Raw genomic sequence first — 285800 nt, forward strand, 5'->3', positions numbered from 1 at the left:
CCGGTCCTGTCCTTCGTAAGCGAGATGAGTACTCTATTTGAAAGAACTCGTCCTGTTTCAAGAACTGTTCTTTCTGTGAAACAACAGACAGCATTTGCTCGAAGAAAAGCCGTTCACCCGTGTTGTCCTCCTCAACCTTCACCCGGGGGCCCAGCGATTAGGACCCCAGGGGACACCCTAGGTGCCTCTCAGCAACACAGGGCTGTGCCCTTGGCCCTGGGCGTTCACCGCAAACGCAATTGTAGTTACGTTTCAGAGAGGTGAGGACACAGAGAGGTGAGGACACAGAGAGGTGAGGACACAGACAAAGCCATCGGCGCTCTTCTGAGATTCCTCGCTGGTCGTTCATTTTAAAAGATGGGGCTTCATTGGCCCGAGGGTAGAGACAGAGACAGAGCACTCGCTCCCCAGGGCTGGCTTAGCAGCCCCCGCAGGTGGGAACCACGAGGGTCCCTGGTTCCCCGTGGAGGTCTCCCCCGAGGGGCTCACCGCAGACACAGGTGCGCGTGGGATTCCCCTTCCGAACAAGGGGACCCTGTTCTGTCCCGAACCCGCGTCGTCGGACACAACCAGGCTGGATGAAATGAAGCCCCGTCCTCACACCTCCGGGGGCCACAGAGGTCAACACGACGTCTGGTCTGATGTAAAAACAACATACACCGCCCGGCCGGCGTGGCCGAGTGGCTGAGCGTCAACCTATGCACCTGGAGGTCAAGGTTCAATTCCGGGTCACGGCACATGCCCGGGTTATGGGCTTCATCCCCAGTAGGGGACGTGCAGGAGGCAGCCGATTTCTCTCTCCCTCTTTCTTCCTCCGTGAACTCAATAAAAACATATTTTAAAAAATAAATAAAAATAAAACAGCCCTAACCAGTTTGGCTCAGTGGATAGAGCGTCGGCCTGCGGACTAAAGGGTCCCGGGTTCGATTCCGGTCAAGGGCATGTACCTTGGTTGCAGGCACATCCCCAGTAGGGGGTGTGCAGGAGGCAGCTGATCGATGTTTCTCTCTCATCGATGTTTCTAACTCTCTATCCCTCTCCCTTCCTCTCTGTAAAAAAACAATAAAATATATTTAAAAAATAAAAATAAAACAGACAAACGAATGAGGGACGCGTGAGCGGACCCGAACCCGCGCTGAGACAGGCCCAGCCAAGAGCCCAGTCGCCGCTCAGCCGCACGAGGAGGATAAAGCTTATCACGGTCCCACCACGGCCTGTGGTTGCTTGTTCTGGGGCAATAGCGGGCGAGCGCCCGACCACTCGGAGATAACCACTGCTCTCCGTGGGCCGTTGGGTGAAAACGAGATGATGAAAGCCCGGCCGGTGTGGCTCAGGGGTTGAGCATCGACCTATGAACCAGGAGGTCACAGTTCGATTCCAGCTCGGGGCACAGGCCGGGGTTGCAGGCTGGATCCCCAGCAGGTTCTATCTCTCCCTCTCCTGCCTCTGTGAAGTCAGTAAAAAATACACTTTAAAAAGGAGGTTGTGAAGATTCCTAACATTTTCCCATCGTAGCCAGTGTTGTAAAGTGATTGGTGCACACGCCCGTCGTTACCCACACATTTAACCCTGGAAACCACACACTTCTCGGAGCATTTTTATATGAGTTTTACTCTCCAGGCAAACACACAATGGATTTCGCTCCCCTCCCCCTCACGCACACCTGGGTCCGCCCTCACACTGCTATATTTTTATTAACCTCAAAGAGGAAGGGAGAGGGAGAGAGAGAGAGAGAAGCATCAGTGACGAGAGAGAATCATGGATCGGCTGCCTCCTGCACGCCCCACATTGGGGATCAAGCCTGCAACCTGGGCATGTGCCCTGACTGGGAATCGAACCCCTGACCTCCTGGTTCATAGGTCAACGTTCAACCACTGAGTGACGCCAGCCGGCCAGGCCCAGGCCCCATTTCTAACCTGTGAGCTTTGCTGGCCAGTCCCCTTGAAATCCCCAGACGGAAGGCACAAAGCCAGGAAAACCCACCAGGTTCATTAGACGGACACACACCAAGGCCGGCCGGGGCCCCCCGGGATCGGGAGGGCAGGTCCTGGGGTGGCAGCCCAGCCTGGCCACTGTCACCACGTGGGAGCAGGGTCCAGGCTGCGGACCCCTCCACCCGCCCACCTGGAGCTGGGCTGGGGCAGGGAGCGCCCTGGAGCCGGGCCACCACCCTCTACACCTGCCGCTCGTGCTGCTCACGACGAAGGAAGCTGCCCGTCCCGCTGGCAGCTGCGATGATGAAACAGCGAAGAAGTCAAAATGTACCCGAGATAAGGTTCAGGGACAGTGCCCGCTGCCCCGGAGGCGCCCTGCCCAGCCAGTGGGGGCCCCGCCGACTCGACTCGGGGACCCAGAGCCCGCGTGGCCTCTGCGGCCGGGCCCCGGGCTCCCTCCGACTCATTTCATGACGCGGGGGAGGGGGAAAGTGAGCAGTCCCCTCTGATGAGTCCAGGGCGAGCTTTGAAAGCAAAAGGGGAAATAAAACCCTTCACAATTAGCCGGGCAGAGCTGATAATAACGGCGTGACGAGCGGGGCGCCCGGCGGGGGCCGAGGATGCCAGCCAGAGCGGCGCGTTCTGTGGATGGCCCGTGGCAAAGAGGTGAGTCCCGTGGGAACATCCCGGAGCTTCACGGGGGAGGACCGGCCCGGCCACTCAGGGGACCGACATGAGGACAGAGTCTGCCAAGTGCTGTAAGGAAACGTGAGTTCAGAAGTCGGGGTCTGGGACCCGATTACACACGGCGGCGGGAGGTTGCCCTCGGTCAGGGAGCTCCAAACGGAGAAGGAGCCGCTCAGGCCAGGCCGCCTCGTGCGGAGCGGGAGGGGCCTGCGGGGCTCGGGCCGTTGGGTTGTATGTAAAACGTACAAACAGTTGCTGAAAGGTCTCACTTGGCGATAAGGTCGCTAATTTAATTATTTACCCACAGCACCGTGCAGCGTATGCCGGGGACGGGGATGCAGTGAGGAGGGGAAGGGGACAGGGGGACGGAGAGCAGTCAGCCTCCTAGAACCCCGTCCTGGTGAGCGGGTTTGCTGTTCCATCCCATAGGTTAGCATGTAGAAAACTCCATGACCTGCTACAATTTCCATCCCAGTTATGGAGACACATGTATGTATGCGGCTCTCTACATGTGAAAAGTCTGCCTTTCGAAACATAAGGTTTTGCAAATCCAACCACCTCATTTGTTTTCATTACTTGAAAGGAAGCCGGGGCAACTTTTTAGGGAGGGCCAAATGGGCCCCCTCTCCCCCCCCCTCCCCCCGCCCCAGGGCCAGGCTTGCTCCCGCTCCCAGCCTGCCTTGCACTGACCTAACGGGCCCACAGCTCCTCTTGTCGGGGGTGCGGTCCGCTCGCCTCTGCCCCGGACAGGTCTGCTGTGTCCACGCAGTGCTGGGCGCGGGCGGCTGCCACCACCGGACGCGGACATGCGGGGCGCCGGGCTGGCCCTCTGCTGCTGAGCTCCTCCGCGGGTCCCCGGACACAGGTGAGTCCGGGATGGGAGCGTGGCTGCGGGTGGCGATGGGTCCGAGGACATTGAACCCGGGGGGCTCGCTCCCTGCCCACACACCCAGGGCGCGGCCCTCTGTCCCGGCGAAGGAGGGTGTGTGCCTGTGGCAGCAACCGGAATCCAGGAGCTGTATTTTAGGACTGTTTCCGAAAAGCAATCAGAGGTCTAGGGACAGTAAAAAAACACATGGCATGCATCCTACTTGGTCCCTGTTATGCATTCATGTCTTTGGAGCGTGCACAGTTTTTCCGTTGGGGGTGCAGCAATATGCCCAGTGGAATGCAGACATTTTACACCTTGGTTTCTTTCTTTTTTAAAAAACAACAACTTTATTGTTGAAAGTATTACCTATGTCCCCCTATTCCCCCCATTGACCTCTTCTAGCCTGCCCCTGACCCCGTCCCCCGCCCCAGGCCTTCACCACCCTATGTCTGTGTCATGAGTTATGCATACATGCACACATGTTCTTTGGTTGATCTCTTCTTACCCACCCACCCTCCCCGTCTTCCCTCCGATATTCCTCGGTCTGTTTTATGCTTCTATGCCTCTGGATCCACTTTGTTCATCGGTTTATTTTATTCATTAGATTCCACATGTGAGCGAGATCATGTGCTACTTATCTTTCTCTGACTGGCTTACTTCCCTTAGCATAATGCTCTCCAGGTCCACCCATGCTGTTGCAAAGGGTAAAAGTTGTTTTTGTTTTTTTTTTACAGCAGCGTAGCATTCCATTGTGTAGATGTACCACAGCTTTTTATTCACTCATCTGCTGATGGGCACTTAGGCTGTTTCCAAATCTTAGCTATTATTGTGCTGCTATGAACATAGGGGTGCACATATTCTTTCTGATTTGTGCTTCTGATTTATTAGGATATAGTCCTAGAAGTGGGATCACTGGGTCAAATGGGAGCTCCATTTTTAATTTTTTGAGGAAACTCCATACTGTTTTCACAGCAGCTCCACCAGCCTGCATTCCCACCAGCAGTGCACGAGGGTTCCTTTTTCTCCGCATCCTCGCCAGCACTTGTCTGTTTGTTGATTTGTTGGTGGTGGCCATTCTGACAGGTGTGAGAAGGTGCCTCATTGTCGTTTTGATTTGCATCTCTCGGATAATTAGTGACTTTGAGCATGTTTTCATATGTCTCTTGGCCTTCTATAGGTCCACTTTGGAGAAGTGTCCATTTGTAATTGGATTATCTTCCTTTTGTTAAGTTGTATGACTTCCCTATGTATTTTGGAAATTAACTCCTTTTTGGATGTATCATTGGCAAATATGTTCTTCCATGCCTTAGGTTCTCTCTTCATTTTGTTGATGGTGTCTTTGGCTGTGCAGAAGCTTTTTATTTTGATGTGGTCCCATTTGTTTATTTTCCCCGTAGTTTCCTTTGCCTAAGGAGCTGTATCGGTAATTTTGCTATGAGACATGTCTGAGATTTTGCTGCTTATAGTTTCTTCTAAGATTTTTATGGTTTCACAAGTTATATTTAGGTCCTTTAGCCATTTTGAGTTTATTCTTGTGCGTTGTGTAAGTTGGTGGTCTAGTTTCTTTCTTTCTTTTTTTTTTTTTTTGCATGTACCTGTCCAATTTTCCAACGCCATTTATTGAAGAGACTGTCTCTACTCCATTGTATGCTCTTGCCTCCTTTGTCAAATATTAATTGAGTGTAATGGCTTGGGTCGATTTCTGGGTTCTCTGGTCTATATACCTGTTCCCTTGATCTATATGCCTGTTCTTGTGCCAGTACCAGGCTGTTCGGAGTACAGTGGCTTTGTAATGTAACTTGGTATCTGGTATTGTGATCCCTCCAACTCTGTTCGTCTTTCTCAGGATTGCTGTGCCTACTCAGGGTCTTTGTAGGTCCCACATACATTTTTGGAGTGTTTGCTCTAGTTCTGTGAAACAGGGAGTGCGTTGAGACCATAGATTGCTTTGGGGTAGTATGGACATTTTAATGATGCTGATACTACCAATCCATGAACACGGTATATCCTTCCACTTGTTTACGTCTTCCTCTGCTCTCTTTCCAACGTCCTGTGATTTTCCGAGTGCAGATCTTTTACCTCCTCGGTTAAGTTTATTCCTAGGCATCTTAATTTCGTCGTTGCAATGGTAAATGGGATTTTTTTTTTTTTTTTTTAGTTTCTCTTTCTGAGAGTTCATTATTAGTGTATAAAAATGCCATCCATTTCTGGGTACACCTTGGCTTCTTTGTTCTTCTAGTCCCCCCCCCCCCCGCCCGACCCCCCAAAGAGGTAGGCTTTATTGCTGATTCCACTGTGAGGACAAAATGAGGAAGTTACAGCCAACACTCACCCCCAAGGGCCTGGCGGAGCGTGAATCCTCTGAGCGGCTCTTCAACCCCTGCGCTCTGAGGTGGCTTCTGGGGCTCGGGGCGACCCCGCTGACTCAGAACGCCGCCGCGCACGCGGCTGCCGATGCAACTCTGGTTCCAAAACAAACACCCCGGGCCGCAGAAGGAGCTGAAAAGATGAAAAAGACGGCGCCGGATTCATGAGTCTGGGCTTCAGCAGAATCTGACCAGTTCTCAGGAACACTGGGGAACCCCATCGCCGACTGTCACATTTTCACCCAATTTTCTAGAAACAGCTACCGGGCAAGAGGCCCGCTCCTGTGTTCTCCCAAGTTTCAAAGGACACGTCGAAGGCCTGCGGAGCCAGGCGCGCCGCGGGCACTCGAGGAACTGTTGACTCACTCGGTGAAAGGTCACCACGGAGGGACCTGCACCTGCTCGCGGGGCGCCACCTGTGCCCGCTGCCCTCGGCGCGACCTGAGTCTCGCGCTCACAGCGCCATGCTTTCCTGCTGGACCTACCTCAGTGGGCGCCCGGAGAGGGAGAATGGGGTGACCCTGCTGTCGTGTTGATGTAATTTTTAAGCCAGTCAGGTAGCGCTGTCCTTGCGCATTGAAATATCGCCCGGTTGACCTCTATGCCCGATGTGTGTGGGTGACAGAGGTGGCCCCAAGAACAAACCCATTTGGGTTGTCTTCCCAGCAGGGGGGATTGCTATGTCTGGGACCAACACTTTTAGGGGGCCCTGGGCCAATGCTGGGGGCTTTCAGGGAGCAGAGCAGAGAGGGGGCAGACTTACAGAAGACAGGCGGCCAACTGTGGAATTTATCCATCTCCCCGAACGTGGTCGTTCTTGGTAATATTTAGACTCCGATTTGAGTGTGAATTTCCTTTCAAAGGCATCATCTTTCCTGATTAAAAAAGCATCACAGTGAGCCGGCCGGCGGGGCTCCGTGGTTGAGCGTCAGCCTCTGCACCAGGAGGCCACGATTCCATTCCCGGGCAGGGCACAGGCCCAGGGTGTGGGCTCGATCCCCAGTGTAGGGCGTGCAGGAGGCAGCCGATCCATGATTCTCTCTCATCCCTGATGTTTCTGTGTCTCTCTCCCTCTCCCTCGCTCTCTCTGGAATCAATAAAAATATATATTTAAAACAAACAAACCAAAAAAAAACCACACACAAAATATCACACTGATAGGTGGGAAAAAAAAAAAAAACGTATATGGCTGTTTTGTGGCAAAACAGACTCACCATCAAAAATGTGTGGATGGTGACATTTGAAAGAGAATTAACTCTATTTCCGAATGCGTGACAAACGCTAGGGCAGCGTGCTTGGTTATGTAAAACAGTCCATTGTCTCCCCACGGAGATAGTCAAGGGTTTCACTCCTCGTTTCAACAACTGAATTGCGAAGGATAAAGAGCCATTTGTTGTTTTTATGAGGATGGCTGTGACGAGCCCCTTGCCTGGCCGTCAGTGAGAGTCACGAGGGAATACCAGGTCTGCATTTGGTTGTGTTTTTTTTCCTCTGACCTGGAATGCCGCCCGTTAATGAAAATCAGTAGGAAGACAGAGCACAGGCTTCAGAAAATGCCGACACCGACTGGCAGCTCCTCAACCCGAAGAGGAAGCTGCCTTTGTTGGTGGCGAGGGGCCTCTGTCGGCGCTGTCCGGGCGCAGGACACGCGGATGCTTCCCTCTCGGAAAAGCCTCCCGGGCTGAGACGGTGCCACGTTAAAATGTCTGCTTCCATCGTCATGGTCATTGTCGCCGTAACAATGCTTGTCCCACCCGGCACGGGCCATTGGAGAGAAAGAAGAAACCAACTTATTTCTGGCCAAAAGGGGCAGCATTCTCATCAGCAGTCCTGAAGTTTCTTTCTAACAGGGAATGGGTAACTTATGTCTGTTTCTGTCTTCCACGCTGTGACCTTTCAGTAGTTTCGTTAGGAAGTTAAGTAGAGACAGTGGTGCGTTAAGTTAGTTAGGTCGTAAGTTAAGATATAACAATGAGGAAAGAGCGGGTTGTATTTTTTTTTGGTATTTCCTGGACGTATCCATGGAGCCAACGGCTAGCTTTGTGGTTCTACCAGAATTATATTTGGGAAATACCAACCCCCTTAGATACAATATTAAACTAAAAGCGGTAAGTCCCTTAAAGGAGAACAGAACAGAGGTTTTGCTGGCGGAAGGTCCGAGATTGGGTCTGAGTCCCGTTATGTGCCAGCTGTTTGGTCTTTGAGGAGTGACCGAGGTAAATAGGATGATGCCGGCACCCTGCACCGGGGCGGGGGGCGGGGGGGGGGATGGGGGGGGAGCAGGAGGGACCGCAGGGGGGCTGGTCTGTAAAAGCCGGGCAGCGCACAGCGGGTGGGAGCCACGCGTGTGGTCTGTTCTTCAAGGTGAAGTTCATAAGGAAAATGGCTTCCAAAACTTTGCACAGGAAACACTCAGGATGTGTCATCTATCACCCCAAAGACACCGCGCCCCCTCCGGGACGCGTCAAACCAGACGCAGGCAGGACGCGCCCGCTCCGCACACGCCGCGCCCGCTCTTCCACCCTCTCCGTCCAAAGGCATTTCTGCTGTGGCACTGTTGCAAGCAGGCAGAACCCCGTTGGTGTTTTCTCCAGGCCGATACCTACGTTTTCTTTCTTTTTATTTTAAAAATATATATTTGTATTGATGTCAGAGAGGAAGGGAGAGGGAGAGAGAGAGAAACATCAATGAGGAGAGAATCATGGATCGGCCGCCTCCTGCACGCCCCACACTGGGCATGGAGCCTGCAACCCGGGCCCGTGCCCTGACCGGGAATCGAACCGTGACCTCCTGGTCCCTAGGTCGACGCTGTGTTTTCAGTTCCTCTTATGGCCCACTCCCCCGCGGGTTCACTGGCCTCCCGGGAGCTCGCGGCACCATGAGTGTCTGCTGGGCCCCTGGCGGGCCGGGAACTCCTCTTCCCCACATCACTGCTGTGTTAGACTGAAGCTTCGGCCACGTCGGCTCATCTTCGATGCTCGCTCAGGAAATTGGTGTTTATTTTCCATCCGATCCCCTGTGCCTGGAGCTTCTCTGTTCAAAGGCCTGCCCTGGTCCCCTTCCCCCTCCTTCGCCCCCCCACCCCTGCTCCCACAACACCTGTCCTGCTCTGTGTGCGTTGAGCCTTTAGGAATGAACTCGGAAGTCTCTGTGCCTGCTGTGCCCTGACACACCTCTAGGGGGCAACTCTTAGACTGGACCACAATGACTCTGCATTCCATCCTGCCCCTTGGGAAGATGCGTTCCTGTCTGTGCTTCTAGCACCTGACAGCGTTCACAGTGCTTGTTAAATGGCCAGATGGCTGCATTGCTCTTTAGAAAGGGGCTGCTGGCTTTTCTTAAAAATGGCCGTGGCTGACTCTTCCTGTTTCCTGCAGGTTGGCTCGCCATGGCGCCCACATTGCTGATGCTTTTGGGGACCGCCGCCGTCCTGGGAGCAGCCCTACTTCCTGATGAGAACTGTAAGTGCCCCCCATGACAGCCAGGCCTGTCTCCTAAGAAAGGAAGCTCATCGCCACAGTGCTGGCCTTGTTTTCTGCGAAACGATCCCTCCACTCGGGAATTACACGTGGATTTTTAAAAAAGTGGTAGAGTATTTGTCCTCAGGATACAAATGCTTGAAACACGCTGGATCTTGAGAAAGCAGGGTTGGCTGAAATGCAAATTTGAGGCTGCCGTGTGGGGGGGTTCGGGCACCACCAAAGGAAGCCCAGGGAATCAACTGGGGAAGGCCTTTCCCTCAAGGGACCCGTTAGGAGGCCCCACAACTAAAGAATAAGGACCTCCCGCTGTGTGTGGCTGGGGAATGTGTGGACCGAGGGGCTGGTGTGAAGTCACGGCCCCATGGCCCCCCCCCCAACCCCGTGAGTGTGCCTGAGAGAACTAACTCCCGGTGATCACGCCAGCCGGCGACTTACATCTGTGCAGGCCACGCAGTAGCCACTGGCCACGGTGACCACCGAGCACCTGAAATATGGCTCCTGCAACTAAGGCAATGAAGGTGTCGTTATTTTTAAAAATAATTTCTTTTCTTTTATTGATTTCAGGGAGGAAGGGAGAGGGAGAGAGAGTTAGAAACATCAATGATGAGAGAGAATCATGGATCGGCTGCCTCCTGCACGTGCCCTACTTGGGATGGAGCCCGCAACCCGGGCCTGTGCCCTGACCGGGAATCGAACCATGACCTCCTGGTTTCTAGGCCGATGCTCAACCCCTGAGCCACGCCGGCTCGGCGGATTTTATTATTTTTAATTCATTTAGATTTAAGTAGCCAGATGTGGCCAGTGGTGACCATCATGCCCAGCGCAGTATAGATGGAGCCCTGGGGGTCTGTGTGTGTGTTGGGGGGTGTCATGGAAGACTGTGAAATACATGCTCAAGGTCAGTGGAAGCATCATGGCACAGTCCATGAATCAAGTACGTTTCGTAATTGTGGTGCAATATTATCCTAACCTCAGGCAAACCGGAAGGAGTTTGGTTAACTCCTTCCCAGGGACACAGGAATAGATCACATGTTCGTACCATTCTCAGTGGTGGGATTGTAGGTAACTTTTCTTTTTTTTTCTCATCTGTGCTTTCAAAAATCTCTAAAGCAAACAGCCATTGATTCTATAATTTAAATAAAAGCTTTTATTTTGAAAGCAAAGTTGGAGAGTGATTTACTAAGGAAAAAACCAAAACCTCCCCCCCTCCCAAGAAATAACTACGTAAGTAGTTCTGCTTACGAGTTTGTTTTGACTTTGAATCATAATATGAAATCCATTTCCATCACGGACCAGCACACACGCACACACGTAAGTGCATGTATAACAGAAGGAGGAGGCTCGGGAAACACTGCCTTCCTGTGATCTGTGATGCATGGAGCAAGGCTTGGATGTGTTTTCTGTTCTGTTTTCTCCCGTGTCACTAAAAAAAATTACTGGCCACAAACCAATGCATTATCCTGGCCCATTAGTGGGTAATGACCCTCAGTGTTAAGACTAGGGTTCTTTTTAAAATATATACACTGAGTGTCCAGATTATGATGATCTCTGAACGCATAATAATCTGGCCACTCAGTGTATATCCTATATAATAAAAGGCTAATATGCAAATTGTCCCCTCGACCAGGAGTTCGACCAGCAGGCAGGCCGGCCAACCACCCATGTCCCCTCCCACTGGCCAGGCTGGCCGGACCCCACCCATGCACGACTTCATGCACTGGGCCTCTAATACACACACACACACACACACACACACACACACACACACACACACTTACACTGAGTGGCCAGATAATTATGCGTTCAGCGATCATAATAATCTGGCCACTCAGTGTGTGTGTGTGTGTGTGTGTGTGTGTGTGTGTGTGTGTGTATTATTGATTTTGGAGAGGAAGGGAGAGGGAAAGATAGAAACATCAATGATGAGAGAGAATCATGGATCGGCTGCCTCCTGCACGCCCCCCCCCCCCATTGGGGATCCAGCCCCCCGGGCATGTGCCCTGACCGCAAATTGGACTGTGACCTTCTGGTTCATAGGTCAACACACAACCATTGAGCCACACGGGCTGGGCTGAAACTATGTTTCTAATAAATGATGATGTAGTAAAACATGCACAATCCATGAGAGATCTGCAGATGTTATAGGTAAACACCTGAGCAAAGTAAAACAAAGAGATAACGAGGTCAAAGCGGCTTTTAAGGAGCTTCCTCCAGAGTCACTTCCGTTTTATGCTCCCTGCGCGCCCTCGCCAGCCGCCGCCGAGCACAGGGACGGTTGTACACCTTCAGAGAGCGCTGCCGTGGCCTCTGAACCCGCCCTTCCTTTGGACCAGGCCCACTGCTCCCGCCTGTGAACTTCACCATTCACGCTGCGGGGCTGGCGCAGGTGCTCTTACGCTGGGACCCGAATCCTGATCAGGAGCCCGGGACGGTCAAGCTCGGCTACCGCGTGAAGATCCACGCCCCGGAGGACGACGAGGTGAGTGGCCAGCCGGCCGGCCCGCCCCCTTAGAGCCATCTCAACCTCCACGGCCCTTCCCTTATCCCAGGAAACGGCCGCTAGACAAAACGGCCGGGGCTCTGCGCTACGTTCCCCTAGAGCCGTGGTCGAGCCGCGGTGTGCCGCTCTGTTGGCTAACGAGTTTGCCGACCACTGCCCTAGAGCAGAGTCTCCGGGGGAAGGTCGGGGAGCCAGCCGGGCCCGCGCCGGCCATGGGGCAGCCCAGGACGTCTGAACGTTCTTTCTCTTCCAGAAGGACGTTTAGTAACGTCCAGGCACGGCGGAGTGGACGTCGGTTTTACGTTTTTCTCTAAAATAGCTCTCGAGGCGGAGGAGGCTGGCTGAGTAAAACGGAGGGGCGGGGGGGAGGGTGGTGGTTGAGGGTGGATGACCGCACCAAAGGCCAAGTTCAAATCCCGGTTCCTACTTTTGCAACTTAGACCAGACTCGTGACATCTCAGGCCCCAGCCCGGTTCCCTGCGGGTCGTGTTAGCGCACCTGGAACCAGTAGGTGCCCCCCAAAAAATTACACAGAGGGTGCAACACCGCCGAGCACGCCCACGCTCCGTCGGCATGGGTTCTAGACTTCCATGTGAAGAAGGGGCCTCCGGGAGGAGACGGAGGGAGTCGGTGGTCCGAGGGTGCGGGGCCTGTGTGTCTCCTTTCGTTGGTTTTTATAAGAAGAACGTGTTCGTGTGTCTTTGAGGAAACGATTATGATGTTTTCGTTATATGGGTTTTTAAAGCCAGGTATAAATACCAGAATTGGGTAATTTATGCATTTTGTAGAAACCACTTTATGGAGGGACGGTTGCCGTGTAAAAGCTGTCCATATTTAATGGACACAACTGGCTGAGCTCAGGGGTAAGGGTAGACTCGTGGGACTGGGATTTTTGGCGATTGCTTCGGATGTGCCATTGAAGAATGGGAAGAAAATGCCTATTTGGTTAAACTAGTTCCCGGGAGGCCATTTCCCTTTTACGCATCAGGACGCCTGGGTTTTACTTTCAGTACGAAACCAAGAACACGGAGAGCACACGGATGGCGCCCCTGCACCGGGGCTTCTCGGCCAGCGTGCGGACGGTCCCCTGGGAAAAGCCCTCCCTCCCGGCGAGCGGCTGGGTGTCCGCCGAGCTCCCAGCGCCCCCAGGTGAGGCCCCGAAGCCCAGGTACACACGTAGACTCTGTAGGTATGGGGCAGCCGGACCGAACAGCTCACGATTCCCGGGTCCCAGGAGCCCCGCCCAGCCCCCTTCCCCACCAGTCACACCCCATCCGAGGCTTCACCCCAGCAAGGTAGCCCTTTGCAAACAGTAGGTTCTATACTATGTGGGACAATCCCTTTTCTTTCCTGCCTCACCTCTGTCTTTCCCATTGGTAGTGGGAGGGAGGGAGGGAGGAGAGAGGGAGAGAAACGTGTGGGAGAGACAGATACAGGGATGGGCTGCCTCCTGCCTGTGCCCCGACGGGCGCCAGGGGTGGAACCTGCAACCCGAGTACATGCCCTTGACCGGGAATCGAACCCGCCACCCTTTGGGCTGGGGGCTCTAACCACTGAGCTAACTGGCCAGGGTGACAATCCCTTTTGGAAGACGGATGAGCTGCTCCCAACCCCGGTGGTTTCCGGGGAAGCACAGGACTCAGGAGCGGTCCCCACCACGTCTCGCACTTTTCATTTGCCACCGTCCAGGGTCTCCCGGGACCTCCGCGGTGAACCTCACCTGCTCCACACACACGGTGGCGAGTAACGGGACGCGCGCCCGGCCCTACCACGTCTCCCTGCGCTGCGCCTGGCTGGGGGGCGCGGAGGCCCCCGAGGACACGCAGTACCTCCTCCGCTACAGGTGGGCGGTGTTGTCCCTGTGCCCAGGCCGCCCCCTCCGGCCTCGCACTCACGCGTGTCGCGGTGCAGGTACGGCGCGCAGACAGAGGAGTGCCGCCGGTACAGCCAGGACGCGCGGCGGAGGAACGTGGCCTGCTGGTTCCCACGGACGGTCATCGACGGCAAAGGGCGGGACTGGCTGGCCGTGCAGGTCAGCGGCTCCAGCGCCCGCGCCGCCATCCGGCCGTACGACGGGCTGTTCGGTCTTCACGCGATCGGTGAGCGGGACACAGACGGAGGCGCCGCCTGGGAGGGGCGGTCAACACCCCTTAGTTCGACCCCTTTTCTTCTTCTTTTTTTGTTTGTTAATCTTCACCCAAGGATATTTTTCCCATTGAATTTTAGAGAGAGTGGGAGGAAGGGGTTGGTTAAGAGAGAAAGAGAGAGAGAAACATCAATGTGAGAGAGACACATTGATTGGTTGCCTCCTAACCCCATGGTCGGCAAACTGCGGCTCGGGAGCCACATGCGGCTCTTTGGCCCCTTGAGTGTGGCTCTTCCACAAAATACCACAGGCCTGGGCGAGTCTATTTTAAAGAAGTGGCGTTAGAAGAAGTTTAAGTTTAAAAAATTTGGCTCTCAAAAGAAATTTCCATCGTTGTACTGCTGATATTTGGCTCTGTTGACTAATGAGTTTGCTGACCACTGCCCTAACCCTATCCCTCCTGCACACATCCAACCAGGCCAGGGACTGGACCTGCAACCCAGGTGCATGACCTTGACCAGAAATCGAACCCAAGACCCTTCGGTCCATGGGCCGATGCTCTAACCACTGAGCAACGCCAGCTGGGGCTTGACTCCTTTTCTGATGCCCCGGGGACAAGGCTTCTCAGCCTCCGCACCCCTGACATGTTTGGCCGGATGGCGGCTGGTCCATGATTCTCTCTCATCATTGATGTTTCTGTCTCTCGTTCCCTCTCCCTTCCTCTCTGAAATCAATCAATTTTAAAAAATAACAAAACTTAAAAAAAAGGGGGGGTGGTGGTCTTGCCATGAGGGGAAGAGGGAAGAGACTACCAGTCAGTGCCGCTCGGAGGAGGAGCCCTGGATCCCTCTCGGGGTGCAGGGGTTTCCACGGAGGGCTCTCGTCCTCAGTGACTAGCCAGGGGTCACCCGGGGCCACGAGGCCTGTGGCCTGGAGGTCAGTGCTGGATGCGTCAGCCCCGCTCACGGCCCTCTCCTTCTCTGACCCAGATCACGTCAACCCTCCGGGGAACGTCACGGCCGAGGTCCAGGGGAGCCGCCTGCACGTCCACTGGGAGAAGCCCGTGTCCGCCTTCCCGGGCCACTGCTTTGATTACGAAGTGAGAATCCACAACGCAAGGAAGGGCTACTTCCAGGTAATTCCGCGACTATTCCAACATGCGTACAAGGTCACTGCCGGGTTCTTGTCCCAGCATGAAGAGGGGTTCTGCCATCTGGAGAAAGGCTGTGCGTAGATGAAGGAGGAGTCCAGTGACGAAAGAGAGTTTTGAAAGGCACTGGGGGTCAGAGGAGCTTCAGCTAAAGGAGCTACAGACTTCTCTCCTTGTCTCAGGACCCCTGCTTTTTATTAACACAATTTGTCCTAAGGCCGTGGTCGGCAAACTGCGGCTCTCGAGCCACATGCGGCTCTTCGGCCCCTTGAGTGTGGCTCTTCCACAAAATACCACGGTCTGGGCGAGTCTATTTTGAAGAAGTGGCGTTAGAAGAAGTTTAAGTTTAAAAAATGTGGCTTTCAAAAGAAATCTCAATCGTACTGTTGACATTTGGCTCTGTTGACTAATGAGTTTACCAACCACTGTCCTAAGGCAAGGTGGAGATAATACACTTCAGAGGGTAGGGTACAGAAGCACTGTCAGATTGGGGAACAGCGTACAGCGGTTCAGGTGTTTGGCCAACAGGAGGCAATAACCTGTAGATTGAGATGCCCCGAGCTGTCTGGCAGCGAGCAATCATCCTATTCAGGTTGGGGGGAAGTGCCTGAATATTAGCCGTTCCAACAGGTAATTACATATGTGACTCAGCCCTTGTTGAGCCCCCAAATTTCATCAACCTTTTGATGAAACTCTTGTTTGCACTCGGATGTCGAGTGTGACTCAACACGGTTAGCATTAGAATAAAGGAATCGAGAAAAAAGCAAGCGAGTGCAAAGGGTTAATTATGACATGCTGGAGTTGGCTCCCAGCAGGTCATTCCATCGAACCCAATGATGGAATGTGTTCCAGGAGTTAGAGGTTAGTATTCCTGTTACAGAGGAGCAAACTGAGGCTCAGGGGGTCAAAAACTGCCCTGCAGGTCACTGGAGGGAGAGCTAGGATTCAGCCTGCCCCTGAAGTCTCCGCTCTTTCTACTTCCCTGACACCCCCCTCACCCCCAGTTGTACATCAGGGATCAGCAAACTTTTTGGCAAAGGACCAGTTACTGTCGCTTTGCAAGTCCCACGGTCTGGCCGCCGCTCCTCAGCGTCTTGTGTAGGACAAACGCCGCCGTCGGTGGTACAGACGCCAACGGGCGCAGCGTGTGCCAGTGACACTTCACTAGTGGATCCGGGAATTCCAGTTTCATGCACTTGGCATGTGTCATGGACTGCTCTTCTCTCGGTAGTTTTCAACCATTTAAAGGTACAGAACGCATTCTTAGTTTGCAGGCCCTGCAGGAGCAGGCAGCGGGCCACAGGGCCAGCGACTGTCCTTGGCTGATGCTACCGAGGACGGAAAGCAAGGGAGCACGGAGCGAGGAGGGACGCGGGGAAGGACGGAGCACGGTGCTGTCAGCCACTCGGGTCCCTCAGCCTGGGGACTCCATCGGGACCCGGATGGGCCACCTTGAGCTGACACGCGCCCGTTTTAATGGTTCGGGCTACAAGAGAGCTTCCCCCTGCAGGGTGGCTGCCCGCCGTCCCGTCCACCCCGACGCAGCCTGACACGAGCTCACCAATGCGTGTCCTGTTGACGCAGGGTGGCTCACTGGGCGGCGAGTCCCGTTACGCATAGATGACCGCTCGCCCTGATCGCTGGCATTACCGCACTCCGTGTCTAGAGCGTTACTAGAACGCCAATGTTTTCTCCTGTTTAGACAGAAAAAACGACGACCAATGAGTTCACCACAACAGTTAACGACGTTTCTAAGCACTGCATCGAAGTGAGAGCCGCGGTGAGCTCCATGTGCAGAGAGCCGGGGCTCTGGGGCGAGTGGAGTCCAGCGATTTCCGTGGGTGAGTAGAGTGCATTTGACTACGTATTTGTTTTACTATTTTTGTTTAAAAAACGTTCTAATTGATTTTAGAGAGAAAGGGAGTGGGAGAGAGAGAAACATCGATGAGGGAGAAACATCTATCAGCTGCCTCCTGCTCGCTTCCAGCTGGGGATCAAGCCCAGGAGCCGGGCACGTGGGCTGACCAGGCATCAAAGGTGCCCAGGATGGCGCCCAACCCACTGAGCCACACGGGCCAGGGCCGTTGCATTTCCTTTCAAGCCAGCAAGCTTATTCCTGGTTGAAGCAGAGAATCCCGGCCACGCTCTGACTGCTGAGCCGCACAGGCCAGGGCAGGAGCACGTGTGTCTTTTGAAAAACAGAATTAGCAGTTTCACGCTATCAGTCCTCCGATCGCCTGCCCTTCCTCAACGGGCTCCTAGGTCTTATCGGACCCGCTCACTTCCCGCTTTCTACGTCTTTCTGTTTTCTGAACTTGCTCAACTTCTGCATTCTGCTGTCCCCGATGTCCTCGCGGCCTCCGGTGCACGCCCCTTTCCCGACCCCGGGAAGCCCTTCCCTCTCTGAGGCCCACCCTCTCGCCCCAGAGAAACACAGAGGCCACGCGGGAAGCCAGCGGCGGTGGAGAGGGGACCTCACGGCCCCCGCCCTTCCCGTGGGAAGGAGAGGGTCATGGGCGCCCACCTGTGTCCACTTGCGCTTATTCCCGCCCCCGCGTCCCGGGTCAGGCTCAGTCACTGGAGTCCTGCTCCTCTGGACCAGGTCACCCCCAGTCCCAGACTGTGCCCCTCAAACAGGGCTTGGCCCTGACCCTCGCTCGGAGGCCAGGATCTATGCGATGCCTCACAGGTGCCAGTGAAGATGCATTTCAGGGGATTCAGGGTCAGGGTGCGCGGCATGTGGTCCTGGGCAGCACACCCGTGGGCAGCGGTCAGCTCCGCGGGGCAGAGGATGGGAGGCCCGCATATGCGCGTCAGGACGCAGGGATGGTCCCGCCCCTCACCCGCCCTGCGGGGACTAGACCGGGCGCTGCTGCGAGAGCTCCCTTCTGCCCCTGAAGGCCTTCCTGCACAGCACCCAGGGGCCCCAGCCCCCCAGAACTTTCTTCCCCGTAAGGCAGGGGTGGGGAGCCTTTTTTCTGCCAAGGCCCATGTGAATAATTATAACATCATTCATGGGCCAAACAAATGATCCACTCAAACATTGGGCCCGGGCAGGTTGGCTCCGTGGATAGAACATCGCCCACGGACTGAAGGGTCCCGGGTTCGATCCCGGTCAAAGGCTTGTACCTTGGTTGCAAGCTCAATCACCGACCGTGCTGGAGGCAACCAGTCAGTGTGTCTCTCTCACATCGATGTTTCTCTCTCTCTCTCCCCCTTCTACTCTCTCTAAAAATCAATGGAAAAATATTCTCAGGTGAGGATGAACAAAAGTAAATTAATAAAATGTATTCTAGGTAGTAGTCTTGAAAAAAAAAATAGCCTGCTAGATTTGGTCAAACATTTCATTAATTCACCCCTAATGCCATGGCAGGGCCAGACCAAATGATTGTATAGGCGTTATTCGCCCTCGGGCCAGCCGCTCCCCACCCTGCTCGGGGCTCAGGACCTGCTGAGGCAGCTAAAGGCTGCGGTCAGCCTGGGGAAGGGAGCACCAGGGCCTAGGGGTGTAAGCCTGGCCTGCCCTTTGCTGGGAGGTGACCGTGAGCCGGGAATCCAGCGTCCACGGCCTGCTTTGCCCAGTGGGGCGAAGTGGGCATCGGGACCGAAGGAGTCAGTACGTATCAAGTACTCAGCTGTTCGGACTGTGGTTATCATTAAGCACGTTGTGTCAAACGGGCCTCTGAGAGTTATCCCTCTGAACTCTGAGACCACAGAACCCCAGAACAGGCGAGGCTGGGCCCAGAGGGAGGGCCCCCGAGGCAGAGCTGGGCCCAGGCCTGGGACTGGGTGGGGTGCAGGCCTCTGCCTTCTCCCTCTCGGCTGCCCCGTCTTCTCCCACTGCACACCCCATGCTCCCCACCCTCTTCTCTGGGTTATAAAACAATAGAATTTTCACGAGTTGACTCATTCTCAAGGTTGAATGGCCAGATGTCAGAAACGATGGAGGCGCCAGTCCCCAGAAACCGCGGCTGGGCCACGTCTGAAAAGCACTGGAATGGGGGAGCCTGGGGGCCCGGACCACGAGGAGACTTCCTCTTTGCCAGCTCACCTCTGCAGGCCGCACAGCCCCGCCCACCCGTTTCCTGAAAAGAAACCTCTTTGAGTTTCTCCTTGAGTCAGAAAATTCACCTTCTAGGGAAACACTTGTTCTTAAGAAATTCTCCGAGGCCAGAGACTCCAGAATTCAAATTCATACCGCTCAGGGGCGGCCCAGCTTTTACTGCGGCCTTCAAATGCCAGCCATCGCCCGCGGGGAGACCCCTGTCGGGGGCGTCCGCCTCGAGCTATAGTCTGAGGGAGAGGAAAGGGGCCTTTCAGTCACTTGCTTCTATAACTGGTGTCACTATTCTGCATGAATGACTAGCTGAGCAGCAGGTAACCCAGTCGTCTCCGTGTGGCTTGAGTTCGGGAAGCTCTGGCCCTCAGTTTACCCCCAGGTGTGTGTCCTGGGAGGTGAAGCTGACCTTGGCCTGTTCTCTGGGTGGGCTCAGCGCTCAGCACCGGAACCTGCAGCCGCCAGGCCGGGGAACGGCCAGCTGCCCACCACGCCCTCCGTGGTACCTCGCCGGCTCCAAGCTCTTTATTCATCGGAGAAATAAAATCAGTTGTCTCTATACTTTTGCTAATGCAGCGAGAATCTTCACTTTATCAAAGCGAGAGCTAGCCGAAACCGGTTTGGCTCAGTGGATAGAGCGTTGGCCTGCGGACTCAAGGGTCCCGGGTTCGATTCCGGTCAAGGGCATGTACCTTGGTTGTGGGCACATCCCCAGTAGGGGGTGTGCAGGAGGCGGCTGATCAATGTTTCTCTCTCATTGATGTTTCTAGCTCTCTATCCCTCTCTCTTCCTCTCTGTAAAAAAATCAATAAAATATATTAAAAAAAAAAAAAAAAGCGAGAGCTGTGTGAACAGCTAGAGGGTGGTTTAACGGAAGGGTTTGCGTCGCCCGTCGGCACGGTCAGAAGAAACCGGTGCTTTATCAGGCCCGGGCACGCCAGGCCTCGGGCGTTGCGCCACGCGGGACGGAGTGGGCTGAGTGTGGGACCCTGATAAAGGTTACATAGTGGCTCCTTCCTTCTGCAGGACCCGAGCTTGACCTGTCTGTCTGACCCAGTTGCAGACGGTAGAACATTCTAGATTGTGTGTGTGTGTGTGTGTGTGTGTGTGTGTGTGTGTGTGCACGTCTGTTCACGGAGTCAATGACCTCACATTTTTCTGGGATGCATTTCTAGTGCCTTAAAAAGTCACCCCCCCATGTCCCCCGAAGTTGTCCTCAAAGCCAGTAGAAGAATCTGTTTAGATTCTTCCAAACAAACGAGAAGCAACTTTAACGAGAGTCAGGTAGGACGTAGCGACCGTCACCCCTCCCTCCGCTTCCTGGCTGGGACGTGGGGGGCGGGAACGGGCCTCTGAGGATAAGACTGTATCGCACTCACAGCAGCAGAGCCTGGCACCCTTCTTTCTTTTTTAAAATATATTTTTATTGATTTCAGAGAGGGAGAGGGAGGGAGAGAGAGAAACATCAATGGTGCGAGAGAATCATTGATCGGCTGCCTCCTGCAGGCCCCACACTGGGGATTGAGCCCGCAACGCAGGCATGTGCCCTGACCAGGAATCGAGCCCTGACCTCCTGGTTCACAGCGCACACCATTCTTGCTCACCACGAGTGTTATTCCGTGTTACTGCCTCTAAAAGTTCCATTTCCAACTTTGTAAAGCATTTTGGTGGTGATGCGATTTGGCTCCATTGTAGCTTTTCCATCTAAAACCTTATTACTCCACCCTGGCCGGCGTGGCTCAGTGATCAGAGCATCAGCCCCACACCGAAGGGCCGCAGGTTCGATTCCCAGGCAAGGGCACGTGCCTGGTTGCGGGTTCCCTCCCTGCCCCGGTCGGGGCGCAGGCAGGAGGCATCCAGTGAATGTATCTCTCTCTCACATGGATGCTTCTCCCTGTCCTCCTCCCCACCCCGTCTTTCCCTCCCTTCCACGCTCTCTAAAGAGCAGTGGAAAATACCCCTCAGGTGGACATCGGCAACAGGTAAATAAATAAATAAACCCTCACTGCCCCCCTAAAGCAGATGCGCTGCAGGTGGCATCGTGGGCAAACGTACGCCACAGATGCCTGCTGGGTAAAGGATGCTTCGAGGTGACAGGGGCGACCCTGCGCGCAGCTCCTGTTGCCCTCCTGTCCGCTCTTAGGGTGACGTGCCCCCTGCCCCCTCCCCCCAGCGCCTGCGACTCCACGCCCCGCCTCCCGATGGCCCCGCCGCCCCCCTCTCTGCTCTGTCACCGATCCCAGCTCCGTCTCCTTCTTTCCGTTTCCACCAGGAGACGAGGCGCGGAAGCCCTGGACCGAGTGGTACCCGATCACGCTGGTGGCGGCCGTGTGCCTGGCCTTCGTCGCCTCCCTCGCCTGCAGGACGTAGGTCTCCGCGTCGGTGCACCCCCCCCCCCCCCGGGCTGAGGTGGCCTGTTCACCCTCCCGCTGAACCCGCTGGGGCTCTCGTGAGGGGGGTGGTTATGGAGGGGGGGGGAGGGTATGGCTCGGCCGTGTCATCGGGACAACCGTGCGGAGATGAGAGGCTGAGAAACAGCAGCCGGTGACGCGCTGATGGGGCCTCGGCACAGCGCGGCCTGCAGCCTGGACACCCCCCTCCCTTTTTAAATCTCTTTTTATTGACTGCAGAGAGGAAGGGGGAGGGAGGGAGATGGAAACATCGATGATGAGAGAGAGTCATGGATCGGCTGCCTCCTGCACGCCCACACTGGGGATGGAGCCCGCCGTCCATGCCCTGACCGGGAATCGAACCGTGACCTCCTGGTTCATAGGTCGATGCTCGCCCACTGGCCGGGCGCCATTCTGTGTTCATCGGGTGATGCGGAAGCCACCAGGGGCCTGCAGCCCCCCAAGCGCTCCGACCATTACGGCCACGTGGCTGTTGGGGGGTCTTGGCTGACAGGTTTGAAGACACCGAGCAGCAGGCCCTGCAGTCACGGAGGTCGGAGTGCAGGCGGCACTGCAGGCCTCATTCCCCCTCGCTCTGCTTGCAGATGTCACGCGTGCACCAAGCTGTTTCCGCCCGTCCCAGCACCCAAAAGCCACATTCAAGATTTCGCTGCCACCGTGAACTACGAGGTACGTCGAAGGTCCTTTCGCCGCGCCCCACCTGCCGGGGTCGGTCCCCAGGGGTCCCCATATGTCAGGCGGGTGTTCCCCCAGGAGCCCGGCCCTGAGGCTGCAGGCGTCCCGCTTGGCTGACGGCTTTGCTCTGAACGTTCCTTCCCGTCCTTGGCGACGACCGGAAAGGCCCTGCTCAGTCCCGCGTCCCTCCCAGCCACACGGGGGTCCGAGTTCCCCATCCGCCGCCTCTGGCGACCTTGGGCAAGACCTACGGCCCCAGGCGCCCGCCTTTGGCGGCTGTGGAGGAAGAGGCATGGGGAGAGGGCCAGTGCCCGCTGAGCTCTCCCAGTAAGGACCCGGGTTCTGCCGGGCTGTCCTCACGGGTCCGGGTTCTCGGAGGAACTTTCCCCAGTTCCCCGGCGTGTTCTAGGCCCCAGTCACCCTCAGGGCGCAGGCTCGGCCACCGAGCACGGGCTATGGCTCTCGATGGTTCCAGCATCATTGGTTGTGGCGGGGTGGGGAGCACTTTCCCCAGGAATCATCTTGACATCTTTGTTGAAAGGTCGCTGTTCAGCCCCGGCCAGTGCTGCTCAGCAGTTAGAGCACCGGCCTGTGCAGCTAAGGTTGCAGGTTCAATTCTTGGTCAAGGACATGCACCTGGGTTGCAGAGCAAGCGAGAGAGAGAGAGAAGAGAGAGAGAGAGGGAGGGAGAGGGAGGGAGAGAGAGAGGGAGAGGGAGAGAGGCAGAGAGAGAGAGGGGGAGTGACACAGAGAGAGAGGCAGAGCAGGTAGAATTGGGAAAAACCAGTCCCGCCTTCTGCTGTCCGCCCTGCCGCCCGGCTGTGCCCCTGGGAGGCCGTGGGAGCCACGGACAGCTGAGCACAGCTGGGCCACAGCTGGCAGCGCCTCAGCCTCTATCTCCAAAGGCCAGACTTGTCCAACCACTTTTGGGACCTCGGCTGCCAGGACCGCAGGGGGCCCATCAGGGCCCTTGGCAGCGAGGGTTTGGCAAAGGCCTGGGAAGCCCTGGGCTGTGTGTGTGTGTGTGTGTGGGAGGGGGGGGGGTGTCTATCCTGGGTATTTTCTCTCTCCTTTCTACTTGATTTGCCACGTTGTCGTCACTGAACATTTACTGCTTTTAGAAGCAAAACAGGCTTGTGCACCACGTGTCCCGAGGCCGGAGGAGAGCTGAGAGGGCTTTGTTTTGCAGAAATCGGGGTCTCGGGAGACGGAGAGCGAAGTCATCAGCTACGTGGAGGAGCCCGGGCTCGAGGTCCTGGAGGACTTGGTGTTCTGACGGGCGCTGGCCACCGGCTCCGCACGCGCCCGGCCGGCCGTGGGCAGGGCGAGGACTGCTTCCGGCTCAGCGGCTGCGGGTGGAGCGGCTGTCACTGCGGCGGGCGGGCGGGCGGGGACGCTCCTCTCCCTCTGTGAGTCCCGCACAGCGCTGGCCCCGAGGGCGGAGAGGTGCTGTGGGCCGCTCCGTGCACAGAGCTGGACGCGGGCGGCACGTGGCCGAGGCCGAGGCCACGGTGATGTCGGGGGAGGAGGCGGCGTTCGTAAGACTGCGACAGGACAGGAGTCGCAGGGGCCACGTGGGCCTGGCCATCTGGCCTCCGCGGCCCGGCTCGGCTCTTTCTGCTGACGTCGATGCTCAGCGTGATGCGTACATGGCTGAGAGGAGCTGGGCTTTGGGAGAAAGTTCACGATTTTTTGTGTTTTTTTAAAAAATATATTTTTATTGATTTTAGTGAGGAAGGGAGTGAGAGAAACATCCATGATGAGAGAGAAGCATGGATGGGCTGCCTCCTGCACACCCCACACTGGGGATCCAGCCCACAACCCGGGCATGTGCCCTGACCGGGAATTGAACCCTGACCTCCTGGTTCATAGGTCAATGCTCAACCACTGAGCCACATGTGCTGGGCAGAAAGCGGCACGTTTTGAGTGGCCGCTGGCCCTGTCATGGCCGGAGAGAGTGGACATTCACGTAACAGTAAATGCCCTTGTCGGCAAGTTGATTAGACATTGGCCCAGCCTCCCACCAGGACAGGCACTCTCCCCCCCCCCCCCCACCCCGCAGAGCCTGGGTCACGGACCAGAACACACGGGGCTCCTCCTTCACGCCCCCAGCTCAGGGCTGAGCCCCCCCACACCCCCCTCGCTGTTGGGATTCTCTGGTGCCTCGTGGGGGGTGGGGCTGGGAGGCTCAGTTTGCCAACAGCTCGCCCATCGCCCATCTGAGCCTCCTTGAAAAGCCTGGGGCCCTGGCTGTTTGCGCGGGGGAGGGGGACAGGGGGTGGGGGAGGGGGGTGGGGGGTGGAGCGGGGGAGGTGTGGTGGAGAAGTCCAGCTCGCAGACAACTCTGATTAAAAACCCAAACTTTTTCACGGCGAGACTCGTATGTGTCAGGACCATCTGCCGGTGGCATTAATAAACCGTAGGTGCTAATTGGCTAGGAAAACCAGCTCCCTGCCGGAGTGAGAACAGAACCCAGCGCCCTGACGGCGGGCGCCGTGAGAGCCCTAATTAGATTGGGGCCTGGGCTGCGCCCCGAGCCTTGGCGACAGCGACACAGCGACGGAGCAGCTATTCCTGGTCCCGCCGGCACGCCCAGGCCCCGGCCACGACTTCTGGAAGACCATCCTGTTTTTGAGAATATTCTATTGACCCTAAAGACCGACTTGTCCCCTCCCCCCACCCGCATGCCGTGCTAGGAATAGACGTGCGTGTACACGCAGCTCAGAATGAGAAATGCCAACATACATGAGGACGGATCGTCTGAGCCGGCAAACTGAACAGAGGTGTCTCCCGTCCCCCGAGACCCCCTGGCCCCCACGACCGCTCCGTCTCCCCAGGACCCTGCAGCGGCTCACGGAGCTCTTCCCGCCCATTTCCTTCCTTGAAGGATCTGTGCCATCCTCGGTGTCACCCGTCCACAGCCCTCACGACCCGTCACCTTCCCAGCAAAGTCCCCTGTGACCAGCTGGTCGGGGCCCCGCAGCCCACCCCCCGGGACAGCTGAGCCATCTCTCGCCGTCCGCTCTCCACCCGCGAGCCTCGGCCTACACGTTCTCGGGAAAAGCTTTTCATCTCTCTTCCTCTCGCTGACGTTTTATCTGCGGAGACTCGGCCCTGGCCCCAGGACGTCTCCCTCTGCCTCCCCCGTCCCTTCGGGTTGTGTCGATTCTGACACTTACCCTGCTGTTCCACACCCTCCTCTCTCACGTGACGCAGGGACACTGAGCGTCGAGGACCGAGTCCCGTGGCCCTTGTGGATGTCACCCCCGAGCAGGACCGGCTGAGCTGCTCCGGACAACGAACGCGAGGCGCGTTTCCTAAACGGACCAGGAACGCGGCCAGGCCTCGCTGATCTGCGCTAATGAACAGAGTATGGAAATCACCTGCTGCTCCGCCGTCTGACCTGCAGGGGTCGTGGCACTTAGAGCTCGTCACGCGCGTTTCGGTCCTTTTAGTGGCTCCACGTTCTTTGGGACGAAGGGCAGGGGGCACCCTGGGGAGAGGCCCATCAGGGCTGGATGTTCTCCCCGTGTAAACAACCCACATTTCACGGTAAGAGAAACCCGTCATTCTGCCGGGAGAGAGAAGCCCGCGGCAGTTCCCGCGTCTCGGCTGAATGAGTCCCGAGCTCACCTGGGAGAACCCCGAGCTCACCTGGGAGACCCCCGAGCTCACCTGGGAGACCCCCGAGCTCACCTGGGAGACCCCCGAGCTCACCTGGGAGACCCCCGAGCTCACCTGGGAGAACCCCGAGCTCACCTGGGAGACCCCGAGCTCACCTGGGAGACCCCCGAGCTCACCTGGGAGACCCCGAGCTCACCTGGGAGAGGAGACCCCTGAGCTCACCTGGGAGAGGAGACCCCGAGCTCACCTGGGAGACCCCCGAGCTCACCTGGGAGATCCCGGAGCTCACCTGGGAGACCCCCGAGCTCACCTGGAAACGAGAGATGTCACCACGCCGTCTGCTCCCGCAGAAGGAGCCGGGTTGTCGGAGGCTGTGCGGGCTCCGTAAGGCAGGACACGCAGAGGATCCCGTCATCTGGCAAAACAGAATTTCCTGGAACACGGTTACTTCCACGGGATCTCACACCAAACCAGAGGCTCAGCGGAAGCCCTTGAGAAGGCTAACTAGCCGGGTCGGCGTGGCTCCGGGTTTGAGCATCGACCTTTGAACCAGGAAGTCATGGTGCGATTCCGGTCGGGGCACGTGGCCGGGTTGCGGGCTCGATCCCCAGTGTGGGGTGTGCAGGAGGCAGCTGATCCATGATTCTCTCTCATCATTGATGTTTCTCTCTCTCCCTCTCTGAAATCAATAAAGATATATATTTTAAGAAAAAAAGGCTAATTAAGCAACGGAGCCCTTTCCTTGTGCCCCCTCAGTGCCACTGTCCATGATCCCAAGTGATAGAACCCCCACCCGGGCGTGTTAACGGGGCCTCGGGCCTGGGACGTGCCCCGGGACAGGCAGGCCCAGGACGTGCGCCACCGAGACCTTCCCAGCGTCCCTTCTCCCATCCTCCCGAAATGTCATCTCCGTTTCCCTGAGCAAACAACCCTCGGGGTACGTGCAGGCCTGGCGTGACCCAGGGGCTCCAGCTGGGTGACACCAAGGGACTGATCAGCCTCTCCCAGAAATGCGGACACCGAGCAGAGCAGCGTCAATATTGGGAAAAGAGCCCGGCTGGCGTGGCTCCGTGGTTGAGCACTGACCCCTGAACCAGGAGGTCAGGGTTCGATTCCCGGTCAGGGCACATCGATCCCCAGGAGGGGGCGTGCAGGAGGCTGCTGGTTGATGATTCTCTCTCCTCATTGATGTTTCTCTTCTGTCCTCTCTGAAATCAATAAAATGTTAAAAAAAAAATAAACTGGACAAAGAGCTGATTTATCCCCACAACAGGACCCCAAAGCCTTTCCAGTGTCCCTGTGGCCGGGGTCCTCGGGGGCCTGGGCCGTATTCTCACCACGGCGGCTGCTCAGCACTTCCCTGGCTCCCGTGACCTGACCGCGTCCTCCTCGGTGCTCCCGGAGTCGGCCGGGCTGTTTCTGTTGCTTGGCACCAGGGGACCCAGCCGGCGGCGGTGAGAGCCGCCCGGCAGACACGCTGGTGCGGGCGCCTCTGAGGCACCTCCTGGCGCATCCTCAGCCCGGTCAGGCTCGGCGAACCCGGGCCCGGCTCCTCAGACCCTGGGGCTGAGAGATGGAAGGACTTTCAAGGCCCAACGTTAGATGCCGGGCCTTCTAGCGCCTTCTGCCCCCTCTTGGGGAGGCGGTGACGGTCTTCCCGGGTGGGTGCCCCGAGCCGGGCAACTGAGGCAAAATGCTACTTCAAGAGCCCTTGGATCGATTCATCAAGGATTGTTTATTGCAAGGCACGGTGCCGGGCACGGGGGGGGGGGGGGTACATGGGAGAGAGGCCAGCGCCCTGTCCCCAAGGAGCTCACAATCTGGGTGGGAGACAGGCGGACAGACAAGGACAGCTGGGCAACAAACAGGAGGTCAGAGACAACCAGGCACAGTCACAGTTCCCCCGGGGGTCCCGGTGCCAGCCCACCCAGCCGACCCACCACGGCCTGCAGCTCCTCCGGAGGACGTCTCGAAGGACCGACGCGTGTGGGAGGCTGCACCGCCCGCCCGGGACCCTCGGGACCTGGGGGCGGGGGGCCTGGGGCGTCTCGGGGGAAAGGGGGAGCGGGAAGGTTATTGCAGGAAGGGGCAGCCGTGCGACCCAAAGGCACCGAGGTGAGACGGAAGCAAGGGAGGCTGGGGTCCGAGGTTAACAGGTTAGAAGAGGTTTCGACCCTCTTCACCTGCGCACGGGGCGTGGCCTGGTGTCTGCGGGGCCGTCATTTCCGAAGGGATAGCCCGGGGGCCTCTGGCGGTGGGTCCTGCCCCTCTGTGACCTCGGTTATAACGGCCGGCCGAGGGCGAGCTCAGTTCCCTCGGGCAGGCAGGAAGAAGGCGCCCGGAAGACAAGCATCGTTACAAACGACAGAGTATTTATTAACAACCGCGTTAGAAAAAGAGTACATCTGCTGCTGGGTCACTGGGAAGTACCATCCACATGGGGGTGGGAGCTACCTGGGTGGCTTTTTTTTTTTTTTTCATTCATTTTATTATTTTATTGTTTTTTTTTGGGGTGTGTGTATGTGTGTGGTTTTCAATTTTGTTTTATTTCGGACAGAGAAGTAACCATATCCAACGAAGGAAAAAACACAGCTCGAAACACGGAACAATATTTTTCCTGTGGCCACCCTCGTTTTCACACAAGTGGGGTCCTGATCATGACTATTGGGTAAGTAGAGCGAGAAGGTTGGAGAGTCAACGTACGCTATCCGTCAAGCAGAAAAGGACAAACGGCAGGCAGACCTGCGCTCTCCGAGGAGGAAGAGGTGGCCGCCTGCGGACACGCGGGCGTGTGTGTGGGAAATGTCACCGCCTTTCCGAGGCGCTGGCCCACCCGATTCCCCCACAAAACCTCCCCCGTTAGAACAAATAGTCTTCCATCGGAAGACGGTTTTGTTGCTATTGCAGTTTTCCGACGTGGGGTTGTGAGACGTGGAAGGCAGAGCGTGGAAAGCAACGAGGCTACGGGCTGCACGCCAGGAGCTTCCGGGAGCCGCCGCACCGGCGCGCCCACCGCCTTCGGCAGAGCCGTGGGGAGGGTGCTGCAGCAGCCGCTGTTGCTGAAAGACCTGGCTCTGACTTTCAAAGATAGACATATTCTGTATAAGAGATTCTGGAAAGAAACTGTGAACCTGTGACCAGAGAGTTACCTTTGTTTAAAAAAATGTACATTCAAACAGATACATTGAGAGAGTAAACGCATCTCTTAGCCTCGGAAAGACGGGGCGACTTGGTAACTGCTGGTCTGGGTTACTGCAGGAGAGGCGACTTCAAATGCAACGTCTAAGCTAAGGCAGCTACAGAGACGATGCTAACGGAGGTGAGTGGGAGAGTCTTGGGGTCCATGCTAAGTTCAGGGTGAGTATTGCACATGGGACCTCTCGGGAGGGAGCTCAGGTGTTGAAATGGCAGCCGCTCCTGAAACCATCCTGAAGGAAACGCGCCCAGGGCGGAGGGCATCCTGTACCTTCAAAGGCCCCAGGCAGCCTGCCGGCCGCGGGTGCGGGGGGCTGACAGCGCAGCCCGAGCCGCCCGCCCGCCTCCGGCCGCCGGCCACGCCATCCTTGTCAAACGACACGTCATTTGCAATCGATTGGCCAAGGTGGGTTTCACACTCTGTCTTTCAAAGGAAACATTTTCAAACAATAGTTGCGTGAGTGTGACGCCCATCGCATTTTATAGCCGAGGAAAAAAAATTAATATCTACATTTCATGTTAACTTTAAAAAATTCTATAAAACACTAAATATATAATAAAAAATATGCATATAAGGACATATGTAAACTGCTTTGGTAACATCGTATTACAGATGTCTTCAGTGCACTGCGGAGTTTCCGGAGAAACTGCGGACAAAGCGAGACTTGCTTTGTGGAAGTTCTGTGTGGAATGCCATTCCTAAAGAAGCAGAGGACATTTTTTTTCCAGTAATAAGATGCACTCGAACAACAAGGTTACTTAGTACTGGGTGTCTTCAGGACAACACGCTCACGGTGGCTGAGATCACAGACAGCGAGTCCTGCGGGGCGGTCGTCATAAGCTGGACCTGGCCGTGAGCGAGAGCATGAGGGTGCTGAGCGCCGACAGCGTGCAGGCGTTGGAGGTGGAGGGCCCCGCGCCCCCGCCCCGGGCGTAGGCATCTGCGGAGAGAGAACGTGGTCACTGAACAGCACTGTCCGGACTGCCATGGGAAGCAGGGCCACGGGAAGCGGGGGCCACGGGGAGTGGGGCTACGGGAAGTGAGGCCATGGGAAGCAGGGCCACGGGAAGCGAGGCCACGGGGAGTGGGGCTACGGGAAGCGAGGCCACAGGGAGCAGGGCCACGGGAAGCGGGGGCCATGGGAAGTGGGGGGCCACGGGAAGTGGGGGCCACGGAAAGCGGGGCCACGGGAAGCGAGGCCACGTGACTCGGGACACCGGAGAACTGCTGATTCTACTGCGAAGGACCTGGCCTGGTGACTTTAGCATCAGCTCTACTGTCCAGCTATGAACCTGGGGGCCGGTTCTGGGACATTTCTGGACCTCCATTTAAGTTTGTAAAGTGAGGCTGCCCACCTCGAAGAGGAGAGGAAACTTCGCATTCCCAGTACTATGCCTGATCGTTAGGGTATGCCAGGGATGCAGCCGAACAAACATTGCTGCTTCCTTCTTTTTACAGAGAGGAAGGGAGAGGGATAGAGAGTTAGAAACATCGATGAGAGAGAAACATCGATCAGCTGCCTCCTGCACACCCCCCACTGGGGATGTGCCCGCAACCAAGGTACATGCCCTTGACTGGAATCGAACCTGGGAACCTTGAGTCTGCAGGCCGACGCTCTATCCACTGAGCCAAACCGGTCAGGGCTGCTTCCTTCTTTTTTAAAAAAATACATTTTTATTGATTTCAGAGGGGAAAGGAGAGGGAGAGAGAGCTAGAAACATCAGTGATGAGAGAGAATCATTGACCGGCTGCCTCCTGCACACTGGTGGGGGGGGGGGGAACATCGAGCCTGCAACACAGGCGTGTGCCCTGACCGGGAATTGAACTGTGACCTCCTGGTTCATAGGTCAACGCTCAACCACTGAGCCACACTGTCCGGGTGCTGCTTTCATTTGAATGCTACCTTCCTGCTAGCACACAGCACTCTGGGAATTTTTACAAAAAAGTCCCCAGGAGCACCCGGGATTGCTATTACACGTTTCACAGGCGCAGACACTGGGGCCAGGGACGTAAGGTAACTAACTGGTCTAAGATCAAGATCAGGCCCGGCCGCGTGGCCCAGTGGTTGAACATCAACCTCTGAACCAGGAGGTCACAGTTCCATTCCTGGTCAGGCACATGCCTGGGTTTTAGGCTCGATCCCCAGTGTGGGACATGCAGTTGTTCATATGGAAAATAATATCATAGTTAATAAATAATAATTCAAGAATAAATTGTGACAATAGCTAAGATTTGGAAACAGCCCAAGTGCCCGTCAGTAGATGAATGGATAAAAAAGCCATGGGACATTTGCACTATGGAAAACTATGCAGCTGTGAAAAGGGATCTCTTACCCTATAGGACAGCATGGAGGGACCTGGAGAGCATTATGCTAAGTGAGATAAGCCAAACTGAGAAAGACAAGTATCACGTGATCTCACTTATTTGCGGATCGAATGAACAAAATGAATTGAGCAACAAAATAGGACCTGAAGCAGGAGGCATGGGACAGACTGACATACCTCAAGTCAAGAAGAGATAAACCAAAGAACTTACATGCATCGCCCATGGACACGGACAATGGGGTGGTGAAGACCTGGGGGGTAGGGGCTTGGAGGAAGGGGTAAAGGGGGAGGATGGGAGACATCTGTAATACTATCAACAATAAAAAAATATATTAAAAATGAGGAGAAAAAAGAACAAACTGTTTCAGGCTAAACCCACGTTTGCACGCTCTGCATTTTCACACTCTTCCTCACTCTTTGCCAACGAAGTTGATCTTGACTCTGTACAGACTCGTGCATTTATGTTTGTATGTTACACAAATATCAGCGTGAACAGTGCCAGGTTCCGTGTTTCAGCCAGACACGGCCCCACACTGTGCCCCTGGGACACGCAGCTCCGGGGAACCCTCTGCTGGTTCCTTCCGACTGAGTCAGGCTTCTAACTGTCTAGGTCAGGGGTGGGGAACGTCCGGCCCGCGGGCCATATAAGGCCCATGAACGCATGTGGTCTGGCCCTGCCAAGGCACGAGGGGTGAGTGAATTAAATGTCTGACCCAATAGAGCAGCTGATTTTCATGTGGATAGTTTTGTATGGCCCTCGAATGATGTCCTAAATATCCAAATGGCTCTCGGCAGGAAAAATGTCCCCACCCCTGGCCTAAGCTAAGCCTTGGGGCTACTGCTGACACAACCACACGGTGCACCTGTGTGACCGACCGGTTTAGGGCTGCTTTACTCTGATTTGCTGATTGGCTGTAGATTAAATCCGTCAAAACTTGCCGTGTCTTTTGCATGAAACTGCCTGAGGCCGGCAGACCTCAGTGGTCAGGGCTGGGGGGGGGGCGCGTTTTGCCACATGTCTTCCTTTGGGGCTGACTCCCGCTGAGGCCCCGCCTCCCTGTGCAGGTCTGGGGAGCAGGCAGGTGGGGAGCAGGCAGGCGGGGAGCAGGCCTGGGGAGCAGGCAGGTGGGGAGCAGGTGGTGGGGAGCAGGCAGGTGGGGAGCAGGCAGGTGGGGAGCAGGCAGGTGGGGAGCAGGGAGGTGGGGAGCAGGCAGGTGGGAGCAGGGAGGCGGGGAGCAGGCCTGGGGAGCAGGCAGGTGGGGAGCAGGCAGGTGGGGAGCAGGGAGGCGGGGAGCAGGCAGGCGGGGAGCAGGCCTGGGGAGCAGGCAGGTGGGGAGCAGGCAGGCGGGGAGCAGGCAGGCCTCGGGGAGCAGGCCTGGGGAACAGGCCTTGGGGAGCAGGCCTGGGGAGCAGGCCTCGGGGAGCAGGCCTGGGGAGCAGGCCTCGGGAGCAGGCCTGGGGAGCAGGCCTCGGGGAGCAGGCCTGGGGAGCAGGCCTCGGGGAGCAGGCCTGGGGAGCAGGCCTCGGGAGCAGGCCTTGGGGAGCAGGCAGGTGGGAGCAGGCAGGCGGGGAGCAGGCAGGCGGGGAGCAGGGAGGTGGGGAGCAGGCAGGCGGGGAGCAGGCAGGCGGGGAGCAGGGGAACGCGTGCTCACTTGTCATCTTTGGGATGCGGATCTGCTGGCTGGCACTGCCGTCCCCGCCATCGCTGACCGGCTTGATTTCTATGATGTAATCTTCATCCAGAGGCAAGGAGAGCTCCACCGACGTCTGGTTTGTCTCGATGACAGACGTGCGGCTCTGCCGGCTCCATCGGTACAAGACCTGCCGAGGCAGAAGGACAGGCGTCACCTGCTGCCTCACGGGGCCGACGAGCGTCTTGTTTCCCCGCTGCACCTGTGACGTGCTGGGACACACCTGGAGGCGCGTGTGCAGACGGCCCCTCTGCCGCTGCCCTGTCCTTGTGGGGAGAGTTTAAAGGAGGCCGCGGTGTGTGAGTGTGTGTGTGTGTGTGTGTGTGTGTGTCTCTGTGTGCGTGTGTCTCTGTGTGTGTGTCTGTGTGTGTGTGTCTGTGCGTGTGTGTGTGTGTGTGCGCGCGCGCGCGCGCGCGTGCGTGTGTCTCCCGGCGTGCTATGTGGCCACCCGTCACCTCCCAAGGCCCCTGGACACCCTGGAAAGGTGATTCCTCTGAGGATGCCCAGAGCTCACTCACACCCGAGGGACTTTAGCATCAAATCAGACTTGGCTGCTGTGTGACCGTGATCCGCTTACTTGACTTCTCAGAGCCTCAGTTTCCTCCTCTGTGAAATGGGACAATACTAGCCAGAGGGTTTCAGCTGGAGCCACTTGTCTCTAGTGACACAGGGTAATTCAGAGTCTTTGGCTGAAGACATTGAACCCCGACTATTAATTCTGATGTGTGTGTGTGTGTGTGTGTGTGTGTGTGTGTGTAACAGACGAACATACATGCACGTGCCTATAGAGCCAAGCCCATCTTTGTTTACGAAGAGCGAGGAAGCATGTGTGAGAACGCAGGGCGGGGCAAACGTGGGTTTACAGTGGTGAGCAAAGGACACACAGACCATTCTGTATTGTTATTTATGAACAATGCGATGTTTGTCTGTCCACACAAGGACAGGCCGCATGGAGGGCCCGGAGCCCAGGAAGGTGTGAGTGGTACTAGGGAGGCCGGAAGGGAGCAGGCGTGGGGACATGCTCGGCAGAGGGTGAGGCTGGGGGGGGGGGGAGGGGGGCGGGCCTGGTGTGATTGGCGCCGTGAGTCCCGGGGAGACAGGGCAGGTCAACACCCGGACGGGGTCTCTGCAAGGCCAGGCCACACCCCTTTCCTCCATGGGGCCCCTTGATGAGCTACAGAGAAAAGAGGGGTGTCAGGGGGCAGTCCCTGTCCCTCTGGAAGTGCCTGTAGCTTACAACCGCCCCTCGTGTGTCTGGCTCTCCTTCTTGCCCCCGCCCTCCGGGGTGAGTGTGAGTCTGGGCTGGTGGCTCACCCGACGAGCCAGCGGCAGGGACGCCCGGGGACCTGCGTGGAGGCCTGGGGACCCAGCTCTCCTGAGAACCCCGCCCCGCCTGGCGCTGCCTGCTCGGCCCAGTTGCCACAGACTGTTTACCAAACTCAGACCAAACCTCAAGGGGCAGAGATTTCTAGAGTCCGGGAGAGCATGTCAGGGATGTGGTCAGGGACGTGGCCCCCGCCCCCGCCCCCCGCCTCGGCCCCGGTGCCTCATGGGACAAGACCATCCCCACTCACCACCCACCTTGTAGCCTCTCACGTCCGACTCGTTCTCCAGCGCCTTCACCTGGTCCCAGTTCAGGACGATTTTGGAGTCGGATGAATTCCACACGACGTTCCCGGGGGCTCGGCTGGGCGCTAGGAAGAAGGGAAGGGAGACGCGGTCAGACTGTTGGTCCCAGTGGATGCTGAGGGATCGCTAGCGGAGGCGTCTAATGGGCTGTGGCACTAATATGTGTCTTCAAGTTCCCTAAAACCTGACGACACGCAGCAACGCAAATGGAAAAAGATGCAGGTGGGCCCTGGCTGGTGTGGCTCAGTGGATAGAGCACCGGCCTGGGGACTGAAGGGTCCCGGATTCCATTCCAGTCAAGGGCACATGCCTGGGTTGCGGGCTCGATCCTGAGTAGGGGGCGTGCAGGAGGCAGCTGATCCATGATTCTGTCATCATGGATGTTTCTATCTCTCTCCCTCTCTGAAATCAATAAAAAATATTTCAAAAATAATAGAGGAGGAGGCTAGGAAGGCTATAAAAAAGAAAGAAGATCCACTTAGAGCTCAAAAGCAGTGGCCTTCCCAGCGAGGAGAGAAGCACGCCCCCCCCACCCTCCGAATGCTGCCCGGTGCCCGGCAGGCTCCTCAAACGCTAAGGGAGCCTGACCCTCGCAGGGACGCAATGGGCGTGCGGACGGTCGCTGGGGGGCGGGGAGGGGGCGTGGACGTGGGGTGCCTTTGAGGTTCCCTGAGCCGCCTCTGAGCTTACGGGGCTTCCTGGTGGTCACGTTGACGGTGGCGCTGGAGGGGCCGGTCCCGGCCGTGTTGTAAGCCTTGACCGCTAAGTGGTACAGCGCGCTGCCCTGCAGGTTGCTGATTTTCGTGGACGTCTGATTTCCGGAGGTCCGGATTTTCCTGGCGTTCTCTTCCTTGTCATCATGCCTCCAGTACTTAACCTGAGCAAACAGAAGGGAGACCTTGCCCATCACCGCGTGGGGATGTTTCCATTGCTGTCGGGTTCTATGTAAAGGGACGACAGCTAATTATGTCGTATGATGAACTCCTCCAGAAGAACATGCCTATTTCATCTCACCCAAGGATATATTTATTGACTTAGCAGGGGTGGGGGACGTCCGGCCTGTGGGCCGTATTAGGCCCGCGAGATCATTGGCCTGGCTCTGCCAAGGCGTTAGCGGCGCGTTAATGAAATGTTTGACCAAGTAGCGCACGCTAAGTTTTTCAGTTGGTAATTCTGTATGGCCACGAATGATGTTATAAATGTCCAAATGGCCCTTGGCAGGAAAAGGGTTCCCCATGTCTGAAGAGAGAGGAAGTGGGGGAGGGGGGAGAGACAGGGGGACATCCATGTGGGAGAGGAACATCCTGCACATGCCCCGCCTGGGCTTGGAACCCGCAACCTTTTGGTGTACGGGACGACGCTCCCACCCACCGAGCCTCCCGGCCAGGGCACCAGGCGCTATGCTTTTAACACGGATTCTCATGGCGGAGCGGGTTTTCCAGGACCCACAGCAGTGCTCCCGGCACCGAGCGCTCTGAGCCTGGGGACTCCCCGCGGCAGGACGGGCCCCCTTTTGCTCCTAAGCTCGCGGTGAGATGGCGAATGGGAACAACCACGTGGCCCCTTCTCCCTTTCCCTCTCCCTTTGCTCTGAGCCCCAGGGACCCAGGGACATGGCAAGTCCCTGCTCATCTCTCGGAGCATCGTGTAGATGCCTGGGCCCGCGTGGGTCAGAGACACGCCTCGGAGTGCTCCCAGGAGCCGCGGTCTCTCGTGGAGCGTCCCCCGCCCCACGGATGCTCCGTGAGAAGCCAGGCCCCGGGACGAAGGCCTCTGCGTTGGGAGTGGGCCTTGGGGGCTCGCTGGAGGGCGGTCTCTTTCCCAGACCCGAGCCCCGTCCCTGCTGACCTCGTAGCCTTGTATCCGTCCCCGGTTCCTCTCCTGGGGGGAGGCCCAGACGACCTCCACGTCCGTGGCGGAGAGGCTCCTGGCAGAGATGCTGGCGGGCGGCCGGGTGGGCTCTGCGGTGAGATGGGAAGAGGATGCACCCATCAGCTGCGTGGGGACCGGCTTCCCGACACGGCAGGACCGGGTGGGTGCCAGGAAGCCGTGGCTGCAGAGCCCCTAGTGGGCGGGACCCACACCCTCATCCTGGAGCCCAGGGTGACAGAGTGACTGCGAGGAGGGGTGGGGTGGCGGGGGGGGGAGGGGGGGAGAAGATGCTGCACAGCCAGCCCCACCTTTCACATTACACTTTCCTCAGATCAGGACAGGCCTCGCTGAAGGGCAGTGCCCAGTGGGTTGCGTGTCCCCCCAGCCCGCACAGCACCGAGGCCGCCCCGTCCGGCCGCGCAGCCGCACCTTCCTCTGCCGAGTACACCACCGTGATGGGGCTGAAGGGGCCCTCCCCTTTGCTGTTGTAGACGCCCACCCGGACCTCGAAGGGGGAGAAGGGGCGCACGCTCTCGTTCCTGAACACGTATCTGCAGGCGTCGGCCGAGGCCAGCACGGTGAGCATCCAGATGACCGTGCCGTAGGGCCGGAAGGCCACCACGTAGCCGAAGCCCCGGCCGTTCTGCAGCTCCTCGGGCACCGTCTGGGGGCGGGAGAGGAGGGCGTCAGAAAGAGGCTCCGGGGTCACAGGGATCCCATCCAGACGCTGAAGTCACCGCCACACCCGCCCAGCCCTCCTGTGTGCTCCTCCCGCCTGACTGACTTTGGGCTTCGTCAGGAGTCTAAAATGGAGGCCTGCGGTCCGTCTGCCTGAGGTGTTCATGGGACGGAGCAGCGTCAAAACACTCAACAAGAAGCTGCAGTGCAGCCCGGCCGGCGTGGCTTGGTGGTTGAGCATCGACCTATGAACCAGGAGGTCACGGTTTGATTCCCGGTCAGGGCACACGCCTGGGTTGCGGGCTCCATCCCCAGTAGGGGGCCGTGCAGGAGGCAGCCGATCAGTGATTCTCTCTCATCATTGATGTTTCTCTCTCTCTCTCCCTCCCTGCCTCTCCAAAATCAAGAAAAATATATTAAAAAAAAAAATGAAACGCAGCAGCTGATGGGCAAGCGCCTGTCCCGCCAGCAGGGAGCTACGAGAGAGGGAGGTTTGCCAAACAGCGGCGCCTTCCTCCCCTGCGCGGCTCCCACCGAGGAGAGAAGAGCCGGCCCAGACCACTGCGCGCTCCCTCCGTGCGGACTCGCTCACCTCCCAGGTGATAACCAGCTCCGATTTGCTGCCTCCGCCGCCACTGACGTTGGCTGGGGTGACTTCGGGGACTGCAGGGGGCAAAACACAGGTCACGTCAGGAGGCAAAGGGCAAGTGAGGGCCGAGGAGCTGCCTGGCCAGGTGACTCCCTGCCAACCAGCACCCGAGGCCACGCCTGTCTCCTGAGGTCAGAGGCCCTGTGCCCAGGGGCCCGAGCATCACCTGGAGGAAGCGAAACGCACCCAGGAAGCGGCTGCTCGGCACCTGCTCCCCATCAGGGCAGATGTGTGACAACCCCTGAGCCACGGCCGGGCCCTCCTGGCTCAGTGGGATGGGGAAGGACTGAGGGCTGGTTCAAGGCGCGGGAGGCGTTCATTAACCTTGGGGTGGTGCACGCAGTGGTGGTGGTGGAGGGGGGGGGGCGGATAGAGGGCGCATGCGTGGGTCTGCAGAGGGCTGCTCGGAGCAGGGCCCGGCGGGCGGGCTCTGGAGGAGGGTGAGCGTGGGCTGGGGTGGAGGGAAGTGTGGGCAGAGGCACGCCCTGGCTCCCGTGCTCCACCTCTTTGAGCCCCGTTTTCTCTGTGAAAGAGGGGAGATGATGCGAGCGCCCTCCTTGGGACGCGGGGAGGGATGGCTGCGATCCCCCTGAGGGGCGGCCCGGGATTGATTTGTCATCCGCAGGCAAGTGAGAGACGCGGACAGGGTGTGAGGGTGTCTGGCTGGGGGTGCAGCTGGTGACTGGGACTGTTTATAGCCAATGACATCCATCGAATGGACTTTGTCCAAGTGTGGGGTCCGAGTGCCCCTTTGTTTAGGGTCTCTGCTATCCCTTCAACAAGCGGGGGGCGGGGCGGGGGGCTCATCTCAGCGGGGACCCCCATAGACCAGGCCCTGTGTGTGTGAGAGAAGTTAAGGTACAAGTGACCCAGATGAGTTCACGTCCCTCCCTCCCTGTAGTCACGGAAGCTGCAGATATGAGGTGGGGGGCGGGGGGCGGAGGGGAGGAGGCAGGCGAAACTGCCGACTGGGCCCTGGGAATCAGCGGGATGCCCCGATCCCAGCTCCAGGGTGGCTTACGCCCCAAGGGAATGGGACTGGGCTTCTGTGAACAACTCCCTCTTTGCCACGGGTGATTTCTGAGTTGATTCATTTGCAACGTGGGATGCGCCTTAAAAAGCCAGCCGGCGTGGCTCAGTGGTTGAGCGTGGACCTATGAGCCAGGAGGTCAGGGTTCAATTCCAAGTCAGGGCACATGCCTGGGTTGCGGGCTCCATCCCCACTGGGGGGTGTGTAGGAGGCAGCCAATCGGTGATTCTCTCTCATCATTGATGTTTCTCTCTCTCTCCCTCCCTTCCTCTCGGAAATCAATAAAAATATATTTTAAAAAAGCTCCTGGCAGGCGGGGCTTGGTGACAGACGGGCCCATGAGGAAGAGCTGGCATCGAGGGGCTCAGCACAGCGTCCTGCACGGGGACCGGGTGACCGGGGGACTCAGCTCCTGGTTGAAGCCACTGCGGGCAGCTGGGTGGCAGGGCTGCTGGCCGAGGTCCTGACGGCGGGGGAGGGTGTGCTCAGGGGCTTGGGGGGGCTGGTGCCAGGAAGCCGAGCCTGAGGGGCCACTGTGTGGGGGCTACTCACGGGCCTCTTCCGTCCTGCGCTTCTCCGAGGGGGGGCTGGGCTCCCCGATCCCGATCGCATTGGCTGCCACCGTGCGGAACTCATATTCCACCCAAGGGTTCAGACCCACCACGGTCGCCGTGAACGTCCTCCCGTCAATGACATCAGGGACTGAAAGACAGCAGGGGGCACCCATGCTGGGCAGGCGGCACCCCTCCTCCCTCCCCACCGAACGGTGCTCAGGGATGTGGGAGTCTGAGGGCGCTGTGGGGGGTCTGAGGGAGCTGTGAGGTGTCTGTGGGAGCTGTGGGGGGTCTGAGGGAGCTGGAGGAGTCTGAGGGCGCTGTGGGGGGTCTGAGGGAGCTGTGGGGGGTCTGAGGGCGCTGTGGGGGGTCTGCGGGAGCTGTGTGGGGTCTGAGGGAGCCGTGGGGGGTCTGAGGGAGCTGTGGGGGGTCTGAGAGAGCTGTGGGGGTCTGAGGGAGCTGTGGGGGTCTGAGGGAGCTGTGGGGGGTCTGAGGGAGCTGTGGGGGGTCTGAGGGCGCTGTGGGGGGTCTGAGGGAGCTGGAGGAGTCTGAGGGCGCTGTGGGGGGTCTGAGGGCGCTGTGGGGGGTCTGAGGGCGCTGTGGGGGGTCTGAGGGCGCTGTGGGGGATCTGAGGGCGCTGTGGGGTGTCTGAGGCCTTGTTTTCCTCACCATACAATAAGGCTAATAACAGCATCTATCCCAGCACATCGAGAAAACCCATGAGGAGCAATCAGCAGAGCATGTGGCACGTCGTAAGGTCTCAGCAAATCCCCATTGTGTTGTATGTACCATCCTCAGCACCCCCCCTCCCCCCACCTCTCCCGCCTCCTCTCTTCATCACATTTGCGCAGCACTTCCTATTGATAACCAAGTTTCACAACCCTCTCTTTTGCCTGGTAAACAGCTCCTGCCACGCCCACCGTGCGGAGAGGACAGAGGCGTGCAGAGGGCTGCTGGCCAGCGGCCAGGGCCACAATCCAGCGCTAACCCCGGCTCCCAGCTCCCTTCCTGAGCCGCCCGGGGCTCGGGACAGCCATGCGCGGCACACACAGAAACCCACTTGCGAAGCTGGAGGAGTGAAGTGAAAAGAAAAGGAGGTTGTGAAAATCACCATGACTCCTCCGAACTGCAGGAACCTGGCCACATCGCTCCGTCATTTCTCCTTCCAGCATCCAGGCCACACAGCCGGCCTCGGGCTAGGGGAGTGGGTGGCTTGCTGCCCATAACTACTGGTTTGTCCATCCCTCCTCCCCCCGCAATGAAACCGAAATGAAATAACAACACAGGTCAACCTGGAGGTCCTGACAGGTCAGCGATGGCATGGCCAGCTCACGTGTTTTTAATCTAACCACACCGCAGGGTCTCCGGTTTGATTCCAGGTCAAGGGTCAAGGGCATGTCCCTGGGATGCAGGTTCCATCCCTGACCCCGGTCAGGGCTCATGTGAGAGGCAACCAATGGATGTGTCTCTCTCACATCAATGTTTCTCTCTCTCTCTGTCTTTCCCTCCCTCCCTTCCACTCTCTCTAAAAAGCAATGAAAAAAATACCCTCGGGTGAGGATTCAAAAAGAAGAAAGAAACAACATTACATAAATGATAGCACAGTTGGCTGAGACCTCGGAAACACGGGCACAGCGTGCCATCGGCGGCCGTCATCGCGCCGTGTCTGCACGCCCTGGGCCTCTGCTGCCGCCGCCATGCATCCCGGTGACGCCAAGTGTCAGGCGGCCTGTGGGACCCCAGCCCGGGCCCCGGCGGTACCTGTGCTGACGGCCTGCCAGCCCACGGAGAACGGCGTCCGGGCCTGGACGACGTACAGGGTGACGGGGCTGTGGTTGTCGGGCCCGGGGCTCCAGGAGAGCTGGGCGGTGGTATCTGTGATCTCGTCGATGGTCACGGCCTCCGGGGGCCCTGGGGGACCTGCGGAGAGGGAGACCCTCAGAGGCGCCCAGCGTGTCCACACGTCCGAGAAAGGGATCGCGTGACGGAGCGGGGCCCGGGCCTCCACCCTTCATCCACCCGCCACAGCCCCCGCGTCAGGTCCTTACTGAGCCACCAGCTGCCCCATTCTTCCGGGTGAAACCAGAGATGAAGGAGACACGGCTGCTCCCTCCAGGGCTCACAGTACAACAGGGAAAGCTCGTGGGGTCGCAGCGTTGCCCGGCCCCCGCCCACCTGCCCCTAAACAAGAGCAAACACACGCCTGTGCGCGCGGGCGCAGCTGGGAAGGCCCCAGAGCTCCTCTCAGGCTGGGCTTTGCCAGAGCACTGTCAGCTGGGGCTGCAGTCCGTGGCTGGTGGTGCAGCCTGAGGCCCCGTCCCTGCAGCCTGAGGCCCTGTCCCTGCAGCCTGGGGTCCTGTCCCTGCAGCCTGGGGTCCTGTCCCTGCAGCCTGAGGCCCCGTCCCTGCAGCCTGAGGCCCTGTCCCTGCAGCCTGAGGCCCTGTCCCTGCAGCCTGAGGCCCCGTCACTGCAGCCTGAGGCCCCGTCCCTGCAGCCTGAGGCCCCGTCCCTGCAGCCTGAGGCCCTGTCCCTGCAGCCTGAGGCCCTGTCCCTGCAGCCTGAGGCCCCGTCCCTGCAGCCTGAGGCCCCGTCCCTGCAGCCTGAGGCCCCGTCCCTGCAGCCTGGGGTCCCGTCCCTGCAGCCTGAGGCCCCGTCCCTGCAGCCTGAGGCCCTGTCCCTGCAGCCTGAGGCCCTGTCCCTGCAGCCTGGGGTTCTGTCCCTGCAGCCTGAGGCCCTGTCCCTGCAGCCTGGGGTTCTGTCCCTGCAGCCTGGGGTTCTGTCCCTGCAGCCTGAGGCCCTGTCCCTGCAGCCTGAGGCCCTGTCCCTGCAGCCTGAGGCCCTGTCCCTGCAGCCTGGGGCCCTGTCCCTGCAGCCTGAGGCCCTGTCCCTGCAGCCTGAGGCCCTGTCCCTGCAGCCTGAGGCCCTGGCCCTGCAGCCTGGGGTCCTGTCCCTGCAGCCTGGGGTCCTGTCCCTGAAGCCTGAGGCCCTGCAGCCTGAGGCCCTGTCCCTGCAGCCTGAGGCCCCGTCCCTGCAGCCTGAGGCCCTGGCCCTGCAGCCTGGGGTCCTGTCCCTGCAGCCTGAGGCCCTGTCCCTGCAGCCTGGGGTCCTGTCCCTGCAGCCTGAGGAGCCGTCCCTGCAGCCTGAGGCCCTGTCCCTGCAGCCTGAGGCCCCGGCCCTGCAGCCTGAGGCCCTGTCCCTGCAGCCTGAGGCCCCGTCCCTGCAGCCTGAGGCACTGTCCCTGCAGCCTGAGGCCCCGTCCCTGCAGCCTGAGGCCCTGTCCCTGCAGCCTGAGGCCCCGTCCCTGCAGCCTGAGGCCCTGGCCCTGCAGCCTGGGGTCCCGCCTGTACGGTGCACTCCCTGCTCCCCTCCCTGACGGGCACTGGGTCTGCCCATGTGCGTAAATCACGGACACGGAGACCAGCCCTCACCGGAAGTTCCATGCATTTCTCAGAAGGCACGACCGACCACCTCGAGAGAGGAGGTGGCGAGAGAAGGTGACTGGGAGGGACATGCGATGATGACAGTGCTGCCCATCACAGGGCAGAGGCAGCGATGCCCCACTTTCTCTTTCCTCCTCCCCAGTCACTGATCACCGCGGGAGAATGAGCTTTCCCTCCTCCCCCTCCGCTGAAGGGCGGGGCTGGGAATCTGGGCGCTGGGGGTGACTGGTTTTCCACGGTGACATCTCAGCCTGTCCGTCCAATGCCACCTCCATAGAACCGGGGCCACCTTTGTCCCTGGGACCTTATGAACCAGATCAAGTCCGGAGGACGACAGGGTCTTTTCCTCACCGGCCTTCGTGTCCTGGCTTCCCCCTCCCCCCTCCCCCTCAGCGAGGCTCCTTCGGTGCCTTTACAATCAGAGCCCCGGAGGCAGACAAGAGTCCCCCAAAGCCCTCCGTGCACAGAACCACAGGCGGGGCCCGAGCCCGCAGTTGGTGGCAGAGAAGGAAACGCAGGGTGGCGTGACCTGGGCCGCTGAGATAAGACGGGACCTTCGCATGTGAGCTACGGCCTTACGTAATGCTGACCAGCTTTGCTGTGGGGAAATGGGGTCCCTCTTTCAAAACCACTCAACGAGCAAACGCCTGGTCTCTGAACAGCATGTTCCGTGGTCAGGGCTCGTGACGTTTTGCCGCAGGCCCCGCGGAGGGGACGCTGCGTGATGCCCGCTGTCCCTGGTCCCTCCCAGGAAGGACCGCCATCGGTGGTGAGAGAATAGCTCAGGCGATCACTGGGGGACCCAGAACGTCCGAGCCAGACTCACAGCTGGATGGGGTCACACGCGAACCCTCCCGCAGGGCAGGGGCGCCCTCGCCCGCCCCGGGGACTCACAGAAGGCACGGCCCAGCGGAGAAGATGGAGCGAGGGGCTGTGGCTTAAGGGGGCCCGCTCAGCTGGTGGCCCCGTGAACTGATTAGACTAGATTTTCTTTTAGGCTGCGTTGGCAAATTTCTCCTGACACTTAATGTTATTTTCTGTGAAATGAAGTATACAATATCATTTAAGAACTTCAAGTCTCACTGATTTAAATTTTTATTAGTGTAATTTATTGGCGTTTAAACTGCTGATCTGAACATTATCCTAATTAAATAGAGGATAAATTTTCAGCCACCGAATTCTTTTGTCCCCAGGGGGAGAGCAGACCAGCTTGGGTGATTTTAAAGTGGAAATAAACACATTTCCGTAAGTTATGCTGCGGGTGGCCCCGCCCCGGTCAGAAGTGTTTTCCCTTATCGCCCCTCGTCGGGGCCATTACTGAGCCGGTTTTAAAGGCCATTTAAAGGGGAACCAAAGCAGACAGTTAACTTCTCTTGACAGTTCGAGTTGGTCTCCCTCACATCCCCCCGACGTTTCGCCTGGAGAGAGAGAAGCTTACTGTGGCTCAATAACCCGGTGCTGTGTGCTGAGACTCACCGCCTGCACACCTCACCGCCTGCACACCTCACAGCCCTGATCCCATTTCCCTGCAGCCACAGTGCTGCTGGCCCAAGAGGCCTCCCCCGAGCCCCCCATGTGGGGTCCAGGTAGAGGAGACGCTGGCGAGATCTCCGTTTGATGCTCTGAATGGCTTCCCTTTCCGTGGGTTAGAAAACCACCGGGCACGCTGGCGCGTATACCAGTTCGTGAAGATTTTACATTTAATTTACACGTATTTCTTAAAAGTTCGTGCACTTGTTCCCTTACAGCATGGTTTGTGGGGCTTGGCATGGAGCCCATCGGTGTGGCTCAGCCGGGGGTTCCCGCCCAGCGGGCTGCGGTCAGGCCACGGAATCCCCACCAATGTGTTTGCACATGAACTGCCAGCTAAATGACAACCCTGGCGTCAGCAGGTGTGCACGGGACACAACTGTTCACAGAAGGAGGAGGAAACTGGGGGATCTGGGGACGAGGTCACGCCGGCCACGCTTTCAGCCCTGGCCTCAGACACTAATTGGGGTTAGCTCCGATGAAACCTAAGAAAGCACAGCGCGAGCTCCCCTTAAGCCACCAGCTTTCTTTCCTCTGAAGTCATCCTAGGTCCTCTCGGCGCCGGTGGCCTCGCCCAGGAGTGATCTTTGATACAAAGTAGCCATTGGCTCCTCTCCTGTGAGAAAAGGATGGGCAGAACCTATGGAGACTGCTCGCCCCTCGTTACCGTGTTTCGCTTCTGACTTTCATTCTAAACCGCAGGAGGTTTTAGAAGTCTGTGCAGGAGAAGATGCCACGGAACTATTTTCAGGCCGAAAGCCAGCCCTGCTCCCCCACAATACCTCTGACGATGAGGTCGGCGGCCGCAGACAGCTGGTCCACACTGGTCTGGACCGTGCAGACGTATTTCCCAGCATGCTTCAGCTGAATGTTCCGGATCATCAAATCCCCAGCTGAATCCTGCTGATAAAGGAGCGGCCACAATTAGTTCTTAATGAGTTCTAATTGTGGGTTTATTTTACCCTGGTGGACGGGAACATGAGGGATGCGAGGAGGCGGCCCGGCCGTAAGGACCCCAGCTCGTGCGGACACACCTGGGACCGGCCTGCAGGGGTCTGGCTTCTCTGGGTCTCATTTGCCACCGGGTTCGAAGCACGTGACTTAGGGAGATTGGGAGGAAGAATGCTCCGGTCCATCAGCTCCGGCTGGGGAATAGCTCATTGGAAGTGACAAATGGGCCGCAAATTTGGGGGATCTATAGTTAATCTCGGTGACATCGATCATGATGGCTTTGAAGGTAATTAAAACTATACAACTTGGCCCTGGCTGGTTTGGCTCAGTGGATAGAGCATCAGCCTGAGGACTGAAGGGTCCCAGGTACGATTCCAGTCAAGGGCACATGCCTGGGCTGCGGGCTTGATCCCCAGTGGGGGGCGTGCAGGAGACAGCCAATCAATGATTCTCTTTCATCATTGATGTTTCTATCTCTTTCCCTCTCCCTTCCTCTCTGAAATCAGTAAAGATATATTTTTTAAAAAAGTATACAATTTGGTACTTGATTTCCGTTTTAAAAAGCGCACGGAAGAGCCCAGCTCTCGTGGCTCAGTGGTTGAGCCTTGACCTATGAACCAGGAGATTAGGGTTCGATTCCCAGTCAGGGCGCATGCCCGCGTTGCGGGCTTGATCCCCAGTGTGGGGCCTGCAGGAGGCAGCCGATCCATGATTCTCTCTCATTACTGATGTTTCTGTCTCTCTCTCCCTCTCCCTTCCTCTCTGAAATCAATAAGAACATATTAAGGGAAAAAAAAAAAAAAAAAGACTAACTTTGCGTTTCTTTTCCAGGGAACCGAGCTGCCTGTGTCAGCGCCACGCGGGCGGGTCCTGTGGACAGCGTGGCCTCAACACTTACCCCTCCGACCCGTTCGAAGTGGTCCCCGTCCCGGTCGAAGTCTATCCGGTGTCCATTGAATGACCAGGTGAACACGATGTCCAGTGAGTGGTCCTGTCTCACCTGGCAAGTGAGGACGATGCTTTCCCCGACGGTGACGTCCATGCTGGCGGGGGGCACCGTCACCCTCGTGGGGTCTGCAGAGCGAAGACAAGAGAGAGGACACAGGCTGGGGGCTCGTGCAGGAACACGCCGATTCCAGAGCCTCATTTCATTTTTTCTCAGGCTGTGACCCCAACCCTCAGATTCAGGCCAGGAGGTCATTTAAAAAAAATTTTTTTTTATTAACTTCAAGGAGGAAGGGAGAGGGAGAGACACACACACACACACACACACACACACAGAGAGAGAGAGAGAGAGAGAGAGAGAGAGAGAGAGAGAGAGAGAGACATCAATGATGAGAGAGAATCATGATCAGCTGCCTTCTGCATGCCCCACACTGGGGATCGAGCCTGCAATGCAGGCATGTGCCCTGGCCAGGAATCGAACCGTGACCTCCTGGTTCATAGGTCGATGCTCACCCACGGAGCCACGCCGGCCGGGCTGGGTATTTTCCACTTTTAGTGAGGAAAGGAGTGGAGAGCAAATCACCTTAGGATGATTCTAAGCCAAAGTCTAGGAATCACTCCCTTTTGACAGAACATGTCCCGGATCATTTTTGAATTTAAAATTTTCCTCACCTATCCATGAATAATTCCTGGCTACAATTATACTAGGTGTACCAGTTAATAATGGCGGATTTTTGTCATCAAAGAAAACACGATAATTTCAAGAGAAACATCAGAAGTGCTTTATTCAAAGTAATGTCCATCGCTAGCTACACATTTCCCCCATCTTTCAGGTAATTTGTGGATACCGTCCCAATAGAACTTTTCTTGTTTTGAGGCAAACCATTGAGAGACCCAATTTTCCACTTCTTCATGCATTTTGAAGTGCTGCTCAGAAAGTGCGTGTGCCACTGATCGGAACAAATGGTAATCTGAAGGAGCAAGGTCTGGTGAATACGGAGGGTGGGTTAATACTTCCCAGGCAAGATCTTTTAACGTGTCTTTAACTGGCTTTGAAGTGTGTGATGGTGCATCATCATGAAGCAAAATTACTTTGCCGTGTCTTCTGGCACATTCTGGTCATTGCACTATCAAAGCGTGGTTCAAATTGATTATTTGTTGTCGGTAGCGATCAGTATTAACGGAGTTTCACCTGGTTTTAGAAGCTCATAATGCACCACACCCTCCTGATCCCACCAAACGCAGAGCAGTGTCTTCTTTCCGAAGCGATTTGGCCTTGCAGTCAATGTTGATGGTTGACCTGGATCAACCCATGATTTTGTGCGTTTGGGATTCTCAAAATAAATCCACTTTTCATTGCCAGTCACAATTCATTCGATGCAAAAAAGACTTTCTTTCATGCCGTTGAAGCAACATTTTACTAATGACTTTTCGGTTTTCCATTTGTCTTTCGTTCAGTTGATGTGGCACCCATTTTCCTTCCTCTAAAATCTTTCCCATTGCTTGTAAACGATCGGACATTGTTTGCTGAGCAACGTTTACTCTTTCTGCAAGTTGTTTTTGAGTTTGACACGCATCTTCATCCAGTAATGCTTGTAATTGTTGGTCTTCAAACTTTTTCAGTTGACCCGGACGTTCTTTGTCTTTCACATAGAAATCATCACTTTTAAAGCATTTAAACCAGCGTTCACAAGTATCTTGAGATGGAGCATGTTCACCATAAGCTTCCCGAAATATACGATAAGTTTTTCTTCAAAATAAAGTAATGAATTAAGACTTCCTGCAAATGCTCTTTTTTTGGCACAAAGTTTGACATTTTTAAGCGTAAAAATATCTATGATGTTGACACCTTCAGCAAATTTGACATATGAAGTTTTGAAGCTTGCTGTCAATACCACAAAATAGCATACGTGTCAGATCGCATATATATTAACATACACCGAGTGACCAGATTATTATGACCACCTGACGTTTGTAGGCAAATTAGCCGTACACTGCATCGAATGGGATATGGAAGCTGAAGGCCTGTTCGAACACTTTTGCTGTCTGCAGTTACCAAGATAAAACGTCTCCAATTCGCACAGGAACACAAGGATTGGACAGTCGGGCATTGGAAAAAAGTCATGTGGTCCGATGAATCACGTTTCCAGTTGCATCATGCAGATGGCAGAGTGAGAATTTCGCAGAAACAGCATGAAAGCATGCACCCCACATGCATGAGTACAACCCTTCAAGCTGGTGGCGGCGGTGTTATGGTTTGGGGCATGTTTTCCTGGCATGAAAACATGGGCCCTTTAATTCGTGTGGAACAACGTCTGAATAGCACAACATACCTAAGTATCGTTGCTGATCAATTTCATCCCATCATGTTGATGGCGTATAACAATGGAGATGGCTTCTTCCTACAAGACAATGCGCCATGCCACGGCGCTCGTATATTGCAGGAGTGGTTTCAAGAACGTGAGGGAGGCTTTACCTTGCTTAGGTGGCCCCCACAATCACCAGATCTCAATCCAATTGAGCATTTGTGGGACGAAGTTAAAAGAGCCATCAGGCAGCTGGTTCCACAGCCATCAAATCTCACAGAACCGGACAGAGCTCTTCATCAGGCGTGGTGTCAGATTCCTCGAATCACCTTTCAACACCTGATGGAGTCAATGCCAAGAAGAATCGCCGCAGTATTGAAGGCAAAAGGTGGCCCAACGAAGTACTGATGGGGTGGTCACAATAATCTGGCCACTCCGTGTGTGTGTAACTCCAGCTGGTGAAAACCATCCGCGTTAGTAACCGGCACACCTGGTGTGCGTGTATGGTTTCCCTCGGGCAACAGGTTGCCGAAGTCCACTTCACCCAGCCGTCCGCCGACGCTGCAGTGCAGGTGCTCACTCACTGCTGGGTGTACCCACCGAGCGTGCGTTGTGCGTTTCGGCCCAGCACAGTGTTGTGTGCTTTACAAGGATTGTTTCATGTGTTCTTAACAAGCACGCACTCTTACCGTCCCCCCTCACCGGTGAGGAAGCATGTCTAAGAGGGGTCAAGGCGCCCGGCCAGTGCGTCACTGGGCAAAAGGGTCCCACAGGCGCCCCGCCCGTGTCTGTGAAATAAAATCCCACCGCGGACAGTGCGCGGGGAAGGCGCAGGAGGGCCTTGCTGGTGAAGGGCGTCCACGGATACAGCGTGAGGGATGATCTCCCTAAAACACAAAAGCAATGGCCTGCGCCCCTCGAGGCAAGGAGGGGGTGCCACAGACTGTGCCTTCCTTGGTCACGGCCACATGCGGGGGACAGCCCAGGGCCCGGCCTGCCTGTGGCCATGCAGAACCCGGGAAGAACCGCCTCTGGTCAGCAGGTGGCGCTGCTGCCACAGCTGAAGGAGCAGCCTCCTCTGCTCCTGCTCCCATTGGCGGCTGTCTGCTGGTTTTCAGGTTCCTCAGCCCGGGGGAGTCAGCATCTCGGAAACGGGCAATAATTCTCATTCTCTTCTTTAAAAATACGTTTTTATCGATTTCAGAAAGAGAGGACGGGAGAGGGAAAGAAAGATAGAAACATCAATGATAAGAGAGAATCATGGGTCAGCTGGCTGCCTCCTGCATGCCCCTACTGGGCATGTGCCCTGACAGGGAACGGAACCGTGACCTCCTGGTTCATGGGTCGACGCCCAACCACTGAGCCACACAGGCCGGGCACTAATGCTCAGGTTCTAAAGCGGTATTTCTTCGTTTGCTTATGGAACCGAGGAAAAGTTACTGAGCAGCATGTGAAGCTTAAACAGAGGGTCTTCCTACCTGGTGGATGTTATCTGCTACCCTGCCCCTACCCGATGCATGAAGAATGCATAAAGCTTTTTGCACAACAAAATCCAGCAAACCCCCCCCCACACCCACACACACACACAGTCTGGGCCACTCCTGACTCGCTTGTTTGGGGGTGGTCAGTAATTCCAAGTGCACTTTTTTCTGGAAACCCTTCAGGATGGACACGATGAACAGCCCCTGGGCCCTGCCGGACGCCCCGTGGGCGGGCGTGGCGGGTGAGGCCTGCGCTCGCCGCTGGGAGCCATTGTTCCTGTGGTATCGCTCGGCCCAGAGCCTGACCTGCGTACAGTCAACGCGATCCAAGGAGGGAGGGTGAAAGGAGGAGAGTTCTCCATGCGGGTTCTGTGCCTGTTGCTCGTTTTGAGGAGAAAGTGAAGGAGGTAGGCAGCACCCTGTTGCCGGGAAGAACTGCCTTTGGGGCGGGCGGGCGGGTCCCCGCAGCCTCCGCGCCCACCCCAGCCACGGAGCCTGCTCCTCTATTGGGAGCTGCTGATCCAAAGAGAACAGGAGATCAGTGGAGGGCCAGGGAAGCAGGAAGAAGCTTAAATTAGTTTATGTTCAGAGAGATGTTTACGACTTTCCCTGCCTTTGAAGTTAGGCCCAGGGGACAGAAATCTGAAGTCACACCAAATTGTCTGAAACCTGCATGTCCTCGGTGCAGAGGACGGCGGAGTGAGGGAGAGTGGGAACGGGGAGCAGAGGAAAGAGACGGAAACGCAGAGAAACAGCAAGAGAGACGCGGCAGGGGGCAGAGCATCCCTGCTCCTCGGACCAGCGGTCAGGAGCCACACGGGACGGGCCCCGGCCCCGGAGGCAGGCAGGGGAGGTCAGGAGCCACACAGACCAGACGGGCCCCGGAGGCAGGCAGGGGAGGTCAGGAGCCACACAGACCAGACGGGCCCCGGAGGCAGGCAGGGGAGGTCAGGAGCCACACAGACCAGACAGGCCCCGGCCCCGGAGGCAGGCAGGGGAGGTCAGGAGCCACACAGGACGGGCCCCGGAGGCAGGCAGGGGAGGTCAGGAGCCACACAGGACGGGCCCCGGAGGCAGGCAGGGGAGGTCAGGAGCCACACAGGACGGGCCCCGGAGGCAGGCAGGGGAGGTCAGGAGCCACACAGACCAGAGGGGCCCCGGCCCCGGAGGCATGAGGCGCGGGGAAGCGGGGAGTGAGCAGACAGCCTGTTGAGAAGAACACTTCCTTCCTGGCGTTCAGGGATCAAACCGAGGGCGGCGGGCAGCTGCACCCATGTCAGCCGTGTCAGTCTGTCACTGGGGAGCCGCCTGGGTTGGAGCCTGTTTGTTCCGAGTCCCGGGTTTGTTCCTCCACTGACCGACCTCTGCGTGGTGCCCGCCCGTCTCCGCGGCGCCTGTGGGAAGCACCGCCTGGAAACGCCCTGGGGCTCGCCCAGCGCGGGATCCTGGGATCGGAGACACCGTCGAGGGGCATTGCTGGGGCAAAGAGAGGAATGGCTTTCTGCTCTGCTTGCTTAATTGGAAACAAAAATCAACTACTTCCTCACTCCAGAAGCACGTTCCTTACTTGAATTAAGGCAGACTCCTAGGGGTGTGTGTGTGTGTGTGTGCGCGCGCGTGTTTCTGTGTGTGTGCATGTTATGTGCCTCTCTCTGTGTGTGTGTGTGTTTTTCTGAGTGTGTATCCAGATGTCTGTCACTCAGCACATCTTTTTGTTGTTGTTAATTCTCACCCAAGGATATTTTCCGTTGATTTTTAGAGAGAGAGGAAGGGAGGGTGAGAGACAGAGAGAGAGAAACATCCATGGGAGGGAGACCCCTCGGCTGGTGCCTCCCGCACGGGCCCTGATGAGCCTGCGGCTCTAGTGTCTTAAAGCCCCCGGGTTCCAGGTTTGGCCACGTGGCCCGATGAGGCGCGGGCCCCCCCGAGACGTCGTGGGACCCTCCGCGCTGCCCGTCCGCGGCTGTGATTTGGAAGGGATGGTGTCTGGCAGCCCAGGACGGCTATGAAGTGCAAACCCAGTTCATGGCATTTAACGAGCTTCATAAACCGTAAGGCGCTGCCCCGGCATGCGGTGGGATTCTTGCTGCTCTCCGGATGGGGATCTGCTGGGGAGACCCAGGAGGGGGGACTCCTTCCGCGGCTCAGGAGGGGGCCGTTCGGACGGGTCGGGAAGAGCTGGTGGTTGTAAGCGAGGCCCCCAGGACGGCTGTGGCTGCTCAGTCAGAGCCCGCGACGACGAAGGAATTCCTGCTCCCAGCACGGACGCCGACGCACAGGAGCTCCTGTTCGATTGCCCAGCGCTTCAGGCCGACGGCTCAATCCCAAGGCACGCCCCGGCCCCGGAGGGTACCGTGTGCTCGTCCCTGGAGGAGAGGGTGCCGCGGAAACGACCAGAAGGAGGACGAACCGCGGAACGGATGAGAAAAGTGGCAAGTTCTAGAAGAACCAGAGAACCGGTTAGGAAAGGAGAAAAGACAGGAACTGAGAACACACAGCACCGGTAGGGCTGGGCGAGGAGGGGGAGCTGGTTGGCCCCCCGGTCACCGAAGGTGCCCCTGCCCCACGCCACCGGGGCTGGAGGAGGGGACGTCCACGGCGACGCTCAGGGGTCCGTGCGCAGGAGGCAGTGTGGGCGACGTCACGGCTCGCGTGTTTAGCTTTCTGACCGTAACCACGCGCGAGGCTGCAGGGCCTTTACCCAGGTGGCCAGCGCTGTGTTTAGGAAACATCCCCGCCCCTTTTTAAAAATCTGTTTTATTGGTTTCAGAGAGGGAGGGAGAGGGAAAGAGATGAAGCATCAACGATGAGAGAGCATCGTGCATGAGCTGCCTCCTGCACGCCCCACATGGGGGATCGAGGCCGGAACCCGGCATGAGCCCTGACTGGGAATCGAACCGTGACCTCCTGGCTCCTACGTCGACATTCAGCCACGGAGCCCCGCCGGCCGGGCAGCCCCGTTAGTGTGGTGGTCGCCTGGTGGGTTGTGTACATGACGTGGGGAAAGAGAAGAGAATGAGGCATTTTCTGGAGGTGCCTCGTTCCTGTGGCCTGGAATGCTCTCTCAGGTCCTCCGTGAAACGGCGGGGACACCCTGAGGCCTGTCACCGTCACCGAGCACTGGCACAGTCCCACCGCCGGAGGTCACTGCACTCTGTGTCGCCGGGTGCCAGGACCGGGCCCCACACCTGCCTGTGTTCTCTTCCTAAACACAGCCCTGTCTTGCTTGTCCATCGTGCCAGCGGCGGCCCCAGCACACCTGCACACCCTGCCGGCGGGTAACGCGCTGAGCTTTCACCCCCTTCCAGGGTGAACCGATCTGAACTAATGCGTGCAGCCGGACTGAGCTTTGAACAAAGAGGATTTAGCCACTAGGCGTTCTGATGGGGCTCCACGACAGACAGCTTACGGAACAGAGCCGGCAGCAGCCGGCGACGAGGGCGCACAGACACCGAACGGGATGATGCCTGACGTTCGCGATGCCGTCGCTTCCCCTGACCCGCAGAGCCTGGGCCAGCACGGCCGTCCCTTTGGAAACGGGTGTTGACAAAAAAGTATTCCTGTCTGTAGATTCTTTCAAGTTTTGAAAATGACGTCAGTGTATGTTAATAAACACTGGCCTTATAATCACTGGTGCCTGGGTCTTTCAAAGAAAAGCAGCTTCCCCCAGACACGCCGGGGTTGGGGTGGGAGACGGCAACATTCAGTGCGAGGAAAACGTGCGTGCACGTCTCCAAGGAAATGCTGGGGCCCTGGCCGGTTTGCTCAGCGGTTAGAGCATCGGCGTGTGGTGCCAGGTTCGATGCTGGTCAAGGGCACATGCCCGGCAGGGGGCGTGCAGGAGGCAGCCGATCGGTGATTCTCTCTCATCCTTGATGGTTCTATATCACTGAAATCAATAAAAATGTATATATATAAAAAGAAACACTGGGGGTCTCTAAGCAATGACAACCGCCTCGCTTCGTAAGGACACCAAGAGGAGAGGAGAGGGACAGCTCCCGAAAGGAGGCCCGATGCTCAGGTCGCTGCTGGTGAAAGGATCCCTGGGAAATTCAGTGCGCAGACTTCCCTTCGCCAGCACCGTGGACAGACCCCCCCACCCCCACCCCGTGAAACAGCGCGGCGCCCCCTCGCTCATTTGCCAGGCGGCGCACCCATCTGCGGACGACCCCGGAGTGACTTCCAGGCTCCCTGCGCCCACGTCCAGCCTCCACGCCCTCCGTGGCCATCACCGGCGCCGTGACCAATGCCGCGGACAGGACAATCTGACCTGCGCCGGGAAGATGAACAACCGGGGAATCGCGACGCGGGCTCCCGATCGTTGGCTATGCTGATGTCTACAGCCGCCTTAATGGATTATTTGAGCGGTTTATGGGGCACGGCCAAAAATATACTTTATTGAGGGACATGAACGATCTGAGCCGAGCTGAGCGCAGGGATGTCTCTGATGGTGAAATATGAAATCTTTTGACAACCTCTGTTTTCACCTCTTGCCTTCTCTTTCATATAATTCCCCGGAGGCCCGGAATCACACAAGGACGAAGAGGAACTTTCAGGAACTTCAGAGAGAATTCCCAAGGCTGCGGGGAGAGTGCTCACCGCACAGGGTCACGCCAAGGCGCGTGGGGGTGGGTGGGGGGGGTGGGTGCCAATCTTCGAAGGGCCATCCGCCCCTCAGCAGGGGTCAGCAGAATCTACCAGTAATTCCTCATCTGGATTCCAGTACAGGGTGTGGTGACAGGATGCTCGGCACAGACTTAGCACCCGCACCGCGTCACGCACCGGGGGTCACCCACACGCAGTCCCCGCTTCTTTGACAGGCACAGTGACGTGACCCTGGTGATGCGGTAACCTGAGCGCAGTGGCGAGCGGGGCCTGAATAAACCCGATAAATTACGCAGGTCTCCATGCCGCGGGGCCTCCCCTTCCTTTGCTATTGGACTATGTGGCCCCAAATAATTTACATATGGGGATGATTTTATAGGAACAGGGTCGTAAAAAAGCCACAAAAGTAATCACTGGGATTATGGATGAGGCCCCGTGCTAGCTCCCTCCCATAAATCACCTCCTTCCTCCGCATGCCCAATCTATTAGGGCTCTGGGAAGCCCCGAAACCCTCTAACAGTAGCACAGGGGTGTTCTTCGTCAGAGGAGAGAGCCCATGAGGAAGGACAGAGCGGCTGGGAGGCACCCCACTGAGACGGGGTGCTGGGAAGCAACCGGATGGTGGCGGACAAGCCCGGAAGCCTGCACTACCACAGGGACTGCAAGCAGCAGACTGGCTTCCTGTCCAGACCGCCCCCCCACCCCCCAGGGGCCGGAACTGGTGGTGCGAGGTAGCACTGGAAGTCAGGGATGGATCACGGGACCAATGTTTCTTAGCCTCATTCAATCCCCAGACACTCACTCTTTCTTTCTTTTCTTTTTTTCTTTATTTTTTAAAATATATTTTATTGATTTTTTATAGAGAGGAAGGGAGAGGGACAGAGAGTTAGAAACATCGATGAGAGAGATACATCGATCAGCTGCCTCCTGCACACTCCCTACTGGGGATGTGCCCGCAACCAAGGTACATGCCCTTGACCGGAATCGAACCTGGGACCTTTTAGTCCGCAGGCCGACGCTCTATCCACTGAGCAAAACCGGTTAGGGCTCTTTCTTTTTTTAAAAATATGATTTTTGAGGGAAAAGGAGAGGGAGAGGAAGAAGGAGAGGGAGAGGGAGAGGGGGGGAGAAGGAGAGGGAGGGAGGGAGATGGGGAGGAGGAGGGAGAGGGGGAGGGGGAGAGGGAAGGGGAGAGGGGGAGGGAGACGGGGAGGAGGAGGGAGAGGGGGAGGGGGAGAGGGAGAGATAGAAACATCCATGAGAGAGAAACATCGATCTGCTGCCTCCCGCACGCCCCCTATTGGGCCGCCTGGCGTGCCCGACAGCCCAGACTCATCTCTGAGGCCCAGTCTGTCCACAGTGCCCGCTGGTCACTCTCGTTGGGATGAGGAATGACACGGCAGCCTAGGGACGCTTCCTCCCTGCCCGCTTCCGGTGCAGGGCCCAGCCCATTTCATGGCCGCCTCTCTGTCCCCCGTCAACACCTGTGCTCCCGGCCGTCCTGTCCTGCGTGCTGGGCGGATTCTCACCCCCTCGGTACTCTCTCTGCAGGGCAGCACACAAGCACCCGTCCCCCTGCCCTCCCCCCATTGTCCTGCAAACTGGTTTCCAAATCAGGGCAGCTCCACCTCCGTGGGCTCTCGATTGATCTGACAAACGACAGCGTCCTTTGGGCCAGACGCTACAGATAACTGCGGGCCGGGGGCACCCTTCGGAGGCTATCGATTCAAAGCAGCTGACACCCATCTTCCCGGCACGGACGGATCCGCTGGCGGCACAGAAATGATGGCCATCTCGCTGCGAAGGTTAATCAGATACCTGGGAGCCCAGCGCTGCCCCTCGATGAAGCACAAGTCACTCCGAGATCAATCGCAGGCCCAGCTGCCCACGCCGCGGCCCTCGGATCACGGGACTGCTACCGGGCCAGACGCTGTGCGGGCCGGGGCTGTCTCGCCCGCGGAGAGCACTGATTTGTGGCTTTTATAATCCATGCACAGGGATAAACAACATAAATATAAGAAGCGGATATAAAGTCATGATTTACTCGTTCTGAGAACCAGCCACTAATCTCTCAGGCCCCGGCTGCTCGGAAAACACGGCCGGGCTGTAGGTAGGTCTTAGGGGCCGGAGCAAGATGCAAAGGGAGGCGCTGTGAGAGCCGCGCTTGGTCACTGGTGGGGGCGGTGGGGGGGGGGGCAGTGGGAGGTGTGGAAGCGCAGTGATACTGACTCTCATTGACAGACAACTGCTGCCCGGCCGGCGTGGCTCCGTGGTTGAGCGTCCACCCAGGACCCAGGAGGTCACGGTTTGATTCCGGGTCAGGGCACACGCCCGGGTTGTGGGCTCCATCCCCAGTGCGGGGCGTGCAGGAGGCAGCCGCTCCATGGTGCTCTCTCACCCACCAGGTCTGTGGGCTGTGGTCAGATCAGCTCCAGGAGCCCCCAGTTTGTAACCTCTGGTCACAGCGACGTCCGCATGCTGCTGGTGTCTCCTGACACCCCTCTGCCCTCTGCCCCCCTCGCTTCCTGCTCCTCAACGGGGGAGTCTGGAGGCAACTGCAGACCTGGGATTCGGCCACTTTCTCCTGGGGGCGGGAGCGTGGGCCTGGCCTGAACCCACGCGTCCTGCAGGGAGACACCCGGGAGCCCGGAGCACGTCCGCCCGAGGTGAGATCCGCCCCCGGGGCCCCTCTGCCGTGTCCCCCCATCTCTGCCACCAGCTGCATCCCGCACAAGCTGACCTGGGGACTGTCGGCCTGATGACCCTGACTTACTCTCCAGGGTTTAAAGCTCAGGCGTGAGCAGAGGTGTCGTCCATGGAACGTCCTCAGATTCCACCGTGAGACTAAAGGGAGAGGGGCCTTCACTGGACTCTGTTTAAGACTGTGCTCCTTGTAATTAGCGGGGTAACCTGCTAACCCCCATTGCGCTGCTGGTTATGGGTGACTTCACGCTGGGAGGGAAAAGAGGATGCCGGGAATGAGAAGAAAAGTGGAGGCGACAGGATCCTGCCGGGGGCACGCTCCTGCGGGGGGCAGGGAAGCACAAGGTGGAACTACGCTCCCCAAACCGCAAAACTGTAGACCGACAGCATCAGTGTTCCCAGGGTCGGCATTGTTCGCAGGCCCCGATCGGCCCTGAGAATGCGGGCAGGTGCTCAGACCACACACCGGTCTGCTGCCCCCGCACGGGTCCCCAGGCCCGCGGCCCACGGCCACTCATGTCACGCCTAACAACAGGATCACTAGCCTCACCTGGTGCGTGGCCTAATTATTTGAAATGTTTTTCTTTTTTAAAATCCTCACCTGGGGATTTAAAAAAAATGATTTTAGAGAGAGAAGAAGGGAGAGGGGAGGGAAGGAGGGAGAGGGAGAGAGAGAGAGAGAGAGAGAGAGAAAGAGAAACATCGATGTGAGAGTGAAACATCATGAGCCTCTCATACTTGCCCTGTCCAGGAATCGAACCCGCAACCTTCTGGTGTACAGGATGACACGCCAACCAACCGAGCCCTCTGGCTGGGGCGAAACTGTTTCCTCTGATTGAACAAAAATAATACCTTCTGCTCCAATACTTCTGCCATATTAGGCGTTTCCCAGGGGCTTGTTAAACATGACGATTCCTGGCCCTCAGCCCTGGAGACGCTGGTTTGGTGGTCCGGGGAGGGGCCAGGAATGCGCGTGTACAAAAGACACCCAGACAACTGTGATGCTTGTGGCCCAGGGCCCACAGCGTCGAGAAGGCGGGAAAGGGACACGTCATTTGTGTCTTTGACTATCCCCTCACATTTGGGTGGCATCAGGGAGTCCCCTGGGCCCCCATACTGGTCTCTGTAATCAATTTCCATGGTCTCACCCATGAAGAAGTGTCTGTGCAAACAGCAAGGTGACCAGATGTCCCACTGAGACTGAGGGCAAAGCCGATGGAGACAGACACCTGTGACATCAGGAGAGGCCTGGGCGTGGCTTAGGAAAGTCTACAGAACACAAGGCCCTTCTGATTGGACAATGGGTCCCACTCTTCCAGGCAGAAGGCAAGCTTTGCCTACATGGAAGCAGCTCTACGACTGCAGAGAGAGGGGTTAATACGAGGAGGGTGACATGTTTTCCTGTTGGGGAAATCTTTGAGTTGGTGGACCTAATCTTCGCCTGGTCACGGCTCCGGACTTGCCCACACGGATTGTAGGCGCGCTGGAGGCACGCCAGAGGCCACGGCAAAGGCCACAGTGCTGGCGTTTCCTCTCCCACCTCCAGTCATCCACCTTGAGCTTTTCAAATGGCTGCATAAGAGACGATCATCTGCCCTGCCGGGTTGGCTCAGTGGATAGAGCACTGGCCTGTGGACGCAAGGGTCTCAGGTTCGATTCCACTCAAGGGTATGTACCTTGGTTGCAGGCTCAATCCCTGGCCGGCCTGGTTGCGGGAGGCAACCCATCGATGCATCTCTCTCACATCGATGTTTCTCTGTCTCTCCACCTCCCTCCCACTCTCTCTAAAAAAAAAAAAAAAAAAAAATTATGGAAAAATGTCCTCGGGTTGAGGATTAACAACAACAGCAAAAAAGACAACCATCCTCACCTTTCAGAAAGGGACCTTGCTGGAGTCCATCAGAGAGCGATGATGGAGATGCCAATTAACTCGCTCTCATCTTGCTCAGATTCTGTATTTAACCTAAAGGCCCTCGGTCTTTTGGGCGGTTTGCTCAGATTTGATTGCCTTTGACAACCAGAGAAATTGAATCACGGCATAGTGGGGCTACCCCGCCTGCCTCTGGCACTGAGAACAGACATCAGGAGAGGAAGGGGAGAGTCGCTCATAAATTATTCTCACACGTGTCTTCTCTGGCTCAGGGTTTGTGAGAGAACAAACTAGTCTTTTTTTTCTTAAAAAAATGTTTTTATTGACTTTTAGATAGAGAGGAAGGGAGGGAGGGCGGGAGGGAGGGAGGAGAGAGAGAGGGAGAGAGGAAGAGAGAGAGAGAGAGAGAGAGAGAGGAGAAACATCAATGATGAGAGGGAATCATTAATCGGCTGCCTCCTGCACGGCCCCTACTGGGGATGGAGCCTGCAACCCTGGCATGTGCCCTGACCGGGAATCGAACCTGTGACCTCTTGGTTCATAGGTCGATGCTCAACCACTGAGCCCCAGTATTCTTTACAGAGTTGGGACCAAGTGTTGGCTTCCCCTTGGGATCACCTTGAAAATGCAGACAGACGGATCATACACACACACACACACACACACACACTCACCTCTGCTTCTGAGAGGGCATGTGCCCGTGAAACCCGTCTGTATGACCCAGCGGCGCTCTCAAACCACAGGAAGCACCGGTACGGAGGTACAGAGGACAGAGGGGCTTAATTTTACTTCCTTTTGTCAATTGATCACACAATTAGCCATTTAAAACCCACCTCAGCTTTGGAATTGACAAAACAAAACAAAACAAACACACCCTCGCTGGAAACAAACTGTATTGATCTCCCAGCGTTTTATGGACGGAAAAGCTCAACGCAGACCCCCTCCCCCTTCAGGAGGGGAGCGGCTCGCAGATGACAGACGGAAGCGGGAAAGATGTGCACGGGAAAGCGGCGGGCTTTTCAGGACGTGTTTGGGAAAGATATAACCTTAATAATGCCGGGGACGGGCCCACGGGGGTGACAGAGGAAGGTCAGGGATCTGTGCTCTTTAATATCCCCTTCCCCTCCAGAAAGGCTTCATCACATCGACAGCCACGTCGTCCTGACTGGGAGACCGTGGAGACGAGGCGATGAGCACGGCTCGTGACGCCGAGTGGGCAGCGCGGGCCCGCAGTGCCGGGACGCGGGTATGGCCCAGGCGCTGCTCCGTGGCCGCTGGCGGGGACCGTCCAATTCAGCAGAGTCAGCACCGCGCGAGGCTCCGGACGCCGGAGAGGACGCCATGCCGGGCCTCACGCTCCCGAAGTGGCCTTGTCTTCCGTGTGCCGCGTTTGTTTTGTTGATTTTGATGGATAAGCAACTCATTAGGAAATAAGCCACCAATTTCATTCTACAATGGAGTGTTTTCCTTAAAAGGAAGCATTTGGATTACGGAGTTCAATAGCATCAGTGGTAAGGTTTTATCTGTCCTACAACGTCTGGGAGAGAAGCCGGACAGCAGACGCCCGTGCGGATGATTTTGGCTGTAATATCTGACCATGTGGAAGGAACCACATCCCATGTCTTGCTTTTAATTTGGGGTTGTATGGATATAAAACAACAACATTTTTTTTTTAAACCAATACTTATGTTCTCATTTCTACAATGAATGTGGTCTTCAAAATTTTTTGAAAAGATTTTAAAATAGATTTTTAGAGAGAGAGGAAGGAAGAGGGAGAGAGAAATATCGATGTGAGAGGAAACATCCATCAGCTGCCTCCTGCACACCCCCCACCGGGGACTGAGCAACCCGGGCATGCGCCCAACCGGCGACCTCTCGGTGCACAGGACGATGGGCAACCAACGGAGCCACACTGGCCAGGGCTGGTCTTTGACCTTCCCCCTCTGAACACACATTGGAATCTTCCTTAATAAAGCATTACCAGTGCAACTAACGTCCCACCACAACCTGCGATAGACCCTGAACTTGAATTTGCTGGGAGCACGTGCAGAGTTCTTCGGGGCAGGACAGGGTTTCTCCATGGAAGGTCTGGCGCCACCAGCTCCAGCGTCGGTCCAGGTCATTTTGGATGCAGCGCAGCAGGTAACTATGGTAACAGCAGCCCAGCTTCACGCCCTGCCTTCCCTTCACGCCCAGGAGGGGATCCGAGGGGGTGGCTGCTGTTACCACGTTATCGGCCTGAGCCACACCCTGTTCCTCCTCCCTAGGACCCACGCTGAGAAACACCTGTCAGGTGAGACCCCCACAGCGAACACCTGTGTCACGCCGGGCGGGCCCTAACCCTGCTGCAGAGACAACGGGGCAGGAACAGCCTGAGTGCCTGCGTAGCCTCCCTCCACGCAGCTCTCAGTCATGTCGACAGCCGCCAAGCCCTCTGTTCAAGGGCCGGATATTATGCTTTGTGTTAGGATTCGGGGGGCGGGGGGGTGGGGTTCGGGAGTCTCACTTGAGAACTGTTCTTGCTTAAAATTAAAACCACTGCCCAACCGGCATGGCTCAGTGGTTGAGCGTCGACCTATGGAGCAGGAGGTCACGGTTCGATTCCCGGTCAGGGCACATGTCTGGGTTTTGGGCTCCATCCCCAGTGGGGGGCGTGCAGGGGGCCACCGATCCATGATTCTCTCTCATCATCGATGTTTCCATCTCTCTCTTCCTCTCCCTTCCTCTCGGAAATCAATAAAAATATATTTAAAAAAATTGAAACCACAGACTCAAATCCTGAACACACTATAATCAGCTTGAAAAAATATAACAACAGCTACTACTGTTTCCGAAGTCCCAGGCACACGTTAAACACGTAACACGGATAGTTATCTCAGCCACCACAACAACCCTACGTGTGTGAGGTCAGCGATGCTTGTCGCCACGAGGCTGGTTATGTGTCCAATGTCCCAGGGCCAGCGAATGAGTGAAATGAGGCTCAAAGCCGATCTCTCTGACCCCAAGGCCCACCCTTAACTGCTACTGAAGGCTGCTGCCTGCATGCCATCTCCATCCCTAACAGCACTCGGTAACAGCGTGACAGCTCAGACGCCCGGGTCCTGGCAGGTCCCTGGGCCCCCCTTCCTGGCTGAGGGCTTCCCGGGTCCTGGCTGGTCACTGGGCCCCCCTTCCTGGCTGAGGGCTGCCCGGGTCCTGGCTGGTCACTGGGCCCCCCTTCCTGCCTGAGGGCTGCCCGGGTCCTGGCAGGTCCCTGGGCCCCCCTTCCTGGCTGAGGGCTGCCCGGGTCCTGGCTGGTCACTGGGCCCCCCTTCCTGCCTGAGGGCTGCCCGGGTCCTGGCTGGTCACTGGGCCCCCCTTCCTGCCTGAGGGCTGCCCGGGTCCTGGCTGGTCACTGGGCCCCCCTTCCTGCCTGAGGGCTGCCCGGGTCCTGGCTGGTCCCTGGGCCCCCCTTCCTGGCTGAGGGCTGCCCGGGTCCTGGCTGGTCCCTGGGCCCCCCTTCCTGGCTGAGGGCTGCCCGGGTCCTGGCTGGTCCCTGGGCCCCCCTTCCTGGCTCAGTGACAGTAGCAAAGGGCTCCACTGGAGTTGGTTTTACCCTCTAAGCGCCTGCCCCTCTGCCCTGTGAAGCAGAGAGAACATGTGGTCAGATTCGCCGGTGCCATGGCCCCGATGGATAATTAATAGACGGAAATCACGCAAGTCATTCTAAACACAGACCTACTTCTGGCTCCGGGCTTCCCAGTTTTCACCGGCACAGACACGCGTGTTTCGAATAAAAAGGCTTCCCCAGATGATCAGACTTGTCCAACTTCCCACGTGACCCCGGAATATGTAATCAGCTGATTCCTAAGGTTCCTCCGGAAATCAACATGGAGGCCAATATCCTTTCTGGACATTTTTATTTGCCTGAGGCCCTCTCACTTCACAGAGGGCGCTCTGCAGGGGCAAGAAGGAAGTCATAGGAGGTGGCCCAGGCATAGCTCTTATGGAGAAACAGAAACACGAGTGAGAGAATCCTGGTGCGGCAGAAAGAACCTACGGGCACACGGACCAGGATTCCCGGGTTCACGTCCCTTCTGCTTCTCGTGACCTTGAGGGAGCCCCCTCCCCCGCCCCCCTGCCCCCCCCCCCCCGAGCTCCACGTGCCTCGGTCAGAGCATCGCCAAGATGCCTTCAACTCAGAAATTCTACGAGGAGGCGTGAGATAAAGCAGCAGAAATGCAGGTGACACATCAGTGAAAACCGCCACCCTCACAGCTCCCACTCGGGGCCCAGCCCAGCCCATCGGCCGGGTGCGGTGCTGGGAGCGTGGGGACGATCAGGAGCGTGGGAATTTCTATTCCCTCATAACCGGCCGGTGGGCGGGGTGACGGCCGCGCAGCCCAGAGGAGGTTGTTAGTAGATTAACCCACAGCCTCAGCCCCTAAGGCCCGACGGCGCCCTCACGGATCGCCAGTGTCGCTGCTGAAACTACGTGGGCTGCCAACAGCCGTGGAGTCGCGGGTTTTGAGTGTGCTGGCACGTGTTCCTAGGCACGCGTGTGGAATCTACGGAGACTTGAGATTTAACGGAAGGGCTGGCTATACCGTTAGTTACAGCACCAGCATGGACACAGGGCTGTGGGCCTCAGAGCTGTGCTGGGTGACTCTGAGACGAGAGAGCCTTTCCGTCACATCCATCCCCGACGCACCCCTCGGGACGATCCGGCGCCGCGTGTTTGCCAGGACGAGTTAATTTAGAGGCAACGGAATGGGCACAGAGGGCTCTGGGCGATGCCCCGTCTACAGACCATGAGGACCTGTGTTCGCGTCGGCGCCCTCCGGGCCTTACCCTTCACCACGAGGCTCCCCGTGCTGCTTGCCGTCCCGAAGTGGTTGGTGGCGACGCAGGTGTAACTGCCGGCATCGGCTTTCGTCACATTGACGATCCTGAGGCTCCCGTCTTCCGAGATGGTGATTCTGAAATCAAAGGGAATAAACCCCGTGGTGAGGTTACCTTGCAGGACCCACCGGCAGCTATTCCTGTCGTCTTTCACACGATAAATCACTGTTGCATCATTGCACAGTTTCCTTTTTTTTTTTTTAAAGTTTTAATTTAAGAAAAAGGTTTTAATTTTTTAAATAATGTCTTTCTTGATTGTAGAGAAAGGAAGGGAGAAGGAGAGAGAGACAGAAACATCGATGAGTGCCCTGACCAGTTTGGCTCAGTGGATAGAGCAGTCGGCCTGTGGACTGAAGGGTCCCAGGTTCGATTCCAGTCAAGGGCATGTACCTTGGTTGCAGGCACATCCCCAGTAGGAGGTGTGCAGGAGGCAGCTGATCGATGTTTCTCTCTCATTGATGTTTCTAATTCTCTATCCCTCTCATTCTCCCTTCCTCTCTGTAATAAAATCAATAAAATATATTAAAAAAAAAGAAAAGAAACATCGATGAGAGAGAAACATGGATCGGCTGCCTCCTACACTCCCCCTAATGGGGATTGAGCCCCCAACCCAGAATTGAATGGGTGACAACTTGGTTCATGGGTTGACGCTCAACCACTGAGCCACACATGCTGGGCGATGATCTCATCTTTCTTTAGGATATTTGCCCATGTTCACGTGAACATATGTGTTCACAATGCATGTAAGTAGGACATGTGACTGTGACTCACTGTAGTCACCATTCCATTTGTCTGAAAACTTACAGTGAGGAGTGGGGGGCAATCCCTGGATGGCTGACTTTCTGCATTTTTGTTGAAAGTGTTTTCTTCCGGACGAGCAGCGTCCGTTCAATGAGATAGGATTAAGCATGTTTATGTGTGAAATATGTCAGACAATGAATGCATTTATAGGAAGAAGCAGGAACTGAACTTAAACAGAACTGAAACCATCCCACCACCCGGCGTGACTCTGGCCGAGTGGCGGGTGTGGACCGTGCATCCCAGACCCCGCGAGGAGGGCAGACGCCGACCGCCTGGGGGGAAGGTGACGCTCCCGACAGACACCTGGGCCGGGGAGGCTTCTAGAGAAGCCGGTTTGCAACACGACCCCGCGGGAGAGGGAGCGGCAGAGACGCCGGCAGCCGGGCTCAGGCTGGTTGGAGGAGGAACGAGGCCCACGGAGAGAGAGCTCGTTCAGGGTCAGCGTCTGCCCCGTCTCCACCGGGGCGTTCAGACCCAGCTGCTTCCCTCCGTGTCTCTGCCGCCTCCTTCTCACGGGCCTACCGCAGCCTCCTACGCCATCTGCCCATTTCTTCTCTGGCTCCTCCAATGCCTCAGTCAGTGGCCAGATAATCTCTTATTTTATTTTTTTAAAATATATTTTTATTGATTTCAGAGAGGAAGGGAGAGGGAGAGAGAGAGAGAGAAACATCAATGATGAGAGAGAATCATGGATCGGCGGCCTCCTGCACGCCCCCTACTGGGGATCCAGCCTGTGACCTGGGCACGTGCCCTGAAGGCAAATTGGACTGTGACCTCCTGGTTCATAGGTGGACGCTCAACCACTGAGCCACGCTGGCTGGGCCGGATGATCTTTTAAAACACAAACTGGATTATTGGATTGCAGCCCCCACTCCTCAGACTCACCGGCCAGGGCCATGTTTGTTTCTACATGAGGTTTTGAAGTTTCCATTTCATTTTAGTTTCCCCGCCTTAGCCTATTGGCCGATGCAGGGGGTGGCTCTAGGGTCAAGCCTCCGGCTGACCTGTGGCAGGGCCTCAGCCTGGAGGGCAGAGCTCTCCTAGCATAATTAAGCCTGACCTTGTAGCCCCCCCAATTCCTTCCTAAGTAGCTAATGGGCTGTGGGAGGTGCAGCAAGTGTTGCCAAAACAAGAACATCTGTATACATGTTAATCTACCCTGTTTTAACCAGACTATGAAATAAAGCATCGGCTTGCAGGCTGGGTCTTCTGTGTCCTCATCCAGGCACGGGAGATCCACCCAGCCCCAGCCGTATTCTCCTGTCTGTCTTTTCCCCAATCCTTCACCGCCCCTCCTCAGGCTCACCCTTGGCCGTGCTGGCGCGGCACAGGCCGACCGGTAGCTATTAGCTTGATATTGAACTTGGTGCTCCTCTGAATACTCGTGGACAGTGATCGAAGGAGATAAAAGGAACTGGAAATGTAAATACGCTCCTGGCTCAGAGCAGGTGGGGGTCTCTTTTGAAATCATGGATGGTATCAGAGAAAAGTAAAAAGTGACAAAGCAGAGAGGAGTAAAAATAAAAGCGGGACCCGGGACTCCATTTTCCCCACACAGAGAGAGGGCATCTGACTCAGCACACGGTACATCACCTCCTGCAGGGAGAAGCGGCTGTTCACCCCTCCCCCGGCCCCCCCCTCGCCCCGTCCCCGGGGATTTCGGACCCACAGAGGGCGGGCAGATCTGGAATTCTGCCATAAATAGAATCTCTCTCGCTTCGTCTGAGGCTCTGGGCTACAGACACAGAGGAGCTGGCCTGTCAGTCCCATAAATCACAGCTGGCCGGTGGACACCGGAGCTTTAAAAATGCTGACCTTTGCTTTTGGGCCTGAGTGACAGGTGACAAAAGCTGCCACCGGCACAATAACCCACCGCCTGTGGGAGGGTCGTCCCCAAACGGGGACCAGGGTTTTCTGAGCCGTGATGCACGGAAGCCACAGAGATGGGGAAGGGGCGGCGTGTCCGCGCCTGCCTCCGGGTCACAGCGGACTCGGCCCTTGTAAGCGAGTCCCTCTGACATACAACGTAGAGGGGATGATGGGTTCCTGTCTCCCTCTCAACAGGCAAGCAAGGGATGGATCACCTGGCCCGGCCGGCGTGGCTCAGCGGTTGAGTGTCGACCTATGAACCAGGAGGTCACGGTTCGATTCCCGGTCAGGGCACGTGCCCAGGTTTCGGGCTTTATCCCCAGTGAGGGGTGCGCAGGAGACAGCCAGTCAATGATTCTCTCTCATTATTGATATTTCTCTCTCTCTCCCTTCATCTCTGAAATCAATAAAAAAATAATTAAAAATCAGTCAGTGGCCAGATAATCTCTTATTTTATTTTTAAAAAATATTTTTATTGGTTTCAGAGAGGAAGGGAGAGGGAGAGAGAGAGAGAGAGAAACATCAATGATGAGAGAGAATCATGGATCGGTGGCCTCCTGCACACCCCCTACTGGGGATCCAGCCTGGGCCCCAAAAGCAAAGGTCAGCATTTCTAAAGCTCCGGTGTCCACCGGCCAGCTGTGATTTATGGGACTGGCAGGCCAGCTCCTCTGTGTCTGTAGCTTAGAGCCTCGGACAAAGCGAGAGAGATTCTATTTATGGCAGAATTCCAGATCTGCCCGTCTTCTGTGGGTCTGAAATTCCCTGGGATGGGGCGGGGGGGGGGGAGGGGGAGGGACAGCCGCTTCTCCCTGCAGGAGGTGATGTACTGTGTGCCGAGTCAGACGCCCTCTCTCTAAAAAACACACGTGTCTGGTCCAGGGGTAGAGACAGTAACTCAGGTATGTCAGTGATCAGGGAAGTTTGACAAGGATTGGGGGTGGGGGGGGGGTGGTTAAAAAGAACAGATCGCTGTGAATCTGACCCAGTTACAGCAAAGCACAGGATAATATCAGACCGTGTGCGCGCCGCCTGTGCACGCAGGGCTTCCCCGCACACCTTTCTCCAAGAATCGGCAGACCACATTCCTCAAAAATCTGGTCCATGAGGCTCTCGCGGGAAGGTGGAACTTGGGAAGGATGATGAAAGGAATGTAGTTAGGAATCCTGAAAGCACGGGGTAACCTCGAGCATCACACCAAATGCGCAGCAATTCTTTTCAAAGAGGGCAGCGCCGTGAATTATTCACATTGGATAATGCTGATCATAACGAAGTGAGACTGGCTGGTATCAGCCCAACAAAGCCTGCCTTTGTCGCTTGATCTGTGCCCAATATCTCAGGTCAGGGGACACAGAACTGTGAGACGGGGTTGCCTGGGCCGGGGATCAGGGCGAGACAGGGAACGGAATAGAAATGTTCTTTCTCGCCCAAGAGTTAGGACCAAAGTCCAAAACCAAGAAAGAGAATGACCACGGACATTTATGAGTTACAGCGCGGGATGAAAAACGCCGACATTGACAGCGAGTTCAACTCTTAACACTGAGGAGACCCGAATGGTAAGTGACGTGGGAGACTCGCTTGGCAGCGGTCAGACAGCCCGGGGAAGCAGATGAGAAGAACGGAAACCGCGGGAGGTCTGCATCACGAGCAGCCGGCCGTGAATTAGAGCTGCGATTAGACCCCGAGCTCGAACAGGAAACCAGGAAACCGGCTTTTCCCGCAAGCAAAGCCTCAGCGGCTTCCGCACCGGCCTCCAGGATACCGCAGAGGGCGCAGCAGGACAGGACAGCCTCTAGCCGGTCTCCTCCTCGCTGCTGCTTACCACCCAGTTTGCAAGGTTTTACAGCGTCTTTTCCTGTTGTTGTTAATCACCTGAGGATATTTTCCCATTGATTTTTAGAGAGAGCGGAAGGGAGGGGGAGAGACAGAGAGAGATACATCGATTGGTTGCCTCCCACATGAGCCCTAACCAGGGCCGGGGATCGACCCTGCAACCCAGGTACGTGCCCTTGACCGGAATTGAACCCGGGACCCTTCTGTCCACAGGCCAGTGCTCTATCCACTGAGCCGCACCGGCCAGGCTTCACAGCATCTTGGTCCCACTGCAGTCGGAATGTCCTGCCGTTCCCCAAGTCCCCGTGGAGGAAGAAACGCCTAAAAGTCACTGGAAAGTGAAGTCCCCAGGGATGAGGAACAATTTGCCTTTTATGAAACGAAGCATCCAATTTACTTTTAGAGCAGAAGTTTGCCTTTGCACTTTTCCACGGCGTCTTTCTCCTGGCGACGCGCTCCAGGGTCTCCACGGCTACCAGATGACTTATTCCCAGCCCCCCAGAATCACACGCCGTCTTTACGTGACGCGGACAAGCCGGCCTGGTCTGGAAAACGTTCGGCGAATGTACATCGTGGTGCGCTGGGCTCCCGGCCAGCTCCTGTGCTATCACCGGATCACTTCCAGGTCATTCCCGAGGGTCGCCCGGCAGAGGACAGGGAAAAGCCCGCCTGGGAAGAGGCTGTTGCCACAGGCCTTTGAGTTTCTCTATCCATCGAGCCATTCCTGGGCCATCCTGGGCCCATGGGCCCCTGGGCATCTCAGAAGGAGCCCGAATCATTAGCTATGAAGAGATCGGTCCTCTTCCTCATTTTTGTAGCCTCTCCGATGATGAGACGAGGGAACCCCAAGTCCTCTGGGCGTGGTCTGCTCCGTGCAGCCTGGGCGGCACCCGGCCACAGGTGTTCCCGGGCGCCTGCCGTCTGAGAGGCTCCGCGGAGGCAAGAGGAGAGCAGCCGCGCTGCTCTGGTCACTGGGCCCTTGTGGCGTGGATGTCGCCGGCGCACCTGTTGCGCCTGCTGAATGGATGCGCCAGGGATGTGACGTGCACCCGGGTGGAAGGTGCACCATCACTGTTCGGGGGGTGGGGGACCCCAAGTTAAACTCTCAGCTGTGTCACGAATGAGTGTTGAATGAAGGAGAAATTTTAATCTTTCTGAACCTTGGTTTCCTCACCAATAAATGAAGCATGGGGCCCGGCTGGCTGTAGCTCAGTGGTTGAGTGTCGACCTATGAACCAGGAGGTCATGGTTCGATTACAGGTCAGGGCACATGCCTGGGTTGCGGGCTCGATCCCCAGTAGGGGGCATGCAGGAGGCAGCCGATCCATGATTCTCTCTCATCCTCGATGTTTCTCTCTCTCCCTCTCCCTTCCTCTCTGAAATCAATAAAAATATACTTAAAAAAAAATAAATGAAGCACTGAGTCACTTTAGGGCAGGCGTCCTCAAACTACGGCCCGTGGGCCACATGCGGGTGTTTTTGCCGTTTTGTTTTTTTACTTCAAAATAAGATATGTGCAGTGTGCATAGGAATTTGTTCATAGTTTTTTTTTTAAACCATAGTCCGGCCCTCCAACGGTCTGAGGGACAGTGAACTGGCCCCCTGTTTAAAAAGTTTGAAGACCCCTGCTTTAGGGACTTAACCAGCTTAATGGACAAGCAGGTGCTGTGAGCACTAAGCCTGCCAGGTGTGCCCCAGGCTGGGTTCCTGTGAGAAGCCCGGCATTTCTGGGTCCTTTCTCCAAGTCTGGCCCCCGGACCAGCGGTGCTGGGATGCCCGGGGGCTGCTAGGAAATGCAGGATCCCGGGCCCCAGCTCAGACGATCTGAGTCAGGGTTTTCACCTGAAGAACATTCCTCAGTATGTGCATGCTCCTCAAAGTCAGAGACGCACTGAGCCACGTAGGAGCGGACTTGGACCGCGTCTCCCGGTTCTCAGAGGGCAGTGCGTGGGAGAATCGATACAATCACTAAGCCGATTTAGTGGGAAAGAAATAGAATTCGAAGTCTGATTTATTCCCAGGGGCAGCTCATCACTAACTGATGGCCCGGGACAATTGGGCAGCCCGCTCCAACCGTCCTGTGAAGAACCAGCGGCCACCTTCCCCGTGTCCTCGCCCCGAGAGCCACCGTGCCCCTCAGCTTCCATCCTCCACGTCCCACTCTCCCATCCATTCCCGCGGGCTTCCGTTAGCGGCAGGCATTTCTGTCCATCGCCACCGAAGAATGCGGACACGTTCGCCCTGGGAAACAAAGGCCTTGGGGGGCGGGGACTATGGGGACAGGAGAGGGCAGCCTTCCAACATTTAGAAAAATGTCTGAGAAAGTAAGCTGGGATTTCTCCTGCACCACACCAGGGAGCTGGCTTCAAACGCAATGCCAAAACCCTGTTTATGGATAAACATTTTGATAAATAAAATTCCTTAAAGGGTTCAATTCTCCACGGCAGGCATGAGCTTTCTTTCTTTCTTTCTTTCCTCCTTCCTTCCTTCTTTCTTCCTTCCTTCCTTCCTTTTCTTTTCTTTCTTTCTTTTAAAATTGATTTTAGAGAGAGCAAGGGGTAGGGGGTGGAGTGAGAGCGAGCGAGAGAGCGAGCAATGTGAGAGAGAAATATGGATCAGTTGTCTCCCACGTGCACTCCAACTGGGGATCGAACCCACAACCTTTTGGTGTACGGGACGATGCTCCACCCAACTGAGCCACCGGCCAGGGCAGCATGAGTTTCTTTCACTGGAGGCATTTCAGCACGAGAGAGCTGACGGGCTCGCTTTTCTTGGAGGCATTTAAGAATCAGAGGGATGCCTAAATGACGTTTAAGGTCCAGACACCCGATAACTAACTCCCAAGGTTCCAATGACGTCTCGCACGTAGTAACTTACATTTTCAAGTGCAATTGTCTCTGGCATGTTTCTGCCAGTACATGCTCCCCGAGCTTGAACAGACTCTGATGAGGAAGAAAAAGGCCACGGGTTTTATAGGAGGTGCCGCTAAAGGCAGGGAGACAAAGATTTCCGGTATCAAATAGACGGAAAACGTTAGGGCATGTTTTCTAGGCCAATTTCTCTTCAGAAAACGTTTCTCAAAGGTTATTCTGTGCAGATGGCTTTGTTTCCACCCTCAAAGCGTGACGCGGTGGCTCAACCACCACCCGGCTGCTTCCTCCTCTCCAGGCCTCGCTGAGAGCACTGCAAAGAGTAGCAACAGCCTGCGTCTCCCCGGCCATCAAACAGAGCCGCTCTGTGTGGCCACGAGGGTGGCCGTGTTCTAATGTTGAGGGAGGTTTGGTTCAGGGGTGGGTACGTTATCTCCGGCAGGAATTCGGTAACACTTTATAAACTAGGCACTGAGGCAAATAAAAATATTTGATTTTTGTGTAAGCCATGCATGCTCTCAAGGGTGGTCACTTGCGATACTGAAGATATTTCTGGAGTTGCCGAAAAACTACTGTGGAAGACACTGTCCATTGTAGAGTTTGAAGATGTGCATCAGTTAGCTATCACTGCGTAACAAATACCCCCTCCCCAAGCTCCATTGCTTACAAGTAAGTGACAAGCATTTCTATGGTTTGTTGGCTGGGGCGCCAGGTGTGCCTGGGCCATGTGTCTCTTCCTTATCCAGCAGGCTTCCTGGACCTGCTTGCATGGCAGTGACAGGTTTCGAAAAGCAGCCAGGAAAAGCTCGGGTGTGCAAGCACTTTTGCAGTAGTCACATGCATATATTTTGCTAACATTCCACTGGCCAAAGCAAGTCCCACGACCAAGCTCAGGGTCAGAGTGGGATGGCACTGACAAAGGACATGGGTCTAGGCAAGTTAAAAACACAATCAATCTGCTACTGGATTCAAGGAATAAAGTTAATTTATGATTTAATATCGGAAGAAAATCATCTCTTTTCAAGACTAGTTTTCAGATAAAGAATTTCATTGGCTCACTGATTTCCCTTTTGGCTTGCGATAGTAGGAAGCTCAAAATATTAATATGTATTTAGTTAAATCATTATTAATACATTAGGGACCCGGTGCACAAAATTTGTGCACTCGGGGTGTGGGGGGGGGTCCCTCAGCCCGGCCTGCACCCTCTTGCAGTCTGGGAGCCCTCAGGGGGATATCTGGCTGATGGCTTAGCACTGCCGTGGAGGCGGGAGAGGCTCCCACCACCGCCGCTGCGCTCGCCAGCCGTGAGCCCGGCTCCTGGCTGAGCGGCGCTCCCCCTGTGGGAGTACACTGACCCCTGGTGGTCAGTGCGTGTCATAGCGACCAGTCGTTCCGCTGTTTGGTCAATTTGCACATTAGCCTTTTATTATGTAGGATGCTTTCCTCTTCTTCTACATGGTCTAAATGTTCTACTTTAATAGCCTGGTTGTATATATCTTGCATTTTAAGCTGCCTCAAGTATGTTTTGTTCTTGTTTTTGAGAGAGATAGATGAGCAAAAAATACTTATACGTATTTAAGGTTAAGAGAGAGAGGTTCTGTGTTTTAAAGGGCCATCGATCCTTATTATAAATGACATTCTCCAAGTTCTACCGTGAACCAAAGTGACAAGTGTATGCCTCAAACCGTTTTTCAAGGAATTATCTCAAACCAATTTCCTCTCGGGATGGAGCCTTGAACAACCTCCACAGGTTCAAAAAGAGAAACCTTTTATAATTCAGAGCCCACACCTCCGAAGGTGACAGATGCAAAGAAAATTCAGCTGAAAACGAAGCTCTTCATTTCATTTCAGAATATCTTCTTCTGAGGGTATCAGGAGACACATTTCAAAGGCCTTTGAAGGCAGAGCCACAGAGGTGCGTGACCAGGTCCGGGGCACGGTGCCCGGGCCTGGGCTGTTGCTTTTGAAATACTCGAAGCATTTTCATGGAAGTTGTACCAAAATTAAATAGAACCAGAAAGTTACTGAAGCTGGTTTAACATTTTCCCATCTATTTCCTCTCCACTGACAGCAAACTCTCAAAGCTGGTGAGAGAAAAGAATTCACAGGTGGGAGGTGTCTTTGGGGGAATTTCCCTTTGGGAGAAGCCAGAGGATTTGCATAGGTCCCAAAGTATTTCTGATGAGCCCAAGACTTCTTTTTGATAATTTAGTCACTCAGAAATAAATAGGATGGTCTAAAGATAAAGGACCAGTTCGTCCCATGACCTGTGTGATGGGCTAGGCATCCAATCTACTGGGGAGGACATGATTTATATTAAAACTAGAGGCCTGGTGCACAAAATTCGTGCATGGGTAGGGTCCCTAGACCTGGCCGGTGATCAGGGCCGATTGGGGCCTTCTGGCTGCCGGCCAGGGCCTCCCTTCCCTGGCTGCCAGCTGCTGGGTGGGGCCTTCCATCATTCCACGCCGCCCCCTGGTGGTCAGTGCACGTCATAGCGAGCGATTGGTCTCCTGGTTGAACTCCCGTGGGGGCAATTTGCATATATTCTACATAATAAAAGCCTAATATGCTAAGTGTCTGGTCATCCGGTGACCGGTCGACTGTTCAACCAATCAAAGTATAACATGCTAATGATATGCTAAGGCTGCTCAACCTGTCACTATGACCTGCACTGACCACCAAGGGGCAGTTGACTGGTTGACTAGTTGCTATGACATGCACTGACCACCAGGGGGCAGATGCTCTGACCAGTAGATTAGCTTGCTGCTGGGGTCCGGCCAATCAGAACTGAGCGAGATGGGCCGGACACGCCCTGGAGCTCTCCCACGGTCCCTCCCCAGCTGGCCAACTTACTGAGTCCCTCTCCAGCCCCGATCTTGCACCGGTGGGGTCCCTCGGCCTGGCCTGTGCTCTCTCACAATCCAGGACCCTTTGGGGGATGTCAGAGAGCTGGTTTTGGCCCGAACCCACAGGCCACTCCCCTTGGGAGGGCGCCAGACACAGGGCTCATGGCTGGCGAGCACTGCTGCAGCGGTGCGAGTCTCTCCCGATCGGGACTGATTGGGCAAGAGCCCGAGGCAGGCGCAGTGGGGCAGGGATGAGCGGGAGCAGCAGGTAGGAGCTGCAGGCGGTGTTGAACTGCGGGATTCGGCTCGATCCCCCCAGGCCACCCAAAGGGATCCCACCCATGTACGAATTTGTGCACCAGGTCTCTAGTATATAGATAACGAGAAGATTATGGATACCAATTCCGAAAACCAGGGAGCACTCCTCAATGCTGTGCACACGATCCGTGCAGAGGGATAAATGTGACCCAGCCTCTCACCGAGTCGCAACCAGCCTGAAGAATTCACAGACCCTCGTCTGGCCCTGAGGACGGGTCCCATCGCACTGAAACAGGATCGGGTATGTGGACTTTTCTTTGTTTTGTTTTGTTAATCCTCGTATTTTCCCATTGGTATTTAGAGAGAGTGGAAGGGAGGGAGGCTGACAGAACGAGAGAAACATCAACGTGGGAGAGACACATCCATTGGTTGCTTCTCACATACGCCCCAACCAGGGCCGGGGTCCGAGCCTGCAACCGAAGTTTGTGGCCTTGACTGGAATCGAACCCGGGACCCTTCAGGCCGCAGGCCGAAGGGATGAAGCCTTGAACAACCTCCACAGGTTCAAAAAGAGAAACCTTTTATAATTCAGAGCCCACACCTCCGAAGGTGACAGATGCAAAGAAAATTCAGCTGAAAACGAAGCTCTTCATTTCATCACAGAATACTCTATCTGCTGAGCCAGACCAGTCAGGGCGAGGCATTCAGACTTTTGAAGCGCTTCTCCGGGGCACTGTATGGACACCATGGGCATACTGAACCCCTGCTGCCGCTGAGCAACCGCTCGGAAAATACTGCCGGCTCTGTTTCTGATACGCGCCCCCGGAAGCTCAGTTCCGGGACCTAGAAGGACGTGGAAGGAGTCGAGTCCTTTCTCGATGTCGAGATGCTGCTCTCGTTTCGTGTAATGACATTTATTCCCGCGCCGATGAGCTGCGCGGAGTGCCTACGTGTTTTGCTCGGCGTGGCCAGGGAGGCGCAGCCATGGGGCCGATGTCAGTGCCCGCCTCCGCGGCTCTCACAGATGGCAGTGCCCACCTCCAAGGCTCTCACACAAGCCTTCGCCGGTAGGCATGCGGGTCCCCAGGGACTGCCGCCGATGCTGTTTGGGCGAAAGGACTAGTCAGTGAGGTGCCCCTGCCTCTTCGTGCCGGCGGCTCTGGAGCTGTCGGATCTCGAGGCTCCCCGAGGGGACTCTGGGTCCAGCTTTAGCTTCCCGCGTGGGCTCGTGGGATGCCCAGGAGAGCTAGCTCTCCGCACCCGCTCCACGGACGCGTGGCTTCCTCACCACGTGAGGCCCTCCCGGGCGGGGGCTGTGCTGGGATCCATCCTGGATGCTCTCAGCCTGAACTCCTGTCTGCCTCACCAGCATCTTCTTTTTGTTGTTAATCCTCACCTGAGGATATCCTTCCATTGGTTTTTAGAGGCGGGGGGGGGGGGGGGGAAGAGACAGAGGAACATCCATGTGAGAGAGACACTTCAACAGGTCACCTCCTGCACACACCCTGACCAGGGCCGGGGACCCTGCAACCAAGGTACGTGCCCTTGACCAGAATCGAACCCGGGACTCTTCAGTCGGCGGGCCGATGCTCTATCCACTGAGCCAAACCGGCTGGGGCTGGGCTTATTTATTCTTAGAAAGCTGGCTCTAAAATGGTTATCTAGGGGGTAGACACAGCCCTTGGCGAGGAGGTTGCTGTGGAACAGCATGTGAACGAGGGAGCTGATGGACCCACGACCCCGTCAATCAGCGAGTTCCTTCCATACCCTGCAGAGCTCGCCTGCGCCCCCCTCTGGCCACCGAGAGGAAGGGCGGCTTCTGTACTGAGGATGGAATGCTTCCTGCCCAGGACGGGGCTCAAAGCCCCGGCAGATGTGGAATCTTCTGTCCTAGAGTTTGGAGAAGAACCGGCTGGAAACATACACTTGGACTATGACGAGGTGCAGAGAAGACACCTCCCACGGGGGGACCGACAGACCAGAAGCCGCACACTGGCCCCTGGCTCAGCTGGGCGCTTGCAGAGATGGGGATCCAAGCGACACACCTGAGAAGGAGGGGCCGGGGTTGGAGGAAAACCAGGGTCTTGACAAGAGTCACAATGGGAGGCCGAGGCCGAGGAACGCCTCCTGGTCAACGCTGACCACGAAACTCCTGGACCCCTCCTCCGGGCTCACTTCCCTGTGCCTTTCCCCCCCTCGCCTCCTCCCACGGCCAGACGGACCAGCGCCGCCCCCCCCCCCCCGCCCCTCCCAGTATCTGACCCCGGGTCCAGCGCCCTCCTGTCTCCTCGAGAACCCCTTCCTTTCCCTCCCCTCCCCATACCTTTACCTCCTTCACCAGTGCATTTCCTGGGGCTCCCAGTGCACCCAATGCCCTCCCTCCTAATAAGGTCCTTGCCACAGCGGGTGCTCCCGCCCAGGGCACCCGTCCCGCTGTGTCCCCACAAAGTCCTTCCTGCCCCACGGCCTATCTCCCAGCACTCCCGCCCAGGACACCCGTCCCCCTGTGTCCGCACAAAGTCCTTCCTGCCCCGCGGCCTAGCTCCCAGCCCGCAGAGCTTCTGATCATCTAAAGTGCTTATTTCCAGGTCACTTCTTTCAAAAAATATATTTTTTTCCTTTACTGATTTCTAGAGAGAGAGGAAGGGAGAGGGAGAGAGAAACATCCAGACCATCCGCTGCCTCCGGCACGTCCCCTACTGGGGGTGGAGCCCGCAACCCGGGCATGTGCCATGACTGGGGAACCGAACCAGTGACCTCTTGGTTCCTGGGTCGACCCTCACCCATTGAGCCACACTGGCGGACACGGCCTGACCCTGAGCGGCCCTTCCCTGCGTGTCCCTCGTGCTGCCACATGCGACCGCGTGCGCTGGATGGCCTTCGTCCATGTGCGCAAACACTGTCGCCACAGCGGGTTTATGGAACCCCAGCAAGGAGGTCATGTGGTTTCCATCTCCTCTCTCCTCCGACGGCACGAGGCGGTTTATAATTCTTACCACCATCGAACTAACATGGACCCCTGCGTACACAGGGGTCGCTCCTGCTTTGCTGGTTTCGCAGCATCTGCGGGGAGAAGCCGCCTTTAGATGGAGGGCGTACTCAAACCTGCGTATAAACTCTCAGCGCCCTCACCTGCAGGCCCTGGCAGAGCCCCTGCCCAGCCCGCAGGAGAGGACAGGTGGGTCATCACGTTAGCCCCACCATAACCCACCAAACAGAGGCAGGGAGGGCGGAGGCTGCGGGGAGAGGCCTGGGTCTGCGCATCCTCACAGACATCTGGACACAAACCTCTGTGGGCCCTTCTGTACCTACCCTGCGGGGGCCTTAAAGCGACCCCTCTTATCCAGGGCTCGGGGACAGACGGATGGAGGTGGGGGCGGGGGGAGTAGGGGAGCTTGGGCTGTATTTGGAGAGCAGGGAGGCTGTGTCTGTGCCCCCACGCGCACGCACACAGTTAAAACAGCACAGCGCTCCCAGGACGCAGGGCCAGGTTCCATCTGAGCAGGATGCGTGGCTGCTGGCACGTTGTTGTGCCTCTGAGGCGGGATTCCATGACGATGGAGACGGACGGCTCCTAATTATTGCAATAACATCACTGCTCCCAGGGCAGCGTTCCTAATAAGAGAGATGGGGCTGTGAGGGGATCCTGAGGGCAGGTTCCGTCAGGAGCACAGACAGGACGGGGCTCCAGGCGGGAAGCCCAGCGCCCGAAGCGGTAACTCTCCTGCGGGCTGCGCTCCGCGGGCCTCGGGCAAATACCTGTGCCCCCTGGGCTCCGCCTGGCAGACGGCGCCCCCAGCCCGGGTTTCCCGCCTGGAACGCCCGCGGGCTGGGGCAGCCCTGCGCTGGGACTCCCCTCCTTGTACTACACGGATGTCAGCCCCTGCGAGGGCCCCTGGGACGCCAGGCAATTACAGCCACGGTGTAATTTCACTGCGGAAGCAGACGTCAGTGCCTCCGGATGAGACGCCGAATGCCACTCCTATCGGGGTGGGATATCCGCACACACGTTAGACGCGATCGGACGGTGCTGTGGGGATCGGGAGAGCCTGGGCGCGGGTTCCCGCCTGGGGAGAGATGCGTGGATGACCTCACGGCGCCCGGACACCGTCCCCAGCGGCCTGGAGTGCTCAGGTCAAGGTTCCCGGCCCAGCGCTTCCCTCGGCTGTTTGGCTGGGGAGCACCGGCGCTTGCTCCTCCCGGAACCCCCTGCTCCTGGCACCCCTGGGGTGACTCCCACTTGGTCGTGGTGTAGAATTCTCTCCACACTTTTTTGGATTGGATTTGCTCATATTTTGTTGAGGATTTTTGCATCAAGGTTCTTTTATTTTTATTTTTTTTAAATATATTTTTATTGATTTTAGAGAGGAAGGGAGAGGGAGAGAGAGAGAGAGAAACATCAAATGATGAAAGAGAATCATTGACTAGCTGCCTCCTGCATGCCCCGTACTGGGGATTGAGCCTGCAACCTGGGCATGTGCTCTTGGCCGGAATCGAACCTGGGACCCTTCAGTCCACAGGCTGACGCTCTATCCACTGGGCGCATCAAGGTTCTTTTAGAGCAAGGTGGGGGACCTTCCATCTGCCGAGGGCCACGTGGATACACGTATCATCATTCAGGGGCCACACAAAGTGACCCACTTAAAAATCAGCCTGCTGTAGCTGGTCAAACATTTCATTCAAAACCCGCCCCCGCCCCCACCTTCATGCCTTAGCAGGGCCAGGCCAGTGGGCCGGACGTTCCCCACCCGATTTAGATCTTTGGCTTAACAGAGATAAGGCCAGTGTGAATAGGATTTCAATTTCTAAAGGCTTGAAAAACCAAACATAAAATATATATTTTTAAAATAGTTCACATGTGAGCATTAAACCAGTATTTCTGAATGTACAGAGACCAAGATAAATATATATCTATCTACATATATAAATATATATACTTGTGATGAAATAAGATAAGACCTTATTAACTCTGGTAATGTTCTACCTTATATTTTTGTTATAAACTCATTGCTAAGCAGTTGGTTAGTAAAAATTGAAATTAAATATCACTTAGGAAGTAGCATTTGGCCAAGTCTTTCAACATATAGACTCTAGGGGTCATAAAGTTTTGTTTTCCCAAACCTCTGTTGATACCAGTATTTTGTACTTAAGAGATTAATACTGTTTAAAAATTCAAATGTTAAAGACTTGCTTTTTGAGTCTGAGAATTCTTAACACTTCAGAGAGAGGGGGCTAACAAGTCAGTGAGCTAGAAGCTATAGCTAACACCCCAGGAATGTTGCCTTTGTGTCGGTCTAGCAATTTCAATTTTTTCCTAAAACAGGGATTCTAAGCTTTCTCAAGCACCGATGCTATGTAGGACTGCTTTTGCTCACGCAACCACTTAATCGGGGGTCTCCTTCAACCGAGTGAAAGTGAGAAAAACAGCAGAATTTATTCTCTGCCGATGAGGAGATAATAGTAAAACCTTCCCAGGAACCACGAGACGTGCGACTGAGCTTGTCCTTCTCAGAAGTTAAAACCAGGGGCCCGGGGAGCGTCCTTGGTCCAAGGGTGTGTGGTCCATAGTGTACAAACAGTAACACACAAAAATTAGTTGCTGACATGAAAAAGTTAAGGTAGTTCAAATAAAAGTCCAGATTTCTAGCTTCTCTTAAAACAGTGAGAGGAAGAGAAGCTCATATGACATCTACCAGCCCCTGGTCACTCCCAGGACCAGCATCAATGTATCTGCTCCATGTGCTCTGAGTGTGTGTGTGTGTGTGTGGGGGAACAGGGGCAGCGCCCTGGGAACACGGCACCCCACAGTGGGGGAGACTGAGGCGTCAGTGCTGCTGCTCTGGGTCCTACTGGGGCACCGCAGGGACAGGTGTAAACAGCAAGACGTGAGCAGTGACGGGCGCTTTCCTTGGTTGAAATGTATCATTAGTGCCAGAAAAATGACGAGGCGATATTTGAACCCTATTAATCAAATCAGAAGTAGGAAAAAACGCCCCTCGAGGGGAGACAGCAGAGAGAGGTACATCACGAGGTCAGAACAATCAATGAAATCCACTAATCAAATAGATTTCTCCGTATCGACACACCATTTTCCCAGAGGCCATTGAATGAACCGGTAGCAATGGTTAAGTTACAGTGGAGGCAGCAGTCATGGATACTGTTCAAAATGTTAGCTTGTGTCTTTTCTTCTAGGCAGATGGTAAGATTGTATCTCCCTGCTGCGTTGAACTTGGGCAAAACCATGTGACTTGTTTGGATCAATGAAACATGGGTGAAAGTGTGGGACACCAATTATTGATCAGCTGCCTCCTGCACACCCCCTGCAGGCGATGGAGCCCGAAACCCTCGCATGTGCCCTCCTTGTTCATAGGTCAATGCTCAACCACTGAGCCATGCCCTCTGGACCATGCTTTTTCTTTCTATTACTAGAGGCCTGGTGCACGAAATTCGTGCACTGGGGAGGGGTGTCCCTCAGCCCAGCCTGCACCCTCTCCAATCTGGGACCCCTTGGGGGATGTCGGACATCCCTCTCATAATCTGGGACTGCTGGTTCCCAACTGCTCACCTGCCTGATAGCCTGATCACCCCCTAACCACTCCCCTGCCGGCCTGATCAACGCCTAACTGCTCCCCCACCGACCTGGTCCCTGCCAACTTCCCTCCTTTGCTGGCCTGGTTGCCCCAACTTCCCTCCCCTGCAGGCCTGGTCACCCCCAACTGCCCTCCCCTGCTGGCCTGATTGCCCATAACTACCTTCCCCTGCAGGCCATCTTTGACCACATGGGGGTGGCCATCTTGTGCAAGAGTGTCAGGGTCAATTTGCATATTACCTCTTTATTATATAGGACTAGAAGCCCGGTGCACGAAATTCGTGCACAGCAGGGGGTTGTCCCTCAGCCCAGCCTGTACCCTCTCCAATATGGGACCCCTCAAGGGATGTCCGACTGCCAGTTTAGGCCCGATCGTGGTGGGATCGGGCCTAAACGGGCAGTCGGACATCCCTCTCACAATCCAGGACTGCTGGCTCCCAACTGCTTGACTGCCTGCCTTCCTGATTGCCCCTAACTGCTTTTGCCTGCCAGCCTGATCACCCCCTAACCACTCCGCTGCCAGCCTGGTTGATGCTTAACTGCTCCCCTGCCAGCCTGTTTGCCCCCAACTTCCCTCCTCTGCCAGCCTGGTCACCCCTAACTGCCCTCTCCTGCAGGGTTGATCACCTCCAACTGCCCTCCCTTGCAAGCCTGGTCCCTCTCAACTGCCCTCCCTTGCAGGCCGGGTGCCTCCCAACTGCCCTCTCCTGCTGGCCATCTTGTAGTAGCCATCTTGTGTCCACATGGGGGCAGGATCTTTGACCACATGGGGGCAGCTATATTATGTGTTGCAGTGATGATCAATCTGCATATTACTCTTTTATTAGATAGGATAGAGGCCTGGTACAGGGGTGGGGGCCAGGTGGTTTGCCATGAAGGGTGTCCCGGATCAGGGTGGGGTTCACTTGGGGCATGGGGCGGCCTGAGCGAGGGGCCTATGGTGGTTTGCAGGCCGGCCACGCCCCCTGGCAACCCAAGTGGAGGCCCTGGTATCTGGAATTTATTTTCCTTCTACAATTGAAACTTTGTAGCCTGGAGCGGAGCCAAGCCTGCTGCTCCCTCCGGGGCGGCAGCCATTTCTGTGGCAGTTAATTCACCTTCTACAATTGAAACTTTGTAGCCTTAAGCGGGTGAGCCTGGCCAGGGTGTTCGGAAAGCTTTGCTTCCCCTGTTGCTGCCGGCAACCCTGGCCTGCTCTCTCAAGCTCCATTCTGCCGCCATTTGTTTGAATTTGTTTACCTTCTATAATTGAAACTTTGTAGCTTGAGTGGAGGCTTAGGCCTGCAATGGCTATGGAAAGCTTGGCTTGCTCTGTTACCTGGGAAACCTTGCTCTCTGTGGCTGTAGCCATCTTGGATGGGGTTAATTTGCATACTCGCCCTGATTGGCTGGTGGTAGTGGCTTGGCTGGTGGGTGTGGCTTATGTAGCGGAGTGATGGTTAATTTGCACATTACCTCTTTATTATATAGGATTGTTTAATTAAGACTTTAAACATATAGTATTATTCTAAGCACTATCTATTAGTTGTATTTCAATTATGTTTTACTAGGCATCAGTGTAAATACATAACTAGCAAAAGTGACCTGACATTACCTTTTAGGAAATACAGAAGTGAAATAGGAAGGGAACGAATGGTTAGGCTGCAGAATAAGAAACTGCTCTTCAGTTTCAGCGTGGGCTCTAAGTTTTATTTTTTTATTCCTCACCTGAGGCTATTTTTTTATTGATTTTTAGAGAGAGAGGAAAGGGAGAGAGAGAAACATCAATTGGTTGCCTCCCGAATGTGTCCCCGACCAGGAATCAGACGCACACCACAACCTTTTGCTGTACAGGACGATGCTCCAACCGACAGTCAAGCAACCCGGGCTGTCTGGGCTCCAAACGTGACCGCCACGCCAATCTCTAGCGATCTATTCTGTACTGTTTTCTTGATGTCACACAAGTCAGAAGGGATGTATATTATGAACTTAAAATGTGCGTGAACACACCATCTATAAACCGTATCAGGTATGTTTGCAAAATCATTAATAAGGATAACATCGCCAGGGCAACGATCTAATTTGCATATGCAAATCTAAAGGTGCCCAGGTGTAAAGGGTAGATGCACTCAACGTTTTACAGGCTTCCCCATTGCATCCTTGAGTACCTGACCTTTAGCATCAATTAAAAGCATTACGGATGCAGCTGGTAAATGTTATCTTGTGGGTCACACTTGCATAATTACCATTTTCCATCAGACCGAGCAGATTTCAGAGAGGGGAGGTACATTTTATAGGGATAACAGCTAAGGAAACGTCTTAGAGATGCCTGCCATTTGCTGATATGAGTAATTGACATCTGACCTAAAACCTCAAAACACCATATACAAATATATATATATATAGTATAAACGACATGCATTCTAAATGTAGTTCAAGTATAAGAAACACACAGGTGAAGAGTTTAGAAATCAGTTAAAACCCTGTTGTTTCAAAAAGATGTGATTAAAATAATCAAAACCATGTTATCTGTAGAATATGTTTCGGGATTAGAGATATTTACCTTCAAAAAAGGAGAGTCTAACAAGAGACATAATATTTGAGAGGGTGTCGTAGCAAAGAAGAACTGCATTAACTCGTTCATGCAAAAGGAAGAAGGATGGAGAAAGGTGGGAAATTCTACCAAAAATAAAAAGGTTAGGCTAAAATTAAGAGCGGTAATTTGGGCTGCTCATCCCTGGACATCACATGCTGTCTCTCCACGCAGGAAGGCTTTGCAGACTTTGTGTGTTGTTTTTTTTTTTAATCCTCACCGGAGGGTATTTTTTTCCATTGACTTTTAGAGAGAAAGGAAGGAAGGAAGGGAGCGGGGGGGAGAGAGAGAGAGAGAGATTAAGAGAAACATCAATGTGAGAGAGACAGATTCATTGGTTGCCTTGCCACATACCCCAACTGGGGCTGGGGATGGAACCTGCAGCCCAAGTACGTGCCCTGATTGGGAATGGAACCCGTGACCCCTCAGTGTGCAGGCCAACACTTTAATCTCTGAGCCACATCAGCCAGGGCGTGGGCTGTGGACATCAAGAAGGATGATAAAGACCACCTATCTCAAGCTTCAGTTCTCTGCCTATCACTTACTCTATGAACACCAGACAGTGAATGCCCCCTTCCAGAACCATAATAGGGACCAAAATACGACGACAGGCCAATCAAACATTAAACATATGTCAGGACAGTACCTCTCGTTTTCTCTTAGCACGTCCCGTCCTTTCTTCCAGGTGTAGACGGGTTTGGGAGAAGCTTTGGGCTTGCACTCAATGACGACGGCGCCGCCTACTTTGACAAGAGTGACCCTCTTCAGGAGGGCGCGTGAGAAATCTGGGCCTGCAGCTGGAAGAGAAGACAGCCAACAATTCTTTTTAAAAATACATTTCTATTGATTTCCGAGAGGAAGGGAGAGGGAGTGAGAGAGAGGAAAATCAATGATGAGAGAGAATCATTGATCGGCTGCCTCCTGCACATCCCACACTGGGGATCCAGCCCGCGACCTGGGCATGTGCCCTGACAGGGAATTGAACCGTGACCTCCTGGTTCATAAGTCAACACTCAACCAATGAGCCACGCTGGCCGGGCTCATTCTCATCTCAGCAAACACCTGAATTGACATAATAATGTAAAAACAAGTCTCTAGAGGTTTTTTAAAAAAGGGTATTTTGCGAAATAGAGTTACAATAAACTCCCTTCTTAAAACTCTATCTCCCTACACACGTATATTTTCATGGCTGTAGGCCGACATTGCTCATCTGTTCCGGAGGAATTCTGCCGTGGATTCTGAAATGAGTTTACATAAATCAGACTGTGCACAACACATGGGTGTGTGTGTGTGTGTGTGTGTGTGTGTGTGTGTGAAAAAACCATATTCTGCTTTTATGGGATTTGAAATAGCATCGTATCAGCCTCACAGGAGGCGGAGGGCGCACGTGCCCATTCCCAAAGCATCCGCACTGCACTGTGGGCGTGGCCACCACCCCCAGGACAGGTGCCGGGAGACAAGGCCGGCCTTGAATGTCTGGTCCTAACAAAGACGGAATTCTAAATCCACACCTTTCCCCTCTGCTTTCCTGATCTGCTTCGGTCACTTCTGGTGTGACCGCACCCCTGCCCATCTCCCGGGCGCAATGGTCGGGTTGGTTTTGGATGCTTCTAACAGGCCATGGATGGCTTCTAACACCCGCCGGCGGGTGACCCTCCGTGTGCGCCCGAGAGGTCCGTAAGCTCCTGGGATGACACTTTGGCCGCCTGGACCCTGTACTGGTTCTGATTCCCAGACACGGACCCGAGAGGCCGGGAGGAACAGCAAAAGGAGCCGGCTTGTTCCGTGGGACGGTCACAGAGGAGGAGGCATGAGCGCTACGGGAAGGTCCCAGCAGCACCCTGTCAGAACCCAGCCTGGCTGGACTTAAACATGCCCGCACCTGCCCAGCCGCAGGGGCTCAGGGGCTGAGCGTCGACCTATGAACCAGGAGGTCCCGGTTCTATCCCCCGGCAGGGCAGAGCCCGGGGTTCGGGCCGCACCCCCAGTGTGCGAGCACATCGGATTCCTCTGTGAACTGGCTCAGGGAGCCGAGGGATCCAGCGCAGACACAGATGGGCACTGGAGAAAGTCCCTGTGAAGTGACGCGGAGCTCAGCCTTCACGTTTTTCTCATTGGCGAGCCGATCATCTGGGTAAAAGCCAAATTGCTCAGATAATTGCTCAAGCCCGGGCCTCCCCTGAATTGGCCCTGAGGTACTCGAGCTTCCCGCCAGGGTAGGGTTCCTCCCGACCTCTCCGCCCGCCACGGGAGAGTCCCCAGACGCTGAACCCTGACACAGAAACCCCTCAGGGCACAGCGACCCGGGTTCCATCGCACGGTCCTGGCAAAGTCAGGTCACGGTCACAGGGCCACGGGGAAGGCACCCCCTGCAGTTAGGGACAGCTCCTCCCTTGTCGAATTCAGGTGCCTGTTATGACCGGGTCAGCTGGACCGCGCGGCCAAGCATCTTGGTCTAGCTCAGCCCCTGTCCTCTGGAGAGAGCCCTGATAGCACCCCCACACCCCCCACAATCATTTTTTAAAATATATTTTTATTGATTTCAGAGAGGAAAAGAGAGGAGAGAGAGAGAGACATCAAGAGAGAGAGAATCATTGATCAGCTGCCCTCTGCAAGCAACTTGGGCATGTGCCCTGACTGGAATCGAACCCAGGACCCTTCAGTCTACAGGCCGACGCTCTATCCACTGAGCCACACCAGCGAGGGCTCCTCTGGGAGTTTGTAGAACATGTTCCTGTTCCTCCAGCACCATCGTCTCTCTCAAGCCTCCTCGGCCCCTTTTCTTGCACGGAACATTTTGTTCGGCAGATTCCGGGTTCGCTTAGTGACTTGACCGGTTGCTATTTATTTTTCCTGCCCCGCGTGAGGACTCACCGATGACGCTCAGCTCGGCGCTGGAGAAGACGGCCCCGTGTCTGTTCTCGGCCACACACTGGTACATGCCGGCGTCCGCCAGGCTCACCCCGGTGATGTTGAGCGAGCCTTGTTCGATGTGAACTCTGTCCTGTGGAAGGAAGAGGGAGACGGACGGTGACTTACAGCCAGGACCCTGAGGCCATCTGGCTGCATGTGACATCCAAGGGCCTGATCGGGAAGAACATAGCCACCATCCCAGCGATTTTCATAACGCGATGTATTTATCTGGCAGCTAAATGTGGGGCAGGTCAGAGGGTGAACCCACAGCCCGTACATCAACCGGAAGATGGGGTTTAAATGGCAGGCCCCTCTGGAGTCCTCCCTGATTGAACAGCGAACGCATTCAGAGGAATATGTCTGCCGAAGAGATTCACTTAACGTTTGAAATGCATTTTCAAAAATACATTTTTATTGATTTCAGAGAAGAAGGGAGAGGGATAGAGAGACAGAAACATCAATGATGAGAGAGAATCACCGATCGGCTGCCTCCTGCACGCCCTCTACTGGGGATCAAGCCCACAACCCGGGCACGAGCCCTGACCAAGAATCAAAACCTGACTTCCTGGTTCATAGGTCGACAGTCAACTACTGAGCCACGCCGTCCAGGCTATCTGCTTATGTTTTCAAAATATCTTGTTTATTATGTACACGATTCCTTCATTTATCTCTTTGAGCATTATACATGGACATTCCTATTTCTTTGTTGGACTCTTAGGTCAGTTATCTTTCTAAAAAATAAATTTTGCATATGATTTGGAATACTGGTTTGCAGGCTTGTTCTTAAAAGGTGTTATTTTGGTTTGTTTGGCTTTTCCCTCAAGTAGCAATTTTGTGGCTGTTATGACTTCTCTGAGCCCTGACCTGCAGGGACACGGGGGCTATTGCAGCTCCTGTCCCAGGGCTGGGGGTGGGGTGGCCTGCAGGCCGGTGCCTGCAGCCCGTCATCACTTGCAGAGTTTGCTCCATGTGGCACGAGAGGTGCCGAGCTCGTGTTTAATTTGCCCTTCTGCATGCTGGAGGCAGAGGGGGCGTCTGCCCGGTGAGCCCACTGCACCCCGCTGTCCCGAAGTCTCCCGCAGAGGGGTGACGGGACGGCACTGTCAGGGCATCTGGATGCCTGGGCCCACTCCCCGTGCTGCACACCGATCTCTCTCTCAGCACACATTCGCACCCTGGGCCGTCTGCATGGCTTCCAGTCCCAGAGCCAGGGACGTTCACGTGGGGGGACCACGCTCTAGTCTGGACGCCGACGAGCCGGCCGCCAGGGTCTGCTTACCTGCACGTGTTTCACTGTTAATGGCAACCGGTTGCATATTATTTTGGAAACGACTCATCCTTTCCCTGTTTCCATAGCAACAGGGCCACCTTAGACAGGACGGTCGGCACCGAGCGCGGTCGCTTGCTTACCTGAGCGAACAGCGGCTCCCCGTTCTTCAGCCACCGGTACGTGGGCCTGGGCCTCCCGCTGGCCCTGCACTCCCAGGAGACGCTGTCCTCCATGGCCACGTGGATGTCGCTTATTTTTTGAATCCAATTGGGTTGAGCTGCAGCCGTTTAGAAAGCAAAGATGGGCATCAGTGTCTGCTCAACTTATTTAAAATTTTTTTTAATATGTTTTTATTGATTTTTAGAAAGAAATGAAAGGAGAGGGATAGAGAGAGAGATGGAAACATCGATCGGGTGCCTCCTACTGGGGATGGAGCCCGACACCTGGGCTGACCAGGAATCGAGCCGTGACTCCCTGGTTCATAAGTCGATGCTCAACCATGGAGCCACGCCGGGACGGGCTGTATCTTACTTGCTTGATAACAAACAAAACCGGGAGACCACGGGACAAGTCCCTTAGCCAGCAGCCGTGTCCAGGGCCCTGAGGAATGCCTTCTCCCTTTGCCACCGAGAAGCAGTCTCGTGGTTTTCAGAGAGGAGAGCACAGTTTCAGCAATCCTCTGTGACGGAGCCGTGCTGCCTGGCAGGCGAGGCCGGAGGGCCTGCTCTCAGAGACAGCATGACACCAACCCCACCGACGCACGCAGGGCCGCGCCCTCCCTCCCCGAAGGAGCCCCGGCCGCTGCCCCGTGCCCGCCGCCGGCCGTGCAGAGGGAGCCCCCCAGCAGCTGCCTTCTCAGCTCTGCTGGGAGCACGGGCGGGGGGCGGGGGCTGATGGCCACGGTGCACCTGTTTCACTTCCACCTGCTGGACGCCGACCCCCCACAGAGCCCAGGAAAGCAAAGCAACGGAGAGAGTTCTAGAAAGCTGTGTGGACTATTCCCAACAAAGCCAGGCTTTTCAAAGAGAGTGAGGAGGGAAAAAATGTAACGTATGAAGCAGTGGCAAGTCGAAGCTCAAGAAGCAAACATGGAAACCATGTGCAGAGACGGGATTTCAGGACAATTGGGCTCGTTCGTTGCTTTCCTTCAAAACCCAGAGCGCTGGGGCTCAAACCTGGCCATCGAGGAGGGGAGTGGGCCGGGGAGGGAGGGCAGTCAGGGTTTTGCAAAGACCGTACAACGTTCTCACTCCTTGAACCCTCAGAGGGCTGGGCCCGCCCGCTCCAGCGGGTCACGGAGGTCAAGGGGCGTGGCAGGAGTGCCCAGTGGTCATCCGTGCAGGCCCAGGGGCAGCCAACAACCAAGTCAGCCTTTGCCAGACATCCTCAGGCTCTCCCTCCGTCCTGGGAGTGAAATGAGCTCACAGAAGCCCGATCTGCGATGATAGAAACATTTTCCCTTAGAAGGGCACGTCTGGACACGGCCCCGGGGAGATGGGGAATGAAACAGCATCTTACATAAGCGGCAAAGAATGAGATAATCCTCCTTTTAACACGCCGAGTGGAGTGCAGAGTGCCCACGCGGGGCTCAGGCCCACGCGGCTGCTGCCGGCTCAGAGTGGATGAATCACATCTCCGCGGGGAGTTTTCGGAGCTCAAGTTCTGGGCTGACGGGAATCTTTCCTCCCTCTCTCTTATGCCTTCGGGTCACCCGGTTCCAAGTCCATTTCAGTGCCTGGCAGGAAGCATGGCCTGCTTCCCTTTTTATAACGCACGTGGGCCCACGGTGTTTATCCCTGATGGTCTAGAGCAGAGGTTCTCAACCTCCCTAATGCCACGACCCTTTAACACAGTTCCTCATGTTGTGGTGGCCCCCAACCATAAAATTATTTTCGTTGCTACTTCATAACTGTAATTTTGCTACTGTTATGAATCGTAATGTAAATATCTGTGTTTTCTATTCCGGGGTGGGGAACGTCCGGCCTGCGGGCCACATAAGCCCGACAAGGCACGAGGGGTGAGGGAATGAAATGTGTGACCGAAGACAGCAGGCCGATGTCTAAGTGGAGGATTTTGTTTGGCCCGAGAACGATGTCATCCACATCCACATGGCCCTGGGCAGGAGCCCAGCTCCCACCGGAGCCATTCCCGCGTAGTAGCCGATGTATACATTCCTTCCCCACGCCCGGGCAGACGGGCTCAGGCGCGTTCCCATTTGGTAGGACTCGATGCCCCACCGAGGGAAACGCTTTCTGGATCCCAAACAGGTACCCTAACAGGGTTCCGCGGGGGCTGCTTTGATGACCACGTGCGGGAGGGTCTACATTCATGTAACAGCCGGGTCCGTGCGGATGACCTGAGCGGACAGGCGCAGCTGCACGCAAGTCATGTCCGGGGTGAGAGCTCTGGCCCACTCCACTCAGGTCAGCCGCACTGGGGCCGCGGGCGTTCCCGAATGTTCGTGAAATCGCCACCAAAGAGGAGGAATGACCAAGGATTCACACGAGCCCCAAATCAAGATCCGAATGAAGAAAAGCATCGAGATTTAAAAAACAATAAAAATAATAAAATAAACTGGGAGGAGGTGTGACACGTTTCCGGTGTCAGGCTTGCGGCTGATGGTGGGAGGGAAAACAACCCCTTTGCGATGTGTTTGCAGCAGCCTCGCCCCAACACATCGGCCTGATTTCTTCCTCGGCTTCGTCACATCCTCGCCCCACGTCCTTCCCCACACCCAGCGCGGTGGGGGGGGGGGGGGTGACGCGTGCGGGAGGGAAGGGGTGCGGGTTCAGCAGCAAGCGAGGTCTTGCATGGCCCTACTTTGCACGGCCCTTCCCCAAAGCCCACTGCCAGCCCCAGCTTCCGCTTTCAGTGGCAAGGTCCACACAGGCTCCGCCACCCCGGGAACTCACCGTAGAAAGTCAGCTGTCCCCGCGCGACGTTTTTCCCTCGGGAGTTCTCGGCCACGCACTCGTATGGGCCCGCGTCCTCCTGCTGGAAGTTGGGGATCTCCAGGATCCCGTCCGACTGGTGTCTCCTGGCTTTCCTCGCTATGGGCTTCCCGTCCGCCCGCCTCCAGACGATGGTGGGGACTGGACTGGAGGCGAGAACAGAAAGCGGCGAATGAGCTGCGAGAAAGCAGGACTGTCCATGGGATCCTGAGCTCCCAACCACCTCTTCCTGCTTGGGTCTAAACCGAGAAGCCTGCCCTGGAGAGCGCCCCCCCCCCCCCCCCGATGTCACACAGACATCACTGTTACCACATTACCCATCGCCACGTCGCTAGTGTTACCAGGGACGTGGTGTTCCTATTAGAATAAAAAACGTTTCCCAGTCCGGCCGGCATGGCTCAGTGGTAGAGCATCGACCTATGAACCAGGAGGTCACAGCTCGATTCCCGGTCAGGGCACATCCCGGGTTGCGGGCTCAATCCCCAGTGTGGGGCGTGCAGGAGGCAGCCGAGCCACGATCCTCTCCATCCTGATGTTTCCATCCCTCTCCCTCTCCCTCCTCTCTGAAGTCCATAAAAAAGGAACAGAACGGTCACTGCACGGCACTGTAGCAAAGTCGAGACACCGCTGTAGCGCATGGCGTCATGACTGAGAAACACGGACACGGAAAGAACCTTCCATGAGACCTGGAACCGAAGCTGCAAAGGGAACTACTTCCTCCATGGCGGCTGGAGACGCCGCTGCCCGCGAACGGAGACCGCGTGCGGACACGAGGGTCGGGCCAGGGTCGCCTCAGTGACGTCTGGGCCCAGGGGAGCCGGGGGGCAGTGAGCCCTGGCTTTGCCGGGCAGGGGCGGGGGGGGGGGGAAGGAGAGGCTCACACGCATCGGTAACATGCAGAGACGGCCTGAGGCTCCGTGTCAGATGGCAGTTCTGATCGCTCACGGCAAACCTGGCCGGCAGGGCTGCTGGCAACCTGGGGGCCATCCTCCCCGGCCTGCGCCCTCGGACAGAACCGCTCGGGGCCGCTCCCCAGTCCCCGCGCTGCTGAGCCAGCGCTGCTCGGCAGGCCCTGGGGAAGGGGAGTAATTTCTAGACGGCCCTGGGCACTAGAGTCTCCTAGAGCTATGGGTCTCCTCTGTCTATCCGAGCAGCGGGCCGAGACCGGCGACTTAAAGAGAAATTCCAGGCAAGTGCGGTGCCTCCTCGGGAAACTGGGACCGGAATGGAGTCTGTAGGTTCACCCTCCAGGGAAGGCCCGTGTTGCCGTCATTCAGGTCGTCAATGTGGGCAGCACCCCTTTCGGAACTGCCCTTCCCCCGCCCTCCTGGCCACGTCAGGGTGGCGGCCTGACCCTCCCCGGCCACCCCAGGTTCCCTCTCTGCGGCAAGGGGGCCCATTTGCCGAATGACAGCCACCCCTCCCCCGGGCGAGGCGGCCTCCAGGAGCCCCGAGGACGCGGAGGGACCGGGACTCACTTGCCCAGCGCGAAGCACTCCAGCCTGGCCGTGCCTCCTTTGGCGGTCGGCACCGTGTCCGGGAATTGCACTTCGATTTTGGGCTCGTACTCGCCCATCACCCCTGTGGATAAAGACCAGGCGCTGAGTCTCGGAGGGCGTGTTTCCCGCGTAACGTCCGCAGCTCCCACGGCGGGCGCCACGGGCACAGCGGGCCCCTCGTCTGAGGCCAGGCCCATCGCCAGCCGGCAGGGGTGGCTCCGGGCTCGGGACGCAACAGAGAACGCGTCACAGCGCCCACCAGGACCGAGTTCTCCATGCTTCCCACGTCACTCGCAGAAATAGTTGTTATTATTTTTTCAGTCATAAAAAATATATATATAGAGGAAAGGGACAGAGTCTTAGTCACCGGGAACATCAAAGGCATTTTCGGAAAACACATGGCGGGAAATTTTAAATACTTAACAGAACCCCCTCTGGATTGTGTCTGTGAGCAAAACCATGTGAGCAGCCAATCTGTGGCCACCGATTCCCTCCTCTTCCACGTCCAAGCTAATCTGAATTAACCCCAAATTACTCCAGGCGAGGTAACCGAGTGCCTCCAATGCCAGATTTTTGTTCTGAAACAGTGTGAAAAGAATAGTGCCCGGCTGGCGTGGCTCAGTGGTGGAGCATTGACCTAGGAACCAGAAGGTCACGGTTGGATTCCTGGTCAGGGCACAGGCCCGGGTTGTGGGCTCGATCCCCAGTAGGGGGCGTGCAGGAGACAGCTGATCCATGATTCTCTCTCATCATTGATGTTTCTCTCTCTCTCTCTCTCCCCTCTCCCTTCCTCTCTGAAATCAATAAAAATATATTTAAAAAATATAAGAGAAGAATAGGATCGAGCCCCAACCCGGGCATGCGCCCTGGCCGGGCCTTGAACCGTGGCCGTGTTGGTGAGTATCATCAAGGCTTCTTGTGCGAGGTCCCTCACCGAAGACAACGCTTTTCTAACACGGAAGGTGCAGGCGGTTATGCGGTCACGTGGGGCGGGTTGCTCCGCCTGTCTGTGTCTGGGGGCAGAGTTGTCAGTAAGCATGCAGTGTGGTCTGCATTTCCAACCCTGGTTGCAGGATGTGGAGACCTGGGTCAGAGAGGGACAGCGCAGTCTGCACTGTCTACAGAATGCTCATTAGCATAGAGATCGTCGCTATTTATTAAAGCCATCCGCGTGGGAAAAGCCATTCTCCTCGCCCGTGTTGTGCAGTTTCGGGAACACCTGTGAGCGGGTCCGTTTAATTGGGTTACATCTGGCACAGGCTACGCTTTTATGGGACTGTTTCTTCCAGTTTAACTCTTCTGGCCTTTACTCCCCACACCGAATTGGAAAAGCTGTTGCCTTTTTAATCATTTTTAAGAAACAAAGGCCCTCACACAGGAGTGCGTTCTCCTGGCCCCTCCTCCGGCCACCTGCACACGCGGGGACGCAATTGTCTGCAGCTGCGCTGGCGATGCGCAGAGTGGGAGGCGATGGGAGCGAGGCTGTGGAGGGAAGTGTTCCAGAACGCCCTCTCCACCTCGAGCTGCTCGCAGAGAGGAGAGGGTGGGAACCGCGCCGAGGCCACGCACCAACGCGAAGCAGCAGCGCGCCCGTGACAGGGTCAGGATGGCCCGGGGGACAGACTCTCAGTGACACCCCTTCCGCCTGCAGGAGCCGGGTCATCTGCCTGTGCAGACGACTTGTGCTTTTACTTCCAAAGACACCTTGCTGGGTCCGAGCCCCTCTGCCAGGGACAGGGCCTCCCTGGACGCCGGGAACTGGAAGGAGATTTGAGCGGCTGCAGGAAGATGGGAGAGGCTATGCTGCACACACAGCAGCCACTGCATGCCCAGCTGCCACTGAACTCACAGCAGCCACTGCACACACAGCAGCCACGGCACACACAGCAGCCACTGCACACACAGCAGCCACTGCATGCCCAGCAGCCACTGCACACACTGCAGCCATTGCACACACTGCAGCCACTGCACACACTGCAGCCACTGCACACACAGCAGCCACTGCACGCCCAGCAGCCACTGCACACACAGCAGCCACTGCACGCCCAGCAGCCACTGCACTCACAGCAGCCACTGCACGCACAGCAGCCACAGCACACACAGCAGCCACTGCACACACAGCAGCCACTGCACTCACAGCAGCCACTGCACGCCCAGCAGCCACTGCATGCCCAGCAGCCACTGCACACACAGCACCCACTGCACACACAGCAGCCACTGCACACACAGCAGCCACTCGAAGCAGCCCCCAGCGCAGCCGCACCCGGCCGGGCAGTAGCGCATTTGATAGGAACTCAGACATAAGAGGCTTCCTGCCAAATAGTGGCATCGGTGTTATACAGGTTGAAGGTGCGCCTGTGCAGTGCATGCAGGGAAACTGCCCTGTCCTTGCCTTTGCACACGTGTCTGGCACGTGGGCCTTTAACATTCGGCGCGCTCTGCTCAGGTCCACACCCACCTCTACCGAATTTTAACACAAAGTACAAGAGGAAGTCTGACTGCCTCCCAATGCAGGTCAACGTCTTCTGCTTTTGGAGCAGGAGAGCCCCCATCACACCAGGGAAGGTGACGGCGCCGGAGATTCTGTGCATCCAAGTCCTCAGGAGCCAGGGCTCTGCTCTACCCGCATCCCGATGAATAACGCAAGACACAAGCATCGCACAGCAGCCGTGTGCCAGGCGCCGGCCTCACCCGGTGCCCACGTGGGCCACACACACCCAATGCCGCCTTCGGACGTGTGTGGGCTGCACGTCTTCTGTGCATCGCATGGCGACGCGGGCTATGCAGCAGTGACTGTGCATTCAGTGAGTCCAAGAGCTACTCCTGGTGAAGACGTGGCTGGAACTTCCTAGGTGTTCTGGCCACACCAGTGGGTCCCAAACTATCAACCACCCGAGGGCTTGAGTCTCCGGTTTAGTGAGTAGAGACGGAGCCCAAGAATCTGCATGTCTAACAAGTTCCCAGCTGGTGCTCCTGCTGCCGGCCCAGGGACTACACCTTAAGGACTTCTGTAGCCGCCACAGGTGTTAAGCAAAGCAGGAAGTTCCGCCAACCTCAGTGGACACTTCCTGTGGGCGGGTCACTGGGAGGGCACTCGCCATGGGGTCGTGCCAGGGACAAGGCCCATCCAGAGCCTGGACTCTGCAGACAACCTTGTGGCAACAACTATTCCCCTTTCAAGCCCTGGACAATTATTATTATTTAAATAAAATATATATATATATATATATATATATATTTATATATATATATGTTTTTATTTCAGAGAGGAAGGGAGAGGGAGAGAGAGAGAGAGAGATAGAACCATCCATGATGAGAGAGAATCATTGATCAGCTGCCTCCTGCACACCCCACACTGGGGATCGAGCCGGCAACCCGGGCCTGTGCCCTGATGGGGAACTGAACCATGACCTCCTGGTTCATAGGTCGAGGCTCAACCCCTGAGCCATGCCGGCGGGCCAGCCCTGGACAATCTTTAGGCAGACGCTGATGTCCACGAGCACACAATTCAGCAAGATAACTGGCAACATCACCGCCCACGAGGGAGAAATCAGCCGCGCACCACACTTATTTAACTGCCATTTGCAGCGCGCTGTGTTGGCGGAGTCGTGCGCCATAAGGCTTTGCCAACACCTGCCGTCGCTGGAATCTGTGGTTTTGCTACATTAAACCACCAGAAGGGACTGTTACCCACAGAGTGGGATTATCTGTTGAAAACAGAAATTGCAAAAATTGTCTCCTGAGAAGTTTCCACAAGGGCTTTCTTGGAAACGGGATGTGTGTTCCATTAATACAAACTGTTTGGAAATAGCGGATTAGTCACACCGACGCCTTGGCTGAGTCGATCGCTTTGCCCCTTTGGGAAGGACTCGTGCCCTGGGTGGAAGGGGCCGTTGTGGGGTCGAAGGACTCACTGTCCAAGGACTCTCTGCCGCCGCTGCCCGCCGTCCCTGCGGTTACGTCCCGTGGAACGTGAGGCCACAGTTGTCCAAGCAAGAACCTCCCCGGCTGGAGAGGGGAGGAGTGAGGAGCCAGAGGGCTGTGCGTCACCTGGTAAACCCGGGGTTCCACCTCAGACGCCTGGGCGATGGGCAAGTACACCCCGTGATGGGGGCCCAATCAAACCGGCATCCTGTTCCTTCCTTCCCCATAGGGCGCAGAGCTCTCCGGGGCTGTTCCAGAAGGCTCTCTCCTGTGCAGGTAGAGAGCAGGGACCCGGGCTTGCCCTGGACACTCGGGTTGGAGGGAAGCCCTGGGGTCATTCGCTGACAGTTTCCAGTTTGAACTATTCATGCAACGGGCACCTACTTTTAGGAAAAAGGCCGCAGACTTTGAGGAAGCGCTTTTCTATTCCTCCTACCCAACAGTTCTTCACTTTGTGTGAGCTCAACACTCTCTCCCTCCCTCCACCTTGCACCTGTTGGTCCCAATCCACGTTGCTGGAGCCACAAAGACCAAGTCTTGATGGATGGTCTTCAGATATTTAAAGGTATTATATTTCAGGGACTGGCAGGGGTGTTCTGTAAAGGGACAGAGATTAATGCTTTGGGTTTTGTGAGTCATGCATTCATTCTCTGTTAAGACTCTGGCCTGGCCGGTGTGCTCAGTGGTCGACGATTCGATTCCTGCTCGAGGCGCATGCCCGAGTTGCGGGCTCGATCCCCAGTAGTGGGGTGTGCAGGAGGCAGCAGATCAAAGATTCTCTCTCATCACTGATGTTTCTATTTGTCTCTGCCTTTCCCTTCCTCTCTAAAGTAAATAAAAACGTATTTTTTAAGAAAGACTCAACTCTGTCGTTGGAGCTGGAAAAAGACAACATGAAAAAAAAGGCTCTGCTCCAATACAACTTTATTTATGAAAACGACGGTGGGCTGTGTTTGGCCCAGGAGCCCGAGCTGGCCCAGCCCTGGCTTAGAGGAAATGGTGAAGACAGAAACGTTTGGGAGAGTGAGTGGAATCGCAGACCAACTCTTAGAACGAACAACACATTTCAGCAAGCTTGCCAGATGTTGAATCACAAGAATAATGGCATTTCCATACATCAGCACTAGCTAATCAGAGAATGTGATTAAAAATAAGCTACCATTTACAACAGCGGCAAAGATGATAGAGAATCTAGGAATTATCCCCAGAGACTCAACATTTCTATGCAGAAACATTTGAAATTTTCTTTACACAAAAAACCCCCCCAAAAAACAGGGCATGGGTAGGGCTGGCCTGCAGGAGGCGCTGGGCAACCTTGGTTTAAAGAAATACTGCGCCCGCTGCCTGGAATTCCTTTCTTCTCTCGGAGGTTGGACAACCCTTCATGGGAGGTTGGGCTGACTCGAGCCCAGGCCAGCTTTCCTCTCGGCCAGGCTGTGCCTGTTGCACAGTCTCACTGCAACTTAGCAGCTTTTAGCGGGAGAGACACCTGTATCTGCTTTAATCCTCCGCTCTCCCCAGTGGGGCCCTGCCCCTGCCTCCATCAGCAATCCGGCTCCTCAGCCAGACTCAACGCTGAGAACACAGAGTCTGCATCCGTACCCAGGGCACAGTTCTTGGGTAAACGCATGATCAAAAGATGCAAATGAATGTGCCCTGTCATGTCTATTCTAGGCCGACACCTCGACCTCCCTCTTTCGTTCCAAAGCCTCTGTCTGTAAATGTGTTTCCTGGAACTCAATTCCAAAATTCCAATAAAAAATGCAGCCTTAGAGCCTTCGTTCCTTGGGCTTGCTTGAAGACCGTGGGCTCCCAGGGGCTGAGGTCCATGCTTTCACTTCCACCGTCCCACACACAATGAGCATGTGACAGGTGCTTCCTAACTGACGGGCTAAGTGACCATCTACGACTCGGGGTCCCCGTGGCCCCCAGATGGAGTTGACTGTGCTGGGGGTGCAGCAGTGAAGGCTGAGTTCCTGAGCTTGCTGAGCCTCCAAACTAGCCAAAGCCACTAAGACGCTGTCAAGTCAGATTAGCGATGCCAGTTTAGCAAAGTAGCTCACGTTCTTTAATCACTGAGATGTTCTTCTTACTGAAACAGGCTTTACGCCCATAGATCCTCACCTGTGACGCTGTTAGAGAATTAAAAACAAGACAGACTTGTCTCTGTGTTTGGGGTGGGTCTGGGCTGACACCCCAGGTTCCCATGACTGTTTTCCTTCCTGACTTTTAGTCCTGCCCAGCTCTTTGGCCCCTGAGTGAGGCCACAGCCTGGCTGGCATTGGTCAGGGATGTTCCTGGCCCTTTCTCTTACCTCCAGACAGGGGCTCATTAAACAACCTATTCTGTGCTGTGGAGTCTGAACATCCTTTATGTACTCCAGCCTCTGAGGGGAAGACACAGTATGAATTTCCTCTGTGCAGTTCTCGTGGAAATGAAGAATGAATAGGCATTAATGGCCGAAGTCTGAGATCCTTAGTCAACAAGTTCTGTGATGAAATTTACACTAATAAAAGAGTAAGATGCAAATTGACCGCACCTTCATGACGCCCACCAGCCAATCAGGAGTGAGTATGCAAATTAACCCAACAAAGATGACAGGCCAATTTGCATACACAGGTGCTGAGCAGCTGGGGGCAGGAAGCTTGCATCATTGCCATGGTGACGACACAGGTGTTCTGCACCGCCCCAGCCACTCTGGGCCTCTGGGCAGCGTGGGAAGGTGGAAAGGTGGCTCTGGGCCAGAGCGAAAAGGTGGCTCCGGCCAGAGCGAAGGTGGTGCTGGCAGCCAGGGGAAGGAAGGCCCATTCTTGCACGAATCTTTGTGCATCGGGCCTCTAGTATTCCCATAAGAAGCATGTGTCATCTCTATGACAACATACTGGACGTGACGAGGCAGATCTGAGAGCCGAGGCGAAAGCAGAGCTGCTGCCTGGTGGAGGTGGAGGCTGATCCTGGGTTCCTGTGTTGCTGGGGTTCGGGTCCTGCCTGGGCAGCAGCCTGGGCTGTGTCCCCTCAGCTGGGTCTCTGTGCACCTGAGCCCACCCTCCAAGGCATCTGTTATGTGATTCACCTCGACAAGCAGCACCGCTGGGCAAGCCCTGGGCGTCTGGGCCTCGTGGGCAGAGACCGGAGTGGCTGTCTTTTCAGATAATTCTGCACAAAATGCCACCGGGGCTTGTCTTGTGGAAAAGGCCCTTCACCCCTTGGTCGGGGAGAGCAGTGACAGCTTTTGACAGAATCGGTCCCCTGCCTACCTCGCCCTGGAAACCGATGAGCTTCCATTTTTACTTAAAAGAATTCAGCTTCCTGCGACATGAATTTAGCATCGGCCACGTGGCCAGCACTGGCCCTGGGACAGGGTTGGACGGAGGCCCTGCTCTGTCCTGGGCCACGTGGGCCACCCACCGTGGCAGAGGCATGGGGCAGGGAGGGCCAGCAGGGACACCACACCCACCGGCCGAACCTCTGCTGCAGAGACGGCCCTCTTGCCAAGGGAGAAGCCACTCTGTTGGCTCCACAAATAACGGCTGAAATAATATTTTCGATTGCGCCCTTACAAGCCTGCTAAGTAAAAGCAATTCCGTGGACGGCACTCCCAGAAACCCCGTTGCTGCTCCAGAAACCTGTGTGTCATCTGATTTCCCTCCCACCTCCTCCCACGCGGTGAGTCAGCGCTCCCGGCGGCTGGGCCTGCAAACAGGCTCCTGGCTCCGAGCTTCCTGCCCCCCACTTCCCGCTGCCACCAGCTCCCACCTAGTGACCGCGACCGGCTCCTAGCTGGGCTCCGGCGTCCGCTCCCGCGTTTTATAAGTCTGCTTCCCACAGAGCAGAAAGGTCTTTTTAAAGAACGCCCACCACTCTCTGCACATAATCCCCCCCGGGCTCCGCATGGCACCTGCATAAAAGCCAGTCTTCGCTCCACGGCCTTGTGACCGGCCGATTCCCCTCCAACTCAACTCAGACCCCCCTCCACCCGCTCAGTACGCTCCACCCAGGAAGGAGCCAAGGGCTCATGTGGGCCCCAGGGCCTTTGCACGTGATGTGGACTCAGCCTTCAGCTCCTCCCTCCGACCTTCTGGGCCGGACTTTCAGGTCTCAGGCACGGCACCGCCTCGGAGGCTTTCCCTGTTAAAGGAGACACCCCGCCACACAGCGCCTCCGGGTGGCCGTACGGATTTATCTGTCGCTCCCTAACACAATCAGCTTTAGCTGTGGCTCCTGTCTGCTGTCACCTGTGTCCTCCAGAAAAATGTTCTAAGTGCCACGCGACAGGGGCCTTCCTTCCACCTCACTGGTGCCAGGGTAGGCCTGTCACGTGGCGAGTGCTACATAAACACGTCAAGTGCGAGAATGAACGAACAAATGACTGAAATCTACTTTATTTGCTCTAACATTTCCCAGGCCGCCAGCGCTGTCGAGATGCTCTGACCCTCTCTGCAGAGGTAGTTTGTCTGCAAATACCCTTGTGCTGGGGGTTGCGGTTCACAGCCCCCGCCCATCCCCAGTAGAGTTCCTTCAGCACAGGGGGCAAGAGAATAAATGTGGAGACAAGCCCTAGCCGGTGTGCTCAGTGGTTAGAGCGCCGGCCTGCACACAGCAGGGTCTCAGGTTCCATTCCCACTGGAGGGCACGTGCCTCAGTTGCAGGTTCGATCCCCACCCCGCTGTGGGGCACGTGCGGGAGGCAGCCGCGGATCACTGTGGTGGGAACGGTCGTCAGTATCACACATCTGGACCCCGTTTGGATCGTTATCAGCTTCTCCCGACACCGAAGACTCCATTACGGGGACATGACTAACGACCTCCTTGCTCAACCCTCCGCTCCGTGCTGCCTGGGCGCGCGGTTTAAGTGGGAAGGAAAGGAGCAATAGATCCCTTTGCTATTTACACTCACCCGGACCGCCCTCCCGCCCTGCGGAGACGCGCCATTAGCTTGCTAATTCGTTTTCCAACATGGATTCCTGGTTTACCCCTTACCCAAGCGGAGAACATGGGCACCGAGTGTAGAAAGCATTCAACTTCCCTCCCATTTAACTCAGACCATGAGGTGTGCGTGTCGGCGTCACAGCTCTGCACCCTCCGCGCCGCGCCGAACGCGCCCCCAGACCCGCACTCACCGTCGTTCCGCAGGGTCAGCGGGGTGGGCGGCCCCAGGACCCTGTGGCTGGTCACCGTGTTGGTGACCACGCAGGTGTAGTTGCCCACGTCCGACTTCTCCACCTTCGCGATGTACAGGTTCCCGGTCTCCTGGGAGACGAAGCGGCGGTTGTCCTGGTAGGAGGGGTATTCGTTGAAGATCCAGGCGTAGCTCAGCTCTGGAAGCCAAAGGAGAGAGCGTTACCAACGCGGCTTTGGCTCCGGGACGCCCTGCGCTCCTGAGAGAAGCGGCGACGGGAGACGTGCAAACGCAGAGCGCGCGCAGTCCCCGTCCTCCCAGCTCAGTCGCCGAGGCTTATTCTAGGGCCGTGGGCGGCAAACTCAATAGTCAGCAGAGCCAAATATCAACAGGACGACGATGGAAATTTCCTCTGAGAGCCGGATTTTTTAAACTTAAACTATATAGGTAGGTACATTGTTATTAACTTAATTACGGTACTCCTAAGCTGGCCTTTGCTAAAAACATCCTCAATCTGATTGAGGCATGTGGCTCGCGAGCCGTGGTTTGCCGACCACGGTTCTAGAGGGCTAGAGGGCACACAGATCGTCTCGAAGAGAAGTCCAATGTCGTTAAGTCAAGGGAACGCGCATTGAGGGTTTGCCGAGCGTGCGCCTGGCGCTGGCCCAGCGCTTTGTGGTTTCCACACGTTCTATGGTTTTCGATTAGCTGAGAAGCGCGGGCACAGAGAGACTGGAACCGCCCCGGCCTCTCAGTGCTCCTGAGAGACGAGCCCTTCTCGGGCCTCGGTCCATCTCCTCCCTCCGACGCACCTGCGATTTGAACGCTCTCCCCGTCACTTCAGTGTTTGGGGGTTTCAGCGGGTAGCAAATACGTGCCACACGTTCCTGAATGAACCGGCTGGGTGGCTGGTCCCATGAATGTCAACCTGTGTTTTATAACATTAGCTGGAAGAATATTACCTCCACCCGGGCCTGAACGGAAGGGACAAGGAAAGAGCCACTGCGGTGTGGACACGGCCTCATCCCGGAGAGCCGGCGGGGCGAGCGGATGGCCGCCGCCCTGGAACTGCTCCCGGGATTCTAGCTTTCCCGAGGATTAGGCGAGCGTGGTGGGAATGAGCATGTGCGACCAGCCTCGCCTTTCAGCGAGGAGCCCGGGATGGTGACGAGAATGAAGGGCGGCGTAAACCGCTGTGCCCCGACGGACTCCCGCAGCTCCGGGCACTCCCTGTCCCCTTCCTGCTCCCTGAAGCGTGGTCCCTGATGAGTCCAAAGAGCAGGAAGGTCACTCCGGCTTCCTATACAGAACACGCACCACTTTTTTTTAAAACAGTAATCAAAACAGTATTAAAATATTTTTTATTGATTTCAGAGAGGAAGGGAGAGCGAGAGAGATCCCTTTCTTTCTTTTATCTTTGTTGTTGTTGTTGTTATATTTTTATGGATTTTGGAGAGGAAGGGGGAGGGAGAGAGAGAGAAACATCAATGATGAGAGAGAATCATTGCTCAGCTGCCTCCTGCACACCCCGCATTGGGGATCGAGTCTGCCATCCTGGCGGCAGTTTTCCCACAGAACTGGGGATTCTACCCAACAGCACAGCCCTCCGCGCTCCATCTGGTGGGTTTCGGGCAAAGCCAGCCGCCTCCGCGCAGCGAGCATCGGGTCCCCTCCTGGAGGGTGACAACAGGCCTCCCCTGAGGAGCTCCCGTGGCTGGGGGAGCACAGCAGCACCTCCACAGTCGGAGGCAGACGGTGGGGCCACCTCCCAGCCCAGCACTGGCCCGCCCGCCCCTCTCCCAGGAATCAAGTCGGGAAACTATATGTTTTTTCCTGAAGACATTTTTCAAAGCCGTTGCTAGTGGCTACTGTTTAGTAACTAGGAAGTTGTATGGACCACAAATACCAGAATAAAATACATCTGCTTGCTTATTTCTCTAATTTCAACAACAACAACAAGAAGACCAGAAGACCAGAATTCAGACCTGTGCTACATCAGGAAAGCCCACGACACACTAACTTTCAACAACGAAATCCCTCCATTGGGAATAACAGCCCAGGTGCTGCAGGCTTGGGGGGTCGAGTGTGTGTGTCAGCGCTCCGAGCCATAAGCACATGGAACCATTAAAAGTTAATCATCTTAGAAGTAAAAGTAAAGAACCTACTCAATTAGCATGCTGTCCAACCTGTTTAAAAATAAGTTAATCTCTGTGGTGTCACTGTTTCTGTGGCTTACGTGACTAGTGAGAGATGAAAATAAACCTGAGCGCATATTGCAGTGTTTTCTAAACCGGGGCTCCCCCCCCCCCCCCGCCAAAAAAAAAACAAACAAAAACCCCACAAAACTGTGGTCCCTGGACTAATTATTTACTGTTAATAAGAGTTCTCTGCTCACAGCCCACACCTGCCAACTGTAAAAGAATTACAGGATCAAATGACCATGAGAAGCACGGGGTTAAGCGAAGTTGAGCAGATTAGCAAATTTCTCCTTTCAAATCTTGTAGGAGATTTTTAAGACGCCACAAGTGATCTTGAAATTCCTTGGCGGGTGCTTAAGCAAGCAAACTTATTAGGTGACAGAATCCTCCTGCCCAGCCCTCTTTCAACACACACTGCTTCCCTCAAACATTTATTATCAGGTCACAAAGCCGAGGGTGGGAGACCCTGAATTGATAACGTGATGACTTCAAGAAACAGTCAGTATCCTACCAGGATTATTCACTATATTACTTCGGTTTGGGGGAGGATCATTAGGTGTCACGAAACACCAGCAAACAACAAAATGGTCAACTGATGGAATGCACTCCTCAAACTGTGGTCATAACCTGGCCCGGTGGCCATTGCGCTGGCGATGCAGGGGCACACGGACGCTGCAAGGAGTTGCCAGCGGATGGTGCTGAGGACGGACACCGGCAGCTGTTGGACACGGGACCATTGTCAATACTGGGAGCCCTTGAGTGCAAAGGTCAGCCCAAACCTCTTGGCTGGAGCACCGAGAGGTCATGTGGCGCCGAATCCCAAGCCCAAGTCTCTTGTTGTCCGAGCCAAGCATCGCCGCAACGGGCCGCGCCACATGCCGTCAGCATCCCGACCACAGCCACGGACGCACGCAAACAGGTGCTCGGCCTGCCCTCAGCAGGAGTGGCTCCTGTCACTCAAGCCCCCGGGGGCTCCTGCTCACCCACACGCGACAGATTTCGTTCGATACGTTTGCCCACAAGTTGCTCCGAAGTGACAGACCGTTCTCGTCCCACCGGCAATTTGTAACAACGGAGCAAACACGCGCCTGGATGCAACATTTAAGACACCGCGAGGCTCCCGGTGCTCGGCGGGGACACACGGGAAGGCAGGAGGGTCCGGGCCGGGGTTCTGATGTGCAGCCTCCACTGAGAGGAAATGAACCGGAACCCGGCGCGCTCTTTGTTCGTTCCTGGTCCCGCAGCGTTGGACCCCCGAGACGGGTGCCTGGTTGTTGTTTTTTGAAGGAGACATCGATCCGGCGCTTCTCAAACTCGGTCTCGCTGGGCACATTCACCCGCTCACGTCCTCCGATGGGCGCTCCTCACTGCTCCCGACTCATCTCTTCTGGAGTTGACTTACGCGGCATGAAGTTCTGAGATCCGTCCCAGAAAGCACAGGTGGCTCTCAGAGATGCCTTTCTCATCCTTCAAGTTTTACATCTATAGGAACCTCCGTGGTACAGGCGAGGGCACTGGAGGCGGAGAAGGGCCGTGGCTGGGTCAGTCCCACTGGGGGAAGAGGCAGTGATGGGCCACCACGCAGGCTCTGACACAGACACGCTGGTTCGTCAGGAAGCCGTGGGATCCTCGCAGAATTCAACCTAAGCTGCGAGTATCAGGCCTCATCTGTACACGGAGGGAGACGAAGGAGAGGAGCTCAAATCCCTTCCAGCGTTAAAATTCCCCGATTCTAGACTATGCCATTGACTTCCGGTTTTGACAAAGGAGGAATGTGGGGTCCAAAGAGACCCAGTCACATGCTAATCATCCACAGGTAGTGAGTGATTGGCAAGGTCAAAAACTGGCACTTTTATACACACACACACACACACACACACACACACACACACAAGTTACACTTACTGGAGTCAAGCTGTGTTAGTGGGGAAAAGATAACATCGTTAATAGTAAGGAGACTGGGATTCTAGTCCTGAATTGCAAGCCATTTTGCGCTGATGGATTATTTCAAGGGCGTGAGAGAGTGGCCGTGCTGGCAGGTAGTTGTCCCAGCACCTGCCCGGCTTGTGCTGCGAGGCTGACGTTAAGCTGATGTGTGTCTACACAAGCAGATGTGGGAAAAGGTGCTTGGAGTGACCTGAAGATGGAATGGGGCGTGTGGATGCATTCATTGTTTTTCTGCTGCCCAATATCAGCTCACGCCCTTTACCACTCGCCGTGGCGGTGGTGGTGGGGGAAGAGGGTGGGAAAGGGGACACTTTCTAGTAGGTGCCAGCCCTCAGTCACTGCTTTGGGGTCCAGCTTCCAATCCTGCCTTTATGGCTCACTGCTGGTTTCCTTGCTTCTATTTTATTGGGGAAGCTGGGTGGGAGGGTAAGCCTTTCTGTTTGCCTGTCATTGGCCCGAGAATATCCTGTCATGCTGCTGACTCCAGGCTCCCTGCCGCTCCAGCGCAACCCACGGCCACTGCCAGTCAGGACTTCTAAGGCCAGCTCTGACTCACTCTCCTTCCCACACAGCCCTCCCCGAGCCCCACTGCCGCCTACACGAAGTAAAATGCATCTAGCCAGCAGTCAAGTCCTTCCAAAGGAGCTGGCCTCAGCGTTCCATCTGCTCCCCAGGTGTTCCTCACGCCAGGCCTGCAGAACTCTCGGGGATTGGCAGTCCTGATGGATTTATTCACGCCACACACACTTACTCCCTCAGGGGTCACCTTGAGATGCAAGGAGAAGGCACTCTGGCCAGGCTCTGCCCACCTTGTCTTGGCTTTGAGAAGAGAGCTCAGTTTTTACATTGTGTGTGTGTGTGTGTGTGTGTGTGTGTGTGATTGGCACTTCTCAAGAAAGTTGTATTTTAAGGAAGGTTCATGATGCAAAGGTTCATAACGTGGCATAGGAAAACAGTCCTGGATCGAAAAGGAAGCAGGAATATGACCTACAAAATCCTATGAGAAAATTCTAAAGAGTAAAGTTCATAGCAAAACAAGCCTGCCTGAAGAAACAAGAAAAAACTCAGATAACCTGACTTTATACCTAAAGGAACTAGAAAGAGAAGAACAAGCAAAACCCAAGGTCAGTAAAAGGAAGAAAATAATAAAGATCACAGTGGAAATAAATGAAATAGACACTAAGAAGACAATACACATTTTCAACGAAACTAAGAGCTGGTTCTTTGAAAAGGCAAGGAAAATGGACAAACTGGTAGCTAGACTCACTAAGAAAAGCAAGAGAGACCGGGCTCAAAAAAAACAAAATAAAAAACGAAAGAGAAGAAGTTACGACAGATACAACAGAAATACAAATCATAAGAGAGGGCCAATTAGACAGCTCAGGAGAAGTGGGCCGATTCCGAGATGCATACAGTCTTCCAAGAGTGAAACGTGAAAACACACACACACACACACACACACACACACACACACACACAGAACATCTGAGTAGACAGGAAGGACTAGAAGTGAAGTTAAATCATTAAAGAAAAACCTCCCAACAAACCAGCGTCCAGAACCAGATGGCTTCACAGGCGAATTCTACAAACCATCCAAGGCGGAATGCCTCTTCTGCTCGGACTCTTCCAAAAAACTGACGAGAAGGGAGAGCTTCCAAACCCATGTTACAGCCCCGCGCTACCCTGACACCAAACCCAGACAAGGACGCCACAGAAGAAAAGGAAATCACAGCCCGAGTTTGGGATACCCATAGATGCAAAAATCCTCCACGAAATGTCAGCAAACCGCATCCAACAACACCTGGAGAGGACTACACCCCACCGTCCATGGCGAAGTAAGTCACGGGATGTGCCGTACAGCCGGAGACGACGGCCCACGGCCGGCCTGATGGCAGACGGCCACTGGCCGTGCTGGGTGATTACCCCGCCATGTCTACACGTGCTGGATCGCCATATTGTGCATCTGAAGCTAATACAATGTTGTACGCCAGCAAATCGTCATTAATGTCTGCTTTCCACAGCCTCATCAACATCTCTCTTATTGCTTCCAGAGCAGCAATTTCTGGGCAATGAGAGCATAAAAAGAAATATTCAGCTGGAGTGCATTCACAGGAATGATGACAAATTTTGAGTAAATGGTAGGAAATGCCAATGAAACGATAATTATTTATATTTGGAAAAGACTGAAGCAGCCATGGAGCGAGCTTTTGAGCAATCGAGCCCGTGCCCACAGAAGTCACCGATACACAGCCTCTTCCCCGGGCTACTGAACACGCGACACTCCTCACTGAGAGATGTGACCAAAGTGCGCACACCTGACATTTACATTCGGAGTGTGAATCAACCCTCCATCAAATGTGCCAAGAAATGAGAAGTCTTCATTGTAAAAACGCAAGGTGCCTTTTCCCATGTCTGCCCGCGTGGCACTAACGCAGACTGAAACAAGTCACAAAAGCTGGGCCTGGGGGTCTATCGGAAAGGGATTTGTCTTGCCTGGCCAGTGTGGCTCAGTGGTTGAGCATCGACCTATGAACCAGGAGGTCACGGTTCCATTCCCGGTCAGGGCACATGCCCGGGTTGCAGGCCAATCCCCAGTAGGGGGCGTGCAGGAGGCAGCCGATCCAAGATTCTCTCTCATCACTGATGTTCCTATCTCTCTCCCTCTCCCTTCCTCTCCGAAATCAATAAAAACATATTAACAACAACAACAAGAGATAAAAGAAAGAAACGAAAAGAAAGAAAGGGACCTGTCTTTCCCCAAAGAGAAGTACTTTGCCTTCTTACTTGGATATTTAAAACAAAAGCTGTACACTGACTGCGACGGCCAAGCTGCGCTGTGGCTGACAGGACTGGATGGAAGATTCGTCCTCCCGGAGTCTGGTCCGCTGGGCACCCTTCTTAGCGCTACTTCTTCAGTCGGTTTTCACGGGAACCGATCCTATTCCAAGGGCTGGACACGGGGGTGGGGCGGAGTCCCATGGAGACCAAGCCTGTTACCTCACCTCCCAAGGGGGACCCGGAGGGGCATTTAATACTATCCTGGGGCTTTGTTTTGTTTCTGTTTGTTTGCTTGTTTTCCTTGGTGTTTTGTTTTACTGCATTTAGTGCTGACTGGGGCAGGGCGTGGGACCCCAGACCCCAGTTTCTGTCCCCCGACTCTTCTCACACAGTGTTGGTGACGAGACAGGCCGGAGGAGGGGTCCTCCCTGGCACTGTGTGATCTTGGCCAAATCAACCAACAGAATCCTCGGTTTCCTCACATGTAAGGAAGGGCCAACCCTCTCCTTGGACGAGGCCCGATGACCAAATAAGAACATGCTCGTGAAAACGATGTGCACACATGGAAACGCCAAGCGAGGGTCAGACGTCCTGGGACAATGGCAGCAAAGGGGTCAACTTGCCCGGGGCCCTGCCCAATGGGCTCCACCCGCAGAGGGCTGGGCTGGGTCTGCGGGAGCCCCGGGCCTCGGAGCCAAAGGGGCCCTACGTGCTGTGGGGTGACCGTCGCGGCACAAGCCTGAGAGCTGGAGACACACCGTGGCAGATAGCAGGGTGCTCCTCCGGACGGGGGGCTGGGACGGGAGAGGAGAGAATCCACGGACACGCATCGATGCGAAGCCATCGCTCCCCACCGCGCTCGTCCCAGGAAACCCGCGATTGTGCAAAATGAATATTACTTTACCAAGTTCCGTGTGTTGTCAGGAAGACTAAATTAAATAATACACGCAGAAGCGCTCGAGAAATCACAGAGCCGCATCCTGCAGAGGGGGATTAATATTGTTACAGGATAGAAATGACACGCGCAGCCATACCTCACCCGCAACAGGCCTCCTTCACGTGGGGGGAGCGAAGCTAATTACCTCCCCACGACAGCGCCGCGACCAGACACCGCCGGCGCTCTTCGGGGGACGTTAGCAGCGTGCACGCACCCACCCGCGCCCTGCGCTCTCCAGCGCGTCGCCTGTCGCTCTGCATTGACTAAGCGTCGGACAGATGTTCAATAATTGACACGGCTTATCTGCCGCTCGCAGGCTCCCTGCCCACCCGCTTGCCAACATTTCTAGTCGCTATAGCAACTGTAAACATTAATGATTATTCTAACATGCCAAGGGGATTTAAACACATTCTTAACTTAAGAAAAAAGAATCCCTCGGGGGGAGAGGGGGTGGGAATCTATCCATCCATCTCTGGGAAGATGAAAAATATTTACATTTACTAGTGAAGTCCTTAGTTACTGCATTTCTAGAGCTAAATACACAAACCCATCTCTTTAGTTTCACGGAGGCAGTTGTGGGGATTTGAGCAGCTCAGGCTCCTCGGACAAAAGGGAGAAAGAATTCATCTAGAAAAATGGTAACAGAGCGGGGTGGGGGCTCTAGCCGGTGTTGCTCAGTGGATAGAGCGTCAGCCCATGGACTGGAGGGTCCCGGGTTTGACTCTGGTCAAGGGCACGTACCTCGGTTGCAGGCTTGATCCCAGGCCCTGGCTGGGGAGCGTGGGCGGAGACAACCAATGGATGTGTCTCTCTCACATCGATGTTTCTCTCTCTCTGTCTCCCTCTCCTTTCCACTCTATTTAAAAAATTCAATGGAAAAATATCCTCAGGTGAGGATTAACCAAAAACTAAAATAGAAAACGAGAGCGGGGCGGGGGTGTCTGTCCCCGGGAGGAACCTGGAGATGAACAGGAAGCCAGCACTTAGCGCATTCACTTCCTGCCAGTGACCCCCGGGCCAGGTCCGTGGACGAGGCGTGTTGTAACTGCCATGCTCACGGTACACCAGCTTTTTAACTGACTCCTTAACATCGAAAGATTGTACTTAGAATGGGCGTTTGTGGCTTCTCACGCAAAACCGTAAGGCCAGGCAAGACGGAGCCTGTATTTTTTCTTGGCGAAAACTGGCCCTAGGTGGGCGGTGAGTGGCGAGCGGCTGGCTGGTGTGATGGGGGACATAGTCTCCGCCCGACCTACCTTATCTCATTCTTTACATTCCGACCTGCCCGGCCCTTGGAGACGACAGTTTTTGAATCTGCCTGAACCCCTTTCACACAGGGTTGGTTACATGCAAAGCGAATCTCCCGGAGCCCATCCACCCCACGCACCTGGCGCCCCTTAATGCTTGAGAAGCTGGGGCGGCTGATGGTGTGTCCCACGCTGCTGGACTGGACTGGCCTGGGAGCTGCTCCCCGCCCCCCAGGTGACCCCACGACTCCCAAGGTCCAGTGACGGACCAGGGTGAGCTCAACCGGAAAACAAGGGGCCAGAAGAAGAAGCCATCAAAATCTTGTCTTCCTTCATGTCTACGTTTTTTCCCCTTAAAAAATTATTGTAGCAAAATACACATAAACTGTACCATGTGCACCACTTCTAGGCATACAGTCCAGTGGCATTAAGAACATTCAAACTGTCGTGCAATCAGACCCGTGAGCACTGAAGAGCGTTATATATCTCCACAAGCACAGACGTCTGTGCTCGAACTCCACCTTCTTCATTCTACTTAAAACACATCGTTCCTGCCTGGCCGGTGTCGCTCAGTGGTTGAGCATCAACCTATGAACCAGGAGGTTCTGGTTCAATTCCCGGTCAGGGCACATGCCCGGGTTGAGGGCTCGGTCCCCAGTGTGGGGAATGCAGGAGGCAGCTTATCAATGATTCTCTCTCATCATTGATGTTTCTATCTCTCTCTCCTTCTCCCCTCCTGCCTGAAATCAATAAAAATATAAAAAAAAACCCCAAAAACCCAACATGGTTCCCCTGGCCCTTCCCCGGTCCTGCAGCGGCCCCGCCACGCCCTGGGCATCTTCTTCGCTGCTTCTTCCTCGGGTGCCTGTCCAACCTCAGTCCGACTGAGAACACTAAGCCCACACTAAGATCTGCCTGCCGTTGGCTGTGTGACCTTGGGCAAGTCACCCCAACTCTCTGGGCTGTTCGGTAGTTAACTCTGCCTGTGGGAGCACGGGGTGGGGGGTCAGGTGGGGTGGTACTGCCTGGGGGCAGCTCCATAGCTGGTTCCTGCTGATGGAGGTGGTGGGTTCAGGAGAGAGGCTGGGAGAGAAGAAGGAAGGTCCCTCTGATTAGAGGCTCTGAGTCTTAGCGTCACTCTCACCGCAGTCGCTAGGCACCGGGTGCCGGCACGCTGTGAGTTTCACGCACAGACACAAATGAGAGGGAGCCACCAAGAGCCTGGCTATTCTGCGAGGAAGGCGTGGGGGCACAGGCCAGGGCGAAGGCCCGCTCGGCGCTGTCTCCGCCAGCTCCTCACACAGAGCGGTCCCCTCCTGACGGGTCACCTCTGCCACCAGGGACCAGCAGACACAGATACTTAGCAGCTGGCCCCCCGCCAGGTCCCAGATGCCGGGTGAACACTGATGAGCTGACCCCGTTTGGTGACGCTCGACCCCACCTGCCCCTGCTCCGCCTGGGCAGGAGTTTGGGCCTTCTCCGCTCTCCATCAGCGTCCCACCCGAGACCGGGGAGCCCCGGTGGCCGAGGTCCTCGGCTGACGGTGCTCGGGGCTAATTGCACAGAGCCCCGGCTGATCTTCAAGGGGACGAGTGCCGAGGCCACGGTTCAGCCGTCTGAAGGCACTGACACGCTTGTGATCTCTCAAGTGCTTGCCTTTTCTCTCCGGAATACGATACGGAGCCGAGAAAAGGCAGGGTTCAGTGTAAGGTGGAGGGCAGAGGACAACGGTCGGCAGAGCACCCATGGCTGCGGCCACCACCCAAGACGAAGCCACAGCGTCTCTGGTTGGACTGCTGCTGCCTCTTTCTCGGCCTCTCCTGCTGGGCTGCCGGCTCCTCAAAAGACATCTCTCCCACCATGGACAGAAGCACCTACAACCTGTAACGGCTTACGTTAAAGAACAGGCCCCTGAAGACGGCTTTCGCAGTGCTCGGTCAGAATGGGATGGTGCTGGATGAAGTCTCAATACTTCCTCTTTACTAAAACGTTCTTGGGGAGGTGGGGGTGGGGAGCTAGGTTCTGTATTTTGTTGTCATTGTTACTGTTTCCGTTGAATAAAAAACAGCCCCTCTGTTCTTCCATCGGGTATTTCAAGGTGACCCGGCTAATCCCTCAGCTTTGCCCACCTTTGCTCAGCGGCCCCCTGGGCTATAGGATGATCCCGCTCCTTGGATCCCCCGCTGCGGGACGTTTCCTCGGAGGAACGTTTAACACTGTGGCCACGAGGAGAATGGGATCACGAAGGGGCAGCATGTCCCGTGACCTCGAGGCCAGCCACGCTCCTCCTGTTCCCCTCCGTTCCTCACAGATTCACTTTCCCCACAACGAAGAGCCTCTGACCCACAAAAAAAGGGGAAAAGATTTCTTCGGAAAGGACCGAGCAGATACCAAATCTCTGGGCCACTGGTCAAATGCAGACTCGATGCTGGAGCCAGCTTGGGCGTTGATGAGTTCCGTTCTTTATTGCTGGTTTCCGGACGGGCCCTTGGACTTGGCCTCGATAAGACTCGGATGAAATCATTCTTCTGGCGTTGTTCAGCTCGACCATCATATATTCCTCATCATCATTTGTATTATTCCATTTTCTTTCCTTTTCCCAGTCCCCTTGGATTATGAGTGCCTTGGTAACTACTTTCTAAGAGCTCACTTACAACGAAAGACGTCAACCATTTGTCATGCATTGCACAATAAATACCATGCTCTTTGTTATTATTTTACTGGGGTGCTTTGTTTTTTGGGTTGTACAGAAGTTGTGCATTGCAATAAAATCAGGTTCTGCTTAAAAAATAAAAAGAGTAGGTTGAAATTGTAGCAGGAATATAAAAAGCAAAATTAAACTGAATTCTCTTTCATCTGTAAGTAATTCCAGACCACACCACACTGTCTTGGTGCCGATGGTAGAGCTGGCAAAATGGAAACATCTGGGTGAGTGTAGGACATGCCGATGTCCCCCTGGGAAGCAGTTCCCATGAAGGTGATGACGATCCTGCCTATGGGGGGGTGTGTGTGGGGGTGTGTGTCTTTACACCGTCCAATAACAGGTCCCTGCTCCGAAAAGCCGGGCCAGCGTCAGATCCACCCAGATGTCCCTCCTGAACCCAGATCGCTTGGGCAATGCGCACGAACGTCAGTACCTGGGTCTGAATTCTGAGGGTCAGCATCACTCGTAGTATCTTTGTTGGGAAATTGTCCAGTGATGAGATCGGCATCAAAAGCTCATGGTTTGGAAAGACCTTGGACTGTCTGACTCTCCCTCTGGCTTCATGTGACAAAGCAGAGCAGGAACGTGGAGGGAGGTGAAGGGCTCCCTTGCACTGAGCACTGGGACAGGAAGTCCCGCCTCTTCACCACTTGGCAGGAGTGTCAGTCACAGAGTAGTTGTGCACTCGGCCTTACGGTGCGAGGCTTTTACCTACAGATGGACACCCACAGCCCAGTGAGGGAGCATGCGAGCCCGGCCCCTGCTGTCCGAGCCTCTCTCTCCAGCATTCTCACGTTCACGCAGGGCTGCGGGGGAGGGGGGTTAACGTTTTAAAGATATGGACTTGCAGCTTTCTAAAAGACGAAGGGAAAGCGGGAGAAGGCGAGGGAGGAGTAGGAGAAAAGGAAAAGAAGGAAAAAGGAAAAGAAATATCTGAGCTCACACTCTCATGTGGCTTCTGCTTCAGGAACAAGTTTATCTTGGGTTGACTTGGTGGCTTTGTTACCCCGGAAACCTAATACAGGTCAGTGTCGGCCACAGCCAGGGGGCGCTGTGATGACCCCGGATAGTGCGGGCACCGGGCTGGGAGCCTGCAGGTGAACCTCACACACCTGGTGGGGCCCTGAGTTGGGCCCTCTGACCATGGCGACTGCCATCACTGGGCGTGTTCCCCGTGGGGACTGTGGAAGCCACGCCTCCACAAATGTCACCAGGGGCCTGGGCTCCTATTTCAGACACAGACCATCTCAGAGGGCAGGAGGGACCTGGCCAGTGTGGCTCAGCTGGATGGAGCATCAACCCCTACACCAAAAGGTGGTGGGTTTGATTCCTATATGGGAGGCAACCGATCAATGTTTCTCTCTCCTCTCTCTCTCTTTCAAATTAATAAAAACATATCCTCAGGTGAGGATTAAAAAATATATATATTTAAAAAGGCAGGAGGCTCCACACTCAGCTATGTGAGTCTCAATTCTCTGCTCTTGACGTATCACCTGGGAAATGTGAAATAACAGTCATACAGAGTCCATGACCACCTTTGGGCTCTTCGGGTCTCCCGTTGAGGAGCAGGGCCTGGCCCTGCCCTGTGGGCTGCCCTGTGTCCTGTCTGCAAGGCGGCCAGGTGCCAAGGTGACCTCCTACAGCGATCATGTCCGTGGGATGGTCCAGCTGAGCCTGCAAACGCCCGTGGGTGCACCGTGGGCACCGCCAGCTGCTCCCAGCCCACCGCGTCCTCACTGCTCCCTCTCGCCTCGCACGTGGCCCACCGGGTCCAGCCTCCGCCAGGCCCTGGAAGTGTGGGAGCCCGTCCCGGGTCTGGGGTCGGATCATCCATTCCAAGAGTAACTCGACAGGTCACCTGTCAAGGGGACTTCTCAGTATGTATAAGCTTCAGAGAGAGAAATCTCTCTCACCTACAAGGGTCTAACAAATGTCTGTGTTTTTAAAAAATATATAATTTTTATTGATTTCGGAGAGGAAGGGAGGGGGAAATAGAAACATCTGAGAGAGAGAATCATGGATCGGCTGCCCCCTGCACGCCCCCCACTGGGGATGGAGCCCACAACCAGGGCATGTGCCCTGACCGGGAATCGAACCATGACCTCCTGGTTCCTAGGTAACACTCAACTGCCGAGCCACGCCAGCCGGGCCACATTTCTGTTCTGATTGCCTCTCTGTTCTTTCTTCTGCCATCCACATCTAAGGGGAACTAACAAACAATCCAACCAAGACCTCAACAGCAATTTTTGACTAAACTCAGATAATTATTTTTTAACAATTAATGGGAAACGTATTCAGCTGTCTGTGTGAGGACAGTTCCTTTGCAGATACGTAAGGAAATAACGCGTTCAAACTAGCTGGGCTTCAACTCCAGGGAGCCAGGGGAGCTGCCAGATCTCTGCGTCTTACATAACGCCGGGGCGTGGGCTGCTGTGTCTGATCTGGCTGCGGGCTGTCACTGGGCTGGAGACAGCCAGCCATTAGCGCGGCATCCATCACTCCATGTTTCCGGGGACTTCGCTGGGGAGAGCCATCACCTGCTCTGGTTTGGAGGAGCCCGAGGTACAGGTGCCAGCTGCCTTTTCTCCTGCCACCCCCCGCCCGCCCCGCGTCGACAGCCTCCTGGCACCTGAAAGGAACAGCGTCGCTGGTGGGCAGGGAGCCCACGCTTCCGGCGGGGCGGCCCATTATTAATGGAGAGAGTCACAGGGTGGTTATGTATGGATGTCAGACCTCCCAACGCCCAGGGCGCCCCGGGGACGCGGCTGACAGGTGCTGGGGGCAGACCTCGGGCAGGCCTCATTAGTGGCTCCCAGGGCCGGCCCCGGAGTGATGAAGAGGCAACTCCTCTCCAGGGCCAGGCGACAATGGCATCCCAGGGTCAGCACCCTGAACGCTTCCCCATTATTTATTTCCTTTTGCAAGACACAGGGTGTGGATGGCACATCCATCCTGCCAGCCTGTGGACGGAGACTCAGAGCTTTCCCATTCCTCACACTCGCCGTCCACGAAAGCTGCTCACTCCTCCACGAACTGAGCCCGGTTGTTCCTGGCTTCTGATAAGACAGGCTGCCGGGGGGTGCGGGCGAGGCAGGTGTTGGCTGTCGGGTCAGAGTGTCCAGAAGAGCCCTTTACGTGCGTGTGCGCCGTTTGAAAGGTATGACCTCATACACAGCAAAGGGGAGAGTTTTAGAGCTGGGGCGACGGAGGATTAGTTTAGTCCTACCCAGTCTTATTCACCCTCATTCTGGAAGTTTCCACATAGCCACACGCACGCCGCTGGGCTGGAGCTTTAGGGGTGGACCCTGACATTCAAACCGGAGAGGCCACGTGCTGAGGGGGGCTGTTCCGGGAAGGGGGCTGTTCCGGGAAGGCCTCGTGGCTGGAGCACGGACAGGCCCGCACTTCCTGCCCACTGTCCTCAGCCCCGTGCCCCGCGGTGTCTGCAAAGCCGCGCCATCACGAGATGACTGGGCGCTAACTGCATTGCTGCTGCTGAACGATTGCTGCCGGGCACGTGGATTTGGGGGGGCTTACACGAGGTGCACCCGTGGGAAGCAGGTGTGGCAGGGTGCCCGCTACACAACACAACACACGCCCGGTTTCAGAGCGCGGCCAATGGCAGGCGCCGGGCCGCCGACTGGCCACCCTCTGCCCGTGTTTCTCCGGTTGATGGTTAGTGACAAACGTCACATCTATGCCTCGGGGACGAGCGAGCGCGGGGATGGAAACAGAAGCTCTGTCAGCTTGAATGTCAAGTTTCCTGACCCGAAAATGAGCGAGCCCTCGTAGCGTAGAGTGACCCCCTCTCCCAAGCAGGTGGACCTGGGCTCAGAGCCCTTGGGGATGCGGTGTGGAGGCGGATGCTTTCCCATCCCCCACAGGAAGTCACTGCGGAGTGCAGGCCGGGCGAACGGCGCCGCACCGCACACCTGCCCCAGCAGCACAGCGAGGACCCGCCCGGAGACGCAGGACCGACGGCCCGGCAGCAGCACAGCGGCTCACGCCCACCCAGGCATGTTCCCGACACCCCCTCCAGGAGGGAGCGCGGCAGCTGTTCTAGCTGAATGCCCAGAGGGGTTTCCACATGGGAGACCAGTAGGAACCGCCGCACGGTTCGCGGGAGACCCTCCCTCGGTCCACGCGCGGTAGAAATGCCTCCGTGCAATGCCGACGTTTTGTGGCCCCAGACGCTGGGACGAAGATGCGTCTTCGGGGAAGGAGGTGATGGACAGTGGAGAAGCGCGTCCTGAAATGTGAGCGGGAAGCAGTCCCACCAGACCCCGGGATTTTTAAATGTTTTGTTCTAGAAACTTTCCAACATCTCCCAGTGACGGAACTTGCGAGTGGTGCTGGCACAATGCATTCCGCCTCATCGCTGACCCGCCTGGAGAGAGTGGGGCTTGCCGCTTACCGCCTCTCGCCGTGGGGGCTCATTTAGCGGAAAACAGACGGACCTTCCTTCTGTTCGTGGGTATCTTATTTCACAACGTTGTTTGTAATCTCGACGATGAGAAGGATTGAAGCTGGTACTCTTCTTGGCCTTTTGCGTTATCTGTACTTTTACCCCCCCCCCCCCATTTCACATACATATCCCCCAATGGCAGCTCAGGAGTTGGGGGGGCAATTCATCTTCACTTAGGCAAGGCCTCAGGGCTTGTCTCCCATGAAACAGAGATATAGACGGGATCACCAGGTTGGGTAAGAATTCAGTTGGTTAATTTGTGTAAAGCATTGAAAACAGTGCCTGACACGCATGGTCCCCGAGGTAAGCTGCGTGTTCTGGGTGGATCGCTTTCCCGTGTGCTGCCTGCCGGTCCCGGGGCCGGGGTTAGACTCGCTCCGTGAGTGAGCCGGCGGCTCCGCCTCCCGCCTGGGCTCTGGCACCGGTGACGAGGCCGGGCCTCTCCTCGGGCGGTTCAGAGGATTTCTTACAAATTCCACGGCACTTGGAGAAAGTCACTCTCGACGGCCCCCAGCTCCTTCCACGATAACCGGTCTATTCCGGTGTCTGCATGTCCTGGGCTCAGTGCTGCTATTTACACATTTTCAGCGGATGGCTCATTTCGTCCAGATGTTCAAGTGATCGGAGCGGCACGGAGTTTTCTCTTATGATTTTAAATCTTCTGTGCGGAGCGGTGTGCTCTTTCCAATTCTAATTGCGCGCATTTGTATGTCTCTCGTTTGCTCTCGATTGGATTCGGGGAGGCATGCGCTTGCCTTTCTTCTCTCTCTGAAAACTCTCGGCGTCTCTGTGCGCCCGCCTGTGGCGCGTTGCTGCAGCAGCCGGAACGGACGAAGACAGTCTCCTGTCCCCATCTCCCGATCCCACCCACTTGTGCTCCAGCTAGGGCCCGTTCCTCAAGCAGGGGTTTGATGGCTGCCCTGTTTCTGCTCTGGTGAGAACTGTGCTTCTTTCTTGAACCCATGCAACGTGGCCCTCCACCCCCACCATCTCCCACCTCGCAATTGCTAATTTCTGTTCAGAAAAACACCTGCCTCTTTAAGAACACCTCAGAGCAGGCGTCCTCAAACTGCGGCCCGCGGGCCACATGCGGCCCGCCGAGGACATTTATCCGGCCCGCCGGGTGTTTTTGCCGCCGCTGCCTGTCCTGCTTAGCAGCCGACTCGTCCCGGGTCCGCAGTGCGCATGTGTGGAATGTGCGCCGCACTCTCCGACTCCCCTCCTCTCTGAGGGACAGTGAACTGGCCCCTGCTTAAAAAGTTTGAGGACCCCTGCCTCGGAGCCTCATCACTGCCTACCGCCGGGCATATACGTGTCCCTTCTCCCTGCCCCGCCCAGGGCCCCGCCCTGGCCTCTCCCTCAGGGCCAGACAGCCCCCCACTCCAGCCCTGGGTGCTCTGGTTCTGCCTGAGATACCGTCCCTCCTTCCCACACCCACACCCTCCCCTCCTTCAAACCCAAGCTCCAGAGCTACTTTTCAAACTCTGGTTTCTCTTTCCAAAAGGCAAACCTGCGTTCGCACGAAATGATAAGAACTGGGCTTCGCGAGCCCACCCCCGGGCAGCCTGGCCTCCCAGGCGGCTCCTAGGCACGCGCTGGTTCGAGGGAATGAGAAACCGGACAGACTCCAAAGCACGTCACGAAGTCGCTGGGCTTTGCGGACCAAACCCCACTTTCCTAACGCCTCCTCCTTTTGATGCTCGTGTGTCTGGCCCTTTCCTCTGACTGATCCACGGGCCTCCCGCTCTGAGGATCAAGCCTGGAGATCATCTCTTCGATTTCCCCCTGATGTTTAAAAAGAAAACACAGTCCCCACTCGGACTGAAATCCAGCCTCAAACACTCTTAGGTAGTCCTCTCGCTGAATCAAGCACAGGGCAATTCTCAGGAGACCATCGCTCTCAGGGCCATCGCTAAGGAACTACAATCCGTGGCTGAACTGCCCCACAAACAAAAAAGGAAAAGAAGAGAGAGAAGAAGAATTTCTCTAAGTTTATTTCTGCTGTTTCTTTTTTAAATTTTTTTAATGAAATAAGCTTCTTTGCGTGACTTGAACACAAAGACATTTAGTTCATTGGTGTTTACCAGGTGGCTGAGTCCAGTTCTAAGCTGTGGCCTGCGACTTGCCATAAATCCAAAACCAGCGCAGCCGGAGGAAAAGGAGAATTTAGGCAGAAAGCACACGGCTGCACACCTGGGGAGCTCTGCTCAGGATCAGACGGGCAGGTGTCCATCCAGGCTCATTCATGAAATTGGGGCTCAGGGCTGGAAGGTCTGGGGTTATTCTGTAACCAGGAAATGCTTGCTACTAGCACACACTCACGTCCCCTCACATGCGTCCAGTTCCAGTTGTTGACAGCAAGGCACGCGGAAGTAGAGTTAGGGAACATTCACGCTGTTTTAAAGAGCGTTGATAGGAAAATGCAAGGGCAAGGCGTGAGGTCAGGAGCGTCAGAAAGTTCACTTGACGGGTGTTCTCCGACCTCAGAAAGACTCGCCGCGGGCTCCCTGTCATGTGCGTGGGGAGCAGCAGGCCTTCTCCTGGCCACGCGGCCGCGTCCCTCACTGTGCTTCCTTGGCTCATGCTATTTTGTTTGTTTGTTTTGTGTATCCTCAACGGAGGATATTTTTTCCATGGATTTTTAGAGAGAGTGGAAGGGAGAGGGAGAGACACAGAGAGAGAGAAACATCGATGTGAGAGACACATCGACTGGTTGCCTCCCTCATGAGCCCCAACCAGGGCCAGGGATCGAGCCTGCAACTGAGGCACATGCCCTTGACCAGAATTGAACCCAAGACCCTTCAGTCTGAGGGCCGACACTCTATCCACCGAGCCACATCGGTTAGGGCTGCTGATACTTTTGTTGAGCTAAATGGCCCTGTGGCCGAGAGAGCTGGAGCCTGACTTTGGTGTGGAAAAGAGAAATAATCCCGGGTCCTCTCCTCCCAACGGGATTGTCAATTGCATGATGATGTACAAACAGCAAATTTCGCTTTTGGAAAAGTGTCCTATAGGGTACGTTGGGAGATGACAGCCTTTAGTCTATTAAGAAAATCTCAGCCCTAACTGGTTTGGCTCAGTGGATAGAGCATTGGCCTGCAGACTGAGGGGTCCTGGGTTCGAATCCGATCAAGGGCATGTACTTTGGTTGTGGGCACATCCCCAGTAGGGGGTGTGTAGGAGGCAGCTGATAGATGCTTCTCTCTCATCGATGTTTCTAACTCCCTACCCCTCTCCCTTCCTCTCTGTAAAAAAATCAATAAAATATAAAAAAAGAAAAAGAAAATCTCAGCACTGCAAAAACATCTTGGTCCACTCTACGCCCTGCCTCTTCTCAGAGGACGGAGCGGAGCCTGGCACCCACAGAGGAAGGCACTGTACCCGCCGGGGAGGGGCAACATCAGGAATGCCACAGGGTCTGGCCAACGAGCAGCCGTCGGGGGCGTTCAGGGCCATTCTCAAAGGTCACCAGAGCGGCCATACCAGCACGTTCATGAAGCCGCAACGCGGGGCACGACGCACGGAGGATGCAGAGTCCATGGGAGTCTCTTGGGGGACATTTCTGAAAATCATCTCCCAGCTAAGCGTTGTCACAGAACATAAACCAAGAATCATCTCTTCCAAAGAGAAGCTGGTTCCTGACGTAACTTTAATTTCGAGTTTAAGTAGATAAAACCCTCAGACCAAGCCTCCCTAAGCACAATGTTTGGACGTCTCAGCTGTGCAAATTGCTGCCACATTTATGTCTTCTCACCCCCGCGGCCCCTTGGAGAGGGGTCCAGACCAGGATAGACTCCGTCTGGCTGGCGTGACGCTGGGGAGGTGTGAGGGTGATGCTGGGACCCAGATCGGGGAAGGGGCGGGAGCCTGGAATCTCCCCGGCAGAGCGCAGCGGGCACACGTCAGTCCTGGGAGGGGCCCTTCCTGAGGAAGGTGGCCAGCTGTCCAAGTCGGAGGGCGGCAGCATGGAACCCGGCCACAGGGTGTCCACAGCCCAGGGCTCTGATGTGGGCGGGGCCTGCCGCCGGACGTCCTAGATGTCAGCAACACTCAGGACCCAAGGGCGGCGCGGCGCTTGGAACTGGGAGGCATGGGGTCTGGGTGCCCCTCGGGTGGATGTGAGGGCGAGAGTGCCCGGACTATGATGGAATGGGGGTACTCGGTCAGCACTTTGGGGCGGGGGGTGGGAATGAGGCAGGACGTGGGGAGCTAGGCAGAGTGGGCAGGCTGACCAGATTATCCTGGACATAGAGTCCTGGACTAGTTAAGAAGCTCTGAGCCCCGGCCGGTGTGGCTCAGTGGTAGAGTGTTGACCCATGAACCAGGAGGTCATGGTTCGATTCCCAGGTCAGGGCACATGCCGGGTTGTGGCTCGATCTCCAGTAGGGGGCGTGCAGGAGGCAGCTGATCCATGATTCTCTCTCATCATTGATGTTTCTATCTCTCTCTGAAATCAATTATGTGTGTATATGTGTGTGTGTGTGTGTGTATATATGCGTATATATATAGTAATATATATATGCTCTGTGTGACTGACCCTCAGTGACACCTTGCCGCTGGACGCTCAGTGGGTGTGGGAGGCGGAGCCAGAATGGGCTCAGGGCCGTTACCTCACTGGGCAGGACCACACGGTGAGTTAACAGGGAACGAGGACCGGACGGTGGGCGTCCTCATTTCCCGCTCTACCTTGTCCTGCGAGAACACAAAAGGGCCCCCTGAAACCGCCTGGTGGCAGGGAGGACGAGCCTCTGAACGCCCCAATGCCCATGGACGTGTCCGGGTAAAAGCACGGTTCTGGGGCCCGGGGGTGGCTGCAGAGACGGGTTTGCTGGGACAGACCTACTTGGTCTGTAACGGGGTGTGCACCCGGCCGCCTGTGAGAATCACCCGGGCGGCGTAGGAACTGTCAGTGATGCCGGGATGCCTCTGAGGAAGTTCACGGTTAATTGCGCTGGATGTTCCCTCCGGGAGGGAAAGAGGAGCGCGCGTCCCAGGCAAAGGTGCCCTTGGCCTGCCAGCGACCAGTGTGCGGCCTGCGCAGCCTCTGGGCTGTGAGCTCCTTATCCAGGAAGCACGCGTCCTGCTGCTCACAGGGTAACCTCCGGCACCGGGAGATAACGTAGCGTAAACGAACGCGTTACACACACCCCAAGGCCCCTGCGGACCGCCCCCCCCCCACACGCCCCGAGACAAGAGACAAGATCCCTGCATCTGACGCCTGCAAATGGGTCGAACTTGAATGGGGATGTGTTCCATGTCAAAGCATCCAACGATGACGGTGACAGCGAGTTTCTATAAGACCCAACGCAATGCAGTCATCTCGGAATCAGAATCCCGGGGTTTCCTCTGCTGGACCCCAGGGGCCGACTCTCGCGAGCAGGACGGAGGGGGCGGCCGAACAGACAAGGCCGCTGTCTCATGTGGGAACATGCCATGCTTTCTGAGTGGGTCATCGCCCTTGTCTACAACCACCGCGCACACGGGGGCAGGGCAGGGCCCCAGGGGCTTCCAGGGCAGCTTTGCCGCGGGGACTCGACCTAAGGACCAGCGCCTCTGCCCGTGACGTGGGAGTCCGGGGGCCCAGCGGGAGGCCGGGCTGCTTCTGAGAAGGTGACCAGCGGTGGGTCTGAGTCTGCTGCTGCCTCAGTCTATGGAACACGGATTGGGGGGCCCTGCCCCAGATCCATGGAACCGGAACACCCTTGGGGAAAAGGGTGGGCACCTGCGGACTCTGTGACCTTGACCCAGACCTGTGGGGGCCCCGGCCCCTCCCACCTGATGTTGTGTTCACTGTGCGTGAGGTGCCAGCCTTGACTCACGTGGCTAATTGTGTGTCCGCCTGGGAATGTGAGCTGGGCCCTTAGGTGAGGAGGGGAAAGTGACAAGTTGGCAATAGCGGGTGAAAATGAAAGGGTGTTCGCCGATGCTCGGGGTAGGGTGCTTCCTTTCTAAGTCACGCATTCAGCCAAATAGCAAGTGGCAGCCACACCAAGGGAGCAGGTGTCAGACGGCGCTTTATCAGAACGTCCAGGAGGGGGTTTGTCCGTCTGTGGCCACGGCCTCGGTGGACGCTGATGAATGTCCCCGCCCCGTAGCCCCGCGCCCCCGCTGCCCTCAGGCCTGTCGCTGAGGCGCGGGGGTCCTTCTGGCGGGCGCACACTCCCCCTCAGTAACAAAGTGACGGGATTGCCCAGGGCCACCGAGTATCGGATGAAATACTGGACTTTGCCGTCCCCTTCGCCACCGGGGAGCATCGGGGCGAGGCAGGTGACTGTCCTCAGCAAAGCAGAGCTTCCCGGCACAGAACGGAACTGCGGGACTTTGAACTCCTGTCCTGCCTCTTCCCACTTCCTCCCTCTGATCCCACACTCGGCGCCCTGGCCGAGCCACGTGCTTGGGAGCAGAGGGGATCAGAGAAAGGACTTGCTCTGGAAGACACCCCAAGAAGCGCGCCAGCTCAGACCACGTCCTTCAGGAATGCGAGGCACTCGGTTTACTGAAGCCACGTGAGCGGGCGGCCTGGCTGTGACTCCAGGGCAGGGGTGGGGAACGTCCGGCCCTCGGGCCGCATAAGGCCCTCGAGATCACGGGGTCTGGCCCTGCCGAGGCCTGAGGGGTGAGTTCATGACATGTTTGGCCAAAGAGAGCAGCTGACTTCCAAGTGGATGGTTTTGTGTGGCCCGTGGATGATGTTAGGAACAGCCAAGTGGCCCCTGGGGGAAACAGGGCTCCCCACCCCTGCTCTGGGGGGAATGTGTTCCTCATGACCTCGCCAGCGTGAGTCTTTACAAAGCGACCCTGGATTCCGAGGTCACGGGACTCGGGGCCCGGGCCTGATCCCTCCCAGGCCAGCAGCGAGACGGAGGGAAGCCAGGCCAGCTGGGAAAAGGCCTGGGTGGCCCCACCCACGTTTCTGGGCCAGGCAGCAGGATTCCAATTCCGACCCTTCCCTGAGCAGACAGGGGTCCCTTCCCTGAGCCCGGTGACAGGGTGGGACTTGGGGGCCGTCTGACACTTTCCTGCCCGACGATGGGAGGGAGGCGTGGACAGCACTCCCCCGGGCCCAGCGGCGCTCTGGGGATCTCTACGGATGACACTGTCCCCCTGCTGGTGCTGGGAGGGGGACCACCAGCCAGAACAGAGCGACATGTGGCTGGCACGGGGCGGCGGGCACCGGGCGGGCACTACTCACCTCCGGAGTGGGCGGGCGGCCCGCACAGCAGCACCATGCCCTGGCCCTGGCGGACAGACACCGTGCTCCTTGCTCTCGTCTGAAAGTTCTCGAGATCTGGGGGGAGAAAGAGAAGAAAGGGGTTCACACGAGGAGTCCCAGATGCCAGGGGAGCGTGCCAGGCTTCCCAGGGGGAGGCCTGCCAAAACCCAGCCTCAGGCGCCCGCACGAGGGGGGGGGTGGCGGGGGGGTGGAATCGGTGAGCCTCTCCTCACGGACGCTGTCGAGTCCCGCGATTCCACGTCCACACCGCAGGGCAGCCCTCGTCACAGGGGCCCAGTTAGATGCAAAGCATTAACATGAAATGAGAACTTTAATGTATATATTTATTGATTTCCGAGGAGAATGAAGAGGGAGAGAGAAACATCCATGATGAGAGGGAACCATGGATCGGCTGCCTCCCGCACGCCCCCTCCTGGGGATCGAGCCCGCCACCCGGGCACGTGCCCTGACCGGGAATGTTCATAGGTCGACACTGGACCATGAGCCACCCCGGCCGGCCCCGTGTGGATTCTGGATGTGCATAAGGTGCTGTCCACGGCTCCGTCGGAGAGGACGCCCCCTCTCAGGGAGGCCACGTCTGGTAGAGAGAAGGTACTACAAGCCCCCAAATCGCAGTTGGAGACCCTCAATGACCAGTTGCCACTAAAAATGAGTTAACGTAAGAAATACGTCGAGTGAAGTAACGTTATTGTTTAAAAAACTGTTTTCATCCCATCCTCTTAAATGTAAATCGTCTCAAGGAGTGTTGAAGTGCCTTCCATTTTTGTTGTCTGAGCTACTCGATGCAATGCCCTCCTCTCAGATTTGAGGTGGGTTCCCAGGCAGGTGTGTCCTGCAGGGGGGTGGGTTGGGGGCCAGCTAGGTCTGATGAATGTCCCCATTTGACAGACTGGAAGAGGGGGGTCCCACGGCACCCGTTAGAGGCTGTGTCGTGAGTGATGGAGCGGACCCGGGCACGGCAGCTACAGAGGGACGCCTCCACACGCGGGCTGGGCACAGGGCAGTCCAGGATATTAAAGATCCACACACACACAGGCGTCATCACCGGCTTCGTTTGGACTTAAGCAAGTTTTAAGGTCATACAGTAATGTTTTCACGAACGAAGTATTTATAGAAACCTCATAGGACGTCCTCTGGCCGCCGCCGGGACTCGGCAGTTTGGTGGCAGGACTGACAGGTACCACCTCATCCCAGGAGCCGGGAGCCCCCAGAGCTGAGTTCACGCCCGTACTCAGCGCAAAGCCAAACAGGGCTGCCGTCGGAATTCCACTTCTGACGTAATGACCTGCTTTTTAGTCAATGGGCACAGGGGTGGGGGGGAGTGTGGGGGCAGGAGATGAGTTTTTCTCTTCTTTAAGGAAACAGTTTCAGAAGCCTTCAAAAGATGAAACCGGGGATTTTAAAAACGTGGTTATAGCATGAATCGTGTAAACCATTATCCCTCAGAGTGACACTGAGTAAGTCTGCATCGTCATTTCCGCACTCGGGGTCTTCGAATAAGCTATCTGCTTCTGCACAGACATCCCCCCCAATCTCCAGAGTCGCGTGAAACGCGAGGAGCTGCCGGGTAACAGAGATCACATCTTATCCAGGCAAAATCCACCATGGCGCTGCCTGGGGGAAAAGCACTAAAAAACGGGGGAGAAAAGGAGAAATATCTGCCATGATTTTAAAAAAAATATTTTTATTGATTTCAGAGAGGAAGGGAAAGGGAGAGAAACATCCATGGTGAGAGAGAATCGTCCATCGGCTGCCTCCTGCACGCCCCACACTGGGGATGGAGCCTGCAACCCAGGCTTGTGCCCTGACCTGGAATCGAACCGGGACCTCCTGGCTCATAGGTCGATGCTCAACCACTGAGTGACGCCGGCCGTGCCGTGCCATGATTTTTAACAGTCCTGTTGAGCTTAAAAACTGGATTCCGGATTCCTCCGTTTTAGGTTTTAAATCCACGCTGTTCTACAAGATGTGGGTCGTCAGAATCTATCACATTAATCTGGTAGTTGAGGAAATATTTGGACACATTTCTCAGTTAATTGAAATAGATTCCAGATGGCACAGCCTCCCTATACAGGGACCAGGGAGACACATTAGGACGGATCTGTCTCCAAATCCTCTCTGCCGGGCTCTGGGCCCGCTGCTGGCCGTGGGCAGGGCTTCCTTCTCTCCTAAATGAGAATACCTGTGCTTTGTTTTAAAATAAGACGGAGGGGAAAAGATTACATGAGGTAATATTTGAAGCCTGGCTGGTGTGGCTCAGTGGTTGAGCGTCGGCTCGTGCACCAAGAGGTCCTGGATCGATTCCCAGTGGGGGCACATGCCCGGGTTGTGGGCTCGATTCCTAGTAGGGGGCATACAAGAGGCAGCTGATCAATGATGTTTCTCTCTCATCGGTGTTTCTATCTCTCTCTCTCTCTCTAAAAAATAAAAATCAATAAAAACATTATTTTAAAAAATATTTGAAAAACAGACCTTTCAGGCTACAAGGTTGCTGCTCAACATCTAATTGTCCCGCCCACTGGGGGAGGCGGGACTGCCGTGCCCAATTACATGCCAATCATTCTATTTACAAAGGGCTCCAAGGAGCAATGTGCTCCAGAGAGGGCTGCACGTGCCAACCCCCGGACGCCGGAGCCAGGCACAGGCTTAGGGAAAGGTCGCATGATCAAAGCGGTCCTTGCTGCTGTAACGATCCACCCGATGCTAACGGCGGCCCCAGTTTCCCAATCCCAGAACTCCGTGTGTTTGCGGGTATTTTTGGAAGCTGTGCGCACAAAGCCAGGCCTTCCCCAGTGATTCCCACACATTGTTTTACTGAGAGTCGCTTTATCTCGGCAGCCTCGGTACTGAGGACGCTCAGCAGGGATGCGCCTGGGGACGGAGACTGGTGCAGACGCGGCTCTGGCGCTGGGACCACAGCGCCAGCGGCAATAACAGCTGGACTCGAAAATTGGGCTGAGGTCATGCAGGGCGGGCGCCAACAAGTCCTTTTCGTGCAGACCTAATCCTCTCCCAGCTCCCAGCCTGCGGGCGTAGCTGCAGCTCAGAGAGGCTCTGCTCACAGTGAGGGCGCAGCCAGATCACCGGCCACACCCGTCTCTCTCCAAAGCCCGGCGCTCAGGACCTGGGATGCGGCGCTTCCGCCGATTCAGGCGAGCGGGTGGACAGGGCACTCACTCCCCTTGCTCCACACGCTGGAGGCAGAGGACACGTGTCTCTGAGTGGACTACGCTCTTCAGTGAGTATGTAAGACCATGCACGTTACCATGCAGGTGCCAAGAGCCCGAGGCTCCCGTTCCTCCGCCTTCCCTGCGGGAGCCTCAGCCGGGACTTTCCCGTGAGGAGCAGAGGGTGAAGCTGGACAAGGAGACAACATGGGACCGTCTCTGTGAGGAAGCGGAACCGCCGAGTGGTTCAGAGACGGCTGAGCAGGTCCCCCTGGGCTCGCCCCCGCGCTCCGGGCAGTGGCGACCGAGGATGCGGCTGGATCAGCAAGCGATGGGTATGCCGGGAGGGAATTAATGTCCAGGCCCCGAGGCGTCTCACAACGGCTTTGCATGGGCTCATTGACCTGTGACGTGCAGACTAAAAGGGAAATGGCTCGCCTTGCCCTGTTGCTCAGCAGTGAGAGCGTTGGCCCATGCACTGCAGGGTCAAGGGTTCAATTCCAGGTCAAGGGCATGTACCTGGGCTGCAGGTTCCAACCCTGGTCAGAGCATGAGTGGGAGGCAACCAATTGATGTGTTGGTGTTTCTCTTGCATTGGTGTTTCTCTCTCTCTCTCTCTCTCTCTCTCTCTCTCTCTCTCTCTCTCCCTCCCTACTTCCCTCCCACTCTCTCTAGAAAGACAATGGAAAAAACATATCCTCAGATGAGGATTCACTAACTAAATGGATCTACTTTCTAGTGTTCATTTCTTACCCATCAGCATTTTACATACTAGTACATTTCCCCCCAGAAACCACATGCCAAGGATGGCACACTTTTGTGGCAAACGTGTTTTCATATCGTATTTTTTTTTCCTGTGAAAAACCACTGTCCTTTATTCTCCTGTGGGAAGTAATACCAGAGTTGTTATTTAAATGAGCTTAGAAAACCGGCTGTAATCCTCAGAGTGTGTGGCTCGAGGATAACACAGAGGAAGGTTTAGCAGCTAAATTCCTGAGGGAGAAAAGTGCACAGAGGTCTGAAGGCTGCAATATGTGATAAATAATTTTAAGAAACTCTTCATATATGAAAACACCTGAATGCAGACCACAGAGAATGTCAGAGAGAGAGAGAGAGAGAGAGAGAGAGAGTCGGGGGAGGGGGGGCACATTTTCTGTCTGGAACGTTATTAAATATTCGGAGCTGAGGAAGGGGTAGGTTGCAATAAATACCCGGGTGTCGTCTAGAGAAAACGGAAGCGTGAGGGACCAAGGTAATTTCTGAGCAGCGATGACAATGGATAAAAGAGTGGCTTACTTAGCCCACCACTGAGGGATCTCGCAGAAGAGCGGCAGGTCCACCGGGCGGGACCACCCGAAGAGGGTGGGGAGTTAGTGTTAAGATGGCCAGAGAAGCCCGGCCGGCATGGCTCAGTGGTTGAGCATGACCTATGAACCAGGAGGTCACGGTTCGATTCCCCGTCAGGGCACGTGCCGGATTTCGGCTCCATCCTCAGTAGGGGGTGTGCAGGAGGCAGTTGGTCAATGATTCTCTCTCATCATTGATGTTTCTATCTCTCTCTCCTTCTCCCTTCCTCTCTGAGATAAATAAAAAAATATATATGTATTTTTAAAAAAAAGCTGGCCAGGGGAGGGAAAAGAAGAAACAGGATGTGAAGCAGAAGCCCATGGCCATGCTGAAAATCAGACATAAATACCCCAATTTGTTTAAAGTAAGCGACCAAAATCTGATGCTAGCTGGTGGTTTGACATTGAAAAGAAAGGCAAGTTCTTGCCTGGAGATATTTGCATACCAAAGAGCCTTATTACTATTCCTAAGTTAATGTACGCGAACTTACAAATGACTGGGTCACAGAAATGGCTCGTGACCTTGGCCGTTCACAGTCCCCACCGCCAAGGCTTTGGATGTCACCGGAATTCCCTGGAGCACATACTTCCTAGTGGACAGGACCGTGTGGGAGCTCTCCAGGGTGCTGACCCCACCCCCCACAGATGTCCAGCTCTCCCACCCCCTTTACTCAGCACAAAGTCCCCGCTTTCAGAGCCGCGTTGGAGGCGCTTTTTCCAAACCACCGAGGGCTGCAAAGACACCACCTCGCCCTCAGTCATTCGCCGGGAAGGGGACATTCATTCAGTCGGAACGCTTCCTCGGAGCAGGTACAGCAGAGCAGCATAAATTACGTGGAAGTAAGTTTTGATCAACCCGAAAAGAGACGAAGGAAAAGTGTAAGCTCTGAAGTAACGGGGAAGGAACGCAGGGCCGAGACAGTTGGAGAAAGGATTAATGGCTGAACATCCTGTGGCGCCTGATGTTTATTCATAGGTGATTCTCACTCATGATTCCCTCTGCGGAGGAGGCCCGAACAGGGCGCGGAGAACAGCGGGAGGGAGCCAGGTGTGCAGAGATTGCGGACGGATCTGCAGGGTCAGCGTTCCTGCATTTAGCAAAGCGGAGGGGGCAGGGGACTCCCCGTGTCTTCTGTTCACATTACTCCACACTTTTCCTTCCAGCAACACGCTGAGGCGAGAACTCAAAATAGCACCATCGAGGTGCCACTGAAGGAGGCTTCTGAGGCTGCTCTGGGAATTCAACCCTCTTGTAACTATTCACTCCCATGTTCCGTGTGTCCAGCCTTTTACCGCTCACAGCCACCCGAGAGGTAAGTCTTGTCACTAATCTCATTGTCTGGAAAGAAACACTCTACGCCCCAGACCCCGGAGCCCAGAGCCCTGGTCCTGCTGACCCAGCAGCCCACACACTCCCCATCTATTCGACATGGAATCAAATCCTACACGTAACACCACACAGTGCCCTGTCTGACCATCTGAGACGCTCGGTTCTCCCCCCTCTCCCCCCACCCGGAACCCTGCCCCCGGGAACACAAACAGGACACCACGTCCCGCCAAGGGCATGGCTGGTCCCTGCCAGCAGGGCTGTTCCGAGCTCATCGGCGATTCACCCCCCTGGGCTGTTCCCTCCCACTGAGGAGTCTAACCCTCGAGGGACTGAGGATCACTGCGGTTTGACAGAAACACGCGATTCTTCGCTGTGACCGTTGCCTGCACAGCCTTCTGCCCGCTGAAGACGAAGATTCGCTGTGATTCATTGCAGCGTCCTCCTGAGAAAGGGGCAGCCGGGGGCGGAGCAGACCGATTCGAGCTGCACCAGGATAAATGTCCTCTGAAGGAGCACTGAACAGGCGCGGATCGAGGGGTCGTCATAAAGTCAGCGACCTACAGAAGCGGCCCCGGGAGCGCATTAGGACATGGAGATGCACGGCCACAGATGAGACCACAAACCCGCCAGCCGTGCTATCGATCAGGGAAACCCGCCTTAAAGTGAAAGAAACCGCTTCGTCCTCAGCATTCTCATTGCCTTCCTTTTCTTTGGCTCATCTTCCTGGCCGGAGCCTGAGGGCCCGTGGCTCACTGTGGGGTCTGCCCACCCGCGGGGACGAAATCTTGAACATAGACGGGCAGTTTCTCACGTCCTGCGCTGAACGGAAACCAGGCAGAGGCTCCTGAAGTTAAACTTTCGATTTTTTTATTTGAAGATTTTTTTTATTGGTTTTTGAGAGAGAGGGAGGGAGAGAGAGACATCAATGTGAGAGTGAAACATTGACTGGCTGCCTCTTGTACACCCCCAACCGGGGATCAAGCTGGCGACCTGGGCATGTGCTGGACCGGGAATTGAACCGTGACCCTTCAGTGCATGGGACACGCCCAACCACCTGAGCCCTGGGCCAGAGCTGACCTCTCTCTTCAGGACGGCGCTTGGGATGCTGGGTGCTCAGCTCGCTGTGTACGGGTTACAGTTTTTTAAGGGCATGAAACCGAAGCTCCGTCTGGATGAAATTCCCAGATGACGAGCAGCTGCTATTTATGCTCCATTTAAGTTGTTTGGGCAACTCCAACCATATATTTTTATCTCATTTAATTGCAGTTTTGAAAATAAAGCCATCATCAGACAGACATGCAGGCGATGTGTTCTCTCATTATCCACTTAGACTTCCTGTGGCGGAGTCTCACCGGCCCGTCTTCGTGGAGAGGAGTCGGAGAGAAGGCTGAGACAGGGGCGCGCGTGCCTGCCGCTCTCTGGGAGTGTCACCAAGCCCCTTGCTTTTATTTAGTTATTTGTTGTTTCAAAAATCGTCCTCAAAAAGGAGGGCTTTTTTCTTCTTTTCTTAAGAAATACACTTTTACTGATTTCAGAGAGGAAGGGAGAGGGAGAGGGCGATAGAAACATCAATGATGAGAGGGAATCATGGATCGGCTGCCTCCTGCACACCCCACACTGGGGATCGAGCCTGCTACCCGGGCACGTGCCCTGACGGGGAATCAAACCGTGACCTCCTGGTTCTTAGGCCGACGCTCAACCACTGAGCACACTGGCCGGGCAAGCCCCTTGCTTCCAAACACACCCACAGGTGCCGGGGAACCGGAGCAGACCCATTCCATACCGGGATGTGCCGCCCCCTTTAGGCCGGGAGGCAGCAGGGAAAGCAGAACAAATGGAACAGTCCCTCTTCTCTGCGAGGCGAAAGGAATGGAATGACCTACACGTTACGGAAACAGGACAGCGAGTGTCGGCCGGGGACCTTTCAAAGAGGATCTCCGCCCTCCCCACAGGCTCGGCTCCGGCCCTGCTGAGACGCCCGGAGGGGCTCAGTCCCCCCCCCCCCCCCGTGACACGCAGTCTCCAGAGAGGTTGGTGCTTTCTTATTTACAACGGAAGCTGGAGTCTCCTTAGCTCATGGGACAGCTGAGGGAACGAGTAGATAAGTGCCTTATTCTTGCATCTGAAAGTTTAAGCCGGTTTCCTGGCAAACACAAACTTCTACATACCGGAGGCACCGGGAGAGATGGCTGAGTGGGCGTAAAAATGTACCCGGGATTCCTACAGGAAGACCATTACATGAGCGGGCACATAAGACAGAGTGCTGCCCCAGAAATCCCGCAGAGCCGGAGGATGTTGCAGTCAGTGCAGCCGCGTAACAGACACCCCAGAGCCTGGGAGGTTCAGCGACAAACACTCACTTCCCAGTGTGGATGCTGAGGAGTCTGAGGTCAGGACTGCAGGTCCCGCGTCTGGGGGGAGCGCTGACTCCTCCTGTGTCCCCCTGGCCGAGAGGGGGGTGGAGGGAGCTCTCCAAGGCTCTGCTCCTAAGGCACAGATCCCCGACCCAGTTACCTCCCTAACCCCACCTCCTACACCCTCATATGAATTTCAACACATGGGTTTGGGGGGACACAGACCTTCAGGCCACAACACCACCCTTTCTTTGGCCAGAGCCCCTTCCTCTCCTTCTCCCCATCAGTTATTCCTGGCGTCGTGTGTGGTAGATGCCGCTGAGAAGATGAGGTGCTCAAACATGGCCCCTGAGCTCAGGAAGCCGACAGCGCGGATCCGACAGGCGTGTACCTGACTCCGCCGTGAGGTGCGGGAGGAGGAAGCGGGCGGTGCTGCACGGTGGCTGGGAGCAGGTCCCAGAGAAGAGGAAAGGAAGCTGGTGCTGCTGGGGCGACTCAGCCAACCAGCTTTCCATGCGCACAGACGATGCACCCGGTGCACGGGATCCAGGGGTTTGGATCCTGGTTCCAGTTTTTCTCATCACCCTTCCCACGACCTGGCTCCTCCCCGTCTCAGCCCCTGGGATTGGCGTTTGCTTTCCATGAGGAAATCTTGCTCAATAGAGATTCTTTAAAAATGTTTTGTGGGCCAGGCCGGCGTGGCTCAGTGGTTGAGCGTCAACCTATGAACCAGGAGGTCATGGTTCGATTCCTCGTTGGGGCTCATGCCCAGGTTGCAGGCCCGATTCCCAGTGTGGGGCATGCAGGAGGCAGCTGATCCATGATTTTCTCTCATCATTAATGTTTCTGTCTCTCTCTCCCTCTCCCTTCCTCTCTGAAATCAATAAAAATAAAAAATAATTTTTAAAAATGTTTTGTGGTGACGTTGCAAAAGGTGAAACCCTCTGTTGCCTGAGAGGGCGACAGCTCATTCTGCAGAAAACGCCCACGGTCAAGGCCCTTGTTCGACTCTAGTGAGCCCAGCGTTTCCCAAACTTCGAGGGCGGCACCCTGCGGAGGAGCCTGATGGGCTCGCTGCAGGGCCGGGGCCATCCTGCGGGGCGTCAGGGACCCTGCGGGCGTCGGGTGTCGGGGGGATTCGGTGAGCAACCTCCCAGCATCCCGCCTTTGGAAAGTGAACTCTAAGATGGTGGAAGTCAGGACTTTGGGGTGCAGCAAGGGAAGAGGATGAAGCTAAAAAGAAAATCGAAGCTATGTGCAACCCTCCACCTGACCTCCCCTCCGGGGAACGTGAAGGCACACGCGGTCTTCTGTGAGGACCTGCGCGATGAGCATCTCGTACGTAGTCTCCAAGAAAGGAGCGGAGAGGCCACAGGAAGGGGGGACACGTACTCATTCTCCTCCGGCGCTGCGGGGCAGCCCTAATTAGATTCCATTGAATTAATGCAGCAACGAGAAAACCTGGGGTATATTTAGCTTGTGTATGAACTATGGATTTTATTTTTAGATTCCCGTCTTTCATTTGCATGCGCGTGTTTTTTTTTTTTCTCTCAGAGAAATAAGGGCACATTAAAAACCACACTATGGAATGAACAGGGATATTGAAAAGTGGATTTAATCAAGTGGTATTTTTAGATCAGGGGACGCCCAGAGATTCGGCTTGATTGGCTTCCAGAAACTTCAAGTTCACGGCAGCCATGCCCATGAGTTCTTCACCTTTCCACATCCCCTTTCTAGAAAACCTTCAGGGAAAATCCACTAAGAGACGTCTGCCAATAATCCTATTTCAGTAAGAACTGCAATGATAAGGAAACCTCCCAAGTTTGGTTTGTTCCAGGTAAGGGGGCCCTGTTCACGTCCCTGTTTTTGGGGTGTGTGTGTGTGTGTGTGTCCAAAACCAAGTGCATAACCTCATGGAGACGCACTTGGATTTAATTTAAAAGAAAACAAACACCGACTTTACTTCCCTCGTTGTCAGGACAGCCTCAAGCGGCAGTTCTCGGGAGAGCCGAGCAGCCTGCTCTCCCTCCCACTGTTTCTGAGATTCACAGCGGGAGCAGGAAAGCAATCTTTAAAGTCTGAGGAGGAGCCGTCTACATGCTCTGCAGTAACGAACACATAAAAATTAAGTGCAATAAAAAGATGTCGTACCCGCATCACATTTTACATGCATCTAATTCGGGTTTGCGCTGATCGCACACGCTTTTTGTTTTTTAACAGAAAACAAATCTGAATGCAAAGCTGGCCTCCTGTTCGCTCAGCTCAGACTCTGCCCCTCGGATGTTCAGGACGCAGGGATCGCCCCGGCGACAGGAAGCTTACAGCCCAGCAGGGAGGGCAGACACGAGGGAGCAGCGAGTCCAATCTCATTTGAATTTTATAATTAAACCAAAGGAATAATACCTATTGCTCTGCCCATTGGTGCTGGCCAGTGCTCGTGATCACAAAGCCTTTATCTACTTCCCGGGCAGAATCTGCGGCAAAGATGCCATCGCTTGCTTTGGAACAGAAGGATTAGGGATAGGAATAGGAATAGGGTTAGGGTTAGGGATAGGGTTAGGGTTAGGGATTAGGGTTAGGGTTAGGGTTAGGGATAGGGATAGGGATAGGAATAGGGTTAAGGTTAGGGTTAGGATTAGGGTTAGGGTTAGGGTTAGAGTTAGGGTTAGGGATAGGGATAGGGTTAGGGGTAGTGTTAGGGATAGGGTTAGGGTTAGGGATAGGGATAAGGATAGGGTTAGGGTTAGGGTTAGGGACAGGGTTAGGGTTAGGGCTAGTGGTAGGGATAGGGTTAGGGTTAGGGATAGGGATAGGGATAGAGTTAGGGATAGGGTTAGGGTTAGTGATAGGGATAGGGATAGAGATAGGGATAGGGGTAGGGGTAGGGATAGGGGTAGGGATAGGTGTAGGGATACGGTTAGGGTTAGGGGTAGGGTTATTGAGTAGAAGGGAGGACCACTCCAGGGCCACCATCTGAACCGCCCCTACAGAAGGCGGACAGGTCTGTGATACACACCAAACTCAATCTGTCATACACAAAGCCCTCAATCAAGCCATGCGACACTCACAGGTGACTGCTGGGACCTAAGATGTGGGCATGGCTCCCCGCAGCTTAAACAGGAAGTTCTCAAGGGGAGCATCTCTCAGAATGCTGGTCAGCGGGGGACCGAGGCCGAGACCACACCTGCCCTCACAGGCATGTGCTTGGTCAGGCTAGACAGGTCCCCCTCCTCTGCCTTTTTAAAAAATGTATTTTTAATTGATTTTTATTTTTATTTTTAGAGAGAGAGTAAGGGAGAGGGAGAGAGAGATAGAAACATTGATGTGAGAGAAACATCGACTGGCTGCCTTCTGCACGCTCCCGACTGGGGATCGAGCCCATAACCCGGTGTGTGCCCTGACCGGGAATCAAACCAGTGCCCTCTTGGTTCTTGGGTCAATGCTCAACCACTGAGCCATGCCAGCCGGGATCCTCCGCCTTTTGAACAGGTTGGGAAGGAACTGCTCTGGGAGATTTCTTGGAAAAAATAGCAAGCACCATCCTGGGTGGCTGGGGGTTCACTCGGCGGAAGGCAGCAGGCGGGCCCAGCTCACCGCTGAGATCGGTTACGGCTCCATGCCTGGCTCTTTCCGGTTCACGGAGCCACCGCTGACCCCTTTCGATGGCCCCCAACACTGGGAGGGAGCCAGCCCAGAGAGCCAGGAGCATTTGGAAAATACAAATCTGATCAACTTCGGTTCGGATTCTAACTTGGCCACGTGCTGTGTGGCTCCCGATGGAGAACTTCCTTTGTTTTACCTTGGTTTTCTCATTTTTAAGAGATAACGATTTTTTCCCCCTAAAGGTAAAGTGAGATTATGCTTGTAAATTGTGTAGCCCGGCATGCGGTAAATGCTGCTATTATCTTCATCGTTAATTACACCTTCTCAGAGAACTAGGTCCCTCACTGAACGTCCCTCTGAGCGGCAGAGAGCCATCTGCCTGTCCTTGTCTCCCATGGAGCCAGCATCCTGGGTCGGCTTCAGGATAAAAAACTCACCCCTTATTTCACCGCCGGACGTACACCTGTCCAAGCCTCTTCCGGTTTCATGTCTTTGTTTCTCTGCCTCTGGACATTGCTCTCTGGGGTCCCTCTGTTTCTGTGAGAGGCCAACGTCTGAGTGGCATCCACTTGGGCAACTCGCTCAGGGCTGAGCCCTCGCAGGTGTGGTGATTTCACAGCGATGACAACGGTGCAGCGATGATACCGAGACACCGTTCCACACCGTACACGCGTCCCAGCTGTAGTCCTCACAGTGCCCACGGGGTGGGGTGTTGTTGGTGTTGTCGTTATTATCAGTACTATTATAATTTCGAAGGCGAGGAAACAGACGCAGAGTAAAGACCTGCCCCGAGGCAGTCAGCTGTTAGGAGCAGTCACACTGTGTGTCCTGCACAGCCTGGTTCTAGAGACAGGGAGCCATTCCCCCCAACGGGCCAGCAAATTCCTGCGGGTCCAGGGTCAGTGTCGTTGGGACTGAACAGACGCAACACCACACACGGGGAAGGTGCACCTGGGCATGCGCTGGGGAAACTCTTAAGAAATTCAGAGGAAACACACAGTGGAGGGCAGACAGAAGCGATGCTCTATCTCCCTCCCCTGTCCTGTCTCTCAGGTACGGATGTGCTGGAGTCTGTAGAGAACAATGTCCTCAAGTGTTGTGTAATTTTTTAAAAAAAATGTATTTTTATGGATTTCAGACAAAAAGGGAGAGGGAGAGAGGTAGAGAGGGAGGGAGGAAAGGAGGAAGGGAGGGAGGGAGAGAGAGAGAGAGAGAGAGAGAGAGAGAGAGAGAGAGAACATCAATTATGAGAGAGAATCATTGATCGGCTGCCTCCTGCACACCCCCTACTGGGAATTGAGCCCACAACCTGGGCATGTTCCCTGACCGGGAATCGAACTGTGACCTCCTGGTTCATAGGTCGATGGTCAATCATGGAACCATGCTAGCTGGGCAGTTGTGTCATTTTTAATCAATTGCGGTTGGCGTTTCATGTTACTTTGTATCAGTTCCGGTGCCTGTGCGCTGTATCCTAAAGAAAGACCCCGTTTCCTGTCCTTCTCCAGCAATCACAGAGGCCTCATCTCCCGGGGCCAGAGGGTGCGGCGAGGCTGGCGGTCTAACAGCCGCTCCGTGGGCCCCCACGCGGGGCCTGGCCTCCTGAGGACTATGTCTTAGAGCTTCGAGGATGGATGCTCTCTCCTTCCACCTCTCCGACTGAGGTTTTGTAAGGAGCGGCTACAGAACTGGAAAAGAAGTTTAAAAGATACAGTGTATGTCCCAGAAGTTTGCAGAGAATAATTAGCCAAATGTTGATCTTTAAAAATCCCAGGCTTCCTCTCGGGGATCCCTGCTTCACTCAGCACACGTGCGGGTCAGGCCAGGACACTCGCAGGGGCCTGAAGCCGTTCCCGGCTGCACTGTGGCCCTGAGGTCCTGACCCCCTGGACAGCACTTCATATCCTCCAGGGGCTTCGCCTCCCCGGGGCAGCCGCACCCAGCCTCCCCGTTCTCTTCGGTATTATGCGTGAAAAGCGGACAGATAAGAAGAGTAGGAGCTTACCCTGGGAGCCACAGGGAAGGAGCATTGAGGAGCTTTCAAAGTGGAGAGGTACTGGCTGTGTTCCCCAAACGGAAGCCCGACACCTGGTCTCCGGTCCCCCCGACCCCCACCCCCAGGGGTCCTAAAGCCTTAGAGACACAGCGGGATTGTCTGGGACTTAAACTCAGTCTCGGTTAGTAAGGAAGACGGCACACCTTTGAACCCCTATTCCTCTCTAGAAAATGTATTTTAAACCCCATGCAAGAAGCAGGCAGGTGTCAGTTATATGCGTGTGTTTGAACCCGTTATCGCCATTAGGAAAGCGGGTGTGGAAGTGTTAACACAGTGCCCCCTGCAGGTCCTAGGACACAGCGGAGGTCTGACTCAGAGGAGGGCATCGCCGCTTGCTTTTCTCCTTCCCTTCTGGTTACGTGTAAAGCGCCTCATATTCAACTTGTTAATGATGATAAACTTAGAGGAAGCAGCTTATTGTCCCTACACTTTCCAAAGATTGGAAGGATATGGAAGAATAAAGAATACAAATGGTATTTACTGAATTCAGCAAGTTGGCACTGGCCAGAATTAAGATGAAAAGCACCTCTATTTGTTGGTAGGTTTCTGGCAGATACTCTATTTCAGCTGATCTGGAAGTGGGATTGGAAGGAGTCAGGAGAACTCCCTGGCAAGTGGAAAGAGGGAAACGGAGACAAAGTAGTTAAGCAAAGCCGGGCAATTAACATCCTGCGAATACATCCAAGATCACATCATCCCTGACCAAGGACACTCAGGAGCAGATGGTTTACAGCTCTCCTCCCCAACCAGCGGGTGAGCATCTTAAATCACCTGGTCAGGGAGAGAGACACAGAGACCCAGCTGATGCCGTTAGTGCCAACCAAACCCTAGAATGGGTAAAATCGGGGGGATAAATAACAACAACAACAACAACAACAACAAAAACCCACACAATTAAAGCCAGACAAACCCAAGATAAAAGTAAAAACATTGAAGCTGGCCAGAGAATAATCCCAAATTCCCCTACAGACTCACTTTGATGCATCAGTGTATTAAAAGGACACACCTGGAAAGCTGTTGAATATTCTGTTGAGACCCTCCCCTGAGATCTCCCCTAGAACTCCTGCCTTTAGAAAACAAATAAAAACCCTTAAGACAAAGGACCCAGTGTGCTCACGCTCTCTCTTAAGCACACCCGCACCGCCTTTCCTCAGCTGTGTACTTTTGCTTTCTTTCTCCTAAGCTCTAAGGTTCCCCAACTAGATTTGCAACCAGGGGAGCAGTGGGTAGCGACGGCTCATTCCGGGCTACCCACCCTGAACCTGTCTCTAAGGACTCTCCTTTTGCCGCTGTAACTTGTTTCCTGAGACCACCCAGCCCAGTGTGGCTCACTCCTGTTCCTGTGACATCCTTTCCTGAGTCTAGGCAGCCCAGTCTAGGCTCCCTCCTATTGCTATGATCTTGCCTCTTCTATCTTAAGCCCTTCCTTTGTTTCACTGTTGCAGCTTCAAAATCACGTAGACGCATGTCTTGAATTCTTTCCTACACAAAGTCAAGAACCCACACTTTCCAGACCATGCTGGGGCAGACCTGCCTCGGTCCTGGTCCCTTTCTAATGAAAATCTCATGGAATATTGGTTTCGTTCCTTTTTATGTAAGCTAAGTACTCCATGCATTTCTTTCTTTCTCCCTGTCCTACTCATCAGACAGGTTGGCAGGACTGTATCTAATTTACCACCTGCTTTCCCGAGTACCTGGTACAGTGTCATATGCTCAGCGGGTACTTACTAGTAATGTAGATCAAACTATTTGACATAACCTGGGCTGGGGATTGCGAGAGATAATTAGAATCAGCAAAGAACTAGAATGTACGAGGCAGGAGCCTTGACGACTATGATTCTGTGGGATGAGCAGCATGGCCGCGCTCCCTGCCAGGAAATGAACTTGTGTTATTGCGGATCTGACAGGGGTGTTTTTTCACCAGCGTGAGCCCGGGATTGGAGTGCTATGGGGGCAGAGCAAACACTGAAGTGAGAGCCGTCGGCTGGGTTTCACTGTGTGTTCCCTACGCAGACGGACGGAGACCAAAGTGGTGGACGCACCTGCCCACCCCGAGGAGCGCCAGGGCAGCCAGACCCGCTGAAAACTCCATGTTTTTAAGAGAACTCTGAATCCAGATTCTCTTCCGGGGAAACTACTTTTCTTAAGGCCTTGATTCGTGAGCAGAACCCCAATGCTTAACAGGGAACTTCTTCCTGTGGACACACTGTGGTTGGGGTTCAGGGCCCTTTGGAGATTCCAGATGTGTTTCTGGTGGCGGGAGAGGTGGGGGGAGGGCTTCTCAGAAGCTCACGGCACTACGTGTCTCACACCAGAAAGGATAAGCGCAGCGTGAACTGAACATGCTTACACACATGCGGTATCGCCCTGTGGCCCTCGCCATGTGCATCTGCAGGGCCATTAGTCTTACCTTATCCTCACGGACAACACTCCCATACGCGGCCCTCCAAGCGTGAGGCAGGCGTGCCCGCATTTCCTCTCGGTCACGTGCTGCCCTTTCCAGCTGGTGGGATTAGACCTCCCTCCTTTGTTTCACGTTTGTACCAGTGAGTGTACAATCACAGAGGAATAGCGGTCAGCTCGCTCTTCAAGTAAATGAATAAATTAACGAGTTATCACACCACTGCTGGATTTCCGTATGGCCTACTAAAGGTTCATACTGCACTGATTTGAAGTAATACACCGCTAATCTACCTTATTCGTCATTCATTTTTTTACTTTTTTAAAAATATATTTTACTGATTTTTCACAGAGAGGAAGGGAGAGGGATAGAGAGTTAGAAACATGGATGAGAGAGAAACATTGATCAACCGCCTCCTGCACACCCCCAACTGGGGATGTGCCCGCAACCAACGTACATGCCCTTGACCAGGAATCGAACCTGGGACCCTTCAGTCCATAGGCCGACACTCTATCCACTGAGCCAAACCAGTTAGGGCTTAGTCATTTATTTTATGAAGGTTTTACAAGTATCCTAAGACTGCCCCTCGCCTTCATCTTAGTTGTTAACCATAAGATTAACCGCCTTAACTTGTGTGACTGTTAGGTACCTCAAACACATTGTCCCGTTTATTCTTCCTGTAATGTTGCCAGGTACATATTATTATGCCCACTCTCCTGAAGGGAACTCCGAGGTTTTGAGGACATGAAAACACGTAATTAAAGTTAAAATCTGGATGTGAAGCTTCAAAGTGGGCCACGTCTCCTAAGTCACAGAGCTGCGATCTGAACCCCGGCCAACCTCACTCCATAGTTACTGCCCTTCTCACTCAGCAGGATGATTCACAAAACAGCACAAATGACTTACTAACCAACGGCGAGAAATGAATACCTGTCTTAAGGCTCCAGTCATTTCAATAAGTCGCTGTCAGTAAAAATCATTACACCCACTGCCCCCACTCAGGTAAAAACAACACAGACACGGCTCGCTTTCTGAAGATGCTTCCCTTGTCAATTTCACTTAAAACCAGGACCGCTGACTCATCTGAGGGAAATAAACGCCACCATGAGGCATTCAGAGGCTAACTGGTAACACACAGGAGCTGCGATTATAATTGGTTTCTTAGCAACGAATAGCAACAGTGATGAGGTTGATTGTGGCACACCTGTGTGAGGCAGCGCTGCAGCCCTGGGAGTCACATGACCGTCCTCAGCGGCACAGCGGTACGAGCCATTTGCCTTGGCTACCGCCACAGAGAAAGTGCTCTGGATCTGCCTGGTCAGAGCCCTCAGGCTCTCCCACCACAAGTCAGCTATCACCGAGAGCTCTTCCTCCCGGCACCCCGTTCTACTGCGCCCGGCGGCACCAGCTGTTCCGGGCATTGGGATCCGTGGAAAAGGATCAGCGCCATAAAACCAGATTCCTTTAATAGCGAGGGGAGAGGAGTTCATCACTGTGGTGGTTCCATTTCCTGTCTGAAACGGCGTTTATTAAATGCGGCTGCAGCTAGGGGAAATTAAAAACTTGGTAACAGATATGAGTGCAAGCAACAGAGACCCTAATGGGCTCAGAGGGCTGCAAACCGGGGAAAGAGTCGTGAGACGGGAGGGCTCTTGGGTCCAAGCACTTGGGAGACTTTCAGGCACAAATGTTTTTGTTTTTTAAAAAATGTTTTTATTGATTTCAGAGAGGAAGGGTGAGGGATAGAGAGATAGAAACATCAATGATGAGAGAGAATCAGTGATTGGCTGCCTCCTGCCTGCCCCCTACTGGGGGGAGCCCGCAACCCAGGCAGGTGTCCTTGGCTGGAATCGAACCTTGGACCCTTTCGTCCACAGGCTGATGCTCTATCCACTGAGCCAAACCAGTTAGGGTACAAATTTGCTTTTAAAAGATCATATTGGTGGGTTCCCACTTGAAAAGATAATTTAATTTGTTTGGCCTGGAGGAATACTGTTTCAGTCTTCAAACAGAAAATCTTCATGCAATTGTATCATGGTTTTTTCCTATCTATCTATATAAAAGCCAAGTGACCAGAATGCTGGAACAACCTGAATGACCAGTTGCGACGATGTGCACTGCAGCTGGCCAACCAGCCCAATGGGGGTGGGGGCGGCCCCTCCCTCCCGCCGGCCTGGCCAGATCAGCTTCTCATTGGGGCGGGCCAGCTGGACCCCACTTGTGCATGATTTCGTGTACTGGGCCTCTAGTATATAATATAGATGATATGAAATATTTCTAAAAAGTTTTTCTTTTTCCTTAAAACTAGCAGAGAGGTACTATCAGGGAGAAAATTACTGCATTACAATACAAAGACGTAGTAATGGATTCAATCACTGGATGAGCTGTACATATTCCCAGAGCTTTTGCAGAGAGAAACCATAGGATGCGGTTCCGAAAAACGCTGGTCACGTGGGGAAGGATGTGTGCTGTGGGTGAAAGGATGTACGTCTTAGGCAAGTGCTTCCCACGTAGAATGAGAGTCCGTGACTCTGTTTGTCCAGGGGACACGCCACGTGGCAGCCACCCCATCCTGTGGCCCCACAGAGCCCGCCCGGCTGGCTGCTGGGGCCGGGCCGGGATGCCCAGTGAGTGGGGAAGCTGAGGGTCCCGCGTGACCTGAGGTGCCGGCTGGTCCTCCTGCTTGGCCGCTGCCAGAGGCGGTCGGGGCCCTGCCTGGTCGCAGACGGGGCATCAGGGCTGCACGTCGGCAACGGCAGACCTTGAGGCACAGACACCGAGTGGCCAAACCCGCCGCCGAGGAGGCAGCCGGACATGCATCTGGCGGTGGCACGCCTCTCGCTGCCTTAGGCCTCATTAGACAAACGCACACCTGCCTGATACAGGCAGGAGGCGGGAATCTTACTTCTCTAAACCCCGCCCCCCCCCCATTAATTTTTAGAGAGAGTGTGGGAGGAGAGAGAGAAACATGGATGTGAGAGAGACAAGTTGACTGGTTGCCTTTGGGCCAGAGTGGACACTCAACACTGAGCCAACAGCCGCTCTGCCCGCACTTTCTGGTCCGAGGCTCAGAGGAGCGGGATCTACAAGCACCTTTGCTCCCCACTCGGGATTTTTACTAGAAAAGCCAATCAAACAAGGAAGCACAGCCGAGCACACGCCCCGGGTTCTGGGGGTGGCGTGGGGGAGGGCTGCCACGTGGTCATGGCGTCAGTCCCTCGGCTGAGCCTGCGTCCCTCAGCCCTGATCTCGTCCCTCGGCCCTGCCCTCCCTCCTGCCGCCCCAGCACAGCGCTGCCTCAAATCCAGCAGCCACCTCGCGGCTCCCGTGTCCTCACAAACACAATTTCAGCTCAAAGACAACGCGTGGCCCACACACTGAAAGGAGCCAATTAGCCCATCACCTGCCCGCTCCCTGCAGCAGCATTGATTTCCGTGGAAATATTAATTATCCAAGAAAAGATGCCCGGCTTAACCTTCAACACAGGCTGAATATGAACTATTTCACATCCCGCCGAGGGCAGGGGAGATGTTGATGGTGCGATTACCGCTCATAGTCCGGGACTTGCCATTCATTTCAGAGGCGCGAGGCCACCTGGTCAGAGGGGGGAGGCGCTGTGCCACGCTCTGTCCTGAGCGGGAAACGGCCGGGACACTCCACGGAGTGAACCCGAGGCCCCGCAGATGCAATACATCCCTCCATCGCTAAGCGCCGCTCTCTGACCAGCGTACCTCCATTCCAGCATTTGAAAGCCCCAGTCCAGGGTGACATGTGTATACAGATGTGTCCTAGCCTCCCACTCGTTTGGCAAACAGCAAATGGTGTCACACTCCCCTCCACCCCGCCGCTACAGGACAAGACTTCACATTCTTCTTCCCTCTAACCAAAGAAAAACACAAACATACTAGGAGGGCCGCCTGCTTCATTGAAGAGCCTTATGGAGCCCCTGCCGAGCGGAGAGTGGGACCCGGGCCGCAGGCTGGGTGTCCGATGCGTCGGCCACAGCTGCCGGCCCAGGGGCCCCGCATCCCAGGCGGGGCTGCTGGGAGCACTGAGATGCGGGTCACAGAGCCCCTGCGAGGAGAAGGGTGGGGGACGCTGTCCGGTCCCGGTCTGGGCCTCTGGAGGAGAAGCACCTCGACGGGACCTGGGTATCAAATTTGCAACCCAGGTACACGCCCTTCACCAGGAATCGAACCCGTGACCCTTTGGTCCGAGGGCAGACACTGAGCCAAATAGGCCAGGGCTGTTTTTCCACCTTGAAGTAGTCCATGGACTAATTATTATCTCTATTATCCATCTATGGAATGACTAAATGAGAATTTAAAAAAAACAAGAAAACACCAAAAACCACCGCTCACTCACAGGCAAGGGAGAGCGCCTCAGAAACCTCCTTTTCCACGAGACACCAACTGGCCCTGAGTAGCTAAGGCAAACACGGGTTAGTTTTAATGAATGCATCTGGAGACGCAGCTCAGTAAGAGGCGGCGGCCAGCCTGGCTGCCCAACAAAACGTGCTGAGTGAAGCCAAGCGCCGGGGGGTTTCCGGTGAGGTGACACGGGACAGATGGGTTGAGAGCGTGCCCGGTGGAGGAACGCTGCCCTGGGTCGGGAGTGGCCTGGGTCCGAGGAAGCCCACTGAGGCCCCTGCGGCCACGGAATGTGCAGCGACGGCTTCTCCACAGCTCTGGGAAGAGTGACTCCTGGACGTCTCTGGCCCACGCTCCATGGTCTGCTGGCTTGGCCAATAGTTCAGGACTCCAGTGCCTCAGAGGAAGACTTCTCCTCCAGGGACTTAGGCGATGCCTGGCCTGTACCTGGTGACCGAGCCTGAGAAATGACAAGGGCCCTGGCCATCAGATCAGCTGGTTAGAACATCGCCCCATTCGCCCAAGCTGCCGGTCCCATCCCTGGTGAGGGCACATGCAAGAATCAGCCATTGAATGCATACATACGTTGAACAGCAAATCTATGTTTCTCTCCCACCCTCCCTCCTTCTCTCTGATAATATCAATCAATCAATCAATCAATCAATCAATAGACAAGTATTCTTGTTTGAATGGTTGTTTGAGAAAACAGACCTGAGACTGGGGAGTAGGGAACAGGAGCTCTGCCTTGCCGTGGATGACACAGTGGATTAGATTGTGAGGCTCCAAATGTGAAGTAAGATCGGCCAGCCCCGAACTTCTCAACCTTGAATTTTGTATGACACGCCCACAGGCCGATGCTCTGTTTGTAGGGCGAGTAGGCCGGAGTCTGTGGTTTAGGGGATGTGCATCATGCTTTTGATCTTATAATGCTATCAATGGACACTTCTTTTTAAAAATATATTCTTATTGATTTCAGAGAGGAAGGGAGAGGGAGAGAGAGACAGAAACATCAATGAGGAGAATCATTGATCGGCTGCCTCCTGCACGCCCCCTACTGGGACCCAGCCTGCAACCCAGGCATGTGCCCTAATCAGGAATCTAACTGTGACCTCCTGGTTCTTAGGTCGATGCTCAACCTCTGAGCCACGCCAGCCGGGCTGGACACTTCTTACTTTAAAACTTACCATAAAGCTACCGTGATCAGGGGTGTGGTACTGGCATAAGGGCAGGCACAGAGATCAACGGAATGGAACTAAGAGTCCAGAGATAAACTTACACTTACCATGGAGTGTTGATAAATACAAGATCATCCCATGAGGAGAGAACCATCTTTTCAACAAATGATGCTGAATCAACTTGAATAGCCACATGCAAAGAAATGAATTTGAAAAAAATAGAAGAGAGAAAGAAGCTGGATTCCAACGCCAACATACACAACAATGAACTCAATAGGAAACATAGACCTAGACTCAAGATAAAAAACTCTAAGTCTAATTAGAAAGCAAAGGAGTACGTTTTTGTGACTCTGAGCTATGATTTCTTAGCGATGACACCAACAGCACGTGCAACGACAACAGAAAATGTAAATTAGACTTTGTCAAAATTAAAACCTTTGGGCTTCAAATGACATTAACATGAGAGTAAAAAGACAACCTATAGAGTGGGAGAAAATACTTGCAAATCAGATACCTGATCAGGAACTTGCACACAGGATCTATAAAGAAAGCGTACCACTCAGCAGTGGAAAGACAACCCAATTTAAAAACAGGCAAAAAGTCTGATTATACAATATCTCCAAAGAAGATGTTACCAATGGCCAAAAAACACGTGAAAAATTGTTCCACATCATCAGCCATCAGTGAAATGCAAACCAAACCCACAATCTGAGCCGGGCGGTGTGGCTGAGTTGGTTGAGCATCGTCCTATGCACCAAGAGGTCATGCGTTCGATTCCCAGGTAGGGCGCGCGTACACACACACACACACACACACACACACACACACACACACACACACTATGATACTACTTCAATATCCACTGTGATGGCCGAAATAAAAAAGAGGCAATGAACAGCTTGGCGAGGGTGTGCAGAACCTGGAGCCCGCACAGTGTTAGTGCATTACAACATGTCACAGCCAATACGGAAAACGCTTTGCTCACTTTGCTCAAAATGTTGTACATGGTGTTACCATTTGACCCAGCAATTCCACGCCTGGGAATATAGCCCCAAGAAGTGAAAACATATGTCAACATAAAAATAAATCTGTAAATCAGTGCTCATGGCAGCATTATTCAAAACAGCTCGAAAGTGGGGACAACCCAGATGTCCGACCACTGATGGATGAGTAAACAAAATGGCGTTACTGCCACCCAATGGCATGTTATTTGGCCATAAGAAGAAATGAAGGATTAACAGATGCTACACCATCAATGAACCTTGGTAGCATTATGCTAAGTGAAACACACAAGCCACAAAAGCCCACATATACGTGATTCCATGTATATGAAGTGTTCAGATGGACAAATTCATAGACAGAAAGTGCATTCGTGGTGTCGGGTGTGGGAGGAACAGGAGTGACTAGTCATGAGGACAGGGTATATTTTTAAGGTAATGAAAATGTTCTGGAAATTCCATGGTGGTGATGGTTGCACCACCTTGGGAATATACTGCGAACTAACTGAGTTGGACGTCTTAAATTGTTGAATTATCGTATGTGACATCTCTTAATAAAGCTGTTATCAAAAAGAGATGGCATTGACAGTGAGGCTGAACTTCTTTAATGAGATTTTTAGGGAAAAGAGAAACACTTATATTTAATGCCCATCTTTATTGAAATAGGAGAGTGCTTTCCAATTTAAAAAAATATAAAAATAGTACTTCTCAGTTCAAGGAAATAGAGTATTTCAGAGGAAATGTACCTCCTAGGCTGGTAAAGACCAAAGGAGTTCTGTTTTTCTTCTACTCTTTCCTTGGTCGATTTGGGTATTCCTTCAGCTTCATTTATTCCACAAATATTTATTCGGCATTCCTTCAGAAATACCCGCCCTGACGGTGACAGCATTTTAAAAAGTCGGAGAAAGTAATCACCAGCTGAAAATAAGCAAGCCCATCCGTGGGCCCCTCACGCCTTTAAGAGGAAATGCGGACGCGCTGCTGAGGCCCAGCTCCCGGCCTGCCTGTGGGGCAGGACGCGCGTCGCTGCGGAAGAGGTTCGTGCACACGCTGAAGCTGTGCACTGCGGATGCCACAGGCCCGGGCCGGTGTCTGGCAGCCAATCACTACCCTGATCACAGTGTGCGCTTTAAACACACGCACTGCGGACCGGGGACTGGGAGCCGTGTCATTCACACAGGTTAGGGGCCACCTCTGAATTTAATTGCCCATAAAACATCCAATAGAATAATGTGGTTCTCAGAACACACACACACACACACACACACACACAGAGCACATGCACACACACACATGCATGCACACACTGGCACACAGACACACACATGCACGTATGCACACACATGCACACACGGGAACACGCACACACTCCTTTTCATGATGCCCTGAATCTGAGCTTAACCGCTGGCCCTGCAGCCTGCTCTGTTCTCTGCGGGGATGGCCCGGAGCCGTGGAGTGAAAACCAGCCGGCTCTGCATAAACGCGTGTCAGCTCAAGGGCAGTGGCTGCTCAGATCCCCGCCCTCCGTGCACTGCGCTGATGGGGACCTCGGAGCCTGCCCTCGGTTAAGCGATGTCACAGCAGGAGCGGTAACGACGCACGGGGGACCGCCGTGGGACTGCCGCGGCCACAGGTAGGTCAGACGCTCTGAGTGCGATAATGGCCGGTTTCCAGGGCTTCAGAGTGCAGACAAAGGGGTCAGATTCAGGGAAAATGACTTAGAACAAGAAGCCCAGAGAGAGGGACGTGGGGCCAACAAGCTCCTCTGCTCCTGTCAGATCCCCGCCCTGCAGAAGGGGCGGGTCCGCCGGCTTCCAGGCGGCCGTGGAGGGGGGAGGGCTCTGCTCGTTATCTCATCGGATCAGACTGCACACAGGCCCTCTGTCACACTCCCAGGACAAGGCACAGCCTGGCCCACGCCTTGCCCAGGGCCCCCCCACATTCATCAAGGCCTCCTCTCGCCCTTGCTCCCTGCGGGACAGAGGCAGCTGACCTGGGTCTCATTCCAGGTGGTGTCACTTATCCTGGATGGCTGTGGCCAGGAAAGACCATGTGGCCCTGTTAGTTTCCTGGGATGGTGTAAGCGAGTCGCCACATGTTTTTGGCTTCGAAGGACAGACATGAGGCACCCCTGTTTCATGGCAGCATCATTCATGGTGGCCAAGACATGGAAACAACCAACGTGCCCTGTGACAGAGGACTGGATACAGAAGACGTGGGACATAGACTCAGCCACAGGGAAAGATGAAGCACTGCCACTTGCAACAACATGGGTGCACCTGGAGACCATTATGCTGAGCGAAAGCGGTCAGTCAGGGAAAGCTAAGCACCATCTGTCCTGGAAGGAGACAGACCTGATAAGCTAACAGCTACAATTACTAGTGTCTGCACAGAACAGGTTCTGTGGACGGGACCAGGACGACATAAAGAAGACCGATGTTGCACACCCGTGACTCTCAATTATTCACTAAACCGCAATTCGCAATTACCCACGTCACCAGAACCAACAGCTCGGCCATGCACTTACCAGTCTTCCACCTTCTAAGGTTTCCACTGGACACCAACTGTCCCAATTGCTGTCTTTCTAGTATTATACCAAGTGGCAGGGATAATCTAGCAAAAGCATTCAGAAATTCAGCAAGTTTTGCTCTGATTTCTTCCAACTATTCAATTGGAGAATTTCATTCTTTTATTGAAGATCAAAGCCCCCACTGATCAATGTTTTCAGTTTTGCCATCCAAATGTTCCTTAGCTGACTGAGTTCTAATTGATCTAAATATTCCCGCATAGCTTCTCCAGGCCTCTGCCAATATCGGCTGCTCAGAAACAAAACTGCCTCTCGCAGCAGCTCCCTCAGTACCAACACGCGGCACCCCAGCTATTGTTCTGCTTGACTGCCCACTTCATTCCTTGGCTATGAAAAATCAACTAGTGATTGAGTATATTTTAAAAATTATGTTTTTATTGATTTCAGAAAGGAAGGAAGAGGGAGAGAGAGATAGAAACACCCATGATGAGAGAGAATCATGGATCAGCTGCATCATGCATGCCACCCCACTGAGGATCAAGCCCACAACCCAGGCATGTGCCCTTGACCGGAATTGAACCCGGGACCCTTCAGTCTGCAGGCTGACGCTCTATCCGCTGAGCCAAACCAGCTAAGGCCCAATTACTGAATATTAAAAGCAATGAACATTTGAAGTTTTCTGTGACTGGAACAATGGTCAAGGCCCAGGAACCACGTCGTCATAAGCCCCGGCGGAATGCGGCACAGCATTCTCAACGGGACACACTTTTCTGGTCTCTGTTGCCATGGCCCCAATCTCCGCCCACTCTGATCACCGCAGTGTCCAGAGGGCGCCCGAGATGAGGGCGCGGAAGGGCTTGCTGGAGCGGCCAGGGGAAAGGTCTCTTTCAGTGAGTCTATCCGATCGGCTGCTGTGCTTCAAAGAGATATTTTCACCATAAAAACTGTGGGCTGCCACATCGCTGACCAAGCGGACTGACGTTAGCCTCGGAATGGAGTGGCTTATTGAGATACTTCCTCCTTGGGAATTCACTGCTCAAGGTCAACAGGGAAGGCCAACCTGGGTACCTTTTGCACCCAAAGGTACCCTTTGTGTATCTCCCTCCTTCCTCTCCTTTTCCCACCCTTCCTGTCCTCCATCCCCTTTCCCTGACGCAGGCTCAGGAGATGGACACGCAGGGTACGCAGTGCTCCTGCCTCGGTTCCTCTCCCGCCCCCACCCCCGGCGAGGCACCTCAGAGATAAGCAGAGACGTCAACCCGCCCTGCTTCTCAACAGCGCACCCTGCCGGTGGCCACGGCAACGCCAGCTCCCCCGCAGCCACGCAGCCTGATGAGTGAATGCTTTAATGGGGCAGGATGGCTGTGGAGGGTGTACCTGCCTGTGGGTTACAGTCACCCACCACCCGGGATGATGAGTAGCATCCGTCTTCTGTTTTGAAGACCCGGACTGTTAGAAAACAGCCGCACTTCCAGGAAGACGGTCCAGAACGAGGCGTGTGCGGCAATCAGGGTGCCAGGCAAGGAAGTGGAGTGATTGGATGATGCTCCTGAGAACTCTCCCTCATATTGTGCATGGAAGGTGCCCCTTTTTCCCACGTGAGGGAGGAATGACGGGGAGTAAGGAAACTTATAATAATATGTCATTCACCGCTGGGGGATATACCATTTACCAACCCACAGTTATTTACCATAAAATTTCAATATCCAGGATGTTTCACCGCCTCCTTGCAATAATTTGGGAATTTGCATATTACCTTTTGGAGCAGAAATATTGTTATTAATTATTCTCATTATGGAACCTGAGACCAATTATATTAAAATTAAAGTCACAAAGGTATGCAAGATTGCAGTGTACACCATTACACTTCTGGATGTTAACAGTAAATCAACATTATGGCCGCATCAAGGAAGCCTACAACTAAAAAATCAAAAGCAAAAAAAAGAATGACGAATGTACTACATCAAAGGCTGCAAACACATTACAAAATCCACTCTTGTGTCTACAGAGGAAAACATTTTATCAACCACGAACATCTATGGTTTGAACATAAGTTCCATCCGTGAGGTGTCCTTGTAGGTGTCTGAGGGGGGACCAGGTGGCCTGACCCGGTCCACAGCACCCGTGGCGAAAGTCAGCTCACCTCACTAACCCTCAGATCTTCACCATGAAATTAAAATAATGCTGTGGGTTCTGCTGAAAACCACACTGCTCAGAGGTTCCAGCGCATTTCGAATGAGGCCGGACGTACAGCAACACAACCACAGTAGGAATAATCATCGGAGCTAACAAGGCTGAAACCCTCCACGTGTGCCAGGCAGGGACCCAGTTTATTACAACCCGTTTATTTGCTCCTCACAAAAAGGAAGTCCAGGCATTCACCCCATTTTATGGCTGAAGAGACGGAGGCAGAGAGAAGGACCTCGCCCGAGGTCACAGGGTTACAGGAGAAGCTGAATGGCAGCCCAGATAATGTAACTCCAGGCCTGTGCTCTCAACCACTATTTTATGTTCTTAATAAACGTTAGTGTTCCTACTTAAAAAAAAAAAAAAAAACACAGGAAAGAGAGGGGAAGAAGGGGGAAGAGAAGAGAGAAAGGAAAGTAGAGAAACCCTTATCATATCACTTTCTCGTGCCAGAAGCTGCCCTGGCACTCTGCGTGTGATTTGTAATTTAATCTTCAGAACAGCCTGAGAGGGAAGCTTGGGCACCCCCTGCGGATGGGCAGGAAGGCGGAGCCTTAGGGACACTGTGGGGCCAAAGTGAAACGGAGCACAGGGCTCCATCCCAGGCCTTCTCGTCTCGGGCAGTGGTCTCTCCGTGTCTCAAGCCCACTTTCCAATTTAAAACATCAAGTGATTGGGATATTTTGTAAGTATATAAGCACGCATTGCAATTTACTTAAAAGAGATCCATTTCTACACATCAGAGAACAGAACCGCCTGCTGAGTCACTGCATAGGAGTTCTGCAACGATGACCCAGCACCTTCCCCAGGGGACGCAGGCAGGGCGGGGCAGGTGGGGGACTGGGGTGGGGCAGCCAGGTGATGGGCTGTAGCTCTTCCTTCTACACAGACTCAGCTCCCAGGCCAAGTTTTTAGGGCCCAGGAACCCTCCATACCAGGTTTGGTGCCTTCCACACAGGAACTTCTTTATTAGGCTACGCCTCGGCCCCACCCACGCATCCCCTCATCTGGAACTCAGAGGGCACCTGTCTTCCCCACGGCCTGGTGGAAATGCCCGCACCCACCTCCAGGCACTCCCCACTCCCCGGGCCATCGGAAGGTCCTGACCTCAGGGCCCAAACACAGCCGGGCGACTCGAACGTCCAAATCTTCCTATTTATTCACTTACTCAGCAGCTATTACTGCAAGTTTACTCAGTGCCAGGCACGGGGCCCACCCTGGCAGATGAATCAATCGAGCCCTCTCGCCCCAGGCGGAACGGGAGTGAAGGACAGAGGGTTTGGTGGCCCGCAATGAGAAACAGGCCAAGTGACAGAGAAGGGACTGCGGCTGGCCTAAGCCTGCAGGGGACCAGGGGAAACGCAGTGAGCTCCACATTATATTACAACCCTGTTTGCTCATGCAAATGCCCGCACCTCATCAAGAGTGACTTAAGTCACGCTCTGTCTGTCTAATCTAGGAAGGATTTCGGGCTCAAAGATATTGAATGAAGAAACTGGGGGAGGGGCAGGCTCTTAAAGGCATGCTCTCCATGAATAGAAGTTTTGCTTATGTGAATTCCTTCTTTTCAAATGCTAAAAGCAAGAGGTTGCCAAGTTCTGTCTACAAAAGCAGCATGAAGACAATTTAAAAAAAAAATAACCCATCAAATAAGAATGACAGTGTAACTCCTAGGATTCCCTTCCAGGTACAAGGATGGAAGTATTTAAATGAGATTTGCAGTGGTGGCCTGTGGAGAAAGAAGAATAATGTGTTGCTTGTGAAGGCGGCGGGTCTGACACAGGGTGCGCTGAACTGGGGCGCAGGCCGACGCTCCTCGACTGTCAGGGATTAACTGCACAATTCACAGCGAGGAATGCAGTCACTCCCATCTTCAATGGCGTTTTTTAAAAAGAAGATACAGGCCAGGAAACCCGGGAGCGTGTTTCCGCCCTAAAATCCTGTGATTTCAATAAAGAGGTATTCTCTCCTGCATATTACCGTCCAGTCGGTGGTCAAAGGCAACGCTCCTCTCCCCGCGATTGCGAGAACGCTCCGCGTGAAAGCAACGACGCGGGAACGTTCAAAAGATGGCATTGTCTTGCTTCATCTTACACTGCCAAGGAGAAGTGTCTCATTCCCACCATTTAAAAAGGACTTTTGAATACAGGCCTATCTTTTATCTTCTTTTTAATGAAAAAGAATAGAAAAAGGGAAGTCTAAAAACTATGAATGGATGGTCAAGAGGTTAAATTCTCCAGAAAATGACTAGGATAGAAAGGGTGTGGGGTAAAAAAAAAAAGACATCGTCCCAAACCATCTTACGCGTGTGTTTTCTTAGTTGTGTCGCTGTGTAGGCGATGAGTAAAGGAATTCCTTTCTTCACGCGTACAAAGTGTCCCAGACTCGGGGGACACAAGGCTGGGCCCAGGAGTCACGGCTTAGCACACAGACTCTCTTAAGAGTCCAATCATCTATACTAATAAAAGGGTAATATGCTAATTAGACCAGGAGACCTTCCAGGAGACCTTCCGGACAGCCATGGTGGCGGGGTCAAGGCAGAGGTGGTTAGGGCTGATCAGGCCAGGAGGGGAGAGCAATTGGGGGTGATCAGGCCAGCGGGGGGGGGGGGGCAGTTGGGGCGAGCAGGCCAGCAGCGGGGGCCAGTTGGGGCTGAGCAGGCTGGCAGTGGGGGGCAGTGGGGGGCAAGCAGGCCTGCAAGGGGGGCAGTTGGGGGCGATCAGGCCGGCAGGGGGGGCAGTTGAGGGTGAGCAAGCTGGCAGGGGGGGCAGTTAGGGGTGAGAAGACTGGCAGGGGGGCAGTTGGGGGGCAAGCAGGCTGGCAGGCAGAGTGGTTAGGGGCGATCAGGCAGACAGGCAGGCGAGTGGTTAGGAGCCAGCGGTCCCGGATTGCAAGGGGGATGTCCAACTGCCAGTTTAGGCCCGATCCCACAGGGAGTCAGACATCCCCCAAGGGGTCCCAGATTGGAGAGGGTGCAGGCCGGGCTGAGGGACACCCCCCCTCCCATGCATGAATTTCATGTACCGGGCCACTAGTGAGAAATAAAGACACTCACACAATCATCCCAGGGCAAGTCCTACTCAGGGACATAGAGGATGCTGCTGTGCAGGCAGAGAGGCGGGAAGGCAGCGTATGGGGAGGAGGAGGAACAAAGCGGGTGCTGTGGGGACTTTCTTAGGAGGCCACACCCACCCGAAAACTAAGGACCGGGAAGGGAGCCGTGGGGAGCAGGACAAAAGCGTGTGGGGCAGAGAACCCACGGGCCAAGGCCCTGGTGCGGAAGACGGCTCGGCATTGGGAGGAGCCACACTGAGGCCATGCACCGGGTTCACTCAGTGCCGCCGAAGGCTCCGCGGGCACGCGGAGGGACCCCGTTTTCACGGTTAGCAGATGGCGCCCTGGCGGCTAGTGATGGCTGGTGGAAGGCGACCCCGGCCAAGCGCAGGCCCAGGGGCGGGGCCTGGGATCACCTCGCCTCCTGCTCTTAGCGAGGCATTTGGCAAAGACGCTCATGACCTCCGGCGTGAGCAGGCGGGAGGGGGTCAGCGGTAGCACGTTTGGGTAAACTTGCTGCTAAGTGAAGAATATGCGAACAGTATGATTGTCAAGTTCAGTCTCATCTTAGGGGGCGCTGTCTCCTTGGCAGGCAGCCCCGTCCTGGTCAACACATTGTATCAGTTATCGGATGGGACACACGCCTGTCCGAGTTCATCTGACACTGAAGGAGGAGGATCAATATGTCAGATAAAGAAAGACTGAGAACAATTTCAGCGTGGATGACACCAGGGTCACTGTTCCGGAGGTGACTAAGGGGGGTAACACGAGCCTCTTAGCTTAGGGTGATGGCACCATTGGGTGGCTCAGGGTGCAGAGGCACCGATGAGAAATCGATCCTCAGATTTCACGTCACTGCGTGTTCAGAACCAGGTTAGAACACGGGACTGTCAGTGTCGGGGGCGTTCCTGAGAGCAAGTCCCCAACGTGGGAGGCCACTGTCCCCGCTTCCTTCTCAAGGGCAAAGCACCGGGGGAACGGAGTGCAGTCCTCTGTGGTCACAGGGAGCAGGACTGGGGTGCTGTGTAGAAGATGGCTGTGAATTAAGTACCTGGAGGGAGAAGAATTACGGGATAAAGGGCCATGACCACGGCTTTAAAGGGCCAGCGAGAGCCCCGCAGTGAGCGAGCACCGGGAGGGAGGGACGATGGGGAAAGGAGCGGCTCAGCCGTTTGAAGGCGGAGGTGCCGGGTGAGCTTTGTGCTCTGGACCGACCAGGCGGTCGGGGTGGGTCGGATGGATGCTTTGAGGGGAAGCCTGAGCTCTCTAGCTGTAGAATGTTTGAAGCGGGGTGGCGGTCAGCCCAGGATTCTGGGGACAGGATGCCCACGTCACACTTGAGGGGGGCCGAGCAGGTGGGTCCCAGACACCGGCCCTCGGGCCCCCTCGCCCACAAAGTGAGTGGCGGAGCTTCCGCTGTGGCTAACGCCCTGCATTTCCATGAGCGTCTGTCCTGCAGATTGGCCTTTTGGTAGCAGAAGTGCCTGGGTTTCTACACCAGGGTAGTCGTAAGCCTTGGTAATTTGCTTTTTAAGTGTCATAAGGTCGAAAAACTAAAAGTCGGTAATAGCTAAGTCAATCCCTTTGTTGCTGTGGTTAGAGCACTGTTGTTTAGAAAAACTTCCTACACGATGAAATCTAAAAATCAAATCAGTACAAGAGTAATTGAATACAGAGATTTTTTTCTACACTAAGCGCCATTGATTCTATGATTATTTTCCAAAATGAACCCAACAAAATTCATCTGTCATTACTGAACGTAAGTATGGCTATGAGACTTGTATGAAACCAAGAGGAATAAACCCTCAGCTGGGCACATGCCCCACCGTCATTCTGCACACCCACGCGTGCTGGGGAGACATTCACGAACAAAGTGGTCCCCGAGTCCCACACACGCCTAGGACTCGGCAAATTCACTTCCCGGCTAAGAAAAACGCCGCCAAGTGGCAAGAATAGATTCCGCGCTGGACAGGTGTAGCTGGTGCTGTTAGTTCATGAGAATATCCTAGTGTTACTGATGTCAGACTTTGTAACTATAAAACCTTTGACATTACTGCCGTGCTCTATGAGTGGGGATTTCACACAAGGAAATATACGATCGTATGCAAATACATAAACCCTCAAAACCGGGTGATTGCCAACCCCGCAGCCTCTGTGCCCCCCCAGGCACGCCGCTCCCCCCCCCCCCCCCGCCCCCGCGCACTTGCCGCGCTTGCCTGTGGGTTTCATTTGCCCCGCGCTACTCCCAACTCCCACTTCCTTCCATAGTCGCAGTCTCCCGAACTTTTATGAGCTGGTGGTCTTCAGAGGTGGCAGGTTGTTTTTTAAGTGCTCTCAACGAGAAATATGAAAGGTGTCACAGAAAGGTAACGTCCGCTTTCTGTTATCATCGTTGTCATTAAAATGTCCCTAATTTCTATAATAAGAAAAAAAGAGAGAATTGTAGAAATAATAGACTATCATGGTCTTCTCTAACTGGGCTTTCTGGTTAAACACTTGTCACATTGAGTAGTAAGTGAATGGCAGTTCATTTGCTTGTTTCTACACACGCCTTATAGCGTTTGTGGAATGTGTGTGCACGTGAACTTACATGTGTGTACATCAGAGTATGTGTGTGTGCTCATTGATGTGTGTACTGAGCAGCGTATAACCCAACCATCACGTGACCCAACCATCTCAGTGGTCAGAAAAGCAGAAGACGGCGACCCCCACATGCAGATTTACAATTTATCCTACGAACACGGTAATCCCAGAACGCGAGAGAAGGGTGAGCCATCGTATACGACATGAAGAGACACTGTGTGAAGGCGCATTGGTGCGGCGGCACCAATACTCCACGTCACGTTGGCCGTGCCACGCAGCGGCTACTTACAGGCGAAGCGCAGCGGCGCCTCTCGGCTGACCACGGTCCCGAAGGCGTTGGTGGCCACGCACTGGTAGGTCCCCGCGTCGCGGGTTCTGTTGGGGCTATTGATCAGCAGGCTGCCTTCAACCACACTGTAGCGGAAATCCATGCCCGTGTCGACATCCGTCCCATTGAGCTTCCACCTGCGGAGGAAGAATGCCAGGAGATAAAGCCCGTAACAGCCATCAGCACCGCCGAACCGTCCCAAAGGCATAACCATCGGAGGGGCGGCACCAGCCCACGGCTTTCTTTACCCGGAAGAGGGAGAAAGCTGCCCCCGCGGCAGTGACCGATGTCTGCGGGGACAGCGTGTCCGTTACAGACACGATGGTGGTCGCACGGTGGCACCTGCTTTAACTACCGATGACGCCCCAGAGGGTTCCCTGCGGGTCTGCTTTTTTGCTTATTAATGAAGCCCAGAGCATCTGCACAAGGTTCTCCAAATAGGGTTCCTCTGTGCACCCCTTTCGGGGTTGTAGTTATTCTTTAAAACATATTCATTGATTTCAGAGAGGAAGGGAGAGGAAGAGAGATATAGGAACATCAATGATGAGAAGGAATCATTGATTGGCTGCCTCCTGACACCCCTCACTGGGGATCGAGCCCACAATCAGGGCATGTGCCCTGACTGGGAATCAAACCATGACCTCCTGGCTCATAGGTTGATGCTCAACCACTGAGCCACACCAGCCGGGCTGCAGTCATTCTTTAAACGGGTCTCCGCAGTGGCAGAAGGCACCCCTCACGGGTAGATGCTGAGTATTTGATGACATTGCAGCAGTGTGGCTTCGATGGGTCCTTAATATTATGGCTGAAATGGCCGCCTGCGAAGCTGAGGGACCGCAGAGCTGTCCTAGGGACCAATCTGGCCTCGACCACGGCCGGCCCAGACGATGCCCTTGGCCGCTGGTCCTCAGACATCGTCAGCCGCCCAGGAGGCTCAGGTCAGGCCGCCGGGTGAGAGAGGCAGCGAGGGTTGTGTTCTGCTGTTTGTTTACTTGCATCATCTGAGCATCTGACTGTTGTGTTTGGCTCAAGGAATGACTCGTAGTGGGACTCACACATTTAAACAGCAAATCTTTCATAACAAGATCTCCTTTTTTGTTTGTTTTTGTTAATAGCCAATAACTTTCCAAAGAAAGCTTATCTTAGCCAGTAAGTCATCTGAATCATTTGAGTTGGTACAATTTTTTTTTTTTAAATCCTCACCCGAGGATATTTTTCCATTGATTTTTAGAGAGTGTGGAAGAGAGAGGGAAAGACAGAGAGAAACTTCGATGTGAGAGGTCCCGGGCCGGGAAGGAGCCTGTAACCGAGTTTCTGTACAAGTTTCCCAGGTACATGCCCAACCCGGTCCCTTGGGTCCGCAGGCCGATGCTCTTTCCCCTGAGCCAAACCAGCCAGGCTGAGCGGATACAATTTAATAACCATCTCATTGTCCCCTCCTCCTCCCTCCCAAATCGTATACATTGTATCAGGTAATGACCAGAGTGTAGCCGGAGCTGACATGTCCATGATCTCAGTTGGTCACATAGGAAACCAGAGCAGACGAAATTGGGGAGTCGGAGAATGGGGGCTCCCTTTGCGGGGTCCTGGGCGGGAGCGCATCATGTAAACGGTTGTAAGTGAGACCACGCAGGCCAGTCCGGTGCAGGGTTTCGGATAGTCGGTTATCTACAAAAACAGATGTTTAAAGGATGGCCCTTTCTGTTGAGATCTCACATTTCAAGGTCATCTTAAAGGACACCTCTTCCCAAAAACGTCTTCCTCACTCTTCCTTGTCAAAATTATTCAACCTTCCCCCTGCCTCCTCCAGGAGGCTCCGTCCCTAGGAATCCCCCTTCCCTGTGGACTATTTGCCTAGATCGCCCTGTAACCTCCCTCGCAGCCTCTGTGGGCGCCATACACGCTGTGGGTTCGAGTAAAGAGTCTTCTTCTTTCTTGGAGGTTTTGCTTTGCTCACGCGCAGTGGAGGGAGCGTGGAGCCCGCCCACCCCAGCACCGTGGCGCACGTCTGTTGGCATCTATGTCTGTAAAATGGAAAATGTCAGAAGCCTGAGGGGTGGGGCCGGCGGGCCGGAAGCAGGAGACCGGACGTGTGTGTTTGCTGGTGCGTGTGTGTGTTTGCTGGTAAGAAGATGGGTATGAGGCCCCGACGCGGCGTGTAGCCCGACAGTAATTCTCTCTGTGTCCTGACACCGACAGGAAAGTAATAAGCAATAAAAAGAGAACAGCCGGGTTCTATTTCCCAGGTCTAGACGCACATGAATCTCGGGCGCTGGCGGCCTGCCTGCGACTTTTTTTTTTTTTTTTTGAGTCAACGGATCACGTCTCAGCCATAACTCTCACTTCAAATGATAGTTGAGCAATTTAATCTGACAAATCTAAGAACTCAAAGAGGAAATTGCAAACTAATGTGAGCTGCAAGCTGAGAGCGGCATTCAGGAATGAGAACGTGTGAGTCTCTTTAGCCGAGTGGCTTTGGGGACAGGGAGCGCCTCCCTCGTGGGTCCCCACCTGGCACCTCAACCAGAATGCTCTGCAGGGGGTCCCTAACCTCCTCTGCGCCCGCGTTGATGCACAAAGGGCAGAGGGACGGGGGTTCTTGCTGTGAGATGCGGGGCGTTTCCAGGAGAAAGCACTGCACCCGGGTTCTCACTCGGTGACTTGGATGCGGACCGCGCTGGGTTCCTGCTCCCACGCCACCCTTGCGAATTCGCAATTTGTTTTCACCGTTTGAGGGCCCTCAAGTGCTGGTGACGTACAGATGGTGCCCGCCAGGAACAAAGGGGACTCCCAAGGGCCAGGACACGTCGGGGTGTCTCGGAGCTGATTCTGAACCCCAGGGGATGAAGACGCAACTCCGGGGAGACCGAGGCTGTGCAGGCGCCCTGGCCTGCGCGGGGACGCTCGAAGGTGCACAGAGCGGGCCTGGCTGGGAAGCTCTCCGGGGAGAAGGGGGTTGCTGCAGCAAAGCCTTCTTCCTTTGTTCAGTGTTTCAGCTCAGCAGGGAAGAGGGGGCAGGCCGCTCTGACTTGGAATCTGTGGTCCGCACGCTGAGTACAAACCTCGCAGCAAAAGCACGCCAACCACGCCTGTGACCCTGGCTTCTGTCCAGAGAGGGGAGCTGTGTGCCCGCCGGAAGGAACGCCCCACGTCCTTGGGGGACATCCATGCAAGGGACAAGTCCACACTTCTTAACGTTTTCTGGGTCTGGGTCCCTCTTCTGAGACTGGAAAGGGCAGTCTCAGTCCAGGGAGTGAGCGGAAGGACGCGAGGTCAGGGGGTGTCCGAGGCTCGCCCCGCATTTCTCCTGCTGCTTCTTCACCCCCGCGCCAGCCTGAACACCCACAATGTGCAGCTGGGAAGGTGTCCGAAACCACCTCATCGGTCCATGCTTCCTTGCTCTGTCCTTCAACCAGAGGGAGGGGCTTGTCACTCCAGGGCCCAATCCGCTTCTCCGAGACAGGGAAATTGCCAAAGGCGCAGAGGAAAGCCAGGTTCCAACTGTGAGGGCCTTTGCTGCAAAGTTTTCTTCCCTGATTCCTCTGCCATCTGCAAACATCACAGGCTCCTGCTCCCCAGCCAATCTGAAATAGCGAACCAGCCCTCTTTCTCGAGACACAATGTTACACAAGCCGCGTTAACCAAAGGCCACCGTTGGGGGAGAAACAAAGTAGCAACAAAGCAGCAACTTGCCGAATTCTGCTGCACGACGTGTTTCCGTTTTCGGTGGCAGTGAGCTCACACTTGGCTGTGCACTCCACGGGAGCCACCTCGCTCCACGCTGACGGACGGTGGAACCTGGCCTCTTGCGTGTATTTTTAACAACATGAAGCATTTTCACATGTTTGATTTAGCCTCCACGTCAACCTGTCAGAGGGACAATCACTCCATCGTCTGTGCGCCCAGGACGCTGCCGGGCTCACACCTGCTGCCCTACCATCATCCGCAGTGGCCTCCCCCCGCCAAGCGTCCTGGTTGGAGGGTCATTTATATGTTCACCCCGAGGGTACCGTCCATCAGGGGGGTGTTGGGCTTTTTCTTTCCTTTCTGGAATGCACTTCCTTTCCTTACCCAGGAGGTAAGGACCATGCGCCCTCCAGGCTCCGTGCAAGACCTCCTTCCCGGTGACACGCACGCTCACGCCCTCGTCTCCACCCTGAAGTGACCTTTTCCTCCGGATGGCCTAGACCTCGGCACCCGTTCCCCTCACAGCATGGCTGTCAGCACCTCGCCTGCAGGCAGTGCCCCGAAGCACACTGCCCGACCATGTCAGGCCTAGCGTGGCCCCAGCGCATCGCGGCTGCTCAACGTGGGGGCTCATCCACCTGGGCGACACTCCTCAGAGCCCTGACAGACACCCCAGCGCACCGCCCAGCTGCCCTGCCATTCCTGAGCCGACTCCACGTGCCCCGGATTCGCGGTTTGAAAACACAGGGTAGTTTGATGAAGGACGATCTGTGTGATGGAGGAAGCAATGGGCAAAGAAATGACATAATTTCCACTCTGCTCACTGCCCCACCCTGGAACTTGTGTGGATGCCCTTTGCCCTCTGCCCGCCTGCAAATGCCCATCTCAGTTCAGACCCCACGTCCGTGAGTCCTTGCTGACGATGCCAATCTCCTCCTCCCTTCATCTGGGGCGTGTGTGACATATCCTTGGGGTTTTTACACGAGATGGTAGGCTGATTTTTAGCCTCAAGTTTTCATCATTCAGTTTAAATAGCGGCAAAAGAATACTCACGGGATATCTGCAAGAAAGAATCACGAGACAATGAAGACCTGGGTCGGAGGGAAGGAATATTCTTACGTTCGAAATCTGCTATTCCTTGTTGATTCTAACCCCCGCCTCGCAGGGGGGAATTACAATTAAATTTTGGTTTCCTGATGACTTGTCAGGTGCGTTAGTGTCTGCTCCCTCCGAGCTGCTTTGAACTTTGTAAAGACAGACCCACTGTCTGCGTCCTGTGGCGGGCCGCTTACTCGCAGCCGTGTTCCCGGGAGCCCACGGGCAGCAGCTGTAACTCGTTCATGGCCGCCACGGGGTCAGGGCGTCCAGGGTGAACACCCCGGGGTACATGTATTTATATTACTTACGTTATCTATCCTGCAATAAATGCAGGCTTCGAAACGTCTGCCAGGCTGGTGGGTTGGGGAGAGTGTGAGGTTTTAGTTTTACTTTGTCTATTTCCCTCACTGATGCCTTGACCATCTCTTTATACATTGAAGAGATACGGGTTCTTTGTCTTTCCTACTCAAAAGTCTTCCGGAAATGTTCCCCTGTTACTTTAGATTTGTGGGAATACTTTAAACTCTGGATATTAACCCTTTGCCGGTGGTAGTGTTAAACATACCTTCTCCCCATGGGGAGCTTGTAACTTTACTCATCTCGTTAAATTCGGTCAAACAGAAGTGCTTCACATCAATGAAGGCAAATATTCTGTCATATTCGAGAAATCTCTTCTTCCCTCCAGAGTCAGAGGTGTGTTTGTCTATTTCCTATTCAATGTGCTCTGAATTTTTCATGCGGGTCTTCTGATCACCCGGAATTGATCCGTGTATACGCTGTGAGGTAGGGGTCCAGCTGTGCTTCATTTTTAGCCCCAGGATAACCCATCCCGCAGTAGATCTCTTTCCAATTTACTTCTACTGTTGTCATGACTTTATTCTTTTTTAATTTTTTTGTCTTTGCCAGACAGTATTGTTTTTATTACTCTTCTTGTTTAGTGCAATGACTGTTTATGTAGGAATATCAACCTGGACCTCTTGGTTTCCTTATCCCTTTTCCTTGTAGCTGGGATCATTTTTATTCTGCTTAAAGCACATTTTCTAGAATTCTCTTTAGAGAGGGTCTGCTGGAGTCAAACTTCAGTGTCTGCTTTGGAACTTATTTATTTTGTTCTCCTTTAACGGAAGTATTTCTGCTTCAGAGAAATCTGACAGTTAACTCGTCTCCGCAGTGAAGGGCTGTTTTCCATCTTGCTTCTCGCCGACTCGGACAGCTCGCTGCTGCTGTGCCAGCCTGGTTGAAGGCTGTCTGTGTCACAGCCTTGGCTGTTTCTGTGGCCGGGTCCTCGGCTTGGTGCTATTCCATGTGACAATTCTACATGAGGCTTTGTTTTTCTTTGTCCTGCTTGCGATTGACTTCGCCGGGCTTCCTAGCTCTGTGGCTTGGGGTTTTTCGTTAACGTGGGGAAATTCTTAGCCTTCTCTTTAAATATTGCGTCTTCCCCATGCTCCCTCGCCTTGACTTGCAGAACTCCGATTAGATATGTGTGAACGTTTTCTCTTAATCAGTCTCTCCTACCCCCCCCCCCCGCTCCCCCTCTCCCCCCTCTCTCTCTCTCTCCCTCTCTCTCTCACGTTTTGCTTCTCTTTCTCCCTTTCCGCTGCCTTTGGATGATTTCTTCAGATGGCCCCTCCTTTCCGCGTCCCCTCTCCTATGAGAGCCACTCAGCGCCACGGCGGCGATGAGAACCGGAGGTTACTTTTGCTCGCAGCCCCGCAGGAGGGAAGCAGCTTCGCTCTGGTCACACCTCCTGTCGGATGCAGGCCCGGGACCGGTGTATTCCGGGAGGCATTCCATGTGAGCCCCTCCTGGTGGCTGAGCTGAGGCTCTGTCCTGGGACCCCGACCCCTGCGGGGCTGCCCGGTCCAAGATCCAGCTCACATGGTTCCTCGAGGTGTGAGTGTTTAGTGTCCAGCTTCCTGCTCCGGGTCCCAATCCCATTTCCTCTACGAGCTCTGAGTATTTCTGACTTCCCTGCCCGTTTATTGATGCATTTCAATAAGTTGTTGTTGTTGTTGTTGTTTATAAAGGACATTACAGCCCGGCCGGCATGGCTCAGTGGTTGAGTGTCGACCTAGGAACCAGGAGGTCACGGTTCGGTTCCCGGTCAGGGCACATGCCCGGGTTGCGGGCTCCATCCCCAGTGGGGGGCAACTGATCAATGGTTCTCTCTCATCATCGATGTTTCCATCTCTCTCTCTCCCTCTCCCTTCCTCTCTGAAATGAAAAGAAAGAAAGAAAAGGGGAAAAAAGACATTGTTAAGAAGCGGGAAGGCTTTCAGCGAGAGGGCCCTCCAGGACACGCACTCCCCGGCTCTGCCTGGAGCGGGAGGTGGGCCTGAGCCTCTCAGATCACAGCCTCTCCCTGGCGTCTCAGGACGGCCCGGCGCCGGCCTGGGGGCTCCGGTGCACTCGGTGCCGTGGCGTCCGTCCGTCCGTCTTAGCCCCGAAGGCGCCCGCGCAGACACACCTGATGCGAGGCCGCGGGTTCCCTCTCACTTGGCAGGTGAGCTTCACCTTCTTCTCCTCGGAGCCCACGGGGAACATGACGGGGCTGGGCTCCTGCACGAACACCGGGCCGCGCGGCGTGGCGTCGCCTGGAACGAGAAGAGACAGGGTCCGAGGATGAAGACATCGCCCGGCAGGCAGGGAACCAGCAGGAGCGACAACCCGGTGAAGACAAGGGGATAAAGGGGATAAACGGACCGAAGCAGCGGCCGTGGGGACACACTCGGTGTCAGCCTCGGACGACATGGCCCCTGAGGACCGGCGCGCGAGGTCTGTCCTGGAGGCCTCACGGGGGTGCAGACGCCCCCGTTTCCCAGGGAGAACGGCTCGTGGGAACAGCTTCCGGGCACAGACGCAGCATGACGGCGTCACACCCTCAGCAGCAGGAAACGGCCCTGTTCTCACGACACTTACACACCTTTCCCACAACCGGCTGGGCAGGGGGTTCGTTTTCCTCCCGCCTGTGCCCCGGGGGTGCGGTGTCCCCGCTGTTGGCGCCACGGGGCCCAGCACAGGCAGCAGCACCCACCTGGTCTACCTCTGGGCCAGCCGCGTGTGACTACGGAGCGGTGTGTGCGTTTCTTTCTTTTTTTTTTAAAAAAATATATTTTTATTGATTTCAGAGCGGAAGGGAGAAGGAGAGATAGAAACATCAGTGATGAGAGAGAATCACTGATCAGCTGCCTCCTGCACGCCCCACACTGGGGATCGAGCCCACAACCCGGGCCTGTGCCCTGACCGGGAATCGAACTGTGACCTCCTGGTTCATAGGCTGACGTTCGGCCGCGGAGCCACGCCGGCCGGGCACGATGTAGGCGTTTCTAATTGCTTCCTCTCAATGAGAGAACCTAGCTGCGCAGGAGACGTACTTGTCATGGACACCAGCCGAGACCAGAACAACCCGCCCAGGGACGCGGGGCGGCGTGTGGGAGGCGAGCGCTTCTCTCCAGGGAGCCCATCGTAAGGGCGGGCCCTGACGCATCTCACCACCTTCGCCCACGAAAGCGAGGCCGCTCTTCAGAGTCTAGTTCAAGTTCTTTTTTTCCCACAAGGCTTTTCTGCACCTTCCCTTTCTCCCTTTAATCACGTGACTCCTACATTATATGCCCCTGTGGACACATACTTCTTCTACCAAGCACATTTTTAACTACTCTTTCCTTCTTTGGACCCTAAGTTCCTTGGGAGCATGGCGGTCTCGTACCCATTTTTCTGTGTCCTGTGCTACCACGTACAGCGGCTTATACACAGAAGGTGGTCAACAAGGATTTGTTCTATTTGAGGGCCACTTCCCCACTTTTTAATGTGCTCCATCGGCGGCTCAGGCACTGCCCGAGGAATGCTCAGGGAGAAGGGCCGGTGGCTGTGATGTAAGTGACACTGAGTGTCCCCCCACAGCTGACCACCCATTTGCCCCTTCAACGTGATGGCGGTGAAGGCTGTGAATTGCACCTGCAACCCTGGTGCCTCCTAAGCAGCCTTTAGTGGGTGGGTGGTCGGATGAGACGGGGCTCATGCAGGTGAGTCGGGAGAGGAGGCAGGAGGGACCGGACAGGATGGAGTGACGCAGAGGGAGGCAGTTTCTGTCCAGGCTTTTAACCCATCCACACGCCGAGATGGGGACAGGAGACAACCTAAGGAGACGAGATGGCCACAGGCCGTTCTGTTTCATTACAGAGGCACCGGGGCAGCCACGGACCTGTGAGAACCAGGATGTAGACGCAGGAAAAGCTGACACTCGATGCCTGGGGTCAACGGCTCACCCAAGGCCCATGCAGACTTCCCGTCTCCCTACGCCCCAATGTCTCCTCTCCAAGATTCATGGTGGCTCCATACAGTTATGAACAGGAAAGGGGCCAGGCTGGCGTGGCTCAGTGGAGGAGCGTGGACCTATGAACGCTCACGGTTCGATTCCCGGTCAGGGCACATGCCTGGGTTGCGTGCTTGATCCCCAGGAGGGGGCGTGCAGGAGGCAGCCGATCCATGAGTCTCTCTCATCAATGAGGGTTTTATTTCTCTCTCCCTCTCCCTTCCTCTCTGAAATCAATAAAAATATATTAAGCAAACAAATAAACAAAAACCCTCCAAAGAACGGAAAGGGGCCTGAGTATTTTCCCCTAGATCCACATGCACATGAAACCTACATTCAAAGATGGCAGGACTATATCACCACCGCCACCCTCTCTCCTCAGGCCACGGAGTAACCAAGAAACAAAATAAGTAACCAAGGAACAAACAGGAACTTTCTTTCTTTTTCTTCTTCTTCTCCTTCTTCTTTTGTTTCTGTTTTAACATTTATTATTTAAAGCCAGGCACTTAAAAACCCAGAAAATGACATTTCAGATTTTCAACCATTGCACAGATGTTTTCAAAACAAATGTAGATCCTGGGTCAAGGTTAGCTCAACTCAACAGTGAAGAATTCTGGGAGCTTCTGGCACATTTAGTTACATAACAAGGGGTACCCCTCCCGGTCACTATCACAGAGGTGCGTTCGGGGCACTTGGCTCCAAGCGAGGGCTATTTCCATTGTCGTTCCCTTCCAAAACTCTCTGTGTGTGTGTGTGTGTGTGTGTGTGTGTGTGTATGTGTGTGATATCAATCCCCTCCATTCATCGGTGTGCCCCGATCTGCATTTCACAGAGAAATAAACAGCCTATGACAAGCAGTTCCAAACCCGAGCAGCACATCACAGCGATTACCCGGATGCAGCTGAGACGCTGTGGCCTAGCAGCTGTACCGCTTCTAGCCGCGTCCCTGCCCCATTTACACGACAAAGAGGCGGCTTCTCCTGTGTATTCTGTCACGAGGACTGATGATAACGATGCTCTGCGCTGGCTATAAGTAACGCCTCCGTCCACCTAAAGTTTTATCAACCAAGCTCGTGGGCTGATCGAGAGAAGTGAGTTTCAGGCCTCAGCCAAGGAAACCCAGGGCCTTGCACGCATGAGCCCCGAGTTTCACTGGTGAAAGGGGAGAATTTAGCCAGGTGAGCTACCAGGTGTCGAAAACCGATATCTTAACGGTAACATGTTTAGGCCAGGACACCAATGTTTACGAGAAAAAAAAGAGTTAGAGAGGGACATTCCTGGAAGAAACAGGGAGGGAGGTATCGCTAAGCTGCTTCTGTCTTGGAGGTCCACAAAGACTTTGCATACGGCTTGGCTGGTGTGGCTCAGTGGTTGAGTGTCAACCTATGACCAGGAGGTTCAATTCCTGGTCAGGGCACGTGCCTAGGTTGTGAGCTCCATCCCCAGGAGGGGGTGTGTAGGAGGCAGATGACCAGTAACTCTCTCATCATTGATGTGTTCCCTTCCTCTCTGAAGTAAATAAAAACATTAAAAAAAAAAAGACATTTTCAAAGCCCGGATGATAAAGTGCCCCCTTCCTTTATCACAGTCATTTGTTCAATGGGACCCGAGGAGTGGCCATGACTTTCAGCCTAGAACAACAGCGGGAACCTGGAGTGGTGGCGCCCTCACTCAGGGACGCAGGCCTTGGCCACGCAGTCAGGCCTGGGTGCCAGGGGGACGGTCAGCAGAAGGGGCATGCGGAGAGGGAGCCAGAGGGTCGGTGGGCTTGGGAAAACCCAGGGATGTGAATGCAGCTCCTTTTTATTTCATTTAATTATTTAAAAATATATTTTTATTGATTTCAGAGGAGAAGGGAGAGGGGGAGAGAGAGAGAAACATCAATAATGGGAGAGAATCATGGATCGGCTGCCTCCTACACGCCCCAAACTGGGGATCGAGCCTGCAACCTGGGCATGTGCCCTGACCGGGAATCAAACCGTGACCTCCTAGCTCCTAGGTCAACGCTCAACCCCTGAGCCTCACAGCTGGGCGCAGTTCCTTTTTGGCGTGCATCTGTGAGCAGCCTCCCCCCCACCCTCCAACTTCCCCTTCCCTCAGGCTGCTGAGATGGGAGGAAGAGCGGAAAGGGACAAGAAGGTCAGACAGCAGGTGATCTCAGCATAAAGATGCCACAGAAGGCCGCGCAGTACAACGCCAAGGTTTGCCTAAAAGGAACGCCTCCAAGTGTGGTCTAGCGTGTCGTGCATGCAGAGGGGCCTCACACACCAAAGCGCAGGGCCACGCTGTCTCCCCTTGACGAATCGGAGAGAGGATGCTCTGTGCGCCTCTCATCCTGCCAACCCGCTGCAGTCAGGATGCGGAGCAAGGCCACGCGCCAGGGACCAGGAGCGGCCGCCCTCTGCCATCCGGGGCATTTCTCCTCTCACCGCTCACATCCACGGGGAAGCCGTGTGGGGACAGAGTCTTTTTATTTATTTTACTTTTTAATCTTTATTGTTGAAAGTAGTACATATGTCCCCCATTTTCCCCATTGACCTCTCCCAGCCTGCCCCGCCCCCCGCCCCAGGCCTCCACCCCCTATTGTCTGCGTCCATGGGTCATGCATCTGAGCACACAAGTCCTTTGGTCAATTTCCTCCCACCCCCCTCCCTCCCCTGCCTTCCCTCTGAGGTTCCTCAGCGTGCTGTGCTGTGCATTAGGATTCCACGTGAGTGAGATGGTGAGGTGCTTGTCCTTCTCTGACGGGCTCATTTCACTGAGCTCGATGCCGGGAGAGGTCTCCATTCCCCGCCGAGGGCTCCAGGAAGGGTGCAGGGCCCGGGGTGCCCGCTCTGCGCCGGCTCCCAGCCTCCTAATGAGCATGGAAATGCGTTTTGGGGGGAAACTGCAAGGTCAGCAGCATCGCAGTGAATCCCAGCGCCTCACAGAGAATTTGGGCAATGACCTCGGGAAATGCAGACATGAAGGGCAGAACTCCTCGGGAATCGGGTCCCCGAGGGCAGAGAGGACTGCGGACAGCTGTCACACCGTCGCTGCAAACGCGACTGAGAGGCGCCGGACTTGACAAAACCACAGGCGTGGTCGCCCCAGGCCCACGAGACCAGTCAGCACCCGCATCTCTAGCGGTTCCACTGGGTTCCGCCCGGGGGTGCCGGGGAGCAGAGCCCCGTGGTCAGAGGACACGGATGAGCTGCTCCCAGACGAGACGCCTCTCTGCCTGGTCCTCGCTCCGCCGTCCTTCCTTTCCCTCCAAGGAGCACCTTCACCAAGACACAGCGAGGCCGCCCACAGCGGGTGCGCATGCGGAGGAGGGAAGTGGATGGGCGTCCCCGCCAGGGAGGACGCTCTGCCGCCTCTGCTTTGTTCTCTGCGGACAAAACTGCAGGCGGTGTCCCCAGGACACAGCTAAGGGAGTCCGCCAGATCCGAGAGCCCAGGGAGGTGGGGAGGAGGACACAGGAAGGAGGGAGGGGGAGGTGGGAGGAGGGAGGGAGAGGAGGGAGGAGCGTTTTGCGCTGCTTCCCTGCAGGGTTGGGGGCTGTGGGGAGGGACAGCCCAGTGAACTGTCTCCACAGCTCACTCCGACCCTCACCTCCAACCCCCACAGTCCCAGCGACAGCGGACTCACTGCGCCTTTAAAAATAAGTAAGTGGATGATTCTGACACCATGCCCCAGTGGGGAAAAGAAAAATGAATTTTCAACAAATGCAAATATTTTGTGGCTCATGTGGAGGCCAAACCTGACCTGCACTGACGTGGGGCCCTATCCAGCCTCCGTGTGAATATGCAGCTTTTTTTTATTCTTTTTGCTGCAGAATATAAGCGTGTTTGATGGGGAGAGCTGCCCCAGTTTCCGCCGGGGACGGCAGGTAACACTGGGCTGCTGTGTGGACGCCTTTCCTGTCCCGAGTTCACCTCTCGGTGACCCTGACCCAAGTTCACCTCTCGGTGACCCTGAGCGAGTTGCTTAGTTCCGCGCCCCCGTGTCCTCATCTGTGTAATGGGGCCCACGGTGGCCACGGGGCTCCCTGTGCGTGGGAAATGCCCTCACGCCAGGACAGTGCTGAGAATGGGGCCAGGCACCCCCCGTCCTAACAGTGAGGGGGTACAGGGTGTCTGCAAACTCCCTCCTTGGAGATTGGGGCGGGGGCCTGGGGAGAGGGGAGAGCGCGAACCCTGGTAGGAAGACCGCCTGCCCCTCGGTGTCCGGGTGCAGTACACATTTTCCGAATATAAATAACCAGACACCGAATTCTGGCTCCCGGGAAGGAATACGGTGGGCGGCCCCTCTCCCTCCCCTTAGCCCTGTCCCCTCAGATCCGCGCCTGCTGGCTCGGTAAACTCTCCGGTGTGAGCCCCAGAGCCGCCTTTCATCTCCCGTGGTCTCTCTCCGGCCACTGATGCGACACTCCTGCAGAATTGTCCTCTGCATCCAAGGTCACCTTCAGGGGGGCCGGGAAGGAGGTGGCGAGGCTGCCGCTGGGACGGATAAAGGAAACAGAGATGCCTCTGATGGGCATCTGCCCTTTGATGTCAAGGCGTTTCCACCCCAATAACATCAAAGAAAGCAGAGTGCGACGTGGGACAAAGACAGGGCCGTCTCTATTTGGGGCAGCGATGAAAGGTCCCCTCCGACGAAATGGCCTTCCTTCTGCTCGGCAAACGGGCTGCGCGCAGGGACTCCCACCTCCGGGGCCTCCGCCTGCTGGTCCCTTGCCTGTGCCCTCCGTGAGGTCAGGCGCCTGCCTGGATATGGCCTTTTTCGCTCTCTCTGCCGCTATGTTGGGATCCGATCCCCCTTCCTGGGTGAGCTGGTGAAGGAAGGAAGCGGGGTGCCGATGAGTCTGACCGGCCTGCCACCCAGCCCGGCCTGGAAGCTCGGTGAAGGGCCCTGACTGCTGGCCACGAGCCATCACAGTGGAATGAGGCGCGTCCGGAAGGCCCCCCGAGAGACCGTACGGAGGTCTATTCTAGCCAGAAAGGCAGTACTTCCCTGCATACGTGCCAGGGAATGGGACTCATCCACCAGGAAAGATGAGAGGCCGCGTTTGCAACGTCAAGGGTGGATCCTGAGAGCATCGTGCCGAGTGGAGAAGCAGAGATAAAATGCCAAGGGCCCTGTGATTGCACGGAAAGCAGCAAATGAGCAAACGGAGCCAGCCCACCCCCAGAACCGAGACATGGAGCAGGAGGGCGGGTTTCAGGGGGAGGGGCGGAGGGGGAAGGCGGTCGTTGTGTGGGGACCGAAGGAGACGTGATCCTGGGTGGTGAGCTGAAATTCAGTTTTATAGTTTCATGATGATGGTCACCTGGTCCCCGCTCTGACGCTCAGCAGGTGAGTTCCGGAATGAGGATGATGCTGGCCTCACAGGATGAGCTCTGGAGTCTTCCCTCCTCTAGAAGGTTTTGGAATAGTTTAAGAAGGGTAGTTGTGCCGGCCGCGTGGCTCAGTGGCTGAGCGTTGACCTATGAACCAGGAGGTCACAGTTCCATTCCAGGTCAGTGCACATGCCTGGGTTGTGGGCTCGGTCCCCAGTAGGGGGTGTGCAGGAGGCAGCCAATCAATGACTCTCTCTCATCATTGATGTTCTGTCTCTCTCTCCCTCTCCCTTCCTCTCTGAAATATATATTTCATATATATGTGAAAGGAGGACAGCTGTTAGCTCTTCTGGGCTGTTGGGTAAAATCCACCTCTACAGCCATCCGGTCCTGGACTGGACTTTTGTTTGCTGAGAGTTTATTGATTACCGCTTTGATTTTGTTAGCTGTAATCAGTTTGCTCAGATTTTCTGTTTCTTCTTGATTCAGTTTTGGAAGACTGTATGTTCCTAGGCATTGATCCGTTTCTCCCAGGTTGCCCACTTTGTTGGCATATAGTTGTTCATGGTATTTTCGTACGATCCTTTGTGGTTCTGTGATGTGAGTGGCTACTTCCCTCTTTCATTTCTGATTTCATTTATTTGGGTCCTCTCTCTCATTTTCCTTATAACTCTGGTTAAAGGTTTATCGATCTCGTTTATCTTTTCAGAGAACAAGCGCTTAGTTTCACCAACTTTTTGTATTTTATATTTTTTAGTCTCTATGTCATTTATTTCCGCTCTAATCTTTATTCTTTCCTTCCTCCTACTCCCTTTGGGCTTTGTTTGTTGTTCCTCTTCTAGTTCCTTTAGGTGTCAGGTTAGACCTGTGGTCGGCAAACTGTGGCTCGCGAGCCACATGCGGCTCTTGGGCCCCTTGAGTGTGGCTCTTCCACAAAATACCACGGCCTGGGCGAGTCTATTTTAAAGAAGTGGCGTTAGAAGGAGTTTAAGTTTAAAAAAATTTGGCTCTCAAAAGAAATTTCAATCGTTGTACTGTTGATATTTGGCTCTGTTGACTGATGAGTTTGCCGACCACTGCACTATTTGAGATTTTCTTGCTTCTTGGCCTAGGCCTGTATTGCTGCGAATTCCTCTCTTATGTCTGCGTTCGCTGTGTCCCAGAGATTTTGTGTTGTTTTTCCATTTTCCTGTGTCTCGAGGTAACTTTTGATTTCCTCCTCAATGTCCTTGTTAACCCACCCACTGTTCAGTAGTGTGTCTGTGTTTTCCAGGTTCCTTCCTTGTCATTGGTGTCTAGTTTCAATCCGTTTAACAGTTCCAACATGTAAAGTAGAGATCCATGGCGGGGTCGGTGGGGGCTCGATGGACGCCCTAGTTCTCCCACTCCCGACCTCAGCCTCGTCATGTCTCCCTGAAGGGCCTCGCTCCCCTGCTCCCGCTCCGGGCCTCTGCAGGGATCAGGCCAGCGACCTCCCGTTACATGTGACCAGCTGGGCTGACGGCATCACCCGAAGCCAGCGATGACTTCGAAGGCCCGGTTTCCAAGAGCTTCCTGGGAAATTGTCTCGTCTCCTGGGCTGAGTGTCCCACAGGTGAATCCAGTTCCCGCTCCCGCCGGCCTCCCACCGGCCGCTGTGTCCACCCCAGCTCACCTCCCCTGCAGGTCATGCTCATCCTCCACGCTGGGGTCAGCGCGTTTCCCGCTGCGAGTGAACGGAGGAGGGGCTGGCCCGGGAGAGGGCCGCCTCCCCGGGCCGTGTCCAGGCCCCTGTGCAGGAAAAGGACAGCACAGAGCTTTCTGGGTGTTTCCTTTGCCAAAAACAGTACCTCGCAAAGCATTTGTCTTTGCAACGAACTTTATGAAGTTATGCATCAGAGGTAGACATGGCCTCAATTAGATAAAAGAAATGAAGCATTTAATTAATCGGTGACAACCCCACAGGTGGCCAGGAAAAGAGAACGATTCTCTGAAATTAGTTACAGACGGACCGCCAGCCTGGGCGCTCTCTCCACGTAAAAAAACACACGCAATCGACACCTTTTAACCTTTGTCTCTATCCCGCCACGAAGCCAGGAATTAATTTCCGTAGTCAGAGCCGGGAAGCAAAGGACTGAGTTACACGGCACAGCTCTCAGGAAAGGAGACGCAGCCCTCACGGAAACCAGACATCCCGGGCGCAGCCGCCACTCCCGAACACGACAACAGCCGGGTAAAAGGGCCACAGTGAAGGTCACCCGCCTGCGCGTCCTGGCGGCTGTCCCGCGACTGCCTGTGTCTGCGAGGGGCGCGATCCGTACACGGCTTTACCCCGACCCCATCCCAGACGGATGCCAGGAAATGCGCTATTGTTTGAAGTTTCACGCGGCCTGGGCGACGAGTTACGCAGGTCACAAAACAAAATGGCACTCATCCTTTGCGCACCTAGAAACCCGCGCCCCTCGGATTGAAGATGTGCGGTTGTGGCGCGGGGACCTCTCTCCTGGGCAGTGGGCGTGGGCCTGTGGCTGTGACGACCCGTGGGCCCAGGCCAGCCGGGCCAGTGGCTGATGGCTCCTCTGTGACCCCCAGGTCAACACAGGTCATCAACCAACGACCCCCGGGAGACACGCCTTGGACTTGCAATCGTCACTGAATCACTGGCAGCCTTCTCCAAATGCCAAGCTGTGCTCGGACAGCGTTGAAAAGAGGGCTGGGCTGGACGCTCCCGTCCTGGTCTGAGTCACTTCACTCACTCTCTGTCCATCTGGGGGAGGGGGCGCCCCCAGCTCCCGTCCTCGGCCGCACGTTACGGGACCGGGGAGCTTTCAACATCCCTGCTGCTCAGGCAGCACGGAACCAGTTAAGTCATAATCAGATGAGTCCTGGCCGCGTGGCTCAGTGGTTGAGCACTGTCCCGTGCACCAAGAGGTCACCTGTTCGATTCCCAGTCAGGGCACATGCCTGGGTTTCAGGCTCCATCCCCAGGAGGGGGCGTGCAGGAGGCAGCGGATCAAGATTTCTCTCTCACATCAATGTTTCTCTCTCTTTCCCTCTCCCTCCCTCTCTCTAAAATAAATAAAAAGTATTTTTTTAAAAGAATTAAATCATAATCAGGTTATTCCAGAGCGTACCTCCGGCCCAGACTCGCTCTATCCTACAACAAAGCATGAGCACATTCCGTATCTCTGCCAATCACGTGAGGCTTGTCTGCTGTAAACGCCACGTGCATCCTGGCTGGGTTGTCCTCAAATGTGAAGGCTGACTTGTGACGCTCTGGTGGGAACCCCAGCCCCTGTGGGGTGAGCAAAGCTGACTCCCGGGGAGGGGCGTGGTCTGCGGGGCCCCTGAGATGTGGCGCCTGTTCCCCTGAGCATTCGTGGAGGAACAGCCATGAAAACACGGAGACGCGTTTCGGCGAGGCAACTGCAGGCGTGAAGCTAGTCACCCACCCGCGTGGGGTTCACACTGGAAGGTCCTCCAAGTGGAACAGGTGACACGAGGCATGGAGCGCGTCTTTCTCACAGGCACGTACATCGCCGACCAAAAGGCTGCGCTTGTGTACTCATCACAAAGCACGGTGCTTTGTGGATCCTTACTGAGGATTACTTTTCCCATTGCATTTGAGGAGGGAGTGGAGGAGGGAGGGAAGGAGGGAGGGGGAAGAGGGAGGAAGAGGGGAAAGGGAGGGAGGGAGAGAGAGAGACAGAAACACGATGTGAGAAAGCCACACCCACTGGTTGTCTCATGCACTTGCCCTGGCTGGGGTAGGGATTGAGCCTGCAATCCAGGTACGTGCCCTTGACGGGGAATTGAACCCTCGGCCCTTTGGTGCTCAGGCCGATGCTCTAACTGTTGGGCAACACTGGCCAGGGCAGTATCGATATTTTTACACAAGGAACAAATCCGATCATTTTCTTCGGGGATGCGTGCGCTGACTGGGAAAGGGGGAATGTACTGCATCTCCGGCGGGGTAACATGGAGGTTTCAGAGTTCAGGGTTTGAATATTCATGGGGTGGGACCTGAAGCCACAGTGTGAGAGCCTCGGGCCCATACAAGTAGGTTCCTTTATTAAAACGTCACAAATTTGGCCCGGCTGGCGTGGCTCAGTGGTTGAGCATCAACCTATGAACCAGGAAGTCACAGTTCGAGTCCCATTCAGGGCACATGGGGTTGTGGGCTGGATCCCCAGTAGCGGGCAGAACAATGATTCTCTCTCATCATTGATGTTTCTCTCTCTCTCTCCCTCTCCCTTCCTCTCTGAAATAAATAATATATAAATATAAATATGAATATATATATATGAAGGCAAAACACAAAAAAACTTCATACTTTTGTCACAGAGGGTGACGGCTTCACGGAGCCGCAGAAGGCAACCTCATTCTCAAGGTCTGAACAGTGTGTGCTCGCCCACGACGGGCGAGGCTCCGAGGGAACCTTTCCGATCCTCCCTCCCAACACCAGCGGGACTGAGAATGGGGAACATGGTTACTTTGAGTGCGAGTGCCTTCCGAGGGGTTAAGTTACTGAGACTGTCCACCTTTTGGTGTGGTGGTTCAGAGAGAAATCACTACCTTGTATCGGACACTCGGCTCTTCCTTCCTAAAAACGCCATCGTATTTTTAGCGAGTGAAGATATTCTGTCATCCTGCTTGTTGTTTTTAGGTTAGGCCAGTGGTCGGCAAACTGCGGCTCGTGAGCCAGCCGAGGTTTGCCGCTCTGTTGACTAATGAGTTTGCTGACGACTGACCTAGACTCTCGATTCCAATAATTACAGGCCGTTGTTGTTCCTTGTGATTAAGCCCCTATCCCGTTAGGCAGTGAAGACCAGAATTATCATCTATTTTGACTTCATGTCACGAGCGTTCATTTTTACGTCAATGGTAACTCTACGATGAATCCCGGGCAACTTTGAACTATACATGACACAGGACGAGCTTCCAGAAGCCATGCTGGATCGGCTGTCTAGACCCAAGCCGCTCTGTCAACTCCTCGAGGGGGGACGGGCTGCGCTGTGGAAAACAGGCCATCTCTCTCTCTCTCTCTCTCTCTCTCTCTCTCTCTCTCTCTCTCTCTCTCTCTCTCTCTCTTATTCTCCTGTATCTTGATATGACTACATAGCAAAATCACAACGTTACAATGTATCGAGTTATTTCCGTAATTGTTAGATGAAATTACACCGGCGGTAATTCATTTTCATTTGAGCACCTGAAATTCAATCAGACTTGCAAAAATTCAAACATATTTAGCTTACTTAGAAGGATCAGACAATATTCAATTAACTTAAACACAAAAGGATAGAGTAACAAAAATCGCTGATTTTTCTTCCCTGCCCACTGCCTGAGGAGGACGTGTGGTGTGCGAGCAGTCACGGGGGCTGCCCCCGGGGAGCCTGGCCCAGAGGCCTCTCCGCTGGTGCCTGGCCAGGGCCTTGCACACCTGTCTGCGTGACTTCATCCCTCAGGAACCCAGAGGGTCCCATTCATGATCTGTACGGCGCTTTGGGGTGTAATTTTCTAAGACTTCAAGCAAAAACAAAACAAAACCTTGACCACATAGTCCGTGCAGCTTTATGTGATCATTGAACACACACATACCCGCCATCCAGGCCTTCCCAGTTTCAGTTCCTCTCCAGGCACGTGGGGAACCCCGACGCTTACATTTCTCACACCCTATGAGTTCCCTTTACAGCGGGGAGACGGAGGCCCAGCACGGCCCAGGGCCTTGCCCAAGGCCTCACCGGGGGAGCTGGGGTTTGCTTCTGTTCAGCTCGGACTTCCTCCCCCAACATTTTGGGAAAGATGAAAAAGGTGCAGGGAAGTGGAAGGAATTTACCTGAACAGCTAACCCCCTCCTCTCTTAGATTATACAGGTTCTGCTGAGCGACGGCAGGTGAGATTCCACAGCCACTGGCATGTCACCTGAGCAACAAGGGGCACGGACACCCCCCCCCACACACACACACACACACTTCCCTGCGGCCAGGTGATGGGGGAGGCGCCGGTGAGGGCGGGAGGACGCAGGAGGCTCGTCTTCTAGGCACCTGAACCGCAGCTCCGCCTTCAGGGCGGAGAGAGCTCACCCTAAGCAGCAGGGCCCCGTCCACCGCAGGTGCACATGCCACAGCCCCGCGCTCATGCCCCACCCACAGGCGTCCCTCCTCCCGAAATCACGGCGACTTTCTCAGAAATGACCCTGGAGGGTGGTCTGAGAGGGCAGGGCGTGGCACAGTGGTGGGTATATAGCGGAGCACGTGTCCGCAGAACAGTGGTACCCACACATCATGGGCGTCGCTGGGTTTTCCCTGTTACAGACAGCACCTTTCAGAAATGGACTTGGAGTCATTGATGATTCTACTAACATGTATGTACATATGTATATTGTATGTATGTACATACATATATATCCATAGGATATATATTTTTTGAACAATTATAAAGTCAGTGTTTATTAACATACACTTACATCATTTTCAAAATTTAAAAGAATCTCCAGAAATGAATCCTTTTTTGTCAAAACGGGTCACAGGAAGCGATGGCATCGCAAACGTCATTCATCATCCCGTTCGGTTTTCTGCGCCCTCAGCTCACCGACTGTGGCGGCCTGTGCCATAAACTCTGTCTGTTATGCACCCCATCAAAAAGTCTAGTGGCACTTAAGGATACATTTTCTTTGTTCAAAGCTTAGTCCGACCTCACCCATTATTTCCAATCAGTTGAAATGGAAAGGGGGTGAGTTCTCAGCTGTTACCGTGTGTACACATTTTGGGAGACACCCTGTATGTATCTGAAATCAGAACATTTGCTTTGCAAGTGCGATGGGCGTGCCTGGGTGAAAACCATCCCCATTGCGTCCCGTTATTAGCGTCTTGGGCAGAAACTCTTCGCTAAATGAAAGGTCTCCCACTCTCGTTGGGATGCTCACCAGCTGGCCGGAATTTACCGGACCGTGGTGGGGAAAACCGGTAACTGCAAGGAGGAGAACTCCTGGAATGGATCCATTGAAATGATAAAATCTCTCCCCCCGCCCCCCTCACGGCTTTGTTTTGTTTCCTTATGTTTTTGCGGAAGGAATTCATTTGAACTCGATTTCACTGGATCACAGGAGAGGCTGATTTCAAACCAACCTACAAAGGAACATTTCTCCAAGGCAGAGCTCTCAGGCCTGCTTCCAGGAATGCAGAAAGCGAGGGCCCCCAACCCCAACCCCAACCCAGGCAGTGCCCGCAGCCTCTGCCAGCCGACTTCCTGCCGTGGCTGGGAGGGAGGTGGAGCTCAGATCCCACACCTGAAACCCTGAGTTCATCGCTGGCTCTCCATTCTGTGGGTACCACTGTGACCCGTGGGCTGGGGACGCTGTCCCCTGGCGGCCGCTGAGGGTGTCACCTTCAGGGCTCCCCCTCCTGACCTCGTCTTATGATCTCCAGGGTGAGAGGGGTGGTGTGATGATTTTTAAAGTATGTTTTTATTGATTTTTAGAGAGGGGGGGGGGAGAGGAATAGAGAGATAGAAGCATCATTGATGGGCTGCCTCCTGCACACCCCCTACTGGGGATCAAGCCACAACCCGGGCATGTGCCCTGACTGGGAATCGAACTGTGACCTCCTGGTTCGTAAGTCGATGCTCAACCACGGAGCCACGCCGGCCGGGCTGGGTGTGATGATCTTACCGAGCTCTCTCACCTCTCATTTTATCTTTGGAAATAGTGTCAGAAGCGCTTCGTAACTGTGGTGGGTCTCACATGGGCACCACATGTCCGGCTCAAGGGTTGCACTGGAGTTACCCGCTCCCGTGGCATCACTCTGTGGCCGTGGCACGAGAAAGGCGGGCAGGCAGAAGGACCGGGTCACGCTGAGACCCTGGGGCTTCGGCCGCACCACCCCATCTGCCTGGCGCAGCGTTAGGGGAGGCGGCCTCGTCGGCTCCGTCCCGCGTGATGCTCTGAATTTGCGTGGGGATTCAGCTCTGGAACCCAGCAGTGTCCAACCTGCCAATCATCTACACGTTACCACGGACGACCCAGGCCCAGGAGACCACGCCCCAGCATCATGAACATCTTTAGGCAACAGATGTGACTCAGGGCCCAGCTCTGACCCAAGAAGCCACTGGTGAAAGGACAGAATTCCACCCCAAACTGGCCCCAACCCCGACCACCGGAGCGCCTCAAACTCACCTAAGCGCCTGCACTAGCCATTCGGATACCTGCCCCCTCCCCTCCCTCTTCCCCACTCTGGAGTGAGCAAGGGGCAGATTCTGAGGGCAACTGAGTTACTCCCCAAATGTCAGTTCCAAATAAATACCGAGATCAGCCAAGAAGGCTCAGGTGTAAATCTGTCTTCAATTTGCGCCTGACTTTTAGGAGTTCACGCGAGGCGCCCTGGGAAATGTCAGGGAGAATGCTTTCATGAGGCTGCGCCTGCCGCGAGGGCCCGGGTCTGGGCGGCAGTGGCATTTGACAAACCAGGCGCCACGCTCAGAGGCGCCGGTGAGGACGGCCCGTGCGTGAGGCAGAGCGGCAGGTGCGGAGCCGCTGAGAAACCCCGGGCATCTCCCTGCGGGTCCATAGCGACGGAGACCCCATGCTGGAGCCCTAGCCTGGACTACCACAACCCGAGGTGATGGCCGAGGGCAGATATTTAGGGTTGCATGATTCGATTTGGTGATTTTTAAAAAGATTATCTTCAGATGCGCCCAGGCACTAAGTCATCCCCGATGTGAGCTATCAGTAAACACCTCGCCAGGCACACTGACACCGCGCCTCCTGGGTGCCCAGCGGGGGGGGGCGGGGGGGGCGCTGTATGTCAGTGTGTGTGATGTGAGTACTTCCCGAAGAGGGTTTCCAACAGAAGCCGGGCCTCCGGGAGAGCAGCTGCGTCTGACCTCCTCTGTCCCGCTAAGAACGAGGCGAGAGGAACCAGGGAAACCACCTGAGGGCCCCAAACAAATCAAGGAGCAAGTGTCCCCCCGTCCAGCCCGATCCGAGAGGCTTAACCATCCACTGAGCTCCGTCCACGGAAGGAGGCTGCCAGCAAAGGGGGGGAGGCACAGGTCTCGGGGGGACCCTGGGCGCTGGAGGGTCTCACGGCTCTTCCGAAAGGGGAACTTCCACCTCGCAGAAGCCAAGGTGGCTCTTGCCAAGCCTCCCTCCTGCTGTTTGCAGAGATACTCAGCGGAGAAATTGCATCTTCAAATATTTGTGAATAAACAGAATTGCCGGTTGCCTGGCGGGAAATTTAATCCTCCTCCAGGCCCCAGGCGGCCACTCCACTTTAATTGAGGAATCCGACGTGTGATGTACACACAGAGCCCTCGACAATCAGCGGGGCTGCGCTCCGAGGCCCGACAGCCCGCGGGCCCGCCCCTGCCACCGGACTGCGGCCCAGCGAGGGCAAAGGGCACCCGCCAGCACGTGGGTGGGCACGGGTCCGCCACATTGGCACACACCAGTGGGCTCCCCAAGGCCGTGGGCCTGCTCAGGACGGAGACCAGGGTGGGCGTCAGCTCGGCTCACGTGGCGACACCAGCGATAAACAAGCTCGGGGAATTGCTTATGTCAACTTGTCCCTTTTCGCAGCCCCGAGGAAATCCACAGAGAAAGTCCACCTGACACTCTTTGGTTAGGGACACGCTTTGTTAGTCAAAATACACGTGTTCGTGGTTTTATTTTGGTTAATCCTCACCTGAGGATATTTTTTCATAGATTTTGAGAGAGTGGCAGGATAGGGAGAGAGAGAAACATCGATGTGAGAGGGACACATCGATTGGTTGCCTCCTACATGCGCCCAGACCAGGCCTGGGGATGGAGCCTGCAACCGAGGTCCGTGCTCTTACCTGGAATCGAACCCAGGACCCTACAGTCCATGGACTGACGCTCTATCCACTGAGCCAGACCGTCTAGGGCCAACTACCCGTGTCCTAACTGACGATGGGAGCTCTTAGTGATGGGGCAGTGGCGGCAGGTAAGCAGCACGGAGAACTATTACCCCGGAAGAGGGCCCTGCAATTGGTGGCTCCCGTCACTTTCCAGTGAGCTCCTCACCCTCGGCCCCCGTGGAGGGAGCCTGACCAGATTCACCCGACCCCCGGAAGTCACGGGTCCTCAGGCCGGGGGTCACGTGGCAGTCCCTGTGCCACCATTCCAGGGCTGGAGGAAGGCTGGGCCTCCCCCTGCTCCTCCTCCCCCTCCTCTCCCGTACCCAGGGCCCCACCATCACACAGGAAAACCAAACCCTGTGTCAGCGCACTCGGAGGGGCCACTGTGCATAACATGGTTTAAGATTCTGTCGGCGAGGTGTCTGGGGACTGACGCTGAGGGGTTCTGGAGGAATGAATGCCCGGAGGATCGCACACCTGTCCCGAGCTGAGGCCAAGATGCTGGGACAGGTTGGGGTGACGGCTGACGTCAGAGGCAAGCCATGCACGGAGTTGGGGCACCTGTAAACTACACCCCGAGTCTGCGTGGCCGCCCCCACTGGAGGGCACTGGGCGGAGGCCGTTTCTCTCAGGGGGCCCCTATCTCGCACCCTCCGGGGGAAGGGGGTGCCGACACTCTGTTCTGCAAAGGGCCGGGCATTTTGGGAGACAAGGTCTCTGTCTGTCAGGCGCCGAAGCGGGGGCGGGGCGGGGCACAGGAACAGCGGGCTGCATGCCGGAAACTTGAATGTGGCGACACTGGAATTTGAATCTCATCTAATTTTCATGTGTTATGAAATATTAATATTAGCCCTCATTTTTTCCCAACCATTTAAACTTGTAAAACTATTCTTAGCTCGCGGGCTGTACGGCAACAGGCACCTGTCAGGACGTGTCCGCAGGCACAGTCGGCCCACTGGGCGCCTGGGCGAGCCGCTGCGGGTGTGGTCGGCGACCGACAACAGCCGCGTTCCCTGCCAATTAAGAGCTTATTGATAAGCTTGGTGAAAGCAACACTAGCCCCTCTCGTGGGTTCGATCTGGATGGTTGGCATTATTACCTGCCTCCTGCCTTAAAATGTAAGGCGTGGAGCCCGGCCGGCAGGGCTCAGTAGCTGAGCATCGACCTATGACCCAGGAGGTCACAGTTCAAGTCCTGGTGAGGGCACATGCCCAGGTTTCGGGCTTGATCCCCAGTGTGGGGCGTGTAGGAGGCAGCCGATCAATGATCCTCTCTCATCATCGATGTTTCCATCTCTCCCTCTCCCTTCCTCTCTGAAATCAATAAAAACATCTTAACAACAAACAAACAAAAACAAATAACATGGGCCTCGTCTCCGCGTGGCCCTGCTCCTTCATGAGTCCAGACGCTCAAACCCGGCCAGTGGCTGGGCCACAGGAATGCGTGGCTCACACCCAGAGCCCAGACAATAGCTCGGGGCCTCGCCAGCGGGGCTCACAGAGACCACGGTGGGAAGGACTCCCCCTGAGCGCGACCCTAGGTGAATGTGTGCTTTCCGAGCATCCTCAGTGGGAACTGCTGGCCAGGTAGGGACCATTCCCGCCTCGCACCCGCCGAAGGCTCACCTGCCTGGATGGTCCTCACCAGCGAGCTGCCTGCTCTCACCTGCGGCTAATACATGTGGGCTCGGCTCGTGTGCCGGCTCAGCAACGGGCACCGTGCCCAGCCCCGAGCGACGTCTGTCCCACCAGCCCCGCCAGGAGGCTGTGCACCTGCGATGGATGTCCCTTTGTGTGTAGACACACGTCTGCATTGATTGTCATTCCATGTACGTACTCGGGATGATAAAACAGCGCGGGCAATCGGCGCTCGGCTCGTGCGGAGTCTGGCACGATGCCCGCCTTCCACACCGAATCCTCCTTTCATTCTCAGGGGGCGGAGGGCAGTGCCGCCTTTTCATTTGACAGTGATGCCAACTGTGTTGGGAGGAAAAGCCCCAAGTGGTCCAAAGGAAAATACTGAGCAAATAGCGATTTCTCTCTCAATAGGTAGAAATAAGAAGATTATTTTTTAAAAGGCCGTGTGCGAGGCCCAGCCGTGATAAGTACATGCACAGTCCCTTCCACGTCTTTGGTGTCTATCTTCAGCTCTGCGCCAGAAGCTCCCAGGTCTGTCTGTCCCCACCCCTGGACCCGGACGAAGTCGATTCACGGTGTAAGACCCAGTGGTAGGCCATGTACACAGGGGAAGGGTGGCAGGTTGCACATTGATGTGCAGGTGAATTTCCTTCTTTTTTAAAAAAAATATATATTTTTATTGATTTCAGAGAGGAAGGGAGAGGAAGAGAGAGAGAGAAACATCAATGATGAGAGAGAATCATGGATCAGCTGCCTCCTGCACGCCCCCTACTGGGGATTGAGCTTGTAACCTGGGCATGTGCCCTGACCGGGAATTGAACCTTGACCTCCTGGTCCATAGGTTGATGCTCAACCACTGAGCCACGCCAGCCAGGCAATGTGTAGGTGTATTTCGATGACCAAAGTTCACAGCCATGTGAAGAAAGAGCTAATCACACAATGAATGAGGTTTCCACTTCACAGGAATAATGGGCTAATAACCCTTCCTTTCCACAGTTCAGACGAGTACAACTGTCACATGACCCTGGGCAAGGCAGTGGCTCTCCTACCCACGTCCTCCCATTCATCGTTTGGAGCCTGCCCGATCCTTCTGTCATTACCTTAGTCCCCACAAGGACATGTTCATACAGATAAGTGAGTCGCACGGATGTGAATTTTTGTTACATTATTTTATTGATGCCCATTGGAAAGAAAAAAAGGTTGGAAATGTTAACCATAACTTAAAAAGTAATTTAGGAGAAATAGTATTCATAATAGAAAGCTTTTATTCCCCAAACAGAACGAGCTGACTGCCACGTTTGGATAAACCGGGCTGAGTTTTGTCTGGCTTGCTCAGGTGTGTGGGCACTGCGATGGTTCATGCCAAGAAATCTGCCCTCAGCGTTAGACCTTGGGATGCCTGGGTCCGGCATCCACTCTCCTGTGAGCCCTGCGGGCAGGACCAGGGAACACCGGTCCTTGGTCCACCCCCCTCCAGCACATCGTAAACCATTCACGCAACCCCACGCTCCCCCTGTCTCCCCGGCCCTGGCTGTCCGGGTCTGGCTGCTCAGGGCCAGCCCCTTCAGCTCCGGGCCTGTCTCTCCCTGGGCCTCGTGCATTCATGCATCTTCCTCTCCCTGGACGCTTCGCTGAATGACTGACATTCAAACCCCTGAGTCACACAGGGCGCTAATGGATGCTAACGGCTTCCCCACCCATTTAAATGTTAAATGGAAGCTCCTATATGTAGTAGGAGAGTAAATGTTTAACCCTGGCACTGCAGGGAGAGGGCTGAAAGGAGTTTCAGAGGCGGTGCCCGCCCCGGCCCCCGCGCCACGCCCTCCTCTCAGCAGATGCTGTGCCTGCCAAGGTGAGCCATTTCCACGTTTGCGCAGAGCAAGGTTCTCAGTCCCGGGAGCTGGACCCCTGGAGGGGCCTTTCTCACAACGGCAGCCTCGGGGCCCGCCGCGGAGACCCTGTGAGCGGGCTTACGGGAGAGTCTGGGAGCGACGTGGCACTAGAACACCTGCCCCGGGAAGGACGCCGGAACGTTCCCGGCGGAGGGTCAGCGTGCAGGTCCCGGGGCTGCCGTGTCCCTGCACCTTCCCTCCCCTCCCTCTCCTGTCGCAGGTAAGCACCACGCCCCCTGGCTCTCGGAAGGAAGAGACAGGAAGCACGATGCCCTTATTACCCCCCATCCTCAAGCTCCATTAGCATCCACCGTGATGGAAACTCTCCACGTGTGTTCACGTGTGCCAGGCCTGGTCCACGTGTTCACATGTATGAACTCAATCTTCAACGTGTGGACAATATCTTCAGGGGGGGTTAAAGAGTTATATTCAGGAATGAGCATATAATTATATCCCTGTCTGCAAATTCATATCAGGAAGATCACACCATCAGCACAACTCCTTATAAAGTCACTGATGGAGCCAGCCCGTGTGTGTGCATGTGTGTGTGTGTTTGTGTGCAAGTGTGTGAATGTGTGTGTGTGTGTGTATGTGAGCATTTGTGAGTATGTGTAAGAATGTGTTTATGAGTGTGTGTGCGAGTGTGTGTGAAGGTGTATGAGTGTGAGTGAGTGAGTGTGAGTGTGTGAGTGTGTAAGAGAGCTGCAGGCACTGTCACAGGGCCTAGCAACCGTGTCCTGGTGCTTTCTCAGGCCTCACCTTTCTTTTCCCTCCGCTCAGTCCCTTCTTGTTAGTTCCATTTCCTGTGGAGCTGTGACGTCCTGGGAGACGGACGTGCTTAGAAAGAATGGCGGTGGTTGCTGTGACAGACAGGGAATCTAAAGAAATAAACTGTCCCCACAAAGGAAAGTGACAAGACAGACCTCATGGGAAGGACAGGTCAGTGTTCCCGGGCCCCCTGTGCCTCCCCAGAATGCCCAGCACACCCCGGGGTGCGGGCAGCGGCAGGGAGAGCAGCTGGCGAAGAGCAACGCTGTTGGTGCTAAAGCCTCGCTCACGGAAGCTGGGACGACGGGCACTTTGCTCGGCTCAGCGAAGAGGAACAGGGCGCGCAGGCAGGGCCTGGCCACGGACCATGAAGCCCTCCAACTCGGGGCCCAGCTGCAGGAACTAGGCCTCCCTGTCCCCCCTTCCCATCCGGGTCTCCATCTCCCAACTCCAGGCGTTCAATCCACACTCCATGCGCTTCCCCCTGGTGTGGAGCTTGGGGCAACGTTCTCCTATGCGAGTCCAGCGAAGTGCATTGCAAATTCCAACTACTCAGTCCGGTAGGGTTAGTTAGCGACAGGAACGTGAGGGGCACCAGACCCCTGCGCAGTCGAAGATCCGAGTAGAACTACAGTCAGCCCTCCACACGGGCCGATTCCCTAATGCGAACCGAAAATACAGCGGGCCCCTGAGTGTCCGTCGAAGGAGGAATGGATACAGAAGATGCGGTACATAGGTAAAATAGAGTATGACTCAGCCACGGAAGAGGAATCTTGTCATCTGGGACAATGTGGATGGATCTAGAAAGCATTATGCTTAGTGAAATCAGGCAGAAAAGAACAAATACCCTATGACTCCCTTACATGCATAATCTAAAAAAAACCCACAAAAACAAAAAACCATAAAAAATAAACCAACCGAACAGAAACAGAACCGTAGATTACAGAGAAAAACGAATGGTTGTCAGATGGGAGATGAGTGAAAACGGCGAAAGAATTAAGAAGCACAAATGGCCAGTGATGGAAACAGTCGGGGATGGAAAGTACAGCACAGGAAATACAGTCAATGGAACTGTTAGAACCATGGACAGTGCCGGGGAGGGGGGCTCGACTCCCCAGGGCGACTGCTTTGTAAGGTAGATCCATGTCTAATCACTGGGTGTACACCTGAGGTGGGTATAATATCGTATGGCAACTGCAATTGAAAAAGAAAAAAAGAAAATACAGTTGACCCTTGAAAAAGAGGTTTGAACTGTGTGGTTGTACATCTCTGTGGAGTTATGGATCCATACAGTTCAAACTCTCCACTGTAGACGCCTGTGGGCTAGCTGGGAGAAAATCCATAAACGTGTGAACTCTCAGTGCGGTGTGCTTGTGAATTCTGAGGCGAGAAACCATCGTTTCTGTCAGACGGCTAGCGGGAACGCTGACCCCAGCGAGAAAAGTTAACAACTGCTACAGCCTGGAGCCTCCTCGGTCATGGACCACCTTCTCCATAACAATGTCCTTCATCTCTCCAGCTCGCAGGTCAAGGTCGATCGACAGCTACAACTGTCTTGAGGGCAACATCAACACCTTCACTCATCAGACTCCTCCAAGAGATCAGACACTTTCACGGTCACAGAGTGCACTTTATTTATTCTAGAATTCTCTGTAGCCGTAGACCGCAGGGACTCATTCCTCAACGCGTGGCCTATTTTCCTGCAACGCTTATCAGTGGCTGTACAACAAGTAGAGGATTTATAAATGTTGGTGAGTGGGTGAAAATTCATATTGAAAAAGCCAACCCAAAAATATTAAGTGGGCATCTAAGAAATATCCTATTCTCCTAAGATATTGAATTTGCTTTAACACTTTCAAAGGACAATTTATTTCTTCTCTTAAATATGTGGAAATAATCTTCTTCTTCTTTTCCAAAATATTAGTATTTTTCAATGACAACAACCATCCATATCATGCACTTTTTCCCTAAAACCCTGAATACTTATGCCAAGGCTCTACCCACATTAGGGTCTAAATAACCTTTAAAGCACTAACTTCATTTTCCAAAACTATTCTCTGCACGTTTTGTACTTCAGTCATAAGATATCACATCCTATTTCCTTTACAACATACACAATTTCACGCACATCTGTTTTCCTTGATATAAAAGCAGGATATGGGCTGCAGAAACTGAGGAAAACAAAGAAACAGACAGAAGGCCGCACACCTACCACCCGCAGGCAATTAATGTTCACCAGTTAGCACGTGGCGGTCCCTCCCCTTTTTCTTCCTGGTGTATCTCCGCTTTCGTAAAACCCGGGTCCAGCTTCATATTCAGATTTTGATTTTACATTATATACACATTGCATTCCAGTACCTTTCCACGTCATTACATATTCTTCAAGAACGTGATTTTTACTGGATGCATCATTCTTCATCCTATAGAAATTCCGTACTTCGTCTACTCACTGACCTGTAGTTACCCATGTAGGCTGCTGCTGTTAATATTTTTATGCTGTGATAACAGAGTCCGGAGCACACAGAACCGTGCCTGCCTCTGATCCTTAACTAGCTTCCTGCAGGAGGAGACATGGAGGCTTCTGAGTGTGCTGCCAGAGTGTGTTCCAGAAGTTTCTGCGCCCCGGCAGGCCTGCCGGCAGTGGAGTGGGGGGAGGGGGGGCCTGTCTCCAGGTCTGCGCCAGGATCGAGGGCACCGGGTTCCCAGTCTGTGACAATCTGATGGCATCCTATTCGCTGATGCATCTGACCTTGGCTTCTCTCGTTCCCCGTTCCCCGCGTGTCCTTTCCTCACTCTCCATTCACACAAAACCACCTTCCAGGCAGATTTCAAACCACCTCTGCGTTTTAGAGCCTCGCCCGTCTTCAACGATGCGCCGCCACCTGTTCTCAGAGGCTGCTTCCATCTCTCCTGCAGCAGCGAAGACATCGGGCGCCTGTGACGTGTCATGGCCCGAGTTTCTCCTCTGCCGGCTCAGAAATGTTTGAGGCGGATTAGCTTTTATGCACCCATCCCTCACTCTCTCCTAGAACCCAGTGACACAGAGGCACCAAACATGCTTTAAAAAGGGTCAAATGACATGCAGTTTCTAGAAAAAAAATATTTTTAAAAATATATTTTTTTGATTTCAGAGAGGAAGGGAGAGGGAGAGAGATAAAAACATCAATGATGAGATGGAATCATGGATTGGCTGCCTCTTGCACACCCCCTACTGGGGATCGAGCCCGCAACTCGGGCATGTGCCCCCCAATCTGAAATTGAACCGTGACCTTCTGGTTCATTGGTCGAATATTTAATCATTCATTCATTCACTCATTCATTCATCAAAACGTTTCTTTAGTGTCTATTCTGTGTCAATATCTAGTTAACCAAAGACAAACACATGCTAGGCAAAACTAGAAATGGTCTCTGTCCTCGAAGATGCTTCATTTGCTGGGGGAGGCAGACAATCAAATAACGGACCCGGTAAAAAGTTTTAAGAAGGATGATGGGCGCTGAGGAGAGAGACGTGGTTCCCTGTGGAAGGCTTCTCTGGGAATTGGTGCTGGACACGCGCTGGGAACGAGGAATGGGAGGACGGGGAGGAGGACCCGGGCGAAGGCGCCTCTTTCTCCAGCTGCTCCTCTTTCACCAGCTGCCTGGGTCCCCCTCCCTCCAGCCGGTGACCTGCCCGGGGGATCTCAGTGTCCCCCACATACGGAAACTGGCAAATCCATTCTAACAGCATCCAAGGGCCCTGCGGGGACAGCTTTGCTCCCATGAGTCTTGTCAGGATCGAAATCTGTCCATAATCGTCACACCCCCGTGGCTCTCGGAGACTCCGTGTAAGGGGGTGAATAACCAGCGCACCTCTGTTCGCTGTCCTTTGCCAACTGAGTATATATGCTTCCTGCCTCCTTGCCTCTTCCAGGGGCTGATCTCCGTCCCGCTCAGCCCGAGCGCCTGAACCAGACACAACAAATCCACGTGCTCCCCACCTCGTGGTGCAGGACGCATGGCGTCCCGATGATCAAGCGACCGGTGTGTGTAGAAAAGGCAATATCCCCGGCGAGCAGCATTAAGCATAATTAATTACCTCTAAACTAAAATGACACATAAACTCAGTAATTAAGAATAATTCTTAATTAGGGAACATGGGACAGATAGGAAGGAGGAAAGGGAAGGGAATGGCTGATTGAGATGGGGAGTTAAGCACCTCATTGGAGACATTAGCGAGCCCTGTCGTGTGCCGATTTCCTTTCCAGGGCGTCCAACGAACTGATCCAAGACAGACATGGAAGGCGTTTTGATATAACGCGCACCGTTTTGGTTTGGTGTGAAATTGTGTCTTTAAGGCTGGAAGGACGGCTCACTCTTACCCCCAGATCAGCAGCTCTGGAAAGGAACCCCATGGGCTGGGGAATAAATTACATCAAATGCCGAGAAAAGCCCGACCAGTGTGGTTCAGTGGTTGAGCATCAACCTATGCACCAGTAGGTCATGGTTTGATTCCTGGTCAGGGCACACGCCTGGGTTGCTAGCTCCACCCCCAGAGTCGGGCGTGCAGGAGGCAGCCGATCGATGATTCTCATGTTTCTAGCTTTATCTCCCTCTCCTTTCCTCTCTCTGAAATAAATGAAAGTCCTATATAATAAAGAGGTAATATGCAAATGGACCATCACTCCAACACACAAGATGGCCGCCCCCATGTGGACACAAGATGGCTGCCACAAGATGGTCAGCAGGGGAGGGCAGTTGGGGGCAACCAGGCCTGCAGGGAAGGGCAGTTGGAGGTGACCAGGCCGGCAGGGGAGGGCAGTTGGGGGCAACCAGTCTTGCAGGAGAGGACAGTTAGGGGCAACCAGGCTGGCAGTTAGTGGTGACCAGGCCGGCAGGGGAGGGCAGTTAGGGGCAATCGGGCTGGCAGGGGAGCAGTTAGGCATCGATCAGGCTGGCAGGGGAGTGATTAGGGGCAATCAGGCAGGCAAGCAGATGGGAGCCAGCAGTCCTGGATTGTGAGAGGTATGTCCGACTGTCCATTTAGGCACGATGGGATCGGGCCTAAACCGGCAGTCAGACATCTCTCAAGGGGTCCCAGATTGAAGAGGGTGCTGGCTGGGCTGAGGGACATACCCCCCTTTGTGCACGAATTTCGTGCACCAGGCCTCTAGTAATAATAATAAAAAATAAAAACGGTTTTAGAGCCTGAGAAAAGCGAGGGGGATCCTGAGGCTTCCCGAGGGCCTGCTCCACAGACACAGAGCCAGCTGAGGAGGCATCGGACGAAGTGTCCTAGCTGCCCGGGGGCCGGCAATCGGAGGGGCTGTTGCCTCTCCACTGATTCCACATCATACTGATAAACCAACTGTGCAAAATGGCCTGGAGATCTCAGCTAAGAGAAATCACAGCGCAGAGAATAAAACAGACAGGTGTCTGCAAACACAGTCTGACCGCGCGAGGACCAGCTCTCGTGGTTCTGACCACTCACTGCATCTGCCGGGTATGCCCGCTCCTCCCCCACCAGCCCCCAATTCCACCAACACAGAGCAGACACCCCACAAACACACAAACAACACAACTAACGGGGGACAAATGACATCGGTAATCGGGGGTGAGTTTTCCGGAAGCAGCTGTCCTGTCAGATCACGTTGACCCGTCAGTAACGTTTCCATCAAAGAGAGCAGCTAGAAGCCACAGTTTTCAGGACAAGGCAAGAAAACACAGGGCCGAGAATAAATAAGATTTTTTAAAAGCCAGGGTGAAGTGAGAACTTCCTCACAGTACCATGGAATTCAGGACTTAAAAGTGCCCAACCTTCTATAGGAAGCCCTTCAATGGTCAATACAACAGAATCAAATTTCCCCCGAATTGCATTGAAATAATCGTCGCTATACTAGAATAATGTTCACTCCAGTAAGATTATCACCGCCACACTGAGGAATGGGCTACAAAGAGAAAATGGACCCCTCTTTTTCCTCTTTAAATCATTCATAGGAAAAAACCCACCATTTTTTAGGAACCACCTCGGTCAGCTCTCCCGGGGAGACTCTGGTGCTGCGTGGCTAGGTTACCTGCACACGGAGGTGTGGGCCCGCTGAGCTCACCTTCTCGGCCACAGCCTGCTCCAGGGCCTCCATCTCCATATGCAATGCGCACATTTTTTTGTTGTTGTTGCAAATTCTACAGTTTCTCCATTTTTGATTTGCACATAATGAGAGGCGTTGTAGGAAACCTGTGATGTTTCCCCCCTGAACAGTCACTCCTTTTTGTTCCAAGTTTACGAATCAGCTATTTTCAAAGTTCACTCTGATTTCTCACGGACTGGGGCGCTGCCTGCTGCCACCACCATCTGCCGGGAACGGAACTGTTAAAAGCCTCAAACAGAAACTCGCAAGCACCCCTGCCGTCCGGGATGCTCAGCCTGGGTCCTGGGTCCATGAGGGCTGTTGCGGCCCCGACGCCCGGAAGTTATAAATAGACAACAGGTATCAGCAAGCGGATACTGCATGTGGGGCAGGAACTGCCTGCTTCGCTCACGGACTTCTGCTCGCCCCTGAGGGCGGTTAAGCCTCTCAGCAGAACCTGGCGGGTCAATCCCCGACAGGTCTCGCCGGTTACGGGTGCGAGTTCCTTGGTGTGCCAGGCACACTGTAGAAAAGACACCAGACGGACGTTTAGTCTCAATCCCAGGGGGCCGCACGTCTGAGGGCCTGGACTGGGGCTCCCTGGGCCCACACATCCTGTAACTCAGGACGAACGCTGGGCAGCATGGCCGAGCGGTTCCAGCTCGGGTTTCCTCGGGGAGCCCGGCTCTGATCGCTGCTCTCCGCCCGCTGCGTGCGTTGTTATAAGTTCCTCCAGGTCCCAGAGAGGCTGGTTTCCTCACTAAACTATTTTCTTCCCAGTACTCACCACGAGTCTCATGCTCATTGATACCAAACCGGGACTCATTTAAGAAGAAAAGGCATAGTGACCTCAGGCCCTACGGAGCTGCCCAATTACACATAAAATGGGGAGGTGTTTTCCACACAGAAATTTAACTATGTTCCCGGGTAAAGTAGAAAGAAGTGACTGCTTTAGAAACGGCAGCGTCTCCCTGCAGAGGTGTGCTTGGAAGACAGGACAGTAATGTACCCCAGGCTTGGCTGGCTCCCCGACGACTTTATTTAAAACGATGGTTTTGTTGAGTCGTAATGCATGTATCACACAATCCGCCTGCTTTACGTTTAGGACGCGGTGGTTTTGAGTGTATTCCCAGAGCGGTGCACCCATCACCACGGTCAATTTCAGAGCAGGCCCATCGCCCCCAAGCCCACGGCCGTCCCTGCGCACCCCTCAACAGCCCAGGTCCCACCGCCTCCCGCCCGGGCGCCACGGTCCGCGGTCCCTCTCTGTGGACGTGCCCGCGTGGACATTTCACACGAGTGCACTCCACAGCGTGGCGCTTCCTGTGACAGGATTCTTTTCCTCCAGGTTTTCAAGACCCATCCTCGCTGTCCCCGTATCAACACCTCATTCCTCTGATCCTGAGTAACCACGCACAGGTGTCCCGCATCTGTTCACGCGCTCATGCGCCCAGACGTTCGGGGGCTCTACCTTCCTCAGGATCTGCTTCCCTTTGGTCTCTTCCCATTTCAGTCACTGCACGGACAAGCTCTGCTCTGGCCTTCGGGTTCGGCTCCTAGGCTGCCCCCTGCTCTCTGCCCTCCACCCCTGGCCCCCTGCCCCCTGCCCCCTACTCCCTGTCCTCCGCCCCCTGCCCCCTACTCCCTGTCCTCCACTCCCTGCCCTCCGCCCCCTGCCCCCTGCTCTCTGCCCTCCACCCCCTGCCCCCTGCTCTCTGCCCTCCACCCCCTGCCTTCTGCCCTCCGCCCCTGCCCTCCACCCTCTGCCCTCTGCCCTCCGCCCCTTGCCCTCCACCCCCTGCCTTCTGCCCTCCGCCCCCTGCCCTCCACCCTCTGCCTTCTGCCCTCTGCCCTCTGCCCCTTGCCCTCCAGTCCCTTAGCCCCTACTCCCTGCCCTCCACTCCCTGCCTTCTGCCCCCTGCCCCCTGCCCTCCACCCTCTGCCTTCTGCCCTCTGCCCTCCGCCCCTTGCCCTCCAGTCCCTGCCTTCTGCCCTCCGCCCCCTGCCCTCCACCCTCTGCCTTCTGCCCTCTGCCCTTCGCCCCTTGCCCTCCAGTCCCTTACCCCCTACTTCCTGCCCTCCACTCCCTGCCTTCTGCCCTCCGCCCCCTGCCCTCCACCCTCTGCCTTCTGCCCTCCGCCCCCTGCCCTCTGCCCCCTGTCTGTGTGCCTTTTCTGTCCGCTTGTTGTGACTGTCCATTCTGCCGGCTTCAAGGGCACTGCATGCGGACAGGCATCAAGTCTCAACTCTAGAGACCCCCCAACACACCCCACAGGCGTCCTCGGTCAGTGTGCTCAGTGGTCAGTTCCCCCCACATCCTGCCCGTGTCTGCTCTGCAGGGATGTGAATGGGAATTTTTAACAAAAAATGCCCGTGTTTATGTAAATGGAGGGAATACAAGGTTAAACCCAAACATGTCTCTTCCGCACAGCACGCCCACAACGTCCCTGTACTAATGAGCATCGCCGGGATGATAGCTTTTTCCTGAAATTACTGGATTGCAGGCTTTTCTTCCTGGAAGACCATCCTGCGCGGAGCGCCCGCAGAGCACAGCGGGGAAGCTGACCTTGACGGATGTAAATAGTGCACACTCGTGCCCGGCAAGCCTGGCAGGTTTCACTCAGTCCGGCTGCAGGCGTCCCCGTCAGCTCAGATATTCAGGGCTGGCGTGTTTCCGGAGGCTCCCGCAGCGGCCCTCCCCGCGTGGGCCTCCCGGCTGAGCCCGGCCTCGAGGGGAGGCCTCGCCAGGACCAGGGGCCGAGGCGGGTGCTGTCCGGTCGGGCCCTTCGCGGCGCTCACCCCTCACGGTTTCCAGTCCTCGGTGGTCTCCGGGCTGTGCCGCTGGGCTGTCCCGCTGTGTGATGTAACTTCACTGCCCAGCAGGCGCGGGAGGCCTTCCGGACCGAGGGAGGCCGCTGCGGGAGCCTCGGTGGCTCTGCACGGGGTCCCAGGGGCCACTCCCCCATCAGCACGGGGTTCCGGGGGCCGCTCCCCCATCAGCACGGGGTCCCGGGGCCACTCCCCCATCAGCACGGGGTTCCGGGGGGCGCTCCCCCATCAGCACGGGGTCCCGGGGGCCGCTCCTCCATCAGCACGGGGTTCCGGGGGCCGCTCCCCCATCAGCACGGGGTCCCGGGGGCTGCTCCCCCATCAGCACGGGGTCCCGGGGGCCGCTCCTCCATCAGCACGGGGTTCCGGGGGCCGCTCCCCCATCAGCACGGGGTCCCGGGGGCTGCTCCCCCATCAGCACGGGGTCCCGGGGGCTGCTCCCAGATCAGCACGGGGTCTCGGGGGCCGCTCCCCGATCTGCACAGGGTCCCGGGGGCCGCTACCCCATCAGCACGGGGTTCTGGGGGCCGCTCCCCCATCAGCACGGGGTCCCGGGGGCCGCTCCCCTATCAGCACGGGGGTCCCGGGGGCCGCTCCCCGATCTGCACAGGGTCCCGGGGGCCGCTACCCCATCAGCACGGGGTGCCGGGGGCCGCTCCCCCATCAGCACGGGGTCCCGGGGGCCGCTCCCCCATCTGCACGGGGTCCCAGGGGCCGCTCCCCCATCAGCACGGGGTTCCGGGGGCCGCTCCCAGATCAGCACAGGATCCCGGGGGGCGCTCCCCCATCAGCACGGGGTCCCGGGGGGCGCTCCCCCATCAGCACGGGGTCCCGGGGGCCGCTCCCAGATCAGCACGGGGTCCCGGGGGCCGCTCCGATCTGGAGGCATCGGCCGGAGGCGGCCGGCAGTGTGCGGTGGACACGAGCACATTGCTGTGCCCGGCTGTGCGGACCCCGTCACAGTGAGTGTGCGTGACAACCACAGGACGCAAACTGCTGGGACAGCCTCACCCTTGGACTCTGGGTGGCATTTTTGTGGCCACGGCCAGCTTCTATTTTTAGAAACGTACTCAGAGCCCAGTCACAGTGAACGCTGGTGATCATGCTGGGTGACACCGTTTGGGGTCAACAAAACGCATCGTGGCTATAAATAATGACGCTGCTTCCCCCGGGGCTAATAAATCAGGCCTCCGTACGGTTTCCACGAGGAGTTTAAGGCTCCCGTGAGGTCCCGCACAGGATGGCTCTCTCAGGATCGTAAATCTCTCTGCACGAGCGAGGCCTCTTTTATTTGCATTAATTATGAAATTATATCTCAGCACACCTCTTTAAAACTCCATACAGACATGCTAAGTTGCCTTCTCCACTGCTAAACTAGCTCCTCCGTACACTGGTCCTGGGGTGGGCGGGCCAGCACCCCGTGGGGTGGGTGCTTCTGCGTGTTCCCATCTGAGGTCATAGCAGAGCTCTTAGGACTGTCCAGAGGACACTGAGGCTCAGAAATGACACCTGAGTGACTCAGTGCGGTGTGGCCGATGCCCCTCGGAGAGGAAACGTGGACACACCCAGAGGGAGGCCCGGGAAGGCGCAGCACAAAGGCAGGCCCAGGAGAGGCCGCGGGAACCAAACTGGCCCACAGCCTGATCTTGGACTTGGAGCTTCCAGAGCCACGAGACCAGAGCCTTCTGCTGCGTAAGCCCCGCAGGGGGAAGGGCGTGGCCAACGGAGCCAGCCCTCGTCACCGATGCGCCTGGTCATCCATCGCCATGAGACATGGACAGGTGTGCACAGTCTTTATTTTCTAAAGAAAACGTTTACATTGATTGTAGAGAGGGAGGAAAGGAAAGGGAGAGAGAGAGAGGAGAGAGAGAAACAGCGATATGAGAGAAACATCAATTGGTTGCCTCCCATTAAGCACCCGGCTGGGGACTGAACCTGGGCATGTTCGCTGACTGGGAATCGAACCGGCGACCTTTGCTCAACCAACTGAGCCACACCGGCCGGGGCACATGGTCTTGCAAGATAAAGACAATGCTTAGCATGTATTGAGTCCTTATTACGTGCTAGGAAGTATTCCACGGGTTTAACATGTACTGACGGTAACTGACCCTTTGGTTCTGACCACGATTCTATGCGGTAGGAGCTCCTTACCATCCCCAATGTACAGATGGAGAAACTGAGGCACAGAGAGACGAAGGAACTTAGAAAGTACTCAGCCACTGTTTGCATCCAGGGCCTGCCAACGGAAACGATCATTAATCGGTGTTTACGGAGCTTCATCAACATGTTGCTGTGTCCTAGGAATTGGACCTTCATGGTGACCCTGTGCATGACGCCGCGTCCAGACCAGACACAACCGCCTACCAGCAGCCCCTGCGGCCAGCAGGGCCACGGGCACGCCGGATGAAACTGTGGCCATTCTGCAACGTGAGCGACATAGTATCTCTCTCGTTTTTACAGGGACTCGGGCCCTCAGCTGCAGTCAGTTCCCCGGCAGGAGTCGAGAGCGGGTACGAGGCCGGGCGAGTTGGAATCCAGGTCACGTGATTTCTGTGCACAACAGTGAGCCACGGTGGCTGCAAGGGTACAGCTGAAAAGCATGGAGACGTGTGTGTGTGTGTGTGTGTTCCTGTGTGTGTGTGTGTGTGTGTGTTCCTGTGTGTGTGTGTGTGTTCCTGTGTGTGTGTGTGTGTTCCTGTGTGTGTGTGTGTGTTCCTGTGTGTGTGTGTGTGTGTGTGTGTGTGTTCCTGTGTGTAAACACACTCAGGACGGGGAAGAGAGGTCTGAGGATGCAGACGGGAGCCTGCCCTCCCCCCACACCCCCTGGTTGTGAATAACACGGTTGCAATGAGGCAGCAAGTGCCTCCTCCCACCCGCGTCCCGGTTCATCAGGAGCGAAGGGCAAACTCGGCTCCGTGACTTTTCTGGCGAAGGCGTTTTTAGGGAAAGACTTTCACATTTTCCCCAAAGATTTCCAAAACAGGGAGGCTCGGGACAAGCTTTAGACAGAACATCTTGAACAGATTAGAGCAAAGGAAACCTCGAGTCCTGGGTCATTTAAGTGTTCTTTTTACCCGCAATGTGAATTCAACCCGAGCAAATTAAAACAGGAAGAATTAATTGGATATGCAAATGAGATTATTCAGTATATAAATCTAATTACATACCAATTTGCCTTCACGGCATGAGAAAAGAATAAACTGTGCTATGGAAATTGATTGTCTTCGATAACCACCTGCACCCGACGCGGGCGCCGCGCAGGAGCCGCCCTGGGAGGCAGGCGTCCGCGCTAATCACGCCCCGTCCCTCAGGTCCCGTCCAGGAACCTCTGCCCGCGGAACCTGCTCACACTGCGCGGTGCGGGCTGCCCCGCCAGGCTTCCCAACGCAAGGAAACAATGTCACAAGTTGGCTGTCCCCCTCACCCCCCGCCCCCCCCCCCCGACTCAATGGTTTGATAAGACACCCGTTCCCCAAACGCTTAGCTTTCACACGGAGCAGACTCGAAGTCTGAACAACGTCCACGTCTGGACAATAAGAACAGAGATGGGGCAAGTGTGCGGCTTGGTGGACTTCGCTAGGGCTCTTGGGTCTCGTTACGCAGGTGCCGTCCCCATACCCACCACGACCCAGATGATTTTCTTTGCCACTTAACTTAGGCAAACGAGCTGTGAGTATTTAACTGGGAGAGGAGGATGAACTCGGGAAGCCTGCCTCCGGGGAGCAAGCAGAATGGCCCTAGGTGTTTGCAACGCGCCAGGTGAGGGATCAGCTGCCTTTCTGGTCATCAGAAGAGCCTCCCTCTGCAGACGGACCTGCGGCCACACGGAGAGATCAGCCCCTACCCCGGCTCCGTTCCGATGACTCCAGGCCACGCCCCCACGTGTCCTGTTCCTGTGACCCTCCTCCAGGCAGGCCACCGAGGCCACGGGGAGTCAAATCCACGGGTGCATCCAGGAAATCAATGCCCCCGAGTCTCGGTCGTGCCGGCCTGGATCAAACTCGCGTGGTTTGCAGAACAGAGAATGGACAAAGAGTGCGCACACAGCAGGACACACAGATCTTATATCACAGAAATCTACACCTGACACCTGTATGATCCTATTACCCAATGTCACCCCAATGCATATAATTACAAAAAATTTATACAAGTGGACTTACAGACAGGCAGACAGACAATGGACACAGAACGAGCATGGCCAGACAGATGCAGCCCCCTGCCGCCCCGCCCCCCCCTACCACTCCCGGCACCAGCATTCATCCTTGACTGAAGAGAGGTTCTGCAGAGCTCACAAGATGGCAGACACATTAGAAACAGAAATCTACGCAGCTGGTGGCAAAGAAGGCCGTGGAGCCATTTATCCAAAGGAGACCGCCCTCCCCTCTCCTGTGGAGCCACCTGTGGCTGACGCCTGCTTGTGTCTCTGGAACTAAAGGCGCAAGGACAGTGGGTGCTGTTGGTGAGAGACTCCGCCCAAGTGCCCTCCTGTGGGGAGATCACGGGAACCACCCCCAGGGGGCGCCTCATGGCTCTCCCTCCCTCCTGGCGAGGGGCCCAGTGGGGACATGGAACCGCTTCCTGGCTCCCAGTGCCTGCCCTCGGGCCGGAGGAAACGCCACCAGAGGAAGGATGGGAGATCCTGACAGTGTGGGGACAACCTGAGGTCACAGCCAGGCAGACTCTGGAGGGAAGACACAATGGAGGGACCAGGGGCAGGAGGACATGGGCTTACATCTGACACGGGCAGAAGGCTGTGAAGGAGGGGGAAGCCTGCCCAGCTGTCCCCTGAGCTAGGACGCAGAGTGGCAGCCGTATGGAGGCAGCCACGGCCTCAGACGTGGGCGTCTGGGTGCCTGTGACAGGGACAAGGGAGCTGGAGTGGGGTCCCCCTCGACTCTGTAAGGCAGCGCCAAACACAGGGACCAGCGGTGACCCTCACATCTCCTCCTTCATGTCCTTCCTGGCTCCTCCCTCTCACAGATTCCGGCTCGGATGGATGTATGAGCTTCCTTATTGGCCGCTTCTCCGGGAGGCAGGGGAGAGGGAGACCTGCCTGCGTCTTTACTGCCCCGCTCACAGCGCCCAAGCCCAGCGTTTGCCCTGCAAGAGCCTTAGAAACGACCCGGGGCACAGACGGCAGGTGGGTGCATCCCTGGCCCAGAGCACAGCTCTCTGAGAGCTTTCCCCCGGGGAACACCCGGAGCCGCTGGGGAGGAGGCCGAGGCGCAGACACACGGGCTCCTGGGGGTCAGAGGCTGCCGGCAGCGTTCAGCAGGGGCTGCGGGACAGGCATTGCGCAGCAGTAAGGGGTTTCCTCCTTAGGACCTCACACCTGCCCCCGGTCCTCGCCCTTCTCCTGAAGGGGACGGGTTTGGAGCGGGTAGGTCCTTGTCCGGAGTCACACAGCCCACGTGTCAGGGGACGGATGCGTCCTGGGTCTTTAAGAACAGGCAGAGTTTTAGCAGATGGAGCCGAGAGTGGGAGAAATGGAAACAAAGTCAGGACAGAGGGCTACTGTCGGAGACCGATCATTGTCCCACTAGCAGAGAGGTGTGGACAAGGAGCCTGGAAGGCTGGTTAACCTTGGAAGCTCTGTCCTTGCGCCTTTAGTTCCAGAGACAGCGGTTTAGTTGAGACATTGGTAGCTGAAGCAGCCTCCACCTGTTAGTCTTATGTAAATCCTTGCTGATTGGCTATTATTGCAATTGCCTGCCTAAGGGCTATGGGTGTATCCCATAACTTAATAAAAGGCATAGCAAGGCCAGAGCGGGGTGGAGTCCTCCCCCTAAAGGTGGACTCCCGCCTGGCTCCCAATATTCTCAAATTAATACTTTTCTAGTCTCTTTCATTTGTGTGCGGCCTTCTCCAGAACCTGAACCCTGAACCTGAACCCTGAACCACGCGGGATCTGAAAGGGGTTCCCGCAGGATACAGAGTTTCTGTCTTCTCACTGCTGAAGTGGATGCTCGGGAGCTCACAGATCGGGATCGTGAGCGACAGCAAAGCCGAACATATTAGATTTGGCTGTAATATACACATCCGCAGTGCGCACACCCCCACAGCACAGGGTCAGGCGGGGTGGGGGGACCCGCATTGGAGAGAGGCGCTGTAACAACTTCCGTGGTTTCTTTTTATTGGAGGGAGGAGACTGTCTTCTTTCCCCCATGTTTTCATGAAGTATTGGGTGATCGCCCGCGTTAGGGTGGGAAAGAAGTGCCGGGATAATTAACCACATTAGTCACCGATATGCAAATGCGGCTTGCAACCTGCACTTAATTCCACCGGCCGATACAGGCCACGTGGAACCCCTGCCTCTGAGCTCTCTTCCTTCTGGCATCGAGTGAGGTCTGGAAACCAGAACATAGCAAACTGTTTGAAATTCACCTTCAGGAGCCCCACCTGCATGGTAAGGAGTGGGGCTGTACCCCTTTGCCGCCATCTGGGGGCTCTTTAGAGTAACAGTGTATAACGGGGTGCAGACGAGGGGGCATCCTGAAGGTGAAATGAAGAAACCAATTGAAAAGAGAAGGTTGCCCAGCCGGCGTGGCTCAGCGTTTGAGCGTTGACCCATGAACCAGGAGGTCACGGTTTGATTCCCCATCAGGCAGGGCACATGCCTGGGTTGCGGGCTCAATATCCATTAGGGGGCGTACAGGAGGCAGCCAGTCAATGATTCTCTCTTACCAGTGATGTTTTTTTCTCTCTCTCTCCCTTTCCATTCCTCTCTGAAATCAATAAAAAGATATTTTTGAGAGAGAGAGAGAGAGCGAAGGTGGACTAGGTGGGGGCGTGCGGCCACATTCGGAGAATGTGACATTCTCTTGAGGAGAATGCCTTTGCGTCTATCTGACTTATGTCCAGATTCCTTGAGTCCCACTGCCTGCAGTCAGGATGCATAAACGAACCTACGCGTCCTTTAACGTGCAGGCTGATTTCTGGGCAATCTGTGTTTCCTTACTTCCCGTCTCTGAGAAACACGGGAATAGATGTACTGACTAGGAAGGACCCACGGAATATACACCAATTATTTCAAATCTGTGTGGCGATCCATTCAATAGGGTTTTCAACACGCGTGTGGAATCACCGATCCTAGTGAATAGACCCGCTTGGCTTCATCCGTCATGAAGATGCGAGGCTTCGGCTCCACTGAAAACAACAGCCCGCAGCTGGAGCGGGGGTCACGGTTATCGGGGGACATTCACGAATGCGCCGAGCTGTCCTGGAGGGTCTGGCAGGAGGCTGCGTTCGGGGACAAGGCGGAATGGAGGACTCAAGCGCCATGGGCATGTCCACTCCCCCGTTTCCCTTCCTTCCCTTCCCCTGAGCCATCCCCTTCTCTTCCCCTCCGACGCCCTGCCCAGCGGCGCTGCTGCCTCCCGTCACAGACGGGAGTGACCTGGGCAATGTGCCCCTTCCCCAAAGGGCCTGAGGACACGCACTCCGACACCCTCACGGTCGGAACGGATCTGCTTCCAACGTCCCGGGCAGCAAAGGAGTGACCGGTCTGCAGAGGACCGTGTGGCCTCAGGGGCGGGCTAGTGATGTTGGTTTTTTAAAGTAAAGTTTTTAATCATTTCAGAGAGGAAGGGAGAGGGAGAGAGAGACAGAAACATCGACGATGAGAGAATCACTGATGGGCTGCCTCCTGCACGCCCCACACTGGGGACTGAGCCCGCAACCCGGCATTGAACAGTGATGTCCTGGTGCATAGGTCGGCTCTCAACCACTGAGCCACGCCGGCCGGGTGTGATGTTGGTACTTTTGACCTTGTGCTCCCCTATTCATGTGCACTGTGTGTGTGCGCATATGTGTGTGTGCATGTGTGTGCGTGCATGTGTGTGTTACAGGCATGCATTACATACACTCACAGAGAAGCTGACACGGATAGTAAGGAGCTGCTCGGGGGTCCAGCTAGGTACATGGCAGCCATGCTTTCGCTTCCCAAGTGTTTCCAGGTAATAAGCACCACACCCGCCTCCTTCCCCTGAAGAGCTCCATCAGGGGCACGATTCCTCCTGACGTTTGTCTCCAGTTCACATTCTGTTCTCTCCCCAAACCAGCCGGTTCCTGGTTACACAGCCCCCGGCAGACACGCTTCCCACAGATGTCCCCCCTCCCTCCGGCGGGAGACTCGCCTCCACGCTGACCCACAGGTGACTCGCGCGGTCCCTCCGCAGCCGCCGCTGCGTCCACCCTCCGCCGCTGCGTCCACCCTCCGCCGCTGCATCCACCTTCCGTGGTGCCAGGTGAGTGCTTGCGCCTGTCGCCGAAGTAAACTCTTCAACTTGTCGCCTTACCATCACGCAGTGTGTTTCCAGACACCGTCATTCCCCGCCCTGAAGGCTCCCGGGGAGGGGGTGAAGCCAGATTATCCTCCTGCCTGTCTGTCACCCCGAGGCCCCCGGCTACATCCCCTCTCAGTCACAGTCGCAGACTTTGTTTTACATATAAATGTTGATGATTTTCTCTGTGAGTACTTTCGGTTCATTGAATTCAATTAACTGAATTCTTTAAAAGCCAAGTGTGTATTATGTGCCTTTTTGACAATTCTGCTCCGGGGAGGGGCGGGGGTGGGAGCCACACAGCCTAGTGTTCCCTGAAGCTATTATGTGTCTCAAAGTCCAACCACCTGGCACGTCAGCTGAGAAGTCCATCAGCTGGCTTTATCTGCCAGAAGCCAGGTAACACCTGAGATTTACTTCCCCCGCGCTACTTCAAGCGTGCAGAGACAGAGCGGTACCGACACACCGCCCGTCCAACAAAACACCGGTGTGGTGAGCCTTTTCCAAATGAATTTACTTCAGACACTGTTTCATTCACTCATCCACCCATTCATTTCACTCAGGTATCCATTCACTCCTCATTCATGCATGTATCCATTCACTCCTCATTCATGCATGTATCCATTCACTCCTCATTCATGCATGTATCCATTCAGTCAGAATCTATGGGACACCTGCTCTGTGCCAGGCACCATTCTTGGTCCTTGGGCTATATCAGTGACTTAGACAAAGATGTCTGCCCTTGAATAGCTTATATTCTAGCACAGTGGTCGGCAAACTCATTAGCCAACAGAGCCAAATATCAATAGGACAACGATTGAAATTTCTTTTGAGAGCCAAATTTTTTAAACTTAAACTTCTAACGCCACTTCTTCAAAATAGACTCGCCTAGGCCGTGGTGTTTTGTGGAAGAGCCACACTCAAGGGGCCAAAGAGCCGCATGTGGCTCACGAGCCGCAGTTTGCCGACCACGGTTCTAGCAGATGCAAAACCACAGTCAACCCATGTAAGAAAGTCATCATCTATATTGTATGTGTGACGTGTATACATGTTACAGAAAGAAAGAAACCGTGGAGCAAAGGAACCCATGAGGGTGGGAGGAGGTGGGTGGGATTCAGGATGAGAGACAGTGTTCGGGGTGCGGCCTCAGGGAAGGTGAGGTCTGAGCACAGAGCGGAGGAAGAGCGGAGTTCGCCATCGGACGGGGGGGGGGGGGGGGGGGGGGGGAAGGGGGGAGGGCGGGTCATGGCTGAAGGCGGGACCTCCGTTCCTACAGCGCGCGCTGCACTGGGCCTCACAGTTATACATACAACCCCTCGGAGCCCTGCCCCGCACCTGCCTCCAGCGCAGGAGCGGGAGTCACAGATGGCGGCTGGGCCGTGCGGCCAAGGTCAGTGGAAAAGTGGGGAGGGCTTCACTTCCAGCTGTGACTCTCAAATTACGGCCTTTTTTTTCTTTCTCTTAAAAAATATGTTTTTATTTATTTCAGAGAGAGGAAGGGAGAGAAACATCAGTGATGAGAAACATCGACCGGCTGCCTCCTGCACACTCCCTACTGGGAATCGAGCCCGCGACCCGGGCCTGTGCCCTGACCAGGAATCAAACCATGACCTCCCGGTTCATAGGTCAACACTCAACCACGGAGCCACACCAGCTGAGCTTTTTCTATTCCAACTTGTAGGTTAGTGACCGGATTCTGATCAGGTGCTGGGGAAATAAATAATCAATAAGGACAGCCTCTGTCACCGGGGACTAGAAATGTAGGAAATGCATTTAGGCCAAGGTAGGCATGGCACTGAGTGAGTGACAGGTCCGGAAGGAGGTCAGAGGTCAGGCACAAGTGCCTGGGAACAGCTGAGGTCGGTCCAGAGTCCAAGCAAATGGCCGAGCACCAGCAGTGCCAGGGGCTGCATGAGCAGGTGCCCGTGGGCAGCAGGATGCCAATCCCCAGAGTCGTGGCCACTGAGGCAGCTCCAAGCTTTGTGACGGCTCCCGGGGCAGGGGCGGCTCCTGGGCGACAAACGCTGCACAACCTGAAGAATAATCGCCCACACGTGTGCCTTCTGCTGTCTCAGGAGCAGGGCCGAGGAGGACACTAGCTTATTAACTTTTTCATAGAAGAAAACACCTCGTGTGCGTAGAGAAGATGGAAACGCCGTGCTGCGCTCACAAGTCATTAAAGGCTGATGGAGAGATGCGTGTGGGGAGCGATGTTAATTCTAAGGCCCCTGACCTTGAGGTAGTTAATGCCGTTCTGCCCTTCTTCCGAAGCCAACGCATTAGAATGAAATAGAAAATCGTCTTCGTAAAATTTAATGCTTTGAAAAAAGCCCTGTGCTTCGAATTCGGTTAGAGTTTTATAAGCCTGTTTGGGTTTCATTGTTGATAGGAGAAGTGGGGGGCGGCCATAAAACAATCAGCAGCTCTGCCTTTAGCTGGTGAGAGTGGCCCCGTACCAAGTGCATGAAGGAAGCCTCCCGTGGGTTTCGTCCATGAAGCCACGGCCAGGTCCACTCGGCATCTAAAGAGCAGAGACGATCCCCGGATGTTCTCCCCTTGAAGCAAGCAGACCTCTCTCCCGGGGCAGGTCTCAGACTTCTGGGAATGAGTGCGTGATCCCCAAGGCCTCCATCCCACCTCCTAACTGTCTTTCAAATAGACACATTGTTGGGCGGGATGGGGGGAGGGAGGGGGAGGGGACGGAGCATATCCTGTCACCTGACAGCACCTGGGACTAGCTCTCCTGTCTCCATCCTCTCAGGGGTGCCCACAGGTGCCCTCAAGGTGAAAGGCCCTCGCCCCCTCTGAACGTGGCCCGAAGCAGCTGGGGTCGAACAAGAGCAGGGCAGATGCTGGGTGGGCTTCCAGTTACAACAGCCCTGCTGGGAGCCTCCAAAACATCTGGGGAGCAAAGGGGCGGGGAATTTGCCTCTGGGTTTCCATGGTGATGGGGGCAGCGGTCCTGTGGTTCCGAGATTACACATGAATGCATGAGTGTGTGTGCAAACTTATTTTTGTTGTTGCTTACATACTTTAAAATATATATATATATGTATATATTATTGATTTCAGAGAGGAAGGGAGAGGGGGAGAGAGAAAGAAACATCAATGATGAGAGAGAATCATTGATCAGCTGCCTCCTGCACGCCCCACCCTGGGGATGGAGCCCACAACCTAGGCATGTGCCCTGAACAGGGAATCGAACTGTGACCTCCTGGTTCATGGGTCGATGCTTAACCACCGAGCCACACTGGGGGACTTTGCTTAAATTCTTTATCTTTAAACTATAGTCTCACAGGAGATATGGCTTGATGGAAATTGATCATACAGAAACGTGTGTGGGAAATAGAAAAATTAAGAGAAAATACTTTGATTTCAAATCACATTTTGATGTCACAGCCTTTCCTTCTCTTCCATCTGACCTGTATCTTTCTTTGGAGATTGTCAGATTCACCCATAAAATGTAACAGGCGACTTTTCAAGGCGATGAAACAGGAAGACACTAAACAGCTCCCAGAGTGGCGGCGTTGAAGAGGGCGGTAGGGGTGCATACAGCCACATGGCTCAACAGGAGAAAATGCTCCGTGAACATGGAAAGACGCGCCTGGATGGCGCAGAGAGAGGCGTCTTGCTGATCCTCACACAGTTCCATAGGAAGTGGGCTCCGTACCTCAGTGGATCATGCCATGTCCTTCCCCTACAGAGAACATCTGCAGTACACCAGCCGGTGTGGCTCAGTGGTTGAGCATCAAACCCATGAACCAGGAGGTCACGATTCGATTCCCAGTCAGAGCACCTGCCTGGGTTGCGGGCTGGATCCCCACTGTGGGGTGTGCAGGAGGCAGCCGATCAATGATTCTCTCTCATCACTGATGTTTCTCTCTCTCTCTCTCTCTCTCTCTCTCCATTTCTCTCTGAAATCAATGAAAAAATATATTTTGAAAAAAGATTATGTGCATTTCCTCCCAGTTCTAGAACAGTTTCTATATTTTTTCCAGTTGGTTAATGTATATAATCACTAACGATTACAAAACAAACCCTTGTCTGGCATCCCCACACGATCAGCGGCGCCTGTGCCCCGAACAGCCTTCTGAGGAGGATGCTCATCTGCTGCGATAAACAAACACCACTGTGGACACAAAGACTTTTCTGCTACTTAAGCAAATTTTTTAAAAGTGCAATTTCCCAGCGCCGAGACCCTGAGCAGTGTTTGCATTACAGACTAATTCGAGAGGAGCAGCGTCAAAGAGAACACGCCACCGACGGGATGTTAATGTATTGATACGTCGCGGTGAATACATTTTTCATTTAACGACAGAGTGGGAGCTAATACGCTTGTGTAGGAAACTAATACATTTTTCATTACTTAAATGCGCCGTAGACGGCTCCATAGCTGCTCATGAATTTACATGAGATTCGGCAAAGGACTCGGGACAATTTACCCCGTTTTCCCTCCACGGTTCGCCAGCTCGTGAAGAGCAGTGATCAGGGGTTAAGGTATCATTTGTGGAGAGTAGTGAAGTGCTGCTTTTTCTCGGAGATCAACAGCGTCCAGAGGTGCATGTTACATAGAACACGCCTGTTCTCACTACCTGACTCTCCGAGAATCCGTGTTCCGTTCCTTTCCTGACCAGGGACGGCGCCTGCGCTTTCTCCCTCCTCTCCTTCCTGGAGACTGAGGTTGAGAGTCAAAGACCAAGCGGCATTCTTTTTAAAAATATATATATTTTTACTGATTTCAGAGAAGAAAGAAGAGGGAGAGAGAGAGACAGAAACATCGGTGATGAGAGAGAATCGTGGATCAGCTGCCTCCTGCACGCCCCACACTGGGTATCAAGCCCGCAACCCGGGCACGTGCCCTGACCGGGAATCGAACCGTGACCTCCTGGCTCATAGGTTGGTGCTCAACCACTGAGCCAGGCCGAGTGGGCTTAGTATCCCTTTTGATCTTGGTGACAACCCTTTGGGGAAGTACATGATCTCTTCCTTTCTACTTTACTCCCACACATATTTAAGACACTCCTGAGGTGACAGGAATTGAGAAGGAACACAACACTATCTGTAGAAAAATCTGTGGTATTTAAAGATTATGTACGGAATAGATTAATACTAATCCTTGACTCATCCTGTCTAGAATCCTGGTTTTGATCTCAGCTTTAGCCGACTCATGAAAACATTTGAGGATGAAAGGAAAGGCATGTGGATCCTTTGAAGGTCATTCCTAGAGGCCGGTTCCTTCCCAGCCGCCCGCGAAGGTAACTGCGACACTGTCATGGCCACGCCATCGTGGGCCGCGTTGTCAAACTTGGCCATTTCATTTAGTCTAATGACCTGTTGGCGGTGACTGTGCCCCTCTACCCATTTACTCATAATCATTGCATTTTACACGTAAAGTAAGGAATGTTATGGCATGTAAATTATGCTTCAAAAAGGTGCTTAAAATTTCCCTTTTCAGCCGGTTCTCTTGCAATGATTTTGTGTAGGTGGGATTAGGTCAGCCTTCTAGGTTTATGATTATTTTGGGGGTGATACTTCATGAACGTCACGAGGTCATTCTAAAACCTCAACAGTTTAGTCAAGGAGAGGGCTTTTAAGGATGCAAAGTGTCTGAAGACCTTGAAATCCCTCCCCTGCCTCAGAACAGGCAGGGCTTTAAGCGCGCACAGAGGTGAGGGGGATCCGGGGGAATTTGGACCCAAACAGATGACAGATTCCGTCAGATCATCGCCCACACCTGCCGGCCTAATGAAGCGGAGAGTCACCAACTTCACACAGAATGCTGACGGGTGGCTGGTTCATTAGCTGCTTTTCTCATTGATTAACGCTTGTGCACGATCCCCTTACACAGGGCTGCAGCGCCTGCCTTGTTTCAGCGCGTAATTAGTATGATGGAGACTGCTGAGCAATGGTGTCCTTGGTGGACTTCCGAAGCAAAAGCGGAGGATCATGGCTAACCCGAAACCGGGACGTCCCAGAGCGAAGGCTCAGAGCCGGCGAACGGGACACGACGGGGCTTCCCTTGTCGCGTGGAGAAACTTTGAGGGAAGAGCCATCACGGCTTGTCAGGAGCCGTCACTTCATTTCCCGGGAATCGTGCTGTCAACAACCCTTCAAGGCACATGTTTCCATAAATAAGCAGCTGTCAATTTCGGGATCTGAATTATACTCCGCGCTCTGTGGGATTCATTAAAGGGAGCCCCTGGGCGCGTCTCTGCCATCTTAGGCGTGGTGGATCCCGCAGCCCTACCTCTGGGCCTGGCCCTGCCCAGGCTGCAACCATCATCACTCACATCCCCAACGTTTAGGGCCGAGGAGACCTGCTGATGCCCCCGCCATCTTTCCCACAACCCCGTCTCAGGAACAATCCCGCACCGCACCTCACCTGCAGCTCAGCTAACAGCACAGAACTCACCCCCCTCCTCTCACCGCCACTTCCCACGCCCTCCCTCCACCACCCCCGGAGCCTGTCCCTGTTTGGTACGTTACGACTACCACCTCCGTCCCAACCACCAGCCTCTGTGCCTGGCCGCAGCCCCTCCTGGCCGTCTTTTCATCGCTTCCTTAAAACCCTGTCCTCACCCCGTGGGTCCCTCTCTAACCCACACGTCGGATGAGACTCGAGTGCGGTCTCCATCGATGCCTGGCTCACCAGGTGTCCTTGCTGGGTGTGGCGTCGCATTCTTTAATGGGGAACAGAACCCATTGGTTTGCTGGGACCAAAGTCAGAACCCCTAGATATCCCCGTGGGCTCCCTGTCCCCTCCCTGTGCTGCGCCCGATGCCTTCCCACTGCATCATGTTCACATCTGATGACACAGTCCCATGGGCTTCGGGCCCTGCCGACCTCGGTGCCCTCACCACCTGTCCCCGCCGCGCCCCCTCTGGAGGCTCCCTGTCACCTGGGGCTTTGCACAGGTGGCCCCGGGCTCAGGCTGCGCCCCCTGGAGCTGCACCTGCGGGCTCCCTGTGTCCATGTCCCCGTCATTCAGATGTCAGCTGGAAGGCCACTTCCTGCGGGAGGGCGCCCCTGACCCCTGCAGCAGCCACGCGCCTGCGATCGCGGTGACTCTCACTGGCTCCCTCTTTGTTGTTTGTTTCCTGTGGGCGCCACCTGGTTACTGTCTCTCCTCACAACAGAACGTGCCTCTTGAGAGCACAAATCTGAATAAAGAAGGAGCTTCAGACTCTTGCTAATGAGCAACTCGGGCCCCATTCCCCAGGCTCCTCTCTCCACCCAAATCCCGTAGGACCTTCATCTCCGCTGGAGAATCCACCAAAACACGCTCTGGTGCGACGGTGCTTACGGCCGGCGTGGTCCCCTCTCAGGGGCGAGTTTCTTTGCCTGAGTGGCGGGCTCGCTGGCATGACAAGCTTTTCACCGAGACGGATGTGGGCACACACCCTTCGGCAGGAGACGCCGGGACAGACTGCAGAGCACGCGGGTCCTCAGAAGACCCTGGGCGGGAACGCCACCCACTCAGAGTGACTGTCCATCGCCTTAGATCCAAGGAGGGTGCGAGCTAAACAACTGAGAGGAAGGAGACACAGGAGAAGGGCCCAGAAGGTGGGCATCGCGACGGAGAACGGACTCGAAGCCTTGGACCCGGCCACGCGCCAGGGGGACAGACAGACAGACTGGCTTTGCATTCCTCCTCCGCCCGTCCCCTCTGCAGCACCTTGAGAAATGCCGTAACCTCTGTGGTGTGTGAGTGTGTGTGAATGTGAATGTGAGTGTGTGTGAATGTATGTGTGTGTGTGTGTGAAGTGTGTGTGTGTGTGAGTGTGTGTGAAGTGTGTGTGTGTGTGAATGTGTGTGTGAGTGTGTGAGTGTGTGTGTGTGTGTGTGTGTGAGTGTGTGTGTGTGTGTGTGTGTGAGTGTGTGTGTGTGATGTGTGTGTGTGTGTGAGTGTGAATGTGTGTGTGTGAGTGTGACTGTCACCACCTGTGAACTGACCTGTCGCCGTAGCTGGGGGACACGTGTGCCGTTTGCCTGTGGAATCCGGCTTCCCGGAATGTCAATGAGAGCCGCAGAGGTTTCCCGATCCTTGTGAATCGTGGAATGACAGTGACAAGCACACAGATCAGGGCAGGAGTGCTGGATCCTTGCATTTCAAATACTAAGCTGACAAATACACATGTGACAGTGCACACACACAGGCACACACGCGCACACCCTAATGCAACATGAAGCAGAGACCCCAAATGAAACTGGTTCCTGCTCATGCTAATCCGCGGCGACTGGTACACGGAGAGGAGCGGTTTGCTTTGATGTTTTCTCTCCTCTGCAGCGTCCCCTCCCCGACACCAAGCCCCACGCCCCGGCAGAGGCCCAGTGGTTCCGGGCGCAGTTGTCCCCGCCGACCACGTCTGCGATGGCACTGGCCGGGCCGCCCGTGACTCGGCTGCAGAAACAAAGCTCGGGGCAGAGCGGGGCCTGACCCTGGAGGGAGGGGGGGAGCCCTGCCGGCGGCTCGGAGCGCCTGCTGAATGCAGAGCGTGTCGCCTCCTCGCAGCCCGGGGAGGGGAGGCCGTCAGAGAGAATCGCAAAAATCAATTCTGGAGGCAACCGGAGCCTCATACAAATCTCAGCAGCTGCCGGGAGGGAAGTGATGGTGCAAAAAAGTCCGTTCGGGAGGGAGGGAGGGAGGAGCGCCCCTGGGCTCCTCGGGCCGCCTCCTGTGGGAGGGCTGTTCCGGGCGTTTCCGGTCCGTGGGGCCGGCTGGGGACAAACATGCTGCGTTAAGGGACAGATGACGAACACGGGGAGCCCCCCAACACCTCAGGCTTGCTAACGCCCCTCTGCTCAGTCGGGGCCCAGCACTGTGAGCAGTGTGTGTGGTGTGCGGGGTGTATGGTGTGTGCAGTGTGAGCACTGTGAGCAGTGTGTGATGTGTGTCGTGTGCAGTGTGTGGTGTGCAGTGTGCAGTGTGTGATGTGTGTGGTGTGCAGTGTGAGCACTGTGAGCAGTGTGGGGTGTGTGCAGTGTGTGCGGTGTGTGCAGTGTGTGCGGTGTGTGCAGTGTGAGCACTGTGAGCAGTGTGTGACGTGTGACGTGTGTGGTGTGTGTGATGTGTGCAGTGTGTGGTGTGCAGTGTGCAGTGTGTGCTTCTGCACTGGGAGGCGGGGATGGGGGCTGAGATGGAGTCCTCTCTGCTGGGTTCTGGCACCTTCTGGCTCCCAGCACCTGCTCAGCCCGCTCTCCTGCCCGCGTATGCTGGTTCCTCCTTTGCACGGTTTCGGGCAACCGCTCAGGGCAGCCACAGGGGCCACAGCTTTGGCTGAGCTTCCCCCACGTGAGGACTCAGGAGACGGTGGGGCGGAGCTCAGCATCTTTAGGAGCCCAAGAAGAAGTGATGTCATCCACGTCACCCACGGAGAGTCTCGGAAGCTCCTGAGGCCTCCCGGAGGGTCACTGCTGCCCCGCGGAGAACAGTCAGTTCAGGGCACCGTCCCTCCTCCGCACCCCAGTGGGGTCCCTATCACCTCCCTGCAGGGCTGGCCCGCTGCGCTCTCGGATCTCAGCAGCCTCACGTCCTGGTGACGGGACGGGTAAGGGCAGGACGCGGAGACAGGTGTCCTGTGCACGGTAACCACAGAGACGCGCTGCAATCCAACGCGCAGGAAATCCAAGCAGGCTTACATCCAACCTTTCAGAGGACTCGGCACATTGCGTTGATGTGCAGGAATCACACCTACAGGATGGCCTCGCTGCGTGGGGAGGAGGCCGTGCTGAGTCGTGATAAAACACACGGCTGTGGAGGCAAATGGCCGGCACCCCATCCCACCTGCCTCGCCAAGTCATTCAGAGCAAATTCCTGAGCTTCTCTAACGAAGTCTCCTTACCTCAAAAATAGGCGCAAAGAAGCCACCTCCCAGGGAGGGTGTGCACTAAAGGAAAGCACACATCCTGTGTGTACACATGTACATGCACACACACACGCACACGGACACACACGCATCTCATGTAGACCGCTCCTGGTTCTCTACTCCACCAGGTAACCCCCCCAATGACGGCTGTTTCTGTGAGTAAGACTCGGATGATGACTGTCAACATCACCATCTTTACCTAAATGAAAACATAAAGAGAAGGTCCGTTCCACCAGTCTGCTCAAATTCAATAAATGTGCTCAATGTGCAAGCTCTAATTTGTTTAGCAAATTAATTTGTATGCAAATCAAAATAAGAATTATGTATAATTCAATATGCTTCTCTCCAAGGAGATATGTAAATCAGGATGGTTAGGAGGTCTATTTTAAACATTGAATCTTATATCTGCAGTCAGATCGCAGGCCCCTTACACAGTATCAGCAGTACGTGTTAATGCACCTGCATGCGTATTCACTGATTGCTTTTCATCGCCCCCGCTGCTGGTGGGTGAAAGGCATGGCCGGCAGTGCTCATGTTCTTCAGAAAGCGTAGACTCCGAGAACGATGTCATCTCACCAACTCCCCAAAGGGCAATCCCCCAAGAGCTTCATGTGTCCTACCCAGTCCCGGGGTGCAGCCACCACGCGGGCCGGGCGATGCTGACGCAGTCTCCTGGTTGTGCGGTAAAGCAGGGGTGGGGAATGTTTGGCCCGCGGGCCGTGTAAGGCCTGAGAAGTCCTTTGGTCTGGCCCTGCCGAGGTAACTGCAGGTGGGACTCGAAATTCAATAAATCTAGGAGCATTTTCATAGCAACATAAATTTACATGAAGTGAATGATATTCAGCAAATCCTACCTAACAAAATAGTAATATGCAAATTGACCACACCTTCACTACGCCCAAGCCACGCCCACCAGCCCAAGCCATGCCTGCCACCAATCAGGGTGAGTATGCAAATTACCCAACAAAGATGGCGGTTAATTTGCATATTCTGAGGGAGGGAGGAATGAAGACTGAAGACAACTTAGAAGGAAGACTGAGGAAAAGCGGAAAGCAAGATGGCTGCCAGAGGGAAAGCGCAGGCGGGGCAGGGCAGGGCAGAGTGGGGCGGAGTGGGGTGGGTGGCAGCGGTGCGCGGGTGCAGGATTCTTCCTGCATATGGGCTACTAGTGAGGCTATAAATAGCCAAGTGGCTCTTGGCAGGAAAAAGGTCCCCGCCCCCCACTCTAAAGGACCGGACTCTCAGAGGTTAGACTCAGGAAACGTTCGCATCCCTGCCCGTTGGAGCACCACGTCAATCCTTGGTCACATATGCTCTCGGTTCACTCGTCATAACCACAGTGTATCCCAGGCGGCCTCCGCCCGGGCTCTGTGCCGTGGCGAGCCCAGCCCCTTCGCTACGTCACGCATCTGTGACGTCTGGACAAGGAGGGGCAGGAAGATGGGACATGTTCTCACCACAGTGTCCTCTCCAGTGCCGTCCACAGGCTCTGTGACTAAGCAAAACGCCGCATAAAGAAAGCGCTTCCCCGTGGGCTGACGACGACGAGGGTCAGGTTCCTGGCATCTCATCATTGTTATAACAAGATGACACTGAACGCGAGGACCTGCTGTCCTTACTGCTCAGCCTTTGAGCGTCATTGCGTCGGATCACGAGGGCCCGAGTCTTGCTCCCCGTCTCCGTCCACAGCCGATTCGCACTCACGGTGCACGTAACCCGGGTGAACACGGCAACAAGCATTTTCACGTCGGGAAACCGACGAAGGAGAGAGGGTCCCGTAAAAACGCGATTCCTCTGAATGCGCCAGGCGGGTGCCCCTGGTCCATCGGGCGGAGCGCAGCGGCCATTTGGGGCTGGGAGATGCGATGCTTCGGGCCAGCGTTTCCCAAGACGCGGGATGCGTAGCACAGTGTGTGAGAGGCAGTTTTCAGATCATGCAGAGACGAGACCTTAAACCAGTGATGGCGAACCTATGACACGCGTGTCAGCACCGACACGCGTAGCCATTTCTGATGACACGCGGCCCCTGAGGCGGCCGCATGCCGAGGATGAAACACTTGCTGCTCCTGAGGATGAAACATTTGCGAAATAATGTTTTTTCCTCAAAGTGACACACTACCCGAGTTATGCTCAGTTTTTTTGGCGAAGTTTGACACACCAAGCTCAAAAGGTTGCCCATCACTGCCTTAAACCAAACTGACTCGCCTAAGAACCAACTCGCCCTTCTCTCAATGAACGCGCTCTGGGTTCTTCCGATCAGATGGCATTGCTGTGATAACATTCCTTTAGGTAAACAAACAAACAAAAAAAGGAGATGATAAAAATTTGAAGTAAATAATAACACAAGGAGTGTAGAGATTGGATTTGGGAGAACACTGGCCTAGGAAGCCCATGGCCTTGTTCCGTTATTTCACGTTTGCAGAATCCCGGGTGCTCCGTGGCAGAGCGATGTAGTTAAAGTTATAAATCCAGAAAGTGGCAAGTCAACAGGATCCTAGACGCCCGGGTGCCTATTATAGTAACATCCAAAGAGCTAAAGACCCGAATTCAAGAGCCGTTTCTCTGCGTGTGCATTTATTTGTATTTTTTACTTTTTGATGTTTGTAGTAGCCTTTGGTTTCTGCCCAGCTTTACTGAGACACAATGGACATGTAACTTGGTGTGAGTTTGTGTCCATCATAGTGATTTGCTCTGTGAACATGTTACAAACTGGTCAGCCCAACGAGTGGTGATCACTGAACATCCATTACCACTCAGTTACAATTCCTTCTTCCACAGTGATTTCAAGTCACTGAACAAAACATACATCTATTTTCTTTCATTTAAAATTCTCACCCCGGGACATGCCTTAGAGAGAGGAAGGGGAAGGAAGAGAGAGAGAGGGAGAAAGAGAGAAAGAGAGGGAGAGAGAGAGAAACACTGATGTGAGAGAAACATCAATCCGTTGCCCTCTGCATGTACTCCAACTGAGAATGAAACTGGCAACCTTTCGGTGCAAAGAGGACGCTCAACCACCCGAGCCGCTCCGGCCGGGCTGAACTGATGTACTCTTTTGTTTATTTACGGAATTGGAGGTCAGTTTAGATGAGAGGAGATCGTGAACCACTGTGAAGGAACAGCGGACGGCTGCCCCGCTCGCCCCTGTCTTTAATGCAGCGGGCAGAGTGAGCAGGGGCACGGGGGTCCTGCCGTCTAAGCACAGGCTTCTAACCTGTTTCCGGCGAGGCGCAGATTTCCTCAAAACCAGATTTTGTGCAAATGTCGCACGACTGGGGGGAAAAGCCTTCCCAAAGAGGGGGTCCAGGAACTCCGCTGAGAGAAAACAGGACATGGGGGCGGGGGAGGGTGACTCATTTTCACTCGACAATCTCTACTTCGCAGAGATCACTGGAGCAGACGTGGTTGCCAGTTACGAGGAGTCCGAACTTGAGAGTAAAATTCTGCAGAGGAAGCTGGTGGGGTTCTGGCACAACCTGTGGACCCAGCCCAACAGAGCTGCGTTTTCACTCTTTGCTCCTTTACTCCCGGAGGAGAGTTGTTCTGGTTGGGTTTTATCCTCTGGATGATCACAGCTCCCGGGCTGTGTGTGTGTGTGTGGGGGGGGGGGGGGGGGGGGGGCGGGGGAGTATTTTATTCTGCGGACTCGATTCCTTTAGCGAGTATTACTCTCGCCTCTCAGAGAGGCAGGGAGACAACACATCCCACGTGCCTGCCCATCGGAATCTATAAATACATCAGCCTGAGTTTTAAACAAATAAATTAAACTTTACTCATCGCAACTCCGAGGGGGGCGAACAGTTGGAGTCTGAGGGAGTGTTTAGAGACAATTTCCTTCGCTTTGTGTCTGTATTTTAAGCTGAGATATAATTAGACCGAGAAAGCGCAGGACAGAAGGAGGGAGGGGAGGACGCCACGGAGAGGGGGAGCGGGGAGGTGATACGATTCTGAGGGCGGGCAGAGGGCACGGTGCCAGCCCACAGGGCAGACAGTGTTGGGGTCCAGCAAAGAGGGCTCCTTGAGAGAAAGCGAGGTCACTGCACTCTGGCTATAAGGTAACTTGGGGAGGCCCCACCCACATAGTGCAATTGGGTTTCCTCCATGGGGAAGGCGCAGGGTAAGGGGGACGAGTCTCAGCCAGCCCCCGGGCCGGGTCCACTGTGGGCCTGCCACGGCGGCACTCCTGAGCGCAGAGTGCTAGGGCCCAGGGAAAGGAGCCCCGGACAGCCCTGGGTCCCCACGGAGGTCGCACAGGGCACTCCAGTTTGAGGCAAATGGTTTCCGCCCTCCAGGTCCCAAGCTCCTTAAACCTATGGACTAAATGACAACTATCTTGGTGTTTCCTAGAGAGTGGTAGGTGCTCGGTAAATTGTTGTCAAATGAATATTAATGCATGAAGGAGGTGTAACATTTTAAGAGGAACCCAAAGCTCTAACTCATCTCCAGAAGAAACAAATCTCTCCCCCACACTGATCGGCCCCCGTGTCCAAGACTGAGTGGTACTCCCGGTGCAGATGTCCCACAGCTTTTTTATCCACTCACCTCCTGACGGGCCCTCGGGCTGCTCCCAGAGCTTGGCTGCTGTGACTAACATGGGGGAGGGGCATACAGCCTTTCGAATGTTGTTCTTGATTTCTTCAGATAAATACCCAGAAGTGGAACCACTGGGTCATAACATAATTCTGTTCTTAATCTCGGGAGGAGCCTTCATTCGGTTTTCCATGGAAGCTACACCAGTTTGTACAGTACAGCACAGGGAATATGGCCAACGATACTGTAATAACGAGGTATGGGGCCAACTGGGTACTAGGCTTAATAAGGGGATCACTTCACAGTATATAAAATGCCTAATCACTATGTTGTCTATCTGCAATTAATATAACATGGAGTGCCAACTGTAATTAAAGGATAAAAATACAGTAAGTAAAGAAAAAAAGGAATGCACCTCTCATTCGTTAGCTTCCGTGTAGAGTTTGTGATCCCTGGTTCGAACTGATCCAGAAGAAGAATAAGGTCTTTATTTTCAATTACTGTCTGAGACTGCGTCTAGCATTTGTCCAAAGGGAAGAACCTTCCATCCTACCGTGAGCCGCTAACCAAGGCCCTGGAATCACCAGCAGGCCGTTCACGGAGGAGCTGGCTTAGATCTTTGATCTTATTCAGGAAAAGGCGTACTTGAGAGCCGCTAATTATGGTAAACATGGTGGGCACGCACATTTCCCTTGTCAAAATCTCACCGGACATGGAGCCGGAGGAGGTGTAGACAAGGGTCGAGAAATCTGTTCAGAATTCAGAGTGCCCGGCGCTATGTAAATGAGTGGAATCGAGACAAATAGCAAGAAAACAAAAGCATTAATTACAGCTTGCCTCCACCTAAGTGAAGGGAGCATATGGGGAGAGAATATTAATGCATGGAAAGCAGTCCCCACACAAAACACTCACTGAAACAATCTATAAGCAGATTCCCCACCAAAAGCTAAGAGAGTGAGGTAGACACAGGTGCGCTTCTTCGGTGGGAACCCCGAGTTCTTCACGGCACCAGTGAGGGGAGGAGCGCCCCCCGCCCCCCGACTTCCTGCCCTTCAGCGTCTCAGTCAACACACGGCTGTAACCCAAGGCTGAGAAATCGATGTGCTTTGAGGAGTGGTTATCCCAGAGTCCCGAGGAGGGCGAGTGGACCGTCTCAGCTGAGATCCAGTTTTGGGAGGGCCAAGGTGCATGCAGACCCGGAGAAGAGCAGGTGGGGCCCAGCGCCCGGGGCTCGCCGCTGGGAAGACTCGGGTTCTGACTAGAGGACGAGAGGATTAACATCTCTACAAGAGGTGGCTACGTGCCCCAGACATCCTCCCAGGATCGGGAGGTCAACGAAGGCCAGAAGTTCAGGGTCTGAAGGTCAGGCATGACAAGGGGGGGAAGGAGAGTTTACATGTAAAAACGTAGGAAGCATGAATGCCCCCATGTTGAGAATGAATGTGCAACTGTGCACTATATGGTCAGGTAACCAGATAGCTACAACGTCCTATCACCTGACGGTCAAAACTCTGGGCTCCGGAGTTCGTCTATGGAGTCTAAATCTTCTTAGTTCTACCGCTGACAGGATTGGTGATCTTGGCCGAGTTTCTTAAGTCCTTCACGCTTCGGTAAAAAGATTGATAGTAACCGTCATAAGAGTAAAGACAAACAGTCCTAGGAGTCCTGAGACAATGGCATGAGATGAGGGCTTGGTGTGAGGGATCCATGCACGTCGGGACAGACACGGGGACCCTGGATCATGTAATAACTGTGAATCATTTGCTACACGAAGCTGACAGTCTACACGGCACAGAACGGAGCTAACTGTCTGTCTCCTCAGGGTTACATTCCCAGTTCCTATCAGGGAGCTGGTTCCTTGCAGGGTAGTTACTCAGTGACACTGTTTGAGTGAAGGCACGAATCAGGGTAAAGGTGATCCCAAAGCCCCTTTTGTTTTACGTTGTCAAGATGCAAATGGGTTGCAGGCATCCCTCCTGGACTCGGCATTCTGAATTCCAAAGCAGGTCAACCAAACACCTTCCCCACAGCCCTGGAGAGATGCCCGCCTGCCGCAACCAGGACACCAGCCCCCCCGCCTTGCAGGATGCACACCCCAATCAACGCTGGAATCACGGACGCCCCCTGGTCATCTCACACCTTCCGGAATCCTAGAAAGCCACCGCCGATAGCATGTTTGAACTCTGGAAAGCCCTGCCTAGGAGCGGACCGTGAGTACAGGGTAAGACCCGCTGTCTCACGCTCTCTGGCTCCTGCTCGCCTCTACGTGCATTGAAATGAAAGAGAGGGTGGGAACCCAGCCGTGGGGTGGTGGCAACGAAGATGCGGGAAGAGCTCCCAGACCGACAGCCGCCCACACACACCAGCCAGCGCCCGCAACACCCTGGAGGGACTGAGACAACAGTTTCGGGGCCCAGCTCAGCATCTCTGCACTGAGCACGGGGATGAGCGAAATAACAACTTTCAGACTGAACAATGGTTCAAATGACTCTCAAAGGACCCGGCAGACGGGCGAAACCTCCACGCCCGGCCTTGGCTACAACACCGTGAAAAGAGCCACTAAAAGCCCATCAGCAAAGGGCCTTGGACGGCGGCGGCCCCGGCTCTGCGGGCCCCGCGCACGCCTGAGACCCGATCATTGCCATCTGAAGCGACGGCCCGCGTTTGAATTAGTGTGAAATACACTGGCGCTTTTTAAATCAGAAAGTTTAAAAATGACACGCTACCTGCAAGGCACAACGTGAATGATTGTAGGACCAGCAGTTCCCATGGCAACCTCATCTTCAGTTTCCGAGGTCAAAGGAGTTTCGAGTCCAATAACAAGTGAAGAGAAGGGCTGCTGCTTTTTAAGTTTCGTTCAACCTTTGATCTGCGGGAGAGAGGAGACACGGCAATGAGATGCAGGAATACTTCGCCTTGTGGTCTCTGCAACGGATGCTGACGTGCATGCAAATAAAATTCACTTGTGCAAACGTGCTATTAGACAAGACAGAGGCCTGTCACATTCTACAGAGGGGCGGGTGTCTCTCCTCTTCCCTCTGCCAAACACTACGGAGGTGGCGACCCGAGACCATGCGTCCCCAGGAAGACAAGAGCGACTTCTGATTGGACGTGAACCAACCCCAAAGCAGGGGACCAACTATTTTTTTTTTTAAATGTGTTTTTATTGATTTCAGAGAGAGGAAGGGAGAGGGAGAGAGCGATAGAAACATCAATGAAGAGAGAGAATCACGGATCGGCTGCCTCCTGCACGCCCCCTTCTGGGAATCGAGCCCGCAACCCGGGCCTGTGCCCTGACGGAGAATTGAACCGTGACCTCCTAGGTTCATAGGTCAATGCTCACCCACTGAGCCACACCGGCCGGGCTCAAAATATCTTACGAGCTCTGTACGAAACAAGGGAAGCCCAGTGTCCTCAGGTGCCGAGGGTTTGCGACAGGGCCTCGGGTAGACAGGCCTCGCTGCCCTTGCGCCCTCCACCCACCCCGCCCCCGTCTACACCCCTCACGTTTAGGGAGCACCTCGTGCTCGTCGGACACTTGGGGAGGCCCTGGACCCGCTCTGTCCTCAAGGGCTTCATCGTCTGATTCATAACACAGGTGTGCTCTACGCCACTACGGAGGAAGGGGGTGGGGGGCTTTCTGGCCGGGGACACGTCAGAGAGGAGGTGAGCTCCCAGGGGCTGCGAGAGGAGCAGTGAATCGGAGACCAGAAACCCAGGACCCACGCCTGCAGCTCTCCGTACAACGGCGGCTGTCGCTGGTTCTGGGCCCTGGCTGGGCACCTGCCCCGTCTCCCTCTCACGGGGGTCTCAAGGGAAACCTCGTGGTTCAGTTCATGGAACCCCCTGCACACCCACAACCTCACCCAATGCTGGATCGTGCCGCTTCTTACGCGGTCCCCGTGTGTTAACGTTGACAGTGAAACTGGACCACCACTGGGTCCCGGCTGCCTGCCACTGTCGGAGCCAATTATGCCGAGGGGGTTGAGTCATCTGAACCGTCATTCCAGTGCTGCCGGCAGCATCAGCCACAAAATCTGCTCTGCCCCCCACCATCAGCCACGGCTTATATTGGGCAGAAGGACAGATATTACAGAGGGAAGCAGGGGTTACAGGCACGGGGAGCAGGCAATGTGGGCTGGGGCGGGACGCCACTGCTTGGCCATCCTTCCGTGATAACAGGCAGTTCTTGAATGAGGTGGGCCGCATTCCAAGGTTGACTCCCAGGTCCAGGGGTCTCACAACCGCCAGCCAGGTTAGACTGTCCTTTCTTTAACCAACACAAGGCAGTCATGTTAACGGAGCATCATTAATATTTCCCATAACCGTAGCCAGTCCCCAATGTTCTACTTTTGCCTCTAACAACAGTGGCCGGGGGCTCCCTGTCTCACCCCCACGCGTGGGGATGCTGCTGTGAGGGCGCACAGGCCCCGGGAAAACACGGACCCAGGCAAGCTCGTCCCTCCAGGGCTCCGGGCTGCCTCATGGGGCGTGGTCGCCGGGAAGCCTGTATGTTTGCGGGGAAGCCGACCGGAAGGAAACCATCGCACAGGGCGGGCCTTGAGCCCTCAGGTAGCTCCGTGTCTGAAAAAGCCGATTGTCTGTCTGTGCGGGAGGGTCAGGCCCCTCGGGGCGGCTGCAGGCCTGGGAGCGGGGTCTCTAACGGAGGACGTCCCCACCTCTCCTGACACAGGTGGCGGAGGCCTTTCAGACGGAAGGGATGCGCTGATCAATGAAATCTATTGACGCCTTCAGCCGATGATCAGGGTATTCATCATGCACTTTGAGCGGGAAATGTCACCCCAGGCCCCGGGGTGGCCCTACAATGATAAGTCGTTTTGGGAAGCAATGAAAACAGCTCAGAGAGGGGCCCGGCTCCACAACAAAGATTTAATCGGGGATGCGACCTGCGCCCTGTTCGGAGCAGAGATTTTCCAGGAGCGAGGAATTCCCGAGCCCTCGCCCTTCCTTACACTCCGGTGGGGAGGCTCCCCTCCCCGGGGAGAGGGATGGGGTCCTGGCGGTCACCCGTCTCGCGGCCGCAGGAAGCAGAGCAGCGGGTGCTCTGAGGGAGCGAGGATGCATGGGTCTCGTGTGGGCTTGTGGGCAGGACGCCAAGTTCCCTAATTTCGGTTTTCCTGCCAGAGCCAGAGGGGGGCTGTGGGTGAGCCCAGAGTTACGGCCGTCGGGGATCTCCCCTGCCGCCCGCAGCCCCCGGCGCGGGCTCCAGCCGAAGGCGGACGGCGCGGAAGGTACTGTGCTCAGCACTAATTCGCAGGCCGAGCTGGAGCGAGACCCGTAAATCCTGGCGGCGGCCGCACGGTGGGCAGGACCTGGCGGCTGTCCGGCTGGGCGGGAGACGGATGACCGAGCGCGCTCCGTCTATCTTCCCCCAGCTCCCGGAGCAAACCCGCGGCCTGCAGCCTTCACAGGATGCTGACACCACCCGTCCTGCTCGAGGCCCCGCGTCAGGCTTTCAGAGAAGCGTGCACGCCCCCCTCTGTTCCCCTTAAGCACCAGGGTCTGATCCTGGGATTGTGGGGTTCAGCATGCCGCTAGGGAAACATCCTGCTGGCACCCCATAGCTCTAATTCAGTCCCACAGATAAGTGGGTGCACTTCCTGTGTGGCAGGAGGGGTGTCGGAAGCTGGGGGTGCAGAGGGAACAGCGTTCACTGTTCACCGGTGGGAGGGCCTGCCCCACCTGTCCTTGCACACGGGGCAGGGCACGCAGGGAGCTGCGGGCGCGCCAGGTCCTGAGCACACACAGGAGCATCACCTGCTGAGCCACGTGGCGGGGGGGGGCGGGGGGGGCAGGCCCGGGGCTGACAGGCGGGGCTGAGCCTTAGAGGATAAAGGAGGGAAAGCACAGCACACAGGCACGAAGCCGGGAACTCGGAGGGTCCAGTTACCACCACAGAGGACGGAAGAGCCACGTCGGCCCGGCCACACCCGCCCTGACCCCGGGCCTCCTGTCTCCCTCCGGCCACGGGGCTTGTCCGTGAAACAATGGGCTGATGCCCACCTGCCAGGCTCATCGCAGGTTCGGTGAGAATGCACAGGTGGCATGAGCAGGGGCCCTGCTCAGGATGGAATAGCACAGCAGCCTCGGTCGGGGCCGGGTCCCCACCAGCCTTGGGTGTCAGTTCAAGAGCTTGGACTTGAGTCCAGCTGGCATGGCTCAGTGGTTGAGTGTCGACCTAAGAACCAGGAGGTCATGGTTCAATTCCTGGGCAGGGCACATACCCGGGTTGTAAGCTCCATCCCCAGTAGCGGGCCTGCAGGAGGGAGCTGATCCATGATTCTCTCTCCTCAGTGATGTTTCTATCTCTCTCTCCCTCTCTCTTCCTCTCTGAAATCAATAAAAAAAAAAAAAAAACATAAAAAAAGAGACAGAGAACTTGGACTTGAGTCTGAAGGTCGGGAGGATGAGTCACCGTGGGCAGGACCCGGGCACAGTGGGTTCCCCACATGGACCTGCTTTAAATGCAATCCCCGACGCACAGACTCGGTGCCCGCCCCCTTCGCCTTCTCCTCGGTCCACAGGTTACTGACATCTCACTACCGAGTGCACTCGCATTAGGACCCCGCCTTTCAGGGGCCAGGGCAGCGGGACGGAGCGGAGAGCTCTGGACCGGGCCACAGCACCGCGTGCCTTCTCCTTGTTTGGCCAGAAGTTCACTGGCGTTGAGAGAGCAGCTGAATGTCTGTCAGCGTGTTTGGGCATCTGCAGATTGGGGGCCACCACCCTCTTCCTCCCACGTGTGCTGCCAAGGTCAAATGATACAGGTTCTGAAAGTAAATATTAATGATTATTATTGTGAGGACTCGCATTCAAACCCCCCTGCCCCCCACCAGTAGATTTCAGACGCGATGCAAGGAGGGAATCTTTGCTTTTGGCATTGGTACTCACTAGGTGCATGGAGGGTGCGTGGGACGGGGCAGGCAGGCAATGGTTAATACCCAGATGAAAGGATGCCATCAAGGAACATCTTCCGTGGACCTACCTGCGGGCTTTTCCATTTGTTTTTTTTTTATTTAAACTTCCTGGCGACCCCCAAGTCGGGCACCACTCTCCTCTATGAAATCAGAGCCTTGGGCATGAGCCTGGGAGAGGCGATGGAGCGGGGCCAAGGTCAAGCATCTAGAAATCCAGAGCCGGCGTTCACACCGATGTCTCTGTACTCCAGGCACTGGGCTCCTTTCCCCGCGACGCCGTTATGGGCTGCTGAGTCGGCTCCGACTCCTGGCGACCCTATAAATGAGCGAGGTCCTCCGTGGCCCGTCCTCACAGCCCGGCTCGGCTCCCGCAGGCTCACGCCTACGGCTCCTGTAATGGAGTCTGCCCGTCCACGTTGGTCTTGCTCTTGTCCCGCTGCCTCCTGTTGTTCCAGAGTCATTGTCTTTTCCAAAGAGCCTGCCTCCCGTGCTGCGCCCGAAGTCGGACGGCGTCAGTGCTGTCATTTCTGCCTCCAGGAGGGTTCAGGCTTCACCGGCTCGAGGACCCACGTGCGTGGCTTCCTGATGGTCATGGCATCCGTGGAGCCCTCCTCCGACATGAATCCATTGTTCTCTGTCAGCCTAGCTCACTGCCCAAGCCTCACATCCGTACACAGTGATTGGGAAAGGAGGGTATGGATGGTCTTGGCCTTGGTCTCTGATGATACGTCTTTGCTCTTAACGCTCTTTCCTCATTCTTCCACTGCTGCCCTTCCAAGTCTCTACCTTCTCTTAAAAAAATTTTTTTTAATTGATTTCAGAGAGGAAGGGAGACAGAAAGAGAGAGAGAAACATCAATGATGAGAGAGGGTCATTGATGGGCTGCCTCCTGCACGCTGGGGACCGATCCAGCAACCCAGGCCTGTGCCCTGACTGGGAATCGAAGTGTGACCTCCTGGTTCCTAGGCGGGCGCTCAATCACTGAGCCACGCCGGCCGGGCTCAGCCTCCTCTTGATTTGTGGGCTGAGTCTCCACTGGAATAGATGACTGAACCGAGATAAGCAGAATCGGTGACCCTGTGGCTGTCTTCATATTTTTAAAGTTGCATAGTTTTCTGTGCTCGTGCTTTTGACAGGAATGTGAACAAAACACTGTGTCTTCTTAAAAATGTTTTTATTGATTTATAGAGAGCGAGGGGGAGGGAGAAAGAGAGAGAGAAACACTGATGAGAGAGAAACATCATCCATCAGCTGCCTCCTGCACGCCCCCTACTGGGGACTGAGCCTGCAACCCTGGCATGAGCCCTGATGGGGACGGAACTGGTGACCTCTTGAAAACCGTGTCTTTTAAAGTGGGACCAAGTCTGAGGGCGACTCTGCTCTGCTTTCCAGCCCTCTGCTGAAGGGACGCGGGTGCCAGGGAGCAGAGTGCAGTGTTCACCGCGCGGAGGACAGCACGGGGGCGCAGAGGAGGCCCCGTCAGGGCTGGCACATCCCTGGTGTCCATGCCGAGCTTCCCGTGTGGCATGCGACTGGGAGTATGCTCTCGCCCTCTCCGTGTTAGGACGAGAACACCGCTTTCTTGCTGGGTCTGTTTAGGGTGCGGCCGTTCCTCAGGCTGGAGGTCGAAAAGGGATCGCCCCCAGCTCCCCGCCGGACAGAGGAGGACAGAGGAGTGAGCGTTCTCTAACCCAGCGATGAACTCTGGAGGGGCGCTGCCAGTCGCGGTGGTGGGGGGCTGTGAACAGAACCCAAAGCAAGAGAGCAGCTCTTCCTCGGAAAGCGGCCTGTCCATCACTCTGATGGGAAATGGCATGCCGTCAAACCTCGGTGCTCGGTCCGTCCACAGATAGGTCCTGAATGCCCATTATTCAAATGGGAAGATGCAGAATTTAGATTCAAGGTCAAGGGCTGTGCCCACAAGGGCGCGGCGACTCAGCTGGGCAGAGGACTCCTGACTATTCAAGTTAGTGTCCATGTCAAGAGCGTTTACGCCGAGACCCCTTTCCAAGGCCCCGATGCCCCCCTCCTTCCGTGGAGGGGCAGTAAGTGGTCGTTAGGATGTGAGACGTTTCCGTCAGCCCCGCGATGAACCCTGACAGCGTGGCCACAGAGCACACATGTGTAACCGCTTCATGGAAATTCCCCCAAACAGGCACGACGCAGGCTCATTAGCATCACACGCAACTGTTGTATGTCCCAAATACACAGGTTTCCTCTTGTGTAGCCATTTCTCAGAGACCCCGTCCTTTCTGCAGGATGTCACCCCCGGATTACTGGGGACCCCCTGATTACTGGGAAAACAAGAACGAACGCCATTCACAGCTGGAGAAGGGAGAGAGCGGGCGCCCCCCTCCTTCCCAGTCCTGGGAACCCAATGCTAATTGAGGGGGACCCCCTTCCCTGCTTAGCCCCAGGGCAGACCTGATCTTCTCCAAGAAGCATGTCAAGTAGACAGGACAGCAACATTAAGGTTTGCAAGGAAAATAAAAGTGTCCTGCCTTCCCTCTGGTGGTTGAAAACAAGCTGGTTTAAATCCCAGCCCCACCGTTTAGCTGTTGACCTTGGGCGAGTCACTTGACCTCGGTTCGCCTTACTTTCCTGTTCAGCAAAGGGACCGTGATGGCGAGGGGATGCTGGAAGACGTGTAAGGGACACCGTGTGTGACTGGATTCCGCTAGAAGCCGCTGAGCAGGGATGGAGTCGGGAGCTTGGGAAGGGACAGCGGCTTCAGGAGACAGGTGGCTGCAGGAAGCACATTGCGCCAAAGGTGGACCCCGGGGTCCCCCTGGATTCTGTCCTGAGCGTCACAGGAGGCAGACGGAGAGGGTGTGGGAGCAGGGACATGGCTCAGGGTCTCCAGTCTCGGTCCCCTTTCTGGCTATCGGGAGGGAGACTCTGCAAACCCCGTCGCCTCCCCCACCGGAGCAGGAGAGCAGGTTTAGCAACGCTGTCACGTTGGTGTCCCGCTGCCCACTGGCGAGCTGCCGTGTGCCAGCTCCGCTGAACTCCCCCATAAATCACCGCTAATGAAGCGTGGTGCACATCGAGGCAGCAACAGGCATGTTTTAATCACCTGAACTGAAGAAGAGCTAAAGGTAAGCACAACACACTCGAATGCCTAATATATGAGGGGTCGGATTTAAAGTGGCAAGAGCCGTACGCCTTGGAGAATCCGCTTGGATGCGTGCGGTGGGCAGTGAGGCCACGAGTCTATTCATCATCGCGCGGCTTGCCGAGCGCGGGCAGCCAAGGCAGGGACCCGCTGGCCTCCGCGTGGGGATCCTCTTCCCCAGAAGCAGAAACGAGGCCGCAGACATAGTGCACCAGCTATGGGCGGCCATGAAAACGCAGGGGCCGGCGCCTTCCACAATCCGTCCTTCGCTCACAGAGTGTGAACTGAATTCCAGTCACGGATGACACAGGACACAGCATGAGTGAGGTACACACGGTCTACCCTCACGGGGCTCATGTTATCCCACTGGGGAGTCAATCACGTGGACAGAGGGGCTGGGCAGGAACAACCAGGAACGCGCAGCAGGGGCGTCCAGGCGTCCGTGGCCTTTGGAAACAGGACGTAGCTCACATCTCGTTGTTTTAACTACGTCAAGCCAATCCCTGACTTGTTTCAAGAAAATTCTTTTATATATAGTACTAGTGACCCAGTGCACGAAATTCCTGCACATTAAAAGGGGATTAATTAGAGGAAATAATTTAACATTGCTATTTGCCCTTTCTCTATAATAGAAGTGTCAGAGATGAAAAAAAAAAATTAGTAAAATGTATATGAAAACCTTCCTCCTGTCAGAGTCTGGGGCTCACCACGGGACCCAGAGTCAAGTCCCCACCCACCCACATGCACCTCAAAAATCGAGTGAGACCCAGACCCAGCCGGCCCCTGCCCCCATTGGGCTAGATCCAGACCTGGCCAGTCCCACCCTTGTCAAGCCCCGCCGGGCAGGGGGCATAGCCTCAGGTCCCCTGGCCCGGCGCCAGGACGGGACGTGTGGCCTGAGGTCCCCCAGCCCAGAACAGAGCAGGGGGCGTGCCTTGAGGTCCTTCATCAAGCCCTGCCAGGTGGGGGACACGACCTGAGATCCCCTGTCAAGCCCCACTGGGTGGGGGGCATGGCCTGAGGTCCCCCGTCAAGCCCCACCAGGTGGGGGGGCACAGCCTCAGGTCCCCCGTCAAGCCCCACTGGAAGGGGGTGCGGCCTGAGTTCCCCCCACCCAGCACTGGGGATGTACCTTGAGGTCCCCAATCAAGCCCCGCTGGGTGGGGGGCACAGCCTGAGGTCCTCTGTCAAGCCCCACAGAGGCAGGGGAAGGCATAGCCTCAGGTCCCTGCTGATTGCTCGTTAAGGCTCCTTATGAGAACTTGGCCTCAGCTGTGGGTGCAGCCATCTTTGTGACATAGTGATGGTCAATTAGCATATTCCCTCTTTATTCGATAGGATATACTAGAGGCCTGGTGCACAACATTCGTGCATGGGTAGGTAGGGTCCCTCAGCCTGGCCTGTGCCCTCTCGCAGTCCGGGAGCCCTCGGGGGATGTCCTACTGACTCCCCGTGGGGAGCGGGCCTAAGCCGGCAGAGGGACATCCTTAGCGCTCCTGCAGAGGTGGGAGAGGCTCCTGCCACCGCCACTGTGCTCGCCAGCTGTGAGCCCAGCTTCTGGCTGAGCGGCGCTCCCCCTGTGGGAGTGCACTGACCACTAGGGGGCAGCTCCCGCATTGAGCGTCTGCCCCCTGGTGGTCAGTGTGCATCATAGTGACCGGTTGTTTCACCGTTTGGTTGATTTGCATATTAGCAAATTAATAGGATATTTATTAATAGGATATTGATTTCAGAGAGGAAGGGAGAGGGAGAGATAGAAACATCAATGATGAGGGAGAATCATTGATGGGCTGACGCCTGCACGCCCCCGGGCATATGCCCTTGACCTGAATTGAACCTGGGACCTTCCAGTCTGTAGGCTGACACTCTATCCCCTGAGCCAAACTGGCTAGGGCGGAACGGTTCTTTTTGGTGCTCCCATTTTTTGTGCAAACACAGGAGCTGTTGCCACCTCTCCTTTGGGAGTTGATGAAGGACATGAGCTAATGCATATAAAACGGTTGGCACCATACACCAGCCTTCACACGGGCTGTCTTATCAGAAGTCTCTCTCACAATCAATAGAGTCTGGGGACATAACGCTGAGGCCCTCCCCCACCCCCGGCTGTATGAAATGACGACATAGGGCCTGCGGTCACAGCCTATACCGTCCGCCCGTGGGAAAAGGCAGAAATGGTCCACGTGACAGTTTAGAAAAAGTTCCCTATTGCCCTCATCATGGATGAGCCATTATCCATCTAGTTAGTTTAGCAGCTGAAAGAGGCACACGTGACAACTGAGGTCTTTTTTTAGTGAGGCTGATTCAGGGCAAGTCGGGCAAATGCTAGCTGGTTCGGAGAGATCCAGATTTCAGGCCCGGCCTGGAAGGCGCAAAGCAGATGGCCCTGTCGCTCCGGGTGTGAAATGAGCACAGGCTTGCCATCTCCTTGTAACCGTTCTATTTATGTTCTCACTGAAAATGCCACAGGGCGATCACTTCCAGTGACAAAGTGGCTTCTGCCCGAGAAACTCCGGGGGACGGTGTATTAATCCTCCACCCCGATGAGGGTTGGGTTCCATTACAGCAATTTTTAGGCAGGGAAACCGAGGCGTAAAAGAATGCAAGGAGTTTACAATATTTAGTATGTTAAGAAGAAACATGCATCTTTTGTCTAAAGCCAAGGAGGAAGGAAACAGGCACTTGGCAGCCAGAGACGGAGCCAACTCCCTCGTAACCAAGCGACCAAGGCGGCAGCGCCGGGGGCAGGCAGACTGGCCCCGTGCAGCCTCGGACGTGGGGCGGTGAGGGGGGCACGATGTTCTTCTGGAGTCTCTTTGCCAACGATGCACAGACTCAGAGTAATCGAGAAAACATCCAAGAGCTGAGTAAGACTCCATAGCCTCACTGACCAGCATCTTCCAACGAGTCCAACCAAAGGCAGGGGAAGACTAAGGAGGTGTCAGGGCTCACAGGGCAGGGAGGAGAAATGAGTGCTGCTCACGATGCCGGATTGTGGATTAGCTGCTCCCACAGAAACAGGACTTCGGCAGAAAACTTGTAAGGACAGGAAACGGGCCTTTCTTTTTCTTTGCTGTGGCCTCCCACCAATTTATGAGAAGCCTCTGGCAATTAAACCCCAAGATTGCTAGCTCCTCTGGTTCAAACAGTCCCTCTGTGCCAACTGCGGGACAAGAAAAGCTACTCTCAAGGCTACATTCTTGCATCCCCCTCCTCCCTGCTGTTTTCAGAACTCAGGGATAATTCCCACCAAGAAGTCTCTAGTTAGTAGAAAATTCCCTTCCCTCCTCCCCTTCAAACAAGCCTCTTTTGAACTCTTCCTAAGTTTTGCTCTAAGCATGTTTTACAGGCTTGGGGAAAATACTAATAAGACACCACCCTAGGACATCTGTCGGACTGTCTCTTGGAAAGCAAACACACTGTAACTTTTCAAGACAACCCTCCCATGGTATATGCTCAACTTCAACAGAATTCCCCTCCCTTCATTGTTGCTTAGCAACAGCCTCTGCTTAAAAGAGAAAGCGGCCCTTGATCCCCTGCCCTGCGTTGACTAGCAATACACTGGCCTGCTCCTCTCTTGGAAAGTAAAATAAACTTCCTCTCTGCATCTCCTGGTTCAGTTGTGAATTCTTTCACAGTCTCAGTCACCGGCCAAACCCTAACAAAACTGGTGACATTGTGAAAGGTCTGCTCTTTGGTTGACTGCAGGGTACCGATGTCAACGTCCCGGTTTTGACGGCTGCCTGATGGTTCTGTGAGATGTGAGCACCGGGAGAGCCGTCCTGAAGGGCAGGCGGGAACCCTGGGCCACTTTCTGTCACTTTTCTAAGTCCATAATTATTTCAAAATAAAGCTCATGCTTCAGCCATCATTTCCTAGTCTGAGCACCAGAATTCTTCTTTAAGTATTTACTGATTTTTAGAGAGAAAGGAAGAGAGAGGGAGAAACACCAATGATTGGCTGCCTCCTGCACGCCCCCTCCTGGGGATTGAGCCTGCAACCCAGGCCTGTGCCCTGACTGAGAATCGAACCATTGACCTCTTAGTGCATTGGATGGCGCTCAACCACTGAGGCACACCAGCCGGGCGAGAATCAGACTTAAAAATTTATTTTTGTTTGTTTTTATGCCTGGGGAGCTACATTCCTTGAAATCACTGTGGTGCACATCTTCTACCAGTGCAGATGCCATACTTACGCTTTCCCTACATCGTTTCCAGAGCAAGTTCGAAATTCATGGGAGTTTGCTCATCGAAGACACAATGGCCGGAAGAAAAATTACGTGAAAAGAAGAAATAACAACTGGATGCCAAACTGCAATCTGTTTTGTGGATGCTGTGACTTGGTTGCAATCCATTAAAATTAGACTGCCGAGTAGAATGAAGGTAGGAAAACCACCCAAGCTGATCCCGCCTTTCTTAATAAAGAAGAAAACACAGCCAGAACGCTATACTTCCTGTGAGCTAAAAACAGAGCACGCAGGTTTTCCCCAAATTGCTTATTTACTATCGCTGCAAACTCTCTGCGATCAGACGTGAGATCTACGCAAAGACAGGAGGAAATATGAAAATCAGAATAGCTGTAATACTATGTATTTGTGTGTGTAGATACGTGTGTGCGTGTGTATTTTTTTATGACATCTAACTTCCTCCTTCAAGGAGCGGTCTGGGTATGCCCCTGGTAAATGAACATGTTGCAATTCTCTTACCTGTGAGCTTAGACTAGGCGGTGTCAGAGACGTGGCAAAGAACAAAAGGAAGATCTAACAGGAAGCCGAGCCCCCGGCTGTCCAAGGCCAGGCCCACCCAGTTCAGGCTGTCATTTTATCGCCTGCCAGCCCCTCACTACCTTTCAGCGGCAAGTTTCAAGACGGGTTTTCAAGTGTAGAAGATAAAAAGTTGACATGTGTCCTGACCTCCCTGGCATAGCATTGCAGGCTCGGGCTGTGTCTCAGGTCGCCTCAGGGACCCTCTGTGAGAGGGACACCACGTGACTGACTGGGGGACAGAAACCTCGAGGGACGGAAGGAACAGCCGTGCTAGTGCACCAAGCAGTATGCCGAGGCCCCGCTCAGTGCAGGCAGACCGACTCTCCGAAGTGGAAGGAAGCATTTTTGCGTCTACTCTAACTCCGTTCTTCGCCAGTGGTTTAATAGAAAACAGGGCAACGGGAAGAAATAATTCCGTTAAGGGAGGCTTCTGGTGATCTATATGTGCAGAAATAAGAGTTTTCTCTATTTCTAAAATTCAGCAGAATTAGCCTACACCCTGCTTCTCATATGCTTTCCCTCCTCATCTTTTCTGACATGAATCTCCCCAAAACATCTGACAGATACTGTTACTGATTTTTGGCTCTTCCCCGTTTCTCCCTGTGAGCTGAAAACCATCATATTTGACGTCGGATCCCCCGGGAGAAACTGCTAAACCGCATTAGGCTCATTTTAGAAACCAAAGCTGATGTACACTGAGTGGCCAGATTATTATGATCTCTGAACGCATAATAATCTGGCCACTCAGTGTATGTATATATGTGTGTGTGTGTGTGTGTGTGTGTGTGTGTGTGTGTGTATGTATGTATATATATATTAGAGGCCTGGTGCATGAATTTGTGCATGGGTGGGGTCCGGTCAGCCTGGCCAGGGGGAGGGGACATGGGCGGTTGGCCAGCCTGCCTGCTGGTCGAACTCCTGGTTGAGGGGATAATTTGCATATTAGCCTTTTATTATATAGGATATACATTGAGTGGCCAGATTATTATGCATTCAGAGATCATAATAATCTGGCTACTCAGTGTATATATATATATATTTTTTTCTTGTGGTGAAGAATAATGAACACATGGGGTGTTGGTAGTTATTTTAAGGCAGCCCTTTGTCTAGAACTTATTTTTTAAAAATCTTTATTGTTGAAAGTATTACATATGTCCCTTCTTTTCCCCCATTGACAACCTTCTAGTCCACCCCTGCCTCCCACCCCTGGCCTTCACCACCCTATTGTCTGTGCCCATGGGTTATCATATATGAATACAAGGTCTTTGGTTAATCTCTTCCCACCCTCCCCTGCCTTCCCTCTGAGATTTCTCGGTCTGTTCCAAGCTTCCATGACTCTGGATCTATTTTGTTCATCCGTTTATTTTGTTCATTGGATTCCACATATGAGTGACATCATGTGATGCTTGTCTTTCTCTGACTGGCTTATTCCACTTAGCATGATACTCTCCAGGTCCCTCCATGCTGTCTCAAAGGGTAAGCGATCCTTCTTTTTTACTGCTGCATGGTATTCCATGGTGTAGATGTACCACAGCTGTTTTATCCACTCGTCTGCTCATGGGCACTTGGGCTGTTTCCAGACCTTAACTTTGCTGTCCATGTTCTTGTTCTTGAGACGGGTGGCCAAACTGATCATAGGAAATGAATTCAACAAAAAATGCCGGGAGAACAAAGAGAAACAGCCCCCGGTCACCCACGAGCGATGCCTCCCTGTGGGCAGCATGGGCCCCAGCAGGAGGGAGTGTCCGCTGGGACACAGAACCCAGCTCACTAGGCCCAGAGATTTCAGTCCTCCGTCCTCTGCCTCCCGTGAGCATCCAGGGTGACGACGACTCTTCTAAAGACACGTACCACATGGTCTCACTCATGTGGAATCTAACGAACAACATAAACTGACGAACAAAATACTCACAGAGACATGGAAACATGGAACAGGCTGTTGAATCTCAGAGGGAAGGCGGGGGTGGATGGGTGGGACGTGATCAACCAAAGACACAGACAATATGGCGGTGGAGGCCTGGGGTGGGGGTCGGGGTGGGCTAGAGGGGGCCCATGGGGGGAAGAAGGGGACATATGTAATACTTGCAACAATAAAGATAAAAAAAATGATGTGAAAGCACGTGGTTCCCAAACACAAGTCATCTTGCTCAGGTGATGTTCAACCCATAACATGGTCATGGACCCAGACCTATAAGACCAGCGCTCTCTCTGCATGAGGTCACCGCGAGAGGACGCGCGGCCTTCCTGTTGGGCACTCGCGGTCTAGGTGGACACCTGCCTCCCGAGGAGGTGGGAGGATCCCCAGGAACACGCGGTGAGCGAGGGGCAGAGGCAAGAAGGGAACTCGTCTCTGTGCCCACTCCCTCTGCCTCCCTCTGAGCCTGCCCCGAGTCAGCTTCCAGTGGCTTTTCCAGCCCCGCTCCTGGTCTCCTGGACAGCCGCCCTCCATCCCACTGGGACCTGGCCTGGCCCGGCCTCCTGCTTCCTCCACTCCTCCGCCTTTTGAAAGGAACCCCCCTCCATTTGCACCGTCCACACAGGCGTTCCCAGATGCTCACCGGTCTGAGTTCCCGGAAACGCTGGGGCCTAACCCCTCGCGGCAAGAAGTCCCTGGCGCTCACCGCTGTGTCCAGCGGACCGTGCGGCCTGGGCTGTAGCGGGCGGGCCTCCGGGAGGCAGAGGCAGACGCCGCCGGAGCGTAAGGCCTGTGTTGGGAGCTACTTGTCATGTGCGTTCTTTCTCTGCGGGAGGTTTGCTGCCCCAGCTCACTGCAGTTTCCGTCCCCTCCCTCCACTCTGCTTGTGCTCCTCCTGCGCCCTCACCTCCGTTCTCTCTCCTCTTTAAGCCGGGCTAGGGCAGGCCGGCTGCGCTCACCTGACTCAGCGGTCCTAACTGTTCTCACGCAGCCAGGAGACGAGGCCGGGCGGGAGGCCACGGGGCTGCTGCTGTCTCACACCTGGGCTCACTTCTCCCATCCTGGACGGTCCAATCCAGAAGAACTGCGCCCACCCGATCCGACCTGCCGCCGTGTTCAGACGGCAAATAACCGACGTGTCGCTAAGGCGGCCGAGGGCGCTGGGCCCGGGTACTAAGAGCTGCGAGGACCTCCGGGCCGTCTCCATCCCGCCTTGTGAAACCTGCGGCAACACCGGGGCAGCGCCCCCTCGGTGCAGGGCTCTGTCTGCAGACCCGAGAGTGGCCGAGGTGGGCGCCTGCGGGACGGGCCCCGGGCACCTGTCAGGAGGGCACGCGGCTGGTGAAGCGAGGGGGAGGCGTCGGGCCTCGGGCGCCCACGCAGCGTCCCTCCACGGTCCCGCCCCGGGAGCTCTGGGAACGAGGTGACAGGGAGTGCGTGGGTGCCACGGTGCCTGCTTCCGCGGGAGTGACGGCGCCTGCCATTCCCTGGCAATTAGCTCGAAACCGAACGTGTCGAGAGGTGGTGCCAGGTCCCTGAGCACACTGCGTGGGGCAAATGCCAGGTAAGTGTGTCAGGAACAGGGAGCAGTCCTCGAGCTCTGAGCTCACCTCCTGGCGTTGTTTCAGGAGGAAGGAGATGACGCCGGGCACCGGGGAATTCCGTGCCAGCCTGCCCCCCCTCAGGCTCCCTCGTGGGAAAAAGGTCTGCTTCTCTTTGCTTTTCTGTTGTTGTTAACCCTCATCCGAGGATATTTTTCCATTGATTTTTAGAGAGGAAGGGACGGGGAGAGACAGAGAGAGAGAGAAAACATCAATGTGAGAGAGACACGGAGAGCTGATTGGCTGCCTCCTGCACAGCCCCAATCAGGGACCCAGCCTGCAAATGAGGTGCGTGCCCTTGACCGGAATCGAACCTGGGATCCTTCAGTTTGAGGGCTGACGCTCTGGCCATGGAGCCACGCCGGCCAGGGAGAGACCTGCTTCTCCTGACTTGTTTGCAGAATAAAGTTCCTGAGAGGACGCTGAGGAGCTCCGGGGGCCCGGGAGGTGCTGGCGGCATCAGTGACCACAAGGTTTCATAGTACTGACTTACCCTCGCTTCACCCCAGGAAGACAGAGGAGGGGAGGTATCCACGGCGCCCTTCCCCCAAGCCGCCATGTCCCTCAGCCCGCGTCGCCGGGTGAGGCCTTTCACAGCCCAAACGAGTCCAAATGGACAAACAAGGGATTTCGCACACAACCCTTAACTGGGTTCAGAGCCCCAGAGGAGAGCGGCACCACGTGGGGAGATCAGACCCCAAAGCAGAGACGGGGGTTCTAGGCCTGGCTGTGCAGTGACCGAGAAATCCCCTCAGTCTACGTTTCCTCATCTGCTAAGTAGCTGCTCTTCAACCGTAATTGACTGTACCCTTGTTTTTGCACTCGCAGAGATCATCCCGGGCATTCTCATTCATCACTAATATCAAGTGTTTCCTCTCTCCCCACTTTATCCTTTTATCGGCCCTGTTATCGGGCAAATATACAGGAAGTGTGTCGGCACCGAGAATGAAACAACAAAGCTGGGACCAAGGGACAGGAAATACATGAACTGCCAGAAAACACCCACTTTTCCTTGTAACCGGCCCTGAGCATGTTTGGACCTGCCATTAGTTATTCACTTGCTGTGTTTATGGAATTGGGGAGGTTATTACGTTCACCGCGCATCATGTCTAAAATTACTCATGTTTAGACTTTCTGCAGACAATGGGCACATCGCACGGAAACATCCGATCGTTTTCCTAAGACCAGGGCACCCCTGCGGCTCAGGCAGCGTGAGCACACCCGGGGACCCGAGGGAAGCAGAGCGGGTGCGGTCTCCCCCCTCGGGCCACACGCCGCTCTTGCGGTTGTCACGAGAGACATCCGCTCAGTGCCCATGAGACCCGTGGTTCCGCACTAACTGGTAACCCAGAGGAGTGGCACCGGGCGGCATGATGCAACCCCGTGCAATCCAACTAGGATGCCCGGCGCACTTCAAACGCAGCCACATCTACCCTCAAGCTCGTGGCTAGTCATGAAAGGCAACGACCCTAAAAGGAGGCAAAGAGCCTGGCCGGTGTGGCCCAGTGGTTGAGCATCGACCTAGGAACCAGGAGGTCAAGGTTCAGTTCCTGGTCAGGGAACAGGCTTGGGTTTCGGGCTCGATCCAGGAGGCAGCCGATCAATGATTCTCTCTCTTCATTGATGTTTCTCTCTTTCTCCCTCTCCTTCCTCTCAGAAACCAATTTAAAAATGTATTGTTTTTTAAACGGAGGCAATGACACCAAATGGCTAATCATTTATGTTGGCATCGTCCAGGGGCTCCTACAGCTCCGGAGCCAGCTCAGAGCCTATCAATGCACACAATGGGGTGTGCATTACGGCGCATTACCTCTGCCTCTTTGCCTTTTAATAGAGGGTCTGCATTGGCGTACAGACTTTCCCTCCGTATAGGTATTGGATCCAGGAGGGAAAAAGAATGGCTCTGAGTTTGCTCCTCGCTCTGAGCTGTGCGTGCTATGCGTGCAGTGGAAATTCACGCAAAACAGCGTTACTTGGTGTAAACTGTTACCCGTTCATTCACAGCCGCGATCTGAAGGAAACGCACACCCTTTCTTAAGGAGTCGTTGATGTATGTGGACGTTCAGCACCAGGGAGCCGAGCTTGGGAATGTTTCCTTATTCATCTCCTACGTGTTCCTTCACTGAGAAAAAGAAACCACGTTTGTGAGATGAGATCACCTCCTTGATTTCTGCATCGGCCTACCTGGCGAAGGACAAAAGGTCAAAGTCTGTTTGAACTTCATGGGGGATCTATGCTTCGGGCATTTCCAAATGCTTTTGTTCTCAAGATGATTATCATCGATGGAGATGAAGGAGAAAATAATAAAGATGGTGAAATAAAAACAACAACAACAACAATACACACCAACACAACAAATTTTGTTTCCAAGACAAGAAATGAGTGCCCACAGACACAGATCCTAAAGACCAAGCATTATGTTGCAGACATGGGGCTCGCCGGGGCTTGTGGGAACAGCTCACGCACTCGCCCGATAAGGTGCAAACTGTTCAAAAAATTAGAACTCCGATGCCCGAGGTCTAGCAGCGGAATGCAATCTTATCCCCGTGCGACTGTTTTCTGTCCTACGGGTCTATGCTAATGTTAAGGACAAACTGCCACCCCAAATGGGTCCATCTCACTGTTATTCCGTGGATAATCCTTCTGGAAGTAATTACTGGAAATCAACAAAATGTCACAGACTCTTATCTAGTCTTCAAATAGATAAACATCCTTCTTTGTTTAGAATAGTCACAGGTACTGCGGTATAAATTCCAAAGCCTAAAGCTACAGGGAAATGAAATATGCACAAATGGGGAGCAATTACATCGGTGATATTTAGGGTCCCTACATTTTCTAGAATATTTCACAGTAACTCAGAGTGTTCCATAAAGGTGACATGGAAGCAAAATATGCTTTAACACAGGAAAAATAAATTACATGTATGTATATCAGAATTAGACGTGCAAAATACATACGCACATGGGTGAAATCGAGGTGTGGGGACACAGAAAGGGACACGGCTCCTTTTTACGGATTATATTCAATTTCTTTGCTGTATTATTCAGTCCTGTTTTAAAAAACAGCAAATCCTGAAACTTAACCAGGACACAGAATATGAGGAATAGAGCAGCAGTCATGGAAATTAACAGCAGCAATGACTCCCCATCTAAGCCGGAGCACAGATCCAGTCTGTAGACTTTCAACCTTGAATGTAAGTTAGAGCTCAGCTATCACACAAATCTATACTTTTGTGAAAGTGAGTAACACTTTTTTTAAATTGGAGGAGTCACTATACATGAAAACGATTTAGAAATAACATAGAAACACGCTTATTGGCAAAGAAAACTCTCCAGATATGTTGCGAAGTAGATTAAGAGCAGCTCACACCGTGTTGGGAGAGAGACGAACCCCATGGTTTACTGCGTGTTCACTAGGGCTGTCTTCACCAAGTGCTCCAGCCAAGGTGCTTAAACAAGACTGGACAGGAGAAGTCTGGGAGACCCCGTGGCGAGGGCCACGCCTCCTCGAAGGCGCCGCTTCCCTCCTTTGTGGGAGCTCCTGGGCTTTGGGTATCAACCACAGCCTTCTCGGGGCATCACCTCATGCGTCTGTTTGTGTCCAAATCCCCCCTTTCTATTACAGCGCTGTCGGATCGGATCGGATCGGATCGGATGCCATCAGCTTAACCCATCACACCTGCAGCACAACCCTGTTTCTAAATGGAATCGCATTCAGATGTGTTGGGGCAGTGGTCGGCAAACTGCGGCTCTTTGTCCCCTTGAGCTCTTCCACAAAATTCCACGGCCTGGGCGAGTCTATTTTGAAGAAGTGGCGTTAGAAGAAGTTTAAGTTTAAAAAATTTGGCTCTCAAAAGAAATTTCAATCGTTGTCCTGTTGATATTTGGCTCTGTTGACTAATGAGTTTGCCGACCACTGTAAATGGAATCGCATTCCGATGTCCTGGGGGTTAGGACGCCACGATGTGAATTTTGAGAGGACGTAATCCGGCCCATCACATTTACTTACGGAGAGAGCACGATATCAAACGTGGCACGTCTGAGCCAAGGAAGAAGAGCCTAGTCCCACCCACCTAGAAGAATTCCTGGGCTTTGATATCTTAGAAGTACATCCACGTAAAGTTTTCTGGGCTCACACTCGGCGAGCTACTCTGGGATGACCTCACCTTTGTGGGGGGTCAACTGCTTTTATGATTTGCAGCTGAGGATGCTAATTCAATATTTTCAGCACAGGGCATTGATTTGCAGGTCAAGGTCTTCAAAAACAGTGAATTAAATAAAAATTGGTCTCAGTCTATGAAGTCAAATATCACCGCCAGTCACTGGGGAAGTTGCTAACGATTTTAGCGCCGAGCCCCGGAGTCAGCGGCCGAAAAGCAGCGGGATGAGGCTTAGGAACCGGGAGGAAGGCGTGCGTTCAGGTGAGCGCCCCACCAGCTGAACTTTGCAGAGCTGAAATCTGCTCAGAGATCGGGATGGCTTTAAAAGGTTCGCTGCTATATAAATGCCACCGTGAGGTCTACGTTGGGAGACCTAGGTCTGAACTGCTTTGCCCTTAAATCCCTGCCTCTCTGACCTGCGATACGCCTCCTGCCTGCTTTTCCTTGAGACCCAGGAAATGGGCACGTTGTTCTGGGTGGCCCTGGTCGTGGCACCGAGGGCTTGGTCTCTGCAGGCATCTGCAGAACCAGGGCCTTGGGAGAGGGACAGCTGTCCTCGGCTGCCCAGATCCAGGTGGACCCTGGCTCAGGTCAGTGTCAATCCTCAAAGTGTGCTCGCAAGAGGCATGTGTTCAATGCAAGCTGTCCGAGAGCGCTCGTGGACACGCAGGGGCTTCCCCTCCTCGGTGCCACGTTCAAAGTCAAGAGGAGGAAGGCCACGGAGGCACATCGCCGTGTGGGGGCTCCTCTGTGGACGCCAGCGCAGAGGGCAGGGCGCGTCCTGGCCACCGCAGTCAGTGTCTCCTTGGTGAAGGGAGGGCGTTCACGGATCTGCCCGCGGGACCTCAGCCCACGGCGAGGCCAGGGGGCCGCCCTTCCCACGGTGTCCGCTTCCACGCCACCGTGTGGGCCTGTGCGCATTTATGTACATCGTAGCGAAAACAAACTTCAGAAGGGTCTGTTTTCAAAAGAGAAACACACAGCTGATGGATGTCACAGAGAAGGCACATGAAGACTATGGGAATGACTCTTAAAAAAAAAAAATTATTGATTTTTTACAGAGAGAAAGGGAGAGGGATAGAGAGTTAGAAACATTGATGAGAGAGAAACATTGATCAGCTGCCTCCTGCACACTCCCCACTGGGTATGTGCCCGCAACCAAGGTACATGCCCTTGACCAGAATCGAACCTGGGACCTTTGAGTCCGCAGGCCGACGCTCTATCCACTGAGCCAAACCGGTTGGGGCGGGAATGACTCTTTTAACACACTGTGGAGCAGTAGTTTCATGGCGAGCTTTACCCAGTGACCAGATAAGTTTGTATTGAACAAGTGCAAAAAATGTTTTACATAAATGTTAAAGGCACGCCTTAAAATGAAATACCACTGCATTTTGAAGTTATTACATGTTCTTACAAGCTATATCTTTTTAAAGTATGATACTTTGTAAAACACTGTGTGTAATAAAAAGTGAGAATTCTCGTGATCCGTCCGAAATGTGTTAGGAAGGAAGTTGTTTTGCAATGAATAATTTCCACTCCTGTTTTAGTAAATAAAAAAAATTGGCGAGTGGGATCCATTTAAGCTTAGATCCCTTTCCTCCCAGTTGCCCACGTACAAAGCAAGAAGTTGCAACATTATTTGCTTATGAAACTACATTTCCTCCATAGGTGTTGTCTACTTTGACAACTCGGACTTACAAAAAAATACAGATGCTGGAATGGGTCCTCTGGGATATGTTGTCCAAGCATGAACATCTCAGCCATACCCTGGGTTCTGTCCTTTATATCTGCCATGAGATCCAGGAAAAACCACCTGACAAACTGCAGAAGTAGCGGCTTCTTTTACTGTCGCCCGGGCTCGGGAGGGCGGAGGTGCAGGTGGCTGCGGACAGGAGGGGTTTGGCTGGGCACAATGAATACTGGCATCTAACACTGCGTGTGGGGCTGGGCACACCGAATACCGCCGTCTAACACTGCGTGTGGGGCCGGGCACACCGAATACCGCCGTCTAACACTGCGTGTGGGGCCGGGCACACCGAATACCGCCGTCTAACACTGCGTGTGGGGCCGGGCACACCGAATACCGCCGTCTAACACTGCGTGTGGGGCCGGGCACACCGAATACCGCCCTCTAACGCTGCGTGTGGAGCCGGGCACACCGAATACTGCCGTCTAACACTGTGTGTGGGGCCGGGCACACCGAATACCGCCGTCTAACACTGCGTGTGGGGCCGGGCACACCGAATACCGCCGTCTAACACTGCGTGTGGGTCCGGGCACACACACTGCGAACACCCGGAAACGCTGAGCGGTGCTTTCAATGCCTCAATCATGTGCACTAGGAAAGACTAAGTCAATGACGTTCTCTAATAAATATTTAGTTGCGATTTTTTTTTTAATTCCAGTCTTTTCTGCAGCGCCACGTGCTTTCAGTGGGCTTTGTGAAAGAAACCTCTGTTTCAAATGGAGAGGTGTGTTTTTTATTTATTTATAAGAAAGGTCTATTTTGATGAAAATTGGAACAGTCAGCCATCCGCCTTAGCATAGACACCGCAAGGACACCCGCGTGTCCTCCTATCGTCTGTGGGTTCTGGGTGGAGAAGAGCTAACGGAGACCGCACCCGTGGAGACAGCCTCTGTATGAGGTTCGCTCTGGCCCCTCCCAACCTGAAACCCTTCACATTGACTTCGGATTTCATTACAGGGGGACCTTCTGTAAGTTCAAAGCCACGGTCGCGTCCCTCCCGCTCCCATCCCGCCCGGAGGCATAAATCTTTCAGAAACGGTCCCTCTGCCCACGCTCCACGCGGCTCTGACACGTGTCACGGGGAAGCCACTTCCATTAAGCTGCAGCCGCGGCTGTGCCTGCATGTGAGGGACTCGGAGAAATTGCTCTATCTGTCTCCATCCCCACGACGGCTGTCATCCCGCCACCGACGCAGGAGAGTCTAGAGACGGGAAGGCCTCTCGCTTTCCCGACGGCTGTCACCACAGGCAGCGGCTTCATACGCAACGTGACGGGGGAAATAAACACGGGCTGGGAGACAGGAGGATGCGTGTACTTGGAGAGACAAACGCACGGCGGTCTCCGTCACCGTATTCCGGAATATTCCCTGTGGAGCACACCTGTCCTACCTCCGGTCTCCCCCTTCCCCTCCCCCGCCCCGGCCTGGGACTGCAGAAAAAGCATCCCTCCCAGCCCACACAGTCACAACCTTGTCCTGAGCGTGTCTAAGTGACTAACCTGAGACACAGATGTACCGGCTCCACGCAAGGCAGGAGGCAAAGCTTTGAGCCTAAAATGGTGAAATGGCAAGTGAGACGCACCCTTGAACTTGACGGGCTGATAGAACTGTCGACCAGCGTATTCCCTATTCTGGCTTCAGATAGTTATACCCGGAGAAAGTGGTGGGAGGACGCCCCGGAACGCAACCTGCGGTCCAGAGACAGCACGGCTGGTCCTCGCTCTTCCTTCTCGGACGTGACGCAGACCTGCGCCGACGTCCCCGGCGCCAATTACAAATTCAGTCTCAGCTGGTCCAGTCCTGCTGAACGGGACCTGCATCTTCACCACCACCAAGGAACTGGGCCTGGGCCGGCGTGGCTCTGTGGCTGAGCATCGACCCACGAACCAGGAGGTCACGGTTCGATTCCCGGTCAAGGGCACATGCCTGGGTTGCAGGCTCAATCCCCGGTGTGGGGTGTGCAGGAGGCAGCCGATCCGTGATTCTCTCTCATCATTGATGTTTCTATCTCTCTCTCTCTCTCCCTTCCTGTCTGAGATCAATAAAAAACAAAAAAAAGACATGTGCCTCAATCGCTCAGCTATTTTAGGTCAATGTAATCCGGGGCTCACAGAAATATCTGGAACGCTGTTTTGTTTCCGCACAGCCTCTGGCCTACATAGGACTCACGGAAATGCCCCAGAAGGACTTGCAGCTGGAGACACGGCCAACAGAGTGGGAGACCGCGGGCCAGATGCTGCCACGCGTCATACATTTTAAATGTTGATATTTATTTTCTGAATGTCTGAAAGCTGGAGACATTTACCAAATCCATGCCCAGACGGTTAAAGCCTCTGTTGCAGGTTAGTCTGGGGACTTCTCACTGGTCCGGGGGGGAACATGGGGTTTTACGCCATGGGGTGGGCACATGCTCTTCCTAAAGCAGGTGGGGAGCGTCCGGCCCCTGGGCTGCGTAAGGCCCTCGAACTCATTGGTCTGGCTGCGGGGTGAGTTAATTAAATGTCTGACCCCCTACAGCAGGCTAACGGGTAAGTGGATAATTGTGTACGGCCCTCGAACGACGTTATAAATACCCAAACGGCCCTTCGCAGGAAAAGGGCCCCACCCCCGACCTAAACGATGGGGAGCGCCTAACGGTCCGTCCGTGCCCTGGTGGAGAGGACCCCCGGGGCCCACAGAGCCACGCGGTCAGGTTCCGGCACAGCCTGGGTCAGACCCTAACACGCCTCCTACATGGTCCGCGTGCAGCCGTCAGACCTCAGGGCTCGGACTCCACAGCTGTCAGTGTGAGCTTCCCGCCCGGAATTCAACAGATAAAGGCTTGGCCGGCCCCGCGTCAGTCCGTTGAATGAACTACAATTACAGTTACCGACGCTACCAGCATGTAGCACTTGAATTTAAAGTTGGCAGTAATGTCGCCAAACATGACTGATACGGCCGTGGAGAGGGAGGCGCGGGTGACTTCCCCTGCGGTTGAGGAAAAGCCACTGTCCTGATCCGAGGGTGCGGTCTACACGGGCGCACGTCTGTGAGGAAGAGGGACGGCGGCTCCGGAGGCCCCCGGGGGAACTGTCAGAGCGCCATCCAGACTCAGGTTTCCTAACTCGACCTTCCGGGTTATTCTGAGATGGAAAACTGTCAGGTGCAAACCCAAGAACATTTCTGAAGTGAAATATTTCAGTCAATCACTTTACATGAACATCTTGGATATTATTTCACGTTTTAAAAATAATTTGGGAGAAAATACCACTGTAACCAGTGTACCATCCAGTCACGGCCATGATGCATGCGAAGATGTCAGGGATTTCAGCTTAGATGTATGTACATGTGTGCGCACACACTCACACACACACACACATTCACACACATATACACATATGCATACACAGGCACACAACCCCACACACATATGTACACACATACAAATACACACTCACACCCATACACACACTCACACAACACATGCACACACTCACACGCACACATTCACACACACATATACACATATGCACACACAGGCACACAACCACACACATATGTACACACATACAAATACACACTCACACCCATACATACTCACACACACACACACACACACACACACACACACACAATGACATTGTTGATGCTGGCTGAGGCAGCATTTGAGAGCCGAAAGCCGTTGCGGCTCAGTGGTTGAGTGTCGACCTATGAACCAGGAGGTCATGGGTTTGATTCCCAGTCAGGGCACATGCCTGGTTTCGGCTCAATCCCCAGTAGGGGGCGTGCAGGAGGCAGCCGATCAATGATTCCCTCTCATCACTGATGTTTCTCTCTCCCTCTCCCTTCCTCTCTGAGACCAATTAAAGTACAGTTTTTAAAAAGTGGAGCTAAGGCTTCCTCAGTACCTGCCACTCACAAACGTCAGCCCGCCTTAGGGCGAAGGCCCTGCTGGGCCAGGGGAGCGGCCCTGCCCGGACTTCAGGGTTCAGCGTCACGGAGCCCCAGCACACTTCCTGTGCCCGGGAGCACACGCACCAGGAGAGCTAGGACCTGCGCTGCCTGAGGGCCAGGGCCATCTGTCTGCTGGCCTCGCCCCAGGCCAGGTGTTACTGCTCGGCTCCCTCCACCCGTCCAGCCCCAGCCCTGGCGATGCCCGTGCCACCCGACAGCCATCTGTTCTGAGTTCTCGTCCCCCTGCCCCCTCGACTGACCGAGTCCATAGCAGACAGGTCCTCACCAGGGACACTGGTCCCCTCCCAGCCGCGTGCTCTCCCGCTGGGAGCCATTCACAAACACCGTATTTCACCCCGGAAACCGCGGGTCCTGGGGCTCCCTGGACGGCACTCGGCGAGGGGACCGCGAGTCCCCTTTCCTGTCGTAGGTGTGTGTGAGTGTGTGTATGTTTGTGTGCATGTGTGTGTGCTTGTGTGCATCTGTGTGTGTGAGAGTGCATGTGTGACTGTGCATGTGTGACTGTGTGTGTGAGCGTGTGTGTGAGTGCTTTTCCTTTCGTCCTCACCAGCCCTGGCCCCTGGTGCCCACATTCCGTCCCTACGACAGCTCCCTGCCTCGACTTCCAACCCAGGAAGGACAGTGGCCGCGTCTAGGGGCCCGGACAAACACGGCACGCCCCCTCTCGCAGGGATGACAGCCTCTCCTTTCACAACGTTAAAATATTAATTTCTAATCTCGCTTTTAGACCCATCCATCCTTCAGGGGTAACCGATGCTGTTTGGGTGGAACGCATCTGGTGACACACGAAAGACACGTGAACCCAGATGTGAAGAGATTTCTTTCGCTTTTAAAAATGCACCTCACGTCATAAAACGTGGTGCAAACAGAGACTAATGTTAAAACGCCGTTCCTCCGAACGAAAGAGGGGACACACCGCTTCTGTCTGCAAATATTTCCAACAGTGGCCCTCCCCTCACCCCCTCCCGACGCCGGCAAAGTGTCTCACCCGCGAGCAACGGGAACCCGGGGCAACCTGCCGATTCCCATTTCCCAACCTGCCGCCCGGGACCCGGGGAGGCCCGGCATGAACTGTCCACGGTGAATGCCAGCCAGGCACGCGCTCCCTCACACAGACGCCCGCACGGATCTCCACAGACGGCACCGGTACTTACACGGCTCCCGCCGACGGCACGCTCTCACCACCGGGCGGCACGGACAGCGCTCCGCACGGCTCGGGCGGGCAGCAGAGCCGGGGTTCAATTCTGTGCAGCCCCCGGAGGGTCCGGCTGCCCCTGAGAGGCGATGACCGAGGATGGCGCTCCCGCCGCAGCAGCGAGCTCCCACCAGGCCCCCTGTCTGCTCTCAGCAGCTCAGAGCAGAGGGGCAGACGGTCACAGGCAGCGGCCAAGCCCCAGGCCCGGGAGCCGAGGGCGCGCGGGGCCGGTGCTCTCAGCCCGCAAACGGCCCCGGATCCGCTCCCCACGTCCCAGCGCACGGAGCAGAGGTCTGGGCTCAGCAGCTGCTCATCCCCACAGCGGGTCCCTGACGGATGGCGGGGCGCTGGGAGATCAGGGCCCGTGTTCCCAGCGGGCACCTAGACGCACGCACGGAGCCCGCTCACCAGTGATAATCAGGCTCCGGCTGTTTCCCCAGAGGGTCCACGTAACGAGCGCACGAATCACAGACGCACAGGGTCCCAGGACAAGTGGGCTGACAAGCAGCCGTGCTGGACACCTGGGGGGTCTGCTCAGTAGGTGGGAATAAAGTGTCCGTGTGTGAAAGGAGGAAAAAAAAGAGACGGGTCGGGCAGAAGATGGTTTCAGCTATTTCTACACAAACCACGTCCCCGGGAATAAACTATCTGGAGGGAGAGACCGCGTCCAGCCCGAAGGTGGTGTCGCCATGGTGCCGGTCCCCAGGGCCCGGGGCGTGTGGGCGGAGTCTCCTCAGGCCTAAACTGGCTGTTCCGTCTTTCTCCCCTTCTCCCTGAAGGTACAGAAAGGGGGCCTTCTCGTCCCGTGACCATCTCCTGGCGAAATCAAGGTCAAGGCAACCCAAACTGTCCCGGTCGTGACTCTGGTCTCAGGGACTAAGACAACAACGGATCGGCTCGGTCAGATCCTTTACTCCATGAGTAGAAAAGTCGCGCAGGCAAAGGACTTAGGACTCTAAGTGCAGGTGCTCCCCGACCGTCCCGCGTCCACCATCCGCTCAACCACCCCAAACTAGACACGAGGCCTCAGGGAGTGGACTATCCATGCTTAATGGCCACAGTACACAAGGCGGGGTGAAACGCTCGTCATTTAACGTTGAAACAATGTGTACCGGTCTTGTGTGAAATGTTGCGCTGGTTCGACACGTTTTTGCAATCCAATTCCTGCCAGGGAACCGGTTTCTTCATTTCCCTGGGCATTGTTGGGATTCGGCGAACCGTGCACGGTGACTGGCGCGGCCCTCGTGTTCGCTATTGTTATCGGGCTCGTTCTCACTGATGATCCGCGCACCTACTCCGCTTCACGCCGCTCACGTGAGGGCGACAAAAATAGCTTAATTAGACGGCGATTGTGCATCCCAGGCATGTTAGCAAACACGCCGCCGAAGCAAGTGAGCGGAAGAGCAGATGGAAACACGGACGTGTCTATGCAGTGGTGCGGCCGGGAGGGAGCTTACTAGTAATTGGGTTTAAGTCCTGTTCAGCCCCTGTTTGCCTGGTAATGGCTGGGATTCATCTTTGATTCTGGATGTGAGAGAGTCCCTTTGACACCGTGTGACTTACACTTGTTTGTGATGGTAGGTGATAATGAAGAACTAAAAACTTCTAACTTCCCTCAATTCTTCATGCATAGCCCTCCCGAGGCATGTCACTTATATAACATGTGGGCTATATAAAAGCCTAAGTCTGGGAAATGTCTGACATATTTTTTTCTTTGAAGGTCAAGGCCAACACCAATGTCAAGATAAACAGGGCAAAGAGAGGTAGAAAAAGGCCAAAATGGCACAGCCAGTATGGCTCAGTGGTTGAGCGCTGCCCTATACACCAGGAGGTTAGAGCTTGCAGGCTCAGTCCTCAGGGTTGCAGGCTCAGTCCTCAGGAGGAGGTTGTGCAGGACACAACCGGTCAGTGATTCTCTCCCCTCACTGCTGTTTTCATCTCTCCCTTCCTCTCTGAAATCAATACAACGATATTTAAAAGAGGGAAAAAGACCAAAGTAAGTAATAACTACAAACAACAGCTGCCTCCACAAAGACAGGAGGAGCTGACATACTTCTCCCAGATCGCATGTCAGACACCAGCGTGTGCACAGAGCGGGTGGCAGACCCTGATGGCAGTTGCCAGAACGGCCTCTCGCTGGGATTCGGAAGAGCCGCAATCTCACCGACTCTCGTCAAGGCTAATGAGAGCCTGGGGAGCGGGCCTCCGAGGTCTCTCTCCGGCTCTGATACCAGACTCAGCCGGTTAGATCCAGCTCTGAGCCTCAGCACCTCCAGCCGCACAATGAAAGTCACGGCAACGATCTCCCAACAGGTCGAGGCTTAATCGATGGTTCTTAATGCGGGAGGATCCGCAGCAGTGAGTCCCCCGACACGCACACAACTGCTCGTGGCTTCCCCTGGAAAAGGCTCCCACTTCCTCGTTCTCGCCTCTCTCAGCAAAACTCAGAGTCCACAGCGGGGCCCCGGCATCGCTCCAGCCGAGCGCAGGGGTTCCCGGGGACGGGTGATTGGGAAACCGCTGGCCGGACGCCCCACGGGATGAGGATGGCAGCCGCGTGCGTGGGACGTCCTCTTCCACCAGGAGCGATGGGGCCGGTCGTACGATCACCGAGAAGCGAGCCCAAAGCGGGAACCCGCGAGCGGAAGCGTGTGGTCGCGTCCACCTCTAGGACGTCATCAGAGGCTGTCACAGGGACCCGCCGAGACCAGGGCCGGAAGCTCACAGGCTGTGGATGATGCCTCAGTGGGATCGCGTTGACCTGTACACTCGACTCAAAAAGGCAGTCAGTCTGCCTCAATACGTACCGACCACTAACGGCTCAGAAACGTGGAGTCACCCTTCAACACGTTTGTTAATTTAAAGTGCGTGTGCACATGCCTGTGTGTGGGTGCGGGGGGAGGGGGGGGGCGGGGGGAGGGGGACAGGAGGTGGGGGAGGCCTGCCTTTCTCATCTCCCGCCAAGGCCATGCTCATTTATCATCAGCGTCTGGTGAATGCAGCGCCGTGGGCTCCGGGCTCCGGGAGGAGCTGGGCTCGGGCTCCTGGGCCTGCAGGTCGTTGGGCTGTCATGTCGTTTCCTGGTACCCCTGCCCTCAGCTGCGGAAAGCCCCGTTCAGGCTTCCCCACATGGGCGTCAGAGCTCACTGTCTCTTACAGGGACACCGTCTCCCCTTGGGCCTGCGCAGGTGGGACAGGTGAGGAAGGAGGGCCCCCGAGGGAAGACTGGCCAGAGTAGGGGAGCAGGGAGGGATCCAGAAAGGTCTACGTGGGTCCAGACACCAGGACGTCACACCTGGAGAGAGGGGGTGTCTGACGGAGTGGGCAGAGTCGCCCTACACGCCATGGAGTGAACTAGGAGGAAGACGCTGCTTGCCTGCTTCTAGGCTTCGAGAAAAAAATGTTCCCCCCAAAAGCATGCCCAGATACCGAGGAATAGGCTAATTTTAGAACCCACATGATTCAGAGAGCAAGGCAGAGCTGGAAATCCTCTGGAAGTAAAAAAGCTAGCCTGGCAGGTGTGTCTCGGGGGCTGGAGCTTTGACCTGTGTGCCAAAGGGTCTCGGGTTTGACTCCCAGTCAAGGGCACATCCCTGGGTTGCAGGTTCGATCCCTGGCCCTCCCTGGTCAGGGTGCATGCAGGAGGCAACCAATCCATCTCTTGATCTCTCTCTCTCTCCTCCTTCCCTCCCTCCCATTCTCTCTAAAAATCAATGGGCCCTAGCCGGTTTGGCTCAGTAGACAGAGAATCGGACTGTGGACAGAAGGGTCCCAGGGTTGATTCTGGTCAAGGGCATGTACCTGGGTGGCAGGCTCGAACCCCAGCACAGGAGGTAGCCACTCAGTGTGTTTCTCTTACATCGATGTTTCCCTCTGTCTCTCCCCCTCCTTTCCACTCTCTCTAAAAAGCAATGGAAAAATATACTTGGGTGAGGATTAACAACAACAAAAGTAAAACCCTTTTTCAGGGAATTGTTTGTCTAAAGTCACATTATTTTACCTTAATTTGTTTAATTTATGGGGTGTAGAAACACTGTAAGCAAATGACACGTGTAGGGAAGTGGGCCTTTAATTCTAGGAGCCTAACATTCCCAGACTCTCCTTGCTGTAGCCACACAATCATATATGACTTTAACGTGTGCGTCCACCCTTATGCTAAGTGACATATCTGGGTCTTTGCAATGTTAACAGTTTGTAACCTTATTTATGTCGTGGGGGAGGTGATATTACAAATTAATTCTGAGCAGTGAGTGATGCCGGAGGATGGCTATTGTTCAGAGATGCGCTGTTTTCTGCCGTGGGCTTGTGCTGTTTTTGAGTGTTTACCGTGTTCAGAAATGGCTGTGTTTTATCTTCAATCTTCCCTGGAACGCTCTGAGGGCGTGGCTTCCCTGTGCCCACGTCACCCGTGAAGACACCCAGAAGCAGAGATGCTGAGTGAGTGGTCTAGGGTGCACAGCTAATGAATGCCAGGGTTTTATTTTTATGCTATTGTGCAGAACATTTGTTTTTCTTTGTGGACAATTGTTCTCTTGCCCATCACGTTTCCATGTGAAAACGGGGCTGTGTTTGCCTTACAGCAAGTCAGGGATCTAAGTTTGTGATTTTTTTACTTTATTTTATTTTTCCCATCACCATTTATCTCCTCTTCCACCTCCCTCTCGCCCGCTACCCCCACGCAGGCTGATGTAAGAGAAAGCAAGTGTGTTCAACCTTAACCCTGTTGAGCAGGGTGGATCTCAGATAACATATAAAATGTAATAACTCTGAATAAGATGACGGAGGAACCAATTTCAACTTCATCATCTTGATTCCCCTCGGCCTAAACTTTTTTGGGGAAAAGATTTCAAACGTGCAGAAAGCTTGACAGAGGGTGCAATGAACACCCACATGGTCTGTCGCCTGCCACGACTGCAAACCCTTCGATGTTTGCTGTGTCTGCTCCCTCTTCCCTCCTCTGCCCCCTTCCTTCTCTTTCTCTCCGTAACAGTTTTATAAATCATTTTCTAAATCATTTGAGGATAAGGAGTAGACATCACGACACTTTATCCTTAAATATTTCTTCCAAGGTTCACCAAAAATGTGTTTTTCAGCTTTACTGACAAAGAAAACGAGACAATATTTAAAGTGTACAGGGTGAGGCGTCCCTAAACGCTTTCCCAGAAAACAGTGACTGCCGCCTTCCTGAGCCCTGTAACTCACCAACCCCGAAACTGACCCCCGTGGTCGGCAAACTGCGGCTCGCGAGCCACATGCGGCTCTTTGGCCCCTTGAGTGTGGCTCTTCCACAAAATACCACGGCCTGGGCGAGTCTGTTTTGAAGAAGTGGCGTTAGAAGAAGTTTAAGTTTAAAAAATTTGGCTCTCAAAAGAAATTTCAATCGTTGTACTGTTGGTATTTGGCTCTGTGGACTAATGAGTTTGCCGACCACTGACTGACCCGATACAGAACTGCCACATTGGCTTCTGCATGTAGGTTACACTGTGCCCCCTGCCTCTTCTGTGTGTAGGTTACACTGTGCCCCTTGCCTCTTCTGTGTGTAGGTTACACTGTGTCCCCTGCCTCTTCTGTGTGTAGGTTACACTGTGCCCCCGGCCTCTTCTGTGTGTAGGTCACACTGTGTCCCCGCCCGCTTCTGTGTGTAGGTTACACTGTGTCCCCTGCCCGCTTCTGTGTGTAGGTTACACTGTGTCCCCTGCCTCTTCTGTGTGTAGGTTACACTGTGTCCCCTGCCTCTTCTGTGTGTAGGTTACACTGTGTCCCCTGCCTCTTCTGTGTGTAGGTTACACTGTGTCCCCCGCCCGCTTCTGTGTGTAGGTTACACTGTGTCCCCCGCCCGCTTCTGTGTGTAGGTTACACTGTGTCCCCTGCCTCTTCTGTGTGTAGGTTACACTGTGTCCCCTGCCTCTTCTGTGTGTAGGTTACACTGTGTCCCCTGCCCGCTTCTGTGTGTAGGTTACACTGTGTCCCCTGCCTCTTCTGTGTGTAGGTTACACTGTGTCCCCTGTCTCTTCTGTGTGTAGGTTACACTGTGTCCCCTGCCCATTTCTGTGTGTAGGTTACACTGTGTCCCCTGCCTCTTCTGTGTGTAGGTCACACTGTGTCCCCTGCCTCTTCTGTGTGTAGGTTACATGTGTCCCTTGCCTCTTCTGTGTGTAGGTCACACTGTGTCCCCTGCCTCTTCTGTGTGTAGGTCACACTGTGCCCCCTGCCTCTTCTGTGTGTAGGTCACACTGTGTCCCCTGCCTCTTCTGTGTGTAGGTTACATGTGTCCCCTGCCTCTTCTGTGTGTAGGTCACACTGTGTCCCCTGCCTCTTCTGTGTGTAGGTTACATGTGTCCCCTGCCTCTTCTGTGTGTAGGTCACACTGTGTCCCCTGCCTCTTCTGTGTGTAGGTTACATGTGTCCCCTGCCTCTTCTGTGTGTAGGTCACACTGTGCCCCCTGCCTCTTCTGTGTGTAGGTCACACTGTGCCCCCTGCCTCTTCTGTGTGTAGGTTACACTGTGTCCCCTGCCTCTTCTGTGTGTAGGTTACAGTGTGTCCCCTGCCTCTTCTGTGTGTAGGTTACACTGTGTCCCCTGCCTCTTCTGTGTGTAGGTTACACTGTGTCCCCTGCCTCTTCTGTGTGTAGGTTACACTGTGTCCCCTGCCTCTTCTGTGTGTAGGTTACACTGTGTCCCCTGCCTCTTCTGTGTGTAGGTTACACTGTGCCCCCGGCCTCTTCTGTGTGTAGGTTACACTGTGTCCCCCCCCCCACTTCTGTGTGTAGGTTACATGTGTCCCCTGCCTCTTCTGTGTGTAGGTTACACTGTGTCCCCGCCCGCTTCTGTGTGTAGGTTACATGTGTCCCCTGCCTCTTCTGTGTGTAGGTTACACTGTGCCCCCTGCCTCTTCTGTGTGTAGGTCACACTGTGCCCCCTGCCTCTTCTGTGTGTAGGTCACACTGTGCCCCCTGCCTCTTCTGTGTGTAGGTTACACTGTGCCCCCTGCCTCTTCTGTGTGTAGGTCACACTGTGTCCCCTGCCTCTTCTGTGTATAGGTAACACTGTGTCCCCTGCCTCTTCTGTGTGTAGGTGACACTGTGTCCCCGCCCGCTTCTGTGTGTAGGTTACACTGTGCCCCCTGCCTCTTCTGTGTGTAGGTTACACTGTGTCCCCTGCCTCTTCTGTGTGTAGGTCACACTGTGTCCCCGGCCTCTTCTGTGTGTAGGTTACACTGTGTCCCCTGCCTCTTCTGTGTGTAGGTCACACTGTGCCCCCGGCCTCTTCTGTGTGTAGGTTACACTGTGCCCCCTGCCTCTTCTGTGTGTAGGTTACACTGTGCCCCCTGCCTCTTCTGTGTGTAGGTCACACTGTGTCCCCTGCCTCTTCTGTGTGTAGGTCACACTGTGCCCCCTGCCTCTTCTGTGTGTAGGTCACACTGTGTCCCCTGCCTCTTCTGTGTGTAGGTCACACTGTGCCCCCTGCCTCTTCTGTGTGTAGGTCACACTGTGCCCCCTGCCTCTTCTGTGTGTAGGTTACAGTGTATCCTCTGCCTCTTCTGTGTGTAGGTTACACTGTGCCCCCTGCCTCTTCTGTGTGTAGGTTACACTGTGTCCCCTGCCTCTTCTGTGTGTAGGTTACACTGTGTCCCCTGCCTCTTCTGTGTGTAGGTTACACTGTGCCCCCGGCCTCTTCTGTGTGTAGGTTACACTGTGTCCCCTGCCTCTTCTGTGTGTAGGTTACACTGTGCCCCCGGCCTCTTCTGTGTGTAGGTCACACTGTGTCCCCTGCCTCTTCTGTGTGTAGGTTACACTGTGTCCCCTGCCTCTTCTGTGTGTAGGTGACACTGTGTCCCCTGCCTCTTCTGTGTGTAGGTCACACTGTGCCCCTTGCCTCTTCTGTGTGTAGGTGACACTGTGTCCCCTGCCTCTTCTGTGTGTAGGTTACACTGTGCCCCTTGCCTCTTCTGTGTGTAGGTGACACTGTGTCCCCTGCCTCTTCTGTGTGTAGGTGACACTGTGTCCCCTGCCTCTTCTGTGTGTAGGTTACACTGTGTCCCCTGCCTCTTCTGTGTGTAGGTTACACTGTGTCCCCTGCCTCTTCTGTGTGTAGGTTACACTGTGTCCCTGCCCGCTTCTGTGTGTAGGTTACACTGTGTCCCCTGCCTCTTCTGTGTGTAGGTTACACTGTGTCCCCTGCCTCTTCTGTGTGTAGGTTACACTGTGTCCCCTGCCTCTTCTGAGTGTAGGTCACACTGTGTCCCCTGCCTCTTCTGTGTGTAGGTTACACTGTGTCCCAGAGCCTTGCCTGGGGAGCGAGGTGTTGCCAGTGGGTCCTGTCAGCGGGGGCATTAAATTTGATCACCAGATGTCTCTGTTATAAATGTAATAGCATCGTTTTACTCTAGTGACTAGTAAGCAACATTTGAGGAATGCTTCAAGACAGCATGCAGGTCATTTTCTCTAGTAGCCTTTCCCCCGATTATTTTGGCACATGGGAAAACCTTGACCTGATCGGTTTTCATGATGATAGTTACAAACTACCCGCATTCTTAAACCTCGATAACCTGCCAATGTCTTAGCTTAAAGGAGCCCTACCCACGCCTCAGCCCTGCACACCATCCAAGTGGTGGCGCTGGAGCCACTGGGAGTACTAAGCTGCTCACGCACAGGACAATGCCGAGCAATCCAGGTTGTGGGGAAATGTATCATCGGTTCTAGAAACTGACGATGGGAGGGAATGTATGAAAGGAACCACCTCCAGAGTGAGGGCCGCGGGGAACTGTCAGGGTACCGCCCCTGCCACTCCTGATGGGACCTCGGGTGAGTGGCGAGACCTGCCCAGATGTCGCAATGCTGACGCTGCAGATCCCGCCGCAGCCGGTGCGGGGCCCTCTCCCTCCGCAGATGCTCTCCATTGCGAGGAGCCCGAGTCCCTCCCAGACAGTTTAAATCGCTCCATTTATTGATCTCTGAACCGTTCCATTTTGATGTAGCATTTTTCAACTGGAAATGAATAAAATATGAAAAGCCCTTTCCAAAACAGAAATCCAGACACATGATCCTGCTGTTTACAACCCTCCCCTGGGCCCCTCTCCACTCCTGGGCAGAACCCCAACACGACCAATCCCACAGAGGCCTTCCCCCAGGCCCTCTCTTCCTCCGACGGGGTTTCCCCTCCTCCTTCCTTGAAGAGGCTGCTACTGGCTCCTTCCACCCAAGACATCCTGTGCTCTGCCTGCAATGCTGCCCTTCGCCCACCGCCTTCCTCCCCAAGCCCCCCAGGCGCTCAGGGCCCTGCTGACTGCCAGCGCCGAAGAGTGAGCATCCTGGAGCCAGACAGGCTGGGCCCTCGGGTCCCACGTCCTGCGTGAGCGGGAGCAGGCTGCTGACTGTCCCTGCGCCTGGCTTTCTAGAACACCAGGATAATGGCAATAACTACCTTTGCCACACAAACTACCCACCTCCTTACCCCTCTACCCTATCCACCCATCGATCCAGTCGTGACTGGCTTAAGATGACGCGCTTCTGAACCCATTCTGCCCCCCATTCCCACCCCCACGAGAGCTTCTTGGGTTCCCGTGCTACTGGGCACACACACTGCAACCAGCGGTTCACGCAGGCCTATTGCTTCTGCCTGAGGCCTCCTCCAGGCAGACATCACGTCCCGTTCAAAGTCATTCACCAGCGTCTAGCTCAGAGGGAGAGCTCAACATTTACTTAAAGAGTCAAGGAACACCCTGGCACAGTGGTCGGCAAATTCATCAGTCAACAGAGCCAAATATCAACAGTACAACAACTGAAATTTCTTTTGAGAGCCAAATTGTTTAAACTTAAACTATATAGGTAGGTACATTGTTATTAACTTAATTAGGGTACTCCTTCAATCGCACTGTATGTAGAGTAGATTACATTGTGCCCCCTGCCTCTTCTGTGTGTAGAAGAGGCACACTCAAGGGGCCAAAGAGCCGCATGTGGCTCGCGAGCCGCGGTTTGCCGACCACTGTCCTGGCTGGTGTGGCTCAGTGGATAAAGCGTCGGCCTACAGACCAAAGGGTCCTGGGTTCGATTCCGGTCAAGGGCACGTACCTTGGTTACGGGCTCCTTCCTGGCCTGGGCCCTGGTCGGGGCTAAGGCAGGAGGCAACCAATCGATGTGTTTCTCTCACATCGATGTTTCTCTGTCTTTCCCTCTCTCTTCCACATTCCCTAAAAATCAATGGAAAAATATCCTCGGTTGAGGATTAACAAAACAAACAAACCAACAAAAAAAGAGTTAAGGAACTACTTTTGTGCTGCAGTTACAAAGTCATGTGACAATGTGGATAACATTGCATATGTATATGTAACAGATCGATGATGCTTCTCTCTCATAGATGTTTCTATCTCTCTATCCCTCTCCCTCTCTCTCTCAAAAAAATCAATAAAAACTTTTTAAAAAACAACGATAATTAAGCCAAAATTGCCTGTAAACACACCAAGTGTGACCAGGAATAAGTAGCGTCACGCTGGTGGGACTCTGCACGTGCGGTCCATTACTGGGTGACATGAGAAAGGTGAGTTTGTAACTAAAGGCAACACCTGGGTAGCTTTGCTTTGGTTCTGTCTGCTCCACAGAAAATACACGATGGCAACAACTGGTATTTCCTCGGTAGACGATTGCTTCTGTCTGTAAAACCCCAACTTTTCTGAGCAAGCCCACACACAAATCTGTCTCCTACTGCCATCCGGAGGGGGAGGGGCTAAGACCAGTGACGGGATGTGCCCTTCGGCCACGCGCTGAGGCCACCATCTGCTCCCTCTCCGGGCCACATGCTCCAGGGGCGGAACCTTGGACCCAATTTGAAGCCCTTCCGAATAAATTACTCTTCGGGCTGAAGTTCGCTCTTCTTTACACCAGAGCCCTATAAATAATGCACTGCACACACCACTAAAATGAGCAAATGTTTTGAAACATGTATGCGCCCAGCACACACTTAGTGAATAAGTCATACGTGTAAGTGGCTGGAGTGACTCCGTGTCTAGAGGCGACGTCTCCATCCTTGGACTCGGAGGTCGGCAGAGAAGGATGGAACACACGGAGGGGCAGGGGATGCTCGTTCACGTCCCCAGGGGATTTAGGACCGGCAACGATGGCTCCCACCGGGGCCCCCCGGGGACTCGCTCTGGAGGCAGCGGTGTTGGAAACGTGAACGCGAGCGATCTGCCCATGGTGGACATTCAGAGGTGGCCGTTACGTGTTGGTTATGATGTTCAGTAAAATTGCAAATCATCTACTCCAGCTGCTCTGCAATCAGAGAGGCCCTTCTCTAGAAAAATGCCATCTTCCCATTATGGACACCGTCTGATATCTAGATTCTGTTAAGGACTGAAAGGTACATCTCCAAAGGTAAACATTTGTATCCATATTTACAGTTTTTAGTTTGAAAAAAATCAAGGAATTCACATACTCTCCGATCAAGGTAACGTTACTAATGGAAAGATAAGGCATATAAATAATATTTTACACTTTTCCAAGAACGTTTCCATTATCTCAACATGAAGAAGTAGTAAGGGCTATTATCATCGCCTGTTTTTCAAACAGAAAAGTGAGGTACAGAGAAATCAGTCAACTCTCTCAATATATTTCTCAGGGCCTTACTGGGATCATGAGTCCACAATCCAATGGAATTCTCCTTCTGTTAGCAACATTCATTCGAAACGTCACTCTAACCTAAGGTGACCAGACCTCCCGCTTTTGGCGGGACAGTCCCGATTTTTAACAATTTGTCCCGCGTCCCGCGGGGTTTTAAAAAAGTCCCAATTGTTGGAAAGAATGCACGACAAGCTAGGGAACGGCGGGAGAACGGGAAGGGAATATACGGTTTTTGGCGGCCATGTGGCTATTTAGCCAGGATATGAGTTTTATATTATTTTTGTTAATTTTATAATGTTAAACTTCAATAATAACAAATAATTGTTGAGAACTGATTATGGAGAACTGCTTATCAAAGTTCGCATTGTTGATCAGTTGTTAGAATTCGACCACCATTGTTTGGACTTAATGAACAATGGCATTTTTGGGGATTGGCAACGACGAAAACATTTTGTAACTGTCTCTCAGACGATACACATCGTACTGCGTGCTAGTGAGCTAGTTAAACAAGTGATGTCATTACAAATCAGCTATTCAGATAATTTAGGTAAGTAATTTATTTATTTATTTCATAAGTACATAAATTTTCTTGAATTTAGCAGACAGTACTTGTATTATTTATATTTTACAGTGGCGGCAAAAAGTCTAGCATGGGCCTTGAAAGTGACACTTACAACTTACTTTATGGCAAATTCATGACCTTTTAAACAACGACAGCAATCTACTAAAAAAAATTCACTCAAATGAGAAATATGCCAAAGAATAAAATAATACTATACATAATTTTTTATTTATTATATTTGTAAATTGTACTTATGTTGAAATTTTAAAAAAAATTACAATACTATTTTTGCGTTCTATGAAAATTTTTGTTGCTCCATATAGACCAAATTTTTAATCAAGAACACACACCCCCCCCCACCCCCCGTCAATGGTGTCCTGCTTTACCAATGTTAAAATCTGGTCACCTTACTCTAACCACATGTGGAAGTAAAATCAAAATAATAAAAGCTCCAATGAAAAAGAAACTCATTACTCACGCACACACAAATCCCAAGTAATCCAAAGCTGGCATAGGAATAGTCACCGATTAAGAGTGTAGGCCCCTTCCATCTCTTTCCTCCAATATCCTACCCCAGTGGTCGGCAAACCGAGGCTCGCGAGCCACATGCGGCTCTTTGGCCCCTTGAGTGTGGCTCTTCCACAAAACACCATGGCCTGGGCGAGTCTATTTTGAAGAAAAGGCGTTAGAAGGAATTTTAAGTTTAAAAAATTTGGCTCTCAAAAGAAATTTCCATCGTTGTCCTGTTGATACTTGGCTCTGTGGAGTTTGCCGACCGCTGTCCTACCCTATTACAGTCGCCTTCAGGATCACCGCACGGTGCGTGGTAGCCGCTGGAGCTTACATTCCGGGCCGCACGAGGCAGGAAGTGGAGTGGAGGACGAGAAAGCGCAATCCCCGGCTGCATCATCGCCCTTGGAAGCGACTTTTCAGAAGCCTCCTCACATCTTTCTGCTTCCATCTCATTGCAGGACACTTAGTCAGCACTGATGTGCCAGCAACTCCAGTGCTTTATCTGGGCACCCTGATACCTAAGTAACGTTACTGCTCTGTCATTAAGCAGCACAGAAGGAATGGGTATTTGTTGTCAACTAGCAGTTCCTTCCCTCATCGCTACCCAACACCAAGTACTGAAACCATCAATCCAACTGGAATAGCAGCCCTGGCAGGTGCTGCTCAGTGGTTAGAGTATCGGCCCACACACTGAAGAGTGGCAGGTCCCATTCCCAGTCAAGGGCACACGCCTGGGCTGCAGGCTGGGGTGTGTGGGAGGCAACCAATTGATGTGTTTCTCTTACATCAATGTTTCTCTCTCTCTCTCTCTCTCTGTTTCTCTCTTTCTCCTTCCCTCCCTTCCTTCCACTCTCTCTAAAACAAAATCAATGGAAAAATATCCTTGGGTGAAGATGAATAAAAACAAATAAACAAAAAACTGTAGTAGCAAAGTTCACTGAACCAGGATTCTGCCATTTGTAGTTGGAGAGGAGACCTTGATTAGATCTTGGTGAGGATCACTGATTAGTGAGCTTTGGGTCAATGAGGGAGGCCAGGAACTAGGACAGTGATGGCAAATCTATGACACGCGTGTCAGCACGGACACGCGTAGCCATTTCTGATGACACGCGGCCGCATGCCGAGGATGAAACATTTGCTGCTCCTGAGGATGAAACATTTGCGACTAGAGTCTTGGAGTTAGTTTTTTCCTCAAAGTGACACACTACCCGAGTTATGCTCAGTTTTTTGGCGAAGTTTGACACACCAAGCTCAAAAGGTTGCCCATCACTGGACTAGGATGCCTCTGGTGTCCTCCAGCTCTGACGTTTCAGGAGAGCTAAAACGTCACCTCATCGCTTCATATCCTGAGGAATGGCATTTTCTGACATGTAAATGTGCCCCACATCTAGGGAATCGTGTAGTCGAGTCTGCAAAAATATGAGAGTCCCCCACGGATTCCATTATTCTAGAGTAGATATTCATTAAAAAAACAGGAGGGGCTGGATCCCTGTGGCTCAGTGGTCAAGCGTCAATCCATGAACTAAGGGGTCACTGGTTTGATTCCCGGTCAGGGCAGAGGCTCCGGTTGTGGGCTCAATCCCCAGTGGGGGGGCGTGCAGGAGGCAGCCTATCAGTGATTCTCTCTCATCATTGATGTTTTTCTCTCTCTCCCCCTCTCCCTTCTTCTCTGAAATCAATAAAAATATTTTTAAAAATAGAAAATAAAAATCTATAAAAACATTTAAAAATAGAAGGGAAAAAAGACAACAATAAAGCTGTTCCCTTGGAAGTTGAGCCTGGATGGCAACTTTATCACCTGGGTACCAATAAAAAATAAGATACTCTGCGTTTGGTCTTTCTTCTTTTTTTTTTTTTTAATTTGAGTGGAGGATGGAAATTCACAATTAAAATGCCTACAATTTAAGGACTTTAAGATACTAACAGTAAAATGTGCAGCTGTTTATAAGAACTACCATTTATGCAAGTAAAATATTCAATCAGTAAAAACAGTCCTTAATGCCCCCAGGGTAATCAATTTTTTTATGTCCCTAGAATTAAATCTGTGTAACTATACAACCATCAACTTCTCCGTGCCGTCTTCCTATAAAAGCTGATAGATGGCAAAGCCACGGAAAATGCGGTTTGAACCATAAACTGCCGCCACACTCCAGGTCTGTTCATCAGGGAACCGGCATGCGCTTCCTTCCAAACAGCATCGAAGAAGACGGCTAATGCAAGCGCATCGTCTTCGCTCCTCTCCTTCATTTACTGCCGTTTCTTCAAATGGAAGGACCCAGGGCGTCATAAAAAGGAATGAAATTGAAGACTAAGTAGAAAATTTAATAATGAGCCAAATGACTAAGACTTTCCTTTGTAATTATTTCACCCAAGAGGAAAAATGTCCTTTCCGAACCACATGGCCACGATGAAGCCCTGACATCTAAGAACGCAGGAGGGAGGGACGGATGGAACCGACATCCTTGTGGGGCGAGGAGGCTCTCACATCCGTCCGGGGACCGCGTGGACCTCCCTCGCTGGACGTGGGCGGCCACAGGGAACTCTGGAAACTGGGAAGTAACGTCTGGTCCTCTTCGTCTCAGCTGCACGAGGGGGGCTCCCCGCTGCAGGAGGACGGGGAAGGAACGGCGGGTGTGGGAGCACGGCCTCCTGCCTCAGGGACCCCCTCAATGTCCTCCTAGTGGGGACACGGCCTGAAGGGTGCAAGCCCACGGATTCATCTGTTCTCCAGGCTGCCTTCGTCTCCATGGCGACTTCCATCCCATCCCGTGTAACCACCCTGCGAGGCTGAAAGACCTGTCCTTCGCTGAGAGGGCAACATGCTTCTCTCCAGGTTGGCGACAGCTCCCAAACGATCCGTTAAACCGAGCTATCGCAACATTTCCCACACAAACAGGCAAAAACACACACACGTCAATACATGCTAATGTGGAAAATATTTCAACATAAAAACTCTCAGAAAAAAAAAAAAAAAGTGCAAAAACAAAGCAAGGCTTGACGCCAGGCAAAGACCCGCCGGAGCCCAGCGGCGTCTCCGCAGAGCCGCGCGGTGATGAGCGATCTGGAGGCTGTTGTATTATTCATCATCCCTTTTTATCTACGATTCCAGACCATCTATTATTCAAAATGGAGCCCGCGTCCCCTCGAAAGAACATGCTGTTACTTGCTTTTCTCACTTGTAAGCACTGCTCGCAGTGGCGGCGAAGGGGCAGGCTCTAATGCGAGGGGATGACTGCGTGTCTCCTCGAGCGCTCCCGCACCAGCGCCCAGTCCGGGCGTTCCCCGCACGCTTCCCCAGCGAACGCGCACATGGACGGCTCCCGGCGAAGCCTCCACGGATGAGCCTCTCCGGTCACTGCCGACAGTTGTGCTGGAAGCGTAAGCGTGCGAGACGTGCGCTCTGGCCAGTGCCCGAGCAAGGGCCTCGGTGTCAGGGGCAGTTCCAGAAGGGCTCGCTGCTTTGGGGAGGGAGCTCCGTGGCCAGGTCCACGCAAAGGAGGCAAAGGGGGGAAACCAGGAGTTCCTTTGACTCTGCACTGCTGACATCCAGGGTGGTGACCCTGCACCCAGCGTGCAGCTGAAAGGTCACTGAGTCACAACTGATGCATTTATTGTCATGCACCAAGGCAGCCTCCTGGGCCTGTCATGTGTGTTTGCTGAAATCCACTGGCTGCAGAACGCTGCTGCTGTTTTATCCCGACGGTGCCAGATCCTAGTCAATTAAGAGCGGAAAGGAGGGGTAAAGAGAGTTTCTCACGTATCTCTAAAGTTACGGAGGCAGAGGAGAGAGTGATATCAATGCGGCGTCTAGCCAAAGGCTCTTCAACTTTCTTGAAGCCACAGAATCTATTGTGTGAATAAAAGGGAAAACATTCATCAAACGCTAACACATTTGTTAGTGTTTGTTTGTATTGGCATGATAAATACACACAGATACACAACATTTTATTGTAGTCTGAAGGAAGTCCTCCATGGTAAAGAGTAGCTGAAAACGCTGCCATTATCAGTCCATCCATTCATCCATCCATTTATCCATTCATCCTAGGACCGTGGTCGGCAAACTGCGGCTCGAGAGCCACATGCGGCTCTTTGGCCCCTTGAGTGTGGCTCTTCCACAAAATACCACGGCCTGGGCGAGTCTATTTTGAAGAAGTGGCGTTAGAAGAAGTTTAAGTTTAAAAAATTTGGCTCTCAAAAGAAATTTCAATCGTTGTACTGTTGATATTTGGCTCTGTGGACTAATGAGTTTGCCGACCACTGGGCTAGGACAGGAAGCTCGTGAGCTTCTGAAAGGCAAGCGTCACGTATTTTTCACTCTGAATCCCCTGTCAACAAATGACTGTTATACAGTAGTGAATGGATGGCTGGATGGCTGGATGGGTGGATGGATGGAGGAAGGATGGATGGATAAATGGATGGATGAATGGATGGACTGATAAGTGGGTGGATGGATGGATGGATCAATGGGTGGATGGATAGATAGATGTGTGGATTCACAGCTCCCATCATCCAAGATTATGCAACCGACGCCAGACTTTTGGAAATCCTATTTCCTCATCCTATGAGCATCCATTACACATCAGTACAACCCATCCACACCACAATCTCTCAAAACCATTATGAGACAGTTTGTTCAGAAGTTACTAGAAGAAGTGGAAACACGCGTGCTCTCACACGCACGGATTTCCACAGGCACAGGATGGGGCTCGGATCCCGTGGACAAGCACCCTGGGCTTCCCTGCAGCAGCAGCTCCGAACAGAAGCTGCCGGCGGAACCCGAGGAGTGCTTGCTCATCTGTTGAGTGAAAGGAAGAAGTCTTAAGAGGAACTTGCTTCTTGGGTCATGAAAATAAAAGAGCAAACGGCACCAGTGGGTAACACTGTTCAAATAAGGGTTTTCATCTTTTGTAGAAGGCGAAGGATATCTACGTTCTTTGGGGTGTTAAAAGGGGGAGGCAAAACAAACACTCCGGAACTGGTTGGGTCTCCGGAGCCATGGAGCGTTGCCAGAGTAACAGGCGGATGGATGGAAAGAATGAGCCCGGCCGAAACCGGTTTGGCTCAGTGGATAGAGCGTCGGCCTGCGGACTGAAAGGTCCCAGGTTCGATTCCGGTCAAGGGCATGTGCCTTGGTTGCGGGCACATCCCCAGTAGGGGTTGTGCAAGAGGCAGCTGATTGATGATTCTCTATCATTGATGTTTCTAACTCTCTATCGCTCTCCCTTCCTCTCTGTAAAAAATCAGTAAAATATAAAAAAAAAAAAAGAAAGAAAGAATGAGCCCGGACTCCAGCCCCACGGGGGCAGGTGCAGAGGGGAACAGAGGCGTAACCCAGGCTTCTCCTGAGGGCGTGGAGGAGAGAGAGCCCCCTGATGAAGCTGAGCGAGGACTGCACGTGTGAAACTGGATGATCCAACAGAACTAAGCGCTACACAGGAACAGACACCGCTGTCTCCGGGAACTTACGTTCACTCAGTCCTTATTTTTAAAAAATCCATTTGAGAACTACTTTACGGCACGCATGCACCTATGCAAAGGCGGGGGAGGGGGCGGTCATCTCGCCCCTGACCTTCAGCACAGCCCTGCGCCCAGACCAGCTCAGATCTCCAGAGCGCTCGCTCGGCCCTCCGAATACAAAAGCATCAGTCAGGAGCTTGCTGACTCCCCGCCAACGCGCTTCCTCCTTCTGTAAGAGGGGAGGGCCTCGCGCCAAGGCGTCCCGTTTCATTTCCCATCACCACGCGGGCACTTGCTTGTCCCTCTTCAGACTAACGGAGACAGAACAGCACACAGCGTCGGAGAGCAGCCTTCAAGGCGGCCGTTCTCTGTAAAACATCTGACTGTTGGCCGTGGTCTGCGTACCCGTGCCCAGGAGGTTCTCTCAGAGTAATTTAAAAATAGATTCTGTGTTTCAGCAGAACGGCCCCTTTGTTTTCGGGCCCGCTAATAGCCTCTGATTATTAAGCAGCTGTTCCTACTGCGTTTACTGCCGGCCTCCTCGCTCGCGCGGCCAGGGCCCGAGACACCTCAGCGTTTTCTCGCTGCTCCTTGGATGGAGCCCAGCGCCAGGCCTGGAAGGGAGCCCCGCCCACAGGATGAGGGCAAAGGGCAGCCAGGCCTGGGGTCGGCACATCACCAGCGACCCTCCCCCGAAGGCTCGGGCTCCGCGGCGCTTTGCGTGTTGGCTCTCACAGGTTTCAAGAACCAGATCCCCTGTCTAAGGACCTCTAAGGGCTGCCCACAGAGCTCAGGTCTGGAGGACAGGACCCCAGAATTCTGACTGCTTCTGAAGGGGGTCTGCCGCCCAGGAGCCGGGGACCACGGCGCCCTGAGACTCAGGTCCCCACGTGCAAAGTGGGGTACATTTAGTCTGTTGTGGGTTTGGTGTAGATATGACATGGGACGATGTCTATGGAGCCCTTATCTCAGAGCTTCTGCGTTGGAGGCGTGCGCTTCATCATCGTACACTTAATGTCATTATAAACAGAGAGCTGATAGTTACTATTCTTACTAGTGGATGTGAGGATAAAGCGTGGGAGACCCAGATGGTGGGCACTCTTTCAGGCCCCCCCAAGTTCCTGATGTATCCCTCATGTCCGAGCCTCCACGTTGGGCCCGGGGTCCCCGGGATTCCGGGGACGGCCTTGCCAACAGGCAGGCACATGTGCAATCAGGGCAGTAACTCCTCAGAAGCCAGCTGCTCCTCCCTCTGGCCTGCCCGAGGGAGCCGGCGGGTGCCAGCCCTGCCGTGCATTTCTGCTGAGTTTCATCTCATTGGAGCCACTGCGGCCTCCAGGCTCTCAGGACAATTCCACGTCCTGGGTCCGGGTGCCGAGCTGTTAGCAGCCTCTCCCAGCTGCGCCCTGAGCGGATGCAGGAATGTCTTCCCCCGCAAAGGGATAGAATGCTGAGGGAACCCAGCCACGCCCAGGGCCCCCCCGGAATCTTTCACGCTCAGTGAGATGGATCATAGAGACCAATATAACGAATACAAACAAGTAAAAAGACATTAACCTCCACGGACCATGCTAACATTTTTCAGTTTTCTTTTCTAACAGTTTATCGTAGTGTGATTTATAAAGCAGGTTCTTCCTTGTTTGAAGGAACGCCATCCTGCTCCCCACGGCGGCTGCGCCCCTCTGCATTCCCGCAGCAGTGCACGAGGGCTCCCTGTCCTCCACACCCTCCCAGCACCGCTGTCCCTGTCACTTACTAATGACAGCCACCCCGGCAGGTGGGAGGGGATGCGCACTGTGGTTTTAATCTGCATCTCTGATGACTAGTGGCCTTGGGCATCTTTGCTTATGTCTACTGGCCTTCTGTCTGCACCTGCAGTGAGGGCTGCGGTGAGGTGCGCGAGCCGGTCCTACGCGCCGGTGGCTTCGTGTGGCGCTGGTGTCGTGCACGTCCCGGGTCCCGTTCCCCGTGTGTCCGGCCGCCAGAGCCCACCGCCTGCTTCTGACCCGGCCCACAGTGCCGTGTGGACACAGGCACGCCCGTTTCCCGTAACACGCTGTGCTCTTTCCCCAACGCCCTGTGGGCCGAAACCCGGAGAATCAGGTCGGGGAGACACGCCCAAGACTCTGAAACACCCGCGGGTGCTTCCTGTGCTGGGTCACTACGCGTCTCCCCTGTGATCACAGCGAAGTCTCTAAGACCTCGTCTACACGGACACGGGACGTCCTCAGTAGACTCAGCGATTAAAATGCCACGCATCACCCGGCCGGCGTGGCTCAGTGGTTGAGAGTCAAACTATGAACCATGGGGTCACGGTTCATTTCCAGGTCAGGGCACACGCCCGGGTTACAGGCTCGATCCCCAGTAGGGGGCGTGCAGGAGGCAGCCAATTAATGATTCTCTCTCATCGTTGATGTTTCTCTCTCTTCCTCTCCCTCTCCCTTCCTCTCTGAAATCAATAAAAATATATATTTTTAAAATGCCACATATGTTCCCGATTTCTCACGCCAAAGCGCACTTGATGATGGAAGAAGAGAAACACTGAAATGGGGGACAAGAAGACTACCTGTCTCAGGGGGTGTCCAGCCCCTAACCTGAGCCAACTCAGTCTCCAGACAGGGGGAGGTGTGTGTGGGGGGAGGTGGGGCCCACAGTGAGAGCCCGGGGCCTGGAGCTGCCCCGCCTGCTGCTGACCCTGCTCCCCCCCACCCCACCCCGCCCCCCACCAGGGGTGAACAACACGGGGCTCCCTCAGCTGCCTGTTTTGCTATTAACAGAGGCAGACGTGTGTTTTATTTGTGATGGCTTTATTTCTGAGTCCACTTCCTTTAACATGGTAGGATGTTCTTACAAGAATGCTACTGCCTTTCAGAGGAAGAATGGTTAGAATATTACATACACACATATATATCCGTATATACCAGATAACAGCTGCAATTACAGAGTGACTCTGTGTAGTAAAAATGTTTGACGTTAATAAAACGAAGCAAAACGCACGGCACACCGAGTCCCTTCAGTGCCGACCCTCGCTGTAGGTCTTTGGTTTTCGTTCCCACATCAGACAAGTTGCTTAATTGCAGGAGCTATTTCCGGACTAATCAAGCCGCCTTCCCGGCGCGTGTGGGTGTCCCCGCAGGTGGGAGCCGCTGCGTGTTCCCTGGAGGGTCAGCCTGTGCGGAGGCAAGGACACATGACGGCACCCTGCCACGTGGGACCCCGTGTGTATGAGAGGACATGAGTGTGTGTGTCTGCCCCCGGCACAGAACTCGGGCCTCCCAAGCCCTCGGTCAAGCTCACCACAGTGTACAGGCAAGGGCGTGGTGCCAGAATTTAATTTAGAGTTCTAATCACAGAAAAGGCATTTCTTTTAAAAACATCAATAGCACGGGGCAGCTCGTTCCATGTTGAACAGAAAACTAAGACACACAATGAGCCCTGGTCAGTGTGCTCAGTGGTTAGAGCATCGGTCCACGCACAGAAGGGTTGCGGGTTTGATTCCCAGTCAAGGGCGAGTACCTGGGTTGCAGGTTCCATCCCCAGCCCCAGTCAGGGTGCGTGCAGAAGGCAACCGATCGGTGTCTGCCTGCCTGCCTGCCTGTCTGTCTCTCCAACCCCTCAACCCTGGGTCCCTCCCACTCTCTCTAAAAAGCAGTGGGAGAAATATCCTCGGGTAGGGATTAAACAAAAACAAAAGACAAGAGGATACTGGACTAGGCCGGCCGGGGCCGGAGCACTGACGAAGCTGGGGAAGGTAAGCAAGGGAGCTCGCAGGGACCCCGAGCTTGGCTTCACCCTCCGAGAAGCACAAACCCGAGCCCACAGCCGGCGTGCGGACCTCACTCCCCAGGGACTGGGCAGGAAAGGGGGAGGCGTGCGTGGCCAGGTCTGGGAAATGAGGCGGCTCCCACGTGCTCCCCTGTCCAGGCCATAAGCTCGGAGTCCCCACAACCCGGGGGCTCTCCCGGCGGGGCACACGGCCTCCCGCCCCTCAGTCCCGCACAGACCAGGGTCCCCACAGAGCCAGGCTTTCCTAGTTGAAGAATTTCCTTCTCGTAAGTCAAGCAGCATCTTGTCGTAAAAAGGGACGCGGTTCCACCCGCTCAGCCCTGTCCCGCGGCCTGTGCGCGCCGTCCTCGGAGAGGATGAGCTGGGAGCCACACCAGCTTTTATTTCAGCCGCGCACAGGGAAGCGGATTTGGGGTTTACGTGGTAGGCGGTGGTTTCATTTCACCAGCTGACCCTCTCCTTCAAGTGTTATCAGTAGCCTTAAAGTCAAGCGTTTTAAAAAGTGTCAGCCCATTTAACGGAGAGCTTCCCGTTCCTCCACTTCTTTTTTATTTATGCTATTTTATTTCTCCCATCACCGTTTATCCCCTCTGTATCCGCTTCACATCCCCAGCCCGTCACCGCACTGCCGCCCATGTCCACGAATTCTCTGCCCACTGACTCCTTTGTCTTCTGCATTTGCACGCTCATATTCAATCAGGACATACATGATAACACAGTTACACATGTGTGAGGCTCACAATTCCCTTCCCTGGCAGCACAGAGCAAGGGGGCAGGTCCCCAACACAGCTGGGCCCCAGCGACGGTGATGGGGCTGGTACACACTGGGTGTGCTGTGCGTGCAAAAAACCGAAATACGTCATGAATAAGCTTTGCATTGATTCCAGGTTAAAATGATACTCTTGAACATATGGGTGAAAAATAAAACAGGTTATTAAAATATCACTGGCTTATTTTTTCTTTTTGTTAATGTGGTCATATTAATATTCGAAAGGGGATGTGTCTGACATTCTATTTCTGCCATGGACACTGAGGAACAACAGTGCGGGAACCTGGGGACACTGAGGAACAACAGTGCGGGAACCTGGGTGTGGCTCTGTACAGGTAACCACGCAGGCTCATGGGGGTCAGAATGACATTGAATGGACCCTGGCGAGTGAGGAGACCCAGCAGTGATACCCACTGGCCTGGAATATGGCCACGGGCTTTCCACGAACACTCTATGTGACCATAAAGCCACATCCACAATGCTCGTTACACCAAGGAGTGGGCTGAGAATGAAACTAGCGTTCCCGCCACACGAAAGCCATGGGTGGTGGAACCAGATTTGAATGCAGGTGCGTCTGACGCTAGAACCCGGGTCTTTAACCTGTGGGAGGAAGCCGGTCAATGAAGCCTGTTTCTGGTTTACCGCCACAAAGCAATGCCCGTGCCCGGCCACGGCTCTCTCCACCCACCACGGATGCGATTCCCACCCGCCTCCTCAGACAGGTGTCTCCCCGGAACTCGGGCTTCACACGGGTCTACCGCCCCCTGAATCGGCTCCCACCCATCCCACCGCCTGAGAGGTTGGATCCCAGATTTTATCTCTGCCAGGTGTGTGCACGCCACGTGCCCCCGTTTCCCGAAGGCGGAGACCCCATCTCATTTCTTCTGTGCCTACCACGAAAGCCAGCACCGCGAACAGACAGACCACGTATTAAATGAAGACACTGGCCGGGGTGGGGTGGGGAGGGGAAGGCCGGCGTGTAGCTCTATGTTTGATCACCGCGTGACAATAAAGAGCTTCAATAAAACCTCGGGAGGAGAGACAGCGGGATGGGCTTCTGCCGGGCACGCAGGCCCCGTCTCTGGAAGCAACGTCCACGCTGGCCGCCCGCCCGCTCTCCATTAGCCGCAGGTCCGGTCCGCGCAGTGGAAGACTTTTGGCTGGAATTCATGGGTAATTACACTTGGAGACGCTTGCTTGCCAGAAACATACAATGCGATATAAAATATTGTGGCTCGGCCTTTTAATTTCATCCCAACTCGCTGCCGAAGCTGGAACTGAGCGGAGCTGCCGAGCAAAGGCCACTCGGTCTGCAGGCAGGTGCGTTTGCGGGAACAGGCAGTGCCCCAAACAGCAGCTTCTTCACCCCAACACCGCGGCTTCCCAGCGACTGACTGTGGCGGCTGCTCTCCGCAGAAGCCCCGCCGCCCCGCCCCTGCGCTGCTCTGATGGTCTCCAAAGGGCCGCCGTTCTTTCATCCCGAATCTATATTTTTTAGTGTTTTCTATTGTTGGTGGTATTTCAGATGCCTCCCATTCCCCCCTTTATTCCCCTCGCCCCGCCCAGGTCTGCACGCCGCCCCCATTGCCCGTGTGCATGGCTGTGCCTGTAAGGGTGTGAGTTGTTTGGTTTATCTCTCCTCGTGCCCCCGTCCCCCACCAGGTATGTCCGTCTGTCCCATGCCTCCTGCTCTACACACACCGACTCGGGCTGCACAGGCCGCTCCTACCCGCCGGAGCCCGAGACAGGCCACAGCCCGGGGGCGCGGTGCGGGCTGGGCGCCCCCTCGGGGAGGAGCACCGGCACGTCCCTCCAGGGGAGCAGGGGGCAGCGCAGCCAGCAGGGCCGCGGCGGGAGCAGCAGCTAGAACACAACTGACACAGGAGCCTGGACTACACTCCATTGTGGGGCCGGCCTGTGCATTGTAGGGTGCCAGCAGCATTCCCAGGCTTTGCCCACTAGATCCCAGGACTGCTCTGGGCAGAGGGCTCACCTGGGGCACCCCGGGCAGAGGGCTCACCTGGGGCACCCCGGGCAGAGGGCTCACCTGGGGCACCCCGGGCAGAGGGCTCACCTGGGGCACCCCGGGCAGAGGGCTCACCTGGGGCACCCCGGGCAGAGGGCTCACCTGGGGTCGCCCCGGGCAGAGGGCTCACCTGGGGCACCCCGGGCAGAGGGCTCACCTGGGGCACCCCGGGCAGAGGGCTCACCTCACTATCTGTATGGACAGGGAGAAGAGGGTCATGCACACATTGGCTGGGACGGCAGCCACCTCCCAAGGCAGTAAATGTGTGTGATTTTCATAAGCACGGGGCATCCACTGACCAGATCTGAGCTGCAGGGGGAACGTCTGACTCTGACATAGTGTCAGTTAAGAAAGAATATGCTGCCCCACACGTGTGCATATGTATACACCACATACACACACATCACACTAACACACAACACATACATATACACACCACACACATATATACACAAAGCACACACACACACACACACACCCCCCCCCCACACACACACCCACACACACACACCCCACCCACACACACATACACACACACACACACACACATACATACAGGGTGGTATGCGAGGCACAACAGGTGGAGAGAGAGAATCATACGATCAGGGCAGACGGAAGATCCAACGTGACATTAGTCACCAACAAGAAGCCGTGCTCGGGGTGACCCGACCGCAAGGCCGACGCCCTGCATTCCAGCCCGCCGGGTGTGCATGAGCACGGTGGGGCCTCCTCTGATTTTCCCATCGCACACGCCAGCACAACGGCACCAAGAAGAATCTCCGCCTAGATCGTCGGGGAGCCTTGCTCTCTATGGAAAGATCCCAGAGACATTTGTGGGCGCTGACCTGAGGGAGAACCCCATTCCTGAAGAGCGCCATGGTAACATGCAGTTTCCACAAGCCTGGCCCCCCCCCACCTTCCCCCGGTGATCAGCGTGAGCATTCTAGCAGCGGGAGGAACAGATCCGGCCTCACTGACATCTGCCGACTGCCTGGAGGCATCCGAGCTCAGTGCCCCACCTGGCCCTCAGGGACCCGGTGCTGAGGAAAAGCTGGTTTGACTAACATTATGGGTCTGTCACGTACAAGAAAATATGCACCTCACAGTCACCAAGTCACAAGTCTGTCCCAGTCACAAGAAAATATGCACCTCCCATCTAATTTCTTGAAAGTGCATTTCATTTTATTGGTTAAAATGAACTTATATTGGTACAAAGATGAAGTCATACATTCTACCTTCACTGCTTGGCTTAATTCATAGCCGCTTAGTGAGATTAAAACGTGGTCAAATGCTATGAACGCAGGCACGTCCCCCGGGTAGTAAATGACGCTGAGCAAGACTGTGCGACCCGTCCTCAGACCCGGGACTGCACAGAGACTCCGGTTTCCACCGCCAGTCCAGCATTGTCAGCCATAAAAAAAAAAATTGATTTTTAGAGAGAGAGGAAGGGAGAGGGAGTGAGAGAGAAATATCAACGAGAGCGAAACATCGATTGGCTGCCTCCTGCAGGCCCCTACTGGGGATCGAGCCCACAAGCAGGGCATGTGCCCTACCCCAGACTTGAACCGGTGACCTTTCGGTGCATGGACAATGCTCAACCAACTGAGCCACACCGGCCGGGGCATCTCCAACCGGTTTTACCTCAGGGCACACATAAACAAACTAATGACTAAAGCTCTGCGGCAAACCAAGAGATATATTTCTTGCCGACCTGACAAAATAAACTAGATGTAATTGAGACTCATTCACGCTGGACGGCTATTGTGCTGGCTGCTGGGATTTTTTTATTTCACAGCCTAAGGGCAAAGAGGCCAGTGCCCCGGCTACACAGCCCGGTGCTGCAGGTTTTACACGTGCTCGCTGCTCTAGTCAAACCCCACGAATGTCTGTCCGCCTGGCCGCCGCGCAAATGTGCGGGCTCTGCACCCGGGCCCTGTCAGCTGTGGATTCCCCGAGGCTGGAGGCGGACATGCGGGCTGAGCAGGTGTCTCTCAGAAACAAGTGCAAAGCAGACCTGCTTCTCAGTGTAGCGGGAGGTGGTCCCCAGCCCCTGCAGCTGACAGTGATGCAGCCCGGACAGTGATGGGAAAGCCCGGGTGGTCCCAGCTCTTGGCCCCTTCCCGCATCCGGAGATGGTTAACGAACTGGATTTCAGACTTGGGGTGCAAACGCATCTTGGGAGGATGGCAGTGGGCCACGCCAGGCCCGATGAACCCCAGGGGACACGGGAGGTCTGCACCCAGGCTGAGAAAACCCCTGCAGGAGCCGGTGTGCGGGATGGCACGGCGACTGGGTCCAGATCTGAGACGTGCGCCCGGCAGTCTGCGTGCAGCGCAGGCGCGGCTCAGCCTCTGGCCTGCTGGGCACGTCGAGGTCTAGAGAAGTGAAGACGGAGCGGCGTGGAGCTCAATGAGGCTCTGAGCCCCACTGGGCCGGAGCTCACCAGGAGCAGGTACTTAGCAACACCCATAATGTCCTTTTCCAGAGAAAAAAAATCACAATAAAACTTGCATGTATTTCCTTACTGCTTGGATTTCTAACCTTGTGTAGTACTGCGATTTAATTTTACTTTTTAATGGCAGCAGAGACATTCTGGGATGGGGATGTGAAGCTTGGGTGTGTGTTGTTTTTTTCATCATTTGATTTTAGTATATAATTTTTGTTATTAAGAAATAAAATTAGTAAATACTATTAAAAAAATACCTAAATGCCTATTAAACATAAGCAAACTATCAACAGTGGTAATCCTATATGATAAAACCCTAATACGCAATTCGACCAAACGGCGGAATGACCGGTTGCTATGACGTGCACTGACCACCCGGGGGGAAGACGCTCAACGCAGGAGCTGCCCCCTGGTGGTCAGTGCCCTCCCACAGGGGAGCGCTGCTCAGCCAGAAGCCGGGCTCACAGCTGGTGAGCGGAGCAGCGGTGGCGGGAGCCTCTCCCACCTCTGCGGCAGCACTAAGGACCCCTCGGGGGATGTCCGACTCCAGAACATTGCGAGGGGTTCCGGATCACAAGAGGGCGTGGGCTGGGCTGAGGGACCCCCGCCCTCCTCAGTGCACAAATGCCTTGCACCGTGCCTCTAGTAAAGTTACAACAGTAAAGAACACATTGGACAGAAACGTACCTCGCTACGCACACGGTTGATTAAAACCCCCATTTGCCTGTCCGTACTTCCCCCCGCCCCCTGCACCACTGACAGCACAGTGACACTTAACAGTGACAGTGTCCTCCTGTCCGCCCTCCTGCCCGGGCAGGCGGAGCACAGGTGATGGAGAGGCTTCTGGTGACGACGTAACCGCGTCTCCCCTTGAGGAACGGACCCAGGAAGGAGGCGAGGGTCCCCTTCCCCTGCTCTGCCCGTTCCCTCTCCTGCACTTTCGACCCTTCCTCTACGGACCTCGTCCTCTCGGGATGGGGTCCCCTGGAGGCCTGCGTTCCCCCAAGTGGCCGGAACAGCTCACTGCCATGTTGTCCTGCCTCCGAACATCGCTGACCCCAAATGAAGAGGGACGATTGTTGCACAGCAAGCGCAGGTCCGAGGGGACGTCCCCTACGGCCAGCAAACAACCCCTGAGCTGGCCTCTTCCTGGCCAAGCCTCACGCTCACCCTCTCTGGCCGGCGGGCCACGAGCGGGGGCCGCCACGCGCCTGGACCGGCGCCAGCTCCGTCTCTGTCTCCCGTGAAGTGTGCTTGAGCGCGCGTCAGCCACTGCGTTTAGTTCTTTCTCAGCAAACGCACTCAAGGCTCTGCTTTTCTCTCCGTTTCCAAAGGGCACGTGGCATCTCTCAATACGCGGCCGACCCTCTCAGTCCTGGGGTCACAGCTGTGTGCTCATCTCCGTCCAGGATAAAGGGGATCAGATCACAGCGTTCCTAAAACGCTCAGCCACCCGGCCCTGGCATGCTTACTGAGAACCGCATCGGCACGCAGGTGGAGTGGAGGCGAGAGCGTCAGCGGAGCAGAAACCAGTGTGTAGATTTCGGGGTTAGAAGGACCAGCGTGAGAACCCCTCGCTTATTCTACCGGGAGGATCAGATTGACCCGCTCAGGGTGCTACGGCACACGGAAACGCTTAAAAATAAAGCGCTTGGGTATGTCCCATATTCAGTCGGTGACAGTGGGATTTTCTTTTCCGAATAACTTCTAGATTTCAGTTAGAATTTATAAACACATTTTCATCTTTGTTCGTGTCCAGTCAAATCATGCTAATGACTTTGCATATTAAACAACCTGTAATGCACCCCGTTTATTGCTTGCCGTGGTGGCTATTTTACAACATCGACCTTCACGTTAGACATACTAATCTACTTCTCGCATGCACTGTGAATAGCCCTAATTTAATTCTCTATCATCCAACGCATGGTCAAGCGAATATACTATAAACCTTTCAGGACCCACATCCCTCAGTTCTTTTTGTTTTTTTTTAATGAACGCAAAGTGTGTGATCAATTTCTCAGCTCTGCCTCTGTGAGCCCCAGTTCCCTCTTCTCTGACATGACTAGACTTACTGGGGGGGCGGGGGGGGGGAGGCGGGAGAAACCCACTTCGTAAGTTATATAAATGTCTAATCACTACGCTGTGTGCCTGAAATTAATATGATGCTGTATGTCAACTGCAATTAAAACACAAGTTTAAAAATATAAAATATACCTGACTGTCATTTGCCTCATAATTTTTAAAAAGTATGTCTCATGGATGTGAAAGTGTTTTATGCTGCAGTTAACACTTTTGGGGGATTTTTGCTCTTCTCTTGAATTTTATTTTCGCCACTTTGAGTTTTATGTATTTGAATTGCAGCGGCAAATGAATGAACATCTCTCTCCTCAAAATATTTTTAAATAGTATCTGTGTTTGGAATTGACGTGAAAGTTCACTGTCAGTATCAGATTAGTTGGAAAACTTCCAGACAGTTTTTGATGCCATAGCTTGATGATTCTGACTTGATTGCAGTTTTTTTTCCCTTAGTGACTTAATCACATAATTACAAGCCAGTAGGTTATTTGATGCACAAAGATTGTTCCACAAATCGGGTCGCTGCCATTCATCACCATGGTTTCTTTGCTAAACCTATCAGATCTTACAATGTGTTAACACCCGCCTTGGTGGGTACTGTTTTATTTCACTCACAGGAACGCTGTGAATAATTGCGAAGGCCTAATCAGGGAAAAACTCAAATATCCATTGTAAGGCGCAGCCGTGAATATCCGCGGAGACCAAGACCGGACAGCCACCAGGGCAGGAAGCGGGCTTTGCCACCCCCAGAGAGGACAGCGATGCGCTGTTTGTTCCAACGTCTCTTCCCCGAGCGGCGATGCCCAGGGCCCCTCCTGGCCCCCGTCGCCGGGCTGTGACCGGACCTTGGCCCTGGGATGGAGACACAGGCCATCTGCTTGGAGACCGTCCCCTAGATGCCCGAGCCTTGGCCCCCCTCCCCTCCCAACTCCATAAAGAACCATGGCTGGTTCAGAAGGGGTCGGCGCCTGCCCCTCAGAAATGACCAATACCGATGCAGTGGGGAAAGTAAGACTGAAATATGGACGCATTGGAGTTTTAGGAGCCTCTGCCATGCCCACCCCCTGCCCCCATGTGTTCTGGGCGAGGGCACAGGAACAACAGGCTGTGGCTGTGACTGTAGAGGAGCCGATTGGCGCTCCGTAATCACTAGGCGCAGTCACGCCAGACTCCGTCCCTGCCCCTAGAATTCTCCCCAAAGCCACCAAGGGCACCCAGGACGGGCGTCACAGCAGGAGCGGGAATTCAGGGGATGCAGGCACAGGCAGGGACACGGTGCGCTCACAGTGATGAGGTTTGCACAGCTGGTGTCAAAGATGTGCTCAGATCGGCTACCCGATGAGGGTGAGGACACAGGGGCAGGTGACAGGGTAGGAGCGAGGGCAGGTGACAGGGCAGGAGCGAGGGCAGGTGACGGGGCAGGAGCGAGGGCAGGTGACAAGGCAGGTGACAGGACAGGTGACAGGGCAGGTGACAAGGCAGGTGATAGGACAGGTGACAGGGCAGGGGTCATAGCAGGGGCCAGGGTAGGAGCAAGGGGAGGTGACAGGGCAGGTGACAAGGCAGGAGCGAGGGCAGGGGACAGGGCAGGTGACAAGGCAGGTGACAGGGCAGGGGTCATGGCAGGGGCCAGGGCAGGTGGCAGGGCAGGAGCGAGGGCAGATGACAGGGCAGGGGCCAGGGCAGGTGACAGGGTAAGGGATCAGGGCAGGGGCCAGGGCAGGTGACAGCCCAGCAAGGCCCGTGCAGAAGCCTCCGGCTCCGGCCCCATGTCGGGGCTCCCTTACATCGCTGCAGCTTCCACCTGTGCTGGCTGGGCTTTTGTCCCCCGTCCCTGCCAGTGTCACCTGACTGCAGGCCACCCACAGTGAAGACCGTGACTCATGATAACTGGGAGAACCAGGGATCCATATGCCCTTCTCCCTGGACACCCGTGTCTTATGGAGATTAATTCTTGCCCCAAATTCCTGGTTGGGGCCCATGAGGGAGGGAGGTAATGGGTGAACAGTTACAAAAGTGTCTAGCGCACGGCTGTGGAGACCTAACAACGTGGACAGGTTTTTCTATTAACTCAAGGGATTTACTGAAGACTGGAAGGCATATTACATATATAGGGTGTCCCAAAAAACGTATACACAAACATTTTTTGCTAGCTCAAATGATGTTTCTTTCTATTCAGATTTAACCCATTGGAATTAATGGTTATTCAAAGTGTGTATACATTTTTGGGGACACCCTGTATAATCAGGATATGGTAATTACAGGGGGAAAAAATGGAACACTTTATTAAAAAAACTCAGGAAAAATACACATAGTAAAGAAAATATATTGCATCAAAACAGGCACTTTAAAACTACTGTGAGGATACACAGATTGATATAATTGTAGTCAACTAATTATTATGAAAAAAATCAACGCTGATAAAAGAAAAAAGAGTAATTCATAGATATTAGTATATAAAAACAGTAATATTAGTACACAATAAATTAGTATTCAATAAATATGTTTATGATAGACACATAAATACATATAAGTCATTTGGTAAAAAGAGAATTCTGACTTCAACCCTTTGGGGTTAAAGACAGACCCTAAAATCAAAAATCCTATGTAATAAAAGCCTAATATGCAAATTGTCCCCTCGGGCAGTCATTCAACTGGGAGACTGGGAGTTTGACCACTTGCTATGACATGCACTGACCACCAGGGGGTGGTGCGGAACATGGCGGGCGTCGGCGACGCGGCACTGGCAGCGGGTGGCAGTAGAGGGCTGCTGGCCCCGATGGGCCCCGACAAGAGCGGGACTTCAGTGGGATGGTGCAGCAGGTGAGCAGGCGATGCCAGGCCAAGGTGGGGTGCCAGGCAGGGCTGCAAGGCTGGGGGCGTGAACTGGGGCCCAATCTCCACAGGCCACTCCGAGGGACCCCACCCATGCACGAATTTGTGCATCGGGCCTCTAGTGTTTTAATATTCAAAGTACCTTATTCTCGCTAATTCCCAATCATAATGAACCCAAAATGCATGAGCCTCGCTGCTGATGCCCCAGATTGTCTAATCCTACAGAAGACATTAACAGAAGCTCTAAAAATGTAATTAAATTTTAGAGTGCTGGTGATGTCACCATAAGGCCCATATAAGCCATTATCTACATTAATAAAAATTAAATTTAGACAATATCCATATCTGGGTAATACTGTTCCCGATTCCAAGGTCATTGGTATTTCATTAGTTAAGGATATTTCTCTAGTCTCATAAATTAGACTGATTAATCGTGGAGGGAAACCCAAATCCCTTCTCTTTTTCTCCACATTCTCCTCTCTGTGGGCAGAGCTAACTGGGCGCCCCTCCACCCTCCGACTTCTCCAGGTAAGAAAGGGGGCCCCGTGGTCCCCACCTCACGCCAACTGTGTGCCGGGCTCAGCAGCCAGCTCAGGGAGCGAGGGAGAGGCAGGAGGAGCAGCGGGTGATGGGCTGCAGGTGAGGGGGAGCTGAGCTTGAGCGGAAGGAACTGGGGAGAGGAAGGGGAGATACTTGGCCTGAATAAACCCAGCCCTGGAAGAGAGAAGCCGGTTAGATGGGACAGCGACAAACTTCTCCAGAGCTCTGGCGGCTCAGGGAGAGGCAGACAGGTTCTGAATTCATGTCCCATCAGCGTCACGTGTGTGCCTTTGCAAAGGGCACACACGTCATGCCTCACTGTGGCCTGCACGTGGCGGTCCAGCTGGGCACATGGATGAACACGGGCCTGTGGATGGCAGGGACACGGGGGGGGGGGGCATGCACAGGAAAAGGGACCCTACACCAAAAGAACGTTCCCTTTCCTGGCTAACGCCGCCTTCCCACTGACCTCCCCAAGGTCACGGGCAGGTGGGGATTGGCATCGCTGAACTGAACACAAATGATGGAGATATGGACTTAGGAACCCAAATGTCAGAGCAGGAGCGCGGTTTTCATCCGTTCGATTCCCCTTCCAGCCACTGAGTGTCCCGCCGAGTCTCTCCCACGTTTGCGTTACATTCCACAACCGTATGATTTTACTTTTAGCTTATTCTGTGGGCCTGTTATAGAAGTCAGCCACAGCCCCTGTATTTTTGAAATCTACACCTAGTATCTTTAAATCAAATAGATTTCCAAGAGATGTCAATAGTACTAGTTAAAACTAGTTTGAAATAAATTCCAATTTTTGCCTCTGTTACTCTCATAATGGCCTTGATTTTGCTTCCACTTCCCAGTCGATCAAGAACAGAATATTTATGCTCATGTTCCTAAAAGAACGGCCACGTTTATGCTTTCAGGTCGTCACACCTGGTCGGCAGGGGCCCGGGGATGCTCAGGTTCTCCTCTACCCGGCAGGGAGAGGGTGTGTTCCAAGCCCCCACACACAGACCCCAACCCAGGGTGCTCGGAAGGGGGCCTGACCAAGCTGTGGTCATTGTCTATCCTCCCAACCCATGGCTCGGGGCAGCTGCCGTCTAATCCTCTGACCTTTCTCTGACCTCTGAGCTGGGGAATCTGGCTTAATGTGATCCTTTAAGATTATTATCTGATGGAAATCCAAGTAGGCTTAAGTGGACGCTCAATCATGCTCAAGCTGTCAAGCCAAACAGATGCTTTGCCTGGAGAAAGGAGGAGAAAGCACACAGCCTTCACGGCGCAGGACTCAGGACATTCTAATGATGCGGACGCCACACATTTTAAACTGATTTTGTCAAGGGATGCAAGTGTAATGCAGATAGCTCTATGTAACTCTGATACTATAAAAGCAAAGTGAAACAAACTAGCTTAAAGGTTTGTCTTTCATAGAGTCACTTAAAAGAGCAACAGGGTTGGAGGGCCACCTAATGCATTTGTCTGACAGACCATCCGTCCATCCATCCATCCATCCATCCTCATCCATCCATCCATCCATCCATCCATCCATCCATCCATCCATCCTCTCATCCATCCATCCATCCATCCATCCATCCATCCATCCATCCATCCACCCACCCACCCACCCATCCACCCATCCATCCATCCTCCCATCCATCCATCCATCCATCCATCCATCCATCCATCCATCCATCCATCCATCCTCTCATCCATCCATCCATCCTTCATCCATCCATCCATCCATCCATCCATCCATCCATCCATCCTCTCATTCATCCATCCACCCACCCATCCAATCATCCACCCATCCACCCATCCACTCCATCCATCCATCCATCCATCCATCCATCCATCCATCCATCCATCCACACATCCATCCATCCATCCATCCACCCACCCACCCACCCACACATCCACTCATCCACCCAGCCATCCACTCATCCACCCATCCATCCATCAGCGCAACTGGATTCGGGTGTAGGTGGGGAGCCTTTTTCCTGCCAAGGGCCATTTGGGTATTTATAACATCACTAGAGGCCCAAAGCACGAAATTCATGCAAGGGGCTCGGCCCTTGCAGCCTTGGCTTCATCCGGAAGGTTGTCCGGAAGGTCGTTTGGCTGTCCAGTCTAACTAGCATATTACGCTTTTATTATTATAGATTCTCAGGCCATACAAAATTATCAACTTAAAAGTTAGGCGGCTATATTTGGTCAAACATTTAATTAACTCACCCCTAATGCCTTGGCAGGGTCCAACCAAATGATTTCTCGGGCCTTATATGGCCCTCAGGCCCGATGTTCCCCACCCCTGATGTAATAGAATAAAACTAACCAAGCTGAATACTGCCCAAGTCCTAAATTATAGTGCATGTCCTTTTAGAGCTCATTCATAAAACTTTGGAGATAACCATGTTTGTGTGTGCGCGCAAACACATGTGCATGTATGTGTGTGTGTATGTGGTGGATGGTAAATGACAAGTTAATGGTAATTCAATATTTAAAGAATGTGAGATAAAAGAAATAATCAGAGAAAACAAATGAAAAGTTAGCAATTCTGCTCCCATCCTAGAGATATCTTGAGATTCATTCAGCAAGATGCTTTGTGGATAAGAAGATAATTCTCCATATTGACTAAGACCTGGATTTTCTTTATTTCAACAATCATTTCATTGCCTGGGTTTTATCTGCTTTAATCTTTATGGTCCACAAGCTACTTTATTTTTTTGGTTAGGTTTTTGCAGTTCCAGACAATTGTAAAAGGACGACCACTTGATGAATTCCTTCCTGAACCTTTGGTTAAATCTGACATATATATAATAGAAATAGAGGGCAAATAGTAATAATAGTAATACTTATTAATAATAATTACACTAATAAATGGCACAGGAAATGCATACTTTCACAAGGCTGCCGGGAGGCCTGACTTAAAGATATACTAAATTCCTACTTTATGGGACCTCAACATGCATTTTCATCATAAATTGATTTTCCTGCCCAGACTGAGTGGCTCAGTGGTTGAGCGTTGACCTAGAAACCAGGAGGTCACAGTTTGATTCCTGGTCAGAGCACATGCCTGGGTTGTGGGCTCAGTCCCCAGTGGGGGGCGTGCAGCAGGCAGCCAATAGATGATTCTCTCTCTTCATTGATATTTCTACCTCTTTCTCCCTCTCCCTCTCCCTTCCTCTCTGTAATCAATAAAAATATTTTTAAAAAACTGATTTTCCTCTTCATACATAGGCACATTTCCTGCTGATTCCTCAAGTGGTCTAGTAAATACTAGCTCAGGAAACATTCGTTATGGGGAAGAGGAAAAAGGCAAGAGAGGAGAGGGGATGATATTGGTAAGAGGCAGTTCCAAATAAAGGTTAGTCAGAAATGAAAATAAAGCAGTCTTTATTAAAAACGTTGATTCCATAGCATTTTCTGTGTAAAAGTTCACTTTACACAACGCCTTCCTTCTAACGGAGACCCGCCGGCTCTGCAGGCAGCACGCTTGCTGGCAATTGCTCAGCGGCCACCAGCACCCTGCCGGCCCCGCCCCCTCCCTCCAGGCAATTACCAGCAATTAGCCACACTCTCTCTGCACCTGCAGCAGCCACGTCTGAATGCCACAGCTGACTCCACGGCAGGAGTCGAAATCACACTGGAATGGAAAATCTTGCCTAATACCTGATTTATTACCTGCTCGTCTCCGGGATGGAGTCTGCGACAGAGGAGGCCCCGGGGGTTACACTTCGTCGGTTTGTTAGAATATTTCTCCATGAAGAAGAGTCTCTTTGGGGACAGAAGATATCGGGGAACATGGCTGCATTTCATTTGGACCCTATGGTAAGCGATGCGGCGTCAAGGAGCCCACACAGGCCTGGGAGGCGGAGGCGGAGGCCGCTCCTTCCTGTGTGAATCACACCTGAATACAGGCGCTTGGGAACGCCTATCCCAGTGGTCGGCAAACTCTTTAGCCAACAGAGCCAAATATCAACAGTACAATGATTGAAATTTTTTTTGAGAGCCACATTTTTTTTAAACTTAAACTATATATGTAGGTACATTGTTATTAACTTAATTAGGGTCCTCCTAATTTTGTGGAAGAGCCACACTCAAGGGGCCAAAGAGCCGCATGTGGCTCACGAGCCGCAGTTTGCCGACCAGGGGCGTATCCTATTCCACTCGCCTCGGTGCCAGGCCTCGCAGGGCCTGCCTGGGATTTAGCAAATGTCTCACTCATTTACTTCGTGATTACTAAGTGGACAAGAGAGCAACTCGTCTTCCTTCACCAGTGAAGTCCTTGCATACAGAAACCGAAGACCATGGGAGTGGCCAGTCCGTGAGGTGCCAGCAGGCACACTGCATCGCAGGGCACTGCCCCAGTCCTGATGGGTCCCAAGCCCAGGGCCTTCAGTGAGTCACCTCGCCTCCCTTCCCATCTGTTAGATGGATGGATGGATGGATGGATACATAAATACACACACTTTAGAATGTTTGGCCGTGGAATGCAGAGCCTTCCTATCACTCAAAGACACTCACACAGACATCAGTGCACGCCGCTGGGGAGGAAAGACAGGCCTTGAGAATTATGGGTAATTTACAAACTACCCGCTCCCGGTGTTTACCAACGTTGTTGTATCTAATTAAACAACGGCCAGGACAACACAGAGTGGCGTGTACTGGAATTTAAAGATACGGGAATGAGTTTCAAGTCCCAAACAGGAAACTGAAAGTGAGCCGGCCGCTGGGCAAATGTGACTGAAGGGCAAGCATGACTCTGCAAATACCGGGGGCTCCGGGGAGAAAGGAAGCTGCTCTTGTCAGACGGCGCTTCTCTCTGGGTTCTGCCTCGTCAGCCTCATTAGTCGCCGCCACGGGCTTCTGTGGGCACTCACACTTCTAAAGGCTGGAACTGAAGGGTTACTTCCGAAGGAGCTGCTTCTGAAACAGTGGATTGTTGTGCTAAAGAGCATGTGAACTTACACGGGTGGGTGTGAACACACACACTCACACATTCACACACACATGCACACTCACATGCGCACACTCACACACATGCACTCAGCACACACACACACACACATACACACCAGCACTTCTGGTGTGTCTGGTGTGAGGACAAGTCAGGTGACTACAACTGAGGCTGAGGCAGGAC

At 54.6% G+C, this 285800-nt stretch overlaps 2 protein-coding genes across 2 annotated transcripts; one reads left to right on the forward strand and one right to left on the reverse strand.

Moving 5' to 3' along the window:
* The first annotated feature begins 9246 nt into the window (after window positions 1–9246).
* IL5RA (interleukin 5 receptor subunit alpha) lies at window positions 9247–23495 on the forward strand. The gene is made up of 10 exons (XM_008157262.3): window positions 9247–9319; window positions 11674–11819; window positions 12851–12989; window positions 13530–13683; window positions 13752–13939; window positions 14916–15061; window positions 16779–16917; window positions 21406–21499; window positions 22129–22213; window positions 23409–23495. Exons 1-10 carry the CDS (start codon window positions 9247–9249, stop codon window positions 23493–23495), a joined length of 1251 nt encoding a protein of 416 aa, XP_008155484.2.
* Window positions 23496–29762: 6267 nt separating this feature from the next.
* CNTN4 (contactin 4) lies at window positions 29763–221484 on the reverse strand. The gene is made up of 22 exons (XM_008155009.3): window positions 221384–221484; window positions 165735–165861; window positions 158441–158616; window positions 124962–125057; window positions 101495–101692; window positions 92431–92533; window positions 90914–91098; window positions 88142–88278; window positions 86693–86822; window positions 84465–84615; window positions 64127–64254; window positions 46285–46460; window positions 45218–45338; window positions 41227–41385; window positions 39464–39613; window positions 37825–37895; window positions 36984–37218; window positions 36531–36643; window positions 35374–35560; window positions 34636–34748; window positions 33016–33184; window positions 29763–29979 (listed from the first exon to the last, which is right to left on the reverse strand). The coding sequence occupies exons 1-22, from the start codon at window positions 221436–221438 to the stop codon at window positions 29873–29875; spliced, it is 3087 nt and encodes a 1028-aa protein (XP_008153231.2). The 5' UTR covers window positions 221439–221484; the 3' UTR covers window positions 29763–29872.
* Window positions 221485–285800: the final 64316 nt, after the last annotated feature.

The sequence above is a fragment of the Eptesicus fuscus genome, chromosome 18 (genome assembly GCF_027574615.1).
Source record: "Eptesicus fuscus isolate TK198812 chromosome 18, DD_ASM_mEF_20220401, whole genome shotgun sequence".
Taxonomy (NCBI): domain Eukaryota; kingdom Metazoa; phylum Chordata; class Mammalia; order Chiroptera; family Vespertilionidae; genus Eptesicus; species Eptesicus fuscus.

What these genes read in the sequence shown, in the direction of transcription:
- IL5RA (XM_008157262.3), top strand. Translation starts at nt 9,247, where the DNA reads ATGGCGCCCACATTGCTGATGCTTTTGGGGACCGCCGCCGTCCTGGGA. An exon ending in CCTACTTCCTGATGAGAACT is followed by an intron (nt 9,320 to 11,673) that starts GTAAGTGCCCCC and finishes CCTTTGGACCAG; the next exon opens with GCCCACTGCTCCCGCCTGTG. An exon ending in CGAGCTCCCAGCGCCCCCAG is followed by an intron (nt 12,990 to 13,529) that starts GTGAGGCCCCGA and finishes GCCACCGTCCAG; the next exon opens with GGTCTCCCGGGACCTCCGCG.
- CNTN4 (XM_008155009.3), bottom strand. Translation starts at nt 221,438, where the DNA reads ATGAGGTTGCCATGGGAACTGCTGGTCCTACAATCATTCACGTTGTGC. An exon ending in AACCCGCGGCCTCGCATCAG is followed by an intron (nt 158,617 to 165,734) that starts GTGTGTCTGCGC and finishes CTTCCTCCGCAG; the next exon opens with GTGGAAGCTCAATGGGACGG. An exon ending in GGTGTACTCGGCAGAGGAAG is followed by an intron (nt 36,644 to 36,983) that starts GTGCGGCTGCGC and finishes ATCTCACCGCAG; the next exon opens with AGCCCACCCGGCCGCCCGCC.